The following is a 288,358-nucleotide window of genomic DNA, read 5'->3' as shown; positions in this document are numbered from 1 at the left end:
CAGAAACAAGCTTGCTGAGCTGAAAAATGCATTTTGTGACACAGTTCATCAGTGGATGATGAGAATGTCAGTTTTGACAAAGAACACTGTTCATTACTAAAATGCTCTAATTGAGCTGTTAGAATGTCAGAAACAAGCTTTCTGAGCTGAAAACTGCATTTTGTGACAGAGTGCATCAGTGGATGATGAGAATGTCAGTTTTGACAAAGAACACTGTTCATTACTAAAATGCTCTAATTGAGCTTTTAGAATGTCAGAAACAAGCTTTCTGAGCTGAAAACTGCATTTTGTGACAGAGTGCATCAGTGGATGATGAGAATGTCAGTTTTGACAAAGAACATTGTTCATTACTAAAATGCTCTAATTGAGCTGTTAGAATGTCAGAAACAAGCTTTCTGAGCTGAAAACTGCATTTTGTGACAGAGTGCATCAGTGGATGATGAGAATGTCAGTTTTGACAAACAACACTCTTCATTACTAAAATGCTCTGATTGAGCTGTTAGAATGACAGAAACAAGCTTTCTGGGCTAAAAAATTCATTTTGTGACAATGTCCATTAGAGGATGATGAGAATGTCAGTTTTGACAAAGAACACTGTTCATTACTAAAATGCTCTAATTGAGCTGTTAGAATGACAGAAACAAGCTTTCTGAGCTGAAAACTGCATTTTGTGACAGAGTGCATCAGTGGATGATGAGAATGTCAGTTTTGACAAAGAACACTGTTCATTACTAAAATGCTCTGATTGAGCTGTTAGAATGACAGAAACAAGCTTTCTGAGCTGAAAACTGCATTTTGTGACAGAGTGCATCAGTGGATGATGAGAATGTCAGTTTTGACAAAGAACACTGTTCATTACTAAAATGCTCTGATTGAGCTGTTAGAATGACAGAAACAAGCTTTCTGAGCTGAAAACTGCATTTTGTGACAGAGTGCATCAGTGGATGATGAGAATGTCAGTTTTGACAAAGAATACTGTTCATTACTAAAATGCTCTATTTGAGCTATTAGAATGTCAGAAACAAGCTTTCTGAGCTGAAAAATGCATTTTGTGACAGAGTGCATCAGTGGATGATGAGAATGTCAGTTTTGACAAAGAACACTGTTCATTACTAAAATGCTCTGATTGAGCTGTTAGAATGACAGAAACAAGCTTTCTGAGCTGAGAACTGCATTTTGTGACAGAGTGCATCAGTGGATGATGAGAATGTCAGTTTTGACAAAGAACACTGTTCATTACTAAAATGCTCTAATTGTGAGCTGTTAGAATGTCAGAAACAAGCTTGCTGAGCTGAAAACTTCATTTTGTGACACAGTTCATCAGTGGATGATGAGAATGTCAGTTTTGACAAAGAACACTGTTCATTACTAAAATGCTCTAATTGAGCTGTTAGATTGTCAGAAACAAGCTTGCTGAGCTGAAAAATGCATTTTGTGACACAGTTCATCAGTGGATGATGAGAATGTCAGTTTTGACAAAGAACACTGTTAATAACTAAAATGCTCTAATTGTGAGCTGTTAGAATGTCAGAAACAAGCTTTTTGAGCTGAAAACTGCATTTTGTGACACAGTTCATCAGTGGATGATGAGAATGTCAGTTTTGACAAAGAACACCTTTAATTACTAAAATGCTCTAATTGAGCTGTTAGAATGTCAGAAACAAGCTTGCTGAGCTGAAAAATGCATTTTGTGACACAGTTCATCAGTGGATGATGAGAATGTCAGTTTTGACCAAGAACACTGTTCATTACTAAAATGCTCTAATTGAGCTGTTAGAATGTAAGAAACAAGCTTTCTGAGCTGAAAACTGCATTTTGTGACAGAGTGCATCAGTGGATGATGAGAATGTCAGTTTTGACAAAGAACACTCTTCATTACTAAAATGCTCTAATTGAGCTGTTAGAATGTCAGAAACAAGCTTGCTGAGCTGAAAACTGCATTTTGTGACACAGTTCATCAGTGGATGATGAGAATGTCAGTTTTGACAAAGAACACTGTTAATTACTAAAATGCTCTAATTGAGCTGTTAGAATGTCAGAAACAAGCTTGCTGAGCTGAAAAATGCATTTTGTGACACATTTCATCAGTGGATGATGAGAATGTCAGTTTTGACAAAGAACACTGTTCATTACTAAAATGCTCTAATTGAGCTGTTAGAATGTCAGAAACAAGCTTTCTGAGCTGAAAACTGCATTTTGTGACAGAGTGCATCAGTGGATGATGAGAATGTCAGTTTTGACAAACAACACTCTTCATTACTAAAATGCTCTGATTGAGCTGTTAGAATGACAGAAACAAGCTTTCTGGACTAAAGAATTCATTTTGTGACAATGTCCATTAGAGGATGATGAGAATCATCCTCTTTTGACAAAGAACACTGTTCATTACTAAAATGCTCTATTTGAGCTGTTAGAATGACAGAAACAAGCTTTCTGAGCTGAAAACTGCATTTTGTGACAGAGTGCATCAGTGGATGATGAGAATGTCAGTTTTGACAAAGAACACTGTTCATTACTAAAATGCTCTGATTGAGCTGTTAGAATGACAGAAACAAGCTTGCTGAGCTGAAAACTGCATTTTGTGACAGAGTGCATCAGTGGATGATGAGAATGTCAGTTTTGACAAAGAACACTGTTCATTACTAAAATGCTCTGATTGAGCTGTTAGAATGACAGAAACAAGCTTTCTGAGCTGAAAACTGCATTTTGTGACAGAGTGCATCAGTGGATGATGAGAATGTCAGTTTTGAAAAAGAACACTGTTCATTACTAAAATGCTCTATTTGAGCTATTAGAATGTCAGAAACAAGCTTTCTGAGCTGAAAACTGCATTTTGTGACAGAGTGCATCAGTGGATGATGAGAATGTCAGTTTTGACAAAGAACACTGTTCATTACTAAAATGCTCTATTTGAGCTGTTAGAATGTCAGAAACAAGCTTTCTGAGCTGAAAAATGCATTTTGTGACAGAGTGCATCAGTGGATGATGAGAATGTCAGTTTTGACAAAGAACACTCTTCATTACTAAAATGCTCTAATTGAGCTGTTAGAATGTCAGAAACAAGCTTGCTGAGCTGAAAACTGCATTTTGTGACACAGTTCATCAGTGGATGATGAGAATGTCAGTTTTGACAAAGAACACTGTTAATTACTAAAATGCTCTAATTGAGCTGTTAGAATGTCAGAAACAAGCTTGCTGAGCTGAAAAATGCATTTTGTGACACAGTTCATCAGTGGATGATGAGAATGTCAGTTTTGACAAAGAACACTGTTCATTACTAAAATGCTCTAATTGAGCTGTTAGAATGTCAGAAACAAGCTTTCTGAGCTGAAAACTGCATTTTGTGACAGAGTGTATCAGTGGATGATGAGAATGTCAGTTTTGACAAAGAACACTGTTCATTACTAAAATGCTCTGATTGAGCTGTTAGAATGACAGAAACAAGCTTTCTGAGCTGAAAACTGCATTTTGTGACAGAGTGCATCAGTGGATGATGAGAATGTCAGTTTTGACAAACAACACTCTTCATTACTAAAATGCTCTGATTGAGCTGTTAGAATGACAGAAACAAGCTTTCTGGGCTAAAAAAATCATTTTGTGACAATGTCCATTAGAGGATGATGAGAATGTCAGTTTTGACAAAGAACACTGTTCATTACTAAAATGCTCTAATTGAGCTGTTAGAATGACAGAAACAAGCTTTCTGAGCTGAAAACTGCATTTTGTGACAGAGTGCATCAGTGGATGATGAGAATGTCAGTTTTGACAAAGAACACTGTTCATTACTAAAATGCTCTGATTGAGCTGTTAGAATGACAGAAACAAGCTTTCTGAGCTGAAAACTGCATTTTGTGACAGAGTGCATCAGTGGATGATGAGAATGTCAGTTTTGACAAAGAACACTGTTCATTACTAAAATGCTCTGATTGAGCTGTTAGAATGACAGAAACAAGCTTTCTGAGCTGAAAACTGCATTTTGTGACAGAGTGCATCAGTGGATGATGAGAATGTCAGTTTTGACAAAGAACACTGTTCATTACTAAAATGCTCTATTTGAGCTATTAGAATGTCAGAAACAAGCTTTCTGAGCTGAAAAATGCATTTTGTGACAGAGTGCATCAGTGGATGATGATAATGTCAGTTTTGACAAAGAACACTGTTCATTACTAAAATGCTCTGATTGAGCTGTTAGAATGACAGAAACAAGCTTTCTGAGCTGAGAACTGCATTTTGTGACAGAGTGCATCAGTGGATGATGAGAATGTCAGTTTTGACAAAGAACACTGTTCATTACTAAAATGCTCTAATTGTGAGCTGTTAGAATGTCAGAAACAAGCTTGCTGAGCTGAAAACTTCATTTTGTGACACAGTTCATCAGTGGATGATGAGAATGTCAGTTTTGACAAAGAACACTGTTCATTACTAAAATGCTCTAATTGAGCTGTTAGAATGTCAGAAACAAGCTTGCTGAGCTGAAAAATGCATTTTGTGACACAGTTCATCAGTGGATGATGAGAATGTCAGTTTTGACAAAGAACATTGTTCATTACTAAAATGCTCTAATTGAGCTGTTAGAATGTCAGAAACAAGCTTTCTGAGCTGAAAACTGCATTTTGTGACAGAGTGCATCAGTGGATGATGAGAATGTCAGTTTTGACAAACAACACTCTTCATTACTAAAATGCTCTGATTGAGCTGTTAGAATGACAGAAACAAGCTTTCTGGGCTAAAAAATTCATTTTGTGACAATGTCCATTAGAGGATGATGAGAATGTCAGTTTTGACAAAGAACACTGTTCATTACTAAAATGCTCTGATTGAGCTGTTAGAATGACAGAAACAAGCTTTCTGAGCTGAAAACTGCATTTTGTGACAGAGTGCATCAGTGGATGATGAGAATGTCAGTTTTGACAAAGAACACTGTTCATTACTAAAATGCTCTGATTGAGCTGTTAGAATGACAGAAACAAGCTTTCTGATCTGAAAACTGCATTTTGTGACAGAGTGCATCAGTGGATGATGAGAATGTCAGTTTTGACAAAGAACACTGTTCATTACTAAAATGCTCTTATTGAGCTGTTAGAATGACAGAAACAAGCTTTCTGAGCTGAGAACTGAATTTTGTGACAGAGTGCATCAGTGGATGATGAGAATGTCAGTTTTGACAAAGAACACTGTTCATTACTAAAATGCTCTATTTGAGCTATTAGAATGTCAGAAACAAGCTTTCTGAGCTGAAAAATGCATTTTGTGACAGAGTGCATCAGTGGATGATGAGAATGTCAGTTTTGACAAAGAACACTGTTCATTACTAAAATGCTCTAATTGAGCTGTTAGAATGTCAGAAACAAGCTTGCTGAGCTGAAAACTTCATTTTGTGACACAGTTCATCAGTGGATGATGAGAATGTCAGTTTTGACAAAGAACACTGTTCATTACTAAAATGCTCTAATTGAGCTGTTAGAATGTCAGAAACAAGCTTTTTAAACTGAAAACTGCATTTTGTGACACAGTTCATCAGTGGATGATGAGAATGTCAGTTTTGACAAAGAACACTGTTAATTACTAAAATGCTCTAATTGAGCTGTTAGAATGTCAGAAACAAGCTTGCTGAGCTGAAAAATGCATTTTGTGACACAGTTCATCAGTGGATGATGAGAATGTCAGTTATGACAAAGAACACTGTTCATTACTAAAATGCTCTAATTGAGCTGTTAGAATGTCAGAAACAAGCTTTCTGAGCTGAAAACTGCATTTTGTGACAGAGTGCATCAGTGGATGATGAGAATGTCAGTTTTGACAAAGAACACTGTTCATTACTAAAAGGCTCTGATTGAGCTGTTAGAATGACAGAAACAAGCTTTCTGAGCTGAAAACTGCCTTTTGTGACAGAGTGCATCAGTGGATGATGAGAATGTCAGTTTTGACAAAGAACACTGTTCATTACTAAAATGCTCTAATTGAGCTGTTAGAATGTCAGAAACAAGCTTGCTGAGCTGAAAACTGCATTTTGTGACACAGTTCATCAGTGGATGATGAGAATGTCAGTTTTGACAAAGAACACTGTTCATTACTAAAATGCTCTAATTGAGCTGTTAGAATGTCAGAAACAAGCTTTCTGAGCTGAAAACTGCATTTTGTGACAGAGTGCATCAGTGGATGATGAGAATGTCAGTTTTGACAAAGAACACTGTTCATTACTAAAAGGCTCTGATTGAGCTGTTAGAATGTCAGAAACAAGCTTTCTGAGCTGAAAACTGCATTTTGTGACAAAGTGCATCAGTGGATGATGAGAATGTCAGTTTTGACAAAGAACACTGTTCATTACTAAAATGCTCTATTTGAGCTGTTAGAATGACAGAAACAAGCTTTCTGGACTAAAGAATTCATTTTGTGACAATGTCCATTAGAGGATGATGAGAATGTCAGTTTTGACAAAGAACACTGTTCATTACTAAAATGCTCTATTTGAGCTGTTAGAATGACAGAAACAAGCTTTCTGAGCTGAAAACTGCATTTTGTGACAGAGTGCATCAGTGGATGATGAGAATGTCAGTTTTGACAAAGAACACTGTTCATTACTAAAATGCTCTGATTGAGCTGTTAGAATGACAGAAACAAGCTTTCTGAGCTGAAAACTGCATTTTGTGACAGAGTGCATCAGTGGATGATGAGAATGTCAGTTTTGACAAAGAACACTGTTCATTACTAAAATGCTCTGATTGAGCTGTTAGAATGACAAAAACAAGCTTTCTGAGCTGAAAACTGCATTTTGTGACAGAGTGCATCAGTGGATGATGAGAATGTCAGTTTTGAAAAAGAACACTGTTCATTACTAAAATGCTCTGTTTGAGCTATTAGAATGTCAGAAACAAGCTTTCTGAGCTGAAAACTGCATTTTGTGACAGAGTGCATCAGTGGATGATGAGAATGTCAGTTTTGACAAAGAACACTGTTCATTACTAAAATGCTCTATTTGAGCTGTTAGAATGTCAGAAACAAGCTTTCTGAGCTGAAAAATGCATTTTGTGACAGAGTGCATCAGTGGATGATGAGAATGTCAGTTTTGACAAAGAACACTCTTCATTACTAAAATGCTCTAATTGAGCTGTTAGAATGTCAGAAACAAGCTTGCTGAGCTGAAAACTGCATTTTGTGACACAGTTCATCAGTGGATGATGAGAATGTCAGTTTTGACAAAGAACACTGTTAATTACTAAAATGCTCTAATTGAGCTGTTAGAATGTCAGAAACAAGCTTGCTGAGCTGAAAAATGCATTTTGTGACACAGTTCATCAGTGGATGATGAGAATGTCAGTTTTGACAAAGAACACTGTTCATTACTAAAATGCTCTAATTGAGCTGTTAGAATGTCAGAAACAAGCTTTCTGAGCTGAAAACTGCATTTTGTGACAGAGTGCATCAGTGGATGATGAGAATGTCAGTTTTGACAAAGAACACTGTTCATTACTAAAATGCTCTAATTGAGCTTTTAGAATGTCAGAAACAAGCTTTCTGAGCTGAAAACTGCATTTTGTGACAGAGTGCATCAGTGGATGATGAGAATGTCAGTTTTGACAAAGAACATTGTTCATTACTAAAATGCTCTAATTGAGCTGTTAGAATGTCAGAAACAAGCTTTCTGAGCTGAAAACTGCATTTTGTGACAGAGTGCATCAGTGGATGATGAGAATGTCAGTTTTGACAAACAACACTCTTCATTACTAAAATGCTCTGATTGAGCTGTTAGAATGACAGAAACAAGCTTTCTGGGCTAAAAAATTCATTTTGTGACAATGTCCATTAGAGGATGATGAGAATGTCAGTTTTGACAAAGAACACTGTTCATTACTAAAATGCTCTAATTGAGCTGTTAGAATGACAGAAACAAGCTTTCTGAGCTGAAAACTGCATTTTGTGACAGAGTGCATCAGTGGATGATGAGAATGTCAGTTTTGACAAAGAACACTGTTCATTACTAAAATGCTCTGATTGAGCTGTTAGAATGACAGAAACAAGCTTTCTGAGCTGAAAACTGCATTTTGTGACAGAGTGCATCAGTGGATGATGAGAATGTCAGTTTTGACAAAGAACACTGTTCATTACTAAAATGCTCTGATTGAGCTGTTAGAATGACAGAAACAAGCTTTCTGAGCTGAAAACTGCATTTTGTGACAGAGTGCATCAGTGGATGATGAGAATGTCAGTTTTGACAAAGAATACTGTTCATTACTAAAATGCTCTATTTGAGCTATTAGAATGTCAGAAACAAGCTTTCTGAGCTGAAAAATGCATTTTGTGACAGAGTGCATCAGTGGATGATGAGAATGTCAGTTTTGACAAAGAACACTGTTCATTACTAAAATGCTCTGATTGAGCTGTTAGAATGACAGAAACAAGCTTTCTGAGCTGAGAACTGCATTTTGTGACAGAGTGCATCAGTGGATGATGAGAATGTCAGTTTTGACAAAGAACACTGTTCATTACTAAAATGCTCTAATTGTGAGCTGTTAGAATGTCAGAAACAAGCTTGCTGAGCTGAAAACTTCATTTTGTGACACAGTTCATCAGTGGATGATGAGAATGTCAGTTTTGACAAAGAACACTGTTCATTACTAAAATGCTCTAATTGAGCTGTTAGATTGTCAGAAACAAGCTTGCTGAGCTGAAAAATGCATTTTGTGACACAGTTCATCAGTGGATGATGAGAATGTCAGTTTTGACAAAGAACACTGTTAATAACTAAAATGCTCTAATTGTGAGCTGTTAGAATGTCAGAAACAAGCTTTTTGAGCTGAAAACTGCATTTTGTGACACAGTTCATCAGTGGATGATGAGAATGTCAGTTTTGACAAAGAACACCTTTAATTACTAAAATGCTCTAATTGAGCTGTTAGAATGTCAGAAACAAGCTTGCTGAGCTGAAAAATGCATTTTGTGACACAGTTCATCAGTGGATGATGAGAATGTCAGTTTTGACCAAGAACACTGTTCATTACTAAAATGCTCTAATTGAGCTGTTAGAATGTAAGAAACAAGCTTTCTGAGCTGAAAACTGCATTTTGTGACAGAGTGCATCAGTGGATGATGAGAATGTCAGTTTTGACAAAGAACACTCTTCATTACTAAAATGCTCTAATTGAGCTGTTAGAATGTCAGAAACAAGCTTGCTGAGCTGAAAACTGCATTTTGTGACACAGTTCATCAGTGGATGATGAGAATGTCAGTTTTGACAAAGAACACTGTTAATTACTAAAATGCTCTAATTGAGCTGTTAGAATGTCAGAAACAAGCTTGCTGAGCTGAAAAATGCATTTTGTGACACATTTCATCAGTGGATGATGAGAATGTCAGTTTTGACAAAGAACACTGTTCATTACTAAAATGCTCTAATTGAGCTGTTAGAATGTCAGAAACAAGCTTTCTGAGCTGAAAACTGCATTTTGTGACAGAGTGCATCAGTGGATGATGAGAATGTCAGTTTTGACAAACAACACTCTTCATTACTAAAATGCTCTGATTGAGCTGTTAGAATGACAGAAACAAGCTTTCTGGACTAAAGAATTCATTTTGTGACAATGTCCATTAGAGGATGATGAGAATCATCCTCTTTTGACAAAGAACACTGTTCATTACTAAAATGCTCTATTTGAGCTGTTAGAATGACAGAAACAAGCTTTCTGAGCTGAAAACTGCATTTTGTGACAGAGTGCATCAGTGGATGATGAGAATGTCAGTTTTGACAAAGAACACTGTTCATTACTAAAATGCTCTGATTGAGCTGTTAGAATGACAGAAACAAGCTTGCTGAGCTGAAAACTGCATTTTGTGACAGAGTGCATCAGTGGATGATGAGAATGTCAGTTTTGACAAAGAACACTGTTCATTACTAAAATGCTCTGATTGAGCTGTTAGAATGACAGAAACAAGCTTTCTGAGCTGAAAACTGCATTTTGTGACAGAGTGCATCAGTGGATGATGAGAATGTCAGTTTTGAAAAAGAACACTGTTCATTACTAAAATGCTCTATTTGAGCTATTAGAATGTCAGAAACAAGCTTTCTGAGCTGAAAACTGCATTTTGTGACAGAGTGCATCAGTGGATGATGAGAATGTCAGTTTTGACAAAGAACACTGTTCATTACTAAAATGCTCTATTTGAGCTGTTAGAATGTCAGAAACAAGCTTTCTGAGCTGAAAAATGCATTTTGTGACAGAGTGCATCAGTGGATGATGAGAATGTCAGTTTTGACAAAGAACACTCTTCATTACTAAAATGCTCTAATTGAGCTGTTAGAATGTCAGAAACAAGCTTGCTGAGCTGAAAACTGCATTTTGTGACACAGTTCATCAGTGGATGATGAGAATGTCAGTTTTGACAAAGAACACTGTTAATTACTAAAATGCTCTAATTGAGCTGTTAGAATGTCAGAAACAAGCTTGCTGAGCTGAAAAATGCATTTTGTGACACAGTTCATCAGTGGATGATGAGAATGTCAGTTTTGACAAAGAACACTGTTCATTACTAAAATGCTCTAATTGAGCTGTTAGAATGTCAGAAACAAGCTTTCTGAGCTGAAAACTGCATTTTGTGACAGAGTGTATCAGTGGATGATGAGAATGTCAGTTTTGACAAAGAACACTGTTCATTACTAAAATGCTCTGATTGAGCTGTTAGAATGACAGAAACAAGCTTTCTGAGCTGAAAACTGCATTTTGTGACAGAGTGCATCAGTGGATGATGAGAATGTCAGTTTTGACAAACAACACTCTTCATTACTAAAATGCTCTGATTGAGCTGTTAGAATGACAGAAACAAGCTTTCTGGGCTAAAAAAATCATTTTGTGACAATGTCCATTAGAGGATGATGAGAATGTCAGTTTTGACAAAGAACACTGTTCATTACTAAAATGCTCTAATTGAGCTGTTAGAATGACAGAAACAAGCTTTCTGAGCTGAAAACTGCATTTTGTGACAGAGTGCATCAGTGGATGATGAGAATGTCAGTTTTGACAAAGAACACTGTTCATTACTAAAATGCTCTGATTGAGCTGTTAGAATGACAGAAACAAGCTTTCTGAGCTGAAAACTGCATTTTGTGACAGAGTGCATCAGTGGATGATGAGAATGTCAGTTTTGACAAAGAACACTGTTCATTACTAAAATGCTCTGATTGAGCTGTTAGAATGACAGAAACAAGCTTTCTGAGCTGAAAACTGCATTTTGTGACAGAGTGCATCAGTGGATGATGAGAATGTCAGTTTTGACAAAGAACACTGTTCATTACTAAAATGCTCTATTTGAGCTATTAGAATGTCAGAAACAAGCTTTCTGAGCTGAAAAATGCATTTTGTGACAGAGTGCATCAGTGGATGATGATAATGTCAGTTTTGACAAAGAACACTGTTCATTACTAAAATGCTCTGATTGAGCTGTTAGAATGACAGAAACAAGCTTTCTGAGCTGAGAACTGCATTTTGTGACAGAGTGCATCAGTGGATGATGAGAATGTCAGTTTTGACAAAGAACACTGTTCATTACTAAAATGCTCTAATTGTGAGCTGTTAGAATGTCAGAAACAAGCTTGCTGAGCTGAAAACTTCATTTTGTGACACAGTTCATCAGTGGATGATGAGAATGTCAGTTTTGACAAAGAACACTGTTCATTACTAAAATGCTCTAATTGAGCTGTTAGAATGTCAGAAACAAGCTTGCTGAGCTGAAAAATGCATTTTGTGACACAGTTCATCAGTGGATGATGAGAATGTCAGTTTTGACAAAGAACATTGTTCATTACTAAAATGCTCTAATTGAGCTGTTAGAATGTCAGAAACAAGCTTTCTGAGCTGAAAACTGCATTTTGTGACAGAGTGCATCAGTGGATGATGAGAATGTCAGTTTTGACAAACAACACTCTTCATTACTAAAATGCTCTAATTGAGCTGTTAGAATGTCAGAAACAAGCTTTCTGAGCTGAAAACTGCATTTTGTGACAGAGTGCATCAGTGGATGATGAGAATGTCAGTTTTGACAAACAACACTCTTCATTACTAAAATGCTCTGATTGAGCTGTTAGAATGACAGAAACAAGCTTTCTGGGCTAAAAAATTCATTTTGTGACAATGTCCATTAGAGGATGATGAGAATGTCAGTTTTGACAAAGAACACTGTTCATTACTAAAATGCTCTGATTGAGCTGTTAGAATGACAGAAACAAGCTTTCTGAGCTGAAAACTGCATTTTGTGACAGAGTGCATCAGTGGATGATGAGAATGTCAGTTTTGACAAAGAACACTGTTCATTACTAAAATGCTCTGATTGAGCTGTTAGAATGACAGAAACAAGCTTTCTGATCTGAAAACTGCATTTTGTGACAGAGTGCATCAGTGGATGATGAGAATGTCAGTTTTGACAAAGAACACTGTTCATTACTAAAATGCTCTTATTGAGCTGTTAGAATGACAGAAACAAGCTTTCTGAGCTGAGAACTGAATTTTGTGACAGAGTGCATCAGTGGATGATGAGAATGTCAGTTTTGACAAAGAACACTGTTCATTACTAAAATGCTCTATTTGAGCTATTAGAATGTCAGAAACAAGCTTTCTGAGCTGAAAAATGCATTTTGTGACAGAGTGCATCAGTGGATGATGAGAATGTCAGTTTTGACAAAGAACACTGTTCATTACTAAAATGCTCTAATTGAGCTGTTAGAATGTCAGAAACAAGCTTGCTGAGCTGAAAACTTCATTTTGTGACACAGTTCATCAGTGGATGATGAGAATGTCAGTTTTGACAAAGAACACTGTTCATTACTAAAATGCTCTAATTGAGCTGTTAGAATGTCAGAAACAAGCTTTTTAAACTGAAAACTGCATTTTGTGACACAGTTCATCAGTGGATGATGAGAATGTCAGTTTTGACAAAGAACACTGTTAATTACTAAAATGCTCTAATTGAGCTGTTAGAATGTCAGAAACAAGCTTGCTGAGCTGAAAAATGCATTTTGTGACACAGTTCATCAGTGGATGATGAGAATGTCAGTTATGACAAAGAACACTGTTCATTACTAAAATGCTCTAATTGAGCTGTTAGAATGTCAGAAACAAGCTTTCTGAGCTGAAAACTGCATTTTGTGACAGAGTGCATCAGTGGATGATGAGAATGTCAGTTTTGACAAAGAACACTGTTCATTACTAAAAGGCTCTGATTGAGCTGTTAGAATGACAGAAACAAGCTTTCTGAGCTGAAAACTGCCTTTTGTGACAGAGTGCATCAGTGGATGATGAGAATGTCAGTTTTGACAAAGAACACTGTTCATTACTAAAATGCTCTAATTGAGCTGTTAGAATGTCAGAAACAAGCTTGCTGAGCTGAAAACTGCATTTTGTGACACAGTTCATCAGTGGATGATGAGAATGTCAGTTTTGACAAAGAACACTGTTCATTACTAAAATGCTCTAATTGAGCTGTTAGAATGTCAGAAACAAGCTTTCTGAGCTGAAAACTGCATTTTGTGACAGAGTGCATCAGTGGATGATGAGAATGTCAGTTTTGACAAAGAACACTGTTCATTACTAAAAGGCTCTGATTGAGCTGTTAGAATGTCAGAAACAAGCTTTCTGAGCTGAAAACTGCATTTTGTGACAAAGTGCATCAGTGGATGATGAGAATGTCAGTTTTGACAAAGAACACTGTTCATTACTAAAATGCTCTATTTGAGCTGTTAGAATGACAGAAACAAGCTTTCTGGACTAAAGAATTCATTTTGTGACAATGTCCATTAGAGGATGATGAGAATGTCAGTTTTGACAAAGAACACTGTTCATTACTAAAATGCTCTATTTGAGCTGTTAGAATGACAGAAACAAGCTTTCTGAGCTGAAAACTGCATTTTGTGACAGAGTGCATCAGTGGATGATGAGAATGTCAGTTTTGACAAAGAACACTGTTCATTACTAAAATGCTCTATTTGAGCTGTTAGAATGTCAAAAACAAGCTTTCTGAGCTGAAAAATGCATTTTGTGACAGAGTGCATCAGTGGATGATGAGAATGTCAGTTTTGACAAAGAACACTCTTCATTACTAAAATGCTCTAATTGAGCTGTTAGAATGTCAGAAACAAGCTTGCTGAGCTGAAAACTGCATTTTGTGACACAGTTCATCAGTGGATGATGAGAATGTCAGTTTTGACAAAGAACACTGTTAATTACTAAAATGCTCTAATTGAGCTGTTAGAATGTCAGAAACAAGCTTGCTGAGCTGAAAAATGCATTTTGTGACACAGTTCATCAGTGGATGATGAGAATGTCAGTTTTGACAAAGAACACTGTTCATTACTAAAATGCTCTAATTGAGCTGTTAGAATGTCAGAAACAAGCTTTCTGAGCTGAAAACTGCATTTTGTGACAGAGTGCATCAGTGGATGATGAGAATGTCAGTTTTGACAAAGAACACTGTTCATTACTAAAATGCTCTAATTGAGCTTTTAGAATGTCAGAAACAAGCTTTCTGAGCTGAAAACTGCATTTTGTGACAGAGTGCATCAGTGGATGATGAGAATGTCAGTTTTGACAAAGAACATTGTTCATTACTAAAATGCTCTAATTGAGCTGTTAGAATGTCAGAAACAAGCTTTCTGAGCTGAAAACTGCATTTTGTGACAGAGTGCATCAGTGGATGATGAGAATGTCAGTTTTGACAAACAACACTCTTCATTACTAAAATGCTCTGATTGAGCTGTTAGAATGACAGAAACAAGCTTTCTGGGCTAAAAAATTCATTTTGTGACAATGTCCATTAGAGGATGATGAGAATGTCAGTTTTGACAAAGAACACTGTTCATTACTAAAATGCTCTAATTGAGCTGTTAGAATGACAGAAACAAGCTTTCTGAGCTGAAAACTGCATTTTGTGACAGAGTGCATCAGTGGATGATGAGAATGTCAGTTTTGACAAAGAACACTGTTCATTACTAAAATGCTCTGATTGAGCTGTTAGAATGACAGAAACAAGCTTTCTGAGCTGAAAACTGCATTTTGTGACAGAGTGCATCAGTGGATGATGAGAATGTCAGTTTTGACAAAGAACACTGTTCATTACTAAAATGCTCTGATTGAGCTGTTAGAATGACAGAAACAAGCTTTCTGAGCTGAAAACTGCATTTTGTGACAGAGTGCATCAGTGGATGATGAGAATGTCAGTTTTGACAAAGAATACTGTTCATTACTAAAATGCTCTATTTGAGCTATTAGAATGTCAGAAACAAGCTTTCTGAGCTGAAAAATGCATTTTGTGACAGAGTGCATCAGTGGATGATGAGAATGTCAGTTTTGACAAAGAACACTGTTCATTACTAAAATGCTCTGATTGAGCTGTTAGAATGACAGAAACAAGCTTTCTGAGCTGAGAACTGCATTTTGTGACAGAGTGCATCAGTGGATGATGAGAATGTCAGTTTTGACAAAGAACACTGTTCATTACTAAAATGCTCTAATTGTGAGCTGTTAGAATGTCAGAAACAAGCTTGCTGAGCTGAAAACTTCATTTTGTGACACAGTTCATCAGTGGATGATGAGAATGTCAGTTTTGACAAAGAACACTGTTCATTACTAAAATGCTCTAATTGAGCTGTTAGATTGTCAGAAACAAGCTTGCTGAGCTGAAAAATGCATTTTGTGACACAGTTCATCAGTGGATGATGTTAATGTCAGTTTTGACAAAGAACACTGTTAATAACTAAAATGCTCTAATTGTGAGCTGTTAGAATGTCAGAAACAAGCTTTTTGAGCTGAAAACTGCATTTTGTGACACAGTTCATCAGTGGATGATGAGAATGTCAGTTTTGACAAAGAACACCTTTAATTACTAAAATGCTCTAATTGAGCTGTTAGAATGTCAGAAACAAGCTTGCTGAGCTGAAAAATGCATTTTGTGACACAGTTCATCAGTGGATGATGAGAATGTCAGTTTTGACCAAGAACACTGTTCATTACTAAAATGCTCTAATTGAGCTGTTAGAATGTCAGAAACAAGCTTTCTGAGCTGAAAACTGCATTTTGTGACAGAGTGCATCAGTGGATGATGAGAATGTCAGTTTTGACAAACAACACTCTTCATTACTAAAATGCTCTGATTGAGCTGTTAGAATGACAGAAACAAGCTTTCTGGACTAAAGAATTCATTTTGTGACAATGTCCATTAGAGGATGATGAGAATGTCAGTTTTGACAAAGAACACAGTTCATTACTAAAATGCTCTATTTGAGCTGTTAGAATGACAGAAACAAGCTTTCTGAGCTGAAAACTGCATTTTGTGACAGAGTGCATCAGTGGATGATGAGAATGTCAGTTTTGACAAAGAACACTGTTCATTACTAAAATGCTCTGATTGAGCTGTTAGAATGACAGAAACAAGCTTGCTGAGCTGAAAACTGCATTTTGTGACAGAGTGCATCAGTGGATGATGAGAATGTCAGTTTTGACAAAGAACACTGTTCATTACTAAAATGCTCTGATTGAGCTGTTAGAATGACAGAAACAAGCTTTCTGAGCTGAAAACTGCATTTTGTGACAGAGTGCATCAGTGGATGATGAGAATGTCAGTTTTGAAAAAGAACACTGTTCATTACTAAAATGCTCTATTTGAGCTATTAGAATGTCAGAAACAAGCTTTCTGAGCTGAAAACTGCATTTTGTGACAGAGTGCATCAGTGGATGATGAGAATGTCAGTTTTGACAAAGAACACTGTTCATTACTAAAATGCTCTATTTGAGCTGTTAGAATGTCAGAAACAAGCTTTCTGAGCTGAAAAATGCATTTTGTGACAGAGTGCATCAGTGGATGATGAGAATGTCAGTTTTGACAAAGAACACTGTTCATTACTAAAATGCTCTAATTGAGCTGTTAGAATGTCAGAAACAAGCTTGCTGAGCTGAAAAATGCATTTTGTGACACAGTTCATCAGTGGATGATGAGAATGTCAGTTTTGACAAAGAACACTGTTCATTACTAAAATGCTCTAATTGAGCTGTTAGAATGTCAGAAACAAGCTTTCTGAGCTGAAAACTGCATTTTGTGACAGAGTGCATCAGTGGATGATGAGAATGTCAGTTTTGACAAAGAACACTGTTCATTACTAAAATGCTCTGATTGAGCTGTTAGAATGACAGAAACAAGCTTTCTGAGCTGAAAACTGCATTTTGTGACAGAGTGCATCAGTGGATGATGAGAATGTCAGTTTTGACAAACAACACTCTTCATTACTAAAATGCTCTGATTGAGCTGTTAGAATGACAGAAACAAGCTTTCTGGGCTAAAAAAATCATTTTGTGACAATGTCCATTAGAGGATGATGAGAATGTCAGTTTTGACAAAGAACACTGTTCATTACTAAAATGCTCTAATTGAGCTGTTAGAATGACAGAAACAAGCTTTCTGAGCTGAAAACTGCATTTTGTGACAGAGTGCATCAGTGGATGATGAGAATGTCAGTTTTGACAAAGAACACTGTTCATTACTAAAATGCTCTGATTGAGCTGTTAGAATGACAGAAACAAGCTTTCTGAGCTGAAAACTGCATTTTGTGACAGAGTGCATCAGTGGATGATGAGAATGTCAGTTTTGACAAAGAACACTGTTCATTACTAAAATGCTCTGATTGAGCTGTTAGAATGACAGAAACAAGCTTTCTGAGCTGAAAACTGCATTTTGTGACAGAGTGCATCAGTGGATGATGAGAATGTCAGTTTTGACAAAGAACACTGTTCATTACTAAAATGCTCTATTTGAGCTATTAGAATGTCAGAAACAAGCTTTCTGAGCTGAAAAATGCATTTTGTGACAGAGTGCATCAGTGGATGATGATAATGTCAGTTTTGACAAAGAACACTGTTCATTACTAAAATGCTCTGATTGAGCTGTTAGAATGACAGAAACAAGCTTTCTGAGCTGAGAACTGCATTTTGTGACAGAGTGCATCAGTGGATGATGAGAATGTCAGTTTTGACAAAGAACACTGTTCATTACTAAAATGCTCTAATTGTGAGCTGTTAGAATGTCAGAAACAAGCTTGCTGAGCTGAAAACTTCATTTTGTGACACAGTTCATCAGTGGATGATGAGAATGTCAGTTTTGACAAAGAACACTGTTCATTACTAAAATGCTCTAATTGAGCTGTTAGAATGTCAGAAACAAGCTTGCTGAGCTGAAAAATGCATTTTGTGACACAGTTCATCAGTGGATGATGAGAATGTCAGTTTTGACAAACAACACTCTTCATTACTAAAATGCTCTGATTGAGCTGTTAGAATGACAGAAACAAGCTTTCTGGACTAAAGAATTCATTTTGTGACAATGTCCATTAGAGGATGATGAGAATGTCAGTTTTGACAAAGAACACTGTTCATTACTAAAATGCTCTATTTGAGCTGTTAGAATGACAGAAACAAGCTTTCTGAGCTGAAAACTGCATTTTGTGACAGAGTGCATCAGTGGATGATGAGAATGTCAGTTTTGACAAAGAACACTGTTCATTACTAAAATGCTCTGATTGAGCTGTTAGAATGACAGAAACAAGCTTGCTGAGCTGAAAACTGCATTTTGTGACAGAGTGCATCAGTGGATGATGAGAATGTCAGTTTTGACAAAGAACACTGTTCATTACTAAAATGCTCTGATTGAGCTGTTAGAATGACAGAAACAAGCTTTCTGAGCTGAAAACTGCATTTTGTGACAGAGTGCATCAGTGGATGATGAGAATGTCAGTTTTGAAAAAGAACACTGTTCATTACTAAAATGCTCTATTTGAGCTATTAGAATGTCAGAAACAAGCTTTCTGAGCTGAAAACTGCATTTTGTGACAGAGTGCATCAGTGGATGATGAGAATGTCAGTTTTGACAAAGAACACTGTTCATTACTAAAATGCTCTATTTGAGCTGTTAGAATGTCAGAAACAAGCTTTCTGAGCTGAAAAATGCATTTTGTGACACAGTTCATCAGTGGATGATGAGAATGTCAGTTTTGACAAAGAACACTGTTCATTACTAAAATGCTCTAATTGAGCTGTTAGAATGTCAGAAACAAGCTTGCTGAGCTGAAAACTGCATTTTGTGACACAGTTCATCAGTGGATGATGAGAATGTCAGTTTTGACAAAGAACACTCTTCATTACTAAAATGCTCTAATTGAGCTGTTAGAATGTCAGAAACAAGCTTGCTGAGCTGAAAACTGCATTTTGTGACAGAGTGCATCAGTGGATGATGAGAATGTCAGTTTTGACAAAGAACACTCTTCATTACTAAAATGCTCTAATTGAGCTGTTAGAATGTCAGAAACAAGCTTGCTGAGCTGAAAAATGCATTTTGTGACACAGTTCATCAGTGGATGATGAGAATGTCAGTTTTGACAAAGAACACTCTTCATTACTAAAATGCTCTAATTGAGCTGTTAGAATGTCAGAAACAAGCTTGCTGAGCTGAAAAATGCATTTTGTGACACAGTTCATCAGTGGATGATGAGAATGTCAGTTTTGACAAAGAACACTGTTCATTACTAAAATGCTCTAATTGAGCTGTTAGAATGTCAGAAACAAGCTTGCTGAGCTGAAAACTGCATTTTGTGACACAGTTCATCAGTGGATGATGAGAATGTCAGTTTTGACAAAGAACACTCTTCATTACTAAAATGCTCTAATTGAGCTGTTAGAATGTCAGAAACAAGCTTGCTGAGCTGAAAACTGCATTTTGTGACACAGTTCATCAGTGGATGATGAGAATGTCAGTTTTGACAAAGAACACTCTTCATTACTAAAATGCTCTAATTGAGCTGTTAGAATGTCAGAAACAAGCTTGCTGAGCTGAGAACTGCATTTTGTGACAGAGTGCATCAGTGGATGATGAGAATGTCAGTTTTGACAAAGAACACTCTTCATTACTAAAATGCTCTAATTGAGCTGTTAGAATGTCAGAAACAAGCTTGCTGAGCTGAAAACTGCATTTTGTGACACAGTTCATCAGTGGATGATGAGAATGTCAGTTTTGACAAAGAACACTGTTAATTACTAAAATGCTCTAATTGAGCTGTTAGAATGTCAGAAACAAGCTTGCTGAGCTGAAAAATGCATTTTGTGACACAGTTCATCAGTGGATGATGAGAATGTCAGTTTTGACAAAGAACACTGTTCATTACTAAAATGCTCTAATTGAGCTGTTAGAATGTCAGAAACAAGCTTTCTGAGCTGAAAACTGCATTTTGTGACAGAGTGTATCAGTGGATGATGAGAATGTCAGTTTTGACAAAGAACACTGTTCATTACTAAAATGCTCTGATTGAGCTGTTAGAATGACAGAAACAAGCTTTCTGAGCTGAAAACTGCATTTTGTGACAGAGTGCATCAGTGGATGATGAGAATGTCAGTTTTGACAAACAACACTCTGTCACGAAATGGCTTGGACAGAACCCAGATGCAGGCAGACGAAGGGTTAACGTAAATAAACTTTTATTAAATGAAACATCCACAATGGGAAAACATGAACCAAAAAAACAAAGGCAAACAAACACTTCCCTCTATGGGGACAAAACGTGGTCTACAGGAAAAACTATATAAATCCACAAATTTAGAAACAGGTAATCCAAAACACGACGTCCACAGAACAGCAAGACATCCAGTGATCACAAACAGAAGACATCCACCGACACTGAACAGAGGGAAACTAAGACTATATAAAGGGAGACACTAACGAGGAGTGATTACATGGGGAGAGTGGTGACAGCTGATGGGAATAAAACCCTAATTAAAGTGAAACACCAAACAGACGATGGGAATGAAACCCTTAAGAAATTACCAGAGATAGGAGGGTGGGGCTGAGAGACATAACAGGAAGACACGTGGCATCACGTAACAACATAAAGCCACATGTCTCCACACATAACACAACAGAAACCCGAAAGACGTAGCAATGTCATGACTCTGCCCAGGGAGCTTGAAAGCTCGAGACAGGAAGGACAGAGTCCTAACACACTCTTCATTACTAAAATGCTCTGATTGAGCTGTTAGAATGACAGAAACAAGCTTTCTGGGCTAAAAAAATCATTTTGTGACAATGTCCATTAGAGGATGATGAGAATGTCAGTTTTGACAAAGAACACTGTTCATTACTAAAATGCTCTAATTGAGCTGTTAGAATGACAGAAACAAGCTTTCTGAGCTGAAAACTGCATTTTGTGACAGAGTGCATCAGTGGATGATGAGAATGTCAGTTTTGACAAAGAACACTGTTCATTACTAAAATGCTCTGATTGAGCTGTTAGAATGACAGAAACAAGCTTTCTGAGCTGAAAACTGCATTTTGTGACAGAGTGCATCAGTGGATGATGAGAATGTCAGTTTTGACAAAGAACACTGTTCATTACTAAAATGCTCTGATTGAGCTGTTAGAATGACAGAAACAAGCTTTCTGAGCTGAAAACTGCATTTTGTGACAGAGTGCATCAGTGGATGATGAGAATGTCAGTTTTGACAAAGAACACTGTTCATTACTAAAATGCTCTATTTGAGCTATTAGAATGTCAGAAACAAGCTTTCTGAGCTGAAAAATGCATTTTGTGACAGAGTGCATCAGTGGATGATGATAATGTCAGTTTTGACAAAGAACACTGTTCATTACTAAAATGCTCTGATTGAGCTGTTAGAATGACAGAAACAAGCTTTCTGAGCTGAGAACTGCATTTTGTGACAGAGTGCATCAGTGGATGATGAGAATGTCAGTTTTGACAAAGAACACTGTTCATTACTAAAATGCTCTAATTGTGAGCTGTTAGAATGTCAGAAACAAGCTTGCTGAGCTGAAAACTTCATTTTGTGACACAGTTCATCAGTGGATGATGAGAATGTCAGTTTTGACAAAGAACACTGTTCATTACTAAAATGCTCTAATTGAGCTGTTAGAATGTCAGAAACAAGCTTGCTGAGCTGAAAAATGCATTTTGTGACACAGTTCATCAGTGGATGATGAGAATGTCAGTTTTGACAAAGAACATTGTTCATTACTAAAATGCTCTAATTGAGCTGTTAGAATGTCAGAAACAAGCTTTCTGAGCTGAAAACTGCATTTTGTGACAGAGTGCATCAGTGGATGATGAGAATGTCAGTTTTGACAAACAACACTCTTCATTACTAAAATGCTCTGATTGAGCTGTTAGAATGACAGAAACAAGCTTTCTGGGCTAAAAAATTCATTTTGTGACAATGTCCATTAGAGGATGATGAGAATGTCAGTTTTGACAAAGAACACTGTTCATTACTAAAATGCTCTGATTGAGCTGTTAGAATGACAGAAACAAGCTTTCTGAGCTGAAAACTGCATTTTGTGACAGAGTGCATCAGTGGATGATGAGAATGTCAGTTTTGACAAAGAACACTGTTCATTACTAAAATGCTCTGATTGAGCTGTTAGAATGACAGAAACAAGCTTTCTGAGCTGAAAACTGCATTTTGTGACAGAGTGCATCAGTGGATGATGAGAATGTCAGTTTTGACAAAGAACACTGTTCATTACTAAAATGCTCTGATTGAGCTGTTAGAATGACAGAAACAAGCTTTCTGAGCTGAGAACTGAATTTTGTGACAGAGTGCATCAGTGGATGATGAGAATGTCAGTTTTGACAAAGAACACTGTTCATTACTAAAATGCTCTATTTGAGCTATTAGAATGTCAGAAACAAGCTTTCTGAGCTGAAAAATGCATTTTGTGACAGAGTGCATCAGTGGATGATGAGAATGTCAGTTTTGACAAAGAACACTGTTCATTACTAAAATGCTCTAATTGAGCTGTTAGAATGTCAGAAACAAGCTTGCTGAGCTGAAAACTTCATTTTGTGACACAGTTCATCAGTGGATGATGAGAATGTCAGTTTTGACAAAGAACACTGTTCATTACTAAAATGCTCTAATTGAGCTGTTAGAATGTCAGAAACAAGCTTTTTAAACTGAAAACTGCATTTTGTGACACAGTTCATCAGTGGATGATGAGAATGTCAGTTTTGACAAAGAACACTGTTAATTACTAAAATGCTCTAATTGAGCTGTTAGAATGTCAGAAACAAGCTTGCTGAGCTGAAAAATGCATTTTGTGACACAGTTCATCAGTGGATGATGAGAATGTCAGTTATGACAAAGAACACTGTTCATTACTAAAATGCTCTAATTGAGCTGTTAGAATGTCAGAAACAAGCTTTCTGAGCTGAAAACTGCATTTTGTGACAGAGTGCATCAGTGGATGATGAGAATGTCAGTTTTGACAAAGAACACTGTTCATTACTAAAAGGCTCTGATTGAGCTGTTAGAATGACAGAAACAAGCTTTCTGAGCTGAAAACTGCCTTTTGTGACAGAGTGCATCAGTGGATGATGAGAATGTCAGTTTTGACAAAGAACACTGTTCATTACTAAAATGCTCTAATTGAGCTGTTAGAATGTCAGAAACAAGCTTGCTGAGCTGAAAACTGCATTTTGTGACACAGTTCATCAGTGGATGATGAGAATGTCAGTTTTGACAAAGAACACTGTTCATTACTAAAATGCTCTAATTGAGCTGTTAGAATGTCAGAAACAAGCTTTCTGAGCTGAAAACTGCATTTTGTGACAGAGTGCATCAGTGGATGATGAGAATGTCAGTTTTGACAAAGAACACTGTTCATTACTAAAAGGCTCTGATTGAGCTGTTAGAATGTCAGAAACAAGCTTTCTGAGCTGAAAACTGCATTTTGTGACAAAGTGCATCAGTGGATGATGAGAATGTCAGTTTTGACAAAGAACACTGTTCATTACTAAAATGCTCTATTTGAGCTGTTAGAATGACAGAAACAAGCTTTCTGGACTAAAGAATTCATTTTGTGACAATGTCCATTAGAGGATGATGAGAATGTCAGTTTTGACAAAGAACACTGTTCATTACTAAAATGCTCTATTTGAGCTGTTAGAATGACAGAAACAAGCTTTCTGAGCTGAAAAATGCATTTTGTGACAGAGTGCATCAGTGGATGATGAGAATGTCAGTTTTGACAAAGAACACTCTTCATTACTAAAATGCTCTAATTGAGCTGTTAGAATGTCAGAAACAAGCTTGCTGAGCTGAAAACTGCATTTTGTGACACAGTTCATCAGTGGATGATGAGAATGTCAGTTTTGACAAAGAACACTGTTAATTACTAAAATGCTCTAATTGAGCTGTTAGAATGTCAGAAACAAGCTTGCTGAGCTGAAAAATGCATTTTGTGACACAGTTCATCAGTGGATGATGAGAATGTCAGTTTTGACAAAGAACACTGTTCATTACTAAAATGCTCTAATTGAGCTGTTAGAATGTCAGAAACAAGCTTTCTGAGCTGAAAACTGCATTTTGTGACAGAGTGCATCAGTGGATGATGAGAATGTCAGTTTTGACAAAGAACACTGTTCATTACTAAAATGCTCTAATTGAGCTTTTAGAATGTCAGAAACAAGCTTTCTGAGCTGAAAACTGCATTTTGTGACAGAGTGCATCAGTGGATGATGAGAATGTCAGTTTTGACAAAGAACATTGTTCATTACTAAAATGCTCTAATTGAGCTGTTAGAATGTCAGAAACAAGCTTTCTGAGCTGAAAACTGCATTTTGTGACAGAGTGCATCAGTGGATGATGAGAATGTCAGTTTTGACAAACAACACTCTTCATTACTAAAATGCTCTGATTGAGCTGTTAGAATGACAGAAACAAGCTTTCTGGGCTAAAAAATTCATTTTGTGACAATGTCCATTAGAGGATGATGAGAATGTCAGTTTTGACAAAGAACACTGTTCATTACTAAAATGCTCTAATTGAGCTGTTAGAATGACAGAAACAAGCTTTCTGAGCTGAAAACTGCATTTTGTGACAGAGTGCATCAGTGGATGATGAGAATGTCAGTTTTGACAAAGAACACTGTTCATTACTAAAATGCTCTGATTGAGCTGTTAGAATGACAGAAACAAGCTTTCTGAGCTGAAAACTGCATTTTGTGACAGAGTGCATCAGTGGATGATGAGAATGTCAGTTTTGACAAAGAACACTGTTCATTACTAAAATGCTCTGATTGAGCTGTTAGAATGACAGAAACAAGCTTTCTGAGCTGAAAACTGCATTTTGTGACAGAGTGCATCAGTGGATGATGAGAATGTCAGTTTTGACAAAGAATACTGTTCATTACTAAAATGCTCTATTTGAGCTATTAGAATGTCAGAAACAAGCTTTCTGAGCTGAAAAATGCATTTTGTGACAGAGTGCATCAGTGGATGATGAGAATGTCAGTTTTGACAAAGAACACTGTTCATTACTAAAATGCTCTGATTGAGCTGTTAGAATGACAGAAACAAGCTTTCTGAGCTGAGAACTGCATTTTGTGACAGAGTGCATCAGTGGATGATGAGAATGTCAGTTTTGACAAAGAACACTGTTCATTACTAAAATGCTCTAATTGTGAGCTGTTAGAATGTCAGAAACAAGCTTGCTGAGCTGAAAACTTCATTTTGTGACACAGTTCATCAGTGGATGATGAGAATGTCAGTTTTGACAAAGAACACTGTTCATTACTAAAATGCTCTAATTGAGCTGTTAGATTGTCAGAAACAAGCTTGCTGAGCTGAAAAATGCATTTTGTGACACAGTTCATCAGTGGATGATGTTAATGTCAGTTTTGACAAAGAACACTGTTAATAACTAAAATGCTCTAATTGTGAGCTGTTAGAATGTCAGAAACAAGCTTTTTGAGCTGAAAACTGCATTTTGTGACACAGTTCATCAGTGGATGATGAGAATGTCAGTTTTGACAAAGAACACCTTTAATTACTAAAATGCTCTAATTGAGCTGTTAGAATGTCAGAAACAAGCTTGCTGAGCTGAAAAATGCATTTTGTGACACAGTTCATCAGTGGATGATGAGAATGTCAGTTTTGACCAAGAACACTGTTCATTACTAAAATGCTCTAATTGAGCTGTTAGAATGTCAGAAACAAGCTTTCTGAGCTGAAAACTGCATTTTGTGACAGAGTGCATCAGTGGATGATGAGAATGTCAGTTTTGACAAACAACACTCTTCATTACTAAAATGCTCTGATTGAGCTGTTAGAATGACAGAAACAAGCTTTCTGGACTAAAGAATTCATTTTGTGACAATGTCCATTAGAGGATGATGAGAATGTCAGTTTTGACAAAGAACACAGTTCATTACTAAAATGCTCTATTTGAGCTGTTAGAATGACAGAAACAAGCTTTCTGAGCTGAAAACTGCATTTTGTGACAGAGTGCATCAGTGGATGATGAGAATGTCAGTTTTGACAAAGAACACTGTTCATTACTAAAATGCTCTGATTGAGCTGTTAGAATGACAGAAACAAGCTTGCTGAGCTGAAAACTGCATTTTGTGACAGAGTGCATCAGTGGATGATGAGAATGTCAGTTTTGACAAAGAACACTGTTCATTACTAAAATGCTCTGATTGAGCTGTTAGAATGACAGAAACAAGCTTTCTGAGCTGAAAACTGCATTTTGTGACAGAGTGCATCAGTGGATGATGAGAATGTCAGTTTTGAAAAAGAACACTGTTCATTACTAAAATGCTCTATTTGAGCTATTAGAATGTCAGAAACAAGCTTTCTGAGCTGAAAACTGCATTTTGTGACAGAGTGCATCAGTGGATGATGAGAATGTCAGTTTTGACAAAGAACACTGTTCATTACTAAAATGCTCTATTTGAGCTGTTAGAATGTCAGAAACAAGCTTTCTGAGCTGAAAAATGCATTTTGTGACAGAGTGCATCAGTGGATGATGAGAATGTCAGTTTTGACAAAGAACACTGTTCATTACTAAAATGCTCTAATTGAGCTGTTAGAATGTCAGAAACAAGCTTGCTGAGCTGAAAAATGCATTTTGTGACACAGTTCATCAGTGGATGATGAGAATGTCAGTTTTGACAAAGAACACTGTTCATTACTAAAATGCTCTAATTGAGCTGTTAGAATGTCAGAAACAAGCTTTCTGAGCTGAAAACTGCATTTTGTGACAGAGTGCATCAGTGGATGATGAGAATGTCAGTTTTGACAAAGAACACTGTTCATTACTAAAATGCTCTGATTGAGCTGTTAGAATGACAGAAACAAGCTTTCTGAGCTGAAAACTGCATTTTGTGACAGAGTGCATCAGTGGATGATGAGAATGTCAGTTTTGACAAACAACACTCTTCATTACTAAAATGCTCTGATTGAGCTGTTAGAATGACAGAAACAAGCTTTCTGGGCTAAAAAAATCATTTTGTGACAATGTCCATTAGAGGATGATGAGAATGTCAGTTTTGACAAAGAACACTGTTCATTACTAAAATGCTCTAATTGAGCTGTTAGAATGACAGAAACAAGCTTTCTGAGCTGAAAACTGCATTTTGTGACAGAGTGCATCAGTGGATGATGAGAATGTCAGTTTTGACAAAGAACACTGTTCATTACTAAAATGCTCTGATTGAGCTGTTAGAATGACAGAAACAAGCTTTCTGAGCTGAAAACTGCATTTTGTGACAGAGTGCATCAGTGGATGATGAGAATGTCAGTTTTGACAAAGAACACTGTTCATTACTAAAATGCTCTGATTGAGCTGTTAGAATGACAGAAACAAGCTTTCTGAGCTGAAAACTGCATTTTGTGACAGAGTGCATCAGTGGATGATGAGAATGTCAGTTTTGACAAAGAACACTGTTCATTACTAAAATGCTCTATTTGAGCTATTAGAATGTCAGAAACAAGCTTTCTGAGCTGAAAAATGCATTTTGTGACAGAGTGCATCAGTGGATGATGATAATGTCAGTTTTGACAAAGAACACTGTTCATTACTAAAATGCTCTGATTGAGCTGTTAGAATGACAGAAACAAGCTTTCTGAGCTGAGAACTGCATTTTGTGACAGAGTGCATCAGTGGATGATGAGAATGTCAGTTTTGACAAAGAACACTGTTCATTACTAAAATGCTCTAATTGTGAGCTGTTAGAATGTCAGAAACAAGCTTGCTGAGCTGAAAACTTCATTTTGTGACACAGTTCATCAGTGGATGATGAGAATGTCAGTTTTGACAAAGAACACTGTTCATTACTAAAATGCTCTAATTGAGCTGTTAGAATGTCAGAAACAAGCTTGCTGAGCTGAAAAATGCATTTTGTGACACAGTTCATCAGTGGATGATGAGAATGTCAGTTTTGACAAAGAACACTGTTAATAACTAAAATGCTCTAATTGTGAGCTGTTAGAATGTCAGAAACAAGCTTTTTGAGCTGAAAACTGCATTTTGTGACACAGTTCATCAGTGGATGATGAGAATGTCAGTTTTGACAAAGAACACCTTTAATTACTAAAATGCTCTAATTGAGCTGTTAGAATGTCAGAAACAAGCTTGCTGAGCTGAAAAATGCATTTTGTGACACAGTTCATCAGTGGATGATGAGAATGTCAGTTTTGACCAAGAACACTGTTCATTACTAAAATGCTCTAATTGAGCTGTTAGAATGTCAGAAACAAGCTTTCTGAGCTGAAAACTGCATTTTGTGACAGAGTGCATCAGTGGATGATGAGAATGTCAGTTTTGACAAAGAACACTCTTCATTACTAAAATGCTCTAATTGAGCTGTTAGAATGTCAGAAACAAGCTTGCTGAGCTGAAAACTGCATTTTGTGACACAGTTCATCAGTGGATGATGAGAATGTCAGTTTTGACAAAGAACACTGTTAATTACTAAAATGCTCTAATTGAGCTGTTAGAATGTCAGAAACAAGCTTGCTGAGCTGAAAAATGCATTTTGTGACACATTTCATCAGTGGATGATGAGAATGTCAGTTTTGACAAAGAACACTGTTCATTACTAAAATGCTCTAATTGAGCTGTTAGAATGTCAGAAACAAGCTTTCTGAGCTGAAAACTGCATTTTGTGACAGAGTGCATCAGTGGATGATGAAGAATGTCAGTTTTGACAAACAACACTCTTCATTACTAAAATGCTCTGATTGAGCTGTTAGAATGACAGAAACAAGCTTTCTGGACTAAAGAATTCATTTTGTGACAATGTCCATTAGAGGATGATGAGAATGTCAGTTTTGACAAAGAACACTGTTCATTACTAAAATGCTCTATTTGAGCTGTTAGAATGACAGAAACAAGCTTTCTGAGCTGAAAACTGCATTTTGTGACAGAGTGCATCAGTGGATGATGAGAATGTCAGTTTTGACAAAGAACACTGTTCATTACTAAAATGCTCTGATTGAGCTGTTAGAATGACAGAAACAAGCTTGCTGAGCTGAAAACTGCATTTTGTGACAGAGTGCATCAGTGGATGATGAGAATGTCAGTTTTGACAAAGAACACTGTTCATTACTAAAATGCTCTGATTGAGCTGTTAGAATGACAGAAACAAGCTTTCTGAGCTGAAAATTGCATTTTGTGACAGAGTGCATCAGTGGATGATGAGAATGTCAGTTTTGAAAAAGAACACTGTTCATTACTAAAATGCTCTATTTGAGCTATTAGAATGTCAGAAACAAGCTTTCTGAGCTGAAAACTGCATTTTGTGACAGAGTGCATCAGTGGATGATGAGAATGTCAGTTTTGACAAAGAACACTGTTCATTACTAAAATGCTCTATTTGAGCTGTTAGAATGTCAGAAACAAGCTTTCTGAGCTGAAAAATGCATTTTGTGACAGAGTGCATCAGTGGATGATGAGAATGTCAGTTTTGACAAAGAACACTCTTCATTACTAAAATGCTCTAATTGAGCTGTTAGAATGTCAGAAACAAGCTTGCTGAGCTGAAAACTGCATTTTGTGACACAGTTCATCAGTGGATGATGAGAATGTCAGTTTTGACAAAGAACACTGTTAATTACTAAAATGCTCTAATTGAGCTGTTAGAATGTCAGAAACAAGCTTGCTGAGCTGAAAAATGCATTTTGTGACACAGTTCATCAGTGGATGATGAGAATGTCAGTTTTGACAAAGAACACTGTTCATTACTAAAATGCTCTAATTGAGCTGTTAGAATGTCAGAAACAAGCTTTCTGAGCTGAAAACTGCATTTTGTGACAGAGTGCATCAGTGGATGATGAGAATGTCAGTTTTGACAAAGAACACTGTTCATTACTAAAATGCTCTGATTGAGCTGTTAGAATGACAGAAACAAGCTTTCTGAGCTGAAAACTGCATTTTGTGACAGAGTGCATCAGTGGATGATGAGAATGTCAGTTTTGACAAAGAACGCTGTTCATTACTAAAATGCTCTATTTGAGCTGTTAGAATGACAGAAACAAGCTTTCTGAGCTGAAAACTGCATTTTGTGACAGAGTGCATCAGTGGATGATGAGAATGTCAGTTTTGACAAAGAACACTGTTCATTACTAAAATGCTCTAATTGAGCTGTTAGAATGACAGAAACAAGCTTTCTGAGCTGAAAACTGCATTTTGTGACAGAGTGCATCAGTGGATGATGAGAATGTCAGTTTTGACAAAGAACACTGTTCATTACTAAAATGCTCTGATTGAGCTGTTAGAATGACAGAAACAAGCTTTCTGAGCTGAAAACTGCATTTTGTGACAGAGTGCATCAGTGGATGATGAGAATGTCAGTTTTGACAAAGAACACTGTTCATTACTAAAATGCTCTGATTGAGCTGTTAGAATGACAGAAACAAGCTTTCTGAGCTGAAAACTGCATTTTGTGACAGAGTGCATCAGTGGATGATGAGAATGTCAGTTTTGACAAAGAACACTGTTCATTACTAAAATGCTCTATTTGAGCTATTAGAATGTCAGAAACAAGCTTTCTGAGCTGAAAAATGCATTTTGTGACAGAGTGCATCAGTGGATGATGAGAATGTCAGTTTTGAAAAAGAACACTGTTCATTACTAAAATGCTCTATTTGAGCTATTAGAATGACAGAAACAAGCTTTCTGAGCTGAAAACTGCATTTTGTGACAGAGTGCATCAGTGGATGATGAGAATGTCAGTTTTGACAAAGAACACTGTTCATTACTAAAATGCTCTGATTGAGCTGTTAGAATGACAGAAACAAGCTTGCTGAGCTGAAAACTTCATTTTGTGACACAGTTCATCAGTGGATGATGAGAATGTCAGTTTTGACAAAGAACACTGTTCATTACTAAAATGCTCTAATTGAGCTGTTAGAATGTCAGAAACAAGCTTGCTGAGCTGAAAAATGCATTTTGTGACACAGTTCATCAGTGGATGATGAGAATGTCAGTTTTGACAAAGAACATTGTTCATTACTAAAATGCTCTAATTGAGCTGTTAGAATGTCAGAAACAAGCTTTCTGAGCTGAAAACTGCATTTTGTGACAGAGTGCATCAGTGGATGATGAGAATGTCAGTTTTGACAAACAACACTCTTCATTACTAAAATGCTCTGATTGAGCTGTTAGAATGACAGAAACAAGCTTTCTGGGCTAAAAAATTCATTTTGTGACAATGTCCATTAGAGGATGATGAGAATGTCAGTTTTGACAAAGAACACTGTTCATTACTAAAATGCTCTGATTGAGCTGTTAGAATGACAGAAACAAGCTTTCTGAGCTGAAAACTGCATTTTGTGACAGAGTGCATCAGTGGATGATGAGAATGTCAGTTTTGACAAAGAACACTGTTCATTACTAAAATGCTCTGATTGAGCTGTTAGAATGACAGAAACAAGCTTTCTGAGCTGAAAACTGCATTTTGTGACAGAGTGCATCAGTGGATGATGAGAATGTCAGTTTTGACAAAGAACACTGTTCATTACTAAAATGCTCTGATTGAGCTGTTAGAATGACAGAAACAAGCTTTCTGAGCTGAGAACTGAATTTTGTGACAGAGTGCATCAGTGGATGATGAGAATGTCAGTTTTGACAAAGAACACTGTTCATTACTAAAATGCTCTATTTGAGCTATTAGAATGTCAGAAACAAGCTTTCTGAGCTGAAAAATGCATTTTGTGACAGAGTGCATCAGTGGATGATGAGAATGTCAGTTTTGACAAAGAACACTGTTCATTACTAAAATGCTCTAATTGAGCTGTTAGAATGTCAGAAACAAGCTTGCTGAGCTGAAAACTTCATTTTGTGACACAGTTCATCAGTGGATGATGAGAATGTCAGTTTTGACAAAGAACACTGTTCATTACTAAAATGCTCTAATTGAGCTGTTAGAATGTCAGAAACAAGCTTTTTAAACTGAAAACTGCATTTTGTGACACAGTTCATCAGTGGATGATGAGAATGTCAGTTTTGACAAAGAACACTGTTAATTACTAAAATGCTCTAATTGAGCTGTTAGAATGTCAGAAACAAGCTTGCTGAGCTGAAAAATGCATTTTGTGACACAGTTCATCAGTGGATGATGAGAATGTCAGTTATGACAAAGAACACTGTTCATTACTAAAATGCTCTAATTGAGCTGTTAGAATGTCAGAAACAAGCTTTCTGAGCTGAAAACTGCATTTTGTGACAGAGTGCATCAGTGGATGATGAGAATGTCAGTTTTGACAAAGAACACTGTTCATTACTAAAAGGCTCTGATTGAGCTGTTAGAATGACAGAAACAAGCTTTCTGAGCTGAAAACTGCCTTTTGTGACAGAGTGCATCAGTGGATGATGAGAATGTCAGTTTTGACAAAGAACACTGTTCATTACTAAAATGCTCTAATTGAGCTGTTAGAATGTCAGAAACAAGCTTGCTGAGCTGAAAACTGCATTTTGTGACACAGTTCATCAGTGGATGATGAGAATGTCAGTTTTGACAAAGAACACTGTTCATTACTAAAATGCTCTAATTGAGCTGTTAGAATGTCAGAAACAAGCTTTCTGAGCTGAAAACTGCATTTTGTGACAGAGTGCATCAGTGGATGATGAGAATGTCAGTTTTGACAAAGAACACTGTTCATTACTAAAAGGCTCTGATTGAGCTGTTAGAATGTCAGAAACAAGCTTTCTGAGCTGAAAACTGCATTTTGTGACAAAGTGCATCAGTGGATGATGAGAATGTCAGTTTTGACAAAGAACACTGTTCATTACTAAAATGCTCTATTTGAGCTGTTAGAATGACAGAAACAAGCTTTCTGGACTAAAGAATTCATTTTGTGACAATGTCCATTAGAGGATGATGAGAATGTCAGTTTTGACAAAGAACACTGTTCATTACTAAAATGCTCTATTTGAGCTGTTAGAATGACAGAAACAAGCTTTCTGAGCTGAAAACTGCATTTTGTGACAGAGTGCATCAGTGGATGATGAGAATGTCAGTTTTGACAAAGAACACTGTTCATTACTAAAATGCTCTGATTGAGCTGTTAGAATGACAGAAACAAGCTTTCTGAGCTGAAAACTGCATTTTGTGACAGAGTGCATCAGTGGATGATGAGAATGTCAGTTTTGACAAAGAACACTGTTCATTACTAAAATGCTCTGATTGAGCTGTTAGAATGACAGAAACAAGCTTTCTGAGCTGAAAACTGCATTTTGTGACAGAGTGCATCAGTGGATGATGAGAATGTCAGTTTTGAAAAAGAACACTGTTCATTACTAAAATGCTCTGTTTGAGCTATTAGAATGTCAGAAACAAGCTTTCTGAGCTGAAAACTGCATTTTGTGACAGAGTGCATCAGTGGATGATGAGAATGTCAGTTTTGACAAAGAACACTGTTCATTACTAAAATGCTCTATTTGAGCTGTTAGAATGTCAGAAACAAGCTTTCTGAGCTGAAAAATGCATTTTGTGACAGAGTGCATCAGTGGATGATGAGAATGTCAGTTTTGACAAAGAACACTCTTCATTACTAAAATGCTCTAATTGAGCTGTTAGAATGTCAGAAACAAGCTTGCTGAGCTGAAAACTGCATTTTGTGACACAGTTCATCAGTGGATGATGAGAATGTCAGTTTTGACAAAGAACACTGTTAATTACTAAAATGCTCTAATTGAGCTGTTAGAATGTCAGAAACAAGCTTGCTGAGCTGAAAAATGCATTTTGTGACACAGTTCATCAGTGGATGATGAGAATGTCAGTTTTGACAAAGAACACTGTTCATTACTAAAATGCTCTAATTGAGCTGTTAGAATGTCAGAAACAAGCTTTCTGAGCTGAAAACTGCATTTTGTGACAGAGTGCATCAGTGGATGATGAGAATGTCAGTTTTGACAAAGAACACTGTTCATTACTAAAATGCTCTAATTGAGCTTTTAGAATGTCAGAAACAAGCTTTCTGAGCTGAAAACTGCATTTTGTGACAGAGTGCATCAGTGGATGATGAGAATGTCAGTTTTGACAAAGAACATTGTTCATTACTAAAATGCTCTAATTGAGCTGTTAGAATGTCAGAAACAAGCTTTCTGAGCTGAAAACTGCATTTTGTGACAGAGTGCATCAGTGGATGATGAGAATGTCAGTTTTGACAAACAACACTCTTCATTACTAAAATGCTCTGATTGAGCTGTTAGAATGACAGAAACAAGCTTTCTGGGCTAAAAAATTCATTTTGTGACAATGTCCATTAGAGGATGATGAGAATGTCAGTTTTGACAAAGAACACTGTTCATTACTAAAATGCTCTAATTGAGCTGTTAGAATGACAGAAACAAGCTTTCTGAGCTGAAAACTGCATTTTGTGACAGAGTGCATCAGTGGATGATGAGAATGTCAGTTTTGACAAAGAACACTGTTCATTACTAAAATGCTCTGATTGAGCTGTTAGAATGACAGAAACAAGCTTTCTGAGCTGAAAACTGCATTTTGTGACAGAGTGCATCAGTGGATGATGAGAATGTCAGTTTTGACAAAGAACACTGTTCATTACTAAAATGCTCTGATTGAGCTGTTAGAATGACAGAAACAAGCTTTCTGAGCTGAAAACTGCATTTTGTGACAGAGTGCATCAGTGGATGATGAGAATGTCAGTTTTGACAAAGAATACTGTTCATTACTAAAATGCTCTATTTGAGCTATTAGAATGTCAGAAACAAGCTTTCTGAGCTGAAAAATGCATTTTGTGACAGAGTGCATCAGTGGATGATGAGAATGTCAGTTTTGACAAAGAACACTGTTCATTACTAAAATGCTCTGATTGAGCTGTTAGAATGACAGAAACAAGCTTTCTGAGCTGAGAACTGCATTTTGTGACAGAGTGCATCAGTGGATGATGAGAATGTCAGTTTTGACAAAGAACACTGTTCATTACTAAAATGCTCTAATTGTGAGCTGTTAGAATGTCAGAAACAAGCTTGCTGAGCTGAAAACTTCATTTTGTGACACAGTTCATCAGTGGATGATGAGAATGTCAGTTTTGACAAAGAACACTGTTCATTACTAAAATGCTCTAATTGAGCTGTTAGATTGTCAGAAACAAGCTTGCTGAGCTGAAAAATGCATTTTGTGACACAGTTCATCAGTGGATGATGAGAATGTCAGTTTTGACAAAGAACACTGTTAATAACTAAAATGCTCTAATTGTGAGCTGTTAGAATGTCAGAAACAAGCTTTTTGAGCTGAAAACTGCATTTTGTGACACAGTTCATCAGTGGATGATGAGAATGTCAGTTTTGACAAAGAACACCTTTAATTACTAAAATGCTCTAATTGAGCTGTTAGAATGTCAGAAACAAGCTTGCTGAGCTGAAAAATGCATTTTGTGACACAGTTCATCAGTGGATGATGAGAATGTCAGTTTTGACCAAGAACACTGTTCATTACTAAAATGCTCTAATTGAGCTGTTAGAATGTAAGAAACAAGCTTTCTGAGCCGAAAACTGCATTTTGTGACAGAGTGCATCAGTGGATGATGAGAATGTCAGTTTTGACAAAGAACACTCTTCATTACTAAAATGCTCTAATTGAGCTGTTAGAATGTCAGAAACAAGCTTGCTGAGCTGAAAACTGCATTTTGTGACACAGTTCATCAGTGGATGATGAGAATGTCAGTTTTGACAAAGAACACTGTTAATTACTAAAATGCTCTAATTGAGCTGTTAGAATGTCAGAAACAAGCTTGCTGAGCTGAAAAATGCATTTTGTGACACATTTCATCAGTGGATGATGAGAATGTCAGTTTTGACAAAGAACACTGTTCATTACTAAAATGCTCTAATTGAGCTGTTAGAATGTCAGAAACAAGCTTTCTGAGCTGAAAACTGCATTTTGTGACAGAGTGCATCAGTGGATGATGAGAATGTCAGTTTTGACAAACAACACTCTTCATTACTAAAATGCTCTGATTGAGCTGTTAGAATGACAGAAACAAGCTTTCTGGACTAAAGAATTCATTTTGTGACAATGTCCATTAGAGGATGATGAGAATGTCAGTTTTGACAAAGAACACTGTTCATTACTAAAATGCTCTATTTGAGCTGTTAGAATGACAGAAACAAGCTTTCTGAGCTGAAAACTGCATTTTGTGACAGAGTGCATCAGTGGATGATGAGAATGTCAGTTTTGACAAAGAACACTGTTCATTACTAAAATGCTCTGATTGAGCTGTTAGAATGACAGAAACAAGCTTGCTGAGCTGAAAACTGCATTTTGTGACAGAGTGCATCAGTGGATGATGAGAATGTCAGTTTTGACAAAGAACACTGTTCATTACTAAAATGCTCTGATTGAGCTGTTAGAATGACAGAAACAAGCTTTCTGAGCTGAAAACTGCATTTTGTGACAGAGTGCATCAGTGGATGATGAGAATGTCAGTTTTGAAAAAGAACACTGTTCATTACTAAAATGCTCTATTTGAGCTATTAGAATGTCAGAAACAAGCTTTCTGAGCTGAAAACTGCATTTTGTGACAGAGTGCATCAGTGGATGATGAGAATGTCAGTTTTGACAAAGAACACTGTTCATTACTAAAATGCTCTATTTGAGCTGTTAGAATGTCAGAAACAAGCTTTCTGAGCTGAAAAATGCATTTTGTGACAGAGTGCATCAGTGGATGATGAGAATGTCAGTTTTGACAAAGAACACTGTTCATTACTAAAATGCTCTAATTGAGCTGTTAGAATGTCAGAAACAAGCTTGCTGAGCTGAAAAATGCATTTTGTGACACAGTTCATCAGTGGATGATGAGAATGTCAGTTTTGACAAAGAACACTGTTCATTACTAAAATGCTCTAATTGAGCTGTTAGAATGTCAGAAACAAGCTTTCTGAGCTGAAAACTGCATTTTGTGACAGAGTGCATCAGTGGATGATGAGAATGTCAGTTTTGACAAAGAACACTGTTCATTACTAAAATGCTCTGATTGAGCTGTTAGAATGACAGAAACAAGCTTTCTGAGCTGAAAACTGCATTTTGTGACAGAGTGCATCAGTGGATGATGAGAATGTCAGTTTTGACAAACAACACTCTTCATTACTAAAATGCTCTGATTGAGCTGTTAGAATGACAGAAACAAGCTTTCTGGGCTAAAAAAATCATTTTGTGACAATGTCCATTAGAGGATGATGAGAATGTCAGTTTTGACAAAGAACACTGTTCATTACTAAAATGCTCTAATTGAGCTGTTAGAATGTCAGAAACAAGCTTGCTGAGCTGAAAACTGCATTTTGTGACACAGTTCATCAGTGGATGATGAGAATGTCAGTTTTGACAAAGAACACTGTTAATTACTAAAATGCTCTAATTGAGCTGTTAGAATGTCAGAAACAAGCTTGCTGAGCTGAAAAATGCATTTTGTGACACAGTTCATCAGTGGATGATGAGAATGTCAGTTTTGACAAAGAACACTGTTCATTACTAAAATGCTCTGATTGAGCTGTTAGAATGACAGAAACAAGCTTTCTGAGCTGAAAACTGCATTTTGTGACAGAGTGCATCAGTGGATGATGAGAATGTCAGTTTTGACAAAGAACACTGTTCATTACTAAAATGCTCTAATTGAGCTTTTAGAATGTCAGAAACAAGCTTTCTGAGCTGAAAACTGCATTTTGTGACAGAGTGCATCAGTGGATGATGAGAATGTCAGTTTTGACAAAGAACATTGTTCATTACTAAAATGCTCTAATTGAGCTGTTAGAATGTCAGAAACAAGCTTTCTGAGCTGAAAACTGCATTTTGTGACAGAGTGCATCAGTGGATGATGAGAATGTCAGTTTTGACAAACAACACTCTTCATTACTAAAATGCTCTGATTGAGCTGTTAGAATGACAGAAACAAGCTTTCTGGGCTAAAAAATTCATTTTGTGACAATGTCCATTAGAGGATGATGAGAATGTCAGTTTTGACAAAGAACACTGTTCATTACTAAAATGCTCTAATTGAGCTGTTAGAATGTCAGAAACAAGCTTGCTGAGCTGAAAAATGCATTTTGTGACACAGTTCATCAGTGGATGATGAGAATGTCAGTTTTGACAAAGAACACTGTTCATTACTAAAATGCTCTAATTGAGCTGTTAGAATGTCAGAAACAAGCTTTCTGAGCTGAAAACTGCATTTTGTGACAGAGTGCATCAGTGGATGATGAGAATGTCAGTTTTGACAAAGAACACTGTTCATTACTAAAATGCTCTGATTGAGCTGTTAGAATGACAGAAACAAGCTTTCTGAGCTGAAAACTGCATTTTGTGACAGAGTGCATCAGTGGATGATGAGAATGTCAGTTTTGACAAACAACACTCTTCATTACTAAAATGCTCTGATTGAGCTGTTAGAATGACAGAAACAAGCTTTCTGGGCTAAAAAAATCATTTTGTGACAATGTCCATTAGAGGATGATGAGAATGTCAGTTTTGACAAAGAACACTGTTCATTACTAAAATGCTCTAATTGAGCTGTTAGAATGTCAGAAACAAGCTTGCTGAGCTGAAAACTGCATTTTGTGACACAGTTCATCAGTGGATGATGAGAATGTCAGTTTTGACAAAGAACACTCTTCATTACTAAAATGCTCTAATTGAGCTGTTAGAATGTCAGAAACAAGCTTGCTGAGCTGAAAACTGCATTTTGTGACACAGTTCATCAGTGGATGATGAGAATGTCAGTTTTGACAAAGAACACTGTTAATTACTAAAATGCTCTAATTGAGCTGTTAGAATGTCAGAAACAAGCTTGCTGAGCTGAAAAATGCATTTTGTGACACAGTTCATCAGTGGATGATGAGAATGTCAGTTTTGACAAAGAACACTGTTCATTACTAAAATGCTCTGATTGAGCTGTTAGAATGACAGAAACAAGCTTTCTGAGCTGAAAACTGCATTTTGTGACAGAGTGCATCAGTGGATGATGAGAATGTCAGTTTTGACAAAGAACACTGTTCATTACTAAAATGCTCTAATTGAGCTTTTAGAATGTCAGAAACAAGCTTTCTGAGCTGAAAACTGCATTTTGTGACAGAGTGCATCAGTGGATGATGAGAATGTCAGTTTTGACAAAGAACATTGTTCATTACTAAAATGCTCTAATTGAGCTGTTAGAATGTCAGAAACAAGCTTTCTGAGCTGAAAACTGCATTTTGTGACAGAGTGCATCAGTGGATGATGAGAATGTCAGTTTTGACAAAGAACACCTTTAATTACTAAAATGCTCTAATTGAGCTGTTAGAATGTCAGAAACAAGCTTGCTGAGCTGAAAAATGCATTTTGTGACACAGTTCATCAGTGGATGATGAGAATGTCAGTTTTGACCAAGAACACTGTTCATTACTAAAATGCTCTAATTGAGCTGTTAGAATGTAAGAAACAAGCTTTCTGAGCCGAAAACTGCATTTTGTGACAGAGTGCATCAGTGGATGATGAGAATGTCAGTTTTGACAAAGAACACTCTTCATTACTAAAATGCTCTAATTGAGCTGTTAGAATGTCAGAAACAAGCTTGCTGAGCTGAAAACTGCATTTTGTGACACAGTTCATCAGTGGATGATGAGAATGTCAGTTTTGACAAAGAACACTGTTAATTACTAAAATGCTCTAATTGAGCTGTTAGAATGTCAGAAACAAGCTTGCTGAGCTGAAAAATGCATTTTGTGACACATTTCATCAGTGGATGATGAGAATGTCAGTTTTGACAAAGAACACTGTTCATTACTAAAATGCTCTAATTGAGCTGTTAGAATGTCAGAAACAAGCTTTCTGAGCTGAAAAATGCATTTTGTGACACATTTCATCAGTGGATGATGAGAATGTCAGTTTTGACAAACAACACTCTTCATTACTAAAATGCTCTGATTGAGCTGTTAGAATGACAGAAACAAGCTTTCTGGACTAAAGAATTCATTTTGTGACAATGTCCATTAGAGGATGATGAGAATGTCAGTTTTGACAAAGAACACTGTTCATTACTAAAATGCTCTGATTGAGCTGTTAGAATGACAGAAACAAGCTTTCTGGACTAAAGAATTCATTTTGTGACAGAGTGCATCAGTGGATGATGAGAATGTCAGTTTTGACAAAGAACACTGTTCATTACTAAAATGCTCTGATTGAGCTGTTAGAATGACAGAAACAAGCTTGCTGAGCTGAAAACTGCATTTTGTGACAGAGTGCATCAGTGGATGATGAGAATGTCAGTTTTGACAAAGAACACTGTTCATTACTAAAATGCTCTGATTGAGCTGTTAGAATGACAGAAACAAGCTTTCTGAGCTGAAAACTGCATTTTGTGACAGAGTGCATCAGTGGATGATGAGAATGTCAGTTTTGAAAAAGAACACTGTTCATTACTAAAATGCTCTATTTGAGCTATTAGAATGTCAGAAACAAGCTTTCTGAGCTGAAAACTGCATTTTGTGACAGAGTGCATCAGTGGATGATGAGAATGTCAGTTTTGACAAAGAACACTGTTCATTACTAAAATGCTCTATTTGAGCTGTTAGAATGTCAGAAACAAGCTTTCTGAGCTGAAAAATGCATTTTGTGACAGAGTGCATCAGTGGATGATGAGAATGTCAGTTTTGACAAAGAACACTGTTCATTACTAAAATGCTCTAATTGAGCTGTTAGAATGTCAGAAACAAGCTTGCTGAGCTGAAAACTGCATTTTGTGACAGAGTGCATCAGTGGATGATGAGAATGTCAGTTTTGACAAACAACACTCTTCATTACTAAAATGCTCTGATTGAGCTGTTAGAATGACAGAAACAAGCTTTCTGGGCTAAAAAAATCATTTTGTGACAATGTCCATTAGAGGATGATGAGAATGTCAGTTTTGACAAAGAACACTGTTCATTACTAAAATGCTCTAATTGAGCTGTTAGAATGACAGAAACAAGCTTTCTGAGCTGAAAACTGCATTTTGTGACAGAGTGCATCAGTGGATGATGAGAATGTCAGTTTTGACAAAGAACACTGTTCATTACTAAAATGCTCTGATTGAGCTGTTAGAATGACAGAAACAAGCTTTCTGAGCTGAAAACTGCATTTTGTGACAGAGTGCATCAGTGGATGATGAGAATGTCAGTTTTGACAAAGAACACTGTTCATTACTAAAATGCTCTGATTGAGCTGTTAGAATGACAGAAACAAGCTTTCTGAGCTGAAAACTGCATTTTGTGACAGAGTGCATCAGTGGATGATGAGAATGTCAGTTTTGACAAAGAACACTGTTCATTACTAAAATGCTCTGATTGAGCTGTTAGAATGACAGAAACAAGCTTTCTGAGCTGAAAACTGCATTTTGTGACAGAGTGCATCAGTGGATGATGAGAATGTCAGTTTTGACAAAGAACACTGTTCATTACTAAAATGCTCTATTTGAGCTATTAGAATGTCAGAAACAAGCTTTCTGAGCTGAAAAATGCATTTTGTGACAGAGTGCATCAGTGGATGATGATAATGTCAGTTTTGACAAAGAACACTGTTCATTACTAAAATGCTCTGATTGAGCTGTTAGAATGACAGAAACAAGCTTTCTGAGCTGAGAACTGCATTTTGTGACAGAGTGCATCAGTGGATGATGAGAATGTCAGTTTTGACAAAGAACACTGTTCATTACTAAAATGCTCTAATTGTGAGCTGTTAGAATGTCAGAAACAAGCTTGCTGAGCTGAAAACTTCATTTTGTGACACAGTTCATCAGTGGATGATGAGAATGTCAGTTTTGACAAAGAACACTGTTCATTACTAAAATGCTCTAATTGAGCTGTTAGAATGTCAGAAACAAGCTTGCTGAGCTGAAAAATGCATTTTGTGACACAGTTCATCAGTGGATGATGAGAATGTCAGTTTTGACAAAGAACACTGTTAATAACTAAAATGCTCTAATTGTGAGCTGTTAGAATGTCAGAAACAAGCTTTTTGAGCTGAAAACTGCATTTTGTGACACAGTTCATCAGTGGATGATGAGAATGTCAGTTTTGACAAAGAACACCTTTAATTACTAAAATGCTCTAATTGAGCTGTTAGAATGTCAGAAACAAGCTTGCTGAGCTGAAAAATGCATTTTGTGACACAGTTCATCAGTGGATGATGAGAATGTCAGTTTTGACCAAGAACACTGTTCATTACTAAAATGCTCTAATTGAGCTGTTAGAATGTCAGAAACAAGCTTTCTGAGCTGAAAACTGCATTTTGTGACAGAGTGCATCAGTGGATGATGAGAATGTCAGTTTTGACAAAGAACACTCTTCATTACTAAAATGCTCTAATTGAGCTGTTAGAATGTCAGAAACAAGCTTGCTGAGCTGAAAACTGCATTTTGTGACACAGTTCATCAGTGGATGATGAGAATGTCAGTTTTGACAAAGAACACTGTTAATTACTAAAATGCTCTAATTGAGCTGTTAGAATGTCAGAAACAAGCTTGCTGAGCTGAAAAATGCATTTTGTGACACATTTCATCAGTGGATGATGAGAATGTCAGTTTTGACAAAGAACACTGTTCATTACTAAAATGCTCTAATTGAGCTGTTAGAATGTCAGAAACAAGCTTTCTGAGCTGAAAACTGCATTTTGTGACAGAGTGCATCAGTGGATGATGAAGAATGTCAGTTTTGACAAACAACACTCTTCATTACTAAAATGCTCTGATTGAGCTGTTAGAATGACAGAAACAAGCTTTCTGGACTAAAGAATTCATTTTGTGACAATGTCCATTAGAGGATGATGAGAATGTCAGTTTTGACAAAGAACACTGTTCATTACTAAAATGCTCTATTTGAGCTGTTAGAATGACAGAAACAAGCTTTCTGAGCTGAAAACTGCATTTTGTGACAGAGTGCATCAGTGGATGATGAGAATGTCAGTTTTGACAAAGAACACTGTTCATTACTAAAATGCTCTGATTGAGCTGTTAGAATGACAGAAACAAGCTTGCTGAGCTGAAAACTGCATTTTGTGACAGAGTGCATCAGTGGATGATGAGAATGTCAGTTTTGACAAACAACACTCTTCATTACTAAAATGCTCTGATTGAGCTGTTAGAATGACAGAAACAAGCTTTCTGGGCTAAAAAAATCATTTTGTGACAATGTCCATTAGAGGATGATGAGAATGTCAGTTTTGACAAAGAACACTGTTCATTACTAAAATGCTCTAATTGAGCTGTTAGAATGACAGAAACAAGCTTTCTGAGCTGAAAACTGCATTTTGTGACAGAGTGCATCAGTGGATGATGAGAATGTCAGTTTTGACAAAGAACACTGTTCATTACTAAAATGCTCTGATTGAGCTGTTAGAATGACAGAAACAAGCTTTCTGAGCTGAAAACTGCATTTTGTGACAGAGTGCATCAGTGGATGATGAGAATGTCAGTTTTGACAAAGAACACTGTTCATTACTAAAATGCTCTGATTGAGCTGTTAGAATGACAGAAACAAGCTTTCTGAGCTGAAAACTGCATTTTGTGACAGAGTGCATCAGTGGATGATGAGAATGTCAGTTTTGACAAAGAACACTGTTCATTACTAAAATGCTCTGATTGAGCTGTTAGAATGACAGAAACAAGCTTTCTGAGCTGAAAACTGCATTTTGTGACAGAGTGCATCAGTGGATGATGAGAATGTCAGTTTTGACAAAGAACACTGTTCATTACTAAAATGCTCTATTTGAGCTATTAGAATGTCAGAAACAAGCTTTCTGAGCTGAAAAATGCATTTTGTGACAGAGTGCATCAGTGGATGATGATAATGTCAGTTTTGACAAAGAACACTGTTCATTACTAAAATGCTCTGATTGAGCTGTTAGAATGACAGAAACAAGCTTTCTGAGCTGAGAACTGCATTTTGTGACAGAGTGCATCAGTGGATGATGAGAATGTCAGTTTTGACAAAGAACACTGTTCATTACTAAAATGCTCTAATTGTGAGCTGTTAGAATGTCAGAAACAAGCTTGCTGAGCTGAAAACTTCATTTTGTGACACAGTTCATCAGTGGATGATGAGAATGTCAGTTTTGACAAAGAACACTGTTCATTACTAAAATGCTCTAATTGAGCTGTTAGAATGTCAGAAACAAGCTTGCTGAGCTGAAAAATGCATTTTGTGACACAGTTCATCAGTGGATGATGAGAATGTCAGTTTTGACAAAGAACACTGTTAATAACTAAAATGCTCTAATTGTGAGCTGTTAGAATGTCAGAAACAAGCTTTTTGAGCTGAAAACTGCATTTTGTGACACAGTTCATCAGTGGATGATGAGAATGTCAGTTTTGACAAAGAACACCTTTAATTACTAAAATGCTCTAATTGAGCTGTTAGAATGTCAGAAACAAGCTTGCTGAGCTGAAAAATGCATTTTGTGACACAGTTCATCAGTGGATGATGAGAATGTCAGTTTTGACCAAGAACACTGTTCATTACTAAAATGCTCTAATTGAGCTGTTAGAATGTCAGAAACAAGCTTTCTGAGCTGAAAACTGCATTTTGTGACAGAGTGCATCAGTGGATGATGAGAATGTCAGTTTTGACAAAGAACACTGTTCATTACTAAAATGCTCTATTTGAGCTATTAGAATGTCAGAAACAAGCTTTCTGAGCTGAAAAATGCATTTTGTGACAGAGTGCATCAGTGGATGATGATAATGTCAGTTTTGACAAAGAACACTGTTCATTACTAAAATGCTCTGATTGAGCTGTTAGAATGACAGAAACAAGCTTTCTGAGCTGAGAACTGCATTTTGTGACAGAGTGCATCAGTGGATGATGAGAATGTCAGTTTTGACAAAGAACACTGTTCATTACTAAAATGCTCTAATTGTGAGCTGTTAGAATGTCAGAAACAAGCTTGCTGAGCTGAAAACTTCATTTTGTGACACAGTTCATCAGTGGATGATGAGAATGTCAGTTTTGACAAAGAACACTGTTCATTACTAAAATGCTCTAATTGAGCTGTTAGAATGTCAGAAACAAGCTTGCTGAGCTGAAAAATGCATTTTGTGACACTTCATCAGTGGATGATGAGAATGTCAGTTTTGACAAAGAACACTGTTAATAACTAAAATGCTCTAATTGTGAGCTGTTAGAATGTCAGAAACAAGCTTTTTGAGCTGAAAACTGCATTTTGTGACACAGTTCATCAGTGGATGATGAGAATGTCAGTTTTGACAAAGAACACCTTTAATTACTAAAATGCTCTAATTGAGCTGTTAGAATGTCAGAAACAAGCTTGCTGAGCTGAAAAATGCATTTTGTGACACAGTTCATCAGTGGATGATGAGAATGTCAGTTTTGACCAAGAACACTGTTCATTACTAAAATGCTCTAATTGAGCTGTTAGAATGTCAGAAACAAGCTTTCTGAGCTGAAAACTGCATTTTGTGACAGAGTGCATCAGTGGATGATGAGAATGTCAGTTTTGACAAAGAACACTCTTCATAATTAAAATGCTCTAATTGAGCTGTTAGAATGTCAGAAACAAGCTTGCTGAGCTGAAAACTGCATTTTGTGACACAGTTCATCAGTGGATGATGAGAATGTCAGTTTTGACAAAGAACACTGTTAATTACTAAAATGCTCTAATTGAGCTGTTAGAATGTCAGAAACAAGCTTGCTGAGCTGAAAAATGCATTTTGTGACACATTTCATCAGTGGATGATGAGAATGTCAGTTTTGACAAAGAACACTGTTCATTACTAAAATGCTCTAATTGAGCTGTTAGAATGTCAGAAACAAGCTTTCTGAGCTGAAAACTGCATTTTGTGACAGAGTGCATCAGTGGATGATGAAGAATGTCAGTTTTGACAAACAACACTCTTCATTACTAAAATGCTCTGATTGAGCTGTTAGAATGACAGAAACAAGCTTTCTGGACTAAAGAATTCATTTTGTGACAATGTCCATTAGAGGATGATGAGAATGTCAGTTTTGACAAAGAACACTGTTCATTACTAAAATGCTCTATTTGAGCTGTTAGAATGACAGAAACAAGCTTTCTGAGCTGAAAACTGCATTTTGTGACAGAGTGCATCAGTGGATGATGAGAATGTCAGTTTTGACAAAGAACACTGTTCATTACTAAAATGCTCTGATTGAGCTGTTAGAATGACAGAAACAAGCTTGCTGAGCTGAAAACTGCATTTTGTGACAGAGTGCATCAGTGGATGATGAGAATGTCAGTTTTGACAAAGAACACTGTTCATTACTAAAATGCTCTGATTGAGCTGTTAGAATGACAGAAACAAGCTTTCTGAGCTGAAAATTGCATTTTGTGACAGAGTGCATCAGTGGATGATGAGAATGTCAGTTTTGAAAAAGAACACTGTTCATTACTAAAATGCTCTATTTGAGCTATTAGAATGTCAGAAACAAGCTTTCTGAGCTGAAAACTGCATTTTGTGACAGAGTGCATCAGTGGATGATGAGAATGTCAGTTTTGACAAAGAACACTGTTCATTACTAAAATGCTCTATTTGAGCTGTTAGAATGTCAGAAACAAGCTTTCTGAGCTGAAAAATGCATTTTGTGACAGAGTGCATCAGTGGATGATGAGAATGTCAGTTTTGACAAACAACACTCTTCATTACTAAAATGCTCTAATTGAGCTGTTAGAATGTCAGAAACAAGCTTGCTGAGCTGAAAACTGCATTTTGTGACACAGTTCATCAGTGGATGATGAGAATGTCAGTTTTGACAAAGAACACTGTTAATTACTAAAATGCTCTAATTGAGCTGTTAGAATGTCAGAAACAAGCTTGCTGAGCTGAAAAATGCATTTTGTGACACAGTTCATCAGTGGATGATGAGAATGTCAGTTTTGACAAAGAACACTGTTCATTACTAAAATGCTCTAATTGAGCTGTTACAATGTCAGAAACAAGCTTTCTGAGCTGAAAACTGCATTTTGTGACAGAGTGCATCAGTGGATGATGAGAATGTCAGTTTTGACAAAGAACACATTTCATTACTAAAATGCTCTGATTGAGCTGTTAGAATGACAGAAACAAGCTTTCTGAGCTGAAAACTGCATTTTGTGACAGAGTGCATCAGTGGATGATGAGAATGTCAGTTTTGACAAAGAACACTGTTCATTACTAAAATGCTCTATTTGAGCTGTTAGAATGACAGAAACGAGCTTTCTGAGCTGAAAACTGCATTTTGTGACAGAGTGCATCAGTGGATGATGAGAATGTCAGTTTTGACAAAGAACACTGTTCATTACTAAAATGCTCTAATTGAGCTGTTAGAATGACAGAAACAAGCTTTCTGAGCTGAAAACTGCATTTTGTGACAGAGTGCATCAGTGGATGATGAGAATGTCAGTTTTGACAAAGAACACTGTTCATTACTAAAATGCTCTGATTGAGCTGTTAGAATGACAGAAACAAGCTTTCTGAGCTGAAAACTGCATTTTGTGACAGAGTGCATCAGTGGATGATGAGAATGTCAGTTTTGACAAAGAACACTGTTCATTACTAAAATGCTCTGATTGAGCTGTTAGAATGACAGAAACAAGCTTTCTGAGCTGAAAACTGCATTTTGTGACAGAGTGCATCAGTGGATGATGAGAATGTCAGTTTTGACAAAGAACACTGTTCATTACTAAAATGCTCTATTTGAGCTATTAGAATGTCAGAAACAAGCTTTCTGAGCTGAAAAATGCATTTTGTGACAGAGTGCATCAGTGGATGATGAGAATGTCAGTTTTGAAAAAGAACACTGTTCATTACTAAAATGCTCTATTTGAGCTATTAGAATGTCAGAAACAAGCTTTCTGAGCTGAAAACTGCATTTTGTGACAGAGTGCATCAGTGGATGATGAGAATGTCAGTTTTGACAAAGAACACTGTTCATTACTAAAATGCTCTATTTGAGCTGTTAGAATGTCAGAAACAAGCTTTCTGAGCTGAAAAATGCATTTTGTGACAGAGTGCATCAGTGGATGATGAGAATGTCAGTTTTGACAAAGAACACTCTTCATTACTAAAATGCTCTAATTGAGCTGTTAGAATGTCAGAAACAAGCTTGCTGAGCTGAAAACTGCATTTTGTGACACAGTTCATCAGTGGATGATGAGAATGTCAGTTTTGACAAAGAACACTGTTCATTACTAAAATGCTCTAATTGAGCTGTTAGAATGTCAGAAACAAGCTTTCTGAGCTGAAAACTGCATTTTGTGACAGAGTGCATCAGTGGATGATGAGAATGTCAGTTTTGACAAAGAACACTGTTCATTACTAAAATGCTCTGATTGAGCTGTTAGAATGACAGAAACAAGCTCTCTGAGCTGAAAACTGCATTTTGTGACAGAGTGCATCAGTGGATGATGAGAATGTCAGTTTTGACAAAGAACACTGTTCATTACTAAAATGTTCTATTTGAGCTGTTAGAATGACAGAAACAAGCTTTCTGAGCTGAAAACTGCATTTTGTGACAGAGTGCATCAGTGGATGATGAGAATGTCAGTTTTGACAAAGAACACTGTTCATTACTAAAATGCTCTAATTGAGCTGTTAGAATGACAGAAACAAGCTTTCTGAGCTGAAAACTGCATTTTGTGACAGAGTGCATCAGTGGATGATGAGAATGTCAGTTTTGACAAAGAACACTGTTCATTACTAAAATGCTCTGATTGAGCTGTTAGAATGACAGAAACAAGCTTTCTGAGCTGAAAACTGCATTTTGTGACAGAGTGCATCAGTGGATGATGAGAATGTCAGTTTTGACAAAGAACACTGTTCATTACTAAAATGCTCTGATTGAGCTGTTAGAATGACAGAAACAAGCTTTCTGAGCTGAAAACTGCATTTTGTGACAGAGTGCATCAGTGGATGATGAGAATGTCAGTTTTGACAAAGAACACTGTTCATTACTAAAATGCTCTATTTGAGCTATTAGAATGTCAGAAACAAGCTTTCTGAGCTGAAAAATGCATTTTGTGACAGAGTGCATCAGTGGATGATGAGAATGTCAGTTTTGACAAAGAACACTGTTCATTACTAAAATGCTCTAATTGTGAGCTGTTAGAATGTCAGAAACAAGCTTGCAGAGCTGAAAACTTCATTTTGTGACACAGTTCATCAGTGGATGATGAGAATGTCAGTTTTTACAAAGAACACTGTTAATAACTAAAATGCTCTAATTGTGAGCTGTTAGAATGTCAGAAACAAGCTTTTTGAGCTGAAAACTGCATTTTGTGACACAGTTCAACAGTGGATGATGAGAATGTCAGTTTTGACAAAGAACACCTTTAATTACTAAAATGCTCTAATTGAGCTGTTAGAATGTCAGAAACAAGCTTGCTGAGCTAAAAAATTCATTTTGTGACACAGTTCATCAGTGGATGATGAGAATGTCAGTTTTGACCAAGAACACTGTTCATTACTAAAATGCTCTAATTGAGCTGTTAGAATGTCAGAAACAAGCTTTCTGAGCTGAAAACTGCATTTTGTGACAGAGTGCATCAGTGGATGATGAGAATGTCAGTTTTGACAAAGAACACTCTTCATTACTAAAATGCTCTAATTGAGCTGTTAGAATGTCAGAAACAAGCTTGCTGAGCTGAAAACTGCATTTTGTGACACAGTTCATCAGTGGATGATGAGAATGTCAGTTTTGACAAAGAACACTGTTAATTACTAAAATGCTCTAATTGAGCTGTTAGAATGTCAGAAACAAGCTTGCTGAGCTGAAAAATGCATTTTGTGACACATTTCATCAGTGGATGATGAGAATGTCAGTTTTGACAAAGAACACTGTTCATTACTAAAATGCTCTAATTGAGCTGTTAGAATGTCAGAAACAAGCTTTCTGAGCTGAAAACTGCATTTTGTGACAGAGTGCATCAGTGGATGATGAGAATGTCAGTTTTGACAAACAACACTCTTCATTACTAAAATGCTCTGATTGAGCTGTTAGAATGACAGAAACAAGCTTTCTGGACTAAAGAATTCATTTTGTGACAATGTCCATTAGAGGATAATGAGAATGTCAGTTTTGACAAAGAACACTGTTCATTACTAAAATGCTCTATTTGAGCTGTTAGAATGACAGAAACAAGCTTTCTGAGCTGAAAACTGCATTTTGTGACAGAGTGCATCAGTGGATGATGAGAATGTCAGTTTTGACAAAGAACACTGTTCATTACTAAAATGCTCTGATTGAGCTGTTAGAATGACAGAAATAAGCTTGCTGAGCTGAAAACTGCATTTTGTGACAGAGTGCATCAGTGGATGATGAGAATGTCAGTTTTGACAAAGAACACTGTTCATTACTAAAATGCTCTGATTGAGCTGTTAGAATGACAGAAACAAGCTTTTTGAGCTGAGAACTGCATTTTGTGACAGAGTGCATCAGTGGATGATGAGAATGTCAGTTTTGACAAAGAACACTGTTCATTACTAAAATGCTCTAATTGTGAGCTGTTAGAATGTCAGAAACAAGCTTGCTGAGCTGAAAACTGCATTTTGTGACACAGTTCAACAGTGGATGATGAGAATGTCAGTTTTGACAAAGAACACCTTTAATTACTAAAATGCTCTAATTGAGCTGTTAGAATGTCAGAAACAAGCTTGCTGAGCTAAAAAATTCATTTTGTGACACAGTTCATCAGTGGATGATGAGAATGTCAGTTTTGACCAAGAACACTGTTCATTACTAAAATGCTCTAATTGAGCTGTTAGAATGTCAGAAACAAGCTTTCTGAGCTGAAAACTGCATTTTGTGACAGAGTGCATCAGTGGATGATGAGAATGTCAGTTTTGACAAAGAACACTCTTCATTACTAAAATGCTCTAATTGAGCTGTTAGAATGTCAGAAACAAGCTTGCTGAGCTGAAAACTGCATTTTGTGACACAGTTCATCAGTGGATGATGAGAATGTCAGTTTTGACAAAGAACACTGTTAATTACTAAAATGCTCTAATTGAGCTGTTAGAATGTCAGAAACAAGCTTGCTGAGCTGAAAAATGCATTTTGTGACACATTTCATCAGTGGATGATGAGAATGTCAGTTTTGACAAAGAACACTGTTCATTACTAAAATGCTCTAATTGAGCTGTTAGAATGTCAGAAACAAGCTTTCTGAGCTGAAAACTGCATTTTGTGACAGAGTGCATCAGTGGATGATGAGAATGTCAGTTTTGACAAACAACACTCTTCATTACTAAAATGCTCTGATTGAGCTGTTAGAATGACAGAAACAAGCTTTCTGGACTAAAGAATTCATTTTGTGACAATGTCCATTAGAGGATAATGAGAATGTCAGTTTTGACAAAGAACACTGTTCATTACTAAAATGCTCTATTTGAGCTGTTAGAATGACAGAAACAAGCTTTCTGAGCTGAAAACTGCATTTTGTGACAGAGTGCATCAGTGGATGATGAGAATGTCAGTTTTGACAAAGAACACTGTTCATTACTAAAATGCTCTGATTGAGCTGTTAGAATGACAGAAATAAGCTTGCTGAGCTGAAAACTGCATTTTGTGACAGAGTGCATCAGTGGATGATGAGAATGTCAGTTTTGACAAAGAACACTGTTCATTACTAAAATGCTCTGATTGAGCTGTTAGAATGACAGAAACAAGCTTTTTGAGCTGAGAACTGCATTTTGTGACAGAGTGCATCAGTGGATGATGAGAATGTCAGTTTTGACAAAGAACACTGTTCATTACTAAAATGCTCTAATTGTGAGCTGTTAGAATGTCAGAAACAAGCTTGCTGAGCTGAAAACTTCATTTTGTGACACAGTTCATCAGTGGATGATGAGAATGTCAGTTTTGACAAAGAACACTGTTCATTACTAAAATGCTCTAATTGAGCTGTTAGATTGTCAGAAACAAGCTTGCTGAGCTGAAAAATGCATTTTGTGACACAGTTCATCAGTGGATGATGAGAATGTCAGTTCTGACAAAGAACACTGTTAATAACTAAAATGCTCTAATTGTGAGCTGTTAGAATGTCAGAAACAAGCTTTTTGAGCTGAAAACTGCATTTTGTGACACAGTTCATCAGTGGATGATGAGAATGTCAGTTTTGACAAAGAACACCTTTAATTACTAAAATGCTCTAATTGAGCTGTTAGAATGTCAGAAACAAGCTTGCTGAGCTGAAAAATGCATTTTGTGACACAGTTCATCAGTGGATGATGAGAATGTCAGTTTTGACCAAGAACACTGTTCATTACTAAAATGCTCTAATTGAGCTGTTAGAATGTAAGAAACAAGCTTTCTGAGCTGAAAACTGCATTTTGTGACAGAGTGCATCAGTGGATGATGAGAATGTCAGTTTTGACAAAGAACACTCTTCATTACTAAAATGCTCTAATTGAGCTGTTAGAATGTCAGAAACAAGCTTGCTGAGCTGAAAACTGCATTTTGTGACACAGTTCATCAGTGGATGATGAGAATGTCAGTTTTGACAAAGAACACTGTTAATTACTAAAATGCTCTAATTGAGCTGTTAGAATGTCAGAAACAAGCTTGCTGAGCTGAAAAATGCATTTTGTGACACATTTCATCAGTGGATGATGAGAATGTCAGTTTTTACAAAGAACACTGTTCATTACTAAAATGCTCTAATTGAGCGTTAGAATGTCAGAAACAAGCTTTCTGAGCTGAAAACTGCATTTTGTGACAGAGTGCATCAGTGGATGATGAGAATGTCAGTTTTGACAAACAACACTCTTCATTACTAAAATGCTCTGATTGAGCTGTTAGAATGACAGAAACAAGCTTTCTGGACTAAAGAATTCATTTTGTGACAATGTCCATTAGAGGATGATGAGAATGTCAGTTTTGACAAAGAACACTGTTCATTACTAAAATGCTCTATTTGAGCTGTTAGAATGACAGAAACAAGCTTTCTGAGCTGAAAACTGCATTTTGTGACAGAGTGCATCAGTGGATGATGAGAATGTCAGTTTTGACAAAGAACACTGTTCATTACTAAAATGCTCTGATTGAGCTGTTAGAATGACAGAAACAAGCTTGCTGAGCTGAAAACTGCATTTTGTGACAGAGTGCATCAGTGGATGATGAGAATGTCAGTTTTGACAAAGAACACTGTTCATTACTAAAATGCTCTGATTGAGCTGTTAGAATGACAGAAACAAGCTTTCTGAGCTGAAAACTGCATTTTGTGACAGAGTGCATCAGTGGATGATGAGAATGTCAGTTTTGAAAAAGAACACTGTTCATTACTAAAATGCTCTATTTGAGCTATTAGAATGTCAGAAACAAGCTTTCTGAGCTGAAAACTGCATTTTGTGACAGAGTGCATCAGTGGATGATGAGAATGTCAGTTTTGACAAAGAACACTGTTCATTACTAAAATGCTCTATTTGAGCTGTTAGAATGTCAGAAACAAGCTTTCTGAGCTGAAAAATGCATTTTGTGACAGAGTGCATCAGTGGATGATGAGAATGTCAGTTTTGACAAAGAACACTCTTCATTACTAAAATGCTCTAATTGAGCTGTTAGAATGTCAGAAACAAGCTTGCTGAGCTGAAAACTGCATTTTGTGACACAGTTCATCAGTGGATGATGAGAATGTCAGTTTTGACAAAGAACACTGTTAATTACTAAAATGCTCTAATTGAGCTGTTAGAATGTCAGAAACAAGCTTGCTGAGCTGAAAAATGCATTTTGTGACACAGTTCATCAGTGGATGATGAGAATGTCAGTTTTGACAAAGAACACTGTTCATTACTAAAATGCTCTAATTGAGCTGTTAGAATGTCAGAAACAAGCTTTCTGAGCTGAAAACTGCATTTTGTGACAGAGTGCATCAGTGGATGATGAGAATGTCAGTTTTGACAAAGAACACTGTTCATTACTAAAATGCTCTGATTGAGCTGTTAGAATGACAGAAACAAGCTTTCTGAGCTGAAAACTGCATTTTGTGACAGAGTGCATCAGTGGATGATGAGAATGTCAGTTTTGACAAAACAACACTCTTCATTACTAAAATGCTCTGATTGAGCTGTTAGAATGACAGAAACAAGCTTTCTGGGCTAAAAAAATCATTTTGTGACAATGTCCATTAGAGGATGATGAGAATGTCAGTTTTGACAAAGAACACTGTTCATTACTAAAATGCTCTAATTGAGCTGTTAGAATGACAGAAACAAGCTTTCTGAGCTGAAAACTGCATTTTGTGACAGAGTGCATCAGTGGATGATGAGAATGTCAGTTTTGACAAAGAACACTGTTCATTACTAAAATGCTCTGATTGAGCTGTTAGAATGACAGAAACAAGCTTTCTGAGCTGAAAACTGCATTTTGTGACAGAGTGCATCAGTGGATGATGAGAATGTCAGTTTTGACAAAGAACACTGTTCATTACTAAAATGCTCTGATTGAGCTGTTAGAATGACAGAAACAAGCTTTCTGAGCTGACAACTGCATTTTGTGACAGAGTGCATCAGTGGATGATGAGAATGTCAGTTTTGACAAAGAACACTGTTCATTACTAAAATGCTCTATTTGAGCTATTAGAATGTCAGAAACAAGCTTTCTGAGCTGAAAAATGCATTTTGTGACAGAGTGCATCAGTGGATGATGATAATGTCAGTTTTGACAAAGAACACTGTTCATTACTAAAATGCTCTGATTGAGCTGTTAGAATGACAGAAACAAGCTTTCTGAGCTGAGAACTGCATTTTGTGACAGAGTGCATCAGTGGATGATGAGAATGTCAGTTTTGACAAAGAACACTGTTCATTACTAAAATGCTCTAATTGTGAGCTGTTAGAATGTCAGAAACAAGCTTGCTGAGCTGAAAACTTCATTTTGTGACACAGTTCATCAGTGGATGATGAGAATGTCAGTTTTGACAAAGAACACTGTTCATTACTAAAATGCTCTAATTGTGAGCTGTTAGAATGTCAGAAACAAGCTTTTTGAGCTGAAAACTGCATTTTGTGACACAGTTCATCAGTGGATGATGAGAATGTCAGTTTTGACAAAGAACACCTTTAATTACTAAAATGCTCTAATTGAGCTGTTAGAATGTCAGAAACAAGCTTGCTGAGCTGAAAAATGCATTTTGTGACACAGTTCATCAGTGGATGATGAGAATGTCAGTTTTGACCAAGAACACTGTTCATTACTAAAATGCTCTAATTGAGCTGTTAGAATGTCAGAAACAAGCTTTCTGAGCTGAAAACTGCATTTTGTGACACAGTTCATCAGTGGATGATGAGAATGTCAGTTTTGACAAAGAACACTGTTAATTACTAAAATGCTCTAATTGAGCTGTTAGAATGTCAGAAACAAGCTTGCTGAGCTGAAAAATGCATTTTGTGACACATTTCATCAGTGGATGATGAGAATGTCAGTTTTGACAAAGAACACTGTTCATTACTAAAATGCTCTAATTGAGCTGTTAGAATGTCAGAAACAAGCTTTCTGAGCTGAAAACTGCATTTTGTGACAGAGTGCATCAGTGGATGATGAAGAATGTCAGTTTTGACAAACAACACTCTTCATTACTAAAATGCTCTGATTGAGCTGTTAGAATGACAGAAACAAGCTTTCTGGACTAAAGAATTCATTTTGTGACAATGTCCATTAGAGGATGATGAGAATGTCAGTTTTGACAAAGAACACTGTTCATTACTAAAATGCTCTATTTGAGCTGTTAGAATGACAGAAACAAGCTTTCTGAGCTGAAAACTGCATTTTGTGACAGAGTGCATCAGTGGATGATGAGAATGTCAGTTTTGACAAAGAACACTGTTCATTACTAAAATGCTCTGATTGAGCTGTTAGAATGACAGAAACAAGCTTGCTGAGCTGAAAACTGCATTTTGTGACAGAGTGCATCAGTGGATGATGAGAATGTCAGTTTTGACAAAGAACACTGTTCATTACTAAAATGCTCTGATTGAGCTGTTAGAATGACAGAAACAAGCTTTCTGAGCTGAAAATTGCATTTTGTGACAGAGTGCATCAGTGGATGATGAGAATGTCAGTTTTGAAAAAGAACACTGTTCATTACTAAAATGCTCTATTTGAGCTATTAGAATGTCAGAAACAAGCTTTCTGAGCTGAAAACTGCATTTTGTGACAGAGTGCATCAGTGGATGATGAGAATGTCAGTTTTGACAAAGAACACTGTTCATTACTAAAATGCTCTAATTGTGAGCTGTTAGAATGTCAGAAACAAGCTTGCTGAGCTGAAAACTTCATTTTGTGACACAGTTCATCAGTGGATGATGAGAATGTCAGTTTTGACAAAGAACACTGTTCATTACTAAAATGCTCTAATTGAGCTGTTAGATTGTCAGAAACAAGCTTGCTGAGCTGAAAAATGCATTTTGTGACACAGTTCATCAGTGGATGATGAGAATGTCAGTTCTGACAAAGAACACTGTTAATAACTAAAATGCTCTAATTGAGCTGTTAGAATGTCAGAAACAAGCTTTCTGAGCTGAAAACTGCATTTTGTGACAGAGTGCATCAGTGGATGATGAGAATGTCAGTTTTGACAAAGAACACTGTTCATTACTAAAATGCTCTGATTGAGCTGTTAGAATGACAGAAACAAGCTTTCTGAGCTGAAAACTGCATTTTGTGACAGAGTGCATCAGTGGATGATGAGAATGTCAGTTTTGACAAAACAACACTCTTCATTACTAAAATGCTCTGATTGAGCTGTTAGAATGACAGAAACAAGCTTTCTGGGCTAAAAAAATCATTTTGTGACAATGTCCATTAGAGGATGATGAGAATGTCAGTTTTGACAAAGAACACTGTTCATTACTAAAATGCTCTAATTGAGCTGTTAGAATGACAGAAACAAGCTTTCTGAGCTGAAAACTGCATTTTGTGACAGAGTGCATCAGTGGATGATGAGAATGTCAGTTTTGACAAAGAACACTGTTCATTACTAAAATGCTCTGATTGAGCTGTTAGAATGACAGAAACAAGCTTTCTGAGCTGAAAACTGCATTTTGTGACAGAGTGCATCAGTGGATGATGAGAATGTCAGTTTTGACAAAGAACACTGTTCATTACTAAAATGCTCTGATTGAGCTGTTAGAATGACAGAAACAAGCTTTCTGAGCTGACAACTGCATTTTGTGACAGAGTGCATCAGTGGATGATGAGAATGTCAGTTTTGACAAAGAACACTGTTCATTACTAAAATGCTCTATTTGAGCTATTAGAATGTCAGAAACAAGCTTTCTGAGCTGAAAAATGCATTTTGTGACAGAGTGCATCAGTGGATGATGATAATGTCAGTTTTGACAAAGAACACTGTTCATTACTAAAATGCTCTGATTGAGCTGTTAGAATGACAGAAACAAGCTTTCTGAGCTGAGAACTGCATTTTGTGACAGAGTGCATCAGTGGATGATGAGAATGTCAGTTTTGACAAAGAACACTGTTCATTACTAAAATGCTCTAATTGTGAGCTGTTAGAATGTCAGAAACAAGCTTGCTGAGCTGAAAACTTCATTTTGTGACACAGTTCATCAGTGGATGATGAGAATGTCAGTTTTGACAAAGAACACTGTTCATTACTAAAATGCTCTAATTGTGAGCTGTTAGAATGTCAGAAACAAGCTTTTTGAGCTGAAAACTGCATTTTGTGACACAGTTCATCAGTGGATGATGAGAATGTCAGTTTTGACAAAGAACACCTTTAATTACTAAAATGCTCTAATTGAGCTGTTAGAATGTCAGAAACAAGCTTGCTGAGCTGAAAAATGCATTTTGTGACACAGTTCATCAGTGGATGATGAGAATGTCAGTTTTGACCAAGAACACTGTTCATTACTAAAATGCTCTAATTGAGCTGTTAGAATGTCAGAAACAAGCTTTCTGAGCTGAAAACTGCATTTTGTGACACAGTTCATCAGTGGATGATGAGAATGTCAGTTTTGACAAAGAACACTGTTAATTACTAAAATGCTCTAATTGAGCTGTTAGAATGTCAGAAACAAGCTTGCTGAGCTGAAAAATGCATTTTGTGACACATTTCATCAGTGGATGATGAGAATGTCAGTTTTGACAAAGAACACTGTTCATTACTAAAATGCTCTAATTGAGCTGTTAGAATGTCAGAAACAAGCTTTCTGAGCTGAAAACTGCATTTTGTGACAGAGTGCATCAGTGGATGATGAAGAATGTCAGTTTTGACAAACAACACTCTTCATTACTAAAATGCTCTGATTGAGCTGTTAGAATGACAGAAACAAGCTTTCTGGACTAAAGAATTCATTTTGTGACAATGTCCATTAGAGGATGATGAGAATGTCAGTTTTGACAAAGAACACTGTTCATTACTAAAATGCTCTATTTGAGCTGTTAGAATGACAGAAACAAGCTTTCTGAGCTGAAAACTGCATTTTGTGACAGAGTGCATCAGTGGATGATGAGAATGTCAGTTTTGACAAAGAACACTGTTCATTACTAAAATGCTCTGATTGAGCTGTTAGAATGACAGAAACAAGCTTGCTGAGCTGAAAACTGCATTTTGTGACAGAGTGCATCAGTGGATGATGAGAATGTCAGTTTTGACAAAGAACACTGTTCATTACTAAAATGCTCTGATTGAGCTGTTAGAATGACAGAAACAAGCTTTCTGAGCTGAAAATTGCATTTTGTGACAGAGTGCATCAGTGGATGATGAGAATGTCAGTTTTGAAAAAGAACACTGTTCATTACTAAAATGCTCTATTTGAGCTATTAGAATGTCAGAAACAAGCTTTCTGAGCTGAAAACTGCATTTTGTGACAGAGTGCATCAGTGGATGATGAGAATGTCAGTTTTGACAAAGAACACTGTTCATTACTAAAATGCTCTAATTGTGAGCTGTTAGAATGTCAGAAACAAGCTTGCTGAGCTGAAAACTTCATTTTGTGACACAGTTCATCAGTGGATGATGAGAATGTCAGTTTTGACAAAGAACACTGTTCATTACTAAAATGCTCTAATTGAGCTGTTAGATTGTCAGAAACAAGCTTGCTGAGCTGAAAAATGCATTTTGTGACACAGTTCATCAGTGGATGATGAGAATGTCAGTTCTGACAAAGAACACTGTTAATAACTAAAATGCTCTAATTGTGAGCTGTTAGAATGTCAGAAACAAGCTTTTTGAGCTGAAAACTGCATTTTGTGACACAGTTCATCAGTGGATGATGAGAATGTCAGTTTTGACAAAGAACACCTTTAATTACTAAAATGCTCTAATTGAGCTGTTAGAATGTCAGAAACAAGCTTGCTGAGCTGAAAAATGCATTTTGTGACACAGTTCATCAGTGGATGATGAGAATGTCAGTTTTGACCAAGAACACTGTTCATTACTAAAATGCTCTAATTGAGCTGTTAGAATGTAAGAAACAAGCTTTCTGAGCTGAAAACTGCATTTTGTGACAGAGTGCATCAGTGGATGATGAGAATGTCAGTTTTGACAAAGAACACTCTTCATTACTAAAATGCTCTAATTGAGCTGTTAGAATGTCAGAAACAAGCTTGCTGAGCTGAAAACTGCATTTTGTGACACAGTTCATCAGTGGATGATGAGAATGTCAGTTTTGACAAAGAACACTGTTAATTACTAAAATGCTCTAATTGAGCTGTTAGAATGTCAGAAACAAGCTTGCTGAGCTGAAAAATGCATTTTGTGACACATTTCATCAGTGGATGATGAGAATGTCAGTTTTTACAAAGAACACTGTTCATTACTAAAATGCTCTAATTGAGCGTTAGAATGTCAGAAACAAGCTTTCTGAGCTGAAAACTGCATTTTGTGACAGAGTGCATCAGTGGATGATGAGAATGTCAGTTTTGACAAACAACACTCTTCATTACTAAAATGCTCTGATTGAGCTGTTAGAATGACAGAAACAAGCTTTCTGGACTAAAGAATTCATTTTGTGACAATGTCCATTAGAGGATGATGAGAATGTCAGTTTTGACAAAGAACACTGTTCATTACTAAAATGCTCTATTTGAGCTGTTAGAATGACAGAAACAAGCTTTCTGAGCTGAAAACTGCATTTTGTGACAGAGTGCATCAGTGGATGATGAGAATGTCAGTTTTGACAAAGAACACTGTTCATTACTAAAATGCTCTGATTGAGCTGTTAGAATGACAGAAACAAGCTTGCTGAGCTGAAAACTGCATTTTGTGACAGAGTGCATCAGTGGATGATGAGAATGTCAGTTTTGACAAAGAACACTGTTCATTACTAAAATGCTCTGATTGAGCTGTTAGAATGACAGAAACAAGCTTTCTGAGCTGAAAACTGCATTTTGTGACAGAGTGCATCAGTGGATGATGAGAATGTCAGTTTTGAAAAAGAACACTGTTCATTACTAAAATGCTCTATTTGAGCTATTAGAATGTCAGAAACAAGCTTTCTGAGCTGAAAACTGCATTTTGTGACAGAGTGCATCAGTGGATGATGAGAATGTCAGTTTTGACAAAGAACACTGTTCATTACTAAAATGCTCTATTTGAGCTGTTAGAATGTCAGAAACAAGCTTTCTGAGCTGAAAAATGCATTTTGTGACAGAGTGCATCAGTGGATGATGAGAATGTCAGTTTTGACAAAGAACACTCTTCATTACTAAAATGCTCTAATTGAGCTGTTAGAATGTCAGAAACAAGCTTGCTGAGCTGAAAACTGCATTTTGTGACACAGTTCATCAGTGGATGATGAGAATGTCAGTTTTGACAAAGAACACTGTTAATTACTAAAATGCTCTAATTGAGCTGTTAGAATGTCAGAAACAAGCTTGCTGAGCTGAAAAATGCATTTTGTGACACAGTTCATCAGTGGATGATGAGAATGTCAGTTTTGACAAAGAACACTGTTCATTACTAAAATGCTCTAATTGAGCTGTTAGAATGTCAGAAACAAGCTTTCTGAGCTGAAAACTGCATTTTGTGACAGAGTGCATCAGTGGATGATGAGAATGTCAGTTTTGACAAAGAACACTGTTCATTACTAAAATGCTCTGATTGAGCTGTTAGAATGACAGAAACAAGCTTTCTGAGCTGAAAACTGCATTTTGTGACAGAGTGCATCAGTGGATGATGAGAATGTCAGTTTTGACAAAACAACACTCTTCATTACTAAAATGCTCTGATTGAGCTGTTAGAATGACAGAAACAAGCTTTCTGGGCTAAAAAAATCATTTTGTGACAATGTCCATTAGAGGATGATGAGAATGTCAGTTTTGACAAAGAACACTGTTCATTACTAAAATGCTCTAATTGAGCTGTTAGAATGACAGAAACAAGCTTTCTGAGCTGAAAACTGCATTTTGTGACAGAGTGCATCAGTGGATGATGAGAATGTCAGTTTTGACAAAGAACACTGTTCATTACTAAAATGCTCTGATTGAGCTGTTAGAATGACAGAAACAAGCTTTCTGAGCTGAAAACTGCATTTTGTGACAGAGTGCATCAGTGGATGATGAGAATGTCAGTTTTGACAAAGAACACTGTTCATTACTAAAATGCTCTGATTGAGCTGTTAGAATGACAGAAACAAGCTTTCTGAGCTGACAACTGCATTTTGTGACAGAGTGCATCAGTGGATGATGAGAATGTCAGTTTTGACAAAGAACACTGTTCATTACTAAAATGCTCTATTTGAGCTATTAGAATGTCAGAAACAAGCTTTCTGAGCTGAAAAATGCATTTTGTGACAGAGTGCATCAGTGGATGATGATAATGTCAGTTTTGACAAAGAACACTGTTCATTACTAAAATGCTCTGATTGAGCTGTTAGAATGACAGAAACAAGCTTTCTGAGCTGAGAACTGCATTTTGTGACAGAGTGCATCAGTGGATGATGAGAATGTCAGTTTTGACAAAGAACACTGTTCATTACTAAAATGCTCTAATTGTGAGCTGTTAGAATGTCAGAAACAAGCTTGCTGAGCTGAAAACTTCATTTTGTGACACAGTTCATCAGTGGATGATGAGAATGTCAGTTTTGACAAAGAACACTGTTCATTACTAAAATGCTCTAATTGTGAGCTGTTAGAATGTCAGAAACAAGCTTTTTGAGCTGAAAACTGCATTTTGTGACACAGTTCATCAGTGGATGATGAGAATGTCAGTTTTGACAAAGAACACCTTTAATTACTAAAATGCTCTAATTGAGCTGTTAGAATGTCAGAAACAAGCTTGCTGAGCTGAAAAATGCATTTTGTGACACAGTTCATCAGTGGATGATGAGAATGTCAGTTTTGACCAAGAACACTGTTCATTACTAAAATGCTCTAATTGAGCTGTTAGAATGTCAGAAACAAGCTTTCTGAGCTGAAAACTGCATTTTGTGACACAGTTCATCAGTGGATGATGAGAATGTCAGTTTTGACAAAGAACACTGTTAATTACTAAAATGCTCTAATTGAGCTGTTAGAATGTCAGAAACAAGCTTGCTGAGCTGAAAAATGCATTTTGTGACACATTTCATCAGTGGATGATGAGAATGTCAGTTTTGACAAAGAACACTGTTCATTACTAAAATGCTCTAATTGAGCTGTTAGAATGTCAGAAACAAGCTTTCTGAGCTGAAAACTGCATTTTGTGACAGAGTGCATCAGTGGATGATGAAGAATGTCAGTTTTGACAAACAACACTCTTCATTACTAAAATGCTCTGATTGAGCTGTTAGAATGACAGAAACAAGCTTTCTGGACTAAAGAATTCATTTTGTGACAATGTCCATTAGAGGATGATGAGAATGTCAGTTTTGACAAAGAACACTGTTCATTACTAAAATGCTCTATTTGAGCTGTTAGAATGACAGAAACAAGCTTTCTGAGCTGAAAACTGCATTTTGTGACAGAGTGCATCAGTGGATGATGAGAATGTCAGTTTTGACAAAGAACACTGTTCATTACTAAAATGCTCTGATTGAGCTGTTAGAATGACAGAAACAAGCTTGCTGAGCTGAAAACTGCATTTTGTGACAGAGTGCATCAGTGGATGATGAGAATGTCAGTTTTGACAAAGAACACTGTTCATTACTAAAATGCTCTGATTGAGCTGTTAGAATGACAGAAACAAGCTTTCTGAGCTGAAAATTGCATTTTGTGACAGAGTGCATCAGTGGATGATGAGAATGTCAGTTTTGAAAAAGAACACTGTTCATTACTAAAATGCTCTATTTGAGCTATTAGAATGTCAGAAACAAGCTTTCTGAGCTGAAAACTGCATTTTGTGACAGAGTGCATCAGTGGATGATGAGAATGTCAGTTTTGACAAAGAACACTGTTCATTACTAAAATGCTCTATTTGAGCTGTTAGAATGTCAGAAACAAGCTTTCTGAGCTGAAAAATGCATTTTGTGACAGAGTGCATCAGTGGATGATGAGAATGTCAGTTTTGACAAAGAACACTCTTCATTACTAAAATGCTCTAATTGAGCTGTTAGAATGTCAGAAACAAGCTTGCTGAGCTGAAAACTGCATTTTGTGACACAGTTCATCAGTGGATGATGAGAATGTCAGTTTTGACAAAGAACACTGTTAATTACTAAAATGCTCTAATTGAGCTGTTAGAATGTCAGAAACAAGCTTGCTGAGCTGAAAAATGCATTTTGTGACACAGTTCATCAGTGGATGATGAGAATGTCAGTTTTGACAAAGAACACTGTTCATTACTAAAATGCTCTAATTGAGCTGTTAGAATGTCAGAAACAAGCTTTCTGAGCTGAAAACTGCATTTTGTGACAGAGTGCATCAGTGGATGATGAGAATGTCAGTTTTGACAAAGAACACTGTTCATTACTAAAATGCTCTGATTGAGCTGTTAGAATGACAGAAACAAGCTTTCTGAGCTGAAAACTGCATTTTGTGACAGAGTGCATCAGTGGATGATGAGAATGTCAGTTTTGACAAAGAACACTGTTCATTACTAAAATGCTCTATTTGAGCTGTTAGAATGACAGAAACAAGCTTTCTGAGCTGAAAACTGCATTTTGTGACAGAGTGCATCAGTGGATGATGAGAATGTCAGTTTTGACAAAGAACACTGTTCATTACTAAAATGCTCTAATTGAGCTGTTAGAATGACAGAAACAAGCTTTCTGAGCTGAAAACTGCATTTTGTGACAGAGTGCATCAGTGGATGATGAGAATGTCAGTTTTGACAAAGAACACTGTTCATTACTAAAATGCTCTGATTGAGCTGTTAGAATGACAGAAACAAGCTTTCTGAGCTGAAAACTGCATTTTGTGACAGAGTGCATCAGTGGATGATGAGAATGTCAGTTTTGACAAAGAACACTGTTCATTACTAAAATGCTCTGATTGAGCTGTTAGAATGACAGAAACAAGCTTTCTGAGCTGAAAACTGCATTTTGTGACAGAGTGCATCAGTGGATGATGAGAATGTCAGTTTTGACAAAGAACACTGTTCATTACTAAAATGCTCTATTTGAGCTATTAGAATGTCAGAAACAAGCTTTCTGAGTTGAAAAATGCATTTTGTGACAGAGTGCATCAGTGGATGATGAGAATGTCAGTTTTGACAAAGAACACTGTTCATTACTAAAATGCTCTGATTGAGCTGTTAGAATGACAGAAACAAGCTTTCTGAGCTGAGAACTGCATTTTGTGACAATGTCCATTAGAGGATAATGAGAATGTCAGTTTTGACAAAGAACACTGTTCATTACTAAAATGCTCTATTTGAGCTGTTAGAATGACAGAAACAAGCTTTCTGAGCTGAAAACTGCATTTTGTGACAGAGTGCATCAGTGGATGATGAGAATGTCAGTTTTGACAAAGAACACTGTTCATTACTAAAATGCTCTAATTGTGAGCTGTTAGAATGTCAGAAACAAGCTTTTTGAGCTGAAAACTGCATTTTGTGACACAGTTCATCAGTGGATGATGAGAATGTCAGTTTTGACAAAGAACACCTTTAATTACTAAAATGCTCTAATTGAGCTGTTAGAATGTCAGAAACAAGCTTGCTGAGCTAAAAAATTCATTTTGTGACACAGTTCATCAGTGGATGATGAGAATGTCAGTTTTGACCAAGAACACTGTTCATTACTAAAATGCTCTAATTGAGCTGTTAGAATGTCAGAAACAAGCTTTCTGAGCTGAAAACTGCATTTTGTGACAGAGTGCATCAGTGGATGATGAGAATGTCAGTTTTGACAAAGAACACTCTTCATTACTAAAATGCTCTAATTGAGCTGTTAGAATGTCAGAAACAAGCTTGCTGAGCTGAAAACTGCATTTTGTGACACAGTTCATCAGTGGATGATGAGAATGTCAGTTTTGACAAAGAACACTGTTAATTACTAAAATGCTCTAATTGAGCTGTTAGAATGTCAGAAACAAGCTTGCTGAGCTGAAAAATGCATTTTGTGACACATTTCATCAGTGGATGATGAGAATGTCAGTTTTGACAAAGAACACTGTTCATTACTAAAATGCTCTAATTGAGCTGTTAGAATGTCAGAAACAAGCTTTCTGAGCTGAAAACTGCATTTTGTGACAGAGTGCATCAGTGGATGATGAGAATGTCAGTTTTGACAAACAACACTCTTCATTACTAAAATGCTCTGATTGAGCTGTTAGAATGACAGAAACAAGCTTTCTGAACTAAATAATTCATTTTGTGACAATGTCCATTAGAGGATAATGAGAATGTCAGTTTTGACAAAGAACACTGTTCATTACTAAAATGCTCTATTTGAGCTGTTAGAATGACAGAAACAAGCTTTCTGAGCTGAAAACTGCATTTTGTGACAGAGTGCATCAGTGGATGATGAGAATGTCAGTTTTGACAAAGAACACTGTTCATTACTAAAATGCTCTGATTGAGCTGTTAGAATGACAGAAACAAGCTTGCTGAGCTGAAAACTGCATTTTGTGACAGAGTGCATCAGTGGATGATGAGAATGTCAGTTTTGACAAAGAACACTGTTCATTACTAAAATGCTCTGATTGAGCTGTTAGAATGACAGAAACAAGCTTTCTGAGCTGAAAACTGCATTTTGTGACAGAGTGCATCAGTGGATGATGAGAATGTCAGTTTTGAAAAAGAACACTGTTCATTACTAAAATGCTCTGATTGAGCTATTAGAATGTCAGAAACAAGCTTTCTGAGCTGAAAACTGCATTTTGTGACAGAGTGCATCAGTGGATGATGAGAATGTCAGTTTTGACAAAGAACACTGTTCATTACTAAAATGCTCTATTTGAGCTGTTAGAATGTCAGAAACAAGCTTTCTGAGCTGAAAAATGCATTTTGTGACAGAGTGCATCAGTGGATGATGAGAATGTCAGTTTTGACAAAGAACACTCTTCATTACTAAAATGCTCTAATTGAGCTGTTAGAATGTCAGAAACAAGCTTGCTGAGCTGAAAACTGCATTTTGTGACACAGTTCATCAGTGGATGATGAGAATGTCAGTTTTGACAAAGAACACTGTTAATTACTAAAATGCTCTAATTGAGCTGTTAGAATGTCAGAAACAAGCTTGCTGAGCTGAAAAATGCATTTTGTGACACAGTTCATCAGTGGATGATGAGAATGTCAGTTTTGACAAAGAACACTGTTCATTACTAAAATGCTCTAATTGAGCTGTTAGAATGTCAGAAACAAGCTTTCTGAGCTGAAAACTGCATTTTGTGACAGAGTGCATCAGTGGATGATGAGAATGTCAGTTTTGACAAAGAACACTGTTCATTACTAAAATGCTCTATTTGAGCTATTAGAATGTCAGAAACAAGCTTTCTGAGCTGAAAACTGCATTTTGTGACAGAGTGCATCAGTGGATGATGAGAATGTCAGTTTTGACAAAGAACACTGTTCATTACTAAAATGCTCTATTTGAGCTGTTAGAATGACAGAAACAAGCTTTCTGAGCTGAAAACTGCATTTTGTGACAGAGTGCATCAGTGGATGATGAGAATGTCAGTTTTGACAAAGAACACTGTTCATTACTAAAATGCTCTAATTGAGCTGTTAGAATGTCAGAAACAAGCTTTCTGAGCTGAAAACTGCATTTTGTGACAGAGTGCATCAGTGGATGATGAGAATGTCAGTTTTGACAAAGAACATTGTTCATTACTAAAATGCTCTAATTGAGCTGTTAGAATGTCAGAAACAAGCTTTCTGAGCTGAAAACTGCATTTTGTGACAGAGTGCATCAGTGGATGATGAGAATGTCAGTTTTGACAAACAACACTCTTCATTACTAAAATGCTCTGATTGAGCTGTTAGAATGACAGAAACAAGCTTTCTGGGCTAAAAAATTCATTTTGTGACAATGTCCATTAGAGGGTGATGAGAATGTCAGTTTTGACAAAGAACACTGTTCATTACTAAAATGCTCTAATTGAGCTGTTAGAATGACAGAAACAAGCTTTCTGAGCTGAAAACTGCATTTTGTGACAGAGTGCATCAGTGGATGATGAGAATGTCAGTTTTGACAAAGAACACTGTTCATTACTAAAATGCTCTGATTGAGCTGTTAGAATGACAGAAACAAGCTTTCTGAGCTGAAAACTGCATTTTGTGACAGAGTGCATCAGTGGATGATGAGAATGTCAGTTTTGACAAAGAACACTGTTCATTAACTAAAATGCTCTATTTGAGCTGTTAGAATGACAGAAACAAGCTTTCTAAGCTGAAAACTGCATTTTGTGACAGAGTGCATCAGTGGATGATGAGAATGTCAGTTTTGACAAAGAACACTGTTCATTACTAAAATGCTCTAATTGAGCTGTTAGAATGTCAGAAACAAGCTTTCTGAGCTGAAAACTGCATTTTGTGACAGAGTGCATCAGTGGATGATGAGAATGTCAGTTTTGACAAAGAACATTGTTCATTACTAAAATGCTCTAATTGAGCTGTTAGAATGTCAGAAACAAGCTTTCTGAGCTGAAAACTGCATTTTGTGACAGAGTGCATCAGTGGATGATGAGAATGTCAGTTTTGACAAACAACACTCTTCATTACTAAAATGCTCTGATTGAGCTGTTAGAATGACAGAAACAAGCTTTCTGGGCTAAAAAATTCATTTTGTGACAATGTCCATTAGAGGGTGATGAGAATGTCAGTTTTGACAAAGAACACTGTTCATTACTAAAATGCTCTAATTGAGCTGTTAGAATGACAGAAACAAGCTTTCTGAGCTGAAAACTGCATTTTGTGACAGAGTGCATCAGTGGATGATGAGAATGTCAGTTTTGACAAAGAACACTGTTCATTACTAAAATGCTCTGATTGAGCTGTTAGAATGACAGAAACAAGCTTTCTGAGCTGAAAACTGCATTTTGTGACAGAGTGCATCAGTGGATGATGAGAATGTCAGTTTTGACAAAGAACACTGTTCATTACTAAAATGCTCTGATTGAGCTGTTAGAATGACAGAAACAAGCTTTCTGAGCTGAAAACTGCATTTTGTGACAGAGTGCATCAGTGGATGATGAGAATGTCAGTTTTGACAAAGAACACTGTTCATTACTAAAATGCTCTATTTGAGCTATTAGAATGTCAGAAACAAGCTTTCTGAGCTGAAAAATGCATTTTGTGACAGAGTGCATCAGTGGATGATGAGAATGTCAGTTTTGACAAAGAACACTGTTCATTACTAAAATGCTTTGATTGAGCTGTTAGAATGACAGAAACAAGCTTTCTGAGCTGAGAACTGCATTTTGTGACAGAGTGCATCAGTGGATGATGAGAATGTCAGTTTTGACAAAGAACACTGTTCATTACTAAAATGCTCTAATTGTGAGCTGTTAGAATGTCAGAAACAAGCTTGCAGAGCTGAAAACTTCATTTTGTGACACAGTTCATCAGTGGATGATGAGAATGTCAGTTTTTACAAAGAACACTGTTCATTACTAAAATGCTCTAATTGAGCTGTTAGAATGACAGAAACAAGCTTTTTGAGCTGAAAACTGCATTTTGTGACACAGTTCATCAGTGGATGATGAGAATGTCAGTTTTGACAAAGAACACTGTTAATTACTAAAATGCTCTAATTGAGCTGTTAGAATGTCAGAAACAAGCTTGCTGAGCTGAAAAATGCATTTTGTGACACAGTTCAACAGTGGATGATGAGAATGTCAGTTTTGACAAAGAACACTGTTCATTACTAAAATGCTCTAATTGAGCTGTTAGAATGTCAGAAACAAGCTTTCTGAGCTGAAAACTGCATTTTGTGACAGAGTGCATCAGTGGATGATGAGAATGTCAGTTTTGACAAAGAACACTCTTCATTACTAAAATGCTCTAATTGAGCTGTTAGAATGTCAGAAACAAGCTTGCTGAGCTGAAAACTGCATTTTGTTACACAGTTCATCAGTTGATGATGAGAATGTCAGTTTTGACAAAGAACACTGTTAATTACTAAAATGCTCTAATTGAGCTGTTAGAATGTCAGAAACAAGCTTGCTGAGCTGAAAACTGCATTTTGTGACACATTTCATCAGTGGATGATGAGAATGTCAGTTTTGACAAAGAACACTGTTCATTACTAAAATGCTCTAATTGAGCTGTTAGAATGTCAGAAACAAGCTTTCTGAGCTGAAAACTGCATTTTGTGACAGAGTGCATCAGTGGATGATGAGAATGTCAGTTTTGACAAAGAACATTGTTCATTACTAAAATGCTCTAATTGAGCTGTTAGAATGTCAGAAACAAGCTTTCTGAGCTGAAAACTGCATTTTGTGACAGAGTGCATCAGTGGATGATGAGAATGTCAGTTTTGACAAACAACACTCTTCATTACTAAAATGCTCTGATTGAGCTGTTAGAATGACAGAAACAAGCTTTCTGGACTAAAGAATTCATTTTGTGACAATGTCCATTAGAGGATGATGAGAATGTCAGTTTTGACAAAGAACACTGTTCATTACTAAAATGCTCTAATTGAGCTGTTAGAATGTCAGAAACAAGCTTTCTGAGCTGAAAACTGCATTTTGTGACAGAGTGCATCAGTGGATGATGAGAATGTCAGTTTTGACAAAGAACACTGTTCATTACTAAAATGCTCTGATTGAGCTGTTAGAATGACAGAAACAAGCTTTCTGAGCTGAAAACTGCATTTTGTGACAGAGTGCATCAGTGGATGATGAGAATGTCAGTTTTGACAAAGAACACTGTTCATTACTAAAATGCTCTATTTGAGCTGTTAGAATGACAGAAACAAGCTTTCTGAGCTGAAAACTGCATTTTGTGACAGAGTGCATCAGTGGATGATGAGAATGTCAGTTTTGACAAAGAACACTGTTAATTACTAAAATGCTCTAATTGAGCTGTTAGAATGTCAGAAACAAGCTTGCTGAGCTGAAAACTGCATTTTGTGACACATTTCATCAGTGGATGATGAGAATGTCAGTTTTGACAAAGAACACTGTTCATTACTAAAATGCTCTGATTGAGCTGTTAGAATGACAGAAACAAGCTTTCTGAGCTGAAAACTGCATTTTGTGACAGAGTGCATCAGTGGATGATGAGAATGTCAGTTTTGACAAAGAATACTGTTCATTACTAAAATGCTCTGATTGAGCTGTTAGAATGACAGAAACAAGCTTTCTGAGCTGAAAACTGCATTTTGTGACAGAGTGCATCAGTGGATGATGAGAATGTCAGTTTTGACAAAGAACACTGTTCATTACTAAAATGCTCTATTTGAGCTATTAGAATGTCAGAAACAAGCTTTCTGAGCTGAAAAATGCATTTTGTGACAGAGTGCATCAGTGGATGATGAGAATGTCAGTTTTGACAAAGAACACTGTTCATTACTAAAATGCTTTGATTGAGCTGTTAGAATGACAGAAACAAGCTTTCTGAGCTGAGAACTGCATTTTGTGACAGAGTGCATCAGTGGATGATGAGAATGTCAGTTTTGACAAAGAACACTGTTCATTACTAAAATGCTCTATTTGAGCTGTTAGAATGACAGAAACAAGCTTTCTGAGCTGAAAACTGCATTTTGTGACAGAGTGCATCAGTGGATGATGAGAATGTCAGTTTTGACAAAGAACACTGTTCATTACTAAAATGCTCTATTTGAGCTGTTAGAATGACAGAAACAAGCTTTCTGAGCTGAAAACTGCATTTTGTGACAGAGTGCATCAGTGGATGATGAGAATGTCAGTTTTGACAAAGAACACTGTTCATTACTAAAATGCTCTGATTGAGCTGTTAGAATGACAGAAACAAGCTTTTTGAGCTGAGAACTGCATTTTGTGACAGAGTGCATCAGTGGATGATGAGAATGTCAGTTTTGACAAAGAACACTGTTCATTACTAAAATGCTCTAATTGTGAGCTGTTAGAATGTCAGAAACAAGCTTGCTGAGCTGAAAACTTCATTTTGTGACACAGTTCATCAGTGGATGATGAGAATGTCAGTTTTGACAAAGAACACTGTTCATTACTAAAATGCTCTAATTGAGCTGTTAGATTGTCAGAAACAAGCTTGCTGAGCTGAAAAATGCATTTTGTGACACAGTTCATCAGTGGATGATGAGAATGTCAGTTTTGACAAAGAACACTGTTAATAACTAAAATGCTCTAATTGTGAGCTGTTAGAATGTCAGAAACAAGCTTTTTGAGCTGAAAACTGCATTTTGTGACACAGTTCATCAGTGGATGATGAGAATGTCAGTTTTGACAAAGAACACCTTTAATTACTAAAATGCTCTAATTGAGCTGTTAGAATGTCAGAAACAAGCTTGCTGAGCTGAAAAATGCATTTTGTGACACAGTTCATCAGTGGATGATGAGAATGTCAGTTTTGACCAAGAACACTGTTCATTACTAAAATGCTCTAATTGAGCTGTTAGAATGTAAGAAACAAGCTTTCTGAGCTGAAAACTGCATTTTGTGACAGAGTGCATCAGTGGATGATGAGAATGTCAGTTTTGACAAAGAACACTCTTCATTACTAAAATGCTCTAATTGAGCTGTTAGAATGTCAGAAACAAGCTTGCTGAGCTGAAAACTGCATTTTGTGACACAGTTCATCAGTGGATGATGAGAATGTCAGTTTTGACAAAGAACACTGTTAATTACTAAAATGCTCTAATTGAGCTGTTAGAATGTCAGAAACAAGCTTGCTGAGCTGAAAAATGCATTTTGTGACACATTTCATCAGTGGATGATGAGAATGTCAGTTTTGACAAAGAACACTGTTCATTACTAAAATGCTCTAATTGAGCGTTAGAATGTCAGAAACAAGCTTTCTGAGCTGAAAACTGCATTTTGTGACAGAGTGCATCAGTGGATGATGAGAATGTCAGTTTTGACAAACAACACTCTTCATTACTAAAATGCTCTGATTGAGCTGTTAGAATGACAGAAACAAGCTTTCTGGACTAAAGAATTCATTTTGTGACAATGTCCATTAGAGGATGATGAGAATGTCAGTTTTGACAAAGAACACTGTTCATTACTAAAATGCTCTATTTGAGCTGTTAGAATGACAGAAACAAGCTTTCTGAGCTGAAAACTGCATTTTGTGACAGAGTGCATCAGTGGATGATGAGAATGTCAGTTTTGACAAAGAACACTGTTCATTACTAAAATGCTCTGATTGAGCTGTTAGAATGACAGAAACAAGCTTGCTGAGCTGAAAACTGCATTTTGTGACAGAGTGCATCAGTGGATGATGAGAATGTCAGTTTTGACAAAGAACACTGTTCATTACTAAAATGCTCTGATTGAGCTGTTAGAATGACAGAAACAAGCTTTCTGAGCTGAAAACTGCATTTTGTGACAGAGTGCATCAGTGGATGATGAGAATGTCAGTTTTGAAAAAGAACACTGTTCATTACTAAAATGCTCTATTTGAGCTATTAGAATGTCAGAAACAAGCTTTCTTAGCTGAAAACTGCATTTTGTGACAGAGTGCATCAGTGGATGATGAGAATGTCAGTTTTGACAAAGAACACTGTTCATTACTAAAATGCTCTATTTGAGCTGTTAGAATGTCAGAAACAAGCTTTCTGAGCTGAAAAATGCATTTTGTGACAGAGTGCATCAGTGGATGATGAGAATGTCAGTTTTGACAAAGAACACTCTTCATTACTAAAATGCTCTAATTGAGCTGTTAGAATGTCAGAAACAAGCTTGCTGAGCTGAAAACTGCATTTTGTGACACAGTTCATCAGTGGATGATGAGAATGTCAGTTTTGACAAAGAACACTGTTAATTACTAAAATGCTCTAATTGAGCTGTTAGAATGTCAGAAACAAGCTTGCTGAGCTGAAAAATGCATTTTGTGACACAGTTCATCAGTGGATGATGAGAATGTCAGTTTTGACAAAGAACACTGTTCATTACTAAAATGCTCTAATTGAGCTGTTAGAATGTCAGAAACAAGCTTTCTGAGCTGAAAACTGCATTTTGTGACAGAGTGCATCAGTGGATGATGAGAATGTCAGTTTTGACAAAGAACACTGTTCATTACTAAAATGCTCTGATTGAGCTGTTAGAATGACAGAAACAAGCTTTCTGAGCTGAAAACTGCATTTTGTGACAGAGTGCATCAGTGGATGATGAGAATGTCAGTTTTGACAAAACAACACTCTTCATTACTAAAATGCTCTGATTGAGCTGTTAGAATGACAGAAACAAGCTTTCTGGGCTAAAAAAATCATTTTGTGACAATGTCCATTAGAGGATGATGAGAATGTCAGTTTTGACAAAGAACACTGTTCATTACTAAAATGCTCTAATTGAGCTGTTAGAATGACAGAAACAAGCTTTCTGAGCTGAAAACTGCATTTTGTGACAGAGTGCATCAGTGGATGATGAGAATGTCAGTTTTGACAAAGAACACTGTTCATTACTAAAATGCTCTGATTGAGCTGTTAGAATGACAGAAACAAGCTTTCTGAGCTGAAAACTGCATTTTGTGACAGAGTGCATCAGTGGATGATGAGAATGTCAGTTTTGACAAAGAACACTGTTCATTACTAAAATGCTCTGATTGAGCTGTTAGAATGACAGAAACAAGCTTTCTGAGCTGAAAACTGCATTTTGTGACAGAGTGCATCAGTGGATGATGAGAATGTCAGTTTTGACAAAGAACACTGTTCATTACTAAAATGCTCTATTTGAGCTATTAGAATGTCAGAAACAAGCTTTCTGAGCTGAAAAATGCATTTTGTGACAGAGTGCATCAGTGGATGATGATAATGTCAGTTTTGACAAAGAACACTGTTCATTACTAAAATGCTCTGATTGAGCTGTTAGAATGACAGAAACAAGCTTTCTGAGCTGAGAACTGCATTTTGTGACAGAGTGCATCAGTGGATGATGAGAATGTCAGTTTTGACAAAGAACACTGTTCATTACTAAAATGCTCTAATTGTGAGCTGTTAGAATGTCAGAAACAAGCTTGCTGAGCTGAAAACTTCATTTTGTGACACAGTTCATCAGTGGATGATGAGAATGTCAGTTTTGACAAAGAACACTGTTCATTACTAAAATGCTCTAATTGTGAGCTGTTAGAATGTCAGAAACAAGCTTTTTGAGCTGAAAACTGCATTTTGTGACACAGTTCATCAGTGGATGATGAGAATGTCAGTTTTGACAAAGAACACCTTTAATTACTAAAATGCTCTAATTGAGCTGTTAGAATGTCAGAAACAAGCTTGCTGAGCTGAAAAATGCCTTTTGTGACACAGTTCATCAGTGGATGATGAGAATGTCAGTTTTGACCAAGAACACTGTTCATTACTAAAATGCTCTAATTGAGCTGTTAGAATGTCAGAAACAAGCTTTCTGAGCTGAAAACTGCATTTTGTGACACAGTTCATCAGTGGATGATGAGAATGTCAGTTTTGACAAAGAACACTGTTAATTACTAAAATGCTCTAATTGAGCTGTTAGAATGTCAGAAACAAGCTTGCTGAGCTGAAAAATGCATTTTGTGACACATTTCATCAGTGGATGATGAGAATGTCAGTTTTGACAAAGAACACTGTTCATTACTAAAATGCTCTAATTGTGAGCTGTTAGAATGTCAGAAACAAGCTTGCTGAGCTGAAAACTTCATTTTGTGACACAGTTCATCAGTGGATGATGAGAATGTCAGTTTTGACAAAGAACACTGTTCATTACTAAAATGCTCTAATTGAGCTGTTAGAATGTCAGAAACAAGCTTGCTGAGCTGAAAAATGCATTTTGTGACACAGTTCATCAGTGGATGATGAGAATGTCAGTTTTGACAAAGAACATTGTTCATTACTAAAATGCTCTAATTGAGCTGTTAGAATGTCAGAAACAAGCTTTCTGAGCTGAAAACTGCATTTTGTGACAGAGTGCATCAGTGGATGATGAGAATGTCAGTTTTGACAAACAACACTCTTCATTACTAAAATGCTCTGATTGAGCTGTTAGAATGACAGAAACAAGCTTTCTGGGCTAAAAAATTCATTTTGTGACAATGTCCATTAGAGGATGATGAGAATGTCAGTTTTGACAAAGAACACTGTTCATTACTAAAATGCTCTGATTGAGCTGTTAGAATGACAGAAACAAGCTTTCTGAGCTGAAAACTGCATTTTGTGACAGAGTGCATCAGTGGATGATGAGAATGTCAGTTTTGACAAAGAACACTGTTCATTACTAAAATGCTCTGATTGAGCTGTTAGAATGACAGAAACAAGCTTTCTGAGCTGAGAACTGAATTTTGTGACAGAGTGCATCAGTGGATGATGAGAATGTCAGTTTTGACAAAGAACACTGTTCATTACTAAAATGCTCTATTTGAGCTATTAGAATGTCAGAAACAAGCTTTCTGAGCTGAAAAATGCATTTTGTGACAGAGTGCATCAGTGGATGATGAGAATGTCAGTTTTGACAAAGAACACTGTTCATTACTAAAATGCTCTAATTGAGCTGTTAGAATGTCAGAAACAAGCTTGCTGAGCTGAAAACTTCATTTTGTGACACAGTTCATCAGTGGATGATGAGAATGTCAGTTTTGACAAAGAACACTGTTCATTACTAAAATGCTCTAATTGAGCTGTTAGAATGTCAGAAACAAGCTTTTTAAACTGAAAACTGCATTTTGTGACACAGTTCATCAGTGGATGATGAGAATGTCAGTTTTGACAAAGAACACTGTTAATTACTAAAATGCTCTAATTGAGCTGTTAGAATGTCAGAAACAAGCTTGCTGAGCTGAAAAATGCATTTTGTGACACAGTTCATCAGTGGATGATGAGAATGTCAGTTATGACAAAGAACACTGTTCATTACTAAAATGCTCTAATTGAGCTGTTAGAATGTCAGAAACAAGCTTTCTGAGCTGAAAACTGCATTTTGTGACAGAGTGCATCAGTGGATGATGAGAATGTCAGTTTTGACAAAGAACACTGTTCATTACTAAAAGGCTCTGATTGAGCTGTTAGAATGACAGAAACAAGCTTTCTGAGCTGAAAACTGCCTTTTGTGACAGAGTGCATCAGTGGATGATGAGAATGTCAGTTTTGACAAAGAACACTGTTCATTACTAAAATGCTCTAATTGAGCTGTTAGAATGTCAGAAACAAGCTTGCTGAGCTGAAAACTGCATTTTGTGACACAGTTCATCAGTGGATGATGAGAATGTCAGTTTTGACAAAGAACACTGTTCATTACTAAAATGCTCTAATTGAGCTGTTAGAATGTCAGAAACAAGCTTTCTGAGCTGAAAACTGCATTTTGTGACAGAGTGCATCAGTGGATGATGAGAATGTCAGTTTTGACAAAGAACACTGTTCATTACTAAAAGGCTCTGATTGAGCTGTTAGAATGTCAGAAACAAGCTTTCTGAGCTGAAAACTGCATTTTGTGACAAAGTGCATCAGTGGATGATGAGAATGTCAGTTTTGACAAAGAACACTGTTCATTACTAAAATGCTCTATTTGAGCTGTTAGAATGACAGAAACAAGCTTTCTGGACTAAAGAATTCATTTTGTGACAATGTCCATTAGAGGATGATGAGAATGTCAGTTTTGACAAAGAACACTGTTCATTACTAAAATGCTCTATTTGAGCTGTTAGAATGACAGAAACAAGCTTTCTGAGCTGAAAACTGCATTTTGTGACAGAGTGCATCAGTGGATGATGAGAATGTCAGTTTTGACAAAGAACACTGTTCATTACTAAAATGCTCTATTTGAGCTGTTAGAATGTCAGAAACAAGCTTTCTGAGCTGAAAAATGCATTTTGTGACAGAGTGCATCAGTGGATGATGAGAATGTCAGTTTTGACAAAGAACACTCTTCATTACTAAAATGCTCTAATTGAGCTGTTAGAATGTCAGAAACAAGCTTGCTGAGCTGAAAACTGCATTTTGTGACACAGTTCATCAGTGGATGATGAGAATGTCAGTTTTGACAAAGAACACTGTTAATTACTAAAATGCTCTAATTGAGCTGTTAGAATGTCAGAAACAAGCTTGCTGGGCTGAAAAATGCATTTTGTGACACAGTTCATCAGTGGATGATGAGAATGTCAGTTTTGACAAAGAACACTGTTCATTACTAAAATGCTCTAATTGAGCTGTTAGAATGTCAGAAACAAGCTTTCTGAGCTGAAAACTGCATTTTGTGACAGAGTGCATCAGTGGATGATGAGAATGTCAGTTTTGACAAAGAACACTGTTCATTACTAAAATGCTCTAATTGAGCTTTTAGAATGTCAGAAACAAGCTTTCTGAGCTGAAAACTGCATTTTGTGACAGAGTGCATCAGTGGATGATGAGAATGTCAGTTTTGACAAAGAACATTGTTCATTACTAAAATGCTCTAATTGAGCTGTTAGAATGTCAGAAACAAGCTTTCTGAGCTGAAAACTGCATTTTGTGACAGAGTGCATCAGTGGATGATGAGAATGTCAGTTTTGACAAACAACACTCTTCATTACTAAAATGCTCTGATTGAGCTGTTAGAATGACAGAAACAAGCTTTCTGGGCTAAAAAATTCATTTTGTGACAATGTCCATTAGAGGATGATGAGAATGTCAGTTTTGACAAAGAACACTGTTCATTACTAAAATGCTCTAATTGAGCTGTTAGAATGACAGAAACAAGCTTTCTGAGCTGAAAACTGCATTTTGTGACAGAGTGCATCAGTGGATGATGAGAATGTCAGTTTTGACAAAGAACACTGTTCATTACTAAAATGCTCTGATTGAGCTGTTAGAATGACAGAAACAAGCTTTCTGAGCTGAAAACTGCATTTTGTGACAGAGTGCATCAGTGGATGATGAGAATGTCAGTTTTGACAAAGAACACTGTTCATTACTAAAATGCTCTGATTGAGCTGTTAGAATGACAGAAACAAGCTTTCTGAGCTGAAAACTGCATTTTGTGACAGAGTGCATCAGTGGATGATGAGAATGTCAGTTTTGACAAAGAATACTGTTCATTACTAAAATGCTCTATTTGAGCTATTAGAATGTCAGAAACAAGCTTTCTGAGCTGAAAAATGCATTTTGTGACAGAGTGCATCAGTGGATGATGAGAATGTCAGTTTTGACAAAGAACACTGTTCATTACTAAAATGCTCTGATTGAGCTGTTAGAATGACAGAAACAAGCTTTCTGAGCTGAGAACTGCATTTTGTGACAGAGTGCATCAGTGGATGATGAGAATGTCAGTTTTGACAAAGAACACTGTTCATTACTAAAATGCTCTAATTGTGAGCTGTTAGAATGTCAGAAACAAGCTTGCTGAGCTGAAAACTTCATTTTGTGACACAGTTCATCAGTGGATGATGAGAATGTCAGTTTTGACAAAGAACACTGTTCATTACTAAAATGCTCTAATTGAGCTGTTAGATTGTCAGAAACAAGCTTGCTGAGCTGAAAAATGCATTTTGTGACACAGTTCATCAGTGGATGATGTTAATGTCAGTTTTGACAAAAAACACTGTTAATAACTAAAATGCTCTAATTGTGAGCTGTTAGAATGTCAGAAACAAGCTTTTTGAGCTGAAAACTGCATTTTGTGACACAGTTCATCAGTGGATGATGAGAATGTCAGTTTTGACAAAGAACACCTTTAATTACTAAAATGCTCTAATTGAGCTGTTAGAATGTCAGAAACAAGCTTGCTGAGCTGAAAAATGCATTTTGTGACACAGTTCATCAGTGGATGATGAGAATGTCAGTTTTGACCAAGAACACTGTTCATTACTAAAATGCTCTAATTGAGCTGTTAGAATGTCAGAAACAAGCTTTCTGAGCTGAAAACTGCATTTTGTGACAGAGTGCATCAGTGGATGATGAGAATGTCAGTTTTGACAAACAACACTCTTCATTACTAAAATGCTCTGATTGAGCTGTTAGAATGACAGAAACAAGCTTTCTGGACTAAAGAATTCATTTTGTGACAATGTCCATTAGAGGATGATGAGAATGTCAGTTTTGACAAAGAACACAGTTCATTACTAAAATGCTCTATTTGAGCTGTTAGAATGACAGAAACAAGCTTTCTGAGCTGAAAACTGCATTTTGTGACAGAGTGCATCAGTGGATGATGAGAATGTCAGTTTTGACAAAGAACACTGTTCATTACTAAAATGCTCTGATTGAGCTGTTAGAATGACAGAAACAAGCTTGCTGAGCTGAAAACTGCATTTTGTGACAGAGTGCATCAGTGGATGATGAGAATGTCAGTTTTGACAAAGAACACTGTTCATTACTAAAATGCTCTGATTGAGCTGTTAGAATGACAGAAACAAGCTTTCTGAGCTGAAAACTGCATTTTGTGACAGAGTGCATCAGTGGATGATGAGAATGTCAGTTTTGAAAAAGAACACTGTTCATTACTAAAATGCTCTATTTGAGCTATTAGAATGTCAGAAACAAGCTTTCTGAGCTGAAAACTGCATTTTGTGACAGAGTGCATCAGTGGATGATGAGAATGTCAGTTTTGACAAAGAACACTGTTCATTACTAAAATGCTCTATTTGAGCTGTTAGAATGTCAGAAACAAGCTTTCTGAGCTGAAAAATGCATTTTGTGACAGAGTGCATCAGTGGATGATGAGAATGTCAGTTTTGACAAAGAACACTGTTCATTACTAAAATGCTCTAATTGAGCTGTTAGAATGTCAGAAACAAGCTTGCTGAGCTGAAAAATGCATTTTGTGACACAGTTCATCAGTGGATGATGAGAATGTCAGTTTTGACAAAGAACACTGTTCATTACTAAAATGCTCTAATTGAGCTGTTAGAATGTCAGAAACAAGCTTTCTGAGCTGAAAACTGCATTTTGTGACAGAGTGCATCAGTGGATGATGAGAATGTCAGTTTTGACAAAGAACACTGTTCATTACTAAAATGCTCTGATTGAGCTGTTAGAATGACAGAAACAAGCTTTCTGAGCTGAAAACTGCATTTTGTGACAGAGTGCATCAGTGGATGATGAGAATGTCAGTTTTGACAAACAACACTCTTCATTACTAAAATGCTCTGATTGAGCTGTTAGAATGACAGAAACAAGCTTTCTGGGCTAAAAAAATCATTTTGTGACAATGTCCATTAGAGGATGATGAGAATGTCAGTTTTGACAAAGAACACTGTTCATTACTAAAATGCTCTAATTGAGCTGTTAGAATGACAGAAACAAGCTTTCTGAGCTGAAAACTGCATTTTGTGACAGAGTGCATCAGTGGATGATGAGAATGTCAGTTTTGACAAAGAACACTGTTCATTACTAAAATGCTCTGATTGAGCTGTTAGAATGACAGAAACAAGCTTTCTGAGCTGAAAACTGCATTTTGTGACAGAGTGCATCAGTGGATGATGAGAATGTCAGTTTTGACAAAGAACACTGTTCATTACTAAAATGCTCTGATTGAGCTGTTAGAATGACAGAAACAAGCTTTCTGAGCTGAAAACTGCATTTTGTGACAGAGTGCATCAGTGGATGATGAGAATGTCAGTTTTGACAAAGAACACTGTTCATTACTAAAATGCTCTATTTGAGCTATTAGAATGTCAGAAACAAGCTTTCTGAGCTGAAAAATGCATTTTGTGACAGAGTGCATCAGTGGATGATGATAATGTCAGTTTTGACAAAGAACACTGTTCATTACTAAAATGCTCTGATTGAGCTGTTAGAATGACAGAAACAAGCTTTCTGAGCTGAGAACTGCATTTTGTGACAGAGTGCATCAGTGGATGATGAGAATGTCAGTTTTGACAAAGAACACTGTTCATTACTAAAATGCTCTAATTGTGAGCTGTTAGAATGTCAGAAACAAGCTTGCTGAGCTGAAAACTTCATTTTGTGACAGTTCATCAGTGGATGATGAGAATGTCAGTTTTGACAAAGAACACTGTTCATTACTAAAATGCTCTAATTGAGCTGTTAGAATGTCAGAAACAAGCTTGCTGAGCTGAAAAATGCATTTTGTGACACAGTTCATCAGTGGATGATGAGAATGTCAGTTTTGACAAAGAACACTGTTAATAACTAAAATGCTCTAATTGTGAGCTGTTAGAATGTCAGAAACAAGCTTTTTGAGCTGAAAACTGCATTTTGTGACACAGTTCATCAGTGGATGATGAGAATGTCAGTTTTGACAAAGAACACCTTTAATTACTAAAATGCTCTAATTGAGCTGTTAGAATGTCAGAAACAAGCTTGCTGAGCTGAAAAATGCATTTTGTGACACAGTTCATCAGTGGATGATGAGAATGTCAGTTTTGACCAAGAACACTGTTCATTACTAAAATGCTCTAATTGAGCTGTTAGAATGTCAGAAACAAGCTTTCTGAGCTGAAAACTGCATTTTGTGACAGAGTGCATCAGTGGATGATGAGAATGTCAGTTTTGACAAAGAACACTCTTCATTACTAAAATGCTCTAATTGAGCTGTTAGAATGTCAGAAACAAGCTTGCTGAGCTGAAAACTGCATTTTGTGACACAGTTCATCAGTGGATGATGAGAATGTCAGTTTTGACAAAGAACACTGTTAATTACTAAAATGCTCTAATTGAGCTGTTAGAATGTCAGAAACAAGCTTGCTGAGCTGAAAAATGCATTTTGTGACACATTTCATCAGTGGATGATGAGAATGTCAGTTTTGACAAAGAACACTGTTCATTACTAAAATGCTCTAATTGAGCTGTTAGAATGTCAGAAACAAGCTTTCTGAGCTGAAAACTGCATTTTGTGACAGAGTGCATCAGTGGATGATGAAGAATGTCAGTTTTGACAAACAACACTCTTCATTACTAAAATGCTCTGATTGAGCTGTTAGAATGACAGAAACAAGCTTTCTGGACTAAAGAATTCATTTTGTGACAATGTCCATTAGAGGATGATGAGAATGTCAGTTTTGACAAAGAACACTGTTCATTACTAAAATGCTCTATTTGAGCTGTTAGAATGACAGAAACAAGCTTTCTGAGCTGAAAACTGCATTTTGTGACAGAGTGCATCAGTGGATGATGAGAATGTCAGTTTTGACAAAGTACACTGTTCATTACTAAAATGCTCTGATTGAGCTGTTAGAATGACAGAAACAAGCTTGCTGAGCTGAAAACTGCATTTTGTGACAGAGTGCATCAGTGGATGATGAGAATGTCAGTTTTGACAAAGAACACTGTTCATTACTAAAATGCTCTGATTGAGCTGTTAGAATGACAGAAACAAGCTTTCTGAGCTGAAAATTGCATTTTGTGACAGAGTGCATCAGTGGATGATGAGAATGTCAGTTTTGAAAAAGAACACTGTTCATTACTAAAATGCTCTATTTGAGCTATTAGAATGTCAGAAACAAGCTTTCTGAGCTAAAAACTGCATTTTGTGACAGAGTGCATCAGTGGATGATGAGAATGTCAGTTTTGACAAAGAACACTGTTCATTACTAAAATGCTCTATTTGAGCTGTTAGAATGTCAGAAACAAGCTTTCTGAGCTGAAAAATGCATTTTGTGACAGAGTGCATCAGTGGATGATGAGAATGTCAGTTTTGACAAAGAACACTCTTCATTACTAAAATGCTCTAATTGAGCTGTTAGAATGTCAGAAACAAGCTTGCTGAGCTGAAAACTGCATTTTGTGACACAGTTCATCAGTGGATGATGAGAATGTCAGTTTTGACAAAGAACACTGTTAATTACTAAAATGCTCTAATTGAGCTGTTAGAATGTCAGAAACAAGCTTGCTGAGCTGAAAAATGCATTTTGTGACACAGTTCATCAGTGGATGATGAGAATGTCAGTTTTGACAAAGAACACTGTTCATTACTAAAATGCTCTAATTGAGCTGTTAGAATGTCAGAAACAAGCTTTCTGAGCTGAAAACTGCATTTTGTGACAGAGTGCATCAGTGGATGATGAGAATGTCAGTTTTGACAAAGAACACTGTTCATTACTAAAATGCTCTGATTGAGCTGTTAGAATGACAGAAACAAGCTTTCTGAGCTGAAAACTGCATTTTGTGACAGAGTGCATCAGTGGATGATGAGAATGTCAGTTTTGACAAAGAACGCTGTTCATTACTAAAATGCTCTATTTGAGCTGTTAGAATGACAGAAACAAGCTTTCTGAGCTGAAAACTGCATTTTGTGACAGAGTGCATCAGTGGATGATGAGAATGTCAGTTTTGACAAAGAACACTGTTCATTACTAAAATGCTCTAATTGAGCTGTTAGAATGACAGAAACAAGCTTTCTGAGCTGAAAACTGCATTTTGTGACAGAGTGCATCAGTGGATGATGAGAATGTCAGTTTTGACAAAGAACACTGTTCATTACTAAAATGCTCTGATTGAGCTGTTAGAATGACAGAAACAAGCTTTCTGAGCTGAAAACTGCATTTTGTGACAGAGTGCATCAGTGGATGATGAGAATGTCAGTTTTGACAAAGAACACTGTTCATTACTAAAATGCTCTGATTGAGCTGTTAGAATGACAGAAACAAGCTTTCTGAGCTGAAAACTGCATTTTGTGACAGAGTGCATCAGTGGATGATGAGAATGTCAGTTTTGACAAAGAACACTGTTCATTACTAAAATGCTCTATTTGAGCTATTAGAATGTCAGAAACAAGCTTTCTGAGCTGAAAAATGCATTTTGTGACAGAGTGCATCAGTGGATGATGAGAATGTCAGTTTTGAAAAAGAACACTGTTCATTACTAAAATGCTCTATTTGAGCTATTAGAATGACAGAAACAAGCTTTCTGAGCTGAAAACTGCATTTTGTGACAGAGTGCATCAGTGGATGATGAGAATGTCAGTTTTGACAAAGAACACTGTTCATTACTAAAATGCTCTGATTGAGCTGTTAGAATGACAGAAACAAGCTTGCTGAGCTGAAAACTTCATTTTGTGACACAGTTCATCAGTGGATGATGAGAATGTCAGTTTTGACAAAGAACACTGTTCATTACTAAAATGCTCTAATTGAGCTGTTAGAATGTCAGAAACAAGCTTGCTGAGCTGAAAAATGCATTTTGTGACACAGTTCATCAGTGGATGATGAGAATGTCAGTTTTGACAAAGAACATTGTTCATTACTAAAATGCTCTAATTGAGCTGTTAGAATGTCAGAAACAAGCTTTCTGAGCTGAAAACTGCATTTTGTGACAGAGTGCATCAGTGGATGATGAGAATGTCAGTTTTGACAAACAACACTCTTCATTACTAAAATGCTCTGATTGAGCTGTTAGAATGACAGAAACAAGCTTTCTGGGCTAAAAAATTCATTTTGTGACAATGTCCATTAGAGGATGATGAGAATGTCAGTTTTGACAAAGAACACTGTTCATTACTAAAATGCTCTGATTGAGCTGTTAGAATGACAGAAACAAGCTTTCTGAGCTGAAAACTGCATTTTGTGACAGAGTGCATCAGTGGATGATGAGAATGTCAGTTTTGACAAAGAACACTGTTCATTACTAAAATGCTCTGATTGAGCTGTTAGAATGACAGAAACAAGCTTTCTGAGCTGAAAACTGCATTTTGTGACAGAGTGCATCAGTGGATGATGAGAATGTCAGTTTTGACAAAGAACACTGTTCATTACTAAAATGCTCTGATTGAGCTGTTAGAATGACAGAAACAAGCTTTCTGAGCTGAGAACTGAATTTTGTGACAGAGTGCATCAGTGGATGATGAGAATGTCAGTTTTGACAAAGAACACTGTTCATTACTAAAATGCTCTATTTGAGCTATTAGAATGTCAGAAACAAGCTTTCTGAGCTGAAAAATGCATTTTGTGACAGAGTGCATCAGTGGATGATGAGAATGTCAGTTTTGACAAAGAACACTGTTCATTACTAAAATGCTCTAATTGAGCTGTTAGAATGTCAGAAACAAGCTTGCTGAGCTGAAAACTTCATTTTGTGACACAGTTCATCAGTGGATGATGAGAATGTCAGTTTTGACAAAGAACACTGTTCATTACTAAAATGCTCTAATTGAGCTGTTAGAATGTCAGAAACAAGCTTTTTAAACTGAAAACTGCATTTTGTGACACAGTTCATCAGTGGATGATGAGAATGTCAGTTTTGACAAAGAACACTGTTAATTACTAAAATGCTCTAATTGAGCTGTTAGAATGTCAGAAACAAGCTTGCTGAGCTGAAAAATGCATTTTGTGACACAGTTCATCAGTGGATGATGAGAATGTCAGTTATGACAAAGAACACTGTTCATTACTAAAATGCTCTAATTGAGCTGTTAGAATGTCAGAAACAAGCTTTCTGAGCTGAAAACTGCATTTTGTGACAGAGTGCATCAGTGGATGATGAGAATGTCAGTTTTGACAAAGAACACTGTTCATTACTAAAAGGCTCTGATTGAGCTGTTAGAATGACAGAAACAAGCTTTCTGAGCTGAAAACTGCCTTTTGTGACAGAGTGCATCAGTGGATGATGAGAATGTCAGTTTTGACAAAGAACACTGTTCATTACTAAAATGCTCTAATTGAGCTGTTAGAATGTCAGAAACAAGCTTGCTGAGCTGAAAACTGCATTTTGTGACACAGTTCATCAGTGGATGATGAGAATGTCAGTTTTGACAAAGAACACTGTTCATTACTAAAATGCTCTAATTGAGCTGTTAGAATGTCAGAAACAAGCTTTCTGAGCTGAAAACTGCATTTTGTGACAGAGTGCATCAGTGGATGATGAGAATGTCAGTTTTGACAAAGAACACTGTTCATTACTAAAAGGCTCTGATTGAGCTGTTAGAATGTCAGAAACAAGCTTTCTGAGCTGAAAACTGCATTTTGTGACAAAGTGCATCAGTGGATGATGAGAATGTCAGTTTTGACAAAGAACACTGTTCATTACTAAAATGCTCTATTTGAGCTGTTAGAATGACAGAAACAAGCTTTCTGGACTAAAGAATTCATTTTGTGACAATGTCCATTAGAGGATGATGAGAATGTCAGTTTTGACAAAGAACACTGTTCATTACTAAAATGCTCTATTTGAGCTGTTAGAATGACAGAAACAAGCTTTCTGAGCTGAAAACTGCATTTTGTGACAGAGTGCATCAGTGGATGATGAGAATGTCAGTTTTGACAAAGAACACTGTTCATTACTAAAATGCTCTGATTGAGCTGTTAGAATGACAGAAACAAGCTTTCTGAGCTGAAAACTGCATTTTGTGACAGAGTGCATCAGTGGATGATGAGAATGTCAGTTTTGACAAAGAACACTGTTCATTACTAAAATGCTCTGATTGAGCTGTTAGAATGACAGAAACAAGCTTTCTGAGCTGAAAACTGCATTTTGTGACAGAGTGCATCAGTGGATGATGAGAATGTCAGTTTTGAAAAAGAACACTGTTCATTACTAAAATGCTCTGTTTGAGCTATTAGAATGTCAGAAACAAGCTTTCTGAGCTGAAAACTGCATTTTGTGACAGAGTGCATCAGTGGATGATGAGAATGTCAGTTTTGACAAAGAACACTGTTCATTACTAAAATGCTCTATTTGAGCTGTTAGAATGTCAGAAACAAGCTTTCTGAGCTGAAAAATGCATTTTGTGACAGAGTGCATCAGTGGATGATGAGAATGTCAGTTTTGACAAAGAACACTCTTCATTACTAAAATGCTCTAATTGAGCTGTTAGAATGTCAGAAACAAGCTTGCTGAGCTGAAAACTGCATTTTGTGACACAGTTCATCAGTGGATGATGAGAATGTCAGTTTTGACAAAGAACACTGTTAATTACTAAAATGCTCTAATTGAGCTGTTAGAATGTCAGAAACAAGCTTGCTGAGCTGAAAAATGCATTTTGTGACACAGTTCATCAGTGGATGATGAGAATGTCAGTTTTGACAAAGAACACTGTTCATTACTAAAATGCTCTAATTGAGCTGTTAGAATGTCAGAAACAAGCTTTCTGAGCTGAAAACTGCATTTTGTGACAGAGTGCATCAGTGGATGATGAGAATGTCAGTTTTGACAAAGAACACTGTTCATTACTAAAATGCTCTAATTGAGCTTTTAGAATGTCAGAAACAAGCTTTCTGAGCTGAAAACTGCATTTTGTGACAGAGTGCATCAGTGGATGATGAGAATGTCAGTTTTGACAAAGAACATTGTTCATTACTAAAATGCTCTAATTGAGCTGTTAGAATGTCAGAAACAAGCTTTCTGAGCTGAAAACTGCATTTTGTGACAGAGTGCATCAGTGGATGATGAGAATGTCAGTTTTGACAAAGAACACTGTTCATTACTAAAATGCTCTGATTGAGCTGTTAGAATGACAGAAACAAGCTTTCTGAGCTGAAAACTGCATTTTGTGACAGAGTGCATCAGTGGATGATGAGAATGTCAGTTTTGAAAAAGAACACTGTTCATTACTAAAATGCTCTGTTTGAGCTATTAGAATGTCAGAAACAAGCTTTCTGAGCTGAAAACTGCATTTTGTGACAGAGTGCATCAGTGGATGATGAGAATGTCAGTTTTGACAAAGAACACTGTTCATTACTAAAATGCTCTATTTGAGCTGTTAGAATGTCAGAAACAAGCTTTCTGAGCTGAAAAATGCATTTTGTGACAGAGTGCATCAGTGGATGATGAGAATGTCAGTTTTGACAAAGAACACTCTTCATTACTAAAATGCTCTAATTGAGCTGTTAGAATGTCAGAAACAAGCTTGCTGAGCTGAAAACTGCATTTTGTGACACAGTTCATCAGTGGATGATGAGAATGTCAGTTTTGACAAAGAACACTGTTAATTACTAAAATGCTCTAATTGAGCTGTTAGAATGTCAGAAACAAGCTTGCTGAGCTGAAAAATGCATTTTGTGACACAGTTCATCAGTGGATGATGAGAATGTCAGTTTTGACAAAGAACACTGTTCATTACTAAAATGCTCTAATTGAGCTGTTAGAATGTCAGAAACAAGCTTTCTGAGCTGAAAACTGCATTTTGTGACAGAGTGCATCAGTGGATGATGAGAATGTCAGTTTTGACAAAGAACACTGTTCATTACTAAAATGCTCTAATTGAGCTTTTAGAATGTCAGAAACAAGCTTTCTGAGCTGAAAACTGCATTTTGTGACAGAGTGCATCAGTGGATGATAAGAATGTCAGTTTTGACAAAGAACATTGTTCATTACTAAAATGCTCTAATTGAGCTGTTAGAATGTCAGAAACAAGCTTTCTGAGCTGAAAACTGCATTTTGTGACAGAGTGCATCAGTGGATGATGAGAATGTCAGTTTTGACAAACAACACTCTTCATTACTAAAATGCTCTGATTGAGCTGTTAGAATGACAGAAACAAGCTTTCTGGGCTAAAAAAATCATTTTGTGACAATGTCCATTAGAGGATGATGAGAATGTCAGTTTTGACAAAGAACACTGTTCATTACTAAAATGCTCTAATTGAGCTGTTAGAATGTCAGAAACAAGCTTGCTGAGCTGAAAACTGCATTTTGTGACACAGTTCATCAGTGGATGATGAGAATGTCAGTTTTGACAAAGAACACTCTTCATTACTAAAATGCTCTAATTGAGCTGTTAGAATGTCAGAAACAAGCTTGCTGAGCTGAAAACTGCATTTTGTGACACAGTTCATCAGTGGATGATGAGAATGTCAGTTTTGACAAAGAACACTGTTAATTACTAAAATGCTCTAATTGAGCTGTTAGAATGTCAGAAACAAGCTTGCTGAGCTGAAAAATGCATTTTGTGACACAGTTCATCAGTGGATGATGAGAATGTCAGTTTTGACAAAGAACACTGTTCATTACTAAAATGCTCTAATTGAGCTGTTAGAATGTCAGAAACAAGCTTTCTGAGCTGAAAACTGCATTTTGTGACAGAGTGCATCAGTGGATGATGAGAATGTCAGTTTTGACAAAGAACACTGTTCATTACTAAAATGCTCTAATTGAGCTTTTAGAATGTCAGAAACAAGCTTTCTGAGCTGAAAACTGCATTTTGTGACAGAGTGCATCAGTGGATGATGAGAATGTCAGTTTTGACAAAGAACATTGTTCATTACTAAAATGCTCTAATTGAGCTGTTAGAATGTCAGAAACAAGCTTTCTGAGCTGAAAACTGCATTTTGTGACAGAGTGCATCAGTGGATGATGAGAATGTCAGTTTTGACAAACAACACTCTTCATTACTAAAATGCTCTGATTGAGCTGTTAGAATGACAGAAACAAGCTTTCTGGGCTAAAAAATTCATTTTGTGACAATGTCCATTAGAGGATGATGAGAATGTCAGTTTTGACAAAGAACACTGTTCATTACTAAAATGCTCTAATTGAGCTGTTAGAATGACAGAAACAAGCTTTCTGAGCTGAAAACTGCATTTTGTGACAGAGTGCATCAGTGGATGATGAGAATGTCAGTTTTGACAAAGAACACTGTTCATTACTAAAATGCTCTGATTGAGCTGTTAGAATGACAGAAACAAGCTTTCTGAGCTGAAAACTGCATTTTGTGACAGAGTGCATCAGTGGATGATGAGAATGTCAGTTTTGACAAAGAACACTGTTCATTACTAAAATGCTCTGATTGAGCTGTTAGAATGACAGAAACAAGCTTTCTGAGCTGAAAACTGCATTTTGTGACAGAGTGCATCAGTGGATGATGAGAATGTCAGTTTTGACAAAGAATACTGTTCATTACTAAAATGCTCTATTTGAGCTATTAGAATGTCAGAAACAAGCTTTCTGAGCTGAAAAATGCATTTTGTGACAGAGTGCATCAGTGGATGATGAGAATGTCAGTTTTGACAAAGAACACTGTTCATTACTAAAATGCTCTGATTGAGCTGTTAGAATGACAGAAACAAGCTTTCTGAGCTGAGAACTGCATTTTGTGACAGAGTGCATCAGTGGATGATGAGAATGTCAGTTTTGACAAAGAACACTGTTCATTACTAAAATGCTCTAATTGTGAGCTGTTAGAATGTCAGAAACAAGCTTGCTGAGCTGAAAACTTCATTTTGTGACACAGTTCATCAGTGGATGATGAGAATGTCAGTTTTGACAAAGAACACTGTTCATTACTAAAATGCTCTAATTGAGCTGTTAGATTGTCAGAAACAAGCTTGCTGAGCTGAAAAATGCATTTTGTGACACAGTTCATCAGTGGATGATGAGAATGTCAGTTTTGACAAAGAACACTGTTAATAACTAAAATGCTCTAATTGTGAGCTGTTAGAATGTCAGAAACAAGCTTTTTGAGCTGAAAACTGCATTTTGTGACACAGTTCATCAGTGGATGATGAGAATGTCAGTTTTGACAAAGAACACCTTTAATTACTAAAATGCTCTAATTGAGCTGTTAGAATGTCAGAAACAAGCTTGCTGAGCTGAAAAATGCATTTTGTGACACAGTTCATCAGTGGATGATGAGAATGTCAGTTTTGACCAAGAACACTGTTCATTACTAAAATGCTCTAATTGAGCTGTTAGAATGTAAGAAACAAGCTTTCTGAGCCGAAAACTGCATTTTGTGACAGAGTGCATCAGTGGATGATGAGAATGTCAGTTTTGACAAAGAACACTCTTCATTACTAAAATGCTCTAATTGAGCTGTTAGAATGTCAGAAACAAGCTTGCTGAGCTGAAAACTGCATTTTGTGACACAGTTCATCAGTGGATGATGAGAATGTCAGTTTTGACAAAGAACACTGTTAATTACTAAAATGCTCTAATTGAGCTGTTAGAATGTCAGAAACAAGCTTGCTGAGCTGAAAAATGCATTTTGTGACACATTTCATCAGTGGATGATGAGAATGTCAGTTTTGACAAAGAACACTGTTCATTACTAAAATGCTCTAATTGAGCTGTTAGAATGTCAGAAACAAGCTTTCTGAGCTGAAAACTGCATTTTGTGACAGAGTGCATCAGTGGATGATGAGAATGTCAGTTTTGACAAACAACACTCTTCATTACTAAAATGCTCTGATTGAGCTGTTAGAATGACAGAAACAAGCTTTCTGGACTAAAGAATTCATTTTGTGACAATGTCCATTAGAGGATGATGAGAATGTCAGTTTTGACAAAGAACACTGTTCATTACTAAAATGCTCTATTTGAGCTGTTAGAATGACAGAAACAAGCTTTCTGAGCTGAAAACTGCATTTTGTGACAGAGTGCATCAGTGGATGATGAGAATGTCAGTTTTGACAAAGAACACTGTTCATTACTAAAATGCTCTGATTGAGCTGTTAGAATGACAGAAACAAGCTTGCTGAGCTGAAAACTGCATTTTGTGACAGAGTGCATCAGTGGATGATGAGAATGTCAGTTTTGACAAAGAACACTGTTCATTACTAAAATGCTCTGATTGAGCTGTTAGAATGACAGAAACAAGCTTTCTGAGCTGAAAACTGCATTTTGTGACAGAGTGCATCAGTGGATGATGAGAATGTCAGTTTTGAAAAAGAACACTGTTCATTACTAAAATGCTCTATTTGAGCTATAGAATGTCAGAAACAAGCTTTCTGAGCTGAAAACTGCATTTTGTGACAGAGTGCATCAGTGGATGATGAGAATGTCAGTTTTGACAAAGAACACTGTTCATTACTAAAATGCTCTATTTGAGCTGTTAGAATGTCAGAAACAAGCTTTCTGAGCTGAAAAATGCATTTTGTGACAGAGTGCATCAGTGGATGATGAGAATGTCAGTTTTGACAAAGAACACTGTTCATTACTAAAATGCTCTAATTGAGCTGTTAGAATGTCAGAAACAAGCTTGCTGAGCTGAAAAATGCATTTTGTGACACAGTTCATCAGTGGATGATGAGAATGTCAGTTTTGACAAAGAACACTGTTCATTACTAAAATGCTCTAATTGAGCTGTTAGAATGTCAGAAACAAGCTTTCTGAGCTGAAAACTGCATTTTGTGACAGAGTGCATCAGTGGATGATGAGAATGTCAGTTTTGACAAAGAACACTGTTCATTACTAAAATGCTCTGATTGAGCTGTTAGAATGACAGAAACAAGCTTTCTGAGCTGAAAACTGCATTTTGTGACAGAGTGCATCAGTGGATGATGAGAATGTCAGTTTTGACAAACAACACTCTTCATTACTAAAATGCTCTGATTGAGCTGTTAGAATGACAGAAACAAGCTTTCTGGGCTAAAAAAATCATTTTGTGACAATGTCCATTAGAGGATGATGAGAATGTCAGTTTTGACAAAGAACACTGTTCATTACTAAAATGCTCTAATTGAGCTGTTAGAATGACAGAAACAAGCTTTCTGAGCTGAAAACTGCATTTTGTGACAGAGTGCATCAGTGGATGATGAGAATGTCAGTTTTGACAAAGAACACTGTTCATTACTAAAATGCTCTGATTGAGCTGTTAGAATGACAGAAACAAGCTTTCTGAGCTGAAAACTGCATTTTGTGACAGAGTGCATCAGTGGATGATGAGAATGTCAGTTTTGACAAAGAACACTGTTCATTACTAAAATGCTCTGATTGAGCTGTTAGAATGACAGAAACAAGCTTTCTGAGCTGAAAACTGCATTTTGTGACAGAGTGCATCAGTGGATGATGAGAATGTCAGTTTTGACAAAGAACACTGTTCATTACTAAAATGCTCTGATTGAGCTGTTAGAATGACAGAAACAAGCTTTCTGAGCTGAAAACTGCATTTTGTGACAGAGTGCATCAGTGGATGATGAGAATGTCAGTTTTGACAAAGAACACTGTTCATTACTAAAATGCTCTATTTGAGCTATTAGAATGTCAGAAACAAGCTTTCTGAGCTGAAAAATGCATTTTGTGACAGAGTGCATCAGTGGATGATGATAATGTCAGTTTTGACAAAGAACACTGTTCATTACTAAAATGCTCTGATTGAGCTGTTAGAATGACAGAAACAAGCTTTCTGAGCTGAGAACTGCATTTTGTGACAGAGTGCATCAGTGGATGATGAGAATGTCAGTTTTGACAAAGAACACTGTTCATTACTAAAATGCTCTAATTGTGAGCTGTTAGAATGTCAGAAACAAGCTTGCTGAGCTGAAAACTTCATTTTGTGACACAGTTCATCAGTGGATGATGAGAATGTCAGTTTTGACAAAGAACACTGTTCATTACTAAAATGCTCTGATTGAGCTGTTAGAATGACAGAAACAAGCTTTCTGAGCTGAGAACTGCATTTTGTGACAGAGTGCATCAGTGGATGATGAGAATGTCAGTTTTGACAAAGAACACTGTTCATTACTAAAATGCTCTAATTGTGAGCTGTTAGAATGTCAGAAACAAGCTTGCTGAGCTGAAAACTTCATTTTGTGACACAGTTCATCAGTGGATGATGAGAATGTCAGTTTTGACAAAGAACACTCTTCATTACTAAAATGCTCTAATTGAGCTGTTAGAATGTCAGAAACAAGCTTGCTGAGCTGAAAACTGCATTTTGTGACACAGTTCATCAGTGGATGATGAGAATGTCAGTTTTGACAAAGAACACTGTTAATTACTAAAATGCTCTAATTGAGCTGTTAGAATGACAGAAACAAGCTTGCTGAGCTGAAAAATGCATTTTGTGACACATTTCATCAGTGGATGATGAGAATGTCAGTTTTGACAAAGAACACTGTTCATTACTAAAATGCTCTAATTGTGAGCTGTTAGAATGTCAGAAACAAGCTTGCTGAGCTGAAAACTTCATTTTGTGACACAGTTCATCAGTGGATGATGAGAATGTCAGTTTTGACAAAGAACACTCTTCATTACTAAAATGCTCTAATTGAGCTGTTAGAATGTCAGAAACAAGCTTGCTGAGCTGAAAACTGCATTTTGTGACACAGTTCATCAGTGGATGATGAGAATGTCAGTTTTGACAAAGAACACTGTTAATTACTAAAATGCTCTAATTGAGCTGTTAGAATGTCAGAAACAAGCTTGCTGAGCTGAAAAATGCATTTTGTGACACATTTCATCAGTGGATGATGAGAATGTCAGTTTTGACAAAGAACACTGTTCATTACTAAAATGCTCTAATTGAGCTGTTAGAATGTCAGAAACAAGCTTTCTGAGCTGAAAACTGCATTTTGTGACAGAGTGCATCAGTGGATGATGAGAATGTCAGTTTTGACAAAGAACATTGTTCATTACTAAAATGCTCTTATTGAGCTGTTAGAATGACAGAAACAAGCTTTCTGAGCTGAAAACTGCATTTTGTGACAGAGTGCATCAGTGGATGATGAGAATGTCAGTTTTGACAAAGAACACTGTTCATTACTAAAATGCTCTAATTGAGCTGTTAGAATGACAGAAACAAGCTTTCTGAGCTGAAAACTGCATTTTGTGACAGAGTGCATCAGTGGATGATGAGAATGTCAGTTTTGACAAAGAACACTGTTCATTACTAAAATGCTCTGATTGAGCTGTTAGAATGACAGAAACAAGCTTTCTGAGCTGAAAACTGCATTTTGTGACAGAGTGCATCAGTGGATGATGAGAATGTCAGTTTTGACAAAGAACACTGTTCATTACTAAAATGCTCTGATTGAGCTGTTAGAATGACAGAAACAAGCTTTCTGAGCTGAAAACTGCATTTTGTGACAGAGTGCATCAGTGGATGATGAGAATGTCAGTTTTGACAAAGAACACTGTTCATTACTAAAATGCTCTGATTGAGCTGTTAGAATGACAGAAACAAGCTTTCTGAGCTGAAAACTGCATTTTGTGACAGAGTGCATCAGTGGATGATGAGAATGTCAGTTTTGACAAAGAACACTGTTCATTACTAAAATGCTCTATTTGAGCTATTAGAATGTCAGAAACAAGCTTTCTGAGCTGAAAAATGCATTTTGTGACAGAGTGCATCAGTGGATGATGATAATGTCAGTTTTGACAAAGAACACTGTTCATTACTAAAATGCTCTGATTGAGCTGTTAGAATGACAGAAACAAGCTTTCTGAGCTGAGAACTGCATTTTGTGACAGAGTGCATCAGTGGATGATGAGAATGTCAGTTTTGACAAAGAACACTGTTCATTACTAAAATGCTCTAATTGTGAGCTGTTAGAATGTCAGAAACAAGCTTGCTGAGCTGAAAACTTCATTTTGTGACACAGTTCATCAGTGGATGATGAGAATGTCAGTTTTGACAAAGAACACTGTTCATTACTAAAATGCTCTAATTGAGCTGTTAGAATGTCAGAAACAAGCTTGCTGAGCTGAAAAATGCATTTTGTGACACAGTTCATCAGTGGATGATGAGAATGTCAGTTTTGACAAAGAACACTGTTCATTACTAAAATGCTCTAATTGAGCTGTTAGAATGTCAGAAACAAGCTTTCTGAGCTGAAAACTGCATTTTGTGACAGAGTGCATCAGTGGATGATGAGAATGTCAGTTTTGACAAAGAACACTGTTCATTACTAAAATGCTCTATTTGAGCTATTAGAATGTCAGAAACAAGCTTTCTGAGCTGAAAACTGCATTTTGTGACAGAGTGCATCAGTGGATGATGAGAATGTCAGTTTTGACAAAGAACACTGTTCATTACTAAAATGCTCTAATTGTGAGCTGTTAGAATGTCAGAAACAAGCTTGCTGAGCTGAAAACTGCATTTTGTGACAGAGTGCATCAGTGGATGATGAGAATGTCAGTTTTGACAAAGAACACTGTTCATTACTAAAATGCTCTATTTGAGCTATTAGAATGTCAGAAACAAGCTTTCTGAGCTGAAAAATGCACTTTGTGACAGAGTGCATCAGTGGATGATGAGAATGTCAGTTTTGAAAAAGAACACTGTTCATTACTAAAATGCTCTATTTGAGCTATTAGAATGTCAGAAACAAGCTTTCTGAGCTGAAAACTGCATTTTGTGACAGAGTGCATCAGTGGATGATGAGAATGTCAGTTTTGACAAAGAACACTGTTCATTACTAAAATGCTCTATTTGAGCTGTTAGAATGTCAGAAACAAGCTTTCTGAGCTGAAAAATGCATTTTGTGACAGAGTGCATCAGTGGATGATGAGAATGTCAGTTTTGACAAAGAACACTGTTCATTACTAAAATGCTCTAATTGAGCTGTTAGAATGTCAGAAACAAGCTTGCTGAGCTGAAAAATGCATTTTGTGACACAGTTCATCAGTGGATGATGAGAATGTCAGTTTTGACAAAGAACACTGTTCATTACTAAAATGCTCTAATTGAGCTGTTAGAATGTCAGAAACAAGCTTTCTGAGCTGAAAACTGCATTTTGTGACAGAGTGCATCAGTGGATGATGAGAATGTCAGTTTTGACAAAGAACACTGTTCATTACTAAAATGCTCTGATTGAGCTGTTAGAATGACAGAAACAAGCTTTCTGAGCTGAAAACTGCATTTTGTGACAGAGTGCATCAGTGGATGATGAGAATGTCAGTTTTGACAAACAACACTCTTCATTACTAAAATGCTCTGATTGAGCTGTTAGAATGACAGAAACAAGCTTTCTGGGCTAAAAAAATCATTTTGTGACAATGTCCATTAGAGGATGATGAGAATGTCAGTTTTGACAAAGAACACTGTTCATTACTAAAATGCTCTAATTGAGCTGTTAGAATGACAGAAACAAGCTTTCTGAGCTGAAAACTGCATTTTGTGACAGAGTGCATCAGTGGATGATGAGAATGTCAGTTTTGACAAAGAACACTGTTCATTACTAAAATGCTCTGATTGAGCTGTTAGAATGACAGAAACAAGCTTTCTGAGCTGAAAACTGCATTTTGTGACAGAGTGCATCAGTGGATGATGAGAATGTCAGTTTTGACAAAGAACACTGTTCATTACTAAAATGCTCTGATTGAGCTGTTAGAATGACAGAAACAAGCTTTCTGAGCTGAAAACTGCATTTTGTGACAGAGTGCATCAGTGGATGATGAGAATGTCAGTTTTGACAAAGAACACTGTTCATTACTAAAATGCTCTGATTGAGCTGTTAGAATGACAGAAACAAGCTTTCTGAGCTGAAAACTGCATTTTGTGACAGAGTGCATCAGTGGATGATGAGAATGTCAGTTTTGACAAAGAACACTGTTCATTACTAAAATGCTCTATTTGAGCTATTAGAATGTCAGAAACAAGCTTTCTGAGCTGAAAAATGCATTTTGTGACAGAGTGCATCAGTGGATGATGATAATGTCAGTTTTGACAAAGAACACTGTTCATTACTAAAATGCTCTGATTGAGCTGTTAGAATGACAGAAACAAGCTTTCTGAGCTGAGAACTGCATTTTGTGACAGAGTGCATCAGTGGATGATGAGAATGTCAGTTTTGACAAAGAACACTGTTCATTACTAAAATGCTCTAATTGTGAGCTGTTAGAATGTCAGAAACAAGCTTGCTGAGCTGAAAACTTCATTTTGTGACACAGTTCATCAGTGGATGATGAGAATGTCAGTTTTGACAAAGAACACTGTTCATTACTAAAATGCTCTAATTGAGCTGTTAGAATGTCAGAAACAAGCTTGCTGAGCTGAAAAATGCATTTTGTGACACAGTTCATCAGTGGATGATGAGAATGTCAGTTTTGACAAAGAACACTGTTAATAACTAAAATGCTCTAATTGTGAGCTGTTAGAATGTCAGAAACAAGCTTTTTGAGCTGAAAACTGCATTTTGTGACACAGTTCATCAGTGGATGATGAGAATGTCAGTTTTGACAAAGAACACCTTTAATTACTAAAATGCTCTAATTGAGCTGTTAGAATGTCAGAAACAAGCTTGCTGAGCTGAAAAATGCATTTTGTGACACAGTTCATCAGTGGATGATGAGAATGTCAGTTTTGACCAAGAACACTGTTCATTACTAAAATGCTCTAATTGAGCTGTTAGAATGTCAGAAACAAGCTTGCTGAGCTGAAAACTGCATTTTGTGACAGAGTGCATCAGTGGATGATGAGAATGTCAGTTTTGACAAAGAACACTCTTCATTACTAAAATGCTCTAATTGAGCTGTTAGAATGTCAGAAACAAGCTTGCTGAGCTGAAAACTGCATTTTGTGACACAGTTCATCAGTGGATGATGAGAATGTCAGTTTTGACAAAGAACACTGTTAATTACTAAAATGCTCTAATTGAGCTGTTAGAATGTCAGAAACAAGCTTGCTGAGCTGAAAAATGCATTTTGTGACACATTTCATCAGTGGATGATGAGAATGTCAGTTTTGACAAAGAACACTGTTCATTACTAAAATGCTCTAATTGAGCTGTTAGAATGTCAGAAACAAGCTTTCTGAGCTGAAAACTGCATTTTGTGACAGAGTGCATCAGTGGATGATGAAGAATGTCAGTTTTGACAAACAACACTCTTCATTACTAAAATGCTCTGATTGAGCTGTTAGAATGACAGAAACAAGCTTTCTGGACTAAAGAATTCATTTTGTGACAATGTCCATTAGAGGATGATGAGAATGTCAGTTTTGACAAAGAACACTGTTCATTACTAAAATGCTCTATTTGAGCTGTTAGAATGACAGAAACAAGCTTTCTGAGCTGAAAACTGCATTTTGTGACAGAGTGCATCAGTGGATGATGAGAATGTCAGTTTTGACAAAGAACACTGTTCATTACTAAAATGCTCTGATTGAGCTGTTAGAATGACAGAAACAAGCTTGCTGAGCTGAAAACTGCATTTTGTGACAGAGTGCATCAGTGGATGATGAGAATGTCAGTTTTGACAAAGAACACTGTTCATTACTAAAATGCTCTGATTGAGCTGTTAGAATGACAGAAACAAGCTTTCTGAGCTGAAAATTGCATTTTGTGACAGAGTGCATCAGTGGATGATGAGAATGTCAGTTTTGAAAAAGAACACTGTTCATTACTAAAATGCTCTATTTGAGCTATTAGAATGTCAGAAACAAGCTTTCTGAGCTGAAAACTGCATTTTGTGACAGAGTGCATCAGTGGATGATGAGAATGTCAGTTTTGACAAAGAACACTGTTCATTACTAAAATGCTCTATTTGAGCTGTTAGAATGTCAGAAACAAGCTTTCTGAGCTGAAAAATGCATTTTGTGACAGAGTGCATCAGTGGATGATGAGAATGTCAGTTTTGACAAAGAACACTCTTCATTACTAAAATGCTCTAATTGAGCTGTTAGAATGTCAGAAACAAGCTTGCTGAGCTGAAAACTGCATTTTGTGACACAGTTCATCAGTGGATGATGAGAATGTCAGTTTTGACAAAGAACACTGTTAATTACTAAAATGCTCTAATTGAGCTGTTAGAATGTCAGAAACAAGCTTGCTGAGCTGAAAAATGCATTTTGTGACACAGTTCATCAGTGGATGATGAGAATGTCAGTTTTGACAAAGAACACTGTTCATTACTAAAATGCTCTAATTGAGCTGTTACAATGTCAGAAACAAGCTTTCTGAGCTGAAAACTGCATTTTGTGACAGAGTGCATCAGTGGATGATGAGAATGTCAGTTTTGACAAAGAACACTGTTCATTACTAAAATGCTCTGATTGAGCTGTTAGAATGACAGAAACAAGCTTTCTGAGCTGAAAACTGCATTTTGTGACAGAGTGCATCAGTGGATGATGAGAATGTCAGTTTTGACAAAGAACACTGTTCATTACTAAAATGCTCTATTTGAGCTGTTAGAATGACAGAAACAAGCTTTCTGAGCTGAAAACTGCATTTTGTGACAGAGTGCATCAGTGGATGATGAGAATGTCAGTTTTGACAAAGAACACTCTTCATTACTAAAATGCTCTAATTGAGCTGTTAGAATGTCAGAAACAAGCTTGCTGAGCTGAAAACTGCATTTTGTGACACAGTTCATCAGTGGATGATGAGAATGTCAGTTTTGACAAAGAACACTGTTAATTACTAAAATGCTCTAATTGAGCTGTTAGAATGTCAGAAACAAGCTTGCTGAGCTGAAAAATGCATTTTGTGACACATTTCATCAGTGGATGATGAGAATGTCAGTTTTGACAAAGAACACTGTTCATTACTAAAATGCTCTAATTGAGCTGTTAGAATGTCAGAAACAAGCTTTCTGAGCTGAAAACTGCATTTTGTGACAGAGTGCATCAGTGGATGATGAAGAATGTCAGTTTTGACAAACAACACTCTTCATTACTAAAATGCTCTGATTGAGCTGTTAGAATGACAGAAACAAGCTTTCTGGACTAAAGAATTCATTTTGTGACAATGTCCATTAGAGGATGATGAGAATGTCAGTTTTGACAAAGAACACTGTTCATTACTAAAATGCTCTATTTGAGCTGTTAGAATGACAGAAACAAGCTTTCTGAGCTGAAAACTGCATTTTGTGACAGAGTGCATCAGTGGATGATGAGAATGTCAGTTTTGACAAAGAACACTGTTCATTACTAAAATGCTCTGATTGAGCTGTTAGAATGACAGAAACAAGCTTGCTGAGCTGAAAACTGCATTTTGTGACAGAGTGCATCAGTGGATGATGAGAATGTCAGTTTTGACAAAGAACACTGTTCATTACTAAAATGCTCTGATTGAGCTGTTAGAATGACAGAAACAAGCTTTCTGAGCTGAAAACTGCATTTTGTGACAGAGTGCATCAGTGGATGATGAGAATGTCAGTTTTGAAAAAGAACACTGTTCATTACTAAAATGCTCTATTTGAGCTATTAGAATGTCAGAAACAAGCTTTCTGAGCTGAAAACTGCATTTTGTGACAGAGTGCATCAGTGGATGATGAGAATGTCAGTTTTGACAAAGAACACTGTTCATTACTAAAATGCTCTATTTGAGCTGTTAGAATGTCAGAAACAAGCTTTCTGAGCTGAAAAATGCATTTTGTGACAGAGTGCATCAGTGGATGATGAGAATGTCAGTTTTGACAAAGAACACTGTTCATTACTAAAATGCTCTAATTGAGCTGTTAGAATGTCAGAAACAAGCTTGCTGAGCTGAAAAATGCATTTTGTGACACAGTTCATCAGTGGATGATGAGAATGTCAGTTTTGACAAAGAACACTGTTCATTACTAAAATGCTCTAATTGAGCTGTTAGAATGTCAGAAACAAGCTTTCTGAGCTGAAAACTGCATTTTGTGACAGAGTGCATCAGTGGATGATGAGAATGTCAGTTTTGACAAAGAACACTGTTCATTACTAAAATGCTCTGATTGAGCTGTTAGAATGACAGAAACAAGCTTTCTGAGCTGAAAACTGCATTTTGTGACAGAGTGCATCAGTGGATGATGAGAATGTCAGTTTTGACAAACAACACTCTTCATTACTAAAATGCTCTGATTGAGCTGTTAGAATGACAGAAACAAGCTTTCTGGGCTAAAAAAATCATTTTGTGACAATGTCCATTAGAGGATGATGAGAATGTCAGTTTTGACAAAGAACACTGTTCATTACTAAAATGCTCTAATTGAGCTGTTAGAATGACAGAAACAAGCTTTCTGAGCTGAAAACTGCATTTTGTGACAGAGTGCATCAGTGGATGATGAGAATGTCAGTTTTGACAAAGAACACTGTTCATTACTAAAATGCTCTGATTGAGCTGTTAGAATGACAGAAACAAGCTTTCTGAGCTGAAAACTGCATTTTGTGACAGAGTGCATCAGTGGATGATGAGAATGTCAGTTTTGACAAAGAACACTGTTCATTACTAAAATGCTCTGATTGAGCTGTTAGAATGACAGAAACAAGCTTTCTGAGCTGAAAACTGCATTTTGTGACAGAGTGCATCAGTGGATGATGAGAATGTCAGTTTTGACAAAGAACACTGTTCATTACTAAAATGCTCTATTTGAGCTATTAGAATGTCAGAAACAAGCTTTCTGAGCTGAAAAATGCATTTTGTGACAGAGTGCATCAGTGGATGATGATAATGTCAGTTTTGACAAAGAACACTGTTCATTACTAAAATGCTCTGATTGAGCTGTTAGAATGACAGAAACAAGCTTTCTGAGCTGAGAACTGCATTTTGTGACAGAGTGCATCAGTGGATGATGAGAATGTCAGTTTTGACAAAGAACACTGTTCATTACTAAAATGCTCTAATTGTGAGCTGTTAGAATGTCAGAAACAAGCTTGCTGAGCTGAAAACTTCATTTTGTGACACAGTTCATCAGTGGATGATGAGAATGTCAGTTTTGACAAAGAACACTGTTCATTACTAAAATGCTCTAATTGAGCTGTTAGAATGTCAGAAACAAGCTTGCTGAGCTGAAAAATGCATTTTGTGACACAGTTCATCAGTGGATGATGAGAATGTCAGTTTTGACAAAGAACACTGTTAATAACTAAAATGCTCTAATTGTGAGCTGTTAGAATGTCAGAAACAAGCTTTTTGAGCTGAAAACTGCATTTTGTGACACAGTTCATCAGTGGATGATGAGAATGTCAGTTTTGACAAAGAACACCTTTAATTACTAAAATGCTCTAATTGAGCTGTTAGAATGTCAGAAACAAGCTTGCTGAGCTGAAAAATGCATTTTGTGACACAGTTCATCAGTGGATGATGAGAATGTCAGTTTTGACCAAGAACACTGTTCATTACTAAAATGCTCTAATTGAGCTGTTAGAATGTCAGAAACAAGCTTTCTGAGCTGAAAACTGCATTTTGTGACAGAGTGCATCAGTGGATGATGAGAATGTCAGTTTTGACAAAGAACACTCTTCATAATTAAAATGCTCTAATTGAGCTGTTAGAATGTCAGAAACAAGCTTGCTGAGCTGAAAACTGCATTTTGTGACACAGTTCATCAGTGGATGATGAGAATGTCAGTTTTGACAAAGAACACTGTTAATTACTAAAATGCTCTAATTGAGCTGTTAGAATGTCAGAAACAAGCTTGCTGAGCTGAAAAATGCATTTTGTGACACATTTCATCAGTGGATGATGAGAATGTCAGTTTTGACAAAGAACACTGTTCATTACTAAAATGCTCTAATTGAGCTGTTAGAATGTCAGAAACAAGCTTTCTGAGCTGAAAACTGCATTTTGTGACAGAGTGCATCAGTGGATGATGAAGAATGTCAGTTTTGACAAACAACACTCTTCATTACTAAAATGCTCTGATTGAGCTGTTAGAATGACAGAAACAAGCTTTCTGGACTAAAGAATTCATTTTGTGACAATGTCCATTAGAGGATGATGAGAATGTCAGTTTTGACAAAGAACACTGTTCATTACTAAAATGCTCTATTTGAGCTATTAGAATGTCAGAAACAAGCTTTCTGAGCTGAAAACTGCATTTTGTGACAGAGTGCATCAGTGGATGATGAGAATGTCAGTTTTGACAAAGAACACTGTTCATTACTAAAATGCTCTATTTGAGCTGTTAGAATGTCAGAAACAAGCTTTCTGAGCTGAAAAATGCATTTTGTGACAGAGTGCATCAGTGGATGATGAGAATGTCAGTTTTGACAAAGAACACTGTTCATTACTAAAATGCTCTAATTGAGCTGTTAGAATGTCAGAAACAAGCTTGCTGAGCTGAAAAATGCATTTTGTGACACAGTTCATCAGTGGATGATGAGAATGTCAGTTTTGACAAAGAACACTGTTCATTACTAAAATGCTCTAATTGAGCTGTTAGAATGTCAGAAACAAGCTTTCTGAGCTGAAAACTGCATTTTGTGACAGAGTGCATCAGTGGATGATGAGAATGTCAGTTTTGACAAAGAACACTGTTCATTACTAAAATGCTCTGATTGAGCTGTTAGAATGACAGAAACAAGCTTTCTGAGCTGAAAACTGCATTTTGTGACAGAGTGCATCAGTGGATGATGAGAATGTCAGTTTTGACAAACAACACTCTTCATTACTAAAATGCTCTGATTGAGCTGTTAGAATGACAGAAACAAGCTTTCTGGGCTAAAAAAATCATTTTGTGACAATGTCCATTAGAGGATGATGAGAATGTCAGTTTTGACAAAGAACACTGTTCATTACTAAAATGCTCTAATTGAGCTGTTAGAATGACAGAAACAAGCTTTCTGAGCTGAAAACTGCATTTTGTGACAGAGTGCATCAGTGGATGATGAGAATGTCAGTTTTGACAAAGAACACTGTTCATTACTAAAATGCTCTGATTGAGCTGTTAGAATGACAGAAACAAGCTTTCTGAGCTGAAAACTGCATTTTGTGACAGAGTGCATCAGTGGATGATGAGAATGTCAGTTTTGACAAAGAACACTGTTCATTACTAAAATGCTCTGATTGAGCTGTTAGAATGACAGAAACAAGCTTTCTGAGCTGAAAACTGCATTTTGTGACAGAGTGCATCAGTGGATGATGAGAATGTCAGTTTTGACAAAGAACACTGTTCATTACTAAAATGCTCTATTTGAGCTATTAGAATGTCAGAAACAAGCTTTCTGAGCTGAAAAATGCATTTTGTGACAGAGTGCATCAGTGGATGATGATAATGTCAGTTTTGACAAAGAACACTGTTCATTACTAAAATGCTCTGATTGAGCTGTTAGAATGACAGAAACAAGCTTTCTGAGCTGAGAACTGCATTTTGTGACAGAGTGCATCAGTGGATGATGAGAATGTCAGTTTTGACAAAGAACACTGTTCATTACTAAAATGCTCTAATTGTGAGCTGTTAGAATGTCAGAAACAAGCTTGCTGAGCTGAAAACTTCATTTTGTGACACAGTTCATCAGTGGATGATGAGAATGTCAGTTTTGACAAAGAACACTGTTCATTACTAAAATGCTCTAATTGAGCTGTTAGAATGTCAGAAACAAGCTTGCTGAGCTGAAAAATGCATTTTGTGACACAGTTCATCAGTGGATGATGAGAATGTCAGTTTTGACAAAGAACACTGTTAATAACTAAAATGCTCTAATTGTGAGCTGTTAGAATGTCAGAAACAAGCTTTTTGAGCTGAAAACTGCATTTTGTGACACAGTTCATCAGTGGATGATGAGAATGTCAGTTTTGACAAAGAACACCTTTAATTACTAAAATGCTCTAATTGAGCTGTTAGAATGTCAGAAACAAGCTTGCTGAGCTGAAAAATGCATTTTGTGACACAGTTCATCAGTGGATGATGAGAATGTCAGTTTTGACCAAGAACACTGTTCATTACTAAAATGCTCTAATTGAGCTGTTAGAATGTCAGAAACAAGCTTTCTGAGCTGAAAACTGCATTTTGTGACAGAGTGCATCAGTGGATGATGAGAATGTCAGTTTTGACAAAGAACACTCTTCATAATTAAAATGCTCTAATTGAGCTGTTAGAATGTCAGAAACAAGCTTGCTGAGCTGAAAACTGCATTTTGTGACACAGTTCATCAGTGGATGATGAGAATGTCAGTTTTGACAAAGAACACTGTTAATTACTAAAATGCTCTAATTGAGCTGTTAGAATGTCAGAAACAAGCTTGCTGAGCTGAAAAATGCATTTTGTGACACATTTCATCAGTGGATGATGAGAATGTCAGTTTTGACAAAGAACACTGTTCATTACTAAAATGCTCTAATTGAGCTGTTAGAATGTCAGAAACAAGCTTTCTGAGCTGAAAACTGCATTTTGTGACAGAGTGCATCAGTGGATGATGAAGAATGTCAGTTTTGACAAACAACACTCTTCATTACTAAAATGCTCTGATTGAGCTGTTAGAATGACAGAAACAAGCTTTCTGGACTAAAGAATTCATTTTGTGACAATGTCCATTAGAGGATGATGAGAATGTCAGTTTTGACAAAGAACACTGTTCATTACTAAAATGCTCTATTTGAGCTGTTAGAATGACAGAAACAAGCTTTCTGAGCTGAAAACTGCATTTTGTGACAGAGTGCATCAGTGGATGATGAGAATGTCAGTTTTGACAAAGAACACTGTTCATTACTAAAATGCTCTGATTGAGCTGTTAGAATGACAGAAACAAGCTTGCTGAGCTGAAAACTGCATTTTGTGACAGAGTGCATCAGTGGATGATGAGAATGTCAGTTTTGACAAAGAACACTGTTCATTACTAAAATGCTCTGATTGAGCTGTTAGAATGACAGAAACAAGCTTTCTGAGCTGAAAATTGCATTTTGTGACAGAGTGCATCAGTGGATGATGAGAATGTCAGTTTTGAAAAAGAACACTGTTCATTACTAAAATGCTCTATTTGAGCTATTAGAATGTCAGAAACAAGCTTTCTGAGCTGAAAACTGCATTTTGTGACAGAGTGCATCAGTGGATGATGAGAATGTCAGTTTTGACAAAGAACACTGTTCATTACTAAAATGCTCTATTTGAGCTGTTAGAATGTCAGAAACAAGCTTTCTGAGCTGAAAAATGCATTTTGTGACAGAGTGCATCAGTGGATGATGAGAATGTCAGTTTTGACAAAGAACACTCTTCATTACTAAAATGCTCTAATTGAGCTGTTAGAATGTCAGAAACAAGCTTGCTGAGCTGAAAACTGCATTTTGTGACACAGTTCATCAGTGGATGATGAGAATGTCAGTTTTGACAAAGAACACTGTTAATTACTAAAATGCTCTAATTGAGCTGTTAGAATGTCAGAAACAAGCTTGCTGAGCTGAAAACTGCATTTTGTGACAGAGTGCATCAGTGGATGATGAGAATGTCAGTTTTGACAAAGAACACTGTTCATTACTAAAATGCTCTATTTGAGCTGTTAGAATGACAGAAACAAGCTTTCTGAGCTGAAAACTGCATTTTGTGACAGAGTGCATCAGTGGATGATGAGAATGTCAGTTTTGACAAAGAACACTGTTCATTACTAAAATGCTCTAATTGAGCTGTTAGAATGACAGAAACAAGCTTTCTGAGCTGAAAACTGCATTTTGTGACAGAGTGCATCAGTGGATGATGAGAATGTCAGTTTTGACAAAGAACACTGTTCATTACTAAAATGCTCTGATTGAGCTGTTAGAATGACAGAAACAAGCTTTCTGAGCTGAAAACTGCATTTTGTGACAGAGTGCATCAGTGGATGATGAGAATGTCAGTTTTGACAAAGAACACTGTTCATTACTAAAATGCTCTGATTGAGCTGTTAGAATGACAGAAACAAGCTTTCTGAGCTGAAAACTGCATTTTGTGACAGAGTGCATCAGTGGATGATGAGAATGTCAGTTTTGACAAAGAACACTGTTCATTACTAAAATGCTCTATTTGAGCTATTAGAATGTCAGAAACAAGCTTTCTGAGCTGAAAACTGCATTTTGTGACAGAGTGCATCAGTGGATGATGAGAATGTCAGTTTTGACAAAGAACACTGTTCATTACTAAAATGCTCTATTTGAGCTGTTAGAATGTGAGAAACAAGCTTTCTGAGCTGAAAAATGCATTTTGTGACAGAGTGCATCAGTGGATGATGAGAATGTCAGTTTTGAAAAAGAACACTGTTCATTACTAAAATGCTCTATTTGAGCTATTAGAATGTCAGAAACAAGCTTTCTGAGCTGAAAACTGCATTTTGTGACAGAGTGCATCAGTGGATGATGAGAATGTCAGTTTTGACAAAGAACACTGTTCATTACTAAAATGCTCTATTTGAGCTGTTAGAATGTCAGAAACAAGCTTTCTGAGCTGAAAAATGCATTTTGTGACAGAGTGCATCAGTGGATGATGAGAATGTCAGTTTTGACAAAGAACACTCTTCATTACTAAAATGCTCTAATTGAGCTGTTAGAATGTCAGAAACAAGCTTGCTGAGCTGAAAACTGCATTTTGTGACACAGTTCATCAGTGGATGATGAGAATGTCAGTTTTGACAAAGAACACTGTTAATTACTAAAATGCTCTAATTGAGCTGTTAGAATGTCAGAAACAAGCTTGCTGAGCTGAAAAATGCATTTTGTGACACAGTTCATCAGTGGATGATGAGAATGTCAGTTTTGACAAAGAACACTGTTCATTACTAAAATGCTCTAATTGAGCTGTTACAATGTCAGAAACAAGCTTTCTGAGCTGAAAACTGCATTTTGTGACAGAGTGCATCAGTGGATGATGAGAATGTCAGTTTTGACAAAGAACACTGTTCATTACTAAAATGCTCTGATTGAGCTGTTAGAATGACAGAAACAAGCTTTCTGAGCTGAAAACTGCATTTTGTGACAGAGTGCATCAGTGGATGATGAGAATGTCAGTTTTGACAAAGAACACTGTTCATTACTAAAATGCTCTATTTGAGCTGTTAGAATGACAGAAACAAGCTTTCTGAGCTGAAAACTGCATTTTGTGACAGAGTGCATCAGTGGATGATGAGAATGTCAGTTTTGACAAAGAACACTCTTCATTACTAAAATGCTCTAATTGAGCTGTTAGAATGTCAGAAACAAGCTTGCTGAGCTGAAAACTGCATTTTGTGACACAGTTCATCAGTGGATGATGAGAATGTCAGTTTTGACAAAGAACACTGTTAATTACTAAAATGCTCTAATTGAGCTGTTAGAATGTCAGAAACAAGCTTGCTGAGCTGAAAAATGCATTTTGTGACACATTTCATCAGTGGATGATGAGAATGTCAGTTTTGACAAAGAACACTGTTCATTACTAAAATGCTCTAATTGAGCTGTTAGAATGTCAGAAACAAGCTTTCTGAGCTGAAAACTGCATTTTGTGACAGAGTGCATCAGTGGATGATGAAGAATGTCAGTTTTGACAAACAACACTCTTCATTACTAAAATGCTCTGATTGAGCTGTTAGAATGACAGAAACAAGCTTTCTGGACTAAAGAATTCATTTTGTGACAATGTCCATTAGAGGATGATGAGAATGTCAGTTTTGACAAAGAACACTGTTCATTACTAAAATGCTCTATTTGAGCTGTTAGAATGACAGAAACAAGCTTTCTGAGCTGAAAACTGCATTTTGTGACAGAGTGCATCAGTGGATGATGAGAATGTCAGTTTTGACAAAGAACACTGTTCATTACTAAAATGCTCTGATTGAGCTGTTAGAATGACAGAAACAAGCTTGCTGAGCTGAAAACTGCATTTTGTGACAGAGTGCATCAGTGGATGATGAGAATGTCAGTTTTGACAAAGAACACTGTTCATTACTAAAATGCTCTGATTGAGCTGTTAGAATGACAGAAACAAGCTTTCTGAGCTGAAAACTGCATTTTGTGACAGAGTGCATCAGTGGATGATGAGAATGTCAGTTTTGAAAAAGAACACTGTTCATTACTAAAATGCTCTATTTGAGCTATTAGAATGTCAGAAACAAGCTTTCTGAGCTGAAAACTGCATTTTGTGACAGAGTGCATCAGTGGATGATGAGAATGTCAGTTTTGACAAAGAACACTGTTCATTACTAAAATGCTCTATTTGAGCTGTTAGAATGTCAGAAACAAGCTTTCTGAGCTGAAAAATGCATTTTGTGACAGAGTGCATCAGTGGATGATGAGAATGTCAGTTTTGACAAAGAACACTGTTCATTACTAAAATGCTCTAATTGAGCTGTTAGAATGTCAGAAACAAGCTTGCTGAGCTGAAAAATGCATTTTGTGACACAGTTCATCAGTGGATGATGAGAATGTCAGTTTTGACAAAGAACACTGTTCATTACTAAAATGCTCTAATTGAGCTGTTAGAATGTCAGAAACAAGCTTTCTGAGCTGAAAACTGCATTTTGTGACAGAGTGCATCAGTGGATGATGAGAATGTCAGTTTTGACAAAGAACACTGTTCATTACTAAAATGCTCTGATTGAGCTGTTAGAATGACAGAAACAAGCTTTCTGAGCTGAAAACTGCATTTTGTGACAGAGTGCATCAGTGGATGATGAGAATGTCAGTTTTGACAAACAACACTCTTCATTACTAAAATGCTCTGATTGAGCTGTTAGAATGACAGAAACAAGCTTTCTGGGCTAAAAAAATCATTTTGTGACAATGTCCATTAGAGGATGATGAGAATGTCAGTTTTGACAAAGAACACTGTTCATTACTAAAATGCTCTAATTGAGCTGTTAGAATGACAGAAACAAGCTTTCTGAGCTGAAAACTGCATTTTGTGACAGAGTGCATCAGTGGATGATGAGAATGTCAGTTTTGACAAAGAACACTGTTCATTACTAAAATGCTCTGATTGAGCTGTTAGAATGACAGAAACAAGCTTTCTGAGCTGAAAACTGCATTTTGTGACAGAGTGCATCAGTGGATGATGAGAATGTCAGTTTTGACAAAGAACACTGTTCATTACTAAAATGCTCTGATTGAGCTGTTAGAATGACAGAAACAAGCTTTCTGAGCTGAAAACTGCATTTTGTGACAGAGTGCATCAGTGGATGATGAGAATGTCAGTTTTGACAAAGAACACTGTTCATTACTAAAATGCTCTATTTGAGCTATTAGAATGTCAGAAACAAGCTTTCTGAGCTGAAAAATGCATTTTGTGACAGAGTGCATCAGTGGATGATGATAATGTCAGTTTTGACAAAGAACACTGTTCATTACTAAAATGCTCTGATTGAGCTGTTAGAATGACAGAAACAAGCTTTCTGAGCTGAGAACTGCATTTTGTGACAGAGTGCATCAGTGGATGATGAGAATGTCAGTTTTGACAAAGAACACTGTTCATTACTAAAATGCTCTAATTGTGAGCTGTTAGAATGTCAGAAACAAGCTTGCTGAGCTGAAAACTTCATTTTGTGACACAGTTCATCAGTGGATGATGAGAATGTCAGTTTTGACAAAGAACACTGTTCATTACTAAAATGCTCTAATTGAGCTGTTAGAATGTCAGAAACAAGCTTGCTGAGCTGAAAAATGCATTTTGTGACACAGTTCATCAGTGGATGATGAGAATGTCAGTTTTGACAAAGAACACTGTTAATAACTAAAATGCTCTAATTGTGAGCTGTTAGAATGTCAGAAACAAGCTTTTTGAGCTGAAAACTGCATTTTGTGACACAGTTCATCAGTGGATGATGAGAATGTCAGTTTTGACAAAGAACACCTTTAATTACTAAAATGCTCTAATTGAGCTGTTAGAATGTCAGAAACAAGCTTGCTGAGCTGAAAAATGCATTTTGTGACACAGTTCATCAGTGGATGATGAGAATGTCAGTTTTGACCAAGAACACTGTTCATTACTAAAATGCTCTAATTGAGCTGTTAGAATGTCAGAAACAAGCTTTCTGAGCTGAAAACTGCATTTTGTGACAGAGTGCATCAGTGGATGATGAGAATGTCAGTTTTGACAAAGAACACTCTTCATAATTAAAATGCTCTAATTGAGCTGTTAGAATGTCAGAAACAAGCTTGCTGAGCTGAAAACTGCATTTTGTGACACAGTTCATCAGTGGATGATGAGAATGTCAGTTTTGACAAAGAACACTGTTAATTACTAAAATGCTCTAATTGAGCTGTTAGAATGTCAGAAACAAGCTTGCTGAGCTGAAAAATGCATTTTGTGACACATTTCATCAGTGGATGATGAGAATGTCAGTTTTGACAAAGAACACTGTTCATTACTAAAATGCTCTAATTGAGCTGTTAGAATGTCAGAAACAAGCTTTCTGAGCTGAAAACTGCATTTTGTGACAGAGTGCATCAGTGGATGATGAAGAATGTCAGTTTTGACAAACAACACTCTTCATTACTAAAATGCTCTGATTGAGCTGTTAGAATGACAGAAACAAGCTTTCTGGACTAAAGAATTCATTTTGTGACAATGTCCATTAGAGGATGATGAGAATGTCAGTTTTGACAAAGAACACTGTTCATTACTAAAATGCTCTATTTGAGCTGTTAGAATGACAGAAACAAGCTTTCTGAGCTGAAAACTGCATTTTGTGACAGAGTGCATCAGTGGATGATGAGAATGTCAGTTTTGACAAAGAACACTGTTCATTACTAAAATGCTCTGATTGAGCTGTTAGAATGACAGAAACAAGCTTGCTGAGCTGAAAACTGCATTTTGTGACAGAGTGCATCAGTGGATGATGAGAATGTCAGTTTTGACAAAGAACACTGTTCATTACTAAAATGCTCTGATTGAGCTGTTAGAATGACAGAAACAAGCTTTCTGAGCTGAAAATTGCATTTTGTGACAGAGTGCATCAGTGGATGATGAGAATGTCAGTTTTGAAAAAGAACACTGTTCATTACTAAAATGCTCTATTTGAGCTATTAGAATGTCAGAAACAAGCTTTCTGAGCTGAAAACTGCATTTTGTGACAGAGTGCATCAGTGGATGATGAGAATGTCAGTTTTGACAAAGAACACTGTTCATTACTAAAATGCTCTATTTGAGCTGTTAGAATGTCAGAAACAAGCTTTCTGAGCTGAAAAATGCATTTTGTGACAGAGTGCATCAGTGGATGATGAGAATGTCAGTTTTGACAAAGAACACTCTTCATTACTAAAATGCTCTAATTGAGCTGTTAGAATGTCAGAAACAAGCTTGCTGAGCTGAAAACTGCATTTTGTGACACAGTTCATCAGTGGATGATGAGAATGTCAGTTTTGACAAAGAACACTGTTAATTACTAAAATGCTCTAATTGAGCTGTTAGAATGTCAGAAACAAGCTTGCTGAGCTGAAAAATGCATTTTGTGACACAGTTCATCAGTGGATGATGAGAATGTCAGTTTTGACAAAGAACACTGTTCATTACTAAAATGCTCTAATTGAGCTGTTACAATGTCAGAAACAAGCTTTCTGAGCTGAAAACTGCATTTTGTGACAGAGTGCATCAGTGGATGATGAGAATGTCAGTTTTGACAAAGAACACTGTTCATTACTAAAATGCTCTGATTGAGCTGTTAGAATGACAGAAACAAGCTTTCTGAGCTGAAAACTGCATTTTGTGACAGAGTGCATCAGTGGATGATGAGAATGTCAGTTTTGACAAAGAACACTGTTCATTACTAAAATGCTCTATTTGAGCTGTTAGAATGACAGAAACAAGCTTTCTGAGCTGAAAACTGCATTTTGTGACAGAGTGCATCAGTGGATGATGAGAATGTCAGTTTTGACAAAGAACACTGTTCATTACTAAAATGCTCCAATTGAGCTGTTAGAATGACAGAAACAAGCTTTCTGAGCTGAAAACTGCATTTTGTGACAGAGTGCATCAGTGGATGATGAGAATGTCAGTTTTGACAAAGAACACTGTTCATTACTAAAATGCTCTGATTGAGCTGTTAGAATGACAGAAACAAGCTTTCTGAGCTGAAAACTGCATTTTGTGACAGAGTGCATCAGTGGATGATGAGAATGTCAGTTTTGACAAAGAACACTGTTCATTACTAAAATGCTCTGATTGAGCTGTTAGAATGACAGAAACAAGCTTTCTGAGCTGAAAACTGCATTTTGTGACAGAGTGCATCAGTGGATGATGAGAATGTCAGTTTTGACAAAGAACACTGTTCATTACTAAAATGCTCTATTTGAGCTATTAGAATGTCAGAAACAAGCTTTCTGAGCTGAAAAATGCATTTTGTGACAGAGTGCATCAGTGGATGATGAGAATGTCAGTTTTGAAAAAGAACACTGTTCATTACTAAAATGCTCTATTTGAGCTATTAGAATGTCAGAAACAAGCTTTCTGAGCTGAAAACTGCATTTTGTGACAGAGTGCATCAGTGGATGATGAGAATGTCAGTTTTGACAAAGAACACTGTTCATTACTAAAATGCTCTATTTGAGCTGTTAGAATGTCAGAAACAAGCTTTCTGAGCTGAAAAATGCATTTTGTGACAGAGTGCATCAGTGGATGATGAGAATGTCAGTTTTGACAAAGAACACTCTTCATTACTAAAATGCTCTAATTGAGCTGTTAGAATGTCAGAAACAAGCTTGCTGAGCTGAAAACTGCATTTTGTGACACAGTTCATCAGTGGATGATGAGAATGTCAGTTTTGACAAAGAACACTGTTAATTACTAAAATGCTCTAATTGAGCTGTTAGAATGTCAGAAACAAGCTTGCTGAGCTGAAAAATGCATTTTGTGACACAGTTCATCAGTGGATGATGAGAATGTCAGTTTTGACAAAGAACACTGTTCATTACTAAAATGCTCTAATTGAGCTGTTAGAATGTCAGAAACAAGCTTTCTGAGCTGAAAACTGCATTTTGTGACAGAGTGCATCAGTGGATGATGAGAATGTCAGTTTTGACAAAGAACACTGTTCATTACTAAAATGCTCTGATTGAGCTGTTAGAATGACAGAAACAAGCTTTCTGAGCTGAAAACTGCATTTTGTGACAGAGTGCATCAGTGGATGATGAGAATGTCAGTTTTGACAAAGAACACTGTTCATTACTAAAATGCTCTATTTGAGCTGTTAGAATGACAGAAACAAGCTTTCTGAGCTGAAAACTGCATTTTGTGACAGAGTGCATCAGTGGATGATGAGAATGTCAGTTTTGACAAAGAACACTGTTCATTACTAAAATGCTCTAATTGAGCTGTTAGAATGACAGAAACAAGCTTTCTGAGCTGAAAACTGCATTTTGTGACAGAGTGCATCAGTGGATGATGAGAATGTCAGTTTTGACAAAGAACACTGTTCATTACTAAAATGCTCTGATTGAGCTGTTAGAATGACAGAAACAAGCTTTCTGAGCTGAAAACTGCATTTTGTGACAGAGTGCATCAGTGGATGATGAGAATGTCAGTTTTGACAAAGAACACTGTTCATTACTAAAATGCTCTGATTGAGCTGTTAGAATGACAGAAACAAGCTTTCTGAGCTGAAAACTGCATTTTGTGACAGAGTGCATCAGTGGATGATGAGAATGTCAGTTTTGACAAAGAACACTGTTCATTACTAAAATGCTCTATTTGAGCTATTAGAATGTCAGAAACAAGCTTTCTGAGCTGAAAAATGCATTTTGTGACAGAGTGCATCAGTGGATGATGAGAATGTCAGTTTTGACAAAGAACACTGTTCATTACTAAAATGCTCTAATTGTGAGCTGTTAGAATGTCAGAAACAAGCTTGCAGAGCTGAAAACTTCATTTTGTGACACAGTTCATCAGTGGATGATGAGAATGTCAGTTTTTACAAAGAACACTGTTAATAACTAAAATGCTCTAATTGTGAGCTGTTAGAATGTCAGAAACAAGCTTTTTGAGCTGAAAACTGCATTTTGTGACACAGTTCAACAGTGGATGATGAGAATGTCAGTTTTGACAAAGAACACCTTTAATTACTAAAATGCTCTAATTGAGCTGTTAGAATGTCAGAAACAAGCTTGCTGAGCTAAAAAATTCATTTTGTGACACAGTTCATCAGTGGATGATGAGAATGTCAGTTTTGACCAAGAACACTGTTCATTACTAAAATGCTCTAATTGAGCTGTTAGAATGTCAGAAACAAGCTTTCTGAGCTGAAAACTGCATTTTGTGACAGAGTGCATCAGTGGATGATGAGAATGTCAGTTTTGACAAAGAACACTCTTCATTACTAAAATGCTCTAATTGAGCTGTTAGAATGTCAGAAACAAGCTTGCTGAGCTGAAAACTGCATGTGTGACACAGTTCATCAGTGGATGATGAGAATGTCAGTTTTGACAAAGAACACTGTTAATTACTAAAATGCTCTAATTGAGCTGTTAGAATGTCAGAAACAAGCTTGCTGAGCTGAAAAATGCATTTTGTGACACATTTCATCAGTGGATGATGAGAATGTCAGTTTTGACAAAGAACACTGTTCATTACTAAAATGCTCTAATTGAGCTGTTAGAATGTCAGAAACAAGCTTTCTGAGCTGAAAACTGCATTTTGTGACAGAGTGCATCAGTGGATGATGAGAATGTCAGTTTTGACAAACAACACTCTTCATTACTAAAATGCTCTGATTGAGCTGTTAGAATGACAGAAACAAGCTTTCTGGACTAAAGAATTCATTTTGTGACAATGTCCATTAGAGGATAATGAGAATGTCAGTTTTGACAAAGAACACTGTTCATTACTAAAATGCTCTATTTGAGCTGTTAGAATGACAGAAACAAGCTTTCTGAGCTGAAAACTGCATTTTGTGACAGAGTGCATCAGTGGATGATGAGAATGTCAGTTTTGACAAAGAACACTGTTCATTACTAAAATGCTCTGATTGAGCTGTTAGAATGACAGAAATAAGCTTGCTGAGCTGAAAACTGCATTTTGTGACAGAGTGCATCAGTGGATGATGAGAATGTCAGTTTTGACAAAGAACACTGTTCATTACTAAAATGCTCTGATTGAGCTGTTAGAATGACAGAAACAAGCTTTCTGAGCTGAAAACTGCATTTTGTGACAGAGTGCATCAGTGGATGATGAGAATGTCAGTTTTGACAAAGAACACTGTTCATTACTAAAATGCTCTGATTGAGCTGTTAGAATGACAGAAACAAGCTTTCTGAGCTGAAAACTGCATTTTGTGACAGAGTGCATCAGTGGATGATGAGAATGTCAGTTTTGACAAAGAACACTGTTCATTACTAAAATGCTCTGATTGAGCTGTTAGAATGACAGAAACAAGCTTTCTGAGCTGAAAACTGCATTTTGTGACAGAGTGCATCAGTGGATGATGAGAATGTCAGTTTTGACAAAGAACACTGTTCATTACTAAAATGCTCTATTTGAGCTATTAGAATGTCAGAAACAAGCTTTCTGAGCTGAAAAATGCATTTTGTGACAGAGTGCATCAGTGGATGATGATAATGTCAGTTTTGACAAAGAACACTGTTCATTACTAAAATGCTCTGATTGAGCTGTTAGAATGACAGAAACAAGCTTTCTGAGCTGAGAACTGCATTTTGTGACAGAGTGCATCAGTGGATGATGAGAATGTCAGTTTTGACAAAGAACACTGTTCATTACTAAAATGCTCTAATTGTGAGCTGTTAGAATGTCAGAAACAAGCTTGCTGAGCTGAAAACTTCATTTTGTGACACAGTTCATCAGTGGATGATGAGAATGTCAGTTTTGACAAAGAACACTGTTCATTACTAAAATGCTCTAATTGTGAGCTGTTAGAATGTCAGAAACAAGCTTTTTGAGCTGAAAACTGCATTTTGTGACACAGTTCATCAGTGGATGATGAGAATGTCAGTTTTGACAAAGAACACCTTTAATTACTAAAATGCTCTAATTGAGCTGTTAGAATGTCAGAAACAAGCTTGCTGAGCTGAAAAATGCATTTTGTGACACAGTTCATCAGTGGATGATGAGAATGTCAGTTTTGACCAAGAACACTGTTCATTACTAAAATGCTCTAATTGAGCTGTTAGAATGTCAGAAACAAGCTTTCTGAGCTGAAAACTGCATTTTGTGACACAGTTCATCAGTGGATGATGAGAATGTCAGTTTTGACAAAGAACACTGTTAATTACTAAAATGCTCTAATTGAGCTGTTAGAATGTCAGAAACAAGCTTGCTGAGCTGAAAAATGCATTTTGTGACACATTTCATCAGTGGATGATGAGAATGTCAGTTTTGACAAAGAACACTGTTCATTACTAAAATGCTCTAATTGAGCTGTTAGAATGTCAGAAACAAGCTTTCTGAGCTGAAAACTGCATTTTGTGACAGAGTGCATCAGTGGATGATGAAGAATGTCAGTTTTGACAAACAACACTCTTCATTACTAAAATGCTCTGATTGAGCTGTTAGAATGACAGAAACAAGCTTTCTGGACTAAAGAATTCATTTTGTGACAATGTCCATTAGAGGATGATGAGAATGTCAGTTTTGACAAAGAACACTGTTCATTACTAAAATGCTCTATTTGAGCTGTTAGAATGACAGAAACAAGCTTTCTGAGCTGAAAACTGCATTTTGTGACAGAGTGCATCAGTGGATGATGAGAATGTCAGTTTTGACAAAGAACACTGTTCATTACTAAAATGCTCTGATTGAGCTGTTAGAATGACAGAAACAAGCTTGCTGAGCTGAAAACTGCATTTTGTGACAGAGTGCATCAGTGGATGATGAGAATGTCAGTTTTGACAAAGAACACTGTTCATTACTAAAATGCTCTGATTGAGCTGTTAGAATGACAGAAACAAGCTTTCTGAGCTGAAAATTGCATTTTGTGACAGAGTGCATCAGTGGATGATGAGAATGTCAGTTTTGACAAAGAACACTGTTCATTACTAAAATGCTCTATTTGAGCTGTTAGAATGTCAGAAACAAGCTTTCTGAGCTGAAAAATGCATTTTGTGACAGAGTGCATCAGTGGATGATGAGAATGTCAGTTTTGACAAAGAACACTCTTCATTACTAAAATGCTCTAATTGAGCTGTTAGAATGTCAGAAACAAGCTTGCTGAGCTGAAAACTGCATTTTGTGACACAGTTCATCAGTGGATGATGAGAATGTCAGTTTTGACAAAGAACACTGTTAATTACTAAAATGCTCTAATTGAGCTGTTAGAATGTCAGAAACAAGCTTGCTGAGCTGAAAAATGCATTTTGTGACACAGTTCATCAGTGGATGATGAGAATGTCAGTTTTGACAAAGAACACTGTTCATTACTAAAATGCTCTAATTGAGCTGTTAGAATGTCAGAAACAAGCTTTCTGAGCTGAAAACTGCATTTTGTGACAGAGTGCATCAGTGGATGATGAGAATGTCAGTTTTGACAAAGAACACTGTTCATTACTAAAATGCTCTATTTGAGCTATTAGAATGTCAGAAACAAGCTTTCTGAGCTGAAAACTGCATTTTGTGACAGAGTGCATCAGTGGATGATGAGAATGTCAGTTTTGACAAAGAACACTGTTCATTACTAAAATGCTCTATTTGAGCTGTTAGAATGTCAGAAACAAGCTTTCTGAGCTGAAAAATGCATTTTGTGACAGAGTGCATCAGTGGATGATGAGAATGTCAGTTTTGACAAAGAACACTCTTCATTACTAAAATGCTCTAATTGAGCTGTTAGAATGTCAGAAACAAGCTTGCTGAGCTGAAAACTGCATTTTGTGACACAGTTCATCAGTGGATGATGAGAATGTCAGTTTTGACAAAGAACACTGTTAATTACTAAAATGCTCTAATTGAGCTGTTAGAATGTCAGAAACAAGCTTGCTGAGCTGAAAAATGCATTTTGTGACACAGTTCATCAGTGGATGATGAGAATGTCAGTTTTGACAAAGAACACTGTTCATTACTAAAATGCTCTAATTGAGCTGTTAGAATGTCAGAAACAAGCTTTCTGAGCTGAAAACTGCATTTTGTGACAGAGTGCATCAGTGGATGATGAGAATGTCAGTTTTGACAAAGAACACTGTTCATTACTAAAATGCTCTGATTGAGCTGTTAGAATGACAGAAACAAGCTTTCTGAGCTGAAAACTGCATTTTGTGACAGAGTGCATCAGTGGATGATGAGAATGTCAGTTTTGACAAAGAACACTGTTCATTACTAAAATGCTCTATTTGAGCTGTTAGAATGACAGAAACAAGCTTTCTGAGCTGAAAACTGCATTTTGTGACAGAGTGCATCAGTGGATGATGAGAATGTCAGTTTTGACAAAGAACACTGTTCATTACTAAAATGCTCTAATTGAGCTGTTAGAATGACAGAAACAAGCTTTCTGAGCTGAAAACTGCATTTTGTGACAGAGTGCATCAGTGGATGATGAGAATGTCAGTTTTGACAAAGAACACTGTTCATTACTAAAATGCTCTGATTGAGCTGTTAGAATGACAGAAACAAGCTTTCTGAGCTGAAAACTGCATTTTGTGACAGAGTGCATCAGTGGATGATGAGAATGTCAGTTTTGACAAAGAACACTGTTCATTACTAAAATGCTCTGATTGAGCTGTTAGAATGACAGAAACAAGCTTTCTGAGCTGAAAACTGCATTTTGTGACAGAGTGCATCAGTGGATGATGAGAATGTCAGTTTTGACAAAGAACACTGTTCATTACTAAAATGCTCTATTTGAGCTATTAGAATGTCAGAAACAAGCTTTCTGAGCTGAAAAATGCATTTTGTGACAGAGTGCATCAGTGGATGATGAGAATGTCAGTTTTGACAAAGAACACTGTTCATTACTAAAATGCTCTGATTGAGCTGTTAGAATGACAGAAACAAGCTTTCTGAGCTGAGAACTGCATTTTGTGACAATGTCCATTAGAGGATAATGAGAATGTCAGTTTTGACAAAGAACACTGTTCATTACTAAAATGCTCTATTTGAGCTGTTAGAATGACAGAAACAAGCTTTCTGAGCTGAAAACTGCATTTTGTGACAGAGTGCATCAGTGGATGATGAGAATGTCAGTTTTGACAAAGAACACTGTTCATTACTAAAATGCTCTAATTGTGAGCTGTTAGAATGTCAGAAACAAGCTTTTTGAGCTGAAAACTGCATTTTGTGACACAGTTCATCAGTGGATGATGAGAATGTCAGTTTTGACAAAGAACACCTTTAATTACTAAAATGCTCTAATTGAGCTGTTAGAATGTCAGAAACAAGCTTGCTGAGCTAAAAAATTCATTTTGTGACACAGTTCATCAGTGGATGATGAGAATGTCAGTTTTGACCAAGAACACTGTTCATTACTAAAATGCTCTAATTGAGCTGTTAGAATGTCAGAAACAAGCTTTCTGAGCTGAAAACTGCATTTTGTGACAGAGTGCATCAGTGGATGATGAGAATGTCAGTTTTGACAAAGAACACTCTTCATTACTAAAATGCTCTAATTGAGCTGTTAGAATGTCAGAAACAAGCTTGCTGAGCTGAAAACTGCATTTTGTGACACAGTTCATCAGTGGATGATGAGAATGTCAGTTTTGACAAAGAACACTGTTAATTACTAAAATGCTCTAATTGAGCTGTTAGAATGTCAGAAACAAGCTTGCTGAGCTGAAAAATGCATTTTGTGACACATTTCATCAGTGGATGATGAGAATGTCAGTTTTGACAAAGAACACTGTTCATTACTAAAATGCTCTAATTGAGCTGTTAGAATGTCAGAAACAAGCTTTCTGAGCTGAAAACTGCATTTTGTGACAGAGTGCATCAGTGGATGATGAGAATGTCAGTTTTGACAAACAACACTCTTCATTACTAAAATGCTCTGATTGAGCTGTTAGAATGACAGAAACAAGCTTTCTGGACTAAAGAATTCATTTTGTGACAATGTCCATTAGAGGATAATGAGAATGTCAGTTTTGACAAAGAACACTGTTCATTACTAAAATGCTCTATTTGAGCTGTTAGAATGACAGAAACAAGCTTTCTGAGCTGAAAACTGCATTTTGTGACAGAGTGCATCAGTGGATGATGAGAATGTCAGTTTTGACAAAGAACACTGTTCATTACTAAAATGCTCTGATTGAGCTGTTAGAATGACAGAAACAAGCTTGCTGAGCTGAAAACTGCATTTTGTGACAGAGTGCATCAGTGGATGATGAGAATGTCAGTTTTGACAAAGAACACTGTTCATTACTAAAATGCTCTGATTGAGCTGTTAGAATGACAGAAACAAGCTTTCTGAGCTGAAAACTGCATTTTGTGACAGAGTGCATCAGTGGATGATGAGAATGTCAGTTTTGAAAAAGAACACTGTTCATTACTAAAATGCTCTGATTGAGCTATTAGAATGTCAGAAACAAGCTTTCTGAGCTGAAAACTGCATTTTGTGACAGAGTGCATCAGTGGATGATGAGAATGTCAGTTTTGACAAAGAACACTGTTCATTACTAAAATGCTCTATTTGAGCTGTTAGAATGTCAGAAACAAGCTTTCTGAGCTGAAAAATGCATTTTGTGACAGAGTGCATCAGTGGATGATGAGAATGTCAGTTTTGACAAAGAACACTCTTCATTACTAAAATGCTCTAATTGAGCTGTTAGAATGTCAGAAACAAGCTTGCTGAGCTGAAAACTGCATTTTGTGACACAGTTCATCAGTGGATGATGAGAATGTCAGTTTTGACAAAGAACACTGTTAATTACTAAAATGCTCTAATTGAGCTGTTAGAATGTCAGAAACAAGCTTGCTGAGCTGAAAAATGCATTTTGTGACACAGTTCATCAGTGGATGATGAGAATGTCAGTTTTGACAAAGAACACTGTTCATTACTAAAATGCTCTAATTGAGCTGTTAGAATGTCAGAAACAAGCTTTCTGAGCTGAAAACTGCATTTTGTGACAGAGTGCATCAGTGGATGATGAGAATGTCAGTTTTGACAAAGAACACTGTTCATTACTAAAATGCTCTATTTGAGCTATTAGAATGTCAGAAACAAGCTTTCTGAGCTGAAAACTGCATTTTGTGACAGAGTGCATCAGTGGATGATGAGAATGTCAGTTTTGACAAAGAACACTGTTCATTACTAAAATGCTCTATTTGAGCTGTTAGAATGACAGAAACAAGCTTTCTGAGCTGAAAACTGCATTTTGTGACAGAGTGCATCAGTGGATGATGAGAATGTCAGTTTTGACAAAGAACACTGTTCATTACTAAAATGCTCTATTTGAGCTGTTAGAATGACAGAAACAAGCTTTCTGAGCTGAAAACTGCATTTTGTGACAGAGTGCATCAGTGGATGATGAGAATGTCAGTTTTGACAAAGAACACTGTTCATTACTAAAATGCTCTAATTGAGCTGTTAGAATGTCAGAAACAAGCTTTCTGAGCTGAAAACTGCATTTTGTGACAGAGTGCATCAGTGGATGATGAGAATGTCAGTTTTGACAAAGAACACTGTTCATTACTAAAATGCTCTGATTGAGCTGTTAGAATGACAGAAACAAGCTTTCTGAGCTGAAAACTGCATTTTGTGACAGAGTGCATCAGTGGATGATGAGAATGTCAGTTTTGACAAAGAACACTGTTCATTAACTAAAATGCTCTATTTGAGCTGTTAGAATGACAGAAACAAGCTTTCTAAGCTGAAAACTGCATTTTGTGACAGAGTGCATCAGTGGATGATGAGAATGTCAGTTTTGACAAAGAACACTGTTCATTACTAAAATGCTCTAATTGAGCTGTTAGAATGTCAGAAACAAGCTTTCTGAGCTGAAAACTGCATTTTGTGACAGAGTGCATCAGTGGATGATGAGAATGTCAGTTTTGACAAAGAACATTGTTCATTACTAAAATGCTCTAATTGAGCTGTTAGAATGTCAGAAACAAGCTTTCTGAGCTGAAAACTGCATTTTGTGACAGAGTGCATCAGTGGATGATGAGAATGTCAGTTTTGACAAACAACACTCTTCATTACTAAAATGCTCTGATTGAGCTGTTAGAATGACAGAAACAAGCTTTCTGGGCTAAAAAATTCATTTTGTGACAATGTCCATTAGAGGGTGATGAGAATGTCAGTTTTGACAAAGAACACTGTTCATTACTAAAATGCTCTAATTGAGCTGTTAGAATGACAGAAACAAGCTTTCTGAGCTGAAAACTGCATTTTGTGACAGAGTGCATCAGTGAATGATGAGAATGTCAGTTTTGACAAAGAACACTGTTCATTACTAAAATGCTCTGATTGAGCTGTTAGAATGACAGAAACAAGCTTTCTGAGCTGAAAACTGCATTTTGTGACAGAGTGCATCAGTGGATGATGAGAATGTCAGTTTTGACAAAGAACACTGTTCATTACTAAAATGCTCTGATTGAGCTGTTAGAATGACAGAAACAAGCTTTCTGAGCTGAAAACTGCATTTTGTGACAGAGTGCATCAGTGGATGATGAGAATGTCAGTTTTGACAAAGAACACTGTTCATTACTAAAATGCTCTATTTGAGCTATTAGAATGTCAGAAACAAGCTTTCTGAGCTGAAAAATGCATTTTGTGACAGAGTGCATCAGTGGATGATGAGAATGTCAGTTTTGACAAAGAACACTGTTCATTACTAAAATGCTTTGATTGAGCTGTTAGAATGACAGAAACAAGCTTTCTGAGCTGAGAACTGCATTTTGTGACAGAGTGCATCAGTGGATGATGAGAATGTCAGTTTTGACAAAGAACACTGTTCATTACTAAAATGCTCTAATTGTGAGCTGTTAGAATGTCAGAAACAAGCTTGCAGAGCTGAAAACTTCATTTTGTGACACAGTTCATCAGTGGATGATGAGAATGTCAGTTTTTACAAAGAACACTGTTCATTACTAAAATGCTCTAATTGAGCTGTTAGAATGACAGAAACAAGCTTTTTGAGCTGAAAACTGCATTTTGTGACACAGTTCATCAGTGGATGATGAGAATGTCAGTTTTGACAAAGAACACTGTTAATTACTAAAATGCTCTAATTGAGCTGTTAGAATGTCAGAAACAAGCTTGCTGAGCTGAAAAATGCATTTTGTGACACAGTTCAACAGTGGATGATGAGAATGTCAGTTTTGACAAAGAACACTGTTCATTACTAAAATGCTCTAATTGAGCTGTTAGAATGTCAGAAACAAGCTTTCTGAGCTGAAAACTGCATTTTGTGACAGAGTGCATCAGTGGATGATGAGAATGTCAGTTTTGACAAAGAACACTCTTCATTACTAAAATGCTCTAATTGAGCTGTTAGAATGTCAGAAACAAGCTTGCTGAGCTGAAAACTGCATTTTGTTACACAGTTCATCAGTGGATGATGAGAATGTCAGTTTTGACAAAGAACACTGTTAATTACTAAAATGCTCTAATTGAGCTGTTAGAATGTCAGAAACAAGCTTGCTGAGCTGAAAACTGCATTTTGTGACACATTTCATCAGTGGATGATGAGAATGTCAGTTTTGACAAAGAACACTGTTCATTACTAAAATGCTCTAATTGAGCTGTTAGAATGTCAGAAACAAGCTTTCTGAGCTGAAAACTGCATTTTGTGACAGAGTGCATCAGTGGATGATGAGAATGTCAGTTTTGACAAAGAACATTGTTCATTACTAAAATGCTCTAATTGAGCTGTTAGAATGTCAGAAACAAGCTTTCTGAGCTGAAAACTGCATTTTGTGACAGAGTGCATCAGTGGATGATGAGAATGTCAGTTTTGACAAACAACACTCTTCATTACTAAAATGCTCTGATTGAGCTGTTAGAATGACAGAAACAAGCTTTCTGGACTAAAGAATTCATTTTGTGACAATGTCCATTAGAGGATGATGAGAATGTCAGTTTTGACAAAGAACACTGTTCATTACTAAAATGCTCTAATTGAGCTGTTAGAATGTCAGAAACAAGCTTTCTGAGCTGAAAACTGCATTTTGTGACAGAGTGCATCAGTGGATGATGAGAATGTCAGTTTTGACAAAGAACACTGTTCATTACTAAAATGCTCTGATTGAGCTGTTAGAATGACAGAAACAAGCTTTCTGAGCTGAAAACTGCATTTTGTGACAGAGTGCATCAGTGGATGATGAGAATGTCAGTTTTGACAAAGAACACTGTTCATTACTAAAATGCTCTATTTGAGCTGTTAGAATGACAGAAACAAGCTTTCTGAGCTGAAAACTGCATTTTGTGACAGAGTGCATCAGTGGATGATGAGAATGTCAGTTTTGACAAAGAACACTGTTAATTACTAAAATGCTCTAATTGAGCTGTTAGAATGTCAGAAACAAGCTTGCTGAGCTGAAAACTGCATTTTGTGACACATTTCATCAGTGGATGATGAGAATGTCAGTTTTGACAAAGAACACTGTTCATTACTAAAATGCTCTGATTGAGCTGTTAGAATGACAGAAACAAGCTTTCTGAGCTGAAAACTGCATTTTGTGACAGAGTGCATCAGTGGATGATGAGAATGTCAGTTTTGACAAAGAACACTGTTCATTACTAAAATGCTCTGATTGAGCTGTTAGAATGACAGAAACAAGCTTTCTGAGCTGAAAACTGCATTTTGTGACAGAGTGCATCAGTGGATGATGAGAATGTCAGTTTTGACAAAGAACACTGTTCATTACTAAAATGCTCTATTTGAGCTATTAGAATGTCAGAAACAAGCTTTCTGAGCTGAAAAATGCATTTTGTGACAGAGTGCATCAGTGGATGATGAGAATGTCAGTTTTGACAAAGAACACTGTTCATTACTAAAATGCTTTGATTGAGCTGTTAGAATGACAGAAACAAGCTTTCTGAGCTGAGAACTGCATTTTGTGACAGAGTGCATCAGTGGATGATGAGAATGTCAGTTTTGACAAAGAACACTGTTCATTACTAAAATGCTCTATTTGAGCTGTTAGAATGACAGAAACAAGCTTTCTGAGCTGAAAACTGCATTTTGTGACAGAGTGCATCAGTGGATGATGAGAATGTCAGTTTTGACAAAGAACACTGTTCATTACTAAAATGCTCTATTTGAGCTGTTAGAATGACAGAAACAAGCTTTCTGAGCTGAAAACTGCATTTTGTGACAGAGTGCATCAGTGGATGATGAGAATGTCAGTTTTGACAAAGAACACTGTTCATTACTAAAATGCTCTGATTGAGCTGTTAGAATGACAGAAACAAGCTTTTTGAGCTGAGAACTGCATTTTGTGACAGAGTGCATCAGTGGATGATGAGAATGTCAGTTTTGACAAAGAACACTGTTCATTACTAAAATGCTCTAATTGTGAGCTGTTAGAATGTCAGAAACAAGCTTGCTGAGCTGAAAACTTCATTTTGTGACACAGTTCATCAGTGGATGATGAGAATGTCAGTTTTGACAAAGAACACTGTTCATTACTAAAATGCTCTAATTGAGCTGTTAGATTGTCAGAAACAAGCTTGCTGAGCTGAAAAATGCATTTTGTGACACAGTTCATCAGTGGATGATGAGAATGTCAGTTTTGACAAAGAACACTGTTAATAACTAAAATGCTCTAATTGTGAGCTGTTAGAATGTCAGAAACAAGCTTTTTGAGCTGAAAACTGCATTTTGTGACACAGTTCATCAGTGGATGATGAGAATGTCAGTTTTGACAAAGAACACCTTTAATTACTAAAATGCTCTAATTGAGCTGTTAGAATGTCAGAAACAAGCTTGCTGAGCTGAAAAATGCATTTTGTGACACAGTTCATCAGTGGATGATGAGAATGTCAGTTTTGACCAAGAACACTGTTCATTACTAAAATGCTCTAATTGAGCTGTTAGAATGTAAGAAACAAGCTTTCTGAGCTGAAAACTGCATTTTGTGACAGAGTGCATCAGTGGATGATGAGAATGTCAGTTTTGACAAAGAACACTCTTCATTACTAAAATGCTCTAATTGAGCTGTTAGAATGTCAGAAACAAGCTTGCTGAGCTGAAAACTGCATTTTGTGACACAGTTCATCAGTGGATGATGAGAATGTCAGTTTTGACAAAGAACACTGTTAATTACTAAAATGCTCTAATTGAGCTGTTAGAATGTCAGAAACAAGCTTGCTGAGCTGAAAAATGCATTTTGTGACACATTTCATCAGTGGATGATGAGAATGTCAGTTTTGACAAAGAACACTGTTCATTACTAAAATGCTCTAATTGAGCGTTAGAATGTCAGAAACAAGCTTTCTGAGCTGAAAACTGCATTTTGTGACAGAGTGCATCAGTGGATGATGAGAATGTCAGTTTTGACAAACAACACTCTTCATTACTAAAATGCTCTGATTGAGCTGTTAGAATGACAGAAACAAGCTTTCTGGACTAAAGAATTCATTTTGTGACAATGTCCATTAGAGGATGATGAGAATGTCAGTTTTGACAAAGAACACTGTTCATTACTAAAATGCTCTATTTGAGCTGTTAGAATGACAGAAACAAGCTTTCTGAGCTGAAAACTGCATTTTGTGACAGAGTGCATCAGTGGATGATGAGAATGTCAGTTTTGACAAAGAACACTGTTCATTACTAAAATGCTCTGATTGAGCTGTTAGAATGACAGAAACAAGCTTGCTGAGCTGAAAACTGCATTTTGTGACAGAGTGCATCAGTGGATGATGAGAATGTCAGTTTTGACAAAGAACACTGTTCATTACTAAAATGCTCTGATTGAGCTGTTAGAATGACAGAAACAAGCTTTCTGAGCTGAAAACTGCATTTTGTGACAGAGTGCATCAGTGGATGATGAGAATGTCAGTTTTGAAAAAGAACACTGTTCATTACTAAAATGCTCTATTTGAGCTATTAGAATGTCAGAAACAAGCTTTCTGAGCTGAAAACTGCATTTTGTGACAGAGTGCATCAGTGGATGATGAGAATGTCAGTTTTGACAAAGAACACTGTTCATTACTAAAATGCTCTATTTGAGCTGTTAGAATGTCAGAAACAAGCTTTCTGAGCTGAAAAATGCATTTTGTGACAGAGTGCATCAGTGGATGATGAGAATGTCAGTTTTGACAAAGAACACTCTTCATTACTAAAATGCTCTAATTGAGCTGTTAGAATGTCAGAAACAAGCTTGCTGAGCTGAAAACTGCATTTTGTGACACAGTTCATCAGTGGATGATGAGAATGTCAGTTTTGACAAAGAACACTGTTAATTACTAAAATGCTCTAATTGAGCTGTTAGAATGTCAGAAACAAGCTTGCTGAGCTGAAAAATGCATTTTGTGACACAGTTCATCAGTGGATGATGAGAATGTCAGTTTTGACAAAGAACACTGTTCATTACTAAAATGCTCTAATTGAGCTGTTAGAATGTCAGAAACAAGCTTTCTGAGCTGAAAACTGCATTTTGTGACAGAGTGCATCAGTGGATGATGAGAATGTCAGTTTTGACAAAGAACACTGTTCATTACTAAAATGCTCTGATTGAGCTGTTAGAATGACAGAAACAAGCTTTCTGAGCTGAAAACTGCATTTTGTGACAGAGTGCATCAGTGGATGATGAGAATGTCAGTTTTGACAAAACAACACTCTTCATTACTAAAATGCTCTGATTGAGCTGTTAGAATGACAGAAACAAGCTTTCTGGGCTAAAAAAATCATTTTGTGACAATGTCCATTAGAGGATGATGAGAATGTCAGTTTTGACAAAGAACACTGTTCATTACTAAAATGCTCTAATTGAGCTGTTAGAATGACAGAAACAAGCTTTCTGAGCTGAAAACTGCATTTTGTGACAGAGTGCATCAGTGGATGATGAGAATGTCAGTTTTGACAAAGAACACTGTTCATTACTAAAATGCTCTGATTGAGCTGTTAGAATGACAGAAACAAGCTTTCTGAGCTGAAAACTGCATTTTGTGACAGAGTGCATCAGTGGATGATGAGAATGTCAGTTTTGACAAAGAACACTGTTCATTACTAAAATGCTCTGATTGAGCTGTTAGAATGACAGAAACAAGCTTTCTGAGCTGAAAACTGCATTTTGTGACAGAGTGCATCAGTGGATGATGAGAATGTCAGTTTTGACAAAGAACACTGTTCATTACTAAAATGCTCTATTTGAGCTATTAGAATGTCAGAAACAAGCTTTCTGAGCTGAAAAATGCATTTTGTGACAGAGTGCATCAGTGGATGATGATAATGTCAGTTTTGACAAAGAACACTGTTCATTACTAAAATGCTCTGATTGAGCTGTTAGAATGACAGAAACAAGCTTTCTGAGCTGAGAACTGCATTTTGTGACAGAGTGCATCAGTGGATGATGAGAATGTCAGTTTTGACAAAGAACACTGTTCATTACTAAAATGCTCTAATTGTGAGCTGTTAGAATGTCAGAAACAAGCTTGCTGAGCTGAAAACTTCATTTTGTGACACAGTTCATCAGTGGATGATGAGAATGTCAGTTTTGACAAAGAACACTGTTCATTACTAAAATGCTCTAATTGTGAGCTGTTAGAATGTCAGAAACAAGCTTTTTGAGCTGAAAACTGCATTTTGTGACACAGTTCATCAGTGGATGATGAGAATGTCAGTTTTGACAAAGAACACCTTTAATTACTAAAATGCTCTAATTGAGCTGTTAGAATGTCAGAAACAAGCTTGCTGAGCTGAAAAATGCATTTTGTGACACAGTTCATCAGTGGATGATGAGAATGTCAGTTTTGACCAAGAACACTGTTCATTACTAAAATGCTCTAATTGAGCTGTTAGAATGTCAGAAACAAGCTTTCTGAGCTGAAAACTGCATTTTGTGACACAGTTCATCAGTGGATGATGAGAATGTCAGTTTTGACAAAGAACACTGTTAATTACTAAAATGCTCTAATTGAGCTGTTAGAATGTCAGAAACAAGCTTGCTGAGCTGAAAAATGCATTTTGTGACACATTTCATCAGTGGATGATGAGAATGTCAGTTTTGACAAAGAACACTGTTCATTACTAAAATGCTCTAATTGAGCTGTTAGAATGTCAGAAACAAGCTTTCTGAGCTGAAAACTGCATTTTGTGACAGAGTGCATCAGTGGATGATGAAGAATGTCAGTTTTGACAAACAACACTCTTCATTACTAAAATGCTCTGATTGAGCTGTTAGAATGACAGAAACAAGCTTTCTGGACTAAAGAATTCATTTTGTGACAATGTCCATTAGAGGATGATGAGAATGTCAGTTTTGACAAAGAACACTGTTCATTACTAAAATGCTCTATTTGAGCTGTTAGAATGACAGAAACAAGCTTTCTGAGCTGAAAACTGCATTTTGTGACGGAGTGCATCAGTGGATGATGAGAATGTCAGTTTTGACAAAGAACACTGTTCATTACTAAAATGCTCTGATTGAGCTGTTAGAATGACAGAAACAAGCTTGCTGAGCTGAAAACTGCATTTTGTGACAGAGTGCATCAGTGGATGATGAGAATGTCAGTTTTGACAAAGAACACTGTTCATTACTAAAATGCTCTGATTGAGCTGTTAGAATGACAGAAACAAGCTTTCTGAGCTGAAAATTGCATTTTGTGACAGAGTGCATCAGTGGATGATGAGAATGTCAGTTTTGAAAAAGAACACTGTTCATTACTAAAATGCTCTATTTGAGCTATTAGAATGTCAGAAACAAGCTTTCTGAGCTGAAAACTGCATTTTGTGACAGAGTGCATCAGTGGATGATGAGAATGTCAGTTTTGACAAAGAACACTGTTCATTACTAAAATGCTCTATTTGAGCTGTTAGAATGTCAGAAACAAGCTTTCTGAGCTGAAAAATGCATTTTGTGACAGAGTGCATCAGTGGATGATGAGAATGTCAGTTTTGACAAAGAACACTCTTCATTACTAAAATGCTCTAATTGAGCTGTTAGAATGTCAGAAACAAGCTTGCTGAGCTGAAAACTGCATTTTGTGACACAGTTCATCAGTGGATGATGAGAATGTCAGTTTTGACAAAGAACACTGTTAATTACTAAAATGCTCTAATTGAGCTGTTAGAATGTCAGAAACAAGCTTGCTGAGCTGAAAAATGCATTTTGTGACACAGTTCATCAGTGGATGATGAGAATGTCAGTTTTGACAAAGAACACTGTTCATTACTAAAATGCTCTAATTGAGCTGTTAGAATGTCAGAAACAAGCTTTCTGAGCTGAAAACTGCATTTTGTGACAGAGTGCATCAGTGGATGATGAGAATGTCAGTTTTGACAAAGAACACTGTTCATTACTAAAATGCTCTGATTGAGCTGTTAGAATGACAGAAACAAGCTTTCTGAGCTGAAAACTGCATTTTGTGACAGAGTGCATCAGTGGATGATGAGAATGTCAGTTTTGACAAAGAACACTGTTCATTACTAAAATGCTCTATTTGAGCTGTTAGAATGACAGAAACAAGCTTTCTGAGCTGAAAACTGCATTTTGTGACAGAGTGCATCAGTGGATGATGAGAATGTCAGTTTTGACAAAGAACACTGTTCATTACTAAAATGCTCTAATTGAGCTGTTAGAATGACAGAAACAAGCTTTCTGAGCTGAAAACTGCATTTTGTGACAGAGTGCATCAGTGGATGATGAGAATGTCAGTTTTGACAAAGAACACTGTTCATTACTAAAATGCTCTGATTGAGCTGTTAGAATGACAGAAACAAGCTTTCTGAGCTGAAAACTGCATTTTGTGACAGAGTGCATCAGTGGATGATGAGAATGTCAGTTTTGACAAAGAACACTGTTCATTACTAAAATGCTCTGATTGAGCTGTTAGAATGACAGAAACAAGCTTTCTGAGCTGAAAACTGCATTTTGTGACAGAGTGCATCAGTGGATGATGAGAATGTCAGTTTTGACAAAGAACACTGTTCATTACTAAAATGCTCTATTTGAGCTATTAGAATGTCAGAAACAAGCTTTCTGAGCTGAAAAATGCATTTTGTGACAGAGTGCATCAGTGGATGATGAGAATGTCAGTTTTGACAAAGAACACTGTTCATTACTAAAATGCTCTGATTGAGCTGTTAGAATGACAGAAACAAGCTTTCTGAGCTGAGAACTGCATTTTGTGACAATGTCCATTAGAGGATAATGAGAATGTCAGTTTTGACAAAGAACACTGTTCATTACTAAAATGCTCTATTTGAGCTGTTAGAATGACAGAAACAAGCTTTCTGAGCTGAAAACTGCATTTTGTGACAGAGTGCATCAGTGGATGATGAGAATGTCAGTTTTGACAAAGAACACTGTTCATTACTAAAATGCTCTAATTGTGAGCTGTTAGAATGTCAGAAACAAGCTTTTTGAGCTGAAAACTGCATTTTGTGACACAGTTCATCAGTGGATGATGAGAATGTCAGTTTTGACAAAGAACACCTTTAATTACTAAAATGCTCTAATTGAGCTGTTAGAATGTCAGAAACAAGCTTGCTGAGCTAAAAAATTCATTTTGTGACACAGTTCATCAGTGGATGATGAGAATGTCAGTTTTGACCAAGAACACTGTTCATTACTAAAATGCTCTAATTGAGCTGTTAGAATGTCAGAAACAAGCTTTCTGAGCTGAAAACTGCATTTTGTGACAGAGTGCATCAGTGGATGATGAGAATGTCAGTTTTGACAAAGAACACTCTTCATTACTAAAATGCTCTAATTGAGCTGTTAGAATGTCAGAAACAAGCTTGCTGAGCTGAAAACTGCATTTTGTGACACAGTTCATCAGTGGATGATGAGAATGTCAGTTTTGACAAAGAACACTGTTAATTACTAAAATGCTCTAATTGAGCTGTTAGAATGTCAGAAACAAGCTTGCTGAGCTGAAAAATGCATTTTGTGACACATTTCATCAGTGGATGATGAGAATGTCAGTTTTGACAAAGAACACTGTTCATTACTAAAATGCTCTAATTGAGCTGTTAGAATGTCAGAAACAAGCTTTCTGAGCTGAAAACTGCATTTTGTGACAGAGTGCATCAGTGGATGATGAGAATGTCAGTTTTGACAAACAACACTCTTCATTACTAAAATGCTCTGATTGAGCTGTTAGAATGACAGAAACAAGCTTTCTGGACTAAAGAATTCATTTTGTGACAATGTCCATTAGAGGATAATGAGAATGTCAGTTTTGACAAAGAACACTGTTCATTACTAAAATGCTCTATTTGAGCTGTTAGAATGACAGAAACAAGCTTTCTGAGCTGAAAACTGCATTTTGTGACAGAGTGCATCAGTGGATGATGAGAATGTCAGTTTTGACAAAGAACACTGTTCATTACTAAAATGCTCTGATTGAGCTGTTAGAATGACAGAAACAAGCTTGCTGAGCTGAAAACTGCATTTTGTGACAGAGTGCATCAGTGGATGATGAGAATGTCAGTTTTGACAAAGAACACTGTTCATTACTAAAATGCTCTGATTGAGCTGTTAGAATGACAGAAACAAGCTTTCTGAGCTGAAAACTGCATTTTGTGACAGAGTGCATCAGTGGATGATGAGAATGTCAGTTTTGAAAAAGAACACTGTTCATTACTAAAATGCTCTGATTGAGCTATTAGAATGTCAGAAACAAGCTTTCTGAGCTGAAAACTGCATTTTGTGACAGAGTGCATCAGTGGATGATGAGAATGTCAGTTTTGACAAAGAACACTGTTCATTACTAAAATGCTCTATTTGAGCTGTTAGAATGTCAGAAACAAGCTTTCTGAGCTGAAAAATGCATTTTGTGACAGAGTGCATCAGTGGATGATGAGAATGTCAGTTTTGACAAAGAACACTCTTCATTACTAAAATGCTCTAATTGAGCTGTTAGAATGTCAGAAACAAGCTTGCTGAGCTGAAAACTGCATTTTGTGACACAGTTCATCAGTGGATGATGAGAATGTCAGTTTTGACAAAGAACACTGTTAATTACTAAAATGCTCTAATTGAGCTGTTAGAATGTCAGAAACAAGCTTGCTGAGCTGAAAAATGCATTTTGTGACACAGTTCATCAGTGGATGATGAGAATGTCAGTTTTGACAAAGAACACTGTTCATTACTAAAATGCTCTAATTGAGCTGTTAGAATGTCAGAAACAAGCTTTCTGAGCTGAAAACTGCATTTTGTGACAGAGTGCATCAGTGGATGATGAGAATGTCAGTTTTGACAAAGAACACTGTTCATTACTAAAATGCTCTATTTGAGCTATTAGAATGTCAGAAACAAGCTTTCTGAGCTGAAAACTGCATTTTGTGACAGAGTGCATCAGTGGATGATGAGAATGTCAGTTTTGACAAAGAACACTGTTCATTACTAAAATGCTCTATTTGAGCTGTTAGAATGACAGAAACAAGCTTTCTGAGCTGAAAACTGCATTTTGTGACAGAGTGCATCAGTGGATGATGAGAATGTCAGTTTTGACAAAGAACACTGTTCATTACTAAAATGCTCTAATTGAGCTGTTAGAATGTCAGAAACAAGCTTTCTGAGCTGAAAACTGCATTTTGTGACAGAGTGCATCAGTGGATGATGAGAATGTCAGTTTTGACAAAGAACATTGTTCATTACTAAAATGCTCTAATTGAGCTGTTAGAATGTCAGAAACAAGCTTTCTGAGCTGAAAACTGCATTTTGTGACAGAGTGCATCAGTGGATGATGAGAATGTCAGTTTTGACAAACAACACTCTTCATTACTAAAATGCTCTGATTGAGCTGTTAGAATGACAGAAACAAGCTTTCTGGGCTAAAAAATTCATTTTGTGACAATGTCCATTAGAGGGTGATGAGAATGTCAGTTTTGACAAAGAACACTGTTCATTACTAAAATGCTCTAATTGAGCTGTTAGAATGACAGAAACAAGCTTTCTGAGCTGAAAACTGCATTTTGTGACAGAGTGCATCAGTGGATGATGAGAATGTCAGTTTTGACAAAGAACACTGTTCATTACTAAAATGCTCTGATTGAGCTGTTAGAATGACAGAAACAAGCTTTCTGAGCTGAAAACTGCATTTTGTGACAGAGTGCATCAGTGGATGATGAGAATGTCAGTTTTGACAAAGAACACTGTTCATTAACTAAAATGCTCTATTTGAGCTGTTAGAATGACAGAAACAAGCTTTCTAAGCTGAAAACTGCATTTTGTGACAGAGTGCATCAGTGGATGATGAGAATGTCAGTTTTGACAAAGAACACTGTTCATTACTAAAATGCTCTAATTGAGCTGTTAGAATGTCAGAAACGAGCTTTCTGAGCTGAAAACTGCATTTTGTGACAGAGTGCATCAGTGGATGATGAGAATGTCAGTTTTGACAAAGAACATTGTTCATTACTAAAATGCTCTAATTGAGCTGTTAGAATGTCAGAAACAAGCTTTCTGAGCTGAAAACTGCATTTTGTGACAGAGTGCATCAGTGGATGATGAGAATGTCAGTTTTGACAAACAACACTCTTCATTACTAAAATGCTCTGATTGAGCTGTTAGAATGACAGAAACAAGCTTTCTGGGCTAAAAAATTCATTTTGTGACAATGTCCATTAGAGGGTGATGAGAATGTCAGTTTTGACAAAGAACACTGTTCATTACTAAAATGCTCTAATTGAGCTGTTAGAATGACAGAAACAAGCTTTCTGAGCTGAAAACTGCATTTTGTGACAGAGTGCATCAGTGGATGATGAGAATGTCAGTTTTGACAAAGAACACTGTTCATTACTAAAATGCTCTGATTGAGCTGTTAGAATGACAGAAACAAGCTTTCTGAGCTGAAAACTGCATTTTGTGACAGAGTGCATCAGTGGATGATGAGAATGTCAGTTTTGACAAAGAACACTGTTCATTACTAAAATGCTCTGATTGAGCTGTTAGAATGACAGAAACAAGCTTTCTGAGCTGAAAACTGCATTTTGTGACAGAGTGCATCAGTGGATGATGAGAATGTCAGTTTTGAAAAAGAACACTGTTCATTACTAAAATGCTCTGATTGAGCTATTAGAATGTCAGAAACAAGCTTTCTGAGCTGAAAACTGCATTTTGTGACAGAGTGCATCAGTGGATGATGAGAATGTCAGTTTTGACAAAGAACACTGTTCATTACTAAAATGCTCTATTTGAGCTGTTAGAATGTCAGAAACAAGCTTTCTGAGCTGAAAAATGCATTTTGTGACAGAGTGCATCAGTGGATGATGAGAATGTCAGTTTTGACAAAGAACACTCTTCATTACTAAAATGCTCTAATTGAGCTGTTAGAATGTCAGAAACAAGCTTGCTGAGCTGAAAACTGCATTTTGTGACACAGTTCATCAGTGGATGATGAGAATGTCAGTTTTGACAAAGAACACTGTTAATTACTAAAATGCTCTAATTGAGCTGTTAGAATGTCAGAAACAAGCTTGCTGAGCTGAAAAATGCATTTTGTGACACAGTTCATCAGTGGATGATGAGAATGTCAGTTTTGACAAAGAACACTGTTCATTACTAAAATGCTCTAATTGAGCTGTTAGAATGTCAGAAACAAGCTTTCTGAGCTGAAAACTGCATTTTGTGACAGAGTGCATCAGTGGATGATGAGAATGTCAGTTTTGACAAAGAACACTGTTCATTACTAAAATGCTCTATTTGAGCTATTAGAATGTCAGAAACAAGCTTTCTGAGCTGAAAACTGCATTTTGTGACAGAGTGCATCAGTGGATGATGAGAATGTCAGTTTTGACAAAGAACACTGTTCATTACTAAAATGCTCTATTTGAGCTGTTAGAATGACAGAAACAAGCTTTCTGAGCTGAAAACTGCATTTTGTGACAGAGTGCATCAGTGGATGATGAGAATGTCAGTTTTGACAAAGAACACTGTTCATTACTAAAATGCTCTAATTGAGCTGTTAGAATGTCAGAAACAAGCTTTCTGAGCTGAAAACTGCATTTTGTGACAGAGTGCATCAGTGGATGATGAGAATGTCAGTTTTGACAAAGAACATTGTTCATTACTAAAATGCTCTAATTGAGCTGTTAGAATGTCAGAAACAAGCTTTCTGAGCTGAAAACTGCATTTTGTGACAGAGTGCATCAGTGGATGATGAGAATGTCAGTTTTGACAAACAACACTCTTCATTACTAAAATGCTCTGATTGAGCTGTTAGAATGACAGAAACAAGCTTTCTGGGCTAAAAAATTCATTTTGTGACAATGTCCATTAGAGGGTGATGAGAATGTCAGTTTTGACAAAGAACACTGTTCATTACTAAAATGCTCTAATTGAGCTGTTAGAATGACAGAAACAAGCTTTCTGAGCTGAAAACTGCATTTTGTGACAGAGTGCATCAGTGGATGATGAGAATGTCAGTTTTGACAAAGAACACTGTTCATTACTAAAATGCTCTGATTGAGCTGTTAGAATGACAGAAACAAGCTTTCTGAGCTGAAAACTGCATTTTGTGACAGAGTGCATCAGTGGATGATGAGAATGTCAGTTTTGACAAAGAACACTGTTCATTAACTAAAATGCTCTATTTGAGCTGTTAGAATGACAGAAACAAGCTTTCTAAGCTGAAAACTGCATTTTGTGACAGAGTGCATCAGTGGATGATGAGAATGTCAGTTTTGACAAAGAACACTGTTCATTACTAAAATGCTCTAATTGAGCTGTTAGAATGTCAGAAACGAGCTTTCTGAGCTGAAAACTGCATTTTGTGACAGAGTGCATCAGTGGATGATGAGAATGTCAGTTTTGACAAAGAACATTGTTCATTACTAAAATGCTCTAATTGAGCTGTTAGAATGTCAGAAACAAGCTTTCTGAGCTGAAAACTGCATTTTGTGACAGAGTGCATCAGTGGATGATGAGAATGTCAGTTTTGACAAACAACACTCTTCATTACTAAAATGCTCTGATTGAGCTGTTAGAATGACAGAAACAAGCTTTCTGGGCTAAAAAATTCATTTTGTGACAATGTCCATTAGAGGGTGATGAGAATGTCAGTTTTGACAAAGAACACTGTTCATTACTAAAATGCTCTAATTGAGCTGTTAGAATGACAGAAACAAGCTTTCTGAGCTGAAAACTGCATTTTGTGACAGAGTGCATCAGTGGATGATGAGAATGTCAGTTTTGACAAAGAACACTGTTCATTACTAAAATGCTCTGATTGAGCTGTTAGAATGACAGAAACAAGCTTTCTGAGCTGAAAACTGCATTTTGTGACAGAGTGCATCAGTGGATGATGAGAATGTCAGTTTTGACAAAGAACACTGTTCATTACTAAAATGCTCTGATTGAGCTGTTAGAATGACAGAAACAAGCTTTCTGAGCTGAAAACTGCATTTTGTGACAGAGTGCATCAGTGGATGATGAGAATGTCAGTTTTTACAAAGAACACTGTTCATTACTAAAATGCTCTATTTGAGCTATTAGAATGTCAGAAACAAGCTTTCTGAGCTGAAAAATGCATTTTGTGACAGAGTGCATCAGTGGATGATGAGAATGTCAGTTTTGACAAAGAACACTGTTCATTACTAAAATGCTTTGATTGAGCTGTTAGAATGACAGAAACAAGCTTTCTGAGCTGAGAACTGCATTTTGTGACAGAGTGCATCAGTGGATGATGAGAATGTCAGTTTTGACAAAGAACACTGTTCATTACTAAAATGCTCTAATTGTGAGCTGTTAGAATGTCAGAAACAAGCTTGCAGAGCTGAAAACTTCATTTTGTGACACAGTTCATCAGTGGATGATGAGAATGTCAGTTTTTACAAAGAACACTGTTCATTACTAAAATGCTCTAATTGAGCTGTTAGAATGACAGAAACAAGCTTTTTGAGCTGAAAACTGCATTTTGTGACACAGTTCATCAGTGGATGATGAGAATGTCAGTTTTGACAAAGAACACTGTTAATTACTAAAATGCTCTAATTGAGCTGTTAGAATGTCAGAAACAAGCTTGCTGAGCTGAAAAATGCATTTTGTGACACAGTTCAACAGTGGATGATGAGAATGTCAGTTTTGACAAAGAACACTGTTCATTACTAAAATGCTCTAATTGAGCTGTTAGAATGTCAGAAACAAGCTTTCTGAGCTGAAAACTGCATTTTGTGACAGAGTGCATCAGTGGATGATGAGAATGTCAGTTTTGACAAAGAACACTCTTCATTACTAAAATGCTCTAATTGAGCTGTTAGAATGTCAGAAACAAGCTTGCTGAGCTGAAAACTGCATTTTGTTACACAGTTCATCAGTGGATGATGAGAATGTCAGTTTTGACAAAGAACACTGTTAATTACTAAAATGCTCTAATTGAGCTGTTAGAATGTCAGAAACAAGCTTGCTGAGCTGAAAACTGCATTTTGTGACACATTTCATCAGTGGATGATGAGAATGTCAGTTTTGACAAAGAACACTGTTCATTACTAAAATGCTCTAATTGAGCTGTTAGAATGTCAGAAACAAGCTTTCTGAGCTGAAAACTGCATTTTGTGACAGAGTGCATCAGTGGATGATGAGAATGTCAGTTTTGACAAAGAACATTGTTCATTACTAAAATGCTCTAATTGAGCTGTTAGAATGTCAGAAACAAGCTTTCTGAGCTGAAAACTGCATTTTGTGACAGAGTGCATCAGTGGATGATGAGAATGTCAGTTTTGACAAACAACACTCTTCATTACTAAAATGCTCTGATTGAGCTGTTAGAATGACAGAAACAAGCTTTCTGGACTAAAGAATTCATTTTGTGACAATGTCCATTAGAGGATGATGAGAATGTCAGTTTTGACAAAGAACACTGTTCATTACTAAAATGCTCTAATTGAGCTGTTAGAATGTCAGAAACAAGCTTTCTGAGCTGAAAACTGCATTTTGTGACAGAGTGCATCAGTGGATGATGAGAATGTCAGTTTTGACAAAGAACACTGTTCATTACTAAAATGCTCTGATTGAGCTGTTAGAATGACAGAAACAAGCTTTCTGAGCTGAAAACTGCATTTTGTGACAGAGTGCATCAGTGGATGATGAGAATGTCAGTTTTGACAAAGAACACTGTTCATTACTAAAATGCTCTATTTGAGCTGTTAGAATGACAGAAACAAGCTTTCTGAGCTGAAAACTGCATTTTGTGACAGAGTGCATCAGTGGATGATGAGAATGTCAGTTTTGACAAAGAACACTGTTCATTACTAAAATGCTCTATTTGAGCTGTTAGAATGACAGAAACAAGCTTTCTGAGCTGAAAACTGCATTTTGTGACAGAGTGCATCAGTGGATGATGAGAATGTCAGTTTTGACAAAGAACACTGTTCATTACTAAAATGCTCTAATTGAGCTGTTAGAATGTCAGAAACAAGCTTTCTGAGCTGAAAACTGCATTTTGTGACAGAGTGCATCAGTGGATGATGAGAATGTCAGTTTTGACAAAGAACATTGTTCATTACTAAAATGCTCTAATTGAGCTGTTAGAATGTCAGAAACAAGCTTTCTGAGCTGAAAACTGCATTTTGTGACAGAGTGCATCAGTGGATGATGAGAATGTCAGTTTTGACAAACAACACTCTTCATTACTAAAATGCTCTGATTGAGCTGTTAGAATGACAGAAACAAGCTTTCTGGGCTAAAAAATTCATTTTGTGACAATGTCCATTAGAGGATGATGAGAATGTCAGTTTTGACAAAGAACACTGTTCATTACTAAAATGCTCTGATTGAGCTGTTAGAATGACAGAAACAAGCTTTCTGGACTAAAGAATTCATTTTGTGACAATGTCCATTAGAGGATGATGAGAATGTCAGTTTTGACAAAGAACACTGTTCATTACTAAAATGCTCTAATTGAGCTGTTAGAATGTCAGAAACAAGCTTTCTGAGCTGAAAACTGCATTTTGTGACAGAGTGCATCAGTGGATGATGAGAATGTCAGTTTTGACAAAGAACACTGTTCATTACTAAAATGCTCTGATTGAGCTGTTAGAATGACAGAAACAAGCTTTCTGAGCTGAAAACTGCATTTTGTGACAGAGTGCATCAGTGGATGATGAGAATGTCAGTTTTGACAAAGAACACTGTTCATTACTAAAATGCTCTATTTGAGCTGTTAGAATGACAGAAACAAGCTTTCTGAGCTGAAAACTGCATTTTGTGACAGAGTGCATCAGTGGATGATGAGAATGTCAGTTTTGACAAAGAACACTGTTCATTACTAAAATGCTCTATTTGAGCTGTTAGAATGACAGAAACAAGCTTTCTGAGCTGAAAACTGCATTTTGTGACAGAGTGCATCAGTGGATGATGAGAATGTCAGTTTTGACAAAGAACACTGTTCATTACTAAAATGCTCTAATTGAGCTGTTAGAATGACAGAAACAAGCTTTCTGAGCTGAAAACTGCATTTTGTGACAGAGTGCATCAGTGGATGATGAGAATGTCAGTTTTGACAAAGAACACTGTTCATTACTAAAATGCTCTATTTGAGCTGTTAGAATGACAGAAACAAGCTTTCTGAGCTGAAAACTGCATTTTGTGACAGAGTGCATCAGTGGATGATGAGAATGTCAGTTTTGACAAAGAACACTGTTCATTACTAAAATGCTCTATTTGAGCTGTTAGAATGACAGAAACAAGCTTTCTGAGCTGAAAACTGCATTTTGTGACAGAGTGCATCAGTGGATGATGAGAATGTCAGTTTTGACAAAGAACACTGTTCATTACTAAAATGCTCTAATTGAGCTGTTAGAATGTCAGAAACAAGCTTTCTGAGCTGAAAACTGCATTTTGTGACAGAGTGCATCAGTGGATGATGAGAATGTCAGTTTTGACAAAGAACATTGTTCATTACTAAAATGCTCTAATTGAGCTGTTAGAATGTCAGAAACAAGCTTTCTGAGCTGAAAACTGCATTTTGTGACAGAGTGCATCAGTGGATGATGAGAATGTCAGTTTTGACAAACAACACTCTTCATTACTAAAATGCTCTGATTGAGCTGTTAGAATGTCAGAAACAAGCTTGCTGAGCTGAAAAATGCATTTTGTGACACAGTTCATCAGTGGATGATGAGAATGTCAGTTTTGACCAAGAACACTGTTCATTACTAAAATGCTCTAATTGAGCTGTTAGAATGTCAGAAACAAGCTTTCTGAGCTGAAAACTGCATTTTGTGACACAGTTCATCAGTGGATGATGAGAATGTCAGTTTTGACAAAGAACACTGTTAATTACTAAAATGCTCTAATTGAGCTGTTAGAATGTCAGAAACAAGCTTGCTGAGCTGAAAAATGCATTTTGTGACACATTTCATCAGTGGATGATGAGAATGTCAGTTTTGACAAAGAACACTGTTCATTACTAAAATGCTCTAATTGAGCTGTTAGAATGTCAGAAACAAGCTTTCTGAGCTGAAAACTGCATTTTGTGACAGAGTGCATCAGTGGATGATGAAGAATGTCAGTTTTGACAAACAACACTCTTCATTACTAAAATGCTCTGATTGAGCTGTTAGAATGACAGAAACAAGCTTTCTGGACTAAAGAATTCATTTTGTGACAATGTCCATTAGAGGATGATGAGAATGTCAGTTTTGACAAAGAACACTGTTCATTACTAAAATGCTCTATTTGAGCTGTTAGAATGACAGAAACAAGCTTTCTGAGCTGAAAACTGCATTTTGTGACGGAGTGCATCAGTGGATGATGAGAATGTCAGTTTTGACAAAGAACACTGTTCATTACTAAAATGCTCTGATTGAGCTGTTAGAATGACAGAAACAAGCTTGCTGAGCTGAAAACTGCATTTTGTGACAGAGTGCATCAGTGGATGATGAGAATGTCAGTTTTGACAAAGAACACTGTTCATTACTAAAATGCTCTGATTGAGCTGTTAGAATGACAGAAACAAGCTTTCTGAGCTGAAAATTGCATTTTGTGACAGAGTGCATCAGTGGATGATGAGAATGTCAGTTTTGAAAAAGAACACTGTTCATTACTAAAATGCTCTATTTGAGCTATTAGAATGTCAGAAACAAGCTTTCTGAGCTGAAAACTGCATTTTGTGACAGAGTGCATCAGTGGATGATGAGAATGTCAGTTTTGACAAAGAACACTGTTCATTACTAAAATGCTCTATTTGAGCTGTTAGAATGTCAGAAACAAGCTTTCTGAGCTGAAAAATGCATTTTGTGACAGAGTGCATCAGTGGATGATGAGAATGTCAGTTTTGACAAAGAACACTCTTCATTACTAAAATGCTCTAATTGAGCTGTTAGAATGTCAGAAACAAGCTTGCTGAGCTGAAAACTGCATTTTGTGACACAGTTCATCAGTGGATGATGAGAATGTCAGTTTTGACAAAGAACACTGTTAATTACTAAAATGCTCTAATTGAGCTGTTAGAATGTCAGAAACAAGCTTGCTGAGCTGAAAAATGCATTTTGTGACACAGTTCATCAGTGGATGATGAGAATGTCAGTTTTGACAAAGAACACTGTTCATTACTAAAATGCTCTAATTGAGCTGTTAGAATGTCAGAAACAAGCTTTCTGAGCTGAAAACTGCATTTTGTGACAGAGTGCATCAGTGGATGATGAGAATGTCAGTTTTGACAAAGAACACTGTTCATTACTAAAATGCTCTGATTGAGCTGTTAGAATGACAGAAACAAGCTTTCTGAGCTGAAAACTGCATTTTGTGACAGAGTGCATCAGTGGATGATGAGAATGTCAGTTTTGACAAAGAACACTGTTCATTACTAAAATGCTCTATTTGAGCTGTTAGAATGACAGAAACAAGCTTTCTGAGCTGAAAACTGCATTTTGTGACAGAGTGCATCAGTGGATGATGAGAATGTCAGTTTTGACAAAGAACACTGTTCATTACTAAAATGCTCTAATTGAGCTGTTAGAATGACAGAAACAAGCTTTCTGAGCTGAAAACTGCATTTTGTGACAGAGTGCATCAGTGGATGATGAGAATGTCAGTTTTGACAAAGAACACTGTTCATTACTAAAATGCTCTGATTGAGCTGTTAGAATGACAGAAACAAGCTTTCTGAGCTGAAAACTGCATTTTGTGACAGAGTGCATCAGTGGATGATGAGAATGTCAGTTTTGACAAAGAACACTGTTCATTACTAAAATGCTCTGATTGAGCTGTTAGAATGACAGAAACAAGCTTTCTGAGCTGAAAACTGCATTTTGTGACAGAGTGCATCAGTGGATGATGAGAATGTCAGTTTTGACAAAGAACACTGTTCATTACTAAAATGCTCTATTTGAGCTATTAGAATGTCAGAAACAAGCTTTCTGAGCTGAAAAATGCATTTTGTGACAGAGTGCATCAGTGGATGATGAGAATGTCAGTTTTGACAAAGAACACTGTTCATTACTAAAATGCTCTGATTGAGCTGTTAGAATGACAGAAACAAGCTTTCTGAGCTGAGAACTGCATTTTGTGACAATGTCCATTAGAGGATAATGAGAATGTCAGTTTTGACAAAGAACACTGTTCATTACTAAAATGCTCTATTTGAGCTGTTAGAATGACAGAAACAAGCTTTCTGAGCTGAAAACTGCATTTTGTGACAGAGTGCATCAGTGGATGATGAGAATGTCAGTTTTGACAAAGAACACTGTTCATTACTAAAATGCTCTAATTGTGAGCTGTTAGAATGTCAGAAACAAGCTTTTTGAGCTGAAAACTGCATTTTGTGACACAGTTCATCAGTGGATGATGAGAATGTCAGTTTTGACAAAGAACACCTTTAATTACTAAAATGCTCTAATTGAGCTGTTAGAATGTCAGAAACAAGCTTGCTGAGCTAAAAAATTCATTTTGTGACACAGTTCATCAGTGGATGATGAGAATGTCAGTTTTGACCAAGAACACTGTTCATTACTAAAATGCTCTAATTGAGCTGTTAGAATGTCAGAAACAAGCTTTCTGAGCTGAAAACTGCATTTTGTGACAGAGTGCATCAGTGGATGATGAGAATGTCAGTTTTGACAAAGAACACTCTTCATTACTAAAATGCTCTAATTGAGCTGTTAGAATGTCAGAAACAAGCTTGCTGAGCTGAAAACTGCATTTTGTGACACAGTTCATCAGTGGATGATGAGAATGTCAGTTTTGACAAAGAACACTGTTAATTACTAAAATGCTCTAATTGAGCTGTTAGAATGTCAGAAACAAGCTTGCTGAGCTGAAAAATGCATTTTGTGACACATTTCATCAGTGGATGATGAGAATGTCAGTTTTGACAAAGAACACTGTTCATTACTAAAATGCTCTAATTGAGCTGTTAGAATGTCAGAAACAAGCTTTCTGAGCTGAAAACTGCATTTTGTGACAGAGTGCATCAGTGGATGATGAGAATGTCAGTTTTGACAAACAACACTCTTCATTACTAAAATGCTCTGATTGAGCTGTTAGAATGACAGAAACAAGCTTTCTGGACTAAAGAATTCATTTTGTGACAATGTCCATTAGAGGATAATGAGAATGTCAGTTTTGACAAAGAACACTGTTCATTACTAAAATGCTCTATTTGAGCTGTTAGAATGACAGAAACAAGCTTTCTGAGCTGAAAACTGCATTTTGTGACAGAGTGCATCAGTGGATGATGAGAATGTCAGTTTTGACAAAGAACACTGTTCATTACTAAAATGCTCTGATTGAGCTGTTAGAATGACAGAAACAAGCTTGCTGAGCTGAAAACTGCATTTTGTGACAGAGTGCATCAGTGGATGATGAGAATGTCAGTTTTGACAAAGAACACTGTTCATTACTAAAATGCTCTGATTGAGCTGTTAGAATGACAGAAACAAGCTTTCTGAGCTGAAAACTGCATTTTGTGACAGAGTGCATCAGTGGATGATGAGAATGTCAGTTTTGAAAAAGAACACTGTTCATTACTAAAATGCTCTGATTGAGCTATTAGAATGTCAGAAACAAGCTTTCTGAGCTGAAAACTGCATTTTGTGACAGAGTGCATCAGTGGATGATGAGAATGTCAGTTTTGACAAAGAACACTGTTCATTACTAAAATGCTCTATTTGAGCTGTTAGAATGTCAGAAACAAGCTTTCTGAGCTGAAAAATGCATTTTGTGACAGAGTGCATCAGTGGATGATGAGAATGTCAGTTTTGACAAAGAACACTCTTCATTACTAAAATGCTCTAATTGAGCTGTTAGAATGTCAGAAACAAGCTTGCTGAGCTGAAAACTGCATTTTGTGACACAGTTCATCAGTGGATGATGAGAATGTCAGTTTTGACAAAGAACACTGTTAATTACTAAAATGCTCTAATTGAGCTGTTAGAATGTCAGAAACAAGCTTGCTGAGCTGAAAAATGCATTTTGTGACACAGTTCATCAGTGGATGATGAGAATGTCAGTTTTGACAAAGAACACTGTTCATTACTAAAATGCTCTAATTGAGCTGTTAGAATGTCAGAAACAAGCTTTCTGAGCTGAAAACTGCATTTTGTGACAGAGTGCATCAGTGGATGATGAGAATGTCAGTTTTGACAAAGAACACTGTTCATTACTAAAATGCTCTATTTGAGCTATTAGAATGTCAGAAACAAGCTTTCTGAGCTGAAAACTGCATTTTGTGACAGAGTGCATCAGTGGATGATGAGAATGTCAGTTTTGACAAAGAACACTGTTCATTACTAAAATGCTCTATTTGAGCTGTTAGAATGACAGAAACAAGCTTTCTGAGCTGAAAACTGCATTTTGTGACAGAGTGCATCAGTGGATGATGAGAATGTCAGTTTTGACAAAGAACACTGTTCATTACTAAAATGCTCTAATTGAGCTGTTAGAATGTCAGAAACAAGCTTTCTGAGCTGAAAACTGCATTTTGTGACAGAGTGCATCAGTGGATGATGAGAATGTCAGTTTTGACAAAGAACATTGTTCATTACTAAAATGCTCTAATTGAGCTGTTAGAATGTCAGAAACAAGCTTTCTGAGCTGAAAACTGCATTTTGTGACAGAGTGCATCAGTGGATGATGAGAATGTCAGTTTTGACAAACAACACTCTTCATTACTAAAATGCTCTGATTGAGCTGTTAGAATGACAGAAACAAGCTTTCTGGGCTAAAAAATTCATTTTGTGACAATGTCCATTAGAGGGTGATGAGAATGTCAGTTTTGACAAAGAACACTGTTCATTACTAAAATGCTCTAATTGAGCTGTTAGAATGACAGAAACAAGCTTTCTGAGCTGAAAACTGCATTTTGTGACAGAGTGCATCAGTGGATGATGAGAATGTCAGTTTTGACAAAGAACACTGTTCATTACTAAAATGCTCTGATTGAGCTGTTAGAATGACAGAAACAAGCTTTCTGAGCTGAAAACTGCATTTTGTGACAGAGTGCATCAGTGGATGATGAGAATGTCAGTTTTGACAAAGAACACTGTTCATTAACTAAAATGCTCTATTTGAGCTGTTAGAATGACAGAAACAAGCTTTCTAAGCTGAAAACTGCATTTTGTGACAGAGTGCATCAGTGGATGATGAGAATGTCAGTTTTGACAAAGAACACTGTTCATTACTAAAATGCTCTAATTGAGCTGTTAGAATGTCAGAAACGAGCTTTCTGAGCTGAAAACTGCATTTTGTGACAGAGTGCATCAGTGGATGATGAGAATGTCAGTTTTGACAAAGAACATTGTTCATTACTAAAATGCTCTAATTGAGCTGTTAGAATGTCAGAAACAAGCTTTCTGAGCTGAAAACTGCATTTTGTGACAGAGTGCATCAGTGGATGATGAGAATGTCAGTTTTGACAAACAACACTCTTCATTACTAAAATGCTCTGATTGAGCTGTTAGAATGACAGAAACAAGCTTTCTGGGCTAAAAAATTCATTTTGTGACAATGTCCATTAGAGGGTGATGAGAATGTCAGTTTTGACAAAGAACACTGTTCATTACTAAAATGCTCTAATTGAGCTGTTAGAATGACAGAAACAAGCTTTCTGAGCTGAAAACTGCATTTTGTGACAGAGTGCATCAGTGGATGATGAGAATGTCAGTTTTGACAAAGAACACTGTTCATTACTAAAATGCTCTGATTGAGCTGTTAGAATGACAGAAACAAGCTTTCTGAGCTGAAAACTGCATTTTGTGACAGAGTGCATCAGTGGATGATGAGAATGTCAGTTTTGACAAAGAACACTGTTCATTACTAAAATGCTCTGATTGAGCTGTTAGAATGACAGAAACAAGCTTTCTGAGCTGAAAACTGCATTTTGTGACAGAGTGCATCAGTGGATGATGAGAATGTCAGTTTTGAAAAAGAACACTGTTCATTACTAAAATGCTCTGATTGAGCTATTAGAATGTCAGAAACAAGCTTTCTGAGCTGAAAACTGCATTTTGTGACAGAGTGCATCAGTGGATGATGAGAATGTCAGTTTTGACAAAGAACACTGTTCATTACTAAAATGCTCTATTTGAGCTGTTAGAATGTCAGAAACAAGCTTTCTGAGCTGAAAAATGCATTTTGTGACAGAGTGCATCAGTGGATGATGAGAATGTCAGTTTTGACAAAGAACACTCTTCATTACTAAAATGCTCTAATTGAGCTGTTAGAATGTCAGAAACAAGCTTGCTGAGCTGAAAACTGCATTTTGTGACACAGTTCATCAGTGGATGATGAGAATGTCAGTTTTGACAAAGAACACTGTTAATTACTAAAATGCTCTAATTGAGCTGTTAGAATGTCAGAAACAAGCTTGCTGAGCTGAAAAATGCATTTTGTGACACAGTTCATCAGTGGATGATGAGAATGTCAGTTTTGACAAAGAACACTGTTCATTACTAAAATGCTCTAATTGAGCTGTTAGAATGTCAGAAACAAGCTTTCTGAGCTGAAAACTGCATTTTGTGACAGAGTGCATCAGTGGATGATGAGAATGTCAGTTTTGACAAAGAACACTGTTCATTACTAAAATGCTCTATTTGAGCTATTAGAATGTCAGAAACAAGCTTTCTGAGCTGAAAACTGCATTTTGTGACAGAGTGCATCAGTGGATGATGAGAATGTCAGTTTTGACAAAGAACACTGTTCATTACTAAAATGCTCTATTTGAGCTGTTAGAATGACAGAAACAAGCTTTCTGAGCTGAAAACTGCATTTTGTGACAGAGTGCATCAGTGGATGATGAGAATGTCAGTTTTGACAAAGAACACTGTTCATTACTAAAATGCTCTAATTGAGCTGTTAGAATGTCAGAAACAAGCTTTCTGAGCTGAAAACTGCATTTTGTGACAGAGTGCATCAGTGGATGATGAGAATGTCAGTTTTGACAAAGAACATTGTTCATTACTAAAATGCTCTAATTGAGCTGTTAGAATGTCAGAAACAAGCTTTCTGAGCTGAAAACTGCATTTTGTGACAGAGTGCATCAGTGGATGATGAGAATGTCAGTTTTGACAAACAACACTCTTCATTACTAAAATGCTCTGATTGAGCTGTTAGAATGACAGAAACAAGCTTTCTGGGCTAAAAAATTCATTTTGTGACAATGTCCATTAGAGGGTGATGAGAATGTCAGTTTTGACAAAGAACACTGTTCATTACTAAAATGCTCTAATTGAGCTGTTAGAATGACAGAAACAAGCTTTCTGAGCTGAAAACTGCATTTTGTGACAGAGTGCATCAGTGGATGATGAGAATGTCAGTTTTGACAAAGAACACTGTTCATTACTAAAATGCTCTGATTGAGCTGTTAGAATGACAGAAACAAGCTTTCTGAGCTGAAAACTGCATTTTGTGACAGAGTGCATCAGTGGATGATGAGAATGTCAGTTTTGACAAAGAACACTGTTCATTAACTAAAATGCTCTATTTGAGCTGTTAGAATGACAGAAACAAGCTTTCTAAGCTGAAAACTGCATTTTGTGACAGAGTGCATCAGTGGATGATGAGAATGTCAGTTTTGACAAAGAACACTGTTCATTACTAAAATGCTCTAATTGAGCTGTTAGAATGTCAGAAACGAGCTTTCTGAGCTGAAAACTGCATTTTGTGACAGAGTGCATCAGTGGATGATGAGAATGTCAGTTTTGACAAAGAACATTGTTCATTACTAAAATGCTCTAATTGAGCTGTTAGAATGTCAGAAACAAGCTTTCTGAGCTGAAAACTGCATTTTGTGACAGAGTGCATCAGTGGATGATGAGAATGTCAGTTTTGACAAACAACACTCTTCATTACTAAAATGCTCTGATTGAGCTGTTAGAATGACAGAAACAAGCTTTCTGGGCTAAAAAATTCATTTTGTGACAATGTCCATTAGAGGGTGATGAGAATGTCAGTTTTGACAAAGAACACTGTTCATTACTAAAATGCTCTAATTGAGCTGTTAGAATGACAGAAACAAGCTTTCTGAGCTGAAAACTGCATTTTGTGACAGAGTGCATCAGTGGATGATGAGAATGTCAGTTTTGACAAAGAACACTGTTCATTACTAAAATGCTCTGATTGAGCTGTTAGAATGACAGAAACAAGCTTTCTGAGCTGAAAACTGCATTTTGTGACAGAGTGCATCAGTGGATGATGAGAATGTCAGTTTTGACAAAGAACACTGTTCATTACTAAAATGCTCTGATTGAGCTGTTAGAATGACAGAAACAAGCTTTCTGAGCTGAAAACTGCATTTTGTGACAGAGTGCATCAGTGGATGATGAGAATGTCAGTTTTTACAAAGAACACTGTTCATTACTAAAATGCTCTATTTGAGCTATTAGAATGTCAGAAACAAGCTTTCTGAGCTGAAAAATGCATTTTGTGACAGAGTGCATCAGTGGATGATGAGAATGTCAGTTTTGACAAAGAACACTGTTCATTACTAAAATGCTTTGATTGAGCTGTTAGAATGACAGAAACAAGCTTTCTGAGCTGAGAACTGCATTTTGTGACAGAGTGCATCAGTGGATGATGAGAATGTCAGTTTTGACAAAGAACACTGTTCATTACTAAAATGCTCTAATTGTGAGCTGTTAGAATGTCAGAAACAAGCTTGCAGAGCTGAAAACTTCATTTTGTGACACAGTTCATCAGTGGATGATGAGAATGTCAGTTTTTACAAAGAACACTGTTCATTACTAAAATGCTCTAATTGAGCTGTTAGAATGACAGAAACAAGCTTTTTGAGCTGAAAACTGCATTTTGTGACACAGTTCATCAGTGGATGATGAGAATGTCAGTTTTGACAAAGAACACTGTTAATTACTAAAATGCTCTAATTGAGCTGTTAGAATGTCAGAAACAAGCTTGCTGAGCTGAAAAATGCATTTTGTGACACAGTTCAACAGTGGATGATGAGAATGTCAGTTTTGACAAAGAACACTGTTCATTACTAAAATGCTCTAATTGAGCTGTTAGAATGTCAGAAACAAGCTTTCTGAGCTGAAAACTGCATTTTGTGACAGAGTGCATCAGTGGATGATGAGAATGTCAGTTTTGACAAAGAACACTCTTCATTACTAAAATGCTCTAATTGAGCTGTTAGAATGTCAGAAACAAGCTTGCTGAGCTGAAAACTGCATTTTGTTACACAGTTCATCAGTGGATGATGAGAATGTCAGTTTTGACAAAGAACACTGTTAATTACTAAAATGCTCTAATTGAGCTGTTAGAATGTCAGAAACAAGCTTGCTGAGCTGAAAACTGCATTTTGTGACACATTTCATCAGTGGATGATGAGAATGTCAGTTTTGACAAAGAACACTGTTCATTACTAAAATGCTCTAATTGAGCTGTTAGAATGTCAGAAACAAGCTTTCTGAGCTGAAAACTGCATTTTGTGACAGAGTGCATCAGTGGATGATGAGAATGTCAGTTTTGACAAAGAACATTGTTCATTACTAAAATGCTCTAATTGAGCTGTTAGAATGTCAGAAACAAGCTTTCTGAGCTGAAAACTGCATTTTGTGACAGAGTGCATCAGTGGATGATGAGAATGTCAGTTTTGACAAACAACACTCTTCATTACTAAAATGCTCTGATTGAGCTGTTAGAATGACAGAAACAAGCTTTCTGGACTAAAGAATTCATTTTGTGACAATGTCCATTAGAGGATGATGAGAATGTCAGTTTTGACAAAGAACACTGTTCATTACTAAAATGCTCTAATTGAGCTGTTAGAATGTCAGAAACAAGCTTTCTGAGCTGAAAACTGCATTTTGTGACAGAGTGCATCAGTGGATGATGAGAATGTCAGTTTTGACAAAGAACACTGTTCATTACTAAAATGCTCTGATTGAGCTGTTAGAATGACAGAAACAAGCTTTCTGAGCTGAAAACTGCATTTTGTGACAGAGTGCATCAGTGGATGATGAGAATGTCAGTTTTGACAAAGAACACTGTTCATTACTAAAATGCTCTATTTGAGCTGTTAGAATGACAGAAACAAGCTTTCTGAGCTGAAAACTGCATTTTGTGACAGAGTGCATCAGTGGATGATGAGAATGTCAGTTTTGACAAAGAACACTGTTCATTACTAAAATGCTCTATTTGAGCTGTTAGAATGACAGAAACAAGCTTTCTGAGCTGAAAACTGCATTTTGTGACAGAGTGCATCAGTGGATGATGAGAATGTCAGTTTTGACAAAGAACACTGTTCATTACTAAAATGCTCTAATTGAGCTGTTAGAATGTCAGAAACAAGCTTTCTGAGCTGAAAACTGCATTTTGTGACAGAGTGCATCAGTGGATGATGAGAATGTCAGTTTTGACAAAGAACATTGTTCATTACTAAAATGCTCTAATTGAGCTGTTAGAATGTCAGAAACAAGCTTTCTGAGCTGAAAACTGCATTTTGTGACAGAGTGCATCAGTGGATGATGAGAATGTCAGTTTTGACAAACAACACTCTTCATTACTAAAATGCTCTGATTGAGCTGTTAGAATGACAGAAACAAGCTTTCTGGGCTAAAAAATTCATTTTGTGACAATGTCCATTAGAGGATGATGAGAATGTCAGTTTTGACAAAGAACACTGTTCATTACTAAAATGCTCTGATTGAGCTGTTAGAATGACAGAAACAAGCTTTCTGGACTAAAGAATTCATTTTGTGACAATGTCCATTAGAGGATGATGAGAATGTCAGTTTTGACAAAGAACACTGTTCATTACTAAAATGCTCTAATTGAGCTGTTAGAATGTCAGAAACAAGCTTTCTGAGCTGAAAACTGCATTTTGTGACAGAGTGCATCAGTGGATGATGAGAATGTCAGTTTTGACAAAGAACACTGTTCATTACTAAAATGCTCTGATTGAGCTGTTAGAATGACAGAAACAAGCTTTCTGAGCTGAAAACTGCATTTTGTGACAGAGTGCATCAGTGGATGATGAGAATGTCAGTTTTGACAAAGAACACTGTTCATTACTAAAATGCTCTATTTGAGCTGTTAGAATGACAGAAACAAGCTTTCTGAGCTGAAAACTGCATTTTGTGACAGAGTGCATCAGTGGATGATGAGAATGTCAGTTTTGACAAAGAACACTGTTCATTACTAAAATGCTCTATTTGAGCTGTTAGAATGACAGAAACAAGCTTTCTGAGCTGAAAACTGCATTTTGTGACAGAGTGCATCAGTGGATGATGAGAATGTCAGTTTTGACAAAGAACACTGTTCATTACTAAAATGCTCTAATTGAGCTGTTAGAATGACAGAAACAAGCTTTCTGAGCTGAAAACTGCATTTTGTGACAGAGTGCATCAGTGGATGATGAGAATGTCAGTTTTGACAAAGAACACTGTTCATTACTAAAATGCTCTATTTGAGCTGTTAGAATGACAGAAACAAGCTTTCTGAGCTGAAAACTGCATTTTGTGACAGAGTGCATCAGTGGATGATGAGAATGTCAGTTTTGACAAAGAACACTGTTCATTACTAAAATGCTCTATTTGAGCTGTTAGAATGACAGAAACAAGCTTTCTGAGCTGAAAACTGCATTTTGTGACAGAGTGCATCAGTGGATGATGAGAATGTCAGTTTTGACAAAGAACACTGTTCATTACTAAAATGCTCTAATTGAGCTGTTAGAATGTCAGAAACAAGCTTTCTGAGCTGAAAACTGCATTTTGTGACAGAGTGCATCAGTGGATGATGAGAATGTCAGTTTTGACAAAGAACATTGTTCATTACTAAAATGCTCTAATTGAGCTGTTAGAATGTCAGAAACAAGCTTTCTGAGCTGAAAACTGCATTTTGTGACAGAGTGCATCAGTGGATGATGAGAATGTCAGTTTTGACAAACAACACTCTTCATTACTAAAATGCTCTGATTGAGCTGTTAGAATGACAGAAACAAGCTTTCTGGGCTAAAAAATTCATTTTGTGACAATGTCCATTAGAGGATGATGAGAATGTCAGTTTTGACAAAGAACACTGTTCATTACTAAAATGCTCTAATTGAGCTGTTAGAATGACAGAAACAAGCTTTCTGAGCTGAAAACTGCATTTTGTGACAGAGTGCATCAGTGGATGATGAGAATGTCAGTTTTGACAAAGAACACTGTTCATTACTAAAATGCTCTGATTGAGCTGTTAGAATGACAGAAACAAGCTTTCTGAGCTGAAAACTGCATTTTGTGACACAGTTCATCAGTGGATGATGAGAATGTCAGTTTTGACAAAGAACACTGTTAATTACTAAAATGCTCTAATTGAGCTGTTAGAATGTCAGAAACAAGCTTGCTGAGCTGAAAAATGCATTTTGTGACACAGTTCAACAGTGGATGATGAGAATGTCAGTTTTGACAAAGAACACTGTTCATTACTAAAATGCTCTAATTGAGCTGTTAGAATGTCAGAAACAAGCTTTCTGAGCTGAAAACTGCATTTTGTGACAGAGTGCATCAGTGGATGATGAGAATGTCAGTTTTGACAAAGAACACTCTTCATTACTAAAATGCTCTAATTGAGCTGTTAGAATGTCAGAAACAAGCTTGCTGAGCTGAAAACTGCATTTTGTTACACAGTTCATCAGTGGATGATGATAATGTCAGTTTTGACAAAGAACACTGTTAATTACTAAAATGCTCTAATTGAGCTGTTAGAATGTCAGAAACAAGCTTGCTGAGCTGAAAAATACATTTTGTGACACATTTCATCAGTGGATGATGAGAATGTCAGTTTTGACAAAGAACACTGTTCATTACTAAAATGCTCTAATTGAGCTGTTAGAATGTCAGAAACAAGCTTTCTGAGCTGAAAACTGCATTTTGTGACAGAGTGCATCAGTGGATGATGAGAATGTCAGTTTTGACAAAGAACACTGTTCATTACTAAAATGCTCTATTTGAGCTGTTAGAATGACAGAAACAAGCTTTCTGAGCTGAAAACTGCATTTTGTGACAGAGTGCATCAGTGGATAATGAGAATGTCAGTTTTGACAAAGAACACTGTTCATTACTAAAATGCTCTATTTGAGCTGTTAGAATGACAGAAACAAGCTTTCTGAGCTGAAAACTGCATTTTGTGACAGAGTGCATCAGTGGATGATGAGAATGTCAGTTTTGACAAAGAACACTGTTCATTACTAAAATGCTCTAATTGAGCTGTTAGAATGTCAGAAACAAGCTTTCTGAGCTGAAAACTGCATTTTGTGACAGAGTGCATCAGTGGATGATGAGAATGTCAGTTTTGACAAAGAACATTGTTCATTACTAAAATGCTCTAATTGAGCTGTTAGAATGTCAGAAACAAGCTTTCTGAGCTGAAAACTGCATTTTGTGACAGAGTGCATCAGTGGATGATGAGAATGTCAGTTTTGACAAACAACACTCTTCATTACTAAAATGCTCTGATTGAGCTGTTAGAATGACAGAAACAAGCTTTCTGGGCTAAAAAATTCATTTTGTGACAATGTCCATTAGAGGATGATGAGAATGTCAGTTTTGACAAAGAACACTGTTCATTACTAAAATGCTCTAATTGAGCTGTTAGAATGACAGAAACAAGCTTTCTGAGCTGAAAACTGCATTTTGTGACAGAGTGCATCAGTGGATGATGAGAATGTCAGTTTTGACAAAGAACACTGTTCATTACTAAAATGCTCTGATTGAGCTGTTAGAATGACAGAAACAAGCTTTCTGAGCTGAGAACTGCATTTTGTGACAGAGTGCATCAGTGGATGATGAGAATGTCAGTTTTGACAAAGAACACTGTTCATTACTTAAATGCTCTATTTGAGCTATTAGAATGTCAGAAACAAGCTTTCTGAGCTGAAAAATGCATTTTGTGACAGAGTGCATCAGTGGATGATGAGAATGTCAGTTTTGACAAAGAACACTGTTCATTACTAAAATGCTCTAATTGAGCTGTTAGAATGTCAGAAACAAGCTTGCTGAGCTGAAAACTTCATTTTGTGACACAGTTCATCAGTGGATGATGAGAATGTCAGTTTTGACAAAGAACACTGTTCATTACTAAAATGCTCTAATTGAGCTGTTAGAATGTCAGAAACAAGCTTTTTAAACTGAAAACTGCATTTTGTGACACAGTTCATCAGTGGATGATGAGAATGTCAGTTTTGACAAAGAACACTGTTAATTACTAAAATGCTCTAATTGAGCTGTTAGAATGTCAGAAACAAGCTTGCTGAGCTGAAAAATGCATTTTGTGACACAGTTCATCAGTGGATGATGAGAATGTCAGTTTTGACAAAGAACACTGTTCATTACTAAAATGCTCTAATTGAGCTGTTAGAATGTCAGAAACAAGCTTTCTGAGCTGAAAACTGCATTTTGTGACAGAGTGCATCAGTGGATGATGAGAATGTCAGTTTTGACAAAGAACACTGTTCATTACTAAAAGGCTCTGATTGAGCTGTTAGAATGACAGAAACAAGCTTTCTGAGCTGAAAACTGCATTTTGTGACAGAGTGCATCAGTGGATGATGAGAATGTCAGTTTTGACAAAGAACACTGTTCATTACTAAAATGCTCTAATTGAGCTGTTAGAATGTCAGAAACAAGCTTGCTGAGCTGAAAACTGCATTTTGTGACACAGTTCATCAGTGGATGATGAGAATGTCAGTTTTGACAAAGAACACTGTTCATTACTAAAATGCTCTAATTGAGCTGTTAGAATGTCAGAAACAAGCTTTCTGAGCTGAAAACTGCATTTTGTGACAGAGTGCATCAGTGGATGATGAGAATGTCAGTTTTGACAAAGAACACTGTTCATTACTAAAATGCTCTGATTGAGCTGTTAGAATGACAGAAACAAGCTTTCTGAGCTGAAAACTGCATTTTGTGACAGAGTGCATCAGTGGATGATGAGAATGTCAGTTTTGACAAAGAACACTGTTCATTACTAAAATGCTCTAATTGTGAGCTGTTAGAATGTCAGAAACAAGCTTGCTGAGCTGAAAACTTCATTTTGTGACACAGTTCATCAGTGGATGATGAGAATGTCAGTTTTGACAAAGAACACTGTTCATTACTAAAATGCTCTAATTGAGCTGTTAGATTGTCAGAAACAAGCTTGCTGAGCTGAAAAATGCATTTTGTGACACAGTTCATCAGTGGATGATGTTAATGTCAGTTTTGACAAAGAACACTGTTAATAACTAAAATGCTCTAATTGTGAGCTGTTAGAATGTCAGAAACAAGCTTTTTGAGCTGAAAACTGCATTTTGTGACACAGTTCATCAGTGGATGATGAGAATGTCAGTTTTGACAAAGAACACCTTTAATTACTAAAATGCTCTAATTGAGCTGTTAGAATGTCAGAAACAAGCTTGCTGAGCTGAAAAATGCATTTTGTGACACAGTTCATCAGTGGATGATGAGAATGTCAGTTTTGACCAAGAACACTGTTCATTACTAAAATGCTCTAATTGAGCTGTTAGAATGTCAGAAACAAGCTTTCTGAGCTGAAAACTGCATTTTGTGACAGAGTGCATCAGTGGATGATGAGAATGTCAGTTTTGACAAACAACACTCTTCATTACTAAAATGCTCTGATTGAGCTGTTAGAATGACAGAAACAAGCTTTCTGGACTAAAGAATTCATTTTGTGACAATGTCCATTAGAGGATGATGAGAATGTCAGTTTTGACAAAGAACACTGTTCATTACTAAAATGCTCTGATTGAGCTGTTAGAATGACAGAAACAAGCTTGCTGAGCTGAAAACTGCATTTTGTGACAGAGTGCATCAGTGGATGATGAGAATGTCAGTTTTGACAAAGAACACTGTTCATTACTAAAATGCTCTGATTGAGCTGTTAGAATGACAGAAACAAGCTTTCTGAGCTGAAAACTGCATTTTGTGACAGAGTGCATCAGTGGATGATGAGAATGTCAGTTTTGAAAAAGAACACTGTTCATTACTAAAATGCTCTATTTGAGCTATTAGAATGTCAGAAACAAGCTTTCTGAGCTGAAAACTGCATTTTGTGACAGAGTGCATCAGTGGATGATGAGAATGTCAGTTTTGACAAAGAACACTGTTCATTACTAAAATGCTCTATTTGAGCTGTTAGAATGTCAGAAACAAGCTTTCTGAGCTGAAAAATGCATTTTGTGACAGAGTGCATCAGTGGATGATGAGAATGTCAGTTTTGACAAAGAACACTGTTCATTACTAAAATGCTCTAATTGAGCTGTTAGAATGTCAGAAACAAGCTTGCTGAGCTGAAAAATGCATTTTGTGACACAGTTCATCAGTGGATGATGAGAATGTCAGTTTTGACAAAGAACACTGTTCATTACTAAAATGCTCTAATTGAGCTGTTAGAATGTCAGAAACAAGCTTTCTGAGCTGAAAACTGCATTTTGTGACAGAGTGCATCAGTGGATGATGAGAATGTCAGTTTTGACAAAGAACACTGTTCATTACTAAAATGCTCTGATTGAGCTGTTAGAATGACAGAAACAAGCTTTCTGAGCTGAAAACTGCATTTTGTGACAGAGTGCATCAGTGGATGATGAGAATGTCAGTTTTGACAAACAACACTCTTCATTACTAAAATGCTCTGATTGAGCTGTTAGAATGACAGAAACAAGCTTTCTGGGCTAAAAAAATCATTTTGTGACAATGTCCATTAGAGGATGATGAGAATGTCAGTTTTGACAAAGAACACTGTTCATTACTAAAATGCTCTAATTGAGCTGTTAGAATGACAGAAACAAGCTTTCTGAGCTGAAAACTGCATTTTGTGACAGAGTGCATCAGTGGATGATGAGAATGTCAGTTTTGACAAAGAACACTGTTCATTACTAAAATGCTCTGATTGAGCTGTTAGAATGACAGAAACAAGCTTTCTGAGCTGAAAACTGCATTTTGTGACAGAGTGCATCAGTGGATGATGAGAATGTCAGTTTTGACAAAGAACACTGTTCATTACTAAAATGCTCTGATTGAGCTGTTAGAATGACAGAAACAAGCTTTCTGAGCTGAAAACTGCATTTTGTGACAGAGTGCATCAGTGGATGATGAGAATGTCAGTTTTGACAAAGAACACTGTTCATTACTAAAATGCTCTATTTGAGCTATTAGAATGTCAGAAACAAGCTTTCTGAGCTGAAAAATGCATTTTGTGACAGAGTGCATCAGTGGATGATGATAATGTCAGTTTTGACAAAGAACACTGTTCATTACTAAAATGCTCTGATTGAGCTGTTAGAATGACAGAAACAAGCTTTCTGAGCTGAGAACTGCATTTTGTGACAGAGTGCATCAGTGGATGATGAGAATGTCAGTTTTGACAAAGAACACTGTTCATTACTAAAATGCTCTAATTGTGAGCTGTTAGAATGTCAGAAACAAGCTTGCTGAGCTGAAAACTTCATTTTGTGACACAGTTCATCAGTGGATGATGAGAATGTCAGTTTTGACAAAGAACACTGTTCATTACTAAAATGCTCTAATTGAGCTGTTAGAATGTCAGAAACAAGCTTGCTGAGCTGAAAACTGCATTTTGTGACACAGTTCATCAGTGGATGATGAGAATGTCAGTTTTGACAAAGAACACTGTTAATAACTAAAATGCTCTAATTGTGAGCTGTTAGAATGTCAGAAACAAGCTTTTTGAGCTGAAAACTGCATTTTGTGACACAGTTCATCAGTGGATGATGAGAATGTCAGTTTTGACAAAGAACACCTTTAATTACTAAAATGCTCTAATTGAGCTGTTAGAATGTCAGAAACAAGCTTGCTGAGCTGAAAAATGCATTTTGTGACACAGTTCATCAGTGGATGATGAGAATGTCAGTTTTGACCAAGAACACTGTTCATTACTAAAATGCTCTAATTGAGCTGTTAGAATGTCAGAAACAAGCTTTCTGAGCTGAAAACTGCATTTTGTGACAGAGTGCATCAGTGGATGATGAGAATGTCAGTTTTGACAAAGAACACTCTTCATTACTAAAATGCTCTAATTGAGCTGTTAGAATGTCAGAAACAAGCTTGCTGAGCTGAAAACTGCATTTTGTGACACAGTTCATCAGTGGATGATGAGAATGTCAGTTTTGACAAAGAACACTGTTAATTACTAAAATGCTCTAATTGAGCTGTTAGAATGTCAGAAACAAGCTTGCTGAGCTGAAAAATGCATTTTGTGACACATTTCATCAGTGGATGATGAGAATGTCAGTTTTGACAAAGAACACTGTTCATTACTAAAATGCTCTAATTGAGCTGTTAGAATGTCAGAAACAAGCTTTCTGAGCTGAAAACTGCATTTTGTGACAGAGTGCATCAGTGGATGATGAAGAATGTCAGTTTTGACAAACAACACTCTTCATTACTAAAATGCTCTGATTGAGCTGTTAGAATGACAGAAACAAGCTTTCTGGACTAAAGAATTCATTTTGTGACAATGTCCATTAGAGGATGATGAGAATGTCAGTTTTGACAAAGAACACTGTTCATTACTAAAATGCTCTATTTGAGCTGTTAGAATGACAGAAACAAGCTTTCTGAGCTGAAAACTGCATTTTGTGACAGAGTGCATCAGTGGATGATGAGAATGTCAGTTTTGACAAAGAACACTGTTCATTACTAAAATGCTCTGATTGAGCTGTTAGAATGACAGAAACAAGCTTGCTGAGCTGAAAACTGCATTTTGTGACAGAGTGCATCAGTGGATGATGAGAATGTCAGTTTTGACAAAGAACACTGTTCATTACTAAAATGCTCTGATTGAGCTGTTAGAATGACAGAAACAAGCTTTCTGAGCTGAAAATTGCATTTTGTGACAGAGTGCATCAGTGGATGATGAGAATGTCAGTTTTGAAAAAGAACACTGTTCATTACTAAAATGCTCTATTTGAGCTATTAGAATGTCAGAAACAAGCTTTCTGAGCTAAAAACTGCATTTTGTGACAGAGTGCATCAGTGGATGATGAGAATGTCAGTTTTGACAAAGAACACTGTTCATTACTAAAATGCTCTATTTGAGCTGTTAGAATGTCAGAAACAAGCTTTCTGAGCTGAAAAATGCATTTTGTGACAGAGTGCATCAGTGGATGATGAGAATGTCAGTTTTGACAAAGAACACTCTTCATTACTAAAATGCTCTAATTGAGCTGTTAGAATGTCAGAAACAAGCTTGCTGAGCTGAAAACTGCATTTTGTGACACAGTTCATCAGTGGATGATGAGAATGTCAGTTTTGACAAAGAACACTGTTAATTACTAAAATGCTCTAATTGAGCTGTTAGAATGTCAGAAACAAGCTTGCTGAGCTGAAAAATGCATTTTGTGACACAGTTCATCAGTGGATGATGAGAATGTCAGTTTTGACAAAGAACACTGTTCATTACTAAAATGCTCTAATTGAGCTGTTAGAATGTCAGAAACAAGCTTTCTGAGCTGAAAACTGCATTTTGTGACAGAGTGCATCAGTGGATGATGAGAATGTCAGTTTTGACAAAGAACACTGTTCATTACTAAAATGCTCTGATTGAGCTGTTAGAATGACAGAAACAAGCTTTCTGAGCTGAAAACTGCATTTTGTGACAGAGTGCATCAGTGGATGATGAGAATGTCAGTTTTGACAAAGAACGCTGTTCATTACTAAAATGCTCTATTTGAGCTGTTAGAATGACAGAAACAAGCTTTCTGAGCTGAAAACTGCATTTTGTGACAGAGTGCATCAGTGGATGATGAGAATGTCAGTTTTGACAAAGAACACTGTTCATTACTAAAATGCTCTAATTGAGCTGTTAGAATGACAGAAACAAGCTTTCTGAGCTGAAAACTGCATTTTGTGACAGAGTGCATCAGTGGATGATGAGAATGTCAGTTTTGACAAAGAACACTGTTCATTACTAAAATGCTCTGATTGAGCTGTTAGAATGTCAGAAACAAGCTTTCTGAGCTGAAAACTGCATTTTGTGACAGAGTGCATCAGTGGATGATGAAGAATGTCAGTTTTGACAAACAACACTCTTCATTACTAAAATGCTCTGATTGAGCTGTTAGAATGACAGAAACAAGCTTTCTGGACTAAAGAATTCATTTTGTGACAATGTCCATTAGAGGATGATGAGAATGTCAGTTTTGACAAAGAACACTGTTCATTACTAAAATGCTCTATTTGAGCTGTTAGAATGACAGAAACAAGCTTTCTGAGCTGAAAACTGCATTTTGTGACAGAGTGCATCAGTGGATGATGAGAATGTCAGTTTTGACAAAGAACACTGTTCATTACTAAAATGCTCTGATTGAGCTGTTAGAATGACAGAAACAAGCTTGCTGAGCTGAAAACTGCATTTTGTGACAGAGTGCATCAGTGGATGATGAGAATGTCAGTTTTGACAAAGAACACTGTTCATTACTAAAATGCTCTGATTGAGCTGTTAGAATGACAGAAACAAGCTTTCTGAGCTGAAAATTGCATTTTGTGACAGAGTGCATCAGTGGATGATGAGAATGTCAGTTTTGAAAAAGAACACTGTTCATTACTAAAATGCTCTATTTGAGCTATTAGAATGTCAGAAACAAGCTTTCTGAGCTAAAAACTGCATTTTGTGACAGAGTGCATCAGTGGATGATGAGAATGTCAGTTTTGACAAAGAACACTGTTCATTACTAAAATGCTCTATTTGAGCTGTTAGAATGTCAGAAACAAGCTTTCTGAGCTGAAAAATGCATTTTGTGACAGAGTGCATCAGTGGATGATGAGAATGTCAGTTTTGACAAAGAACACTCTTCATTACTAAAATGCTCTAATTGAGCTGTTAGAATGTCAGAAACAAGCTTGCTGAGCTGAAAACTGCATTTTGTGACACAGTTCATCAGTGGATGATGAGAATGTCAGTTTTGACAAAGAACACTGTTAATTACTAAAATGCTCTAATTGAGCTGTTAGAATGTCAGAAACAAGCTTGCTGAGCTGAAAAATGCATTTTGTGACACAGTTCATCAGTGGATGATGAGAATGTCAGTTTTGACAAAGAACACTGTTCATTACTAAAATGCTCTAATTGAGCTGTTAGAATGTCAGAAACAAGCTTTCTGAGCTGAAAACTGCATTTTGTGACAGAGTGCATCAGTGGATGATGAGAATGTCAGTTTTGACAAAGAACACTGTTCATTACTAAAATGCTCTGATTGAGCTGTTAGAATGACAGAAACAAGCTTTCTGAGCTGAAAACTGCATTTTGTGACAGAGTGCATCAGTGGATGATGAGAATGTCAGTTTTGACAAAGAACGCTGTTCATTACTAAAATGCTCTATTTGAGCTGTTAGAATGACAGAAACAAGCTTTCTGAGCTGAAAACTGCATTTTGTGACAGAGTGCATCAGTGGATGATGAGAATGTCAGTTTTGACAAAGAACACTGTTCATTACTAAAATGCTCTGATTGAGCTGTTAGAATGACAGAAACAAGCTTTCTGAGCTGAAAACTGCATTTTGTGACAGAGTGCATCAGTGGATGATGAGAATGTCAGTTTTGACAAAGAACACTGTTCATTACTAAAATGCTCTATTTGAGCTATTAGAATGTCAGAAACAAGCTTTCTGAGCTGAAAAATGCATTTTGTGACAGAGTGCATCAGTGGATGATGAGAATGTCAGTTTTGAAAAAGAACACTGTTCATTACTAAAATGCTCTATTTGAGCTATTAGAATGACAGAAACAAGCTTTCTGAGCTGAAAACTGCATTTTGTGACAGAGTGCATCAGTGGATGATGAGAATGTCAGTTTTGACAAAGAACACTGTTCATTACTAAAATGCTCTGATTGAGCTGTTAGAATGACAGAAACAAGCTTGCTGAGCTGAAAACTTCATTTTGTGACACAGTTCATCAGTGGATGATGAGAATGTCAGTTTTGACAAAGAACACTGTTCATTACTAAAATGCTCTAATTGAGCTGTTAGAATGTCAGAAACAAGCTTGCTGAGCTGAAAAATGCATTTTGTGACACAGTTCATCAGTGGATGATGAGAATGTCAGTTTTGACAAAGAACATTGTTCATTACTAAAATGCTCTAATTGAGCTGTTAGAATGTCAGAAACAAGCTTTCTGAGCTGAAAACTGCATTTTGTGACAGAGTGCATCAGTGGATGATGAGAATGTCAGTTTTGACAAACAACACTCTTCATTACTAAAATGCTCTGATTGAGCTGTTAGAATGACAGAAACAAGCTTTCTGGGCTAAAAAATTCATTTTGTGACAATGTCCATTAGAGGATGATGAGAATGTCAGTTTTGACAAAGAACACTGTTCATTACTAAAATGCTCTGATTGAGCTGTTAGAATGACAGAAACAAGCTTTCTGAGCTGAAAACTGCATTTTGTGACAGAGTGCATCAGTGGATGATGAGAATGTCAGTTTTGACAAAGAACACTGTTCATTACTAAAATGCTCTGATTGAGCTGTTAGAATGACAGAAACAAGCTTTCTGAGCTGAAAACTGCATTTTGTGACAGAGTGCATCAGTGGATGATGAGAATGTCAGTTTTGACAAAGAACACTGTTCATTACTAAAATGCTCTGATTGAGCTGTTAGAATGACAGAAACAAGCTTTCTGAGCTGAGAACTGAATTTTGTGACAGAGTGCATCAGTGGATGATGAGAATGTCAGTTTTGACAAAGAACACTGTTCATTACTAAAATGCTCTATTTGAGCTATTAGAATGTCAGAAACAAGCTTTCTGAGCTGAAAAATGCATTTTGTGACAGAGTGCATCAGTGGATGATGAGAATGTCAGTTTTGACAAAGAACACTGTTCATTACTAAAATGCTCTAATTGAGCTGTTAGAATGTCAGAAACAAGCTTGCTGAGCTGAAAACTTCATTTTGTGACACAGTTCATCAGTGGATGATGAGAATGTCAGTTTTGACAAAGAACACTGTTCATTACTAAAATGCTCTAATTGAGCTGTTAGAATGTCAGAAACAAGCTTTTTAAACTGAAAACTGCATTTTGTGACACAGTTCATCAGTGGATGATGAGAATGTCAGTTTTGACAAAGAACACTGTTAATTACTAAAATGCTCTAATTGAGCTGTTAGAATGTCAGAAACAAGCTTGCTGAGCTGAAAAATGCATTTTGTGACACAGTTCATCAGTGGATGATGAGAATGTCAGTTATGACAAAGAACACTGTTCATTACTAAAATGCTCTAATTGAGCTGTTAGAATGTCAGAAACAAGCTTTCTGAGCTGAAAACTGCATTTTGTGACAGAGTGCATCAGTGGATGATGAGAATGTCAGTTTTGACAAAGAACACTGTTCATTACTAAAAGGCTCTGATTGAGCTGTTAGAATGACAGAAACAAGCTTTCTGAGCTGAAAACTGCCTTTTGTGACAGAGTGCATCAGTGGATGATGTGAATGTCAGTTTTGACAAAGAACACTGTTCATTACTAAAATGCTCTAATTGAGCTGTTAGAATGTCAGAAACAAGCTTGCTGAGCTGAAAACTGCATTTTGTGACACAGTTCATCAGTGGATGATGAGAATGTCAGTTTTGACAAAGAACACTGTTCATTACTAAAATGCTCTAATTGAGCTGTTAGAATGTCAGAAACAAGCTTTCTGAGCTGAAAACTGCATTTTGTGACAGAGTGCATCAGTGGATGATGAGAATGTCAGTTTTGACAAAGAACACTGTTCATTACTAAAAGGCTCTGATTGAGCTGTTAGAATGTCAGAAACAAGCTTTCTGAGCTGAAAACTGCATTTTGTGACAAAGTGCATCAGTGGATGATGAGAATGTCAGTTTTGACAAAGAACACTGTTCATTACTAAAATGCTCTATTTGAGCTGTTAGAATGACAGAAACAAGCTTTCTGGACTAAAGAATTCATTTTGTGACAATGTCCATTAGAGGATGATGAGAATGTCAGTTTTGACAAAGAACACTGTTCATTACTAAAATGCTCTATTTGAGCTGTTAGAATGACAGAAACAAGCTTTCTGAGCTGAAAACTGCATTTTGTGACAGAGTGCATCAGTGGATGATGAGAATGTCAGTTTTGACAAAGAACACTGTTCATTACTAAAATGCTCTGATTGAGCTGTTAGAATGACAGAAACAAGCTTTCTGAGCTGAAAACTGCATTTTGTGACAGAGTGCATCAGTGGATGATGAGAATGTCAGTTTTGACAAAGAACACTGTTCATTACTAAAATGCTCTGATTGAGCTGTTAGAATGACAGAAACAAGCTTTCTGAGCTGAAAACTGCATTTTGTGACAGAGTGCATCAGTGGATGATGAGAATGTCAGTTTTGAAAAAGAACACTGTTCATTACTAAAATGCTCTGTTTGAGCTATTAGAATGTCAGAAACAAGCTTTCTGAGCTGAAAACTGCATTTTGTGACAGAGTGCATCAGTGGATGATGAAGAATGTCAGTTTTGACAAACAACACTCTTCATTACTAAAATGCTCTGATTGAGCTGTTAGAATGACAGAAACAAGCTTTCTGGACTAAAGAATTCATTTTGTGACAATGTCCATTAGAGGATGATGAGAATGTCAGTTTTGACAAAGAACACTGTTCATTACTAAAATGCTCTATTTGAGCTGTTAGAATGACAGAAACAAGCTTTCTGAGCTGAAAACTGCATTTTGTGACAGAGTGCATCAGTGGATGATGAGAATGTCAGTTTTGACAAAGAACACTGTTCATTACTAAAATGCTCTGATTGAGCTGTTAGAATGACAGAAACAAGCTTGCTGAGCTGAAAACTGCATTTTGTGACAGAGTGCATCAGTGGATGATGAGAATGTCAGTTTTGACAAAGAACACTGTTCATTACTAAAATGCTCTGATTGAGCTGTTAGAATGACAGAAACAAGCTTTCTGAGCTGAAAATTGCATTTTGTGACAGAGTGCATCAGTGGATGATGAGAATGTCAGTTTTGAAAAAGAACACTGTTCATTACTAAAATGCTCTATTTGAGCTATTAGAATGTCAGAAACAAGCTTTCTGAGCTAAAAACTGCATTTTGTGACAGAGTGCATCAGTGGATGATGAGAATGTCAGTTTTGACAAAGAACACTGTTCATTACTAAAATGCTCTATTTGAGCTGTTAGAATGTCAGAAACAAGCTTTCTGAGCTGAAAAATGCATTTTGTGACAGAGTGCATCAGTGGATGATGAGAATGTCAGTTTTGACAAAGAACACTCTTCATTACTAAAATGCTCTAATTGAGCTGTTAGAATGTCAGAAACAAGCTTGCTGAGCTGAAAACTGCATTTTGTGACACAGTTCATCAGTGGATGATGAGAATGTCAGTTTTGACAAAGAACACTGTTAATTACTAAAATGCTCTAATTGAGCTGTTAGAATGTCAGAAACAAGCTTGCTGAGCTGAAAAATGCATTTTGTGACACAGTTCATCAGTGGATGATGAGAATGTCAGTTTTGACAAAGAACACTGTTCATTACTAAAATGCTCTAATTGAGCTGTTAGAATGTCAGAAACAAGCTTTCTGAGCTGAAAACTGCATTTTGTGACAGAGTGCATCAGTGGATGATGAGAATGTCAGTTTTGACAAAGAACACTGTTCATTACTAAAATGCTCTGATTGAGCTGTTAGAATGACAGAAACAAGCTTTCTGAGCTGAAAACTGCATTTTGTGACAGAGTGCATCAGTGGATGATGAGAATGTCAGTTTTGACAAAGAACGCTGTTCATTACTAAAATGCTCTATTTGAGCTGTTAGAATGACAGAAACAAGCTTTCTGAGCTGAAAACTGCATTTTGTGACAGAGTGCATCAGTGGATGATGAGAATGTCAGTTTTGACAAAGAACACTGTTCATTACTAAAATGCTCTAATTGAGCTGTTAGAATGACAGAAACAAGCTTTCTGAGCTGAAAACTGCATTTTGTGACAGAGTGCATCAGTGGATGATGAGAATGTCAGTTTTGACAAAGAACACTGTTCATTACTAAAATGCTCTGATTGAGCTGTTAGAATGACAGAAACAAGCTTTCTGAGCTGAAAACTGCATTTTGTGACAGAGTGCATCAGTGGATGATGAGAATGTCAGTTTTGACAAAGAACACTGTTCATTACTAAAATGCTCTGATTGAGCTGTTAGAATGACAGAAACAAGCTTTCTGAGCTGAAAACTGCATTTTGTGACAGAGTGCATCAGTGGATGATGAGAATGTCAGTTTTGACAAAGAACACTGTTCATTACTAAAATGCTCTATTTGAGCTATTAGAATGTCAGAAACAAGCTTTCTGAGCTGAAAAATGCATTTTGTGACAGAGTGCATCAGTGGATGATGAGAATGTCAGTTTTGAAAAAGAACACTGTTCATTACTAAAATGCTCTATTTGAGCTATTAGAATGACAGAAACAAGCTTTCTGAGCTGAAAACTGCATTTTGTGACAGAGTGCATCAGTGGATGATGAGAATGTCAGTTTTGACAAAGAACACTGTTCATTACTAAAATGCTCTGATTGAGCTGTTAGAATGACAGAAACAAGCTTGCTGAGCTGAAAACTTCATTTTGTGACACAGTTCATCAGTGGATGATGAGAATGTCAGTTTTGACAAAGAACACTGTTCATTACTAAAATGCTCTAATTGAGCTGTTAGAATGTCAGAAACAAGCTTGCTGAGCTGAAAAATGCATTTTGTGACACAGTTCATCAGTGGATGATGAGAATGTCAGTTTTGACAAAGAACATTGTTCATTACTAAAATGCTCTAATTGAGCTGTTAGAATGTCAGAAACAAGCTTTCTGAGCTGAAAACTGCATTTTGTGACAGAGTGCATCAGTGGATGATGAGAATGTCAGTTTTGACAAACAACACTCTTCATTACTAAAATGCTCTGATTGAGCTGTTAGAATGACAGAAACAAGCTTTCTGGGCTAAAAAATTCATTTTGTGACAATGTCCATTAGAGGATGATGAGAATGTCAGTTTTGACAAAGAACACTGTTCATTACTAAAATGCTCTGATTGAGCTGTTAGAATGACAGAAACAAGCTTTCTGAGCTGAAAACTGCATTTTGTGACAGAGTGCATCAGTGGATGATGAGAATGTCAGTTTTGACAAAGAACACTGTTCATTACTAAAATGCTCTGATTGAGCTGTTAGAATGACAGAAACAAGCTTTCTGAGCTGAAAACTGCATTTTGTGACAGAGTGCATCAGTGGATGATGAGAATGTCAGTTTTGACAAAGAACACTGTTCATTACTAAAATGCTCTGATTGAGCTGTTAGAATGACAGAAACAAGCTTTCTGAGCTGAGAACTGAATTTTGTGACAGAGTGCATCAGTGGATGATGAGAATGTCAGTTTTGACAAAGAACACTGTTCATTACTAAAATGCTCTATTTGAGCTATTAGAATGTCAGAAACAAGCTTTCTGAGCTGAAAAATGCATTTTGTGACAGAGTGCATCAGTGGATGATGAGAATGTCAGTTTTGACAAAGAACACTGTTCATTACTAAAATGCTCTAATTGAGCTGTTAGAATGTCAGAAACAAGCTTGCTGAGCTGAAAACTTCATTTTGTGACACAGTTCATCAGTGGATGATGAGAATGTCAGTTTTGACAAAGAACACTGTTCATTACTAAAATGCTCTAATTGAGCTGTTAGAATGTCAGAAACAAGCTTTTTAAACTGAAAACTGCATTTTGTGACACAGTTCATCAGTGGATGATGAGAATGTCAGTTTTGACAAAGAACACTGTTAATTACTAAAATGCTCTAATTGAGCTGTTAGAATGTCAGAAACAAGCTTGCTGAGCTGAAAAATGCATTTTGTGACACAGTTCATCAGTGGATGATGAGAATGTCAGTTATGACAAAGAACACTGTTCATTACTAAAATGCTCTAATTGAGCTGTTAGAATGTCAGAAACAAGCTTTCTGAGCTGAAAACTGCATTTTGTGACAGAGTGCATCAGTGGATGATGAGAATGTCAGTTTTGACAAAGAACACTGTTCATTACTAAAAGGCTCTGATTGAGCTGTTAGAATGACAGAAACAAGCTTTCTGAGCTGAAAACTGCCTTTTGTGACAGAGTGCATCAGTGGATGATGTGAATGTCAGTTTTGACAAAGAACACTGTTCATTACTAAAATGCTCTAATTGAGCTGTTAGAATGTCAGAAACAAGCTTGCTGAGCTGAAAACTGCATTTTGTGACACAGTTCATCAGTGGATGATGAGAATGTCAGTTTTGACAAAGAACACTGTTCATTACTAAAATGCTCTAATTGAGCTGTTAGAATGTCAGAAACAAGCTTTCTGAGCTGAAAACTGCATTTTGTGACAGAGTGCATCAGTGGATGATGAGAATGTCAGTTTTGACAAAGAACACTGTTCATTACTAAAAGGCTCTGATTGAGCTGTTAGAATGTCAGAAACAAGCTTTCTGAGCTGAAAACTGCATTTTGTGACAAAGTGCATCAGTGGATGATGAGAATGTCAGTTTTGACAAAGAACACTGTTCATTACTAAAATGCTCTATTTGAGCTGTTAGAATGACAGAAACAAGCTTTCTGGACTAAAGAATTCATTTTGTGACAATGTCCATTAGAGGATGATGAGAATGTCAGTTTTGACAAAGAACACTGTTCATTACTAAAATGCTCTATTTGAGCTGTTAGAATGACAGAAACAAGCTTTCTGAGCTGAAAACTGCATTTTGTGACAGAGTGCATCAGTGGATGATGAGAATGTCAGTTTTGACAAAGAACACTGTTCATTACTAAAATGCTCTGATTGAGCTGTTAGAATGACAGAAACAAGCTTTCTGAGCTAAAAACTGCATTTTGTGACAGAGTGCATCAGTGGATGATGAGAATGTCAGTTTTGACAAAGAACACTGTTCATTACTAAAATGCTCTGATTGAGCTGTTAGAATGACAGAAACAAGCTTTCTGAGCTGAAAACTGCATTTTGTGACAGAGTGCATCAGTGGATGATGAGAATGTCAGTTTTGAAAAAGAACACTGTTCATTACTAAAATGCTCTGTTTGAGCTATTAGAATGTCAGAAACAAGCTTTCTGAGCTGAAAACTGCATTTTGTGACAGAGTGCATCAGTGGATGATGAGAATGTCAGTTTTGACAAAGAACACTGTTCATTACTAAAATGCTCTATTTGAGCTGTTAGAATGTCAGAAACAAGCTTTCTGAGCTGAAAAATGCATTTTGTGACAGAGTGCATCAGTGGATGATGAGAATGTCAGTTTTGACAAAGAACACTCTTCATTACTAAAATGCTCTAATTGAGCTGTTAGAATGTCAGAAACAAGCTTGCTGAGCTGAAAACTGCATTTTGTGACACAGTTCATCAGTGGATGATGAGAATGTCAGTTTTGACAAAGAACACTGTTAATTACTAAAATGCTCTAATTGAGCTGTTAGAATGTCAGAAACAAGCTTGCTGAGCTGAAAAATGCATTTTGTGACACAGTTCATCAGTGGATGATGAGAATGTCAGTTTTGACAAAGAACACTGTTCATTACTAAAATGCTCTAATTGAGCTGTTAGAATGTCAGAAACAAGCTTTCTGAGCTGAAAACTGCATTTTGTGACAGAGTGCATCAGTGGATGATGAGAATGTCAGTTTTGACAAAGAACACTGTTCATTACTAAAATGCTCTAATTGAGCTTTTAGAATGTCAGAAACAAGCTTTCTGAGCTGAAAACTGCATTTTGTGACAGAGTGCATCAGTGGATGATGAGAATGTCAGTTTTGACAAAGAACATTGTTCATTACTAAAATGCTCTAATTGAGCTGTTAGAATGTCAGAAACAAGCTTTCTGAGCTGAAAACTGCATTTTGTGACAGAGTGCATCAGTGGATGATGAGAATGTCAGTTTTGACAAACAACACTCTTCATTACTAAAATGCTCTGATTGAGCTGTTAGAATGACAGAAACAAGCTTTCTGGGCTAAAAAAATCATTTTGTGACAATGTCCATTAGAGGATGATGAGAATGTCAGTTTTGACAAAGAACACTGTTCATTACTAAAATGCTCTAATTGAGCTGTTAGAATGACAGAAACAAGCTTTCTGAGCTGAAAACTGCATTTTGTGACAGAGTGCATCAGTGGATGATGAGAATGTCAGTTTTGACAAAGAACACTGTTCATTACTAAAATGCTCTGATTGAGCTGTTAGAATGACAGAAACAAGCTTTCTGAGCTGAAAACTGCATTTTGTGACAGAGTGCATCAGTGGATGATGAGAATGTCAGTTTTGACAAAGAACACTGTTCATTACTAAAATGCTCTGATTGAGCTGTTAGAATGACAGAAACAAGCTTTCTGAGCTGAAAACTGCATTTTGTGACAGAGTGCATCAGTGGATGATGAGAATGTCAGTTTTGACAAAGAATACTGTTCATTACTAAAATGCTCTATTTGAGCTATTAGAATGTCAGAAACAAGCTTTCTGAGCTGAAAAATGCATTTTGTGACAGAGTGCATCAGTGGATGATGAGAATGTCAGTTTTGACAAAGAACACTGTTCATTACTAAAATGCTCTGATTGAGCTGTTAGAATGACAGAAACAAGCTTTCTGAGCTGAGAACTGCATTTTGTGACAGAGTGCATCAGTGGATGATGAGAATGTCAGTTTTGACAAAGAACACTGTTCATTACTAAAATGCTCTAATTGTGAGCTGTTAGAATGTCAGAAACAAGCTTGCTGAGCTGAAAACTTCATTTTGTGACACAGTTCATCAGTGGATGATGAGAATGTCAGTTTTGACAAAGAACACTGTTCATTACTAAAATGCTCTAATTGAGCTGTTAGATTGTCAGAAACAAGCTTGCTGAGCTGAAAAATGCATTTTGTGACACAGTTCATCAGTGGATGATGAGAATGTCAGTTTTGACAAAGAACACTGTTAATAACTAAAATGCTCTAATTGTGAGCTGTTAGAATGTCAGAAACAAGCTTTTTGAGCTGAAAACTGCATTTTGTGACACAGTTCATCAGTGGATGATGAGAATGTCAGTTTTGACAAAGAACACCTTTAATTACTAAAATGCTCTAATTGAGCTGTTAGAATGTCAGAAACAAGCTTGCTGAGCTGAAAAATGCATTTTGTGACACAGTTCATCAGTGGATGATGAGAATGTCAGTTTTGACCAAGAACACTGTTCATTACTAAAATGCTCTAATTGAGCTGTTAGAATGTAAGAAACAAGCTTTCTGAGCCGAAAACTGCATTTTGTGACAGAGTGCATCAGTGGATGATGAGAATGTCAGTTTTGACAAAGAACACTCTTCATTACTAAAATGCTCTAATTGAGCTGTTAGAATGTCAGAAACAAGCTTGCTGAGCTGAAAACTGCATTTTGTGACACAGTTCATCAGTGGATGATGAGAATGTCAGTTTTGACAAAGAACACTGTTAATTACTAAAATGCTCTAATTGAGCTGTTAGAATGTCAGAAACAAGCTTGCTGAGCTGAAAAATGCATTTTGTGACACATTTCATCAGTGGATGATGAGAATGTCAGTTTTGACAAAGAACACTGTTCATTACTAAAATGCTCTAATTGAGCTGTTAGAATGTCAGAAACAAGCTTTCTGAGCTGAAAACTGCATTTTGTGACAGAGTGCATCAGTGGATGATGAGAATGTCAGTTTTGACAAACAACACTCTTCATTACTAAAATGCTCTGATTGAGCTGTTAGAATGACAGAAACAAGCTTTCTGGACTAAAGAATTCATTTTGTGACAATGTCCATTAGAGGATGATGAGAATGTCAGTTTTGACAAAGAACACTGTTCATTACTAAAATGCTCTATTTGAGCTGTTAGAATGACAGAAACAAGCTTTCTGAGCTGAAAACTGCATTTTGTGACAGAGTGCATCAGTGGATGATGAGAATGTCAGTTTTGACAAAGAACACTGTTCATTACTAAAATGCTCTGATTGAGCTGTTAGAATGACAGAAACAAGCTTGCTGAGCTGAAAACTGCATTTTGTGACAGAGTGCATCAGTGGATGATGAGAATGTCAGTTTTGACAAAGAACACTGTTCATTACTAAAATGCTCTGATTGAGCTGTTAGAATGACAGAAACAAGCTTTCTGAGCTGAAAACTGCATTTTGTGACAGAGTGCATCAGTGGATGATGAGAATGTCAGTTTTGAAAAAGAACACTGTTCATTACTAAAATGCTCTATTTGAGCTATTAGAATGTCAGAAACAAGCTTTCTGAGCTGAAAACTGCATTTTGTGACAGAGTGCATCAGTGGATGATGAGAATGTCAGTTTTGACAAAGAACACTGTTCATTACTAAAATGCTCTATTTGAGCTGTTAGAATGTCAGAAACAAGCTTTCTGAGCTGAAAAATGCATTTTGTGACAGAGTGCATCAGTGGATGATGAGAATGTCAGTTTTGACAAAGAACACTGTTCATTACTAAAATGCTCTAATTGAGCTGTTAGAATGTCAGAAACGAGCTTGCTGAGCTGAAAAATGCATTTTGTGACACAGTTCATCAGTGGATGATGAGAATGTCAGTTTTGACAAAGAACACTGTTCATTACTAAAATGCTCTAATTGAGCTGTTAGAATGTCAGAAACAAGCTTTCTGAGCTGAAAACTGCATTTTGTGACAGAGTGCATCAGTGGATGATGAGAATGTCAGTTTTGACAAAGAACACTGTTCATTACTAAAATGCTCTGATTGAGCTGTTAGAATGACAGAAACAAGCTTTCTGAGCTGAAAACTGCATTTTGTGACAGAGTGCATCAGTGGATGATGAGAATGTCAGTTTTGACAAACAACACTCTTCATTACTAAAATGCTCTGATTGAGCTGTTAGAATGACAGAAACAAGCTTTCTGGGCTAAAAAAATCATTTTGTGACAATGTCCATTAGAGGATGATGAGAATGTCAGTTTTGACAAAGAACACTGTTCATTACTAAAATGCTCTAATTGAGCTGTTAGAATGTCAGAAACAAGCTTGCTGAGCTGAAAACTGCATTTTGTGACACAGTTCATCAGTGGATGATGAGAATGTCAGTTTTGACAAAGAACACTCTTCATTACTAAAATGCTCTAATTGAGCTGTTAGAATGTCAGAAACAAGCTTGCTGAGCTGAAAACTGCATTTTGTGACACAGTTCATCAGTGGATGATGAGAATGTCAGTTTTGACAAAGAACACTGTTAATTACTAAAATGCTCTAATTGAGCTGTTAGAATGTCAGAAACAAGCTTGCTGAGCTGAAAAATGCATTTTGTGACACAGTTCATCAGTGGATGATGAGAATGTCAGTTTTGACAAAGAACACTGTTCATTACTAAAATGCTCTAATTGAGCTGTTAGAATGTCAGAAACAAGCTTTCTGAGCTGAAAACTGCATTTTGTGACAGAGTGCATCAGTGGATGATGAGAATGTCAGTTTTGACAAAGAACACTGTTCATTACTAAAATGCTCTAATTGAGCTTTTAGAATGTCAGAAACAAGCTTTCTGAGCTGAAAACTGCATTTTGTGACAGAGTGCATCAGTGGATGATGAGAATGTCAGTTTTGACAAAGAACATTGTTCATTACTAAAATGCTCTAATTGAGCTGTTAGAATGTCAGAAACAAGCTTTCTGAGCTGAAAACTGCATTTTGTGACAGAGTGCATCAGTGGATGATGAGAATGTCAGTTTTGACAAACAACACTCTTCATTACTAAAATGCTCTGATTGAGCTGTTAGAATGACAGAAACAAGCTTTCTGGGCTAAAAAATTCATTTTGTGACAATGTCCATTAGAGGATGATGAGAATGTCAGTTTTGACAAAGAACACTGTTCATTACTAAAATGCTCTAATTGAGCTGTTAGAATGACAGAAACAAGCTTTCTGAGCTGAAAACTGCATTTTGTGACAGAGTGCATCAGTGGATGATGAGAATGTCAGTTTTGACAAAGAACACTGTTCATTACTAAAATGCTCTGATTGAGCTGTTAGAATGACAGAAACAAGCTTTCTGAGCTGAAAACTGCATTTTGTGACAGAGTGCATCAGTGGATGATGAGAATGTCAGTTTTGACAAAGAACACTGTTCATTACTAAAATGCTCTGATTGAGCTGTTAGAATGTCAGAAACAAGCTTTCTGAGCTGAAAACTGCATTTTGTGACAGAGTGCATCAGTGGATGATGAGAATGTCAGTTTTGACAAACAACACTCTTCATTACTAAAATGCTCTGATTGAGCTGTTAGAATGACAGAAACAAGCTTTCTGGGCTAAAAAAATCATTTTGTGACAATGTCCATTAGAGGATGATGAGAATGTCAGTTTTGACAAAGAACACTGTTCATTACTAAAATGCTCTAATTGAGCTGTTAGAATGACAGAAACAAGCTTTCTGAGCTGAAAACTGCATTTTGTGACAGAGTGCATCAGTGGATGATGAGAATGTCAGTTTTGACAAAGAACACTGTTCATTACTAAAATGCTCTGATTGAGCTGTTAGAATGACAGAAACAAGCTTTCTGAGCTGAAAACTGCATTTTGTGACAGAGTGCATCAGTGGATGATGAGAATGTCAGTTTTGACAAAGAACACTGTTCATTACTAAAATGCTCTGATTGAGCTGTTAGAATGACAGAAACAAGCTTTCTGAGCTGAAAACTGCATTTTGTGACAGAGTGCATCAGTGGATGATGAGAATGTCAGTTTTGACAAAGAATACTGTTCATTACTAAAATGCTCTATTTGAGCTATTAGAATGTCAGAAACAAGCTTTCTGAGCTGAAAAATGCATTTTGTGACAGAGTGCATCAGTGGATGATGAGAATGTCAGTTTTGACAAAGAACACTGTTCATTACTAAAATGCTCTGATTGAGCTGTTAGAATGACAGAAACAAGCTTTCTGAGCTGAGAACTGCATTTTGTGACAGAGTGCATCAGTGGATGATGAGAATGTCAGTTTTGACAAAGAACACTGTTCATTACTAAAATGCTCTAATTGTGAGCTGTTAGAATGTCAGAAACAAGCTTGCTGAGCTGAAAACTTCATTTTGTGACACAGTTCATCAGTGGATGATGAGAATGTCAGTTTTGACAAAGAACACTGTTCATTACTAAAATGCTCTAATTGAGCTGTTAGATTGTCAGAAACAAGCTTGCTGAGCTGAAAAATGCATTTTGTGACACAGTTCATCAGTGGATGATGAGAATGTCAGTTTTGACAAAGAACACTGTTAATAACTAAAATGCTCTAATTGTGAGCTGTTAGAATGTCAGAAACAAGCTTTTTGAGCTGAAAACTGCATTTTGTGACACAGTTCATCAGTGGATGATGAGAATGTCAGTTTTGACAAAGAACACCTTTAATTACTAAAATGCTCTAATTGAGCTGTTAGAATGTCAGAAACAAGCTTGCTGAGCTGAAAAATGCATTTTGTGACACAGTTCATCAGTGGATGATGAGAATGTCAGTTTTGACCAAGAACACTGTTCATTACTAAAATGCTCTAATTGAGCTGTTAGAATGTAAGAAACAAGCTTTCTGAGCCCAAAACTGCATTTTGTGACAGAGTGCATCAGTGGATGATGAGAATGTCAGTTTTGACAAAGAACACTCTTCATTACTAAAATGCTCTAATTGAGCTGTTAGAATGTCAGAAACAAGCTTGCTGAGCTGAAAACTGCATTTTGTGACACAGTTCATCAGTGGATGATGAGAATGTCAGTTTTGACAAAGAACACTGTTAATTACTAAAATGCTCTAATTGAGCTGTTAGAATGTCAGAAACAAGCTTGCTGAGCTGAAAAATGCATTTTGTGACACATTTCATCAGTGGATGATGAGAATGTCAGTTTTGACAAAGAACACTGTTCATTACTAAAATGCTCTAATTGAGCTGTTAGAATGTCAGAAACAAGCTTTCTGAGCTGAAAACTGCATTTTGTGACAGAGTGCATCAGTGGATGATGAGAATGTCAGTTTTGACAAACAACACTCTTCATTACTAAAATGCTCTGATTGAGCTGTTAGAATGACAGAAACAAGCTTTCTGGACTAAAGAATTCATTTTGTGACAATGTCCATTAGAGGATGATGAGAATGTCAGTTTTGACAAAGAACACTGTTCATTACTAAAATGCTCTATTTGAGCTGTTAGAATGACAGAAACAAGCTTTCTGAGCTGAAAACTGCATTTTGTGACAGAGTGCATCAGTGGATGATGAGAATGTCAGTTTTGACAAAGAACACTGTTCATTACTAAAATGCTCTGATTGAGCTGTTAGAATGACAGAAACAAGCTTGCTGAGCTGAAAACTGCATTTTGTGACAGAGTGCATCAGTGGATGATGAGAATGTCAGTTTTGACAAAGAACACTGTTCATTACTAAAATGCTCTGATTGAGCTGTTAGAATGACAGAAACAAGCTTTCTGAGCTGAAAACTGCATTTTGTGACAGAGTGCATCAGTGGATGATGAGAATGTCAGTTTTGAAAAAGAACACTGTTCATTACTAAAATGCTCTATTTGAGCTATTAGAATGTCAGAAACAAGCTTTCTGAGCTGAAAACTGCATTTTGTGACAGAGTGCATCAGTGGATGATGAGAATGTCAGTTTTGACAAAGAACACTGTTCATTACTAAAATGCTCTATTTGAGCTGTTAGAATGTCAGAAACAAGCTTTCTGAGCTGAAAAATGCATTTTGTGACAGAGTGCATCAGTGGATGATGAGAATGTCAGTTTTGACAAAGAACACTGTTCATTACTAAAATGCTCTAATTGAGCTGTTAGAATGTCAGAAACGAGCTTGCTGAGCTGAAAAATGCATTTTGTGACACAGTTCATCAGTGGATGATGAGAATGTCAGTTTTGACAAAGAACACTGTTCATTACTAAAATGCTCTAATTGAGCTGTTAGAATGTCAGAAACAAGCTTTCTGAGCTGAAAACTGCATTTTGTGACAGAGTGCATCAGTGGATGATGAGAATGTCAGTTTTGACAAAGAACACTGTTCATTACTAAAATGCTCTGATTGAGCTGTTAGAATGACAGAAACAAGCTTTCTGAGCTGAAAACTGCATTTTGTGACAGAGTGCATCAGTGGATGATGAGAATGTCAGTTTTGACAAACAACACTCTTCATTACTAAAATGCTCTGATTGAGCTGTTAGAATGACAGAAACAAGCTTTCTGGGCTAAAAAAATCATTTTGTGACAATGTCCATTAGAGGATGATGAGAATGTCAGTTTTGACAAAGAACACTGTTCATTACTAAAATGCTCTAATTGAGCTGTTAGAATGTCAGAAACAAGCTTGCTGAGCTGAAAACTGCATTTTGTGACACAGTTCATCAGTGGATGATGAGAATGTCAGTTTTGACAAAGAACACTCTTCATTACTAAAATGCTCTAATTGAGCTGTTAGAATGTCAGAAACAAGCTTGCTGAGCTGAAAACTGCATTTTGTGACACAGTTCATCAGTGGATGATGAGAATGTCAGTTTTGACAAAGAACACTGTTAATTACTAAAATGCTCTAATTGAGCTGTTAGAATGTCAGAAACAAGCTTGCTGAGCTGAAAAATGCATTTTGTGACACAGTTCATCAGTGGATGATGAGAATGTCAGTTTTGACAAAGAACACTGTTCATTACTAAAATGCTCTAATTGAGCTGTTAGAATGTCAGAAACAAGCTTTCTGAGCTGAAAACTGCATTTTGTGACAGAGTGCATCAGTGGATGATGAGAATGTCAGTTTTGACAAAGAACACTGTTCATTACTAAAATGCTCTAATTGAGCTTTTAGAATGTCAGAAACAAGCTTTCTGAGCTGAAAACTGCATTTTGTGACAGAGTGCATCAGTGGATGATGAGAATGTCAGTTTTGACAAAGAACATTGTTCATTACTAAAATGCTCTAATTGAGCTGTTAGAATGTCAGAAACAAGCTTTCTGAGCTGAAAACTGCATTTTGTGACAGAGTGCATCAGTGGATGATGAGAATGTCAGTTTTGACAAACAACACTCTTCATTACTAAAATGCTCTGATTGAGCTGTTAGAATGACAGAAACAAGCTTTCTGGGCTAAAAAATTCATTTTGTGACAATGTCCATTAGAGGATGATGAGAATGTCAGTTTTGACAAAGAACACTGTTCATTACTAAAATGCTCTAATTGAGCTGTTAGAATGACAGAAACAAGCTTTCTGAGCTGAAAACTGCATTTTGTGACAGAGTGCATCAGTGGATGATGAGAATGTCAGTTTTGACAAAGAACACTGTTCATTACTAAAATGCTCTGATTGAGCTGTTAGAATGACAGAAACAAGCTTTCTGAGCTGAAAACTGCATTTTGTGACAGAGTGCATCAGTGGATGATGAGAATGTCAGTTTTGACAAAGAACACTGTTCATTACTAAAATGCTCTGATTGAGCTGTTAGAATGACAGAAACAAGCTTTCTGAGCTGAAAACTGCATTTTGTGACAGAGTGCATCAGTGGATGATGAGAATGTCAGTTTTGACAAAGAATACTGTTCATTACTAAAATGCTCTATTTGAGCTATTAGAATGTCAGAAACAAGCTTTCTGAGCTGAAAAATGCATTTTGTGACAGAGTGCATCAGTGGATGATGAGAATGTCAGTTTTGACAAAGAACACTGTTCATTACTAAAATGCTCTGATTGAGCTGTTAGAATGACAGAAACAAGCTTTCTGAGCTGAGAACTGCATTTTGTGACAGAGTGCATCAGTGGATGATGAGAATGTCAGTTTTGACAAAGAACACTGTTCATTACTAAAATGCTCTAATTGTGAGCTGTTAGAATGTCAGAAACAAGCTTGCTGAGCTGAAAACTTCATTTTGTGACACAGTTCATCAGTGGATGATGAGAATGTCAGTTTTGACAAAGAACACTGTTCATTACTAAAATGCTCTAATTGAGCTGTTAGATTGTCAGAAACAAGCTTGCTGAGCTGAAAAATGCATTTTGTGACACAGTTCATCAGTGGATGATGAGAATGTCAGTTTTGACAAAGAACACTGTTAATAACTAAAATGCTCTAATTGTGAGCTGTTAGAATGTCAGAAACAAGCTTTTTGAGCTGAAAACTGCATTTTGTGACACAGTTCATCAGTGGATGATGAGAATGTCAGTTTTGACAAAGAACACCTTTAATTACTAAAATGCTCTAATTGAGCTGTTAGAATGTCAGAAACAAGCTTGCTGAGCTGAAAAATGCATTTTGTGACACAGTTCATCAGTGGATGATGAGAATGTCAGTTTTGACCAAGAACACTGTTCATTACTAAAATGCTCTAATTGAGCTGTTAGAATGTAAGAAACAAGCTTTCTGAGCCGAAAACTGCATTTTGTGACAGAGTGCATCAGTGGATGATGAGAATGTCAGTTTTGACAAAGAACACTCTTCATTACTAAAATGCTCTAATTGAGCTGTTAGAATGTCAGAAACAAGCTTGCTGAGCTGAAAACTGCATTTTGTGACACAGTTCATCAGTGGATGATGAGAATGTCAGTTTTGACAAAGAACACTGTTAATTACTAAAATGCTCTAATTGAGCTGTTAGAATGTCAGAAACAAGCTTGCTGAGCTGAAAAATGCATTTTGTGACACATTTCATCAGTGGATGATGAGAATGTCAGTTTTGACAAAGAACACTGTTCATTACTAAAATGCTCTAATTGAGCTGTTAGAATGTCAGAAACAAGCTTTCTGAGCTGAAAACTGCATTTTGTGACAGAGTGCATCAGTGGATGATGAGAATGTCAGTTTTGACAAACAACACTCTTCATTACTAAAATGCTCTGATTGAGCTGTTAGAATGACAGAAACAAGCTTTCTGGACTAAAGAATTCATTTTGTGACAATGTCCATTAGAGGATGATGAGAATGTCAGTTTTGACAAAGAACACTGTTCATTACTAAAATGCTCTATTTGAGCTGTTAGAATGACAGAAACAAGCTTTCTGAGCTGAAAACTGCATTTTGTGACAGAGTGCATCAGTGGATGATGAGAATGTCAGTTTTGACAAAGAACACTGTTCATTACTAAAATGCTCTGATTGAGCTGTTAGAATGACAGAAACAAGCTTGCTGAGCTGAAAACTGCATTTTGTGACAGAGTGCATCAGTGGATGATGAGAATGTCAGTTTTGACAAAGAACACTGTTCATTACTAAAATGCTCTGATTGAGCTGTTAGAATGACAGAAACAAGCTTTCTGAGCTGAAAACTGCATTTTGTGACAGAGTGCATCAGTGGATGATGAGAATGTCAGTTTTGAAAAAGAACACTGTTCATTACTAAAATGCTCTATTTGAGCTATTAGAATGTCAGAAACAAGCTTTCTGAGCTGAAAACTGCATTTTGTGACAGAGTGCATCAGTGGATGATGAGAATGTCAGTTTTGACAAAGAACACTGTTCATTACTAAAATGCTCTATTTGAGCTGTTAGAATGTCAGAAACAAGCTTTCTGAGCTGAAAAATGCATTTTGTGACAGAGTGCATCAGTGGATGATGAGAATGTCAGTTTTGACAAAGAACACTGTTCATTACTAAAATGCTCTAATTGAGCTGTTAGAATGTCAGAAACAAGCTTGCTGAGCTGAAAAATGCATTTTGTGACACAGTTCATCAGTGGATGATGAGAATGTCAGTTTTGACAAAGAACACTGTTCATTACTAAAATGCTCTAATTGAGCTGTTAGAATGTCAGAAACAAGCTTTCTGAGCTGAAAACTGCATTTTGTGACAGAGTGCATCAGTGGATGATGAGAATGTCAGTTTTGACAAAGAACACTGTTCATTACTAAAATGCTCTGATTGAGCTGTTAGAATGACAGAAACAAGCTTTCTGAGCTGAAAACTGCATTTTGTGACAGAGTGCATCAGTGGATGATGAGAATGTCAGTTTTGACAAACAACACTCTTCATTACTAAAATGCTCTGATTGAGCTGTTAGAATGACAGAAACAAGCTTTCTGGGCTAAAAAAATCATTTTGTGACAATGTCCATTAGAGGATGATGAGAATGTCAGTTTTGACAAAGAACACTGTTCATTACTAAAATGCTCTAATTGAGCTGTTAGAATGACAGAAACAAGCTTTCTGAGCTGAAAACTGCATTTTGTGACAGAGTGCATCAGTGGATGATGAGAATGTCAGTTTTGACAAAGAACACTGTTCATTACTAAAATGCTCTGATTGAGCTGTTAGAATGACAGAAACAAGCTTTCTGAGCTGAAAACTGCATTTTGTGACAGAGTGCATCAGTGGATGATGAGAATGTCAGTTTTGACAAAGAACACTGTTCATTACTAAAATGCTCTGATTGAGCTGTTAGAATGACAGAAACAAGCTTTCTGAGCTGAAAACTGCATTTTGTGACAGAGTGCATCAGTGGATGATGAGAATGTCAGTTTTGACAAAGAACACTGTTCATTACTAAAATGCTCTGATTGAGCTGTTAGAATGACAGAAACAAGCTTTCTGAGCTGAAAACTGCATTTTGTGACAGAGTGCATCAGTGGATGATGAGAATGTCAGTTTTGACAAAGAACACTGTTCATTACTAAAATGCTCTATTTGAGCTATTAGAATGTCAGAAACAAGCTTTCTGAGCTGAAAAATGCATTTTGTGACAGAGTGCATCAGTGGATGATGATAATGTCAGTTTTGACAAAGAACACTGTTCATTACTAAAATGCTCTGATTGAGCTGTTAGAATGACAGAAACAAGCTTTCTGAGCTGAGAACTGCATTTTGTGACAGAGTGCATCAGTGGATGATGAGAATGTCAGTTTTGACAAAGAACACTGTTCATTACTAAAATGCTCTAATTGTGAGCTGTTAGAATGTCAGAAACAAGCTTGCTGAGCTGAAAACTTCATTTTGTGACACAGTTCATCAGTGGATGATGAGAATGTCAGTTTTGACAAAGAACACTGTTCATTACTAAAATGCTCTAATTGAGCTGTTAGAATGTCAGAAACAAGCTTGCTGAGCTGAAAAATGCATTTTGTGACACAGTTCAACAGTGGATGATGAGAATGTCAGTTTTGACAAAGAACACTGTTCATTACTAAAATGCTCTAATTGAGCTGTTAGAATGTCAGAAACAAGCTTTCTGAGCTGAAAACTGCATTTTGTGACAGAGTGCATCAGTGGATGATGAGAATGTCAGTTTTGACAAAGAACACTGTTCATTACTAAAATGCTCTATTTGAGCTATTAGAATGTCAGAAACAAGCTTTCTGAGCTGAAAACTGCATTTTGTGACAGAGTGCATCAGTGGATGATGAGAATGTCAGTTTTGACAAAGAACACTGTTCATTACTAAAATGCTCTAATTGTGAGCTGTTAGAATGTCAGAAACAAGCTTGCTGAGCTGAAAACTGCATTTTGTGACAGAGTGCATCAGTGGATGATGAGAATGTCAGTTTTGACAAAGAACACTGTTCATTACTAAAATGCTCTATTTGAGCTATTAGAATGTCAGAAACAAGTTTTCTGAGCTGAAAAATGCATTTTGTGACAGAGTGCATCAGTGGATGATGAGAATGTCAGTTTTGAAAAAGAACACTGTTCATTACTAAAATGCTCTATTTGAGCTATTAGAATGTCAGAAACAAGCTTTCTGAGCTGAAAACTGCATTTTGTGACAGAGTGCATCAGTGGATGATGAGAATGTCAGTTTTGACAAAGAACACTGTTCATTACTAAAATGCTCTATTTGAGCTGTTAGAATGTCAGAAACAAGCTTTCTGAGCTGAAAAATGCATTTTGTGACAGAGTGCATCAGTGGATGATGAGAATGTCAGTTTTGACAAAGAACACTGTTCATTACTAAAATGCTCTAATTGAGCTGTTAGAATGTCAGAAACAAGCTTGCTGAGCTGAAAAATGCATTTTGTGACACAGTTCATCAGTGGATGATGAGAATGTCAGTTTTGACAAAGAACACTGTTCATTACTAAAATGCTCTAATTGAGCTGTTAGAATGTCAGAAACAAGCTTTCTGAGCTGAAAACTGCATTTTGTGACAGAGTGCATCAGTGGATGATGAGAATGTCAGTTTTGACAAAGAACACTGTTCATTACTAAAATGCTCTGATTGAGCTGTTAGAATGACAGAAACAAGCTTTCTGAGCTGAAAACTGCATTTTGTGACAGAGTGCATCAGTGGATGATGAGAATGTCAGTTTTGACAAACAACACTCTTCATTACTAAAATGCTCTGATTGAGCTGTTAGAATGACAGAAACAAGCTTTCTGGGCTAAAAAAATCATTTTGTGACAATGTCCATTAGAGGATGATGAGAATGTCAGTTTTGACAAAGAACACTGTTCATTACTAAAATGCTCTAATTGAGCTGTTAGAATGACAGAAACAAGCTTTCTGAGCTGAAAACTGCATTTTGTGACAGAGTGCATCAGTGGATGATGAGAATGTCAGTTTTGACAAAGAACACTGTTCATTACTAAAATGCTCTGATTGAGCTGTTAGAATGACAGAAACAAGCTTTCTGAGCTGAAAACTGCATTTTGTGACAGAGTGCATCAGTGGATGATGAGAATGTCAGTTTTGACAAAGAACACTGTTCATTACTAAAATGCTCTGATTGAGCTGTTAGAATGACAGAAACAAGCTTTCTGAGCTGAAAACTGCATTTTGTGACAGAGTGCATCAGTGGATGATGAGAATGTCAGTTTTGACAAAGAACACTGTTCATTACTAAAATGCTCTGATTGAGCTGTTAGAATGACAGAAACAAGCTTTCTGAGCTGAAAACTGCATTTTGTGACAGAGTGCATCAGTGGATGATGAGAATGTCAGTTTTGACAAAGAACACTGTTCATTACTAAAATGCTCTATTTGAGCTATTAGAATGTCAGAAACAAGCTTTCTGAGCTGAAAAATGCATTTTGTGACAGAGTGCATCAGTGGATGATGATAATGTCAGTTTTGACAAAGAACACTGTTCATTACTAAAATGCTCTGATTGAGCTGTTAGAATGACAGAAACAAGCTTTCTGAGCTGAGAACTGCATTTTGTGACAGAGTGCATCAGTGGATGATGAGAATGTCAGTTTTGACAAAGAACACTGTTCATTACTAAAATGCTCTAATTGTGAGCTGTTAGAATGTCAGAAACAAGCTTGCTGAGCTGAAAACTTCATTTTGTGACACAGTTCATCAGTGGATGATGAGAATGTCAGTTTTGACAAAGAACACTGTTCATTACTAAAATGCTCTAATTGAGCTGTTAGAATGTCAGAAACAAGCTTGCTGAGCTGAAAAATGCATTTTGTGACACAGTTCATCAGTGGATGATGAGAATGTCAGTTTTGACAAAGAACACTGTTAATAACTAAAATGCTCTAATTGTGAGCTGTTAGAATGTCAGAAACAAGCTTTTTGAGCTGAAAACTGCATTTTGTGACACAGTTCATCAGTGGATGATGAGAATGTCAGTTTTGACAAAGAACACCTTTAATTACTAAAATGCTCTAATTGAGCTGTTAGAATGTCAGAAACAAGCTTGCTGAGCTGAAAAATGCATTTTGTGACACAGTTCATCAGTGGATGATGAGAATGTCAGTTTTGACCAAGAACACTGTTCATTACTAAAATGCTCTAATTGAGCTGTTAGAATGTCAGAAACAAGCTTTCTGAGCTGAAAACTGCATTTTGTGACAGAGTGCATCAGTGGATGATGAGAATGTCAGTTTTGACAAAGAACACTCTTCATTACTAAAATGCTCTAATTGAGCTGTTAGAATGTCAGAAACAAGCTTGCTGAGCTGAAAACTGCATTTTGTGACACAGTTCATCAGTGGATGATGAGAATGTCAGTTTTGACAAAGAACACTGTTAATTACTAAAATGCTCTAATTGAGCTGTTAGAATGTCAGAAACAAGCTTGCTGAGCTGAAAAATGCATTTTGTGACACATTTCATCAGTGGATGATGAGAATGTCAGTTTTGACAAAGAACACTGTTCATTACTAAAATGCTGTAATTGAGCTGTTAGAATGTCAGAAACAAGCTTTCTGAGCTGAAAACTGCATTTTGTGACAGAGTGCATCAGTGGATGATGAAGAATGTCAGTTTTGACAAACAACACTCTTCATTACTAAAATGCTCTGATTGAGCTGTTAGAATGACAGAAACAAGCTTTCTGGACTAAAGAATTCATTTTGTGACAATGTCCATTAGAGGATGATGAGAATGTCAGTTTTGACAAAGAACACTGTTCATTACTAAAATGCTCTATTTGAGCTGTTAGAATGACAGAAACAAGCTTTCTGAGCTGAAAACTGCATTTTGTGACAGAGTGCATCAGTGGATGATGAGAATGTCAGTTTTGACAAAGAACACTGTTCATTACTAAAATGCTCTGATTGAGCTGTTAGAATGACAGAAACAAGCTTGCTGAGCTGAAAACTGCATTTTGTGACAGAGTGCATCAGTGGATGATGAGAATGTCAGTTTTGACAAAGAACACTGTTCATTACTAAAATGCTCTGATTGAGCTGTTAGAATGACAGAAACAAGCTTTCTGAGCTGAAAATTGCATTTTGTGACAGAGTGCATCAGTGGATGATGAGAATGTCAGTTTTGAAAAAGAACACTGTTCATTACTAAAATGCTCTATTTGAGCTATTAGAATGTCAGAAACAAGCTTTCTGAGCTGAAAACTGCATTTTGTGACAGAGTGCATCAGTGGATGATGAGAATGTCAGTTTTGACAAAGAACACTGTTCATTACTAAAATGCTCTATTTGAGCTGTTAGAATGTCAGAAACAAGCTTTCTGAGCTGAAAAATGCATTTTGTGACAGAGTGCATCAGTGGATGATGAGAATGTCAGTTTTGACAAAGAACACTCTTCATTACTAAAATGCTCTAATTGAGCTGTTAGAATGTCAGAAACAAGCTTGCTGAGCTGAAAACTGCATTTTGTGACACAGTTCATCAGTGGATGATGAGAATGTCAGTTTTGACAAAGAACACTGTTAATTACTAAAATGCTCTAATTGAGCTGTTAGAATGTCAGAAACAAGCTTGCTGAGCTGAAAAATGCATTTTGTGACACAGTTCATCAGTGGATGATGAGAATGTCAGTTTTGACAAAGAACACTGTTCATTACTAAAATGCTCTAATTGAGCTGTTACAATGTCAGAAACAAGCTTTCTGAGCTGAAAACTGCATTTTGTGACAGAGTGCATCAGTGGATGATGAGAATGTCAGTTTTGACAAAGAACACTGTTCATTACTAAAATGCTCTGATTGAGCTGTTAGAATGACAGAAACAAGCTTTCTGAGCTGAAAACTGCATTTTGTGACAGAGTGCATCAGTGGATGATGAGAATGTCAGTTTTGACAAAGAACACTGTTCATTACTAAAATGCTCTATTTGAGCTGTTAGAATGACAGAAACAAGCTTTCTGAGCTGAAAACTGCATTTTGTGACAGAGTGCATCAGTGGATGATGAGAATGTCAGTTTTGACAAAGAACACTCTTCATTACTAAAATGCTCTAATTGAGCTGTTAGAATGTCAGAAACAAGCTTGCTGAGCTGAAAACTGCATTTTGTGACACAGTTCATCAGTGGATGATGAGAATGTCAGTTTTGACAAAGAACACTGTTAATTACTAAAATGCTCTAATTGAGCTGTTAGAATGTCAGAAACAAGCTTGCTGAGCTGAAAAATGCATTTTGTGACACATTTCATCAGTGGATGATGAGAATGTCAGTTTTGACAAAGAACACTGTTCATTACTAAAATGCTCTAATTGAGCTGTTAGAATGTCAGAAACAAGCTTTCTGAGCTGAAAACTGCATTTTGTGACAGAGTGCATCAGTGGATGATGAAGAATGTCAGTTTTGACAAACAACACTCTTCATTACTAAAATGCTCTGATTGAGCTGTTAGAATGACAGAAACAAGCTTTCTGGACTAAAGAATTCATTTTGTGACAATGTCCATTAGAGGATGATGAGAATGTCAGTTTTGACAAAGAACACTGTTCATTACTAAAATGCTCTATTTGAGCTGTTAGAATGACAGAAACAAGCTTTCTGAGCTGAAAACTGCATTTTGTGACAGAGTGCATCAGTGGATGATGAGAATGTCAGTTTTGACAAAGAACACTGTTCATTACTAAAATGCTCTGATTGAGCTGTTAGAATGACAGAAACAAGCTTGCTGAGCTGAAAACTGCATTTTGTGACAGAGTGCATCAGTGGATGATGAGAATGTCAGTTTTGACAAAGAACACTGTTCATTACTAAAATGCTCTGATTGAGCTGTTAGAATGACAGAAACAAGCTTTCTGAGCTGAAAACTGCATTTTGTGACAGAGTGCATCAGTGGATGATGAGAATGTCAGTTTTGAAAAAGAACACTGTTCATTACTAAAATGCTCTATTTGAGCTATTAGAATGTCAGAAACAAGCTTTCTGAGCTGAAAACTGCATTTTGTGACAGAGTGCATCAGTGGATGATGAGAATGTCAGTTTTGACAAAGAACACTGTTCATTACTAAAATGCTCTATTTGAGCTGTTAGAATGTCAGAAACAAGCTTTCTGAGCTGAAAAATGCATTTTGTGACAGAGTGCATCAGTGGATGATGAGAATGTCAGTTTTGACAAAGAACACTGTTCATTACTAAAATGCTCTAATTGAGCTGTTAGAATGTCAGAAACAAGCTTGCTGAGCTGAAAAATGCATTTTGTGACACAGTTCATCAGTGGATGATGAGAATGTCAGTTTTGACAAAGAACACTGTTCATTACTAAAATGCTCTAATTGAGCTGTTAGAATGTCAGAAACAAGCTTTCTGAGCTGAAAACTGCATTTTGTGACAGAGTGCATCAGTGGATGATGAGAATGTCAGTTTTGACAAACAACACTCTTCATTACTAAAATGCTCTGATTGAGCTGTTAGAATGACAGAAACAAGCTTTCTGGGCTAAAAAAATCATTTTGTGACAATGTCCATTAGAGGATGATGAGAATGTCAGTTTTGACAAAGAACACTGTTCATTACTAAAATGCTCTAATTGAGCTGTTAGAATGACAGAAACAAGCTTTCTGAGCTGAAAACTGCATTTTGTGACAGAGTGCATCAGTGGATGATGAGAATGTCAGTTTTGACAAAGAACACTGTTCATTACTAAAATGCTCTGATTGAGCTGTTAGAATGACAGAAACAAGCTTTCTGAGCTGAAAACTGCATTTTGTGACAGAGTGCATCAGTGGATGATGAGAATGTCAGTTTTGACAAAGAACACTGTTCATTACTAAAATGCTCTGATTGAGCTGTTAGAATGACAGAAACAAGCTTTCTGAGCTTAAAACTGCATTTTGTGACAGAGTGCATCAGTGGATGATGAGAATGTCAGTTTTGACAAAGAACACTGTTCATTACTAAAATGCTCTATTTGAGCTATTAGAATGTCAGAAACAAGCTTTCTGAGCTGAAAAATGCATTTTGTGACAGAGTGCATCAGTGGATGATGATAATGTCAGTTTTGACAAAGAACACTGTTCATTACTAAAATGCTCTGATTGAGCTGTTAGAATGACAGAAACAAGCTTTCTGAGCTGAGAACTGCATTTTGTGACAGAGTGCATCAGTGGATGATGAGAATGTCAGTTTCGACAAAGAACACTGTTCATTACTAAAATGCTCTAATTGTGAGCTGTTAGAATGTCAGAAACAAGCTTGCTGAGCTGAAAACTTCATTTTGTGACACAGTTCATCAGTGGATGATGAGAATGTCAGTTTTGACAAAGAACACTGTTCATTACTAAAATGCTCTAATTGAGCTGTTAGAATGTCAGAAACAAGCTTGCTGAGCTGAAAAATGCATTTTGTGACACAGTTCATCAGTGGATGATGAGAATGTCAGTTTTGACAAAGAACACTGTTAATAACTAAAATGCTCTAATTGTGAGCTGTTAGAATGTCAGAAACAAGCTTTTTGAGCTGAAAACTGCATTTTGTGACACAGTTCATCAGTGGATGATGAGAATGTCAGTTTTGACAAAGAACACCTTTAATTACTAAAATGCTCTAATTGAGCTGTTAGAATGTCAGAAACAAGCTTGCTGAGCTGAAAAATGCATTTTGTGACACAGTTCATCAGTGGATGATGAGAATGTCAGTTTTGACCAAGAACACTGTTCATTACTAAAATGCTCTAATTGAGCTGTTAGAATGTCAGAAACAAGCTTTCTGAGCTGAAAACTGCATTTTGTGACAGAGTGCATCAGTGGATGATGAGAATGTCAGTTTTGACAAAGAACACTCTTCATAATTAAAATGCTCTAATTGAGCTGTTAGAATGTCAGAAACAAGCTTGCTGAGCTGAAAACTGCATTTTGTGACACAGTTCATCAGTGGATGATGAGAATGTCAGTTTTGACAAAGAACACTGTTAATTACTAAAATGCTCTAATTGAGCTGTTAGAATGTCAGAAACAAGCTTGCTGAGCTGAAAAATGCATTTTGTGACACATTTCATCAGTGGATGATGAGAATGTCAGTTTTGACAAAGAACACTGTTCATTACTAAAATGCTCTAATTGAGCTGTTAGAATGTCAGAAACAAGCTTTCTGAGCTGAAAACTGCATTTTGTGACAGAGTGCATCAGTGGATGATGAAGAATGTCAGTTTTGACAAACAACACTCTTCATTACTAAAATGCTCTGATTGAGCTGTTAGAATGACAGAAACAAGCTTTCTGGACTAAAGAATTCATTTTGTGACAATGTCCATTAGAGGATGATGAGAATGTCAGTTTTGACAAAGAACACTGTTCATTACTAAAATGCTCTATTTGAGCTGTTAGAATGACAGAAACAAGCTTTCTGAGCTGAAAACTGCATTTTGTGACAGAGTGCATCAGTGGATGATGAGAATGTCAGTTTTGACAAAGAACACTGTTCATTACTAAAATGCTCTGATTGAGCTGTTAGAATGACAGAAACAAGCTTGCTGAGCTGAAAACTGCATTTTGTGACAGAGTGCATCAGTGGATGATGAGAATGTCAGTTTTGACAAAGAACACTGTTCATTACTAAAATGCTCTGATTGAGCTGTTAGAATGACAGAAACAAGCTTTCTGAGCTGAAAATTGCATTTTGTGACAGAGTGCATCAGTGGATGATGAGAATGTCAGTTTTGAAAAAGAACACTGTTCATTACTAAAATGCTCTATTTGAGCTATTAGAATGTCAGAAACAAGCTTTCTGAGCTGAAAACTGCATTTTGTGACAGAGTGCATCAGTGGATGATGAGAATGTCAGTTTTGACAAAGAACACTGTTCATTACTAAAATGCTCTATTTGAGCTGTTAGAATGTCAGAAACAAGCTTTCTGAGCTGAAAAATGCATTTTGTGACAGAGTGCATCAGTGGATGATGAGAATGTCAGTTTTGACAAAGAACACTCTTCATTACTAAAATGCTCTAATTGAGCTGTTAGAATGTCAGAAACAAGCTTGCTGAGCTGAAAACTGCATTTTGTGACACAGTTCATCAGTGGATGATGAGAATGTCAGTTTTGACAAAGAACACTGTTAATTACTAAAATGCTCTAATTGAGCTGTTAGAATGTCAGAAACAAGCTTGCTGAGCTGAAAACTGCATTTTGTGACAGAGTGCATCAGTGGATGATGAGAATGTCAGTTTTGACAAAGAACACTGTTCATTACTAAAATGCTCTATTTGAGCTGTTAGAATGACAGAAACAAGCTTTCTGAGCTGAAAACTGCATTTTGTGACAGAGTGCATCAGTGGATGATGAGAATGTCAGTTTTGACAAAGAACACTGTTCATTACTAAAATGCTCTAATTGAGCTGTTAGAATGACAGAAACAAGCTTTCTGAGCTGAAAACTGCATTTTGTGACAGAGTGCATCAGTGGATGATGAGAATGTCAGTTTTGACAAAGAACACTGTTCATTACTAAAATGCTCTGATTGAGCTGTTAGAATGACAGAAACAAGCTTTCTGAGCTGAAAACTGCATTTTGTGACAGAGTGCATCAGTGGATGATGAGAATGTCAGTTTTGACAAAGAACACTGTTCATTACTAAAATGCTCTGATTGAGCTGTTAGAATGACAGAAACAAGCTTTCTGAGCTGAAAACTGCATTTTGTGACAGAGTGCATCAGTGGATGATGAGAATGTCAGTTTTGACAAAGAACACTGTTCATTACTAAAATGCTCTATTTGAGCTATTAGAATGTCAGAAACAAGCTTTCTGAGCTGAAAACTGCATTTTGTGACAGAGTGCATCAGTGGATGATGAGAATGTCAGTTTTGACAAAGAACACTGTTCATTACTAAAATGCTCTATTTGAGCTGTTAGAATGTCAGAAACAAGCTTTCTGAGCTGAAAAATGCATTTTGTGACAGAGTGCATCAGTGGATGATGAGAATGTCAGTTTTGAAAAAGAACACTGTTCATTACTAAAATGCTCTATTTGAGCTATTAGAATGTCAGAAACAAGCTTTCTGAGCTGAAAACTGCATTTTGTGACAGAGTGCATCAGTGGATGATGAGAATGTCAGTTTTGACAAAGAACACTGTTCATTACTAAAATGCTCTATTTGAGCTGTTAGAATGTCAGAAACAAGCTTTCTGAGCTGAAAAATGCATTTTGTGACAGAGTGCATCAGTGGATGATGAGAATGTCAGTTTTGACAAAGAACACTCTTCATTACTAAAATGCTCTAATTGAGCTGTTAGAATGTCAGAAACAAGCTTGCTGAGCTGAAAACTGCATTTTGTGACACAGTTCATCAGTGGATGATGAGAATGTCAGTTTTGACAAAGAACACTGTTAATTACTAAAATGCTCTAATTGAGCTGTTAGAATGTCAGAAACAAGCTTGCTGAGCTGAAAAATGCATTTTGTGACACAGTTCATCAGTGGATGATGAGAATGTCAGTTTTGACAAAGAACACTGTTCATTACTAAAATGCTCTAATTGAGCTGTTACAATGTCAGAAACAAGCTTTCTGAGCTGAAAACTGCATTTTGTGACAGAGTGCATCAGTGGATGATGAGAATGTCAGTTTTGACAAAGAACACTGTTCATTACTAAAATGCTCTGATTGAGCTGTTAGAATGACAGAAACAAGCTTTCTGAGCTGAAAACTGCATTTTGTGACAGAGTGCATCAGTGGATGATGAGAATGTCAGTTTTGACAAAGAACACTGTTCATTACTAAAATGCTCTATTTGAGCTGTTAGAATGACAGAAACAAGCTTTCTGAGCTGAAAACTGCATTTTGTGACAGAGTGCATCAGTGGATGATGAGAATGTCAGTTTTGACAAAGAACACTCTTCATTACTAAAATGCTCTAATTGAGCTGTTAGAATGTCAGAAACAAGCTTGCTGAGCTGAAAACTGCATTTTGTGACACAGTTCATCAGTGGATGATGAGAATGTCAGTTTTGACAAAGAACACTGTTAATTACTAAAATGCTCTAATTGAGCTGTTAGAATGTCAGAAACAAGCTTGCTGAGCTGAAAAATGCATTTTGTGACACATTTCATCAGTGGATGATGAGAATGTCAGTTTTGACAAAGAACACTGTTCATTACTAAAATGCTCTAATTGAGCTGTTAGAATGTCAGAAACAAGCTTTCTGAGCTGAAAACTGCATTTTGTGACAGAGTGCATCAGTGGATGATGAAGAATGTCAGTTTTGACAAACAACACTCTTCATTACTAAAATGCTCTGATTGAGCTGTTAGAATGACAGAAACAAGCTTTCTGGACTAAAGAATTCATTTTGTGACAATGTCCATTAGAGGATGATGAGAATGTCAGTTTTGACAAAGAACACTGTTCATTACTAAAATGCTCTATTTGAGCTGTTAGAATGACAGAAACAAGCTTTCTGAGCTGAAAACTGCATTTTGTGACAGAGTGCATCAGTGGATGATGAGAATGTCAGTTTTGACAAAGAACACTGTTCATTACTAAAATGCTCTGATTGAGCTGTTAGAATGACAGAAACAAGCTTGCTGAGCTGAAAACTGCATTTTGTGACAGAGTGCATCAGTGGATGATGAGAATGTCAGTTTTGACAAAGAACACTGTTCATTACTAAAATGCTCTGATTGAGCTGTTAGAATGACAGAAACAAGCTTTCTGAGCTGAAAACTGCATTTTGTGACAGAGTGCATCAGTGGATGATGAGAATGTCAGTTTTGAAAAAGAACACTGTTCATTACTAAAATGCTCTATTTGAGCTATTAGAATGTCAGAAACAAGCTTTCTGAGCTGAAAACTGCATTTTGTGACAGAGTGCATCAGTGGATGATGAGAATGTCAGTTTTGACAAAGAACACTGTTCATTACTAAAATGCTCTATTTGAGCTGTTAGAATGTCAGAAACAAGCTTTCTGAGCTGAAAAATGCATTTTGTGACAGAGTGCATCAGTGGATGATGAGAATGTCAGTTTTGACAAAGAACACTGTTCATTACTAAAATGCTCTAATTGAGCTGTTAGAATGTCAGAAACAAGCTTGCTGAGCTGAAAAATGCATTTTGTGACACAGTTCATCAGTGGATGATGAGAATGTCAGTTTTGACAAAGAACACTGTTCATTACTAAAATGCTCTAATTGAGCTGTTAGAATGTCAGAAACAAGCTTTCTGAGCTGAAAACTGCATTTTGTGACAGAGTGCATCAGTGGATGATGAGAATGTCAGTTTTGACAAAGAACACTGTTCATTACTAAAATGCTCTGATTGAGCTGTTAGAATGACAGAAACAAGCTTTCTGAGCTGAAAACTGCATTTTGTGACAGAGTGCATCAGTGGATGATGAGAATGTCAGTTTTGACAAACAACACTCTTCATTACTAAAATGCTCTGATTGAGCTGTTAGAATGACAGAAACAAGCTTTCTGGGCTAAAAAAATCATTTTGTGACAATGTCCATTAGAGGATGATGAGAATGTCAGTTTTGACAAAGAACACTGTTCATTACTAAAATGCTCTAATTGAGCTGTTAGAATGACAGAAACAAGCTTTCTGAGCTGAAAACTGCATTTTGTGACAGAGTGCATCAGTGGATGATGAGAATGTCAGTTTTGACAAAGAACACTGTTCATTACTAAAATGCTCTGATTGAGCTGTTAGAATGACAGAAACAAGCTTTCTGAGCTGAAAACTGCATTTTGTGACAGAGTGCATCAGTGGATGATGAGAATGTCAGTTTTGACAAAGAACACTGTTCATTACTAAAATGCTCTGATTGAGCTGTTAGAATGACAGAAACAAGCTTTCTGAGCTGAAAACTGCATTTTGTGACAGAGTGCATCAGTGGATGATGAGAATGTCAGTTTTGACAAAGAACACTGTTCATTACTAAAATGCTCTATTTGAGCTATTAGAATGTCAGAAACAAGCTTTCTGAGCTGAAAAATGCATTTTGTGACAGAGTGCATCAGTGGATGATGATAATGTCAGTTTTGACAAAGAACACTGTTCATTACTAAAATGCTCTGATTGAGCTGTTAGAATGACAGAAACAAGCTTTCTGAGCTGAGAACTGCATTTTGTGACAGAGTGCATCAGTGGATGATGAGAATGTCAGTTTTGACAAAGAACACTGTTCATTACTAAAATGCTCTAATTGTGAGCTGTTAGAATGTCAGAAACAAGCTTGCTGAGCTGAAAACTTCATTTTGTGACACAGTTCATCAGTGGATGATGAGAATGTCAGTTTTGACAAAGAACACTGTTCATTACTAAAATGCTCTAATTGAGCTGTTAGAATGTCAGAAACAAGCTTGCTGAGCTGAAAAATGCATTTTGTGACACAGTTCATCAGTGGATGATGAGAATGTCAGTTTTGACAAAGAACACTGTTAATAACTAAAATGCTCTAATTGTGAGCTGTTAGAATGTCAGAAACAAGCTTTTTGAGCTGAAAACTGCATTTTGTGACACAGTTCATCAGTGGATGATGAGAATGTCAGTTTTGACAAAGAACACCTTTAATTACTAAAATGCTCTAATTGAGCTGTTAGAATGTCAGAAACAAGCTTGCTGAGCTGAAAAATGCATTTTGTGACACAGTTCATCAGTGGATGATGAGAATGTCAGTTTTGACCAAGAACACTGTTCATTACTAAAATGCTCTAATTGAGCTGTTAGAATGTCAGAAACAAGCTTTCTGAGCTGAAAACTGCATTTTGTGACAGAGTGCATCAGTGGATGATGAGAATGTCAGTTTTGACAAAGAACACTCTTCATAATTAAAATGCTCTAATTGAGCTGTTAGAATGTCAGAAACAAGCTTGCTGAGCTGAAAACTGCATTTTGTGACACAGTTCATCAGTGGATGATGAGAATGTCAGTTTTGACAAAGAACACTGTTAATTACTAAAATGCTCTAATTGAGCTGTTAGAATGTCAGAAACAAGCTTGCTGAGCTGAAAAATGCATTTTGTGACACATTTCATCAGTGGATGATGAGAATGTCAGTTTTGACAAAGAACACTGTTCATTACTAAAATGCTCTAATTGAGCTGTTAGAATGTCAGAAACAAGCTTTCTGAGCTGAAAACTGCATTTTGTGACAGAGTGCATCAGTGGATGATGAAGAATGTCAGTTTTGACAAACAACACTCTTCATTACTAAAATGCTCTGATTGAGCTGTTAGAATGACAGAAACAAGCTTTCTGGACTAAAGAATTCATTTTGTGACAATGTCCATTAGAGGATGATGAGAATGTCAGTTTTGACAAAGAACACTGTTCATTACTAAAATGCTCTATTTGAGCTGTTAGAATGACAGAAACAAGCTTTCTGAGCTGAAAACTGCATTTTGTGACAGAGTGCATCAGTGGATGATGAGAATGTCAGTTTTGACAAAGAACACTGTTCATTACTAAAATGCTCTGATTGAGCTGTTAGAATGACAGAAACAAGCTTGCTGAGCTGAAAACTGCATTTTGTGACAGAGTGCATCAGTGGATGATGAGAATGTCAGTTTTGACAAAGAACACTGTTCATTACTAAAATGCTCTGATTGAGCTGTTAGAATGACAGAAACAAGCTTTCTGAGCTGAAAATTGCATTTTGTGACAGAGTGCATCAGTGGATGATGAGAATGTCAGTTTTGAAAAAGAACACTGTTCATTACTAAAATGCTCTATTTGAGCTATTAGAATGTCAGAAACAAGCTTTCTGAGCTGAAAACTGCATTTTGTGACAGAGTGCATCAGTGGATGATGAGAATGTCAGTTTTGACAAAGAACACTGTTCATTACTAAAATGCTCTATTTGAGCTGTTAGAATGTCAGAAACAAGCTTTCTGAGCTGAAAAATGCATTTTGTGACAGAGTGCATCAGTGGATGATGAGAATGTCAGTTTTGACAAAGAACACTCTTCATTACTAAAATGCTCTAATTGAGCTGTTAGAATGTCAGAAACAAGCTTGCTGAGCTGAAAACTGCATTTTGTGACACAGTTCATCAGTGGATGATGAGAATGTCAGTTTTGACAAAGAACACTGTTAATTACTAAAATGCTCTAATTGAGCTGTTAGAATGTCAGAAACAAGCTTGCTGAGCTGAAAAATGCATTTTGTGACACAGTTCATCAGTGGATGATGAGAATGTCAGTTTTGACAAAGAACACTGTTCATTACTAAAATGCTCTAATTGAGCTGTTACAATGTCAGAAACAAGCTTTCTGAGCTGAAAACTGCATTTTTTGACAGAGTGCATCAGTGGATGATGAGAATGTCAGTTTTGACAAAGAACACATTTCATTACTAAAATGCTCTGATTGAGCTGTTAGAATGACAGAAACAAGCTTTCTGAGCTGAAAACTGCATTTTGTGACAGAGTGCATCAGTGGATGATGAGAATGTCAGTTTTGACAAAGAACACTGTTCATTACTAAAATGCTCTATTTGAGCTGTTAGAATGACAGAAACAAGCTTTCTGAGCTGAAAACTGCATTTTGTGACAGAGTGCATCAGTGGATGATGAGAATGTCAGTTTTGACAAAGAACACTGTTCATTACTAAAATGCTCTAATTGAGCTGTTAGAATGACAGAAACAAGCTTTCTGAGCTGAAAACTGCATTTTGTGACAGAGTGCATCAGTGGATGATGAGAATGTCAGTTTTGACAAAGAACACTGTTCATTACTAAAATGCTCTGATTGAGCTGTTAGAATGACAGAAACAAGCTTTCTGAGCTGAAAACTGCATTTTGTGACAGAGTGCATCAGTGGATGATGAGAATGTCAGTTTTGACAAAGAACACTGTTCATTACTAAAATGCTCTGATTGAGCTGTTAGAATGACAGAAACAAGCTTTCTGAGCTGAAAAATGCATTTTGTGACAGAGTGCATCAGTGGATGATGAGAATGTCAGTTTTGACAAAGAACACTGTTCATTACTAAAATGCTCTATTTGAGCTATTAGAATGTCAGAAACAAGCTTTCTGAGCTGAAAAATGCATTTTGTGACAGAGTGCATCAGTGGATGATGAGAATGTCAGTTTTGAAAAAGAACACTGTTCATTACTAAAATGCTCTATTTGAGCTATTAGAATGTCAGAAACAAGCTTTCTGAGCTGAAAACTGCATTTTGTGACAGAGTGCATCAGTGGATGATGAGAATGTCAGTTTTGACAAAGAACACTGTTCATTACTAAAATGCTCTAATTGAGCTGTTAGAATGTCAGAAACAAGCTTTCTGAGCTGAAAACTGCATTTTGTGACAGAGTGCATCAGTGGATGATGAGAATGTCAGTTTTGACAAACAACACTCTTCATTACTAAAATGCTCTGATTGAGCTGTTAGAATGACAGAAACAAGCTTTCTGGACTAAAGAATTCATTTTGTGACAATGTCCATTAGAGGATGATGAGAATGTCAGTTTTGACAAAGAACACTGTTCATTACTAAAATGCTCTATTTGAGCTGTTAGAATGACAGAAACAAGCTTTCTGAGCTGAAAACTGCATTTTGTGACAGAGTGCATCAGTGGATGATGAGAATGTCAGTTTTGACAAAGAACACTGTTCATTACTAAAATGCTCTGATTGAGCTGTTAGAATGACAGAAACAAGCTTGCTGAGCTGAAAACTGCATTTTGTGACAGAGTGCATCAGTGGATGATGAGAATGTCAGTTTTGACAAAGAACACTGTTCATTACTAAAATGCTCTGATTGAGCTGTTAGAATGACAGAAACAAGCTTTCTGAGCTGAAAACTGCATTTTGTGACAGAGTGCATCAGTGGATGATGAGAATGTCAGTTTTGAAAAAGAACACTGTTCATTACTAAAATGCTCTATTTGAGCTATTAGAATGTCAGAAACAAGCTTTCTGAGCTGAAAACTGCATTTTGTGACAGAGTGCATCAGTGGATGATGAGAATGTCAGTTTTGACAAAGAACACTGTTCATTACTAAAATGCTCTATTTGAGCTGTTAGAATGTCAGAAACAAGCTTTCTGAGCTGAAAAATGCATTTTGTGACAGAGTGCATCAGTGGATGATGAGAATGTCAGTTTTGACAAAGAACACTGTTCATTACTAAAATGCTCTAATTGAGCTGTTAGAATGTCAGAAACGAGCTTGCTGAGCTGAAAAATGCATTTTGTGACACAGTTCATCAGTGGATGATGAGAATGTCAGTTTTGACAAAGAACACTGTTCATTACTAAAATGCTCTAATTGAGCTGTTAGAATGTCAGAAACAAGCTTTCTGAGCTGAAAACTGCATTTTGTGACAGAGTGCATCAGTGGATGATGAGAATGTCAGTTTTGACAAAGAACACTGTTCATTACTAAAATGCTCTGATTGAGCTGTTAGAATGACAGAAACAAGCTTTCTGAGCTGAAAACTGCATTTTGTGACAGAGTGCATCAGTGGATGATGAGAATGTCAGTTTTGACAAACAACACTCTTCATTACTAAAATGCTCTGATTGAGCTGTTAGAATGACAGAAACAAGCTTTCTGGGCTAAAAAAATCATTTTGTGACAATGTCCATTAGAGGATGATGAGAATGTCAGTTTTGACAAAGAACACTGTTCATTACTAAAATGCTCTAATTGAGCTGTTAGAATGTCAGAAACAAGCTTGCTGAGCTGAAAACTGCATTTTGTGACACAGTTCATCAGTGGATGATGAGAATGTCAGTTTTGACAAAGAACACTCTTCATTACTAAAATGCTCTAATTGAGCTGTTAGAATGTCAGAAACAAGCTTGCTGAGCTGAAAACTGCATTTTGTGACACAGTTCATCAGTGGATGATGAGAATGTCAGTTTTGACAAAGAACACTGTTAATTACTAAAATGCTCTAATTGAGCTGTTAGAATGTCAGAAACAAGCTTGCTGAGCTGAAAAATGCATTTTGTGACACAGTTCATCAGTGGATGATGAGAATGTCAGTTTTGACAAAGAACACTGTTCATTACTAAAATGCTCTAATTGAGCTGTTAGAATGTCAGAAACAAGCTTTCTGAGCTGAAAACTGCATTTTGTGACAGAGTGCATCAGTGGATGATGAGAATGTCAGTTTTGACAAAGAACACTGTTCATTACTAAAATGCTCTAATTGAGCTTTTAGAATGTCAGAAACAAGCTTTCTGAGCTGAAAACTGCATTTTGTGACAGAGTGCATCAGTGGATGATGAGAATGTCAGTTTTGACAAAGAACATTGTTCATTACTAAAATGCTCTAATTGAGCTGTTAGAATGTCAGAAACAAGCTTTCTGAGCTGAAAACTGCATTTTGTGACAGAGTGCATCAGTGGATGATGAGAATGTCAGTTTTGACAAACAACACTCTTCATTACTAAAATGCTCTGATTGAGCTGTTAGAATGACAGAAACAAGCTTTCTGGGCTAAAAAATTCATTTTGTGACAATGTCCATTAGAGGATGATGAGAATGTCAGTTTTGACAAAGAACACTGTTCATTACTAAAATGCTCTAATTGAGCTGTTAGAATGACAGAAACAAGCTTTCTGAGCTGAAAACTGCATTTTGTGACAGAGTGCATCAGTGGATGATGAGAATGTCAGTTTTGACAAAGAACACTGTTCATTACTAAAATGCTCTGATTGAGCTGTTAGAATGACAGAAACAAGCTTTCTGAGCTGAAAACTGCATTTTGTGACAGAGTGCATCAGTGGATGATGAGAATGTCAGTTTTGACAAAGAACACTGTTCATTACTAAAATGCTCTGATTGAGCTGTTAGAATGTCAGAAACAAGCTTTCTGAGCTGAAAACTGCATTTTGTGACAGAGTGCATCAGTGGATGATGAGAATGTCAGTTTTGACAAACAACACTCTTCATTACTAAAATGCTCTGATTGAGCTGTTAGAATGACAGAAACAAGCTTTCTGGGCTAAAAAAATCATTTTGTGACAATGTCCATTAGAGGATGATGAGAATGTCAGTTTTGACAAAGAACACTGTTCATTACTAAAATGCTCTAATTGAGCTGTTAGAATGACAGAAACAAGCTTTCTGAGCTGAAAAATGCATTTTGTGACACATTTCATCAGTGGATGATGAGAATGTCAGTTTTGACAAAGAACACTGTTCATTACTAAAATGCTCTGATTGAGCTGTTAGAATGACAGAAACAAGCTTTCTGAGCTGAAAACTGCATTTTGTGACAGAGTGCATCAGTGGATGATGAGAATGTCAGTTTTGACAAAGAACACTGTTCATTACTAAAATGCTCTGATTGAGCTGTTAGAATGACAGAAACAAGCTTTCTGAGCTGAAAACTGCATTTTGTGACAGAGTGCATCAGTGGATGATGAGAATGTCAGTTTTGACAAAGAATACTGTTCATTACTAAAATGCTCTATTTGAGCTATTAGAATGTCAGAAACAAGCTTTCTGAGCTGAAAAATGCATTTTGTGACAGAGTGCATCAGTGGATGATGAGAATGTCAGTTTTGACAAAGAACACTGTTCATTACTAAAATGCTCTGATTGAGCTGTTAGAATGACAGAAACAAGCTTTCTGAGCTGAGAACTGCATTTTGTGACAGAGTGCATCAGTGGATGATGAGAATGTCAGTTTTGACAAAGAACACTGTTCATTACTAAAATGCTCTAATTGTGAGCTGTTAGAATGTCAGAAACAAGCTTGCTGAGCTGAAAACTTCATTTTGTGACACAGTTCATCAGTGGATGATGAGAATGTCAGTTTTGACAAAGAACACTGTTCATTACTAAAATGCTCTAATTGAGCTGTTAGATTGTCAGAAACAAGCTTGCTGAGCTGAAAAATGCATTTTGTGACACAGTTCATCAGTGGATGATGAGAATGTCAGTTTTGACAAAGAACACCTTTAATTACTAAAATGCTCTAATTGAGCTGTTAGAATGTCAGAAACAAGCTTGCTGAGCTGAAAAATGCATTTTGTGACACAGTTCATCAGTGGATGATGAGAATGTCAGTTTTGACCAAGAACACTGTTCATTACTAAAATGCTCTAATTGAGCTGTTAGAATGTAAGAAACAAGCTTTCTGAGCCCAAAACTGCATTTTGTGACAGAGTGCATCAGTGGATGATGAGAATGTCAGTTTTGACAAAGAACACTCTTCATTACTAAAATGCTCTAATTGAGCTGTTAGAATGTCAGAAACAAGCTTGCTGAGCTGAAAACTGCATTTTGTGACAGAGTGCATCAGTGGATGATGAGAATGTCAGTTTTGACAAACAACACTCTTCATTACTAAAATGCTCTGATTGAGCTGTTAGAATGACAGAAACAAGCTTTCTGGACTAAAGAATTCATTTTGTGACAATGTCCATTAGAGGATGATGAGAATGTCAGTTTTGACAAAGAACACTGTTCATTACTAAAATGCTCTATTTGAGCTGTTAGAATGACAGAAACAAGCTTTCTGAGCTGAAAACTGCATTTTGTGACAGAGTGCATCAGTGGATGATGAGAATGTCAGTTTTGACAAAGAACACTGTTCATTACTAAAATGCTCTGATTGAGCTGTTAGAATGACAGAAACAAGCTTGCTGAGCTGAAAACTGCATTTTGTGACAGAGTGCATCAGTGGATGATGAGAATGTCAGTTTTGACAAAGAACACTGTTCATTACTAAAATGCTCTGATTGAGCTGTTAGAATGACAGAAACAAGCTTTCTGAGCTGAAAACTGCATTTTGTGACAGAGTGCATCAGTGGATGATGAGAATGTCAGTTTTGAAAAAGAACACTGTTCATTACTAAAATGCTCTATTTGAGCTATTAGAATGTCAGAAACAAGCTTTCTGAGCTGAAAACTGCATTTTGTGACAGAGTGCATCAGTGGATGATGAGAATGTCAGTTTTGACAAAGAACACTGTTCATTACTAAAATGCTCTATTTGAGCTGTTAGAATGTCAGAAACAAGCTTTCTGAGCTGAAAAATGCATTTTGTGACAGAGTGCATCAGTGGATGATGAGAATGTCAGTTTTGACAAAGAACACTGTTCATTACTAAAATGCTCTAATTGAGCTGTTAGAATGTCAGAAACGAGCTTGCTGAGCTGAAAAATGCATTTTGTGACACAGTTCATCAGTGGATGATGAGAATGTCAGTTTTGACAAAGAACACTGTTCATTACTAAAATGCTCTAATTGAGCTGTTAGAATGTCAGAAACAAGCTTTCTGAGCTGAAAACTGCATTTTGTGACAGAGTGCATCAGTGGATGATGAGAATGTCAGTTTTGACAAAGAACACTGTTCATTACTAAAATGCTCTGATTGAGCTGTTAGAATGACAGAAACAAGCTTTCTGAGCTGAAAACTGCATTTTGTGACAGAGTGCATCAGTGGATGATGAGAATGTCAGTTTTGACAAACAACACTCTTCATTACTAAAATGCTCTGATTGAGCTGTTAGAATGACAGAAACAAGCTTTCTGGGCTAAAAAAATCATTTTGTGACAATGTCCATTAGAGGATGATGAGAATGTCAGTTTTGACAAAGAACACTGTTCATTACTAAAATGCTCTAATTGAGCTGTTAGAATGTCAGAAACAAGCTTGCTGAGCTGAAAACTGCATTTTGTGACACAGTTCATCAGTGGATGATGAGAATGTCAGTTTTGACAAAGAACACTCTTCATTACTAAAATGCTCTAATTGAGCTGTTAGAATGTCAGAAACAAGCTTGCTGAGCTGAAAACTGCATTTTGTGACACAGTTCATCAGTGGATGATGAGAATGTCAGTTTTGACAAAGAACACTGTTAATTACTAAAATGCTCTAATTGAGCTGTTAGAATGTCAGAAACAAGCTTGCTGAGCTGAAAAATGCATTTTGTGACACAGTTCATCAGTGGATGATGAGAATGTCAGTTTTGACAAAGAACACTGTTCATTACTAAAATGCTCTAATTGAGCTGTTAGAATGTCAGAAACAAGCTTTCTGAGCTGAAAACTGCATTTTGTGACAGAGTGCATCAGTGGATGATGAGAATGTCAGTTTTGACAAAGAACACTGTTCATTACTAAAATGCTCTAATTGAGCTTTTAGAATGTCAGAAACAAGCTTTCTGAGCTGAAAACTGCATTTTGTGACAGAGTGCATCAGTGGATGATGAGAATGTCAGTTTTGACAAAGAACATTGTTCATTACTAAAATGCTCTAATTGAGCTGTTAGAATGTCAGAAACAAGCTTTCTGAGCTGAAAACTGCATTTTGTGACAGAGTGCATCAGTGGATGATGAGAATGTCAGTTTTGACAAACAACACTCTTCATTACTAAAATGCTCTGATTGAGCTGTTAGAATGACAGAAACAAGCTTTCTGGGCTAAAAAATTCATTTTGTGACAATGTCCATTAGAGGATGATGAGAATGTCAGTTTTGACAAAGAACACTGTTCATTACTAAAATGCTCTAATTGAGCTGTTAGAATGACAGAAACAAGCTTTCTGAGCTGAAAACTGCATTTTGTGACAGAGTGCATCAGTGGATGATGAGAATGTCAGTTTTGACAAAGAACACTGTTCATTACTAAAATGCTCTGATTGAGCTGTTAGAATGACAGAAACAAGCTTTCTGAGCTGAAAACTGCATTTTGTGACAGAGTGCATCAGTGGATGATGAGAATGTCAGTTTTGACAAAGAACACTGTTCATTACTAAAATGCTCTGATTGAGCTGTTAGAATGACAGAAACAAGCTTTCTGAGCTGAAAACTGCATTTTGTGACAGAGTGCATCAGTGGATGATGAGAATGTCAGTTTTGACAAAGAATACTGTTCATTACTAAAATGCTCTATTTGAGCTATTAGAATGTCAGAAACAAGCTTTCTGAGCTGAAAAATGCATTTTGTGACAGAGTGCATCAGTGGATGATGAGAATGTCAGTTTTGACAAAGAACACTGTTCATTACTAAAATGCTCTGATTGAGCTGTTAGAATGACAGAAACAAGCTTTCTGAGCTGAGAACTGCATTTTGTGACAGAGTGCATCAGTGGATGATGAGAATGTCAGTTTTGACAAAGAACACTGTTCATTACTAAAATGCTCTAATTGTGAGCTGTTAGAATGTCAGAAACAAGCTTGCTGAGCTGAAAACTTCATTTTGTGACACAGTTCATCAGTGGATGATGAGAATGTCAGTTTTGACAAAGAACACTGTTCATTACTAAAATGCTCTAATTGAGCTGTTAGATTGTCAGAAACAAGCTTGCTGAGCTGAAAAATGCATTTTGTGACACAGTTCATCAGTGGATGATGAGAATGTCAGTTTTGACAAAGAACACTGTTAATAACTAAAATGCTCTAATTGTGAGCTGTTAGAATGTCAGAAACAAGCTTTTTGAGCTGAAAACTGCATTTTGTGACACAGTTCATCAGTGGATGATGAGAATGTCAGTTTTGACAAAGAACACCTTTAATTACTAAAATGCTCTAATTGAGCTGTTAGAATGTCAGAAACAAGCTTGCTGAGCTGAAAAATGCATTTTGTGACACAGTTCATCAGTGGATGATGAGAATGTCAGTTTTGACCAAGAACACTGTTCATTACTAAAATGCTCTAATTGAGCTGTTAGAATGTAAGAAACAAGCTTTCTGAGCCGAAAACTGCATTTTGTGACAGAGTGCATCAGTGGATGATGAGAATGTCAGTTTTGACAAAGAACACTCTTCATTACTAAAATGCTCTAATTGAGCTGTTAGAATGTCAGAAACAAGCTTGCTGAGCTGAAAACTGCATTTTGTGACACAGTTCATCAGTGGATGATGAGAATGTCAGTTTTGACAAAGAACACTGTTAATTACTAAAATGCTCTAATTGAGCTGTTAGAATGTCAGAAACAAGCTTGCTGAGCTGAAAAATGCATTTTGTGACACATTTCATCAGTGGATGATGAGAATGTCAGTTTTGACAAAGAACACTGTTCATTACTAAAATGCTCTAATTGAGCTGTTAGAATGTCAGAAACAAGCTTTCTGAGCTGAAAACTGCATTTTGTGACAGAGTGCATCAGTGGATGATGAGAATGTCAGTTTTGACAAACAACACTCTTCATTACTAAAATGCTCTGATTGAGCTGTTAGAATGACAGAAACAAGCTTTCTGGACTAAAGAATTCATTTTGTGACAATGTCCATTAGAGGATGATGAGAATGTCAGTTTTGACAAAGAACACTGTTCATTACTAAAATGCTCTATTTGAGCTGTTAGAATGACAGAAACAAGCTTTCTGAGCTGAAAACTGCATTTTGTGACAGAGTGCATCAGTGGATGATGAGAATGTCAGTTTTGACAAAGAACACTGTTCATTACTAAAATGCTCTGATTGAGCTGTTAGAATGACAGAAACAAGCTTGCTGAGCTGAAAACTGCATTTTGTGACAGAGTGCATCAGTGGATGATGAGAATGTCAGTTTTGACAAAGAACACTGTTCATTACTAAAATGCTCTGATTGAGCTGTTAGAATGACAGAAACAAGCTTTCTGAGCTGAAAACTGCATTTTGTGACAGAGTGCATCAGTGGATGATGAGAATGTCAGTTTTGAAAAAGAACACTGTTCATTACTAAAATGCTCTATTTGAGCTATTAGAATGTCAGAAACAAGCTTTCTGAGCTGAAAACTGCATTTTGTGACAGAGTGCATCAGTGGATGATGAGAATGTCAGTTTTGACAAAGAACACTGTTCATTACTAAAATGCTCTATTTGAGCTGTTAGAATGTCAGAAACAAGCTTTCTGAGCTGAAAAATGCATTTTGTGACAGAGTGCATCAGTGGATGATGAGAATGTCAGTTTTGACAAAGAACACTGTTCATTACTAAAATGCTCTAATTGAGCTGTTAGAATGTCAGAAACAAGCTTGCTGAGCTGAAAAATGCATTTTGTGACACAGTTCATCAGTGGATGATGAGAATGTCAGTTTTGACAAAGAACACTGTTCATTACTAAAATGCTCTAATTGAGCTGTTAGAATGTCAGAAACAAGCTTTCTGAGCTGAAAACTGCATTTTGTGACAGAGTGCATCAGTGGATGATGAGAATGTCAGTTTTGACAAAGAACACTGTTCATTACTAAAATGCTCTGATTGAGCTGTTAGAATGACAGAAACAAGCTTTCTGAGCTGAAAACTGCATTTTGTGACAGAGTGCATCAGTGGATGATGAGAATGTCAGTTTTGACAAACAACACTCTTCATTACTAAAATGCTCTGATTGAGCTGTTAGAATGACAGAAACAAGCTTTCTGGGCTAAAAAAATCATTTTGTGACAATGTCCATTAGAGGATGATGAGAATGTCAGTTTTGACAAAGAACACTGTTCATTACTAAAATGCTCTAATTGAGCTGTTAGAATGACAGAAACAAGCTTTCTGAGCTGAAAACTGCATTTTGTGACAGAGTGCATCAGTGGATGATGAGAATGTCAGTTTTGACAAAGAACACTGTTCATTACTAAAATGCTCTGATTGAGCTGTTAGAATGACAGAAACAAGCTTTCTGAGCTGAAAACTGCATTTTGTGACAGAGTGCATCAGTGGATGATGAGAATGTCAGTTTTGACAAAGAACACTGTTCATTACTAAAATGCTCTGATTGAGCTGTTAGAATGACAGAAACAAGCTTTCTGAGCTGAAAACTGCATTTTGTGACAGAGTGCATCAGTGGATGATGAGAATGTCAGTTTTGACAAAGAACACTGTTCATTACTAAAATGCTCTGATTGAGCTGTTAGAATGACAGAAACAAGCTTTCTGAGCTGAAAACTGCATTTTGTGACAGAGTGCATCAGTGGATGATGAGAATGTCAGTTTTGACAAAGAACACTGTTCATTACTAAAATGCTCTATTTGAGCTATTAGAATGTCAGAAACAAGCTTTCTGAGCTGAAAAATGCATTTTGTGACAGAGTGCATCAGTGGATGATGATAATGTCAGTTTTGACAAAGAACACTGTTCATTACTAAAATGCTCTGATTGAGCTGTTAGAATGACAGAAACAAGCTTTCTGAGCTGAGAACTGCATTTTGTGACAGAGTGCATCAGTGGATGATGAGAATGTCAGTTTTGACAAAGAACACTGTTCATTACTAAAATGCTCTAATTGTGAGCTGTTAGAATGTCAGAAACAAGCTTGCTGAGCTGAAAACTTCATTTTGTGACACAGTTCATCAGTGGATGATGAGAATGTCAGTTTTGACAAAGAACACTGTTCATTACTAAAATGCTCTAATTGAGCTGTTAGAATGTCAGAAACAAGCTTGCTGAGCTGAAAAATGCATTTTGTGACACAGTTCAACAGTGGATGATGAGAATGTCAGTTTTGACAAAGAACACTGTTCATTACTAAAATGCTCTAATTGAGCTGTTAGAATGTCAGAAACAAGCTTTCTGAGCTGAAAACTGCATTTTGTGACAGAGTGCATCAGTGGATGATGAGAATGTCAGTTTTGACAAAGAACACTGTTCATTACTAAAATGCTCTATTTGAGCTATTAGAATGTCAGAAACAAGCTTTCTGAGCTGAAAACTGCATTTTGTGACAGAGTGCATCAGTGGATGATGAGAATGTCAGTTTTGACAAAGAACACTGTTCATTACTAAAATGCTCTAATTGTGAGCTGTTAGAATGTCAGAAACAAGCTTGCTGAGCTGAAAACTGCATTTTGTGACAGAGTGCATCAGTGGATGATGAGAATGTCAGTTTTGACAAAGAACACTGTTCATTACTAAAATGCTCTATTTGAGCTATTAGAATGTCAGAAACAAGTTTTCTGAGCTGAAAAATGCATTTTGTGACAGAGTGCATCAGTGGATGATGAGAATGTCAGTTTTGAAAAAGAACACTGTTCATTACTAAAATGCTCTATTTGAGCTATTAGAATGTCAGAAACAAGCTTTCTGAGCTGAAAACTGCATTTTGTGACAGAGTGCATCAGTGGATGATGAGAATGTCAGTTTTGACAAAGAACACTGTTCATTACTAAAATGCTCTATTTGAGCTGTTAGAATGTCAGAAACAAGCTTTCTGAGCTGAAAAATGCATTTTGTGACAGAGTGCATCAGTGGATGATGAGAATGTCAGTTTTGACAAAGAACACTGTTCATTACTAAAATGCTCTAATTGAGCTGTTAGAATGTCAGAAACAAGCTTGCTGAGCTGAAAAATGCATTTTGTGACACAGTTCATCAGTGGATGATGAGAATGTCAGTTTTGACAAAGAACACTGTTCATTACTAAAATGCTCTAATTGAGCTGTTAGAATGTCAGAAACAAGCTTTCTGAGCTGAAAACTGCATTTTGTGACAGAGTGCATCAGTGGATGATGAGAATGTCAGTTTTGACAAAGAACACTGTTCATTACTAAAATGCTCTGATTGAGCTGTTAGAATGACAGAAACAAGCTTTCTGAGCTGAAAACTGCATTTTGTGACAGAGTGCATCAGTGGATGATGAGAATGTCAGTTTTGACAAACAACACTCTTCATTACTAAAATGCTCTGATTGAGCTGTTAGAATGACAGAAACAAGCTTTCTGGGCTAAAAAAATCATTTTGTGACAATGTCCATTAGAGGATGATGAGAATGTCAGTTTTGACAAAGAACACTGTTCATTACTAAAATGCTCTAATTGAGCTGTTAGAATGACAGAAACAAGCTTTCTGAGCTGAAAACTGCATTTTGTGACAGAGTGCATCAGTGGATGATGAGAATGTCAGTTTTGACAAAGAACACTGTTCATTACTAAAATGCTCTGATTGAGCTGTTAGAATGACAGAAACAAGCTTTCTGAGCTGAAAACTGCATTTTGTGACAGAGTGCATCAGTGGATGATGAGAATGTCAGTTTTGACAAAGAACACTGTTCATTACTAAAATGCTCTGATTGAGCTGTTAGAATGACAGAAACAAGCTTTCTGAGCTGAAAACTGCATTTTGTGACAGAGTGCATCAGTGGATGATGAGAATGTCAGTTTTGACAAAGAACACTGTTCATTACTAAAATGCTCTGATTGAGCTGTTAGAATGACAGAAACAAGCTTTCTGAGCTGAAAACTGCATTTTGTGACAGAGTGCATCAGTGGATGATGAGAATGTCAGTTTTGACAAAGAACACTGTTCATTACTAAAATGCTCTATTTGAGCTATTAGAATGTCAGAAACAAGCTTTCTGAGCTGAAAAATGCATTTTGTGACAGAGTGCATCAGTGGATGATGATAATGTCAGTTTTGACAAAGAACACTGTTCATTACTAAAATGCTCTGATTGAGCTGTTAGAATGACAGAAACAAGCTTTCTGAGCTGAGAACTGCATTTTGTGACAGAGTGCATCAGTGGATGATGAGAATGTCAGTTTTGACAAAGAACACTGTTCATTACTAAAATGCTCTAATTGTGAGCTGTTAGAATGTCAGAAACAAGCTTGCTGAGCTGAAAACTTCATTTTGTGACACAGTTCATCAGTGGATGATGAGAATGTCAGTTTTGACAAAGAACACTGTTCATTACTAAAATGCTCTAATTGAGCTGTTAGAATGTCAGAAACAAGCTTGCTGAGCTGAAAAATGCATTTTGTGACACAGTTCATCAGTGGATGATGAGAATGTCAGTTTTGACAAAGAACACTGTTAATAACTAAAATGCTCTAATTGTGAGCTGTTAGAATGTCAGAAACAAGCTTTTTGAGCTGAAAACTGCATTTTGTGACACAGTTCATCAGTGGATGATGAGAATGTCAGTTTTGACAAAGAACACCTTTAATTACTAAAATGCTCTAATTGAGCTGTTAGAATGTCAGAAACAAGCTTGCTGAGCTGAAAAATGCATTTTGTGACACAGTTCATCAGTGGATGATGAGAATGTCAGTTTTGACCAAGAACACTGTTCATTACTAAAATGCTCTAATTGAGCTGTTAGAATGTCAGAAACAAGCTTTCTGAGCTGAAAACTGCATTTTGTGACAGAGTGCATCAGTGGATGATGAGAATGTCAGTTTTGACAAAGAACACTCTTCATTACTAAAATGCTCTAATTGAGCTGTTAGAATGTCAGAAACAAGCTTGCTGAGCTGAAAACTGCATTTTGTGACACAGTTCATCAGTGGATGATGAGAATGTCAGTTTTGACAAAGAACACTGTTAATTACTAAAATGCTCTAATTGAGCTGTTAGAATGTCAGAAACAAGCTTGCTGAGCTGAAAAATGCATTTTGTGACACATTTCATCAGTGGATGATGAGAATGTCAGTTTTGACAAAGAACACTGTTCATTACTAAAATGCTGTAATTGAGCTGTTAGAATGTCAGAAACAAGCTTTCTGAGCTGAAAACTGCATTTTGTGACAGAGTGCATCAGTGGATGATGAAGAATGTCAGTTTTGACAAACAACACTCTTCATTACTAAAATGCTCTGATTGAGCTGTTAGAATGACAGAAACAAGCTTTCTGGACTAAAGAATTCATTTTGTGACAATGTCCATTAGAGGATGATGAGAATGTCAGTTTTGACAAAGAACACTGTTCATTACTAAAATGCTCTATTTGAGCTGTTAGAATGACAGAAACAAGCTTTCTGAGCTGAAAACTGCATTTTGTGACAGAGTGCATCAGTGGATGATGAGAATGTCAGTTTTGACAAAGAACACTGTTCATTACTAAAATGCTCTGATTGAGCTGTTAGAATGACAGAAACAAGCTTGCTGAGCTGAAAACTGCATTTTGTGACAGAGTGCATCAGTGGATGATGAGAATGTCAGTTTTGACAAAGAACACTGTTCATTACTAAAATGCTCTGATTGAGCTGTTAGAATGACAGAAACAAGCTTTCTGAGCTGAAAATTGCATTTTGTGACAGAGTGCATCAGTGGATGATGAGAATGTCAGTTTTGAAAAAGAACACTGTTCATTACTAAAATGCTCTATTTGAGCTATTAGAATGTCAGAAACAAGCTTTCTGAGCTGAAAACTGCATTTTGTGACAGAGTGCATCAGTGGATGATGAGAATGTCAGTTTTGACAAAGAACACTGTTCATTACTAAAATGCTCTATTTGAGCTGTTAGAATGTCAGAAACAAGCTTTCTGAGCTGAAAAATGCATTTTGTGACAGAGTGCATCAGTGGATGATGAGAATGTCAGTTTTGACAAAGAACACTCTTCATTACTAAAATGCTCTAATTGAGCTGTTAGAATGTCAGAAACAAGCTTGCTGAGCTGAAAACTGCATTTTGTGACACAGTTCATCAGTGGATGATGAGAATGTCAGTTTTGACAAAGAACACTGTTAATTACTAAAATGCTCTAATTGAGCTGTTAGAATGTCAGAAACAAGCTTGCTGAGCTGAAAAATGCATTTTGTGACACAGTTCATCAGTGGATGATGAGAATGTCAGTTTTGACAAAGAACACTGTTCATTACTAAAATGCTCTAATTGAGCTGTTACAATGTCAGAAACAAGCTTTCTGAGCTGAAAACTGCATTTTGTGACAGAGTGCATCAGTGGATGATGAGAATGTCAGTTTTGACAAAGAACACTGTTCATTACTAAAATGCTCTGATTGAGCTGTTAGAATGACAGAAACAAGCTTTCTGAGCTGAAAACTGCATTTTGTGACAGAGTGCATCAGTGGATGATGAGAATGTCAGTTTTGACAAAGAACACTGTTCATTACTAAAATGCTCTATTTGAGCTGTTAGAATGACAGAAACAAGCTTTCTGAGCTGAAAACTGCATTTTGTGACAGAGTGCATCAGTGGATGATGAGAATGTCAGTTTTGACAAAGAACACTCTTCATTACTAAAATGCTCTAATTGAGCTGTTAGAATGTCAGAAACAAGCTTGCTGAGCTGAAAACTGCATTTTGTGACACAGTTCATCAGTGGATGATGAGAATGTCAGTTTTGACAAAGAACACTGTTAATTACTAAAATGCTCTAATTGAGCTGTTAGAATGTCAGAAACAAGCTTGCTGAGCTGAAAAATGCATTTTGTGACACATTTCATCAGTGGATGATGAGAATGTCAGTTTTGACAAAGAACACTGTTCATTACTAAAATGCTCTAATTGAGCTGTTAGAATGTCAGAAACAAGCTTTCTGAGCTGAAAACTGCATTTTGTGACAGAGTGCATCAGTGGATGATGAAGAATGTCAGTTTTGACAAACAACACTCTTCATTACTAAAATGCTCTGATTGAGCTGTTAGAATGACAGAAACAAGCTTTCTGGACTAAAGAATTCATTTTGTGACAATGTCCATTAGAGGATGATGAGAATGTCAGTTTTGACAAAGAACACTGTTCATTACTAAAATGCTCTATTTGAGCTGTTAGAATGACAGAAACAAGCTTTCTGAGCTGAAAACTGCATTTTGTGACAGAGTGCATCAGTGGATGATGAGAATGTCAGTTTTGACAAAGAACACTGTTCATTACTAAAATGCTCTGATTGAGCTGTTAGAATGACAGAAACAAGCTTGCTGAGCTGAAAACTGCATTTTGTGACAGAGTGCATCAGTGGATGATGAGAATGTCAGTTTTGACAAAGAACACTGTTCATTACTAAAATGCTCTGATTGAGCTGTTAGAATGACAGAAACAAGCTTTCTGAGCTGAAAACTGCATTTTGTGACAGAGTGCATCAGTGGATGATGAGAATGTCAGTTTTGAAAAAGAACACTGTTCATTACTAAAATGCTCTATTTGAGCTATTAGAATGTCAGAAACAAGCTTTCTGAGCTGAAAACTGCATTTTGTGACAGAGTGCATCAGTGGATGATGAGAATGTCAGTTTTGACAAAGAACACTGTTCATTACTAAAATGCTCTATTTGAGCTGTTAGAATGTCAGAAACAAGCTTTCTGAGCTGAAAAATGCATTTTGTGACAGAGTGCATCAGTGGATGATGAGAATGTCAGTTTTGACAAAGAACACTGTTCATTACTAAAATGCTCTAATTGAGCTGTTAGAATGTCAGAAACAAGCTTGCTGAGCTGAAAAATGCATTTTGTGACACAGTTCATCAGTGGATGATGAGAATGTCAGTTTTGACAAAGAACACTGTTCATTACTAAAATGCTCTAATTGAGCTGTTAGAATGTCAGAAACAAGCTTTCTGAGCTGAAAACTGCATTTTGTGACAGAGTGCATCAGTGGATGATGAGAATGTCAGTTTTGACAAACAACACTCTTCATTACTAAAATGCTCTGATTGAGCTGTTAGAATGACAGAAACAAGCTTTCTGGGCTAAAAAAATCATTTTGTGACAATGTCCATTAGAGGATGATGAGAATGTCAGTTTTGACAAAGAACACTGTTCATTACTAAAATGCTCTAATTGAGCTGTTAGAATGACAGAAACAAGCTTTCTGAGCTGAAAACTGCATTTTGTGACAGAGTGCATCAGTGGATGATGAGAATGTCAGTTTTGACAAAGAACACTGTTCATTACTAAAATGCTCTGATTGAGCTGTTAGAATGACAGAAACAAGCTTTCTGAGCTGAAAACTGCATTTTGTGACAGAGTGCATCAGTGGATGATGAGAATGTCAGTTTTGACAAAGAACACTGTTCATTACTAAAATGCTCTGATTGAGCTGTTAGAATGACAGAAACAAGCTTTCTGAGCTTAAAACTGCATTTTGTGACAGAGTGCATCAGTGGATGATGAGAATGTCAGTTTTGACAAAGAACACTGTTCATTACTAAAATGCTCTATTTGAGCTATTAGAATGTCAGAAACAAGCTTTCTGAGCTGAAAAATGCATTTTGTGACAGAGTGCATCAGTGGATGATGATAATGTCAGTTTTGACAAAGAACACTGTTCATTACTAAAATGCTCTGATTGAGCTGTTAGAATGACAGAAACAAGCTTTCTGAGCTGAGAACTGCATTTTGTGACAGAGTGCATCAGTGGATGATGAGAATGTCAGTTTCGACAAAGAACACTGTTCATTACTAAAATGCTCTAATTGTGAGCTGTTAGAATGTCAGAAACAAGCTTGCTGAGCTGAAAACTTCATTTTGTGACACAGTTCATCAGTGGATGATGAGAATGTCAGTTTTGACAAAGAACACTGTTCATTACTAAAATGCTCTAATTGAGCTGTTAGAATGTCAGAAACAAGCTTGCTGAGCTGAAAAATGCATTTTGTGACACAGTTCATCAGTGGATGATGAGAATGTCAGTTTTGACAAAGAACACTGTTAATAACTAAAATGCTCTAATTGTGAGCTGTTAGAATGTCAGAAACAAGCTTTTTGAGCTGAAAACTGCATTTTGTGACACAGTTCATCAGTGGATGATGAGAATGTCAGTTTTGACAAAGAACACCTTTAATTACTAAAATGCTCTAATTGAGCTGTTAGAATGTCAGAAACAAGCTTGCTGAGCTGAAAAATGCATTTTGTGACACAGTTCATCAGTGGATGATGAGAATGTCAGTTTTGACCAAGAACACTGTTCATTACTAAAATGCTCTAATTGAGCTGTTAGAATGTCAGAAACAAGCTTTCTGAGCTGAAAACTGCATTTTGTGACAGAGTGCATCAGTGGATGATGAGAATGTCAGTTTTGACAAAGAACACTCTTCATAATTAAAATGCTCTAATTGAGCTGTTAGAATGTCAGAAACAAGCTTGCTGAGCTGAAAACTGCATTTTGTGACACAGTTCATCAGTGGATGATGAGAATGTCAGTTTTGACAAAGAACACTGTTAATTACTAAAATGCTCTAATTGAGCTGTTAGAATGTCAGAAACAAGCTTGCTGAGCTGAAAAATGCATTTTGTGACACATTTCATCAGTGGATGATGAGAATGTCAGTTTTGACAAAGAACACTGTTCATTACTAAAATGCTCTAATTGAGCTGTTAGAATGTCAGAAACAAGCTTTCTGAGCTGAAAACTGCATTTTGTGACAGAGTGCATCAGTGGATGATGAAGAATGTCAGTTTTGACAAACAACACTCTTCATTACTAAAATGCTCTGATTGAGCTGTTAGAATGACAGAAACAAGCTTTCTGGACTAAAGAATTCATTTTGTGACAATGTCCATTAGAGGATGATGAGAATGTCAGTTTTGACAAAGAACACTGTTCATTACTAAAATGCTCTATTTGAGCTGTTAGAATGACAGAAACAAGCTTTCTGAGCTGAAAACTGCATTTTGTGACAGAGTGCATCAGTGGATGATGAGAATGTCAGTTTTGACAAAGAACACTGTTCATTACTAAAATGCTCTGATTGAGCTGTTAGAATGACAGAAACAAGCTTGCTGAGCTGAAAACTGCATTTTGTGACAGAGTGCATCAGTGGATGATGAGAATGTCAGTTTTGACAAAGAACACTGTTCATTACTAAAATGCTCTGATTGAGCTGTTAGAATGACAGAAACAAGCTTTCTGAGCTGAAAATTGCATTTTGTGACAGAGTGCATCAGTGGATGATGAGAATGTCAGTTTTGAAAAAGAACACTGTTCATTACTAAAATGCTCTATTTGAGCTATTAGAATGTCAGAAACAAGCTTTCTGAGCTGAAAACTGCATTTTGTGACAGAGTGCATCAGTGGATGATGAGAATGTCAGTTTTGACAAAGAACACTGTTCATTACTAAAATGCTCTATTTGAGCTGTTAGAATGTCAGAAACAAGCTTTCTGAGCTGAAAAATGCATTTTGTGACAGAGTGCATCAGTGGATGATGAGAATGTCAGTTTTGACAAAGAACACTCTTCATTACTAAAATGCTCTAATTGAGCTGTTAGAATGTCAGAAACAAGCTTGCTGAGCTGAAAACTGCATTTTGTGACACAGTTCATCAGTGGATGATGAGAATGTCAGTTTTGACAAAGAACACTGTTAATTACTAAAATGCTCTAATTGAGCTGTTAGAATGTCAGAAACAAGCTTGCTGAGCTGAAAACTGCATTTTGTGACAGAGTGCATCAGTGGATGATGAGAATGTCAGTTTTGACAAAGAACACTGTTCATTACTAAAATGCTCTATTTGAGCTGTTTGAATGACAGAAACAAGCTTTCTGAGCTGAAAACTGCATTTTGTGACAGAGTGCATCAGTGGATGATGAGAATGTCAGTTTTGACAAAGAACACTGTTCATTACTAAAATGCTCTAATTGAGCTGTTAGAATGACAGAAACAAGCTTTCTGAGCTGAAAACTGCATTTTGTGACAGAGTGCATCAGTGGATGATGAGAATGTCAGTTTTGACAAAGAACACTGTTCATTACTAAAATGCTCTGATTGAGCTGTTAGAATGACAGAAACAAGCTTTCTGAGCTGAAAACTGCATTTTGTGACAGAGTGCATCAGTGGATGATGAGAATGTCAGTTTTGACAAAGAACACTGTTCATTACTAAAATGCTCTGATTGAGCTGTTAGAATGACAGAAACAAGCTTTCTGAGCTGAAAACTGCATTTTGTGACAGAGTGCATCAGTGGATGATGAGAATGTCAGTTTTGACAAAGAACACTGTTCATTACTAAAATGCTCTATTTGAGCTATTAGAATGTCAGAAACAAGCTTTCTGAGCTGAAAACTGCATTTTGTGACAGAGTGCATCAGTGGATGATGAGAATGTCAGTTTTGACAAAGAACACTGTTCATTACTAAAATGCTCTATTTGAGCTGTTAGAATGTCAGAAACAAGCTTTCTGAGCTGAAAAATGCATTTTGTGACAGAGTGCATCAGTGGATGATGAGAATGTCAGTTTTGAAAAAGAACACTGTTCATTACTAAAATGCTCTATTTGAGCTATTAGAATGTCAGAAACAAGCTTTCTGAGCTGAAAACTGCATTTTGTGACAGAGTGCATCAGTGGATGATGAGAATGTCAGTTTTGACAAAGAACACTGTTCATTACTAAAATGCTCTATTTGAGCTGTTAGAATGTCAGAAACAAGCTTTCTGAGCTGAAAAATGCATTTTGTGACAGAGTGCATCAGTGGATGATGAGAATGTCAGTTTTGACAAAGAACACTCTTCATTACTAAAATGCTCTAATTGAGCTGTTAGAATGTCAGAAACAAGCTTGCTGAGCTGAAAACTGCATTTTGTGACACAGTTCATCAGTGGATGATGAGAATGTCAGTTTTGACAAAGAACACTGTTAATTACTAAAATGCTCTAATTGAGCTGTTAGAATGTCAGAAACAAGCTTGCTGAGCTGAAAAATGCATTTTGTGACACAGTTCATCAGTGGATGATGAGAATGTCAGTTTTGACAAAGAACACTGTTCATTACTAAAATGCTCTAATTGAGCTGTTACAATGTCAGAAACAAGCTTTCTGAGCTGAAAACTGCATTTTGTGACAGAGTGCATCAGTGGATGATGAGAATGTCAGTTTTGACAAAGAACACTGTTCATTACTAAAATGCTCTGATTGAGCTGTTAGAATGACAGAAACAAGCTTTCTGAGCTGAAAACTGCATTTTGTGACAGAGTGCATCAGTGGATGATGAGAATGTCAGTTTTGACAAAGAACACTGTTCATTACTAAAATGCTCTATTTGAGCTGTTAGAATGACAGAAACAAGCTTTCTGAGCTGAAAACTGCATTTTGTGACAGAGTGCATCAGTGGATGATGAGAATGTCAGTTTTGACAAAGAACACTCTTCATTACTAAAATGCTCTAATTGAGCTGTTAGAATGTCAGAAACAAGCTTGCTGAGCTGAAAACTGCATTTTGTGACACAGTTCATCAGTGGATGATGAGAATGTCAGTTTTGACAAAGAACACTGTTAATTACTAAAATGCTCTAATTGAGCTGTTAGAATGTCAGAAACAAGCTTGCTGAGCTGAAAAATGCATTTTGTGACACATTTCATCAGTGGATGATGAGAATGTCAGTTTTGACAAAGAACACTGTTCATTACTAAAATGCTCTAATTGAGCTGTTAGAATGTCAGAAACAAGCTTTCTGAGCTGAAAACTGCATTTTGTGACAGAGTGCATCAGTGGATGATGAAGAATGTCAGTTTTGACAAACAACACTCTTCATTACTAAAATGCTCTGATTGAGCTGTTAGAATGACAGAAACAAGCTTTCTGGACTAAAGAATTCATTTTGTGACAATGTCCATTAGAGGATGATGAGAATGTCAGTTTTGACAAAGAACACTGTTCATTACTAAAATGCTCTATTTGAGCTGTTAGAATGACAGAAACAAGCTTTCTGAGCTGAAAACTGCATTTTGTGACAGAGTGCATCAGTGGATGATGAGAATGTCAGTTTTGACAAAGAACACTGTTCATTACTAAAATGCTCTGATTGAGCTGTTAGAATGACAGAAACAAGCTTGCTGAGCTGAAAACTGCATTTTGTGACAGAGTGCATCAGTGGATGATGAGAATGTCAGTTTTGACAAAGAACACTGTTCATTACTAAAATGCTCTGATTGAGCTGTTAGAATGACAGAAACAAGCTTTCTGAGCTGAAAACTGCATTTTGTGACAGAGTGCATCAGTGGATGATGAGAATGTCAGTTTTGAAAAAGAACACTGTTCATTACTAAAATGCTCTATTTGAGCTATTAGAATGTCAGAAACAAGCTTTCTGAGCTGAAAACTGCATTTTGTGACAGAGTGCATCAGTGGATGATGAGAATGTCAGTTTTGACAAAGAACACTGTTCATTACTAAAATGCTCTATTTGAGCTGTTAGAATGTCAGAAACAAGCTTTCTGAGCTGAAAAATGCATTTTGTGACAGAGTGCATCAGTGGATGATGAGAATGTCAGTTTTGACAAAGAACACTGTTCATTACTAAAATGCTCTAATTGAGCTGTTAGAATGTCAGAAACAAGCTTGCTGAGCTGAAAAATGCATTTTGTGACACAGTTCATCAGTGGATGATGAGAATGTCAGTTTTGACAAAGAACACTGTTCATTACTAAAATGCTCTAATTGAGCTGTTAGAATGTCAGAAACAAGCTTTCTGAGCTGAAAACTGCATTTTGTGACAGAGTGCATCAGTGGATGATGAGAATGTCAGTTTTGACAAAGAACACTGTTCATTACTAAAATGCTCTGATTGAGCTGTTAGAATGACAGAAACAAGCTTTCTGAGCTGAAAACTGCATTTTGTGACAGAGTGCATCAGTGGATGATGAGAATGTCAGTTTTGACAAACAACACTCTTCATTACTAAAATGCTCTGATTGAGCTGTTAGAATGACAGAAACAAGCTTTCTGGGCTAAAAAAATCATTTTGTGACAATGTCCATTAGAGGATGATGAGAATGTCAGTTTTGACAAAGAACACTGTTCATTACTAAAATGCTCTAATTGAGCTGTTAGAATGACAGAAACAAGCTTTCTGAGCTGAAAACTGCATTTTGTGACAGAGTGCATCAGTGGATGATGAGAATGTCAGTTTTGACAAAGAACACTGTTCATTACTAAAATGCTCTGATTGAGCTGTTAGAATGACAGAAACAAGCTTTCTGAGCTGAAAACTGCATTTTGTGACAGAGTGCATCAGTGGATGATGAGAATGTCAGTTTTGACAAAGAACACTGTTCATTACTAAAATGCTCTGATTGAGCTGTTAGAATGACAGAAACAAGCTTTCTGAGCTGAAAACTGCATTTTGTGACAGAGTGCATCAGTGGATGATGAGAATGTCAGTTTTGACAAAGAACACTGTTCATTACTAAAATGCTCTATTTGAGCTATTAGAATGTCAGAAACAAGCTTTCTGAGCTGAAAAATGCATTTTGTGACAGAGTGCATCAGTGGATGATGATAATGTCAGTTTTGACAAAGAACACTGTTCATTACTAAAATGCTCTGATTGAGCTGTTAGAATGACAGAAACAAGCTTTCTGAGCTGAGAACTGCATTTTGTGACAGAGTGCATCAGTGGATGATGAGAATGTCAGTTTTGACAAAGAACACTGTTCATTACTAAAATGCTCTAATTGTGAGCTGTTAGAATGTCAGAAACAAGCTTGCTGAGCTGAAAACTTCATTTTGTGACACAGTTCATCAGTGGATGATGAGAATGTCAGTTTTGACAAAGAACACTGTTCATTACTAAAATGCTCTAATTGAGCTGTTAGAATGTCAGAAACAAGCTTGCTGAGCTGAAAAATGCATTTTGTGACACAGTTCATCAGTGGATGATGAGAATGTCAGTTTTGACAAAGAACACTGTTAATAACTAAAATGCTCTAATTGTGAGCTGTTAGAATGTCAGAAACAAGCTTTTTGAGCTGAAAACTGCATTTTGTGACACAGTTCATCAGTGGATGATGAGAATGTCAGTTTTGACAAAGAACACCTTTAATTACTAAAATGCTCTAATTGAGCTGTTAGAATGTCAGAAACAAGCTTGCTGAGCTGAAAAATGCATTTTGTGACACAGTTCATCAGTGGATGATGAGAATGTCAGTTTTGACCAAGAACACTGTTCATTACTAAAATGCTCTAATTGAGCTGTTAGAATGTCAGAAACAAGCTTTCTGAGCTGAAAACTGCATTTTGTGACAGAGTGCATCAGTGGATGATGAGAATGTCAGTTTTGACAAAGAACACTCTTCATAATTAAAATGCTCTAATTGAGCTGTTAGAATGTCAGAAACAAGCTTGCTGAGCTGAAAACTGCATTTTGTGACACAGTTCATCAGTGGATGATGAGAATGTCAGTTTTGACAAAGAACACTGTTAATTACTAAAATGCTCTAATTGAGCTGTTAGAATGTCAGAAACAAGCTTGCTGAGCTGAAAAATGCATTTTGTGACACATTTCATCAGTGGATGATGAGAATGTCAGTTTTGACAAAGAACACTGTTCATTACTAAAATGCTCTAATTGAGCTGTTAGAATGTCAGAAACAAGCTTTCTGAGCTGAAAACTGCATTTTGTGACAGAGTGCATCAGTGGATGATGAAGAATGTCAGTTTTGACAAACAACACTCTTCATTACTAAAATGCTCTGATTGAGCTGTTAGAATGACAGAAACAAGCTTTCTGGACTAAAGAATTCATTTTGTGACAATGTCCATTAGAGGATGATGAGAATGTCAGTTTTGACAAAGAACACTGTTCATTACTAAAATGCTCTATTTGAGCTGTTAGAATGACAGAAACAAGCTTTCTGAGCTGAAAACTGCATTTTGTGACAGAGTGCATCAGTGGATGATGAGAATGTCAGTTTTGACAAAGAACACTGTTCATTACTAAAATGCTCTGATTGAGCTGTTAGAATGACAGAAACAAGCTTGCTGAGCTGAAAACTGCATTTTGTGACAGAGTGCATCAGTGGATGATGAGAATGTCAGTTTTGACAAAGAACACTGTTCATTACTAAAATGCTCTGATTGAGCTGTTAGAATGACAGAAACAAGCTTTCTGAGCTGAAAATTGCATTTTGTGACAGAGTGCATCAGTGGATGATGAGAATGTCAGTTTTGAAAAAGAACACTGTTCATTACTAAAATGCTCTATTTGAGCTATTAGAATGTCAGAAACAAGCTTTCTGAGCTGAAAACTGCATTTTGTGACAGAGTGCATCAGTGGATGATGAGAATGTCAGTTTTGACAAAGAACACTGTTCATTACTAAAATGCTCTATTTGAGCTGTTAGAATGTCAGAAACAAGCTTTCTGAGCTGAAAAATGCATTTTGTGACAGAGTGCATCAGTGGATGATGAGAATGTCAGTTTTGACAAAGAACACTCTTCATTACTAAAATGCTCTAATTGAGCTGTTAGAATGTCAGAAACAAGCTTGCTGAGCTGAAAACTGCATTTTGTGACACAGTTCATCAGTGGATGATGAGAATGTCAGTTTTGACAAAGAACACTGTTAATTACTAAAATGCTCTAATTGAGCTGTTAGAATGTCAGAAACAAGCTTGCTGAGCTGAAAAATGCATTTTGTGACACAGTTCATCAGTGGATGATGAGAATGTCAGTTTTGACAAAGAACACTGTTCATTACTAAAATGCTCTAATTGAGCTGTTACAATGTCAGAAACAAGCTTTCTGAGCTGAAAACTGCATTTTTTGACAGAGTGCATCAGTGGATGATGAGAATGTCAGTTTTGACAAAGAACACATTTCATTACTAAAATGCTCTGATTGAGCTGTTAGAATGACAGAAACAAGCTTTCTGAGCTGAAAACTGCATTTTGTGACAGAGTGCATCAGTGGATGATGAGAATGTCAGTTTTGACAAAGAACACTGTTCATTACTAAAATGCTCTATTTGAGCTGTTAGAATGACAGAAACAAGCTTTCTGAGCTGAAAACTGCATTTTGTGACAGAGTGCATCAGTGGATGATGAGAATGTCAGTTTTGACAAAGAACACTGTTCATTACTAAAATGCTCTAATTGAGCTGTTAGAATGACAGAAACAAGCTTTCTGAGCTGAAAACTGCATTTTGTGACAGAGTGCATCAGTGGATGATGAGAATGTCAGTTTTGACAAAGAACACTGTTCATTACTAAAATGCTCTGATTGAGCTGTTAGAATGACAGAAACAAGCTTTCTGAGCTGAAAACTGCATTTTGTGACAGAGTGCATCAGTGGATGATGAGAATGTCAGTTTTGACAAAGAACACTGTTCATTACTAAAATGCTCTGATTGAGCTGTTAGAATGACAGAAACAAGCTTTCTGAGCTGAAAACTGCATTTTGTGACAGAGTGCATCAGTGGATGATGAGAATGTCAGTTTTGACAAAGAACACTGTTCATTACTAAAATGCTCTATTTGAGCTATTAGAATGTCAGAAACAAGCTTTCTGAGCTGAAAAATGCATTTTGTGACAGAGTGCATCAGTGGATGATGAGAATGTCAGTTTTGAAAAAGAACACTGTTCATTACTAAAATGCTCTATTTGAGCTATTAGAATGTCAGAAACAAGCTTTCTGAGCTGAAAACTGCATTTTGTGACAGAGTGCATCAGTGGATGATGAGAATGTCAGTTTTGACAAAGAACACTGTTCATTACTAAAATGCTCTATTTGAGCTGTTAGAATGTCAGAAACAAGCTTTCTGAGCTGAAAAATGCATTTTGTGACAGAGTGCATCAGTGGATGATGAGAATGTCAGTTTTGACAAAGAACACTCTTCATTACTAAAATGCTCTAATTGAGCTGTTAGAATGTCAGAAACAAGCTTGCTGAGCTGAAAACTGCATTTTGTGACACAGTTCATCAGTGGATGATGAGAATGTCAGTTTTGACAAAGAACACTGTTAATTACTAAAATGCTCTAATTGAGCTGTTAGAATGTCAGAAACAAGCTTGCTGAGCTGAAAAATGCATTTTGTGACACAGTTCATCAGTGGATGATGAGAATGTCAGTTTTGACAAAGAACACTGTTCATTACTAAAATGCTCTGATTGAGCTGTTAGAATGTCAGAAACAAGCTTTCTGAGCTGAAAACTGCATTTTGTGACAGAGTGCATCAGTGGATGATGAGAATGTCAGTTTTGACAAAGAACACTGTTCATTACTAAAATGCTCTATTTGAGCTGTTAGAATGACAGAAACAAGCTTTCTGAGCTGAAAACTGCATTTTGTGACAGAGTGCATCAGTGGATGATGAGAATGTCAGTTTTGACAAAGAACACTGTTCATTACTAAAATGCTCTAATTGAGCTGTTAGAATGACAGAAACAAGCTTTCTGAGCTGAAAACTGCATTTTGTGACAGAGTGCATCAGTGGATGATGAGAATGTCAGTTTTGACAAAGAACACTGTTCATTACTAAAATGCTCTGATTGAGCTGTTAGAATGACAGAAACAAGCTTTCTGAGCTGAAAACTGCATTTTGTGACAGAGTGCATCAGTGGATGATGAGAATGTCAGTTTTGACAAAGAACACTGTTCATTACTAAAATGCTCTGATTGAGCTGTTAGAATGACAGAAACAAGCTTTCTGAGCTGAAAACTGCATTTTGTGACAGAGTGCATCAGTGGATGATGAGAATGTCAGTTTTGACAAAGAACACTGTTCATTACTAAAATGCTCTATTTGAGCTATTAGAATGTCAGAAACAAGCTTTCAGAGCTGAAAAATGCATTTTGTGACAGAGTGCATCAGTGGATGATGAGAATGTCAGTTTTGACAAAGAACACTGTTCATTACTAAAATGCTCTAATTGTGAGCTGTTAGAATGTCAGAAACAAGCTTGCAGAGCTGAAAACTTCATTTTGTGACACAGTTCATCAGTGGATGATGAGAATGTCAGTTTTTACAAAGAACACTGTTAATAACTAAAATGCTCTAATTGTGAGCTGTTAGAATGTCAGAAACAAGCTTTTTGAGCTGAAAACTGCATTTTGTGACACAGTTCAACAGTGGATGATGAGAATGTCAGTTTTGACAAAGAACACCTTTAATTACTAAAATGCTCTAATTGAGCTGTTAGAATGTCAGAAACAAGCTTGCTGAGCTAAAAAATTCATTTTGTGACACAGTTCATCAGTGGATGATGAGAATGTCAGTTTTGACCAAGAACACTGTTCATTACTAAAATGCTCTAATTGAGCTGTTAGAATGTCAGAAACAAGCTTTCTGAGCTGAAAACTGCATTTTGTGACAGAGTGCATCAGTGGATGATGAGAATGTCAGTTTTGACAAAGAACACTCTTCATTACTAAAATGCTCTAATTGAGCTGTTAGAATGTCAGAAACAAGCTTGCTGAGCTGAAAACTGCATTTTGTGACACAGTTCATCAGTGGATGATGAGAATGTCAGTTTTGACAAAGAACACTGTTAATTACTAAAATGCTCTAATTGAGCTGTTAGAATGTCAGAAACAAGCTTGCTGAGCTGAAAAATGCATTTTGTGACACATTTCATCAGTGGATGATGAGAATGTCAGTTTTGACAAAGAACACTGTTCATTACTAAAATGCTCTAATTGAGCTGTTAGAATGTCAGAAACAAGCTTTCTGAGCTGAAAACTGCATTTTGTGACAGAGTGCATCAGTGGATGATGAGAATGTCAGTTTTGACAAACAACACTCTTCATTACTAAAATGCTCTGATTGAGCTGTTAGAATGACAGAAACAAGCTTTCTGGACTAAAGAATTCATTTTGTGACAATGTCCATTAGAGGATAATGAGAATGTCAGTTTTGACAAAGAACACTGTTCATTACTAAAATGCTCTATTTGAGCTGTTAGAATGACAGAAACAAGCTTTCTGAGCTGAAAACTGCATTTTGTGACAGAGTGCATCAGTGGATGATGAGAATGTCAGTTTTGACAAAGAACACTGTTCATTACTAAAATGCTCTGATTGAGCTGTTAGAATGACAGAAATAAGCTTGCTGAGCTGAAAACTGCATTTTGTGACAGAGTGCATCAGTGGATGATGAGAATGTCAGTTTTGACAAAGAACACTGTTCATTACTAAAATGCTCTGATTGAGCTGTTAGAATGACAGAAACAAGCTTTCTGAGCTGAAAACTGCATTTTGTGACAGAGTGCATCAGTGGATGATGAGAATGTCAGTTTTGACAAAGAACACTGTTCATTACTAAAATGCTCTGATTGAGCTGTTAGAATGACAGAAACAAGCTTTCTGAGCTGAAAACTGCATTTTGTGACAGAGTGCATCAGTGGATGATGAGAATGTCAGTTTTGACAAAGAACACTGTTCATTACTAAAATGCTCTGATTGAGCTGTTAGAATGACAGAAACAAGCTTTCTGAGCTGAAAACTGCATTTTGTGACAGAGTGCATCAGTGGATGATGAGAATGTCAGTTTTGACAAAGAACACTGTTCATTACTAAAATGCTCTATTTGAGCTATTAGAATGTCAGAAACAAGCTTTCTGAGCTGAAAAATGCATTTTGTGACAGAGTGCATCAGTGGATGATGATAATGTCAGTTTTGACAAAGAACACTGTTCATTACTAAAATGCTCTGATTGAGCTGTTAGAATGACAGAAACAAGCTTTCTGAGCTGAGAACTGCATTTTGTGACAGAGTGCATCAGTGGATGATGAGAATGTCAGTTTTGACAAAGAACACTGTTCATTACTAAAATGCTCTAATTGTGAGCTGTTAGAATGTCAGAAACAAGCTTGCTGAGCTGAAAACTTCATTTTGTGACACAGTTCATCAGTGGATGATGAGAATGTCAGTTTTGACAAAGAACACTGTTCATTACTAAAATGCTCTAATTGTGAGCTGTTAGAATGTCAGAAACAAGCTTTTTGAGCTGAAAACTGCATTTTGTGACACAGTTCATCAGTGGATGATGAGAATGTCAGTTTTGACAAAGAACACCTTTAATTACTAAAATGCTCTAATTGAGCTGTTAGAATGTCAGAAACAAGCTTGCTGAGCTGAAAAATGCATTTTGTGACACAGTTCATCAGTGGATGATGAGAATGTCAGTTTTGACCAAGAACACTGTTCATTACTAAAATGCTCTAATTGAGCTGTTAGAATGTCAGAAACAAGCTTTCTGAGCTGAAAACTGCATTTTGTGACACAGTTCATCAGTGGATGATGAGAATGTCAGTTTTGACAAAGAACACTGTTAATTACTAAAATGCTCTAATTGAGCTGTTAGAATGTCAGAAACAAGCTTGCTGAGCTGAAAAATGCATTTTGTGACACATTTCATCAGTGGATGATGAGAATGTCAGTTTTGACAAAGAACACTGTTCATTACTAAAATGCTCTAATTGAGCTGTTAGAATGTCAGAAACAAGCTTTCTGAGCTGAAAACTGCATTTTGTGACAGAGTGCATCAGTGGATGATGAAGAATGTCAGTTTTGACAAACAACACTCTTCATTACTAAAATGCTCTGATTGAGCTGTTAGAATGACAGAAACAAGCTTTCTGGACTAAAGAATTCATTTTGTGACAATGTCCATTAGAGGATGATGAGAATGTCAGTTTTGACAAAGAACACTGTTCATTACTAAAATGCTCTATTTGAGCTGTTAGAATGACAGAAACAAGCTTTCTGAGCTGAAAACTGCATTTTGTGACAGAGTGCATCAGTGGATGATGAGAATGTCAGTTTTGACAAAGAACACTGTTCATTACTAAAATGCTCTGATTGAGCTGTTAGAATGACAGAAACAAGCTTGCTGAGCTGAAAACTGCATTTTGTGACAGAGTGCATCAGTGGATGATGAGAATGTCAGTTTTGACAAAGAACACTGTTCATTACTAAAATGCTCTGATTGAGCTGTTAGAATGACAGAAACAAGCTTTCTGAGCTGAAAATTGCATTTTGTGACAGAGTGCATCAGTGGATGATGAGAATGTCAGTTTTGACAAAGAACACTGTTCATTACTAAAATGCTCTATTTGAGCTGTTAGAATGTCAGAAACAAGCTTTCTGAGCTGAAAAATGCATTTTGTGACAGAGTGCATCAGTGGATGATGAGAATGTCAGTTTTGACAAAGAACACTCTTCATTACTAAAATGCTCTAATTGAGCTGTTAGAATGTCAGAAACAAGCTTGCTGAGCTGAAAACTGCATTTTGTGACACAGTTCATCAGTGGATGATGAGAATGTCAGTTTTGACAAAGAACACTGTTAATTACTAAAATGCTCTAATTGAGCTGTTAGAATGTCAGAAACAAGCTTTCTGAGCTGAAAACTGCATTTTGTGACACAGTTCATCAGTGGATGATGAGAATGTCAGTTTTGACAAAGAACACTGTTCATTACTAAAATGCTCTATTTGAGCTATTAGAATGTCAGAAACAAGCTTTCTGAGCTGAAAACTGCATTTTGTGACAGAGTGCATCAGTGGATGATGAGAATGTCAGTTTTGACAAAGAACACTGTTCATTACTAAAATGCTCTATTTGAGCTGTTAGAATGTCAGAAACAAGCTTTCTGAGCTGAAAAATGCATTTTGTGACAGAGTGCATCAGTGGATGATGAGAATGTCAGTTTTGACAAAGAACACTCTTCATTACTAAAATGCTCTAATTGAGCTGTTAGAATGTCAGAAACAAGCTTGCTGAGCTGAAAACTGCATTTTGTGACACAGTTCATCAGTGGATGATGAGAATGTCAGTTTTGACAAAGAACACTGTTAATTACTAAAATGCTCTAATTGAGCTGTTAGAATGTCAGAAACAAGCTTGCTGAGCTGAAAAATGCATTTTGTGACACAGTTCATCAGTGGATGATGAGAATGTCAGTTTTGACAAAGAACACTGTTCATTACTAAAATGCTCTAATTGAGCTGTTAGAATGTCAGAAACAAGCTTTCTGAGCTGAAAACTGCATTTTGTGACAGAGTGCATCAGTGGATGATGAGAATGTCAGTTTTGACAAAGAACACTGTTCATTACTAAAATGCTCTGATTGAGCTGTTAGAATGACAGAAACAAGCTTTCTGAGCTGAAAACTGCATTTTGTGACAGAGTGCATCAGTGGATGATGAGAATGTCAGTTTTGACAAAGAACACTGTTCATTACTAAAATGCTCTATTTGAGCTGTTAGAATGACAGAAACAAGCTTTCTGAGCTGAAAACTGCATTTTGTGACAGAGTGCATCAGTGGATGATGAGAATGTCAGTTTTGACAAAGAACACTGTTCATTACTAAAATGCTCTAATTGAGCTGTTAGAATGACAGAAACAAGCTTTCTGAGCTGAAAACTGCATTTTGTGACAGAGTGCATCAGTGGATGATGAGAATGTCAGTTTTGACAAAGAACACTGTTCATTACTAAAATGCTCTGATTGAGCTGTTAGAATGACAGAAACAAGCTTTCTGAGCTGAAAACTGCATTTTGTGACAGAGTGCATCAGTGGATGATGAGAATGTCAGTTTTGACAAAGAACACTGTTCATTACTAAAATGCTCTGATTGAGCTGTTAGAATGACAGAAACAAGCTTTCTGAGCTGAAAACTGCATTTTGTGACAGAGTGCATCAGTGGATGATGAGAATGTCAGTTTTGACAAAGAACACTGTTCATTACTAAAATGCTCTATTTGAGCTATTAGAATGTCAGAAACAAGCTTTCTGAGCTGAAAAATGCATTTTGTGACAGAGTGCATCAGTGGATGATGAGAATGTCAGTTTTGACAAAGAACACTGTTCATTACTAAAATGCTCTGATTGAGCTGTTAGAATGACAGAAACAAGCTTTCTGAGCTGAGAACTGCATTTTGTGACAATGTCCATTAGAGGATAATGAGAATGTCAGTTTTGACAAAGAACACTGTTCATTACTAAAATGCTCTATTTGAGCTGTTAGAATGACAGAAACAAGCTTTCTGAGCTGAAAACTGCATTTTGTGACAGAGTGCATCAGTGGATGATGAGAATGTCAGTTTTGACAAAGAACACTGTTCATTACTAAAATGCTCTAATTGTGAGCTGTTAGAATGTCAGAAACAAGCTTTTTGAGCTGAAAACTGCATTTTGTGACACAGTTCATCAGTGGATGATGAGAATGTCAGTTTTGACAAAGAACACCTTTAATTACTAAAATGCTCTAATTGAGCTGTTAGAATGTCAGAAACAAGCTTGCTGAGCTAAAAAATTCATTTTGTGACACAGTTCATCAGTGGATGATGAGAATGTCAGTTTTGACCAAGAACACTGTTCATTACTAAAATGCTCTAATTGAGCTGTTAGAATGTCAGAAACAAGCTTTCTGAGCTGAAAACTGCATTTTGTGACAGAGTGCATCAGTGGATGATGAGAATGTCAGTTTTGACAAAGAACACTCTTCATTACTAAAATGCTCTAATTGAGCTGTTAGAATGTCAGAAACAAGCTTGCTGAGCTGAAAACTGCATTTTGTGACACAGTTCATCAGTGGATGATGAGAATGTCAGTTTTGACAAAGAACACTGTTAATTACTAAAATGCTCTAATTGAGCTGTTAGAATGTCAGAAACAAGCTTGCTGAGCTGAAAAATGCATTTTGTGACACATTTCATCAGTGGATGATGAGAATGTCAGTTTTGACAAAGAACACTGTTCATTACTAAAATGCTCTAATTGAGCTGTTAGAATGTCAGAAACAAGCTTTCTGAGCTGAAAACTGCATTTTGTGACAGAGTGCATCAGTGGATGATGAGAATGTCAGTTTTGACAAACAACACTCTTCATTACTAAAATGCTCTGATTGAGCTGTTAGAATGACAGAAACAAGCTTTCTGGACTAAAGAATTCATTTTGTGACAATGTCCATTAGAGGATAATGAGAATGTCAGTTTTGACAAAGAACACTGTTCATTACTAAAATGCTCTATTTGAGCTGTTAGAATGACAGAAACAAGCTTTCTGAGCTGAAAACTGCATTTTGTGACAGAGTGCATCAGTGGATGATGAGAATGTCAGTTTTGACAAAGAACACTGTTCATTACTAAAATGCTCTGATTGAGCTGTTAGAATGACAGAAACAAGCTTGCTGAGCTGAAAACTGCATTTTGTGACAGAGTGCATCAGTGGATGATGAGAATGTCAGTTTTGACAAAGAACACTGTTCATTACTAAAATGCTCTGATTGAGCTGTTAGAATGACAGAAACAAGCTTTCTGAGCTGAAAACTGCATTTTGTGACAGAGTGCATCAGTGGATGATGAGAATGTCAGTTTTGAAAAAGAACACTGTTCATTACTAAAATGCTCTGATTGAGCTATTAGAATGTCAGAAACAAGCTTTCTGAGCTGAAAACTGCATTTTGTGACAGAGTGCATCAGTGGATGATGAGAATGTCAGTTTTGACAAAGAACACTGTTCATTACTAAAATGCTCTATTTGAGCTGTTAGAATGTCAGAAACAAGCTTTCTGAGCTGAAAAATGCATTTTGTGACAGAGTGCATCAGTGGATGATGAGAATGTCAGTTTTGACAAAGAACACTCTTCATTACTAAAATGCTCTAATTGAGCTGTTAGAATGTCAGAAACAAGCTTGCTGAGCTGAAAACTGCATTTTGTGACACAGTTCATCAGTGGATGATGAGAATGTCAGTTTTGACAAAGAACACTGTTAATTACTAAAATGCTCTAATTGAGCTGTTAGAATGTCAGAAACAAGCTTGCTGAGCTGAAAAATGCATTTTGTGACACAGTTCATCAGTGGATGATGAGAATGTCAGTTTTGACAAAGAACACTGTTCATTACTAAAATGCTCTAATTGAGCTGTTAGAATGTCAGAAACAAGCTTTCTGAGCTGAAAACTGCATTTTGTGACAGAGTGCATCAGTGGATGATGAGAATGTCAGTTTTGACAAAGAACACTGTTCATTACTAAAATGCTCTATTTGAGCTATTAGAATGTCAGAAACAAGCTTTCTGAGCTGAAAACTGCATTTTGTGACAGAGTGCATCAGTGGATGATGAGAATGTCAGTTTTGACAAAGAACACTGTTCATTACTAAAATGCTCTATTTGAGCTGTTAGAATGACAGAAACAAGCTTTCTGAGCTGAAAACTGCATTTTGTGACAGAGTGCATCAGTGGATGATGAGAATGTCAGTTTTGACAAAGAACACTGTTCATTACTAAAATGCTCTATTTGAGCTGTTAGAATGACAGAAACAAGCTTTCTGAGCTGAAAACTGCATTTTGTGACAGAGTGCATCAGTGGATGATGAGAATGTCAGTTTTGACAAAGAACACTGTTCATTACTAAAATGCTCTAATTGAGCTGTTAGAATGTCAGAAACAAGCTTTCTGAGCTGAAAACTGCATTTTGTGACAGAGTGCATCAGTGGATGATGAGAATGTCAGTTTTGACAAAGAACATTGTTCATTACTAAAATGCTCTAATTGAGCTGTTAGAATGTCAGAAACAAGCTTTCTGAGCTGAAAACTGCATTTTGTGACAGAGTGCATCAGTGGATGATGAGAATGTCAGTTTTGACAAACAACACTCTTCATTACTAAAATGCTCTGATTGAGCTGTTAGAATGACAGAAACAAGCTTTCTGGGCTAAAAAATTCATTTTGTGACAATGTCCATTAGAGGGTGATGAGAATGTCAGTTTTGACAAAGAACACTGTTCATTACTAAAATGCTCTAATTGAGCTGTTAGAATGACAGAAACAAGCTTTCTGAGCTGAAAACTGCATTTTGTGACAGAGTGCATCAGTGGATGATGAGAATGTCAGTTTTGACAAAGAACACTGTTCATTACTAAAATGCTCTGATTGAGCTGTTAGAATGACAGAAACAAGCTTTCTGAGCTGAAAACTGCATTTTGTGACAGAGTGCATCAGTGGATGATGAGAATGTCAGTTTTGACAAAGAACACTGTTCATTAACTAAAATGCTCTATTTGAGCTGTTAGAATGACAGAAACAAGCTTTCTAAGCTGAAAACTGCATTTTGTGACAGAGTGCATCAGTGGATGATGAGAATGTCAGTTTTGACAAAGAACACTGTTCATTACTAAAATGCTCTAATTGAGCTGTTAGAATGTCAGAAACAAGCTTTCTGAGCTGAAAACTGCATTTTGTGACAGAGTGCATCAGTGGATGATGAGAATGTCAGTTTTGACAAAGAACATTGTTCATTACTAAAATGCTCTAATTGAGCTGTTAGAATGTCAGAAACAAGCTTTCTGAGCTGAAAACTGCATTTTGTGACAGAGTGCATCAGTGGATGATGAGAATGTCAGTTTTGACAAACAACACTCTTCATTACTAAAATGCTCTGATTGAGCTGTTAGAATGACAGAAACAAGCTTTCTGGGCTAAAAAATTCATTTTGTGACAATGTCCATTAGAGGGTGATGAGAATGTCAGTTTTGACAAAGAACACTGTTCATTACTAAAATGCTCTAATTGAGCTGTTAGAATGACAGAAACAAGCTTTCTGAGCTGAAAACTGCATTTTGTGACAGAGTGCATCAGTGGATGATGAGAATGTCAGTTTTGACAAAGAACACTGTTCATTACTAAAATGCTCTGATTGAGCTGTTAGAATGACAGAAACAAGCTTTCTGAGCTGAAAACTGCATTTTGTGACAGAGTGCATCAGTGGATGATGAGAATGTCAGTTTTGACAAAGAACACTGTTCATTACTAAAATGCTCTGATTGAGCTGTTAGAATGACAGAAACAAGCTTTCTGAGCTGAAAACTGCATTTTGTGACAGAGTGCATCAGTGGATGATGAGAATGTCAGTTTTGACAAAGAACACTGTTCATTACTAAAATGCTCTATTTGAGCTATTAGAATGTCAGAAACAAGCTTTCTGAGCTGAAAAATGCATTTTGTGACAGAGTGCATCAGTGGATGATGAGAATGTCAGTTTTGACAAAGAACACTGTTCATTACTAAAATGCTTTGATTGAGCTGTTAGAATGACAGAAACAAGCTTTCTGAGCTGAGAACTGCATTTTGTGACAGAGTGCATCAGTGGATGATGAGAATGTCAGTTTTGACAAAGAACACTGTTCATTACTAAAATGCTCTAATTGTGAGCTGTTAGAATGTCAGAAACAAGCTTGCAGAGCTGAAAACTTCATTTTGTGACACAGTTCATCAGTGGATGATGAGAATGTCAGTTTTTACAAAGAACACTGTTCATTACTAAAATGCTCTAATTGAGCTGTTAGAATGACAGAAACAAGCTTTTTGAGCTGAAAACTGCATTTTGTGACACAGTTCATCAGTGGATGATGAGAATGTCAGTTTTGACAAAGAACACTGTTAATTACTAAAATGCTCTAATTGAGCTGTTAGAATGTCAGAAACAAGCTTGCTGAGCTGAAAAATGCATTTTGTGACACAGTTCAACAGTGGATGATGAGAATGTCAGTTTTGACAAAGAACACTGTTCATTACTAAAATGCTCTAATTGAGCTGTTAGAATGTCAGAAACAAGCTTTCTGAGCTGAAAACTGCATTTTGTGACAGAGTGCATCAGTGGATGATGAGAATGTCAGTTTTGACAAAGAACACTCTTCATTACTAAAATGCTCTAATTGAGCTGTTAGAATGTCAGAAACAAGCTTGCTGAGCTGAAAACTGCATTTTGTTACACAGTTCATCAGTGGATGATGAGAATGTCAGTTTTGACAAAGAACACTGTTAATTACTAAAATGCTCTAATTGAGCTGTTAGAATGTCAGAAACAAGCTTGCTGAGCTGAAAACTGCATTTTGTGACACATTTCATCAGTGGATGATGAGAATGTCAGTTTTGACAAAGAACACTGTTCATTACTAAAATGCTCTAATTGAGCTGTTAGAATGTCAGAAACAAGCTTTCTGAGCTGAAAACTGCATTTTGTGACAGAGTGCATCAGTGGATGATGAGAATGTCAGTTTTGACAAAGAACATTGTTCATTACTAAAATGCTCTAATTGAGCTGTTAGAATGTCAGAAACAAGCTTTCTGAGCTGAAAACTGCATTTTGTGACAGAGTGCATCAGTGGATGATGAGAATGTCAGTTTTGACAAACAACACTCTTCATTACTAAAATGCTCTGATTGAGCTGTTAGAATGACAGAAACAAGCTTTCTGGACTAAAGAATTCATTTTGTGACAATGTCCATTAGAGGATGATGAGAATGTCAGTTTTGACAAAGAACACTGTTCATTACTAAAATGCTCTAATTGAGCTGTTAGAATGTCAGAAACAAGCTTTCTGAGCTGAAAACTGCATTTTGTGACAGAGTGCATCAGTGGATGATGAGAATGTCAGTTTTGACAAAGAACACTGTTCATTACTAAAATGCTCTGATTGAGCTGTTAGAATGACAGAAACAAGCTTTCTGAGCTGAAAACTGCATTTTGTGACAGAGTGCATCAGTGGATGATGAGAATGTCAGTTTTGACAAAGAACACTGTTCATTACTAAAATGCTCTATTTGAGCTGTTAGAATGACAGAAACAAGCTTTCTGAGCTGAAAACTGCATTTTGTGACAGAGTGCATCAGTGGATGATGAGAATGTCAGTTTTGACAAAGAACACTGTTAATTACTAAAATGCTCTAATTGAGCTGTTAGAATGTCAGAAACAAGCTTGCTGAGCTGAAAACTGCATTTTGTGACACATTTCATCAGTGGATGATGAGAATGTCAGTTTTGACAAAGAACACTGTTCATTACTAAAATGCTCTGATTGAGCTGTTAGAATGACAGAAACAAGCTTTCTGAGCTGAAAACTGCATTTTGTGACAGAGTGCATCAGTGGATGATGAGAATGTCAGTTTTGACAAAGAACACTGTTCATTACTAAAATGCTCTGATTGAGCTGTTAGAATGACAGAAACAAGCTTTCTGAGCTGAAAACTGCATTTTGTGACAGAGTGCATCAGTGGATGATGAGAATGTCAGTTTTGACAAAGAACACTGTTCATTACTAAAATGCTCTATTTGAGCTATTAGAATGTCAGAAACAAGCTTTCTGAGCTGAAAAATGCATTTTGTGACAGAGTGCATCAGTGGATGATGAGAATGTCAGTTTTGACAAAGAACACTGTTCATTACTAAAATGCTTTGATTGAGCTGTTAGAATGACAGAAACAAGCTTTCTGAGCTGAGAACTGCATTTTGTGACAGAGTGCATCAGTGGATGATGAGAATGTCAGTTTTGACAAAGAACACTGTTCATTACTAAAATGCTCTATTTGAGCTGTTAGAATGACAGAAACAAGCTTTCTGAGCTGAAAACTGCATTTTGTGACAGAGTGCATCAGTGGATGATGAGAATGTCAGTTTTGACAAAGAACACTGTTCATTACTAAAATGCTCTATTTGAGCTGTTAGAATGACAGAAACAAGCTTTCTGAGCTGAAAACTGCATTTTGTGACAGAGTGCATCAGTGGATGATGAGAATGTCAGTTTTGACAAAGAACACTGTTCATTACTAAAATGCTCTGATTGAGCTGTTAGAATGACAGAAACAAGCTTTTTGAGCTGAGAACTGCATTTTGTGACAGAGTGCATCAGTGGATGATGAGAATGTCAGTTTTGACAAAGAACACTGTTCATTACTAAAATGCTCTAATTGTGAGCTGTTAGAATGTCAGAAACAAGCTTGCTGAGCTGAAAACTTCATTTTGTGACACAGTTCATCAGTGGATGATGAGAATGTCAGTTTTGACAAAGAACACTGTTCATTACTAAAATGCTCTAATTGAGCTGTTAGATTGTCAGAAACAAGCTTGCTGAGCTGAAAAATGCATTTTGTGACACAGTTCATCAGTGGATGATGAGAATGTCAGTTTTGACAAAGAACACTGTTAATAACTAAAATGCTCTAATTGTGAGCTGTTAGAATGTCAGAAACAAGCTTTTTGAGCTGAAAACTGCATTTTGTGACACAGTTCATCAGTGGATGATGAGAATGTCAGTTTTGACAAAGAACACCTTTAATTACTAAAATGCTCTAATTGAGCTGTTAGAATGTCAGAAACAAGCTTGCTGAGCTGAAAAATGCATTTTGTGACACAGTTCATCAGTGGATGATGAGAATGTCAGTTTTGACCAAGAACACTGTTCATTACTAAAATGCTCTAATTGAGCTGTTAGAATGTAAGAAACAAGCTTTCTGAGCTGAAAACTGCATTTTGTGACAGAGTGCATCAGTGGATGATGAGAATGTCAGTTTTGACAAAGAACACTCTTCATTACTAAAATGCTCTAATTGAGCTGTTAGAATGTCAGAAACAAGCTTGCTGAGCTGAAAACTGCATTTTGTGACACAGTTCATCAGTGGATGATGAGAATGTCAGTTTTGACAAAGAACACTGTTAATTACTAAAATGCTCTAATTGAGCTGTTAGAATGTCAGAAACAAGCTTGCTGAGCTGAAAAATGCATTTTGTGACACATTTCATCAGTGGATGATGAGAATGTCAGTTTTGACAAAGAACACTGTTCATTACTAAAATGCTCTAATTGAGCGTTAGAATGTCAGAAACAAGCTTTCTGAGCTGAAAACTGCATTTTGTGACAGAGTGCATCAGTGGATGATGAGAATGTCAGTTTTGACAAACAACACTCTTCATTACTAAAATGCTCTGATTGAGCTGTTAGAATGACAGAAACAAGCTTTCTGGACTAAAGAATTCATTTTGTGACAATGTCCATTAGAGGATGATGAGAATGTCAGTTTTGACAAAGAACACTGTTCATTACTAAAATGCTCTATTTGAGCTGTTAGAATGACAGAAACAAGCTTTCTGAGCTGAAAACTGCATTTTGTGACAGAGTGCATCAGTGGATGATGAGAATGTCAGTTTTGACAAAGAACACTGTTCATTACTAAAATGCTCTGATTGAGCTGTTAGAATGACAGAAACAAGCTTGCTGAGCTGAAAACTGCATTTTGTGACAGAGTGCATCAGTGGATGATGAGAATGTCAGTTTTGACAAAGAACACTGTTCATTACTAAAATGCTCTGATTGAGCTGTTAGAATGACAGAAACAAGCTTTCTGAGCTGAAAACTGCATTTTGTGACAGAGTGCATCAGTGGATGATGAGAATGTCAGTTTTGAAAAAGAACACTGTTCATTACTAAAATGCTCTATTTGAGCTATTAGAATGTCAGAAACAAGCTTTCTGAGCTGAAAACTGCATTTTGTGACAGAGTGCATCAGTGGATGATGAGAATGTCAGTTTTGACAAAGAACACTGTTCATTACTAAAATGCTCTATTTGAGCTGTTAGAATGTCAGAAACAAGCTTTCTGAGCTGAAAAATGCATTTTGTGACAGAGTGCATCAGTGGATGATGAGAATGTCAGTTTTGACAAAGAACACTCTTCATTACTAAAATGCTCTAATTGAGCTGTTAGAATGTCAGAAACAAGCTTGCTGAGCTGAAAACTGCATTTTGTGACACAGTTCATCAGTGGATGATGAGAATGTCAGTTTTGACAAAGAACACTGTTAATTACTAAAATGCTCTAATTGAGCTGTTAGAATGTCAGAAACAAGCTTGCTGAGCTGAAAAATGCATTTTGTGACACAGTTCATCAGTGGATGATGAGAATGTCAGTTTTGACAAAGAACACTGTTCATTACTAAAATGCTCTGATTGAGCTGTTAGAATGACAGAAACAAGCTTTCTGAGCTGAAAACTGCATTTTGTGACAGAGTGCATCAGTGGATGATGAGAATGTCAGTTTTGACAAAACAACACTCTTCATTACTAAAATGCTCTGATTGAGCTGTTAGAATGACAGAAACAAGCTTTCTGGGCTAAAAAAATCATTTTGTGACAATGTCCATTAGAGGATGATGAGAATGTCAGTTTTGACAAAGAACACTGTTCATTACTAAAATGCTCTAATTGAGCTGTTAGAATGACAGAAACAAGCTTTCTGAGCTGAAAACTGCATTTTGTGACAGAGTGCATCAGTGGATGATGAGAATGTCAGTTTTGACAAAGAACACTGTTCATTACTAAAATGCTCTGATTGAGCTGTTAGAATGACAGAAACAAGCTTTCTGAGCTGAAAACTGCATTTTGTGACAGAGTGCATCAGTGGATGATGAGAATGTCAGTTTTGACAAAGAACACTGTTCATTACTAAAATGCTCTGATTGAGCTGTTAGAATGACAGAAACAAGCTTTCTGAGCTGAAAACTGCATTTTGTGACAGAGTGCATCAGTGGATGATGAGAATGTCAGTTTTGACAAAGAACACTGTTCATTACTAAAATGCTCTATTTGAGCTATTAGAATGTCAGAAACAAGCTTTCTGAGCTGAAAAATGCATTTTGTGACAGAGTGCATCAGTGGATGATGATAATGTCAGTTTTGACAAAGAACACTGTTCATTACTAAAATGCTCTGATTGAGCTGTTAGAATGACAGAAACAAGCTTTCTGAGCTGAGAACTGCATTTTGTGACAGAGTGCATCAGTGGATGATGAGAATGTCAGTTTTGACAAAGAACACTGTTCATTACTAAAATGCTCTAATTGTGAGCTGTTAGAATGTCAGAAACAAGCTTGCTGAGCTGAAAACTTCATTTTGTGACACAGTTCATCAGTGGATGATGAGAATGTCAGTTTTGACAAAGAACACTGTTCATTACTAAAATGCTCTAATTGTGAGCTGTTAGAATGTCAGAAACAAGCTTTTTGAGCTGAAAACTGCATTTTGTGACACAGTTCATCAGTGGATGATGAGAATGTCAGTTTTGACAAAGAACACCTTTAATTACTAAAATGCTCTAATTGAGCTGTTAGAATGTCAGAAACAAGCTTGCTGAGCTGAAAAATGCATTTTGTGACACAGTTCATCAGTGGATGATGAGAATGTCAGTTTTGACCAAGAACACTGTTCATTACTAAAATGCTCTAATTGAGCTGTTAGAATGTCAGAAACAAGCTTTCTGAGCTGAAAACTGCATTTTGTGACACAGTTCATCAGTGGATGATGAGAATGTCAGTTTTGACAAAGAACACTGTTAATTACTAAAATGCTCTAATTGAGCTGTTAGAATGTCAGAAACAAGCTTGCTGAGCTGAAAAATGCATTTTGTGACACATTTCATCAGTGGATGATGAGAATGTCAGTTTTGACAAAGAACACTGTTCATTACTAAAATGCTCTAATTGAGCTGTTAGAATGTCAGAAACAAGCTTTCTGAGCTGAAAACTGCATTTTGTGACAGAGTGCATCAGTGGATGATGAAGAATGTCAGTTTTGACAAACAACACTCTTCATTACTAAAATGCTCTGATTGAGCTGTTAGAATGACAGAAACAAGCTTTCTGGACTAAAGAATTCATTTTGTGACAATGTCCATTAGAGGATGATGAGAATGTCAGTTTTGACAAAGAACACTGTTCATTACTAAAATGCTCTATTTGAGCTGTTAGAATGACAGAAACAAGCTTTCTGAGCTGAAAACTGCATTTTGTGACAGAGTGCATCAGTGGATGATGAGAATGTCAGTTTTGACAAAGAACACTGTTCATTACTAAAATGCTCTGATTGAGCTGTTAGAATGACAGAAACAAGCTTGCTGAGCTGAAAACTGCATTTTGTGACAGAGTGCATCAGTGGATGATGAGAATGTCAGTTTTGACAAAGAACACTGTTCATTACTAAAATGCTCTGATTGAGCTGTTAGAATGACAGAAACAAGCTTTCTGAGCTGAAAATTGCATTTTGTGACAGAGTGCATCAGTGGATGATGAGAATGTCAGTTTTGAAAAAGAACACTGTTCATTACTAAAATGCTCTATTTGAGCTATTAGAATGTCAGAAACAAGCTTTCTGAGCTGAAAACTGCATTTTGTGACAGAGTGCATCAGTGGATGATGAGAATGTCAGTTTTGACAAAGAACACTGTTCATTACTAAAATGCTCTATTTGAGCTGTTAGAATGTCAGAAACAAGCTTTCTGAGCTGAAAAATGCATTTTGTGACAGAGTGCATCAGTGGATGATGAGAATGTCAGTTTTGACAAAGAACACTCTTCATTACTAAAATGCTCTAATTGAGCTGTTAGAATGTCAGAAACAAGCTTGCTGAGCTGAAAACTGCATTTTGTGACACAGTTCATCAGTGGATGATGAGAATGTCAGTTTTGACAAAGAACACTGTTAATTACTAAAATGCTCTAATTGAGCTGTTAGAATGTCAGAAACAAGCTTGCTGAGCTGAAAAATGCATTTTGTGACACAGTTCATCAGTGGATGATGAGAATGTCAGTTTTGACAAAGAACACTGTTCATTACTAAAATGCTCTAATTGAGCTGTTAGAATGTCAGAAACAAGCTTTCTGAGCTGAAAACTGCATTTTGTGACAGAGTGCATCAGTGGATGATGAGAATGTCAGTTTTGACAAAGAACACTGTTCATTACTAAAATGCTCTGATTGAGCTGTTAGAATGACAGAAACAAGCTTTCTGAGCTGAAAACTGCATTTTGTGACAGAGTGCATCAGTGGATGATGAGAATGTCAGTTTTGACAAAGAACACTGTTCATTACTAAAATGCTCTATTTGAGCTGTTAGAATGACAGAAACAAGCTTTCTGAGCTGAAAACTGCATTTTGTGACAGAGTGCATCAGTGGATGATGAGAATGTCAGTTTTGACAAAGAACACTGTTCATTACTAAAATGCTCTAATTGAGCTGTTAGAATGACAGAAACAAGCTTTCTGAGCTGAAAACTGCATTTTGTGACAGAGTGCATCAGTGGATGATGAGAATGTCAGTTTTGACAAAGAACACTGTTCATTACTAAAATGCTCTGATTGAGCTGTTAGAATGACAGAAACAAGCTTTCTGAGCTGAAAACTGCATTTTGTGACAGAGTGCATCAGTGGATGATGAGAATGTCAGTTTTGACAAAGAACACTGTTCATTACTAAAATGCTCTGATTGAGCTGTTAGAATGACAGAAACAAGCTTTCTGAGCTGAAAACTGCATTTTGTGACAGAGTGCATCAGTGGATGATGAGAATGTCAGTTTTGACAAAGAACACTGTTCATTACTAAAATGCTCTATTTGAGCTATTAGAATGTCAGAAACAAGCTTTCTGAGCTGAAAAATGCATTTTGTGACAGAGTGCATCAGTGGATGATGAGAATGTCAGTTTTGACAAAGAACACTGTTCATTACTAAAATGCTCTGATTGAGCTGTTAGAATGACAGAAACAAGCTTTCTGAGCTGAGAACTGCATTTTGTGACAATGTCCATTAGAGGATAATGAGAATGTCAGTTTTGACAAAGAACACTGTTCATTACTAAAATGCTCTATTTGAGCTGTTAGAATGACAGAAACAAGCTTTCTGAGCTGAAAACTGCATTTTGTGACAGAGTGCATCAGTGGATGATGAGAATGTCAGTTTTGACAAAGAACACTGTTCATTACTAAAATGCTCTAATTGTGAGCTGTTAGAATGTCAGAAACAAGCTTTTTGAGCTGAAAACTGCATTTTGTGACACAGTTCATCAGTGGATGATGAGAATGTCAGTTTTGACAAAGAACACCTTTAATTACTAAAATGCTCTAATTGAGCTGTTAGAATGTCAGAAACAAGCTTGCTGAGCTAAAAAATTCATTTTGTGACACAGTTCATCAGTGGATGATGAGAATGTCAGTTTTGACCAAGAACACTGTTCATTACTAAAATGCTCTAATTGAGCTGTTAGAATGTCAGAAACAAGCTTTCTGAGCTGAAAACTGCATTTTGTGACAGAGTGCATCAGTGGATGATGAGAATGTCAGTTTTGACAAAGAACACTCTTCATTACTAAAATGCTCTAATTGAGCTGTTAGAATGTCAGAAACAAGCTTGCTGAGCTGAAAACTGCATTTTGTGACACAGTTCATCAGTGGATGATGAGAATGTCAGTTTTGACAAAGAACACTGTTAATTACTAAAATGCTCTAATTGAGCTGTTAGAATGTCAGAAACAAGCTTGCTGAGCTGAAAAATGCATTTTGTGACACATTTCATCAGTGGATGATGAGAATGTCAGTTTTGACAAAGAACACTGTTCATTACTAAAATGCTCTAATTGAGCTGTTAGAATGTCAGAAACAAGCTTTCTGAGCTGAAAACTGCATTTTGTGACAGAGTGCATCAGTGGATGATGAGAATGTCAGTTTTGACAAACAACACTCTTCATTACTAAAATGCTCTGATTGAGCTGTTAGAATGACAGAAACAAGCTTTCTGGACTAAAGAATTCATTTTGTGACAATGTCCATTAGAGGATAATGAGAATGTCAGTTTTGACAAAGAACACTGTTCATTACTAAAATGCTCTATTTGAGCTGTTAGAATGACAGAAACAAGCTTTCTGAGCTGAAAACTGCATTTTGTGACAGAGTGCATCAGTGGATGATGAGAATGTCAGTTTTGACAAAGAACACTGTTCATTACTAAAATGCTCTGATTGAGCTGTTAGAATGACAGAAACAAGCTTGCTGAGCTGAAAACTGCATTTTGTGACAGAGTGCATCAGTGGATGATGAGAATGTCAGTTTTGACAAAGAACACTGTTCATTACTAAAATGCTCTGATTGAGCTGTTAGAATGACAGAAACAAGCTTTCTGAGCTGAAAACTGCATTTTGTGACAGAGTGCATCAGTGGATGATGAGAATGTCAGTTTTGAAAAAGAACACTGTTCATTACTAAAATGCTCTGATTGAGCTATTAGAATGTCAGAAACAAGCTTTCTGAGCTGAAAACTGCATTTTGTGACAGAGTGCATCAGTGGATGATGAGAATGTCAGTTTTGACAAAGAACACTGTTCATTACTAAAATGCTCTATTTGAGCTGTTAGAATGTCAGAAACAAGCTTTCTGAGCTGAAAAATGCATTTTGTGACAGAGTGCATCAGTGGATGATGAGAATGTCAGTTTTGACAAAGAACACTCTTCATTACTAAAATGCTCTAATTGAGCTGTTAGAATGTCAGAAACAAGCTTGCTGAGCTGAAAACTGCATTTTGTGACACAGTTCATCAGTGGATGATGAGAATGTCAGTTTTGACAAAGAACACTGTTAATTACTAAAATGCTCTAATTGAGCTGTTAGAATGTCAGAAACAAGCTTGCTGAGCTGAAAAATGCATTTTGTGACACAGTTCATCAGTGGATGATGAGAATGTCAGTTTTGACAAAGAACACTGTTCATTACTAAAATGCTCTAATTGAGCTGTTAGAATGTCAGAAACAAGCTTTCTGAGCTGAAAACTGCATTTTGTGACAGAGTGCATCAGTGGATGATGAGAATGTCAGTTTTGACAAAGAACACTGTTCATTACTAAAATGCTCTATTTGAGCTATTAGAATGTCAGAAACAAGCTTTCTGAGCTGAAAACTGCATTTTGTGACAGAGTGCATCAGTGGATGATGAGAATGTCAGTTTTGACAAAGAACACTGTTCATTACTAAAATGCTCTATTTGAGCTGTTAGAATGACAGAAACAAGCTTTCTGAGCTGAAAACTGCATTTTGTGACAGAGTGCATCAGTGGATGATGAGAATGTCAGTTTTGACAAAGAACACTGTTCATTACTAAAATGCTCTAATTGAGCTGTTAGAATGTCAGAAACAAGCTTTCTGAGCTGAAAACTGCATTTTGTGACAGAGTGCATCAGTGGATGATGAGAATGTCAGTTTTGACAAAGAACATTGTTCATTACTAAAATGCTCTAATTGAGCTGTTAGAATGTCAGAAACAAGCTTTCTGAGCTGAAAACTGCATTTTGTGACAGAGTGCATCAGTGGATGATGAGAATGTCAGTTTTGACAAACAACACTCTTCATTACTAAAATGCTCTGATTGAGCTGTTAGAATGACAGAAACAAGCTTTCTGGGCTAAAAAATTCATTTTGTGACAATGTCCATTAGAGGGTGATGAGAATGTCAGTTTTGACAAAGAACACTGTTCATTACTAAAATGCTCTAATTGAGCTGTTAGAATGACAGAAACAAGCTTTCTGAGCTGAAAACTGCATTTTGTGACAGAGTGCATCAGTGGATGATGAGAATGTCAGTTTTGACAAAGAACACTGTTCATTACTAAAATGCTCTGATTGAGCTGTTAGAATGACAGAAACAAGCTTTCTGAGCTGAAAACTGCATTTTGTGACAGAGTGCATCAGTGGATGATGAGAATGTCAGTTTTGACAAAGAACACTGTTCATTAACTAAAATGCTCTATTTGAGCTGTTAGAATGACAGAAACAAGCTTTCTAAGCTGAAAACTGCATTTTGTGACAGAGTGCATCAGTGGATGATGAGAATGTCAGTTTTGACAAAGAACACTGTTCATTACTAAAATGCTCTAATTGAGCTGTTAGAATGTCAGAAACAAGCTTTCTGAGCTGAAAACTGCATTTTGTGACAGAGTGCATCAGTGGATGATGAGAATGTCAGTTTTGACAAAGAACATTGTTCATTACTAAAATGCTCTAATTGAGCTGTTAGAATGTCAGAAACAAGCTTTCTGAGCTGAAAACTGCATTTTGTGACAGAGTGCATCAGTGGATGATGAGAATGTCAGTTTTGACAAACAACACTCTTCATTACTAAAATGCTCTGATTGAGCTGTTAGAATGACAGAAACAAGCTTTCTGGGCTAAAAAATTCATTTTGTGACAATGTCCATTAGAGGGTGATGAGAATGTCAGTTTTGACAAAGAACACTGTTCATTACTAAAATGCTCTAATTGAGCTGTTAGAATGACAGAAACAAGCTTTCTGAGCTGAAAACTGCATTTTGTGACAGAGTGCATCAGTGGATGATGAGAATGTCAGTTTTGACAAAGAACACTGTTCATTACTAAAATGCTCTGATTGAGCTGTTAGAATGACAGAAACAAGCTTTCTGAGCTGAAAACTGCATTTTGTGACAGAGTGCATCAGTGGATGATGAGAATGTCAGTTTTGACAAAGAACACTGTTCATTACTAAAATGCTCTGATTGAGCTGTTAGAATGACAGAAACAAGCTTTCTGAGCTGAAAACTGCATTTTGTGACAGAGTGCATCAGTGGATGATGAGAATGTCAGTTTTGACAAAGAACACTGTTCATTACTAAAATGCTCTATTTGAGCTATTAGAATGTCAGAAACAAGCTTTCTGAGCTGAAAAATGCATTTTGTGACAGAGTGCATCAGTGGATGATGAGAATGTCAGTTTTGACAAAGAACACTGTTCATTACTAAAATGCTTTGATTGAGCTGTTAGAATGACAGAAACAAGCTTTCTGAGCTGAGAACTGCATTTTGTGACAGAGTGCATCAGTGGATGATGAGAATGTCAGTTTTGACAAAGAACACTGTTCATTACTAAAATGCTCTAATTGTGAGCTGTTAGAATGTCAGAAACAAGCTTGCAGAGCTGAAAACTTCATTTTGTGACACAGTTCATCAGTGGATGATGAGAATGTCAGTTTTTACAAAGAACACTGTTCATTACTAAAATGCTCTAATTGAGCTGTTAGAATGACAGAAACAAGCTTTTTGAGCTGAAAACTGCATTTTGTGACACAGTTCATCAGTGGATGATGAGAATGTCAGTTTTGACAAAGAACACTGTTAATTACTAAAATGCTCTAATTGAGCTGTTAGAATGTCAGAAACAAGCTTGCTGAGCTGAAAAATGCATTTTGTGACACAGTTCAACAGTGGATGATGAGAATGTCAGTTTTGACAAAGAACACTGTTCATTACTAAAATGCTCTAATTGAGCTGTTAGAATGTCAGAAACAAGCTTTCTGAGCTGAAAACTGCATTTTGTGACAGAGTGCATCAGTGGATGATGAGAATGTCAGTTTTGACAAAGAACACTCTTCATTACTAAAATGCTCTAATTGAGCTGTTAGAATGTCAGAAACAAGCTTGCTGAGCTGAAAACTGCATTTTGTTACACAGTTCATCAGTGGATGATGAGAATGTCAGTTTTGACAAAGAACACTGTTAATTACTAAAATGCTCTAATTGAGCTGTTAGAATGTCAGAAACAAGCTTGCTGAGCTGAAAACTGCATTTTGTGACACATTTCATCAGTGGATGATGAGAATGTCAGTTTTGACAAAGAACACTGTTCATTACTAAAATGCTCTAATTGAGCTGTTAGAATGTCAGAAACAAGCTTTCTGAGCTGAAAACTGCATTTTGTGACAGAGTGCATCAGTGGATGATGAGAATGTCAGTTTTGACAAAGAACATTGTTCATTACTAAAATGCTCTAATTGAGCTGTTAGAATGTCAGAAACAAGCTTTCTGAGCTGAAAACTGCATTTTGTGACAGAGTGCATCAGTGGATGATGAGAATGTCAGTTTTGACAAACAACACTCTTCATTACTAAAATGCTCTGATTGAGCTGTTAGAATGACAGAAACAAGCTTTCTGGACTAAAGAATTCATTTTGTGACAATGTCCATTAGAGGATGATGAGAATGTCAGTTTTGACAAAGAACACTGTTCATTACTAAAATGCTCTAATTGAGCTGTTAGAATGTCAGAAACAAGCTTTCTGAGCTGAAAACTGCATTTTGTGACAGAGTGCATCAGTGGATGATGAGAATGTCAGTTTTGACAAAGAACACTGTTCATTACTAAAATGCTCTGATTGAGCTGTTAGAATGACAGAAACAAGCTTTCTGAGCTGAAAACTGCATTTTGTGACAGAGTGCATCAGTGGATGATGAGAATGTCAGTTTTGACAAAGAACACTGTTCATTACTAAAATGCTCTATTTGAGCTGTTAGAATGACAGAAACAAGCTTTCTGAGCTGAAAACTGCATTTTGTGACAGAGTGCATCAGTGGATGATGAGAATGTCAGTTTTGACAAAGAACACTGTTCATTACTAAAATGCTCTATTTGAGCTGTTAGAATGACAGAAACAAGCTTTCTGAGCTGAAAACTGCATTTTGTGACAGAGTGCATCAGTGGATGATGAGAATGTCAGTTTTGACAAAGAACACTGTTCATTACTAAAATGCTCTAATTGAGCTGTTAGAATGTCAGAAACAAGCTTTCTGAGCTGAAAACTGCATTTTGTGACAGAGTGCATCAGTGGATGATGAGAATGTCAGTTTTGACAAAGAACATTGTTCATTACTAAAATGCTCTAATTGAGCTGTTAGAATGTCAGAAACAAGCTTTCTGAGCTGAAAACTGCATTTTGTGACAGAGTGCATCAGTGGATGATGAGAATGTCAGTTTTGACAAACAACACTCTTCATTACTAAAATGCTCTGATTGAGCTGTTAGAATGACAGAAACAAGCTTTCTGGGCTAAAAAATTCATTTTGTGACAATGTCCATTAGAGGATGATGAGAATGTCAGTTTTGACAAAGAACACTGTTCATTACTAAAATGCTCTGATTGAGCTGTTAGAATGACAGAAACAAGCTTTCTGGACTAAAGAATTCATTTTGTGACAATGTCCATTAGAGGATGATGAGAATGTCAGTTTTGACAAAGAACACTGTTCATTACTAAAATGCTCTAATTGAGCTGTTAGAATGTCAGAAACAAGCTTTCTGAGCTGAAAACTGCATTTTGTGACAGAGTGCATCAGTGGATGATGAGAATGTCAGTTTTGACAAAGAACACTGTTCATTACTAAAATGCTCTGATTGAGCTGTTAGAATGACAGAAACAAGCTTTCTGAGCTGAAAACTGCATTTTGTGACAGAGTGCATCAGTGGATGATGAGAATGTCAGTTTTGACAAAGAACACTGTTCATTACTAAAATGCTCTATTTGAGCTGTTAGAATGACAGAAACAAGCTTTCTGAGCTGAAAACTGCATTTTGTGACAGAGTGCATCAGTGGATGATGAGAATGTCAGTTTTGACAAAGAACACTGTTCATTACTAAAATGCTCTATTTGAGCTGTTAGAATGACAGAAACAAGCTTTCTGAGCTGAAAACTGCATTTTGTGACAGAGTGCATCAGTGGATGATGAGAATGTCAGTTTTGACAAAGAACACTGTTCATTACTAAAATGCTCTAATTGAGCTGTTAGAATGACAGAAACAAGCTTTCTGAGCTGAAAACTGCATTTTGTGACAGAGTGCATCAGTGGATGATGAGAATGTCAGTTTTGACAAAGAACACTGTTCATTACTAAAATGCTCTATTTGAGCTGTTAGAATGACAGAAACAAGCTTTCTGAGCTGAAAACTGCATTTTGTGACAGAGTGCATCAGTGGATGATGAGAATGTCAGTTTTGACAAAGAACACTGTTCATTACTAAAATGCTCTATTTGAGCTGTTAGAATGACAGAAACAAGCTTTCTGAGCTGAAAACTGCATTTTGTGACAGAGTGCATCAGTGGATGATGAGAATGTCAGTTTTGACAAAGAACACTGTTCATTACTAAAATGCTCTAATTGAGCTGTTAGAATGTCAGAAACAAGCTTTCTGAGCTGAAAACTGCATTTTGTGACAGAGTGCATCAGTGGATGATGAGAATGTCAGTTTTGACAAAGAACATTGTTCATTACTAAAATGCTCTAATTGAGCTGTTAGAATGTCAGAAACAAGCTTTCTGAGCTGAAAACTGCATTTTGTGACAGAGTGCATCAGTGGATGATGAGAATGTCAGTTTTGACAAACAACACTCTTCATTACTAAAATGCTCTGATTGAGCTGTTAGAATGACAGAAACAAGCTTTCTGGGCTAAAAAATTCATTTTGTGACAATGTCCATTAGAGGATGATGAGAATGTCAGTTTTGACAAAGAACACTGTTCATTACTAAAATGCTCTAATTGAGCTGTTAGAATGACAGAAACAAGCTTTCTGAGCTGAAAACTGCATTTTGTGACAGAGTGCATCAGTGGATGATGAGAATGTCAGTTTTGACAAAGAACACTGTTCATTACTAAAATGCTCTGATTGAGCTGTTAGAATGACAGAAACAAGCTTTCTGAGCTGAAAACTGCATTTTGTGACACAGTTCATCAGTGGATGATGAGAATGTCAGTTTTGACAAAGAACACTGTTAATTACTAAAATGCTCTAATTGAGCTGTTAGAATGTCAGAAACAAGCTTGCTGAGCTGAAAAATGCATTTTGTGACACAGTTCAACAGTGGATGATGAGAATGTCAGTTTTGACAAAGAACACTGTTCATTACTAAAATGCTCTAATTGAGCTGTTAGAATGTCAGAAACAAGCTTTCTGAGCTGAAAACTGCATTTTGTGACAGAGTGCATCAGTGGATGATGAGAATGTCAGTTTTGACAAAGAACACTGTTCATTACTAAAATGCTCTAATTGAGCTGTTAGAATGTCAGAAACAAGCTTGCTGAGCTGAAAACTGCATTTTGTTACACAGTTCATCAGTGGATGATGATAATGTCAGTTTTGACAAAGAACACTGTTAATTACTAAAATGCTCTAATTGAGCTGTTAGAATGTCAGAAACAAGCTTGCTGAGCTGAAAAATACATTTTGTGACACATTTCATCAGTGGATGATGAGAATGTCAGTTTTGACAAAGAACACTGTTCATTACTAAAATGCTCTAATTGAGCTGTTAGAATGTCAGAAACAAGCTTTCTGAGCTGAAAACTGCATTTTGTGACAGAGTGCATCAGTGGATGATGAGAATGTCAGTTTTGACAAAGAACACTGTTCATTACTAAAATGCTCTATTTGAGCTGTTAGAATGACAGAAACAAGCTTTCTGAGCTGAAAACTGCATTTTGTGACAGAGTGCATCAGTGGATAATGAGAATGTCAGTTTTGACAAAGAACACTGTTCATTACTAAAATGCTCTATTTGAGCTGTTAGAATGACAGAAACAAGCTTTCTGAGCTGAAAACTGCATTTTGTGACAGAGTGCATCAGTGGATGATGAGAATGTCAGTTTTGACAAAGAACACTGTTCATTACTAAAATGCTCTAATTGAGCTGTTAGAATGTCAGAAACAAGCTTTCTGAGCTGAAAACTGCATTTTGTGACAGAGTGCATCAGTGGATGATGAGAATGTCAGTTTTGACAAAGAACATTGTTCATTACTAAAATGCTCTAATTGAGCTGTTAGAATGTCAGAAACAAGCTTTCTGAGCTGAAAACTGCATTTTGTGACAGAGTGCATCAGTGGATGATGAGAATGTCAGTTTTGACAAACAACACTCTTCATTACTAAAATGCTCTGATTGAGCTGTTAGAATGACAGAAACAAGCTTTCTGGGCTAAAAAATTCATTTTGTGACAATGTCCATTAGAGGATGATGAGAATGTCAGTTTTGACAAAGAACACTGTTCATTACTAAAATGCTCTAATTGAGCTGTTAGAATGACAGAAACAAGCTTTCTGAGCTGAAAACTGCATTTTGTGACAGAGTGCATCAGTGGATGATGAGAATGTCAGTTTTGACAAAGAACACTGTTCATTACTAAAATGCTCTGATTGAGCTGTTAGAATGACAGAAACAAGCTTTCTGAGCTGAGAACTGCATTTTGTGACAGAGTGCATCAGTGGATGATGAGAATGTCAGTTTTGACAAAGAACACTGTTCATTACTTAAATGCTCTATTTGAGCTATTAGAATGTCAGAAACAAGCTTTCTGAGCTGAAAAATGCATTTTGTGACAGAGTGCATCAGTGGATGATGAGAATGTCAGTTTTGACAAAGAACACTGTTCATTACTAAAATGCTCTAATTGAGCTGTTAGAATGTCAGAAACAAGCTTGCTGAGCTGAAAACTTCATTTTGTGACACAGTTCATCAGTGGATGATGAGAATGTCAGTTTTGACAAAGAACACTGTTCATTACTAAAATGCTCTAATTGAGCTGTTAGAATGTCAGAAACAAGCTTTCTGGACTAAAGAATTCATTTTGTGACAATGTCCATTAGAGGATGATGAGAATGTCAGTTTTGACAAAGAACACTGTTCATTACTAAAATGCTCTGATTGAGCTGTTAGAATGACAGAAACAAGCTTTCTGGACTAAAGAATTCATTTTGTGACAATGTCCATTAGAGGATGATGAGAATGTCAGTTTTGACAAAGAACACTGTTCATTACTAAAATGCTCTAATTGAGCTGTTAGAATGTCAGAAACAAGCTTTCTGAGCTGAAAACTGCATTTTGTGACAGAGTGCATCAGTGGATGATGAGAATGTCAGTTTTGACAAAGAACACTGTTCATTACTAAAATGCTCTGATTGAGCTGTTAGAATGACAGAAACAAGCTTTCTGAGCTGAAAACTGCATTTTGTGACAGAGTGCATCAGTGGATGATGAGAATGTCAGTTTTGACAAAGAACACTGTTCATTACTAAAATGCTCTATTTGAGCTGTTAGAATGACAGAAACAAGCTTTCTGAGCTGAAAACTGCATTTTGTGACAGAGTGCATCAGTGGATGATGAGAATGTCAGTTTTGACAAAGAACACTGTTCATTACTAAAATGCTCTATTTGAGCTGTTAGAATGACAGAAACAAGCTTTCTGAGCTGAAAACTGCATTTTGTGACAGAGTGCATCAGTGGATGATGAGAATGTCAGTTTTGACAAAGAACACTGTTCATTACTAAAATGCTCTAATTGAGCTGTTAGAATGACAGAAACAAGCTTTCTGAGCTGAAAACTGCATTTTGTGACAGAGTGCATCAGTGGATGATGAGAATGTCAGTTTTGACAAAGAACACTGTTCATTACTAAAATGCTCTATTTGAGCTGTTAGAATGACAGAAACAAGCTTTCTGAGCTGAAAACTGCATTTTGTGACAGAGTGCATCAGTGGATGATGAGAATGTCAGTTTTGACAAAGAACACTGTTCATTACTAAAATGCTCTATTTGAGCTGTTAGAATGACAGAAACAAGCTTTCTGAGCTGAAAACTGCATTTTGTGACAGAGTGCATCAGTGGATGATGAGAATGTCAGTTTTGACAAAGAACACTGTTCATTACTAAAATGCTCTAATTGAGCTGTTAGAATGTCAGAAACAAGCTTTCTGAGCTGAAAACTGCATTTTGTGACAGAGTGCATCAGTGGATGATGAGAATGTCAGTTTTGACAAAGAACATTGTTCATTACTAAAATGCTCTAATTGAGCTGTTAGAATGTCAGAAACAAGCTTTCTGAGCTGAAAACTGCATTTTGTGACAGAGTGCATCAGTGGATGATGAGAATGTCAGTTTTGACAAACAACACTCTTCATTACTAAAATGCTCTGATTGAGCTGTTAGAATGACAGAAACAAGCTTTCTGGGCTAAAAAATTCATTTTGTGACAATGTCCATTAGAGGATGATGAGAATGTCAGTTTTGACAAAGAACACTGTTCATTACTAAAATGCTCTAATTGAGCTGTTAGAATGACAGAAACAAGCTTTCTGAGCTGAAAACTGCATTTTGTGACAGAGTGCATCAGTGGATGATGAGAATGTCAGTTTTGACAAAGAACACTGTTCATTACTAAAATGCTCTGATTGAGCTGTTAGAATGACAGAAACAAGCTTTCTGAGCTGAAAACTGCATTTTGTGACACAGTTCATCAGTGGATGATGAGAATGTCAGTTTTGACAAAGAACACTGTTAATTACTAAAATGCTCTAATTGAGCTGTTAGAATGTCAGAAACAAGCTTGCTGAGCTGAAAAATGCATTTTGTGACACAGTTCAACAGTGGATGATGAGAATGTCAGTTTTGACAAAGAACACTGTTCATTACTAAAATGCTCTAATTGAGCTGTTAGAATGTCAGAAACAAGCTTTCTGAGCTGAAAACTGCATTTTGTGACAGAGTGCATCAGTGGATGATGAGAATGTCAGTTTTGACAAAGAACACTCTTCATTACTAAAATGCTCTAATTGAGCTGTTAGAATGTCAGAAACAAGCTTGCTGAGCTGAAAACTGCATTTTGTTACACAGTTCATCAGTGGATGATGATAATGTCAGTTTTGACAAAGAACACTGTTAATTACTAAAATGCTCTAATTGAGCTGTTAGAATGTCAGAAACAAGCTTGCTGAGCTGAAAAATACATTTTGTGACACATTTCATCAGTGGATGATGAGAATGTCAGTTTTGACAAAGAACACTGTTCATTACTAAAATGCTCTAATTGAGCTGTTAGAATGTCAGAAACAAGCTTTCTGAGCTGAAAACTGCATTTTGTGACAGAGTGCATCAGTGGATGATGAGAATGTCAGTTTTGACAAAGAACACTGTTCATTACTAAAATGCTCTATTTGAGCTGTTAGAATGACAGAAACAAGCTTTCTGAGCTGAAAACTGCATTTTGTGACAGAGTGCATCAGTGGATAATGAGAATGTCAGTTTTGACAAAGAACACTGTTCATTACTAAAATGCTCTATTTGAGCTGTTAGAATGACAGAAACAAGCTTTCTGAGCTGAAAACTGCATTTTGTGACAGAGTGCATCAGTGGATGATGAGAATGTCAGTTTTGACAAAGAACACTGTTCATTACTAAAATGCTCTAATTGAGCTGTTAGAATGTCAGAAACAAGCTTTCTGAGCTGAAAACTGCATTTTGTGACAGAGTGCATCAGTGGATGATGAGAATGTCAGTTTTGACAAAGAACATTGTTCATTACTAAAATGCTCTAATTGAGCTGTTAGAATGTCAGAAACAAGCTTTCTGAGCTGAAAACTGCATTTTGTGACAGAGTGCATCAGTGGATGATGAGAATGTCAGTTTTGACAAACAACACTCTTCATTACTAAAATGCTCTGATTGAGCTGTTAGAATGACAGAAACAAGCTTTCTGGGCTAAAAAATTCATTTTGTGACAATGTCCATTAGAGGATGATGAGAATGTCAGTTTTGACAAAGAACACTGTTCATTACTAAAATGCTCTAATTGAGCTGTTAGAATGACAGAAACAAGCTTTCTGAGCTGAAAACTGCATTTTGTGACAGAGTGCATCAGTGGATGATGAGAATGTCAGTTTTGACAAAGAACACTGTTCATTACTAAAATGCTCTGATTGAGCTGTTAGAATGACAGAAACAAGCTTTCTGAGCTGAGAACTGCATTTTGTGACAGAGTGCATCAGTGGATGATGAGAATGTCAGTTTTGACAAAGAACACTGTTCATTACTTAAATGCTCTATTTGAGCTATTAGAATGTCAGAAACAAGCTTTCTGAGCTGAAAAATGCATTTTGTGACAGAGTGCATCAGTGGATGATGAGAATGTCAGTTTTGACAAAGAACACTGTTCATTACTAAAATGCTCTAATTGAGCTGTTAGAATGTCAGAAACAAGCTTGCTGAGCTGAAAACTTCATTTTGTGACACAGTTCATCAGTGGATGATGAGAATGTCAGTTTTGACAAAGAACACTGTTCATTACTAAAATGCTCTAATTGAGCTGTTAGAATGTCAGAAACAAGCTTTTTAAACTGAAAACTGCATTTTGTGACACAGTTCATCAGTGGATGATGAGAATGTCAGTTTTGACAAAGAACACTGTTAATTACTAAAATGCTCTAATTGAGCTGTTAGAATGTCAGAAACAAGCTTGCTGAGCTGAAAAATGCATTTTGTGACACAGTTCATCAGTGGATGATGAGAATGTCAGTTTTGACAAAGAACACTGTTCATTACTAAAATGCTCTAATTGAGCTGTTAGAATGTCAGAAACAAGCTTTCTGAGCTGAAAACTGCATTTTGTGACAGAGTGCATCAGTGGATGATGAGAATGTCAGTTTTGACAAAGAACACTGTTCATTACTAAAAGGCTCTGATTGAGCTGTTAGAATGACAGAAACAAGCTTTCTGAGCTGAAAACTGCATTTTGTGACAGAGTGCATCAGTGGATGATGAGAATGTCAGTTTTGACAAAGAACACTGTTCATTACTAAAATGCTCTAATTGAGCTGTTAGAATGTCAGAAACAAGCTTGCTGAGCTGAAAACTGCATTTTGTGACACAGTTCATCAGTGGATGATGAGAATGTCAGTTTTGACAAAGAACACTGTTCATTACTAAAATGCTCTAATTGAGCTGTTAGAATGTCAGAAACAAGCTTTCTGAGCTGAAAACTGCATTTTGTGACAGAGTGCATCAGTGGATGATGAGAATGTCAGTTTTGACAAAGAACACTGTTCATTACTAAAAGGCTCTGATTGAGCTGTTAGAATGTCAGAAACAAGCTTTCTGAGCTGAAAACTGCATTTTGTGACAAAGTGCATCAGTGGATGATGAGAATGTCAGTTTTGACAAACAACACTCTTCATTACTAAAATGCTCTGATTGAGCTGTTAGAATGACAGAAACAAGCTTTCTGGACTAAAGAATTCATTTTGTGACAATGTCCATTAGAGGATGATGAGAATGTCAGTTTTGACAAAGAACACTGTTCATTACTAAAATGCTCTATTTGAGCTGTTAGAATGACAGAAACAAGCTTTCTGAGCTGAAAACTGCATTTTGTGACAGAGTGCATCAGTGGATGATGAGAATGTCAGTTTTGACAAAGAACACTGTTCATTACTAAAATGCTCTGATTGAGCTGTTAGAATGACAGAAACAAGCTTTCTGAGCTGAAAACTGCAATTTGTGACAGAGTGCATCAGTGGATGATGAGAATGTCAGTTTTGAAAAAGAACACTGTTCATTACTAAAATGCTCTGTTTGAGCTATTAGAATGTCAGAAACAAGCTTTCTGAGCTGAAAACTGCATTTTGTGACAGAGTGCATCAGTGGATGATGAGAATGTCAGTTTTGACAAAGAACACTGTTCATTACTAAAATGCTCTATTTGAGCTGTTAGAATGTCAGAAACAAGCTTTCTGAGCTGAAAAATGCATTTTGTGACAGAGTGCATCAGTGGATGATGAGAATGTCAGTTTTGACAAAGAACACTCTTCATTACTAAAATGCTCTAATTGAGCTGTTAGAATGTCAGAAACAAGCTTGCTGAGCTGAAAACTGCATTTTGTGACACAGTTCATCAGTGGATGATGAGAATGTCAGTTTTGACAAAGAACACTGTTAATTACTAAAATGCTCTAATTGAGCTGTTAGAATGTCAGAAACAAGCTTGCTGAGCTGAAAAATGCATTTTGTGACACAGTTCATCAGTGGATGATGAGAATGTCAGTTTTGACAAAGAACACTGTTCATTACTAAAATGCTCTAATTGAGCTGTTAGAATGTCAGAAACAAGCTTTCTGAGCTGAAAACTGCATTTTGTGACAGAGTGCATCAGTGGATGATGAGAATGTCAGTTTTGACAAAGAACACTGTTCATTACTAAAATGCTCTGATTGAGCTGTTAGAATGACAGAAACAAGCTTTCTGAGCTGAAAACTGCATTTTGTGACAGAGTGCATCAGTGGATGATGAGAATGTCAGTTTTGACAAAGAACACTGTTCATTACTAAAATGCTCTATTTGAGCTGTTAGAATGACAGAAACAAGCTTTCTGAGCTGAAAACTGCATTTTGTGATAGAGTGCATCAGTGGATGATGAGAATGTCAGTTTTGACAAAGAACACTGTTCATTACTAAAATGCTCTAATTGAGCTGTTAGAATGTCAGAAACAAGCTTTCTGAGCTGACAACTGCATTTTGTGACAGAGTGCATCAGTGGATGATGAGAATGTCAGTTTTGAAAAAGAACATTGTTCATTACTAAAATGCTCTAATTGAGCTGTTAGAATGTCAGAAACAAGCTTTCTGAGCTGAAAACTACATTTTGTGACAGAGTGCATCAGTGGATGATGAGAATGTCAGTTTTGACAAACAACACTCTTCATTACTAAAATGCTCTGATTGAGCTGTTAGAATGACAGAAACAAGCTTTCTGGGCTAAAAAATTCATTTTGTGACAATGTCCATTAGAGGATGATGAGAATGTCAGTTTTGACAAAGAACACTGTTCATTACTAAAATGCTCTAATTGAGCTGTTAGAATGACAGAAACAAGCTTTCTGAGCTGAAAACTGCATTTTGTGACAGAGTGCATCAGTGGATGATGAGAATGTCAGTTTTGACAAAGAACACTGTTCATTACTAAAATGCTCTGATTGAGCTGTTAGAATGACAGAAACAAGCTTTCTGAGCTGAAAACTGCATTTTGTGACAGAGTGCATCAGTGGATGATGAGAATGTCAGTTTTGACAAAGAACACTGTTCATTACTAAAATGCTCTGATTGAGCTGTTAGAATGACAGAAACAAGCTTTCTGAGCTGAGAACTGCATTTTGTGACAGAGTGCATCAGTGGATGATGAGAATGTCAGTTTTGACAAAGAACACTGTTCATTACTAAAATGCTCTATTTGAGCTATTAGAATGTCAGAAACAAGCTTTCTGAGCTGAAAACTGCATTTTGTGACAGAGTGCATCAGTGGATGATGAGAATGTCAGTTTTGACAAACAACACTCTTCATTACTAAAATGTTCTGATTGAGCTGTTAGAATGACAGAAACAAGCTTTCTGGGCTAAAAAATTCATTTTGTGACAATGTCCATTAGAGGATGATGAGAATGTCAGTTTTGACAAAGAACACTGTTCATTACTAAAATGCTCTAATTGAGCTGTTAGAATGACAGAAACAAGCTTTCTGAGCTGAAAACTGCATTTTGTGACAGAGTGCATCAGTGGATGATGAGAATGTCAGTTTTGACAAAGAACACTGTTCATTACTAAAATGCTCTGATTGAGCTGTTAGAATGTCAGAAACAAGCTTTCTGAGCTGAAAAATGCATTTTGTGACACAGTTCATCAGTGGATGATGAGAATGTCAGTTTTGACAAAGAACACTGTTAATTACTAAAATGCTCTAATTGAGCTGTTAGAATGTCAGAAACAAGCTTGCTGAGCTGAAAAATGCATTTTGTGACACAGTTCATCAGTGGATGATGAGAATGTCAGTTTTGACAAAGAACACTGTTCATTACTAAAATGCTCTATTTGAGCTGTTAGAATGACAGAAACAAGCTTTCTGAGCTGAAAACTGCATTTTGTGACAAAGTGCATCAGTGGATGATGAGAATGTCAGTTTTGACAAACAACACTCTTCATTACTAAAATGCTCTATTTGAGCTGTTAGAATGTCAGAAACAAGCTTTCTGAGCTGAAAACTGCATTTTGTGACAGAGTGCATCAGTGGATGATGAGAATGTCAGTTTTGACAAACAACACACTTCATTACTAAAATGCTCTGATTGAGCTGTTAGAATGACAGAAACAAGCTTTCTGAGCTGAAAACTGCATTTTGTGACAGAGTGCATCAGTGGATGATGAGAATGTCAGTTTTGACAAAGAACCCTGTTCATTACTAAAATGCTCTATTTGAGCTATTAGAATGTCAGAAACAAGCTTTCTGAGCTGAAAACTGCATTTTGTGACAGAGTGCATCGGTTGATGATGAGAATGTCAGTTTTGACAAAGAACACTGTTCATTACTAAAATGCTCTAATTGAGCTGTTAGAATGTCAGAAACAAGCTTTCTGAGCTGAAAACTGCATTTTGTGACAGAGTGCATCAGTGGATGATGAGAATGTCAGTTTTGACAAAGAACATTGTTCATTACTAAAATGCTCTAATTGAGCTGTTAGAATGTCAGAAACAAGCTTTCTGAGCTGAAAACTGCATTTTGTGACAGAGTGCATCAGTGGATGATGATAATGTCAGTTTTGACAAAGAACACTGTTCATTACTAAAATGCTCTGACTGAGCTGTTAGAATGACAGAAACAAGCTTTCTGGGCTAAGATTTCATTTTGTGACAATGTCCATTAGAGGATGATGAGAATGTCAGTTTTGACAAAGAACACTGTTCATTACTAAAATGCTCTAATTGAGCTGTTAGAATGTCAGAAACAAGCTTTCTGAGCTGAAAACTGCATTTTGTGACAAAGTGCATCAGTGGATAATGAGAATGTCAGTTTTGACAAAGAACACTGTTCATTACTAAAATGCTCTAATTGAGCTGTTAGAATGTCAGAAACAAGCTTTCTGAGCTGAAAACTGCATTTTGTGACAAAGTGCATCAGTGGATAATGAGAATGTCAGTTTTGACAAAGAACATTGTTCATTACTAAAATGCTCTAATTGAGCTGTTAGAATGTCAGAAACAAGCTTTCTGAGCTGAAAACTGCATTTTGTGACAAAGTGCATCAGTGGATAATGAGAATGTCAGTTTTGACAAAGAACACTGTTCATTACTAAAATGCTCTATTTGAGCTGTTAGAATGTCAGAAACAAGCTTTCTGAGCTGAAAAATGCATTTTGTGACAGAGTGCATCAGTGGATGATGAGAATGTCAGTTTTGACAAAGAACACTGTTCATTACTAAAATGCTCTAATTGAGCTGTTAGAATGTCAGAAACAAGCTTGCTGAGCTGAAAACTTCATTTTGTGACACAGTTCATCAGTGGATGATGAGAATGTCAGTTTTGACAAAGAACACTGTTCATTACTAAAATGCTCTAATTGAGCTGTTAGAATGTCAGAAACAAGCTTGCTGAGCTGAAAACTTCATTTTGTGACACAGTTCATCAGTGGATGATGAGAATGTCAGTTTTGACAAAGAACACTGTTCATTACTAAAATGCTCTATTTGAGCTGTTAGAATGTCAGAAACAAGCTTTCTGAGCTGAAAAATGCATTTTGTGACAGAGTGCATCAGTGGATGATGAGAATGTCAGTTTTGACAAAGAACACTGTTAATTACTAAAATGCTCTATTTGAGCTATTAGAATTTCAGAAACAAGCTTTCTGAGCTGAAAAATGCATTTTGTGACAGAGTGCATCAGTGGATGATGAGAATGTCAGTTTTGACAAAGAACACTGTTCATTACTAAAATGCTCTAATTGAGCTGTTAGAATGTCAGAAACAAGCTTGCTGAGCTGAAAACTTCATTTTGTGACACAGTTCATCAGTGGATGATGAGAATGTCAGTTTTGACAAAGAACACTGTTCATTACTAAAATGCTCTATTTGAGCTGTTAGAATGTCAGAAACAAGCTTTCTGAGCTGAAAAATGCATTTTGTGACAGAGTGCATCAGTGGATGATGAGAATGTCAGTTTTGACAAAGAACACTGTTAATTACTAAAATGCTCTAATTGAGCTGTTAGAATGTCAGAAACAAGCTTGCTGAGCTGAAAAATGCATTTTGTGACACAGTTCATCAGTGGATGATGAGAATGTCAGTTTTGACAAAGAACACTGTTCATTACTAAAATGCTCTAATTGAGCTGTTAGAATGTCAGAAACAAGCTTTCTGAGCTGAAAACTGCATTTTGTGACAGAGTGCATCAGTGGATGATGAGAATGTCAGTTTTGACAAAGAACACTGTTCATTACTAAAATGCTCTGATTGAGCTGTTAGAATGACAGAAACAAGCTTTCTGAGCTGAAAACTGCATTTTGTGACAGAGTGCATCAGTGGATGATGAGAATGTCAGTTTTGACAAAGAACACTGTTCATTACTAAAATGCTCTGATTTATTTGTTAGAATGACAGAAACAAGCTTTTTGGGCTAAAAAAATCATTTTGTGACAATGTCCATTAGAGGATGATGAGAATGTCAGTTTTGACAAAGAACACTGTTCATTACTAAAATGCTCTGATTGAGCTGTTAGAATGACAGAAACAAGCTTTCTGAGCTGAAAACTGCAATTTGTGACACAGTTCATCAGTGGATGATGAGAATGTCAGTTTTGACAAAGAACACTGTTAATTACTAAAATGCTCTAATTGAGCTGTTAGAATGTCAGAAACAAGCTTTCTGAGCTGAAAACTGCATTTTGTGACAGAGTGCATCAGTGGATGATGAGAATGTCAGTTTTGACAAAGAACACTGTTCATTACTAAAATGCTCTATTTGAGCTGTTAGAATGACAGAAACAAGCTTTCTGAGCTGAAAACTGCATTTTGTGACAGAGTGCATCAGTGGATGATGAGAATGTCAGTTTTGACAAAGAACACTGTTCATTACTAAAATGCTCTAATTGAGCTGTTAGAATGTCAGAAAAAAGCTTTCTGAGCTGAAAACTGCATTTTGTGACAGAGTGCATCAGTGGATGATGAGAATGTCAGTTTTGACAAAGAACATTGTTCATTACTAAAATGCTCTAATTGAGCTGTTAGAATGTCAGAAACAAGCTTTCTGAGCTGAAAACTGCATTTTGTGACAGAGTGCATCAGTGGATGATGAGAATGTCAGTTTTGACAAACAACACTCTTCATTACTAAAATGCTCTGATTGAGCTGTTAGAATGACAGAAACAAGCTTTCTGGGCTAAAAAATTCATTTTGTGACAATGTCCATTAGAGGATGATGAGAATGTCAGTTTTGACAAAGAACACTGTTCATTACTAAAATGCTCTAATTGAGCTGTTAGAATGACAGAAACAAGCTTTCTGAGCTGAAAACTGCATTTTGTGACAGAGTGCATCAGTGGATGATGAGAATGTCAGTTTTGACAAAGAACACTGTTCATTACTAAAATGCTCTGATTGAGCTGTTAGAATGACAGAAACAAGCTTTCTGAGCTGAAAACTGCATTTTGTGACAGAGTGCATCAGTGGATGATGAGAATGTCAGTTTTGACAAAGAACACTGTTCATTACTAAAATGCTCTAATTGAGCTGTTAGAATGTCAGAAACAAGCTTTTTGAGCTGAAAACTGCATTTTGTGACAAACTGCATCAGTGGATGATGAGAATGTCAGTTTTGACAAAGAACACTGTTCATTACTAAAATGCTCGAATTGAGCTGTTAGAATGTCAGAAACAAGCTTTCTGAGCTGAAAACTGCATTTTGTGACAAAGTGCATCAGTGGATGATGAGAATGTCAGTTTTGACAAAGAACACTGTTCATTACTAAAATGCTCTATTTGAGCTGTTAGAATGTCAGAAACAAGCTTTCTGAGCTGAAAAATGCATTTTGTGACACAGTTCATCAGTGGATGATGAGAATGTCAGTCTTGACAAAGAACACTGTTAATTACTAAAATGCTCTAATTGAGCTGTTAGAATGTCAGAAACAAGCTTGCTGAGCTGAAAAATGCATTTTGTGACAAAGTGCATCAGTGGATGATGAGAATGTCAGTTTTGACAAACAACACTCTTCATTACTAAAATGCTCTATTTGAGCTGTTAGAATGTCAGAAACAAGCTTTCTGAGCTGAAAACTGCATTTTGTGACAGAGTGCATCAGTGGATGATGAGAATGTCAGTTTTGACAAACAACACACTTCATTACTAAAATGCTCTGATTGAGCTGTTTGAATGACAGAAACAAGCTTTCTGAGCTGAAAACTGCATTTTGTGACAGAGTGCATCAGTGGATGATGAGAATGTCAGTTTTGACAAAGAACCCTGTTCATTACTAAAATGCTCTATTTGAGCTATTAGAATGTCAGAAACAAGCTTTCTGAGCTGAAAACTGCATTTTGTGACAGAGTGCATCGGTTGATGATGAGAATGTCAGTTTTGACAAAGAACACTGTTCATTACTAAAATGCTCTAATTGAGCTGTTAGAATGTCAGAAACAAGCTTTCTGAGCTGAAAACTGCATTTTGTGACAGAGTGCATCAGTGGATGATGAGAATGTCAGTTTTGACAAAGAACACTGTTCATTACTAAAATGCTCTAATTGAGCTGTTAGAATGTCAGAAACAAGCTTTCTGAGCTGAAAACTGCATTTTGTGACAGAGTGCATCAGTGGATGATGAGAATGTCAGTTTTGACAAAGAACACTGTTCATTACTAAAATGCTCTGATTGAGCTGTTAGAATGACAGAAACAAGCTTTCTGAGCTGAAAACTGCATTTTGTGACAGAGTGCATCAGTGGATGATGAGAATGTCAGTTTTGAAAAAGAACACTGTTCATTACTAAAATGCTCTATTTGAGCTATTAGAATGTCAGAAACAAGCTTTCTGAGCTGAAAACTGCATTTTGTGACAGAGTGCATCAGTGGATGATGAGAATGTCAGTTTTGACAAAGAACACTGTTCATTACTAAAATGCTCTATTTGAGCTGTTAGAATGTCAGAAACAAGCTTTCTGAGCTGAAAAATGCATTTTGTGACAGAGTGCATCAGTGGATGATGAGAATGTCAGTTTTGACAAAGAACACTCTTCATTACTAAAATGCTCTAATTGAGCTGTTAGAATGTCAGAAACAAGCTTGCTGAGCTGAAAACTGCATTTTGTGACACAGTTCATCAGTGGATGATGAGAATGTCAGTTTTGACAAAGAACACTGTTAATTACTAAAATGCTCTAATTGAGCTGTTAGAATGTCAGAAACAAGCTTGCTGAGCTGAAAAATGCATTTTGTGACACAGTTCATCAGTGGATGATGAGAATGTCAGTTTTGACAAAGAACACTGTTCATTACTAAAATGCTCTAATTGAGCTGTTAGAATGTCAGAAACAAGCTTTCTGAGCTGAAAACTGCATTTTGTGACAGAGTGCATCAGTGGATGATGAGAATGTCAGTTTTGACAAAGAACACTGTTCATTACTAAAATGCTCTGATTGAGCTGTTAGAATGACAGAAACAAGCTTTCTGAGCTGAAAACTGCATTTTGTGACAGAGTGCATCAGTGGATGATGAGAATGTCAGTTTTGACAAAACAACACTCTTCATTACTAAAATGCTCTGATTGAGCTGTTAGAATGACAGAAACAAGCTTTCTGGGCTAAAAAAATCATTTTGTGACAATGTCCATTAGAGGATGATGAGAATGTCAGTTTTGACAAAGAACACTGTTCATTACTAAAATGCTCTAATTGAGCTGTTAGAATGACAGAAACAAGCTTTCTGAGCTGAAAACTGCATTTTGTGACAGAGTGCATCAGTGGATGATGAGAATGTCAGTTTTGACAAAGAACACTGTTCATTACTAAAATGCTCTGATTGAGCTGTTAGAATGTCAGAAACAAGCTTGCTGAGCTGAAAAATGCATTTTGTGACACAGTTCATCAGTGGATGATGAGAATGTCAGTTTTGACAAAGAACACTGTTAATTACTAAAATGCTCTAATTGAGCTGTTAGAATGTCAGAAACAAGCTTGCTGAGCTGAAAAATGCATTTTGTGACACAGTTCATCAGTGGATGATGAGAATGTCAGTTTTGACAAAGAACACTGTTCATTACTAAAATGCTCTAATTGAGCTGTTAGAATGTCAGAAACAAGCTTGCTGAGCTGAAAACTGCATTTTGTGACACAGTTCATCAGTGGATGATGAGAATGTCAGTTTTGACAAAGAACACTGTTAATTACTAAAATGCTCTAATTGAGCTGTTAGAATGTCAGAAACAAGCTTGCTGAGCTGAAAAATGCATTTTGTGACACATTTCATCAGTGGATGATGAGAATGTCAGTTTTGACAAAGAACACTGTTCATTACTAAAATGCTCTAATTGAGCTGTTAGAATGTCAGAAACAAGCTTTCTGAGCTGAAAACTGCATTTTGTGACAGAGTGCATCAGTGGATGATGAGAATGTCAGTTTTGACAAACAACACTCTTCATTACTAAAATGCTCTGATTGAGCTGTTAGAATGACAGAAACAAGCTTTCTGGACTAAAGAATTCATTTTGTGACAATGTCCATTAGAGGATAATGAGAATGTCAGTTTTGACAAAGAACACTGTTCATTACTAAAATGCTCTATTTGAGCTGTTAGAATGACAGAAACAAGCTTTCTGAGCTGAAAACTGCATTTTGTGACAGAGTGCATCAGTGGATGATGAGAATGTCAGTTTTGACAAAGAACACTGTTCATTACTAAAATGCTCTGATTGAGCTGTTAGAATGACAGAAACAAGCTTGCTGAGCTGAAAACTGCATTTTGTGACAGAGTGCATCAGTGGATGATGAGAATGTCAGTTTTGACAAAGAACACTGTTCATTACTAAAATGCTCTGATTGAGCTGTTAGAATGACAGAAACAAGCTTTCTGAGCTGAAAACTGCATTTTGTGACAGAGTGCATCAGTGGATGATGAGAATGTCAGTTTTGAAAAAGAACACTGTTCATTACTAAAATGCTCTATTTGAGCTATTAGAATGTCAGAAACAAGCTTTCTGAGCTGAAAACTGCATTTTGTGACAGAGTGCATCAGTGGATGATGAGAATGTCAGTTTTGACAAAGAACATTGTTCATTACTAAAATGCTCTAATTGAGCTGTTAGAATGTCAGAAACAAGCTTTCTGAGCTGAAAACTGCATTTTGTGACAGAGTGCATCAGTGGATGATGAGAATGTCAGTTTTGACAAACAACACTCTTCATTACTAAAATGCTCTGATTGAGCTGTTAGAATGACAGAAACAAGCTTTCTGGGCTAAAAAATTCATTTTGTGACAATGTCCATTAGAGGATGATGAGAATGTCAGTTTTGACAAAGAACACTGTTCATTACTAAAATGCTCTAATTGAGCTGTTAGAATGACAGAAACAAGCTTTCTGAGCTGAAAACTGCATTTTGTGACAGAGTGCATCAGTGGATGATGAGAATGTCAGTTTTGACAAAGAACACTGTTCATTACTAAAATGCTCTGATTGAGCTGTTAGAATGACAGAAACAAGCTTTCTGAGCTGAGAACTGCATTTTGTGACAGAGTGCATCAGTGGATGATGAGAATGTCAGTTTTGACAAAGAACACTGTTCATTACTTAAATGCTCTATTTGAGCTATTAGAATGTCAGAAACAAGCTTTCTGAGCTGAAAAATGCATTTTGTGACAGAGTGCATCAGTGGATGATGAGAATGTCAGTTTTGACAAAGAACACTGTTCATTACTAAAATGCTCTAATTGAGCTGTTAGAATGTCAGAAACAAGCTTGCTGAGCTGAAAACTTCATTTTGTGACACAGTTCATCAGTGGATGATGAGAATGTCAGTTTTGACAAAGAACACTGTTCATTACTAAAATGCTCTAATTGAGCTGTTAGAATGTCAGAAACAAGCTTTTTAAACTGAAAACTGCATTTTGTGACACAGTTCATCAGTGGATGATGAGAATGTCAGTTTTGACAAAGAACACTGTTAATTACTAAAATGCTCTAATTGAGCTGTTAGAATGTCAGAAACAAGCTTGCTGAGCTGAAAAATGCATTTTGTGACACAGTTCATCAGTGGATGATGAGAATGTCAGTTTTGACAAAGAACACTGTTCATTACTAAAATGCTCTAATTGAGCTGTTAGAATGTCAGAAACAAGCTTTCTGAGCTGAAAACTGCATTTTGTGACAGAGTGCATCAGTGGATGATGAGAATGTCAGTTTTGACAAAGAACACTGTTCATTACTAAAAGGCTCTGATTGAGCTGTTAGAATGACAGAAACAAGCTTTCTGAGCTGAAAACTGCATTTTGTGACAGAGTGCATCAGTGGATGATGAGAATGTCAGTTTTGACAAAGAACACTGTTCATTACTAAAATGCTCTAATTGAGCTGTTAGAATGTCAGAAACAAGCTTGCTGAGCTGAAAACTGCATTTTGTGACACAGTTCATCAGTGGATGATGAGAATGTCAGTTTTGACAAAGAACACTGTTCATTACTAAAATGCTCTAATTGAGCTGTTAGAATGTCAGAAACAAGCTTTCTGAGCTGAAAACTGCATTTTGTGACAGAGTGCATCAGTGGATGATGAGAATGTCAGTTTTGACAAAGAACACTGTTCATTACTAAAAGGCTCTGATTGAGCTGTTAGAATGTCAGAAACAAGCTTTCTGAGCTGAAAACTGCATTTTGTGACAAAGTGCATCAGTGGATGATGAGAATGTCAGTTTTGACAAACAACACTCTTCATTACTAAAATGCTCTGATTGAGCTGTTAGAATGACAGAAACAAGCTTTCTGGACTAAAGAATTCATTTTGTGACAATGTCCATTAGAGGATGATGAGAATGTCAGTTTTGACAAAGAACACTGTTCATTACTAAAATGCTCTATTTGAGCTGTTAGAATGACAGAAACAAGCTTTCTGAGCTGAAAACTGCATTTTGTGACAGAGTGCATCAGTGGATGATGAGAATGTCAGTTTTGACAAAGAACACTGTTCATTACTAAAATGCTCTGATTGAGCTGTTAGAATGACAGAAACAAGCTTTCTGAGCTGAAAACTGCAATTTGTGACAGAGTGCATCAGTGGATGATGAGAATGTCAGTTTTGAAAAAGAACACTGTTCATTACTAAAATGCTCTGTTTGAGCTATTAGAATGTCAGAAACAAGCTTTCTGAGCTGAAAACTGCATTTTGTGACAGAGTGCATCAGTGGATGATGAGAATGTCAGTTTTGACAAAGAACACTGTTCATTACTAAAATGCTCTATTTGAGCTGTTAGAATGTCAGAAACAAGCTTTCTGAGCTGAAAAATGCATTTTGTGACAGAGTGCATCAGTGGATGATGAGAATGTCAGTTTTGACAAAGAACACTCTTCATTACTAAAATGCTCTAATTGAGCTGTTAGAATGTCAGAAACAAGCTTGCTGAGCTGAAAACTGCATTTTGTGACACAGTTCATCAGTGGATGATGAGAATGTCAGTTTTGACAAAGAACACTGTTAATTACTAAAATGCTCTAATTGAGCTGTTAGAATGTCAGAAACAAGCTTGCTGAGCTGAAAAATGCATTTTGTGACACAGTTCATCAGTGGATGATGAGAATGTCAGTTTTGACAAAGAACACTGTTCATTACTAAAATGCTCTAATTGAGCTGTTAGAATGTCAGAAACAAGCTTTCTGAGCTGAAAACTGCATTTTGTGACAGAGTGCATCAGTGGATGATGAGAATGTCAGTTTTGACAAAGAACACTGTTCATTACTAAAATGCTCTGATTGAGCTGTTAGAATGACAGAAACAAGCTTTCTGAGCTGAAAACTGCATTTTGTGACAGAGTGCATCAGTGGATGATGAGAATGTCAGTTTTGACAAAGAACACTGTTCATTACTAAAATGCTCTATTTGAGCTGTTAGAATGACAGAAACAAGCTTTCTGAGCTGAAAACTGCATTTTGTGATAGAGTGCATCAGTGGATGATGAGAATGTCAGTTTTGACAAAGAACACTGTTCATTACTAAAATGCTCTAATTGAGCTGTTAGAATGTCAGAAACAAGCTTTCTGAGCTGACAACTGCATTTTGTGACAGAGTGCATCAGTGGATGATGAGAATGTCAGTTTTGAAAAAGAACATTGTTCATTACTAAAATGCTCTAATTGAGCTGTTAGAATGTCAGAAACAAGCTTTCTGAGCTGAAAACTACATTTTGTGACAGAGTGCATCAGTGGATGATGAGAATGTCAGTTTTGACAAACAACACTCTTCATTACTAAAATGCTCTGATTGAGCTGTTAGAATGACAGAAACAAGCTTTCTGGGCTAAAAAATTCATTTTGTGACAATGTCCATTAGAGGATGATGAGAATGTCAGTTTTGACAAAGAACACTGTTCATTACTAAAATGCTCTAATTGAGCTGTTAGAATGACAGAAACAAGCTTTCTGAGCTGAAAACTGCATTTTGTGACAGAGTGCATCAGTGGATGATGAGAATGTCAGTTTTGACAAAGAACACTGTTCATTACTAAAATGCTCTGATTGAGCTGTTAGAATGACAGAAACAAGCTTTCTGAGCTGAAAACTGCATTTTGTGACAGAGTGCATCAGTGGATGATGAGAATGTCAGTTTTGACAAAGAACACTGTTCATTACTAAAATGCTCTGATTGAGCTGTTAGAATGACAGAAACAAGCTTTCTGAGCTGAGAACTGCATTTTGTGACAGAGTGCATCAGTGGATGATGAGAATGTCAGTTTTGACAAAGAACACTGTTCATTACTAAAATGCTCTATTTGAGCTATTAGAATGTCAGAAACAAGCTTTCTGAGCTGAAAACTGCATTTTGTGACAGAGTGCATCAGTGGATGATGAGAATGTCAGTTTTGACAAACAACACTCTTCATTACTAAAATGTTCTGATTGAGCTGTTAGAATGACAGAAACAAGCTTTCTGGGCTAAAAAATTCATTTTGTGACAATGTCCATTAGAGGATGATGAGAATGTCAGTTTTGACAAAGAACACTGTTCATTACTAAAATGCTCTAATTGAGCTGTTAGAATGACAGAAACAAGCTTTCTGAGCTGAAAACTGCATTTTGTGACAGAGTGCATCAGTGGATGATGAGAATGTCAGTTTTGACAAAGAACACTGTTCATTACTAAAATGCTCTGATTGAGCTGTTAGAATGTCAGAAACAAGCTTTCTGAGCTGAAAAATGCATTTTGTGACACAGTTCATCAGTGGATGATGAGAATGTCAGTTTTGACAAAGAACACTGTTAATTACTAAAATGCTCTAATTGAGCTGTTAGAATGTCAGAAACAAGCTTGCTGAGCTGAAAAATGCATTTTGTGACACAGTTCATCAGTGGATGATGAGAATGTCAGTTTTGACAAAGAACACTGTTCATTACTAAAATGCTCTATTTGAGCTGTTAGAATGACAGAAACAAGCTTTCTGAGCTGAAAACTGCATTTTGTGACAAAGTGCATCAGTGGATGATGAGAATGTCAGTTTTGACAAACAACACTCTTCATTACTAAAATGCTCTATTTGAGCTGTTAGAATGTCAGAAACAAGCTTTCTGAGCTGAAAACTGCATTTTGTGACAGAGTGCATCAGTGGATGATGAGAATGTCAGTTTTGACAAACAACACACTTCATTACTAAAATGCTCTGATTGAGCTGTTAGAATGACAGAAACAAGCTTTCTGAGCTGAAAACTGCATTTTGTGACAGAGTGCATCAGTGGATGATGAGAATGTCAGTTTTGACAAAGAACCCTGTTCATTACTAAAATGCTCTATTTGAGCTATTAGAATGTCAGAAACAAGCTTTCTGAGCTGAAAACTGCATTTTGTGACAGAGTGCATCGGTTGATGATGAGAATGTCAGTTTTGACAAAGAACACTGTTCATTACTAAAATGCTCTAATTGAGCTGTTAGAATGTCAGAAACAAGCTTTCTGAGCTGAAAACTGCATTTTGTGACAGAGTGCATCAGTGGATGATGAGAATGTCAGTTTTGACAAAGAACATTGTTCATTACTAAAATGCTCTAATTGAGCTGTTAGAATGTCAGAAACAAGCTTTCTGAGCTGAAAACTGCATTTTGTGACAGAGTGCATCAGTGGATGATGATAATGTCAGTTTTGACAAAGAACACTGTTCATTACTAAAATGCTCTGACTGAGCTGTTAGAATGACAGAAACAAGCTTTCTGGGCTAAGATTTCATTTTGTGACAATGTCCATTAGAGGATGATGAGAATGTCAGTTTTGACAAAGAACACTGTTCATTACTAAAATGCTCTAATTGAGCTGTTAGAATGTCAGAAACAAGCTTTCTGAGCTGAAAACTGCATTTTGTGACAAAGTGCATCAGTGGATAATGAGAATGTCAGTTTTGACAAAGAACACTGTTCATTACTAAAATGCTCTAATTGAGCTGTTAGAATGTCAGAAACAAGCTTTCTGAGCTGAAAACTGCATTTTGTGACAAAGTGCATCAGTGGATAATGAGAATGTCAGTTTTGACAAAGAACATTGTTCATTACTAAAATGCTCTAATTGAGCTGTTAGAATGTCAGAAACAAGCTTTCTGAGCTGAAAACTGCATTTTGTGACAAAGTGCATCAGTGGATAATGAGAATGTCAGTTTTGACAAAGAACACTGTTCATTACTAAAATGCTCTATTTGAGCTGTTAGAATGTCAGAAACAAGCTTTCTGAGCTGAAAAATGCATTTTGTGACAGAGTGCATCAGTGGATGATGAGAATGTCAGTTTTGACAAAGAACACTGTTCATTACTAAAATGCTCTAATTGAGCTGTTAGAATGTCAGAAACAAGCTTGCTGAGCTGAAAACTTCATTTTGTGACACAGTTCATCAGTGGATGATGAGAATGTCAGTTTTGACAAAGAACACTGTTCATTACTAAAATGCTCTAATTGAGCTGTTAGAATGTCAGAAACAAGCTTGCTGAGCTGAAAACTTCATTTTGTGACACAGTTCATCAGTGGATGATGAGAATGTCAGTTTTGACAAAGAACACTGTTCATTACTAAAATGCTCTATTTGAGCTGTTAGAATGTCAGAAACAAGCTTTCTGAGCTGAAAAATGCATTTTGTGACAGAGTGCATCAGTGGATGATGAGAATGTCAGTTTTGACAAAGAACACTGTTAATTACTAAAATGCTCTATTTGAGCTATTAGAATTTCAGAAACAAGCTTTCTGAGCTGAAAAATGCATTTTGTGACAGAGTGCATCAGTGGATGATGAGAATGTCAGTTTTGACAAAGAACACTGTTCATTACTAAAATGCTCTAATTGAGCTGTTAGAATGTCAGAAACAAGCTTGCTGAGCTGAAAACTTCATTTTGTGACACAGTTCATCAGTGGATGATGAGAATGTCAGTTTTGACAAAGAACACTGTTCATTACTAAAATGCTCTATTTGAGCTGTTAGAATGTCAGAAACAAGCTTTCTGAGCTGAAAAATGCATTTTGTGACAGAGTGCATCAGTGGATGATGAGAATGTCAGTTTTGACAAAGAACACTGTTAATTACTAAAATGCTCTAATTGAGCTGTTAGAATGTCAGAAACAAGCTTGCTGAGCTGAAAAATGCATTTTGTGACACAGTTCATCAGTGGATGATGAGAATGTCAGTTTTGACAAAGAACACTGTTCATTACTAAAATGCTCTAATTGAGCTGTTAGAATGTCAGAAACAAGCTTTCTGAGCTGAAAACTGCATTTTGTGACAGAGTGCATCAGTGGATGATGAGAATGTCAGTTTTGACAAAGAACACTGTTCATTACTAAAATGCTCTGATTGAGCTGTTAGAATGACAGAAACAAGCTTTCTGAGCTGAAAACTGCATTTTGTGACAGAGTGCATCAGTGGATGATGAGAATGTCAGTTTTGACAAAGAACACTGTTCATTACTAAAATGCTCTGATTTATTTGTTAGAATGACAGAAACAAGCTTTTTGGGCTAAAAAAATCATTTTGTGACAATGTCCATTAGAGGATGATGAGAATGTCAGTTTTGACAAAGAACACTGTTCATTACTAAAATGCTCTGATTGAGCTGTTAGAATGACAGAAACAAGCTTTCTGAGCTGAAAACTGCAATTTGTGACACAGTTCATCAGTGGATGATGAGAATGTCAGTTTTGACAAAGAACACTGTTAATTACTAAAATGCTCTAATTGAGCTGTTAGAATGTCAGAAACAAGCTTTCTGAGCTGAAAACTGCATTTTGTGACAGAGTGCATCAGTGGATGATGAGAATGTCAGTTTTGACAAAGAACACTGTTCATTACTAAAATGCTCTATTTGAGCTGTTAGAATGACAGAAACAAGCTTTCTGAGCTGAAAACTGCATTTTGTGACAGAGTGCATCAGTGGATGATGAGAATGTCAGTTTTGACAAAGAACACTGTTCATTACTAAAATGCTCTAATTGAGCTGTTAGAATGTCAGAAAAAAGCTTTCTGAGCTGAAAACTGCATTTTGTGACAGAGTGCATCAGTGGATGATGAGAATGTCAGTTTTGACAAAGAACATTGTTCATTACTAAAATGCTCTAATTGAGCTGTTAGAATGTCAGAAACAAGCTTTCTGAGCTGAAAACTGCATTTTGTGACAGAGTGCATCAGTGGATGATGAGAATGTCAGTTTTGACAAACAACACTCTTCATTACTAAAATGCTCTGATTGAGCTGTTAGAATGACAGAAACAAGCTTTCTGGGCTAAAAAATTCATTTTGTGACAATGTCCATTAGAGGATGATGAGAATGTCAGTTTTGACAAAGAACACTGTTCATTACTAAAATGCTCTAATTGAGCTGTTAGAATGACAGAAACAAGCTTTCTGAGCTGAAAACTGCATTTTGTGACAGAGTGCATCAGTGGATGATGAGAATGTCAGTTTTGACAAAGAACACTGTTCATTACTAAAATGCTCTGATTGAGCTGTTAGAATGACAGAAACAAGCTTTCTGAGCTGAAAACTGCATTTTGTGACAGAGTGCATCAGTGGATGATGAGAATGTCAGTTTTGACAAAGAACACTGTTCATTACTAAAATGCTCTAATTGAGCTGTTAGAATGTCAGAAACAAGCTTTTTGAGCTGAAAACTGCATTTTGTGACAAACTGCATCAGTGGATGATGAGAATGTCAGTTTTGACAAAGAACACTGTTCATTACTAAAATGCTCGAATTGAGCTGTTAGAATGTCAGAAACAAGCTTTCTGAGCTGAAAACTGCATTTTGTGACAAAGTGCATCAGTGGATGATGAGAATGTCAGTTTTGACAAAGAACACTGTTCATTACTAAAATGCTCTATTTGAGCTGTTAGAATGTCAGAAACAAGCTTTCTGAGCTGAAAAATGCATTTTGTGACACAGTTCATCAGTGGATGATGAGAATGTCAGTCTTGACAAAGAACACTGTTAATTACTAAAATGCTCTAATTGAGCTGTTAGAATGTCAGAAACAAGCTTGCTGAGCTGAAAAATGCATTTTGTGACAAAGTGCATCAGTGGATGATGAGAATGTCAGTTTTGACAAACAACACTCTTCATTACTAAAATGCTCTATTTGAGCTGTTAGAATGTCAGAAACAAGCTTTCTGAGCTGAAAACTGCATTTTGTGACAGAGTGCATCAGTGGATGATGAGAATGTCAGTTTTGACAAACAACACACTTCATTACTAAAATGCTCTGATTGAGCTGTTTGAATGACAGAAACAAGCTTTCTGAGCTGAAAACTGCATTTTGTGACAGAGTGCATCAGTGGATGATGAGAATGTCAGTTTTGACAAAGAACCCTGTTCATTACTAAAATGCTCTATTTGAGCTATTAGAATGTCAGAAACAAGCTTTCTGAGCTGAAAACTGCATTTTGTGACAGAGTGCATCGGTTGATGATGAGAATGTCAGTTTTGACAAAGAACACTGTTCATTACTAAAATGCTCTAATTGAGCTGTTAGAATGTCAGAAACAAGCTTTCTGAGCTGAAAACTGCATTTTGTGACAGAGTGCATCAGTGGATGATGAGAATGTCAGTTTTGACAAAGAACACTGTTCATTACTAAAATGCTCTAATTGAGCTGTTAGAATGTCAGAAACAAGCTTTCTGAGCTGAAAACTGCATTTTGTGACAGAGTGCATCAGTGGATGATGAGAATGTCAGTTTTGACAAAGAACACTGTTCATTACTAAAATGCTCTGATTGAGCTGTTAGAATGACAGAAACAAGCTTTCTGAGCTGAAAACTGCATTTTGTGACAGAGTGCATCAGTGGATGATGAGAATGTCAGTTTTGAAAAAGAACACTGTTCATTACTAAAATGCTCTATTTGAGCTATTAGAATGTCAGAAACAAGCTTTCTGAGCTGAAAACTGCATTTTGTGACAGAGTGCATCAGTGGATGATGAGAATGTCAGTTTTGACAAAGAACACTGTTCATTACTAAAATGCTCTATTTGAGCTGTTAGAATGTCAGAAACAAGCTTTCTGAGCTGAAAAATGCATTTTGTGACAGAGTGCATCAGTGGATGATGAGAATGTCAGTTTTGACAAAGAACACTCTTCATTACTAAAATGCTCTAATTGAGCTGTTAGAATGTCAGAAACAAGCTTGCTGAGCTGAAAACTGCATTTTGTGACACAGTTCATCAGTGGATGATGAGAATGTCAGTTTTGACAAAGAACACTGTTAATTACTAAAATGCTCTAATTGAGCTGTTAGAATGTCAGAAACAAGCTTGCTGAGCTGAAAAATGCATTTTGTGACACAGTTCATCAGTGGATGATGAGAATGTCAGTTTTGACAAAGAACACTGTTCATTACTAAAATGCTCTAATTGAGCTGTTAGAATGTCAGAAACAAGCTTTCTGAGCTGAAAACTGCATTTTGTGACAGAGTGCATCAGTGGATGATGAGAATGTCAGTTTTGACAAAGAACACTGTTCATTACTAAAATGCTCTGATTGAGCTGTTAGAATGACAGAAACAAGCTTTCTGAGCTGAAAACTGCATTTTGTGACAGAGTGCATCAGTGGATGATGAGAATGTCAGTTTTGACAAAACAACACTCTTCATTACTAAAATGCTCTGATTGAGCTGTTAGAATGACAGAAACAAGCTTTCTGGGCTAAAAAAATCATTTTGTGACAATGTCCATTAGAGGATGATGAGAATGTCAGTTTTGACAAAGAACACTGTTCATTACTAAAATGCTCTAATTGAGCTGTTAGAATGACAGAAACAAGCTTTCTGAGCTGAAAACTGCATTTTGTGACAGAGTGCATCAGTGGATGATGAGAATGTCAGTTTTGACAAAGAACACTGTTCATTACTAAAATGCTCTGATTGAGCTGTTAGAATGTCAGAAACAAGCTTGCTGAGCTGAAAAATGCATTTTGTGACACAGTTCATCAGTGGATGATGAGAATGTCAGTTTTGACAAAGAACACTGTTAATTACTAAAATGCTCTAATTGAGCTGTTAGAATGTCAGAAACAAGCTTGCTGAGCTGAAAAATGCATTTTGTGACACAGTTCATCAGTGGATGATGAGAATGTCAGTTTTGACAAAGAACACTGTTCATTACTAAAATGCTCTAATTGAGCTGTTAGAATGTCAGAAACAAGCTTGCTGAGCTGAAAACTGCATTTTGTGACACAGTTCATCAGTGGATGATGAGAATGTCAGTTTTGACAAAGAACACTGTTAATTACTAAAATGCTCTAATTGAGCTGTTAGAATGTCAGAAACAAGCTTGCTGAGCTGAAAAATGCATTTTGTGACACATTTCATCAGTGGATGATGAGAATGTCAGTTTTGACAAAGAACACTGTTCATTACTAAAATGCTCTAATTGAGCTGTTAGAATGTCAGAAACAAGCTTTCTGAGCTGAAAACTGCATTTTGTGACAGAGTGCATCAGTGGATGATGAGAATGTCAGTTTTGACAAACAACACTCTTCATTACTAAAATGCTCTGATTGAGCTGTTAGAATGACAGAAACAAGCTTTCTGGACTAAAGAATTCATTTTGTGACAATGTCCATTAGAGGATAATGAGAATGTCAGTTTTGACAAAGAACACTGTTCATTACTAAAATGCTCTATTTGAGCTGTTAGAATGACAGAAACAAGCTTTCTGAGCTGAAAACTGCATTTTGTGACAGAGTGCATCAGTGGATGATGAGAATGTCAGTTTTGACAAAGAACACTGTTCATTACTAAAATGCTCTGATTGAGCTGTTAGAATGACAGAAACAAGCTTGCTGAGCTGAAAACTGCATTTTGTGACAGAGTGCATCAGTGGATGATGAGAATGTCAGTTTTGACAAAGAACACTGTTCATTACTAAAATGCTCTGATTGAGCTGTTAGAATGACAGAAACAAGCTTTCTGAGCTGAAAACTGCATTTTGTGACAGAGTGCATCAGTGGATGATGAGAATGTCAGTTTTGAAAAAGAACACTGTTCATTACTAAAATGCTCTATTTGAGCTATTAGAATGTCAGAAACAAGCTTTCTGAGCTGAAAACTGCATTTTGTGACAGAGTGCATCAGTGGATGATGAGAATGTCAGTTTTGACAAAGAACACTGTTCATTACTAAAATGCTCTATTTGAGCTGTTAGAATGTCAGAAACAAGCTTTCTGAGCTGAAAAATGCATTTTGTGACAGAGTGCATCAGTGGATGATGAGAATGTCAGTTTTGACAAAGAACACTCTTCATTACTAAAATGCTCTAATTGAGCTGTTAGAATGTCAGAAACAAGCTTGCTGAGCTGAAAACTGCATTTTGTGACACAGTTCATCAGTGGATGATGAGAATGTCAGTTTTGACAAAGAACACTGTTAATTACTAAAATGCTCTAATTGAGCTGTTAGAATGTCAGAAACAAGCTTGCTGAGCTGAAAAATGCATTTTGTGACACAGTTCATCAGTGGATGATGAGAATGTCAGTTTTGACAAAGAACACTGTTCATTACTAAAATGCTCTAATTGAGCTGTTAGAATGTCAGAAACAAGCTTTCTGAGCTGAAAACTGCATTTTGTGACAGAGTGCATCAGTGGATGATGAGAATGTCAGTTTTGACAAAGAACACTGTTCATTACTAAAATGCTCTATTTGAGCTATTAGAATGTCAGAAACAAGCTTTCTGAGCTGAAAACTGCATTTTGTGACAGAGTGCATCAGTGGATGATGAGAATGTCAGTTTTGACAAAGAACACTGTTCATTACTAAAATGCTCTATTTGAGCTGTTAGAATGACAGAAACAAGCTTTCTGAGCTGAAAACTGCATTTTGTGACAGAGTGCATCAGTGGATGATGAGAATGTCAGTTTTGACAAAGAACACTGTTCATTACTAAAATGCTCTAATTGAGCTGTTAGAATGTCAGAAACAAGCTTTCTGAGCTGAAAACTGCATTTTGTGACAGAGTGCATCAGTGGATGATGAGAATGTCAGTTTTGACAAAGAACATTGTTCATTACTAAAATGCTCTAATTGAGCTGTTAGAATGTCAGAAACAAGCTTTCTGAGCTGAAAACTGCATTTTGTGACAGAGTGCATCAGTGGATGATGAGAATGTCAGTTTTGACAAACAACACTCTTCATTACTAAAATGCTCTGATTGAGCTGTTAGAATGACAGAAACAAGCTTTCTGGGCTAAAAAATTCATTTTGTGACAATGTCCATTAGAGGGTGATGAGAATGTCAGTTTTGACAAAGAACACTGTTCATTACTAAAATGCTCTAATTGAGCTGTTAGAATGACAGAAACAAGCTTTCTGAGCTGAAAACTGCATTTTGTGACAGAGTGCATCAGTGGATGATGAGAATGTCAGTTTTGACAAAGAACACTGTTCATTACTAAAATGCTCTGATTGAGCTGTTAGAATGACAGAAACAAGCTTTCTGAGCTGAAAACTGCATTTTGTGACAGAGTGCATCAGTGGATGATGAGAATGTCAGTTTTGACAAAGAACACTGTTCATTAACTAAAATGCTCTATTTGAGCTGTTAGAATGACAGAAACAAGCTTTCTAAGCTGAAAACTGCATTTTGTGACAGAGTGCATCAGTGGATGATGAGAATGTCAGTTTTGACAAAGAACACTGTTCATTACTAAAATGCTCTAATTGAGCTGTTAGAATGTCAGAAACAAGCTTTCTGAGCTGAAAACTGCATTTTGTGACAGAGTGCATCAGTGGATGATGAGAATGTCAGTTTTGACAAAGAACATTGTTCATTACTAAAATGCTCTAATTGAGCTGTTAGAATGTCAGAAACAAGCTTTCTGAGCTGAAAACTGCATTTTGTGACAGAGTGCATCAGTGGATGATGAGAATGTCAGTTTTGACAAACAACACTCTTCATTACTAAAATGCTCTGATTGAGCTGTTAGAATGACAGAAACAAGCTTTCTGGGCTAAAAAATTCATTTTGTGACAATGTCCATTAGAGGGTGATGAGAATGTCAGTTTTGACAAAGAACACTGTTCATTACTAAAATGCTCTAATTGAGCTGTTAGAATGACAGAAACAAGCTTTCTGAGCTGAAAACTGCATTTTGTGACAGAGTGCATCAGTGGATGATGAGAATGTCAGTTTTGACAAAGAACACTGTTCATTACTAAAATGCTCTGATTGAGCTGTTAGAATGACAGAAACAAGCTTTCTGAGCTGAAAACTGCATTTTGTGACAGAGTGCATCAGTGGATGATGAGAATGTCAGTTTTGACAAAGAACACTGTTCATTACTAAAATGCTCTGATTGAGCTGTTAGAATGACAGAAACAAGCTTTCTGAGCTGAAAACTGCATTTTGTGACAGAGTGCATCAGTGGATGATGAGAATGTCAGTTTTGACAAAGAACACTGTTCATTACTAAAATGCTCTATTTGAGCTATTAGAATGTCAGAAACAAGCTTTCTGAGCTGAAAAATGCATTTTGTGACAGAGTGCATCAGTGGATGATGAGAATGTCAGTTTTGACAAAGAACACTGTTCATTACTAAAATGCTCTAATTGTGAGCTGTTAGAATGTCAGAAACAAGCTTGCAGAGCTGAAAACTTCATTTTGTGACACAGTTCATCAGTGGATGATGAGAATGTCAGTTTTTACAAAGAACACTGTTCATTACTAAAATGCTCTAATTGAGCTGTTAGAATGACAGAAACAAGCTTTTTGAGCTGAAAACTGCATTTTGTGACACAGTTCATCAGTGGATGATGAGAATGTCAGTTTTGACAAAGAACACTGTTAATTACTAAAATGCTCTAATTGAGCTGTTAGAATGTCAGAAACAAGCTTGCTGAGCTGAAAAATGCATTTTGTGACACAGTTCAACAGTGGATGATGAGAATGTCAGTTTTGACAAAGAACACTGTTCATTAACTAAAATGCTCTATTTGAGCTGTTAGAATGACAGAAACAAGCTTTCTAAGCTGAAAACTGCATTTTGTGACAGAGTGCATCAGTGGATGATGAGAATGTCAGTTTTGACAAAGAACACTGTTCATTACTAAAATGCTCTGATTGAGCTGTTAGAATGACAGAAACAAGCTTTCTGAGCTGAAAACTGCATTTTGTGACAGAGTGCATCAGTGGATGATGAGAATGTCAGTTTTGACAAAACAACACTCTTCATTACTAAAATGCTCTGATTGAGCTGTTAGAATGACAGAAACAAGCTTTCTGGGCTAAAAAAATCATTTTGTGACAATGTCCATTAGAGGATGATGAGAATGTCAGTTTTGACAAAGAACACTGTTCATTACTAAAATGCTCTAATTGAGCTGTTAGAATGACAGAAACAAGCTTTCTGAGCTGAAAACTGCATTTTGTGACAGAGTGCATCAGTGGATGATGAGAATGTCAGTTTTGACAAAGAACACTGTTCATTACTAAAATGCTCTGATTGAGCTGTTAGAATGTCAGAAACAAGCTTGCTGAGCTGAAAAATGCATTTTGTGACACAGTTCATCAGTGGATGATGAGAATGTCAGTTTTGACAAAGAACACTGTTAATTACTAAAATGCTCTAATTGAGCTGTTAGAATGTCAGAAACAAGCTTGCTGAGCTGAAAAATGCATTTTGTGACACAGTTCATCAGTGGATGATGAGAATGTCAGTTTTGACAAAGAACACTGTTCATTACTAAAATGCTCTAATTGAGCTGTTAGAATGTCAGAAACAAGCTTGCTGAGCTGAAAACTGCATTTTGTGACACAGTTCATCAGTGGATGATGAGAATGTCAGTTTTGACAAAGAACACTGTTAATTACTAAAATGCTCTAATTGAGCTGTTAGAATGTCAGAAACAAGCTTGCTGAGCTGAAAAATGCATTTTGTGACACATTTCATCAGTGGATGATGAGAATGTCAGTTTTGACAAAGAACACTGTTCATTACTAAAATGCTCTAATTGAGCTGTTAGAATGTCAGAAACAAGCTTTCTGAGCTGAAAACTGCATTTTGTGACAGAGTGCATCAGTGGATGATGAGAATGTCAGTTTTGACAAACAACACTCTTCATTACTAAAATGCTCTGATTGAGCTGTTAGAATGACAGAAACAAGCTTTCTGGACTAAAGAATTCATTTTGTGACAATGTCCATTAGAGGATAATGAGAATGTCAGTTTTGACAAAGAACACTGTTCATTACTAAAATGCTCTATTTGAGCTGTTAGAATGACAGAAACAAGCTTTCTGAGCTGAAAACTGCATTTTGTGACAGAGTGCATCAGTGGATGATGAGAATGTCAGTTTTGACAAAGAACACTGTTCATTACTAAAATGCTCTGATTGAGCTGTTAGAATGACAGAAACAAGCTTGCTGAGCTGAAAACTGCATTTTGTGACAGAGTGCATCAGTGGATGATGAGAATGTCAGTTTTGACAAAGAACACTGTTCATTACTAAAATGCTCTGATTGAGCTGTTAGAATGACAGAAACAAGCTTTCTGAGCTGAAAACTGCATTTTGTGACAGAGTGCATCAGTGGATGATGAGAATGTCAGTTTTGAAAAAGAACACTGTTCATTACTAAAATGCTCTATTTGAGCTATTAGAATGTCAGAAACAAGCTTTCTGAGCTGAAAACTGCATTTTGTGACAGAGTGCATCAGTGGATGATGAGAATGTCAGTTTTGACAAAGAACACTGTTCATTACTAAAATGCTCTATTTGAGCTGTTAGAATGTCAGAAACAAGCTTTCTGAGCTGAAAAATGCATTTTGTGACAGAGTGCATCAGTGGATGATGAGAATGTCAGTTTTGACAAAGAGCACTGTTCATTACTAAAATGCTCTGATTGAGCTGTTAGAATGTCAGAAACAAGCTTGCTGAGCTGAAAAATGCATTTTGTGACACAGTTCATCAGTGGATGATGAGAATGTCAGTTTTGACAAAGAACACTGTTAATTACTAAAATGCTCTAATTGAGCTGTTAGAATGTCAGAAACAAGCTTGCTGAGCTGAAAAATGCATTTTGTGACACAGTTCATCAGTGGATGATGAGAATGTCAGTTTTGACAAAGAACACTGTTCATTACTAAAATGCTCTAATTGAGCTGTTAGAATGTCAGAAACAAGCTTTCTGAGCTGAAAACTGCATTTTGTGACAGAGTGCATCAGTGGATGATGAGAATGTCAGTTTTGACAAAGAACACTGTTCATTACTAAAATGCTCTATTTGAGCTATTAGAATGTCAGAAACAAGCTTTCTGAGCTGAAAACTGCATTTTGTGACAGAGTGCATCAGTGGATGATGAGAATGTCAGTTTTGACAAAGAACACTGTTCATTACTAAAATGCTCTATTTGAGCTGTTAGAATGACAGAAACAAGCTTTCTGAGCTGAAAACTGCATTTTGTGACAGAGTGCATCAGTGGATGATGAGAATGTCAGTTTTGACAAAGAACACTGTTCATTACTAAAATGCTCTAATTGAGCTGTTAGAATGTCAGAAACAAGCTTTCTGAGCTGAAAACTGCATTTTGTGACAGAGTGCATCAGTGGATGATGAGAATGTCAGTTTTGACAAAGAACATTGTTCATTACTAAAATGCTCTAATTGAGCTGTTAGAATGTCAGAAACAAGCTTTCTGAGCTGAAAACTGCATTTTGTGACAGAGTGCATCAGTGGATGATGAGAATGTCAGTTTTGACAAACAACACTCTTCATTACTAAAATGCTCTGATTGAGCTGTTAGAATGACAGAAACAAGCTTTCTGGGCTAAAAAATTCATTTTGTGACAATGTCCATTAGAGGGTGATGAGAATGTCAGTTTTGACAAAGAACACTGTTCATTACTAAAATGCTCTAATTGAGCTGTTAGAATGACAGAAACAAGCTTTCTGAGCTGAAAACTGCATTTTGTGACAGAGTGCATCAGTGGATGATGAGAATGTCAGTTTTGACAAAGAACACTGTTCATTACTAAAATGCTCTGATTGAGCTGTTAGAATGACAGAAACAAGCTTTCTGAGCTGAAAACTGCATTTTGTGACAGAGTGCATCAGTGGATGATGAGAATGTCAGTTTTGACAAAGAACACTGTTCATTAACTAAAATGCTCTATTTGAGCTGTTAGAATGACAGAAACAAGCTTTCTAAGCTGAAAACTGCATTTTGTGACAGAGTGCATCAGTGGATGATGAGAATGTCAGTTTTGACAAAGAACACTGTTCATTACTAAAATGCTCTAATTGAGCTGTTAGAATGTCAGAAACAAGCTTTCTGAGCTGAAAACTGCATTTTGTGACAGAGTGCATCAGTGGATGATGAGAATGTCAGTTTTGACAAAGAACATTGTTCATTACTAAAATGCTCTAATTGAGCTGTTAGAATGTCAGAAACAAGCTTTCTGAGCTGAAAACTGCATTTTGTGACAGAGTGCATCAGTGGATGATGAGAATGTCAGTTTTGACAAACAACACTCTTCATTACTAAAATGCTCTGATTGAGCTGTTAGAATGACAGAAACAAGCTTTCTGGGCTAAAAAATTCATTTTGTGACAATGTCCATTAGAGGGTGATGAGAATGTCAGTTTTGACAAAGAACACTGTTCATTACTAAAATGCTCTAATTGAGCTGTTAGAATGACAGAAACAAGCTTTCTGAGCTGAAAACTGCATTTTGTGACAGAGTGCATCAGTGGATGATGAGAATGTCAGTTTTGACAAAGAACACTGTTCATTACTAAAATGCTCTGATTGAGCTGTTAGAATGACAGAAACAAGCTTTCTGAGCTGAAAACTGCATTTTGTGACAGAGTGCATCAGTGGATGATGAGAATGTCAGTTTTGACAAAGAACACTGTTCATTACTAAAATGCTCTGATTGAGCTGTTAGAATGACAGAAACAAGCTTTCTGAGCTGAAAACTGCATTTTGTGACAGAGTGCATCAGTGGATGATGAGAATGTCAGTTTTGACAAAGAACACTGTTCATTACTAAAATGCTCTATTTGAGCTATTAGAATGTCAGAAACAAGCTTTCTGAGCTGAAAAATGCATTTTGTGACAGAGTGCATCAGTGGATGATGAGAATGTCAGTTTTGACAAAGAACACTGTTCATTACTAAAATGCTCTAATTGTGAGCTGTTAGAATGTCAGAAACAAGCTTGCAGAGCTGAAAACTTCATTTTGTGACACAGTTCATCAGTGGATGATGAGAATGTCAGTTTTTACAAAGAACACTGTTCATTACTAAAATGCTCTAATTGAGCTGTTAGAATGACAGAAACAAGCTTTTTGAGCTGAAAACTGCATTTTGTGACACAGTTCATCAGTGGATGATGAGAATGTCAGTTTTGACAAAGAACACTGTTAATTACTAAAATGCTCTAATTGAGCTGTTAGAATGTCAGAAACAAGCTTGCTGAGCTGAAAAATGCATTTTGTGACACAGTTCAACAGTGGATGATGAGAATGTCAGTTTTGACAAAGAACACT

This window comes from Barbatula barbatula, assembly GCF_947034865.1.
Source record: "Barbatula barbatula genome assembly, chromosome: 12".
In the NCBI taxonomy this organism is placed as follows: Eukaryota; Metazoa; Chordata; class Actinopteri; order Cypriniformes; family Nemacheilidae; genus Barbatula; species Barbatula barbatula.
The sequence above is the reverse complement of the archived record's forward strand: the minus strand, read 5'-3'. Positions refer to the sequence as shown.